Raw genomic sequence first — 288,358 nt, forward strand, 5'->3', positions numbered from 1 at the left:
ATATAGTTTTATGCCCAGGACTTCCCGCAACCTGCGGGGAAAGCCATGAAATTTTATCGAATTTTTGACAGACATTTTGAAGGCCTTCTTTTACCCGCGAGCGGGGTCTAAAGGCTCGAGTTTTACCTAGACCTAGAAACACACCGATAGTCATACGTCTGTTAGAACTACACATATTTGATGGATTTTTTAATTTCATGTATAATATTTGGTGCACAAAGCTGTCAGCAAATACATAAATAAAAATTATTACAACTCGCATTAAACCTGACGCACCGCCTAATCGGAGATAGCTCCTTTCAATGAAGATGGGTGTGAAACCCGGGTTCTTGACTTCGAATTGGAACATAGACTTGTTTCGTTCATAGACTTATTCACCAAACGAATTCACGCGACTATTGGACAGTTTCACGTCATGTGACGTAAACAGTTTGCGATGCCATGGGATTTCCCCTTCTACTCCAATCTTTTTTATTTGGAATACTCCAGAATCATTATATTATAGCTGACAAATGGTATGCAATGTATATACGGTATGCTTGATTGTACACAAAACTTGAATTAATCATGTTGTTTGATCAAACAAACATGAGCTACTCATAAGTATCATTCTTTACTGAAAACAAGTCAACGCTATATTTGTTGCTGATGGAGTGAACAGTTTTACGAGTTGGTGAGTTTATTAGAGCAGTTTTGGAAAAAAACATTCACGGTATCAAAATTTTTGATGTAAAAAATCAAGCAAATTTAAACGAAACTGTGCGTAAAGTTTCTCTGGCTAAAACAGTCTGTCATAATGAGGGTACCACAGATGCCAGGGTAAAAAGTTTTCCGCTTATTGTTATTTTGAGTAGTTTGTATCACTGAACTCCTATTTGTGCTAAGTAGTTTTATAATAGTGGGCTGTCAAGCTGAATTTACGTAATGTTTGCATATGAAGTGACTGCTAACAAGCCTTGCAGGAGTGTAATTTGTGCAAAAGCAAATAAAACTGTCATGTGTGGTTTGGGAGAAGTTATGTCAGACGCATTTAATTCGAAAAAATACATACATCAGCGTTGAATTTGCTTTGTTATCTTATTCTATTTTGACTATGTTAAGTTTATGCACTTTTGCTTAGGTTGCGTGAACTAATTTGATTATTACTGGCTCTGGCACTTCCTGAAGGTATTCAGCTATTATAAGCAATATTGATGTTTACGAAGCAATATGGTCTTACTTGATTATCCGTATGCAAGCTGTTCCTCTTCCGTATATCTGCGCCCAGGATGTCTCTGATCTAATCGAAACTCTCGCTCCAGCTCTCTCCAGCCTTCCTCCTCCAACTTAAAACACTGTCCCTCCCTCTTTTGTCCTTGACCTCTTCAGTCAGTGCTGTCGTAAATATGTATAGGAATTCCTGTCCAAAATTCCTTAAACCTTTCTCCCAAGATTTATCCAAATTTTTAAACATGGTACCACATCATGGAGAGGAAACGGAAATTCGAAATTAGTAGAATAACAATGTTAACCACATGAAAGTCAGTGAGTATAGAGACATAGACATTATTTACAAAACATGGCATAACGCGTAAATACACCTATCACAGACCAAGCTTATCTAGGGGTTTTACAGCTCTCTCAGCTTGTGTCTGCGCACTCTGACGATGAGTACTAGAGGAGGTGAGCGTTGGCTGGACTGACGGCTGAGTCTGGTTGATCTACCGACCTCTATGCGATTTTGAATGGGTGCTGGAGTTGGTGCAGGCGGAAAGCAACTGTGGTCTAAGAGAGATGATCACTTAACAGTCTTCTTCACTTGGGGAGTCTAACTTGGAGAGTCTTAACTGCAGAGATGCGGAAGCAAGTACAAAACAGTCGCATCCGGCACTCAAAACTGCCGAGGTCCGGCCTCTGTGAAGCTCTCTCTCCTAGGCATAGTCGAAACCTGACTGGTGCTAGCTTCACTTCTAGTGTTCAGTGTGAGATAGGAGAAGTCTTCTCTTGAAATACATATATGCTCAGATGGAAATGACTCATGGGGATCATCGAACTGCACTAGTTTTCTGTTCTGGCTCAGCACGTCCCCATTGTCAGTTTTCAATGCAATTCCTCTACTCAAAGACGCTATCACAACAGCCCTTAAAGGTTTGGCTGATAGGCCATTGAGAACCACTTTAGCTCCGACAGGCAACAGGCCCTGTTTAACCGCCCTGTGCGGCTGATTGCAATTATGAGCCTGCTTACCTTTGCAGTAGTCACCTTCATAAGCACTGAACTTGTTTACATCTACTGGACTGTTGATGAGATAGCCCATTGAATTCAACCCTCTTCCCATGAGCAGCTGAGCATAGGTATAACCATTCCGCAAAGGACTGTCATTATGGCACATAATAGCAGATTTAATCTCAACATTTTTCGCCACAAGCTTTTTGAATGTTTGCACTCATCTTTCTGCATGACCATTTGCTTGGGGGTTTCTAGGGGAACAGATTCAATGAATAATATCTTATTTTTTCATGAGCTGAGCAGCTTTTCGAAATGAACTGTGAACTTTTTGGTACAATGATGTGAGGTGCACCTAATGTACATATGACCTTGTTGACGGTTCTGCACAGATCCGCAACGATGGCTCCCAGAAAACTTTCAGCGATCATGAATCGGCTATAATAGTCACTAATAACTAGATACTCACTGCTATCATCAACATTGCAGAAATCCATTGCAAGCTGCCACCATGGTCTCTGGGAATGGAGTAGAGATCAATGGCTCAGTGGGTACTTTCCTAAAGCGAAGGCATCTGTTGCAGCACTTTACCATTTCTCTGATGCCTCGAGACATCCCTGGCCACTAAATTACACTCCGGACTCTTCTGAGGCAGCGGTTCTCTCCCTGATGCCCATCATGGATGTCCTGCAGAACCCTTTCTCGTTTGTTTAGGGGAATATACAATCTGTTGTAATGAAACAGCAATCCTCCAACGACAGTCTTTTTTTTTTGAACGAATTATACTTCTTCAGACACTGCGGCAGGTCACGGTAGTTCAGCCAGCTTTCTTGAATATACATCATTGACTGACTAGCTATGGGTCTGTTGAGAGGCAACCTCGAATAGCTCTCTTTTGGCTCGAGATATCAGGAGCTCTTCCATCATTTCCTGAATGAGTAGAGGGGCTCTGGTTCTGACACTATTTCTGTTCCTGCTGGGGTTCTGCTCAAAGCATCAGCAACAATCAACTTTTCTCCATATTTTCTATGTATTTGACATCATACGAAAACCACATCATACGCAGACGAAATCTCTTAACACAGATAAGGAGTTTATACAGTTCTTTCTCTGCCATAATTGATACCACAGGTTTGTGGTCAGTTTTGATTTTCAAGCCGCGGCCAGCTACATGGAGTAGAATCTTTCCGTGTCCAACACATGGCCAGAGCTTCCTTTTTTATTTGGGCATACCGCTTTTCTGTGTTCGTAAAGGTATGTGACGCCAATGCTATAGGCTTAAAGCCATCAGCAGTTTTCTGGAAAATAGCTGCTCTCGGCCTCCAAATCAAATAGAACTAATACCGGGAATGAGGAGATTTGCTGCTTCATCACTTCAAGCTATTCGGTTATCTTAGATGTCCAATACCAATCATTATTCTTCAGCTTGAGGAGAGATCTCATCTTGACAGTGTCATCCGCTAGAGCGGACGTAAGCTTACCGAGATAATTAACCATACCAAGGAATCTCCTTAAACCTTTCCTGTTTTTTGGAATAGGGAAATCCTGTATGGCTGATACTTTTCCTGGATCTGTATGTATCTTTGTTTTGTCTATAACATGACCCGGAAAGGTGACACAATTCTGGAGAAAACTCACACTTTTCTTCGTTTGAAGTGATCCCTGAAGAAACCAGACAAGATAGGACCTCTTTCATTTTACTGCCATGCTCTTCTTCAGTTTCAGTATGAATTAAAGTGTCATCCATTTGACACAGAACACCTTCAATACCCTCCAGGGCCTTCCTCATCTCGTTCCAAAATATTTCGGGTGCCGATGAAATCTCGACTGGTAGACGCTTGCAGAAAAGCCTACCAAACGGTGGGATAAAAATAGTCAGTTTCTGTGGACTTTCATCTAACCAAAGCTGCCAGTACCCACAATTTGCATCTACTTTTGAGAACACTCGCAGGCTGGCTATTGTTTTATCAGTGGCTGGAAGTGGGTGATACTCTCTCTTTACTGCTTTATTTAGGCGGGTAAACTCTATGCATACTCCTATCTTGCTTTGGTACCACGATACAAGGAGTACACCAGCCTGTAGGCTCCTCTATCATCTGAATAACTCCAATCCTCTTCATCTACTGAAGCTCTTCTTGCAGAGACCGGCGCCGAGCTGCAGCTATTCTTTTGGGAGTAGATTGAGCAAAGGAAGATCTTTCAGCTGAATATGAACTTAGGATCTCATGATGCCTAAGCTTGGGAACAGCGGCGCAGACTTTTCTTTCCAACCTGTCGAAGAGGCCTCTGAGACTTTAGAATTTTTGAGAATGCCCAGTCGTTTGATGGCCGGTTTGCCTAACAGTAGTCTGGCTAGCTCTTCAAAAACTTTTACCCTCTCTTTTTGACCTGTTCCTTCATGAGACAATTCCATGATAGCCACTCCAGTTACTGCAAGCTTAGCGTTCCCAGTGCCGAACAATTTTTGAGTCGTAGGTGTCAGTTTCAAACCAAGAGCATTGCAGATGCTAATTAGTACGGCGGAGACTGCAGCACCAGAATGTACTTTAAATTTCACCTTTTTAAAGTCTACCTGTAACTCTACGGACCAGGCATTTTCGGTCACTGAGATGATGTCAATATGATTTACCCGGCTTAGTCATTAGGAACTCCCCAAGAACAAATTGTCTACTTCATCGTCATTCTTCTCCCGTTCAAGTACTTGCTTGACTCTTTTGCAAACTTTTGCCCAGTGACTTTTCTTATTGCATTTGTTGCAGCTGGAATTTTCTGCTAAGCAGCGACCACCAAAATGTTTCCACTGCCCACAATTTGAGCACGGTCTGTCCTTTGCATTACTGCTCTTGTTTTTCTCAGTGTCAGTCATTCGTCTAGACAATTTAAAATTATTTCGCTGTACTGTGTCCATATTCTTAGCATACTCCTTTTTACCATTGCAGCTTCATGCTCCTGATTTGAGACATATTGCTTCACTTTTTGAATGTATAAGCTCAGTGTGAAATCAGGCACATCAATCAGGTACTTGCGGAGCTCGATAGTGGTATCACGCACCTGTACCACTATTCTGCCCCTTACTAACTCATCACGCATATCACCGTAGTCGCAGATCTCACTCTGGACTTGGAGTTGTACTATAAACTGGTGCAGAGATTAGCCAGGTCGTTCTACCATCTTATTAAACACTGAGCACTCAAAAATAACTTTTTTAACAGGTTCAGAATACGCATCAAAATATTTGATGCATTTGACCAGGGTTTTCTCTTTATCCTCATCAGATGGCACAAAGATGAACTGATTGTATACCGGTATTGAGTCACTACTCATTGTCATTAGCATTGTTTGTCTACATATGAGCTCTTCTAATTTTCTTCACAATCACATATAAACTAAATTGCTTTTAAAATCTTTCTAAGCAGTGGCCAGGTTGCCAGAAGAAAAATCCCCGGGCTTGACAAACTTTTCAGGCTTGGTTTCACCACTAGCAGACATACTCTATATTGTTTTACGGGCAGAGCACCACAATCAAAAAGCTACGAGGGATGTGGTTAACAGGCAAAAAATTAGTTAATACTGAAATATATAAAAAATGACATTACAATTCACTATTGGCCTTAAGTGCTAAAGTGGCAAAATTCCGGGAAATGTTGCTCACAACATATAGTTGTGAGCAATATTGTTGCACTCTTCCTGTGATATCTCAGCAAATCTCCAAACCTTATGCCTGAACACAAAGAGCTTCCAGCGAATCTATGCCTTGTCATGTGCTCGCTGTGTTGTGAAATGCCTTTACACAAACAGCAATGTTTTACATGATTACGCCTGTAGGTTCGGTATATTCTGACACCATATGAAGCTATATGGTCTTACTTGATTATTCGTACACAAGTTGCTCTTCTTCCGTAAGGCCGCGCCCAGGATATCTCTGATCCAATCTTAGCCTCCGCTCCAGCTCTCTTCAGCCTTCCTCCTCTAACCAGAAACACTCTCCCTCTTCTGTCCTTGACCTCTTCAGTCCGTGATCTTGTAAATATAAATAGAAACTTTGGTCCGGAATTTCCTTACAATTTCTTTCAGTAAAACGTACTCTTTATTCTATGTCTAACAATTAAAATACACAATTAACAAAGTTCTAAAACAATAATATTAATGACTGATGGTTAAAATAGCCAATAAAAATTTTACCCTTACTCAAAAGATCGTCCTTGTTCTTTGCTCAGTCCCATATGGCTGTGAGTCGACAGTCAAATGAGAGTCTTGACAGTCTATAGATACAGAGGCGCAAAAGTTGAAATAAAATAAGCTTTGACAGTGTAGGTGAAAAGACTCACAGTATGATGGTAATAAAGACTCTGTAGCCTGAGAGGAGAGAGGCTGCGTCATTGGAACTGTTCTCTTTTATAGATGTCTCTATTAGCTTTTGAAAAAGCGTTTTGGACGTTCAGCCTCTATTGTTTATGTTGCAGAGGATTAGTATTCTAATAGACTTGTTTTAAGGACATAATGAAGAATGTACTGATTAGAAATAACGACTAACTTCAGTAAAGGGTTAATTTCTTTTGATGGTTGTCTGACAGGTCAGTTGATGCCTCTTTTCTCATAGATTGCTTATACCGGCGGTTTCTAATCTACTTATGGATGAGTATATGATGACTGTTTTCCTGCTACTCCTCTGATGTATCATGTGTGTTGCTCATCGTATTGTTTATATTTGCGATCGCTTAGGCATTGGTATCCATCGGACATATGTGTTTGCTAATATCTCCATGCAGCAACACAAATTCGTAGGACCACAGGCAATAGCAATAGATTATGAGTGTACTATCGTAGCCAATGTAAAAGCTATAACTACAAACCTGAATAGTTACAGCTGGTTGCAAAATGTGACTATCTAAGGCAACCCTTTGAATTGATCACCCATCATTAACAAGTTGGGACTCAATGTGAATTATTTAATGCTAACCAAGCAGGTAACTATTCCAACTATGGTTAAGGCAAGCAAACCTGAGCTGGTTTTGTACTCAAATTAACTCTTCAAAGAATTGTGTGAATTAGTAGAAGCAAGCTCAGCATTTGATTTGCTAATACTACTAGTTGATTTTATGTGCTAATACTACTAGTTGATTTGATTTGCTAATACTACTAGTTGATTTGATTTGCTAATACTACTAGTTGGTTTGGAGTGCTAATACTACTAGTTGATTTGATATGCTGATACTACTAGTTGATTTGATTTGCTAATACTACTAGTTGATTTGATTTGCTAATACTGCTAGTTGATTTGATTTGCTAATATTACTAGTTGATTTGATTCGCTAATACTACTAGTTGATTTGATTAGCTAATACTGCTAGTTGATTTGATTTGCTAATACTGCTAGTTGGTTTGATTTGCTAATATTACTAGTTGATTTGATTTGCTAATACTACTAGTTGATTTGATTAGCTAATACTGCTAGTTGATTTGATTTGCTAATACTACTAGTTGATTTGATTTGCTAATATTACTAGTTGATTTGATTTGCTAATATTACTAGTTGATTTTATTTGCTAATACTACTAGTTGATTTGATGTGCTAATATTACTAGTTGATTTTATTTGCTAATACTACTAGTTGATTTGATGTGCTAATACTACTAGTTGTTTTTTTGCTAATACTGCTAGTTGATTTGATTTGCTAATATTACTAGTTGATTTGATTTGCTAATATTACTAGTTGATTTTATTTGCTAATACTACTAGTTGATTTGATGTGCTAATACTACTAGTTGATTTGATTTGCTAATACTACTAATTGATTTGATTAGATAATACTGCTAGTTGATCTGATGTGCTAATACTACTAGTTGTTTTTATTTGCTAATACTGCTATTGAAAACTGTCATCAATAATGAGCTGCATATCTTCAATATTTGAGTTTGCAATTTTAAAAGCTAGCCATCCTAAACTTACATAAAAAACATTACGTCAATTTTACTTCTATCTATCACAGGATTAAACAGATTGATAAAACTTGTGATGTAACCACTTCAGTAACGAAGTATTTATTAATACTCCTTTGTTTTTCAGTAAATGAGCAAATGTAGCCTTAGTTATGTTTAATCATTTTTTATCCACTGTAGCCATGTGCTGGGCTATACTTTCTGCTGAGCTGATTGCTTGTTGTACCTGTCGGTTTGTCTAAGATGCTATTTGCTATACATACTTGTTACAGCTCCTTGCTATTGGCATTGTTGAAGTTATTTCATTTTATTGCAAAATCAAGTGTTTATTTTCTGATTATATTTTGTCCAATTGCAACCAAAACCAAAGCTACTGTTTTGCTCATATACAACAACCTCTACTCCCTTTATTCCTACCAGAAAACAATTATTATAAACTATTTTAATAGTATGTTGTTTCTCAATATCCAATCACTGATTGTGGCCAAGTGAGATTCATTCATTTCGTCTCTTGGATTGTATTGACTTGGTGTAGGAGAGCTCAGCGTCTGTATTGTCTATGAACAGTTTTGCCATTTTGGTGTAGATGCATTTATTCTGTTTTTAATAAATTTCTGTTTGTACTCAGCTCTAGAGAAGAAGATGATTCTTACTAATTAAACTATGTAATATGAACAACAGTAAGTTACTTGAAATGAGTGAAGACGATGAAGATAGCCTTTCATTGGTTGATCTAGAGCAACAATTGATCGACATTAAGGACAATGTCAAAGGTAGGCAGCATGAATGACTACACTGATAGATGCTGTACTTTACAGCCATGTAAGTGCTAATCTATGGTCATTCAAACTCTCAGGCTATGTTTGGAACACATGTCTCCAGCTGTAGAAAAGTACATTGTAAAAGATTGATATACATGCGTGTTGTGTGACGACAAGTAGGCAATAAAACATTGTCTGTTACTAACTGTCAATGAAATGGGGAAATGTGCTGATAGACAATGGAACATACATTACAAGTGATAGACACTTAGATAGGTGGTGATATGCTCTATAATATAGAGCATATCACATAGAAGACAATATAGAGTCTCTATAATTATTGTCTTCTATATGATGTGCCCTATATTGTTTTATATATTATGTGTAGTTAAGACTCTTTTAGCTGAAGTCTCTCCTGTTTAGCAATCAGATACGCTGATCTGATTATGGCTGTTAACTATTGGACATGAAGGATATGTTTTATAACATTGACAAGACTAGAAATGTACAACTTCAAAGTCTTATTATTACAGATCAAAAGGCTAAGGAAGATGCGGATGAAATGGAACGTGCACCAGTACATTCATTGGTAGGACCTGGACCACCCAAAAGTAAGCCTTATGTCCATCATATTGCCGCAGGATGTGATAGTCATTGTAGTGTCTCTGGTGCCAACAACATATCTGATTAGAAAGCATTTCTGACTCAAGTAGGCACATCTTTGCCTTTTTGCAATCTTAACATGAGTTGTATAAAGTTTCACTTTGTTGCTACACACTTTTATGTTCTGTGGCTGACATGGTTTGGTAGTTCTGTTGGGATTCACAATACCTCAGCGCATGTACTATTGATGGTAGAGCAAGTAATATGTTGTACAGCGTGTACAACATATTACTTGCTGACATTGTTTTATCCTAAAGTCCTCACTAACATCAGTTGAAAAAGCATAAAGTTTTACACAATGAGATGGCTCCATGAGGTCACAGTTGAGATGAAAAACCTCAGGTCAATCAACACGAAACATGAGTCAGCCACGCAGAGCATTTTTCCTACCTAGTAAATTAATTCTTTTTTTCTTTAGTTGATGATCTACACTGCTTAGGTCTTCCTGCATATCTTATTTGTTCCCTATTGAAATGTTTTAGGAATTTATCTGAACGGGTACACTTCCAACTTCTCTCTTCCGACCGGTACGTTATCCTACATGCATACTGTGTGGTTCAGCAGTATCAAACATTATATGCTGTTAGCCTCGATCTCAAAGTCTTAGCAAAAATGTAACTGACCAAATGATTTCCATTTTCTAAGCATTTGAATTATAGGATTAGCGGTTTCAGTTTAGGGTTAGCGGTTTTAGTTTAGAGATAGCAGTTTCTGTTTTAAGATGGTAGTTTCAGTTTTAGAACTGTAGTTTCAATTTAGAGATTGCTAATTACGCTAAACAGATGATGTCTAAGTAACCATTTATGTTTACGAATCATCACTTCTTCCCTCTTTTCTCTTACAATCAATCGTTTCAACAATAATCATCTTATGACTTCAGTTTCATTTTAAAAAAAGCTTTTAGACCAAGCAGCTTCAGTTTAGAAAAGGCTTTTAGGCTATGTAGTTTCATTTTAGAGAGGTTTTTAATTTAATTAGTTTTAGTTTAGAAAGGTTGTTTAGGCGAGCCCGAGTTTCACCGAGTGGTTGCTTATGTTGTACAGATTCTAGTATTATTACAAAATATGCACAAGATAGCCCTAGGATCGCCTGTCTTGTTAACATCTCTCTTATTAAGTCTATGCACTTGGGTTTAATGAAATACAAGTTCCTTGTCTGTTGAAAATAAAGAAATATCTAGTGTGAAGTAGTTAACATTTATTTTATCCAGTCTTGGGCTTTAGCAGATATTTTCTACTGAGTCCCTCTTTTACCCAGTCTCCCCTTCACCGACTCTTTTAAACAAGATATTTCTCGCCTTCAATTGCTTCATTCTCTTGTCTCTTCCTTTTCTTCAGTCTGGTGATTTGTCAGCATGGCTTGCTGGAGTTTGTCATAGCTAATGTCTATATGTATATCAATGTTTGTCTGTCTGCGAGTCCAGTAATAGCGATAGAGTTTTAGGAATGAAAATCTGCTACGCAATAGATTTGAACTCAATCTCCAGTTCTGAAACACAGCTGACTAGCTGGCTATACTATGGAATAAATTGGCCACAAATTTGTTACTTCTGTCAATCTTTTATAGCTTCAATCTTAACACTGCACCTAGCGTTATCTGTGACGCCGTACCAGAAAAAAATGTTTGCCCATACGTGAAAAAAAGCACAAACTCACACGGCCAAGAAAACTATTGTAATCATTATTGATCTGTAGTAGGAATTGCAGCAGGTACAGTACATGTATGAATTACACAGAAATAAACACACTACACAAAATATACAAAACACTTACAATTAAAAGTTAAAATGATAAATGTTGTATATGTTAAGTAAAAATACTTAATCTGTGCAAAAACTTTTACTACCTAATCATATATTGCAGCCGAACATTTTTCTACTGCTCGTTGATAAGATAACTCTAACTTTTTAGTGAGATTATCCCAAACAATTAATAGTTACCATTGTGATTACTAAGCAAATTCATAGTAGTAATGAAATATTACCAGACTAAGATGATTACTATAGCTAGCAAAAGTCCTTGGATAGCTTCACTTGCTATCTGCTACTACTTGCCACTTTCTACCACTTGCTAACTGCTATCACTAGCTACCTACTACCACTTGCTACCTAAGCAACGCTGAGTACCAATACCGCTCGAGTGAGAAAACTCAACCAGAGGAGTCTATACAGAAAAAGCAGATCTCGTGACAGCTTTACCTATTGTGTTGTTTAGGTCAATAGGTCAATATCACCGTTTGCCATGAGATGTAAAGTGTTTCAGTGGCCAGCTATAGGCCATCATGGTAAAGCTTGAGTGTGTTGTGACTTAACCTTGACCTGGCGTAATGGATTGGCCAATGAATGTATCAGACTACAAAGTGTTCGTGCCTTCAGTACCTATACATAAACTCAGGGTATAATGACATCATAGCATTGCTTGACTTATTGCATGCACTGTGCTCTTATTCTTTACAATAACTCATCTGATACACACAAGCAGGTACTTGACATTCCTGTATATCTCTAGAGCATATATTTCATGCATACATGTGGCTAGTATACACATAGCTATTCTACTTTCAGGGTCTTACGGTGAAAAAGACATGCTGCATGTGTCTCAAATATCTCTGCAGCTACCTGTGGGATTGGAGCCAGCAGATGAAGCAGCTGGTGGCTCACCAGGCATCCCTAATCTTAGCATCCTTCATGCCAGCGGGTCTACTGCCGAGCAATGTTCCATCAATCGATATGGTAAGGCGTTTGACAGCTGCAATCTGTAAATAAGCATTAGGTTAGAGAAGTAATGACACCACCTCATGGCAGGTTAATGGATCGGAAGGAAAGCACTACTTGGTAACATAAAACATGAAACCTTTTGCTTACTATTGGAACCCAGTCTATGTAGTTTACACCCAACTATCAAGAGCTTGTAGTTTATTTGTTACAGGACAATTTTGCAAGCTGTTTTCATTTATAGATCGAAACAGACTACATACCCTGAACACTCGTCCATCCTCACCTAACCCCTGGCTAGAGAATGTTCAAGCACACATTGAAAAAAACTTTCCGGATATCTGTCGGCCTCCGGTAGGAACTGGTAAGTTTATCAGCTGGTTTTTAGTTGTGGCCCTATTAGCATGTGGCCCTTCTTGTACTCTGATTAAGGGCAATCTGCAGCAGATGTAGAGACTCTGAAATGTAAAGTCTAAGCAATAAGTGAATAAAGAAGGATTATTTGCCATAGACATATTGTCTATTAGTTGCCATAGACATATTGTCATTCCAGCACTCAACATTTTCTCTTATGGTTATTTAGGTGCTAATTGTTGAAACTGACCGTTTGTGTGACAGTTGAGTCTATGTAAACTCTATCAGTTGTTGTAGATTGAGTCTATGTATAACTCTATCAGTTGTTTTAGACTGAGTCTATGTATCACTCTATCATTTGTTGTAGACTGAGTCTATGTATAACTACCAGTTGTTGTAGACTGAGTCTATGTATAACTACCAGTTGTTGTAGACTGAGTCTATGTAAACTCTATCAGTTGTTGTAGATTGAGTCTATGTATAACTCTATCAATTGTTTTAGACTGAATCTATGTATCACTCTATCATTTGTTGTAGACTGAGTCTATGTATAACTACCAGTTGTTGTAGACTGAGTCTATGTATAACTCTATCAGTTGTTGTAGACTGAGTCTATGTATAACTCTATCAGTTGTTGTAGACTGAGTCTATGTATAACTCTATCAGTTGTTTTAAACTGAGTCTATGTATCACTCTATCAGTTGTTGTAGACTGAGTCTATGTATAATTACCAGTTGTTGTAGACTGAATCTATGTATAACTTTATCAGTTTTGTAGACTGAGTTTATGTATAACTCTATCAGTTGTTGTAGACTGAGTCTATGTATAACTCTATCAGTTGATGTAGACTGAGTCTATGTATAACTCTATCAGTTGTTTGCTCAACTTTGGTCTCTGACTAAATATTTTATTACATCTATCTAATATATAACAGAAAATGCAAAGATATGAACTATTACAATGAATTAACTATATATATCTCAGCACAACCACATAAATTTTAGCACAACCACATAAATTAATTCTTTGAGAAGTCACTCATAAAGATCAAAGACTAATTTGTATAGTTAAATTAGATGCCTTAAGGACCTTGCAGGGGATTACGGTTGCTAGCGATAATTTTGTGCAGGAGAGGAATGGCTGAGAGGGAATTGGTCAGATGAGACTGAAGATGTGACGCTTGTTCTGAGGAGCTACCAGGAAGTTTTCGCGGAAAGAGGCTTACGCGGGGAAAATGATGTAATTCTCTTGCCCACTGGCAGCGGTAAAACCTACATCGCTATTGCTATCATTAAAGAACATCTGAGAAGGCTGGCTGAAGGTAATTGCTTGTAGTTGTCTTCTTTTTCATACTCTATACATTAAAAGATCACAACTCTCATCAGACACAAACTTTCAGCGTTCGCGGTTTACTTTATTCTTTCAGGCATTTTGTAATTACTTACTATTACAGAATGCAATGCACTTTTGGTATGCAAGGGATTCTTGTGACTCAACTGTATTTCTGTGCTCATCTCAGACCACTTTGGTTTTGGTGTGTATTTTAGAGCATGTCAAGGTTGTTTTCCTTGCTCCAACTCAGGACCTTGTTACTCAGCAGTTAAAGTTGATTAAAAAGTGTTTGCCTGAAGAATCACACAAAGTGAGTTGCCTATTCCTTTACTCTTCTATAGCAGTTGTCAGTAAAACTTGGACCTAAATTTTTTCTAATATGCCACATCACTTTTGGAATGCGTCAGATCTCAAACAATCCAAAGGTCGAACAAAAAATTAATAACTTCTTTGCTTCAGACGCTGAGCAATATTAATGAGCTCAGAACCCCTTGATGTAAACCGAGGAAATCCGACTATTTTTGGTATTGGTATTTGGTTTATTATTTACAGAATATTGCTTGTGTTTGGTGTTTGCTATATTGTATAAGTGTATTGTGGTATACTGTATAATAGTATTATGGTATATTGTATAAGTGTATTATGGTATATTGTATAATAGTATTATGGTATATTGTATAATAGTATTATGGTATACTGTATAATAGTATTATGGTATATTGTATAATAGTATTACGGTATACTGTATAATAGTATTATGCTATATTGTATAATAGTATTATGGTATATTGTATAATAGTATTATGGTATACTGTATAATAGTATTATGGTATATTGTATAATAGTATTATGCTATACTGTATAATAGTATTATGGTATACTGTATAATAGTATTATGCTATATTGTATAATAGTATTATGGTATATTGTATAATAGTATTATGGTATATTGTATAATAGTATTATGGTATACTGTATAATAGTATTATGCTATATTGTATAATAGTATTATGGTATACTGTATAATAGTATTATGGTATATTGTATAATAGTATTATGGTATACTGTATAATAGTATTATGGTATATTGTATAATAGTATTGTGGTATACTGTATAATAGTATTATGGTATACTGTATAATAGTATTGTGGTATACTGTATAATAGTATTGTGGTATACTGTATAATAGTATTACGGTATACTGTATAATAGTATTATGGTATATTGTATAATAGTATTATGCTATATTGTATAATAGTATTACGGTATATTGTGTAATAGTATTATGGTATATTGTATAATAGTATTATGCTATATTGTATAATAGTATTATGCTATATTGTATAATAGTATTACGGTATATTGTATAATAGTATTATGGTATATTGTATAATAGTATTATGGTATATTGTATAATAGTATTATGGTATACTGTATAATAGTATTATGGTATATTGTATAATAGTATTATGGTATATTGTATAATAGTATTATGCTATATTGTATAATAGTATTATGCTATATTGTATAATTGTATTATGCTATATTGTATAATAGTATTACGGTATATTGTATAATAGTATTATGGTATATTGTATAATAGTATTATGGTATATTGTATAATAGTATTATGGTATACTGTATAATAGTATTATGGTATATTGTATAATAGTATTATGGTATATTGCATAATAGTATTATGCTATATTGTATAATAGTATTATGGTATACTGTATAATAGTTTTATGGTATATTGTATAATAGTATTATGGTATATTGTATAAGTGTATTAATTATTCTCTTTTTCTTATTCAAGACGCATAATAAGCTGTTTTAAACTTTTTTGTTCAGCACCAAAATTTGAGGAGATTTGGGATACGAGATGCTACCGACACAGCTATACGTTGCTCATATTTATAAATTAAATTTTAGTATATAAATAAATTGATTATAAATTAATTTAATTGAATTTAAATTTAATTTTTTTAATTGTGTACATGTAGTTTTTACTTTAAACTGAATAAGTTTAATTTATGAGTTAAAATCAAATAATTGTGTACCAAATAATTTTTTATTGTAATTGTAGCAAGAAAGAATTGTTGCCAGTGTATGTATTAATCATAAATATTGCTAACACGCATCTGTTGCATTAATATGCTCCTTAATATTTTTACATGTTTCTGTGCTCGAATTGCCTTCACTGTCGATCTACTTACCGTCTGCACAGGAAATAAGTTGTTTTTTTATCTTGAACCAGTGTCGAGCCATAACTGGTGATAATCATTTGTCACACGAGATGGTTGCGGATTTGATCAAGGGCACAAGCTATGTCATGTTGGTGGTGACGCCGGCCATCCTAGACAACTATTTCTCAACATCGCAGCAGGCCTCGCTCTCCGACTTCACCTTACTGCTGTTTGATGAGATGCACCACACCAAGAAGGCTCACAACTACAACCTCATCTTGCACAAGTACTTGACAGCACTCCATCAAGGGGAGGCAACTTTGCCACAGGTACCCGCTGTCAACCTTAGCTGTTACCTTAGCTGTTACCTCGTCTGATCTGATCTGCTGCAGTTAATATAACAAATACTCTATGTTTTGTGTTTATAACTTTCTTGTTCAATTATTTGTGTGAGAATTTCACAGCTGATCGGAATGACAGCCACCATTGGAATTGGTAAAAATAGGACATCGGAAGGAGCTAAGAACTTTATACTGGACATGTGCACCAAGTACAATCTATCTTCATTCCCGTGGCACCAAGAGCTCTATCTCTCTCAACAACCTCCAATCAAAGAAGGTTATTTTCAATGGCTGCCTCCAGCGTCTTGACTATCTGATCGCAAATTGCTTACTTCTTTCTAAAGTTTGGTTTTAAGTCTTTCTGCGGTTGAACGCGATTGGCTCAATATTTGAAGAGTGATTTCTGATTGGTGTTTGTAGATGTGAGACTGGTAAAACCTCGCCAAGACCTGCTGACGGGATTCATTGAATGTCAGCTGATGAGTACACTTGAGGAGATGATTGCGGAGACTTGTAAGTGTCCTTGACCTTCAACTCTTATCTTTTTTAATAAAAAACGAGCAAATTTGGTGGAAGTGACAGCCTCACTCTGCTGTTTCTAGTATACATACTTGACATGGCAAACTGGTTCAAATCTAGTCTCAGCACCTCTGGCCTACCTCACGGTTGGCAGCTGTGCGTCATACAGCGTTAATATTTTTATCTTTCTCTCTCTCGGTTGCTCATTTCGATAATGACTGCCTATGGTTAGTGTTTTCTTTTTGAGCTCTTTCGAATATCTAGTCTGCTGCCCTTGATGATCTATCCGTATCTACTTCCCTTGACTCCAACATTTTTGGTTCCTTTTTTTCCTCCCTAAGTTTTCCAAAGCGGTAATTTGACACACCAATTTACATAACTGCCTGACGTAATTTGTACGTACAACTTGCTGAATGCTTGGGGTTGCTCGGGTAATAAAAAAGTCTTTCTACAAAAAATTTATTTTTATTTAATATATAACAACAGTTACAATTCTAGCTTTTAAACTTTTTACCTTATCATGAGAAAGGTGTTTTGTGTAGTTCAAATAAATTAGAAGAAAAAAAATAAAAACTGTCAAGGTTTTCAAACTACTGTAGCTTTTACATTTCATCTCATGAAAAAAGAGTTTTGTTGACACAAATTAAGAGAAAAATAAAACAACTGTGAAGGTGTTTAAATGTGAAATAATTACCAAGTAATGATTAGACAAAGTCTGTTTTGCTACGAATACCATGAAAAATTATTTGGTGTTTGATTAAATGATTTTAATTCATTTTAGTGTTGGCATTATAATTCGAAAATATTGTATGCACTGGTATAGAAACCCATAGTAATTATCAAATGCAAACAGCCCCTGGTAAAATCATCAAAATTGTATATACATATTATTTATGTACATATTAACAATTGGTAACAAAACAATATGTTAACCTTGGTAACTATAATTACCTGCAGTAACTTTAGTGCATTTAATGGTTATGATCTGCAAGAAACTTTAACATTACAAAGTACTACATGCAGGGCCGTATCCTCCTATACTGCAGCTACTGCCATGGCAGTACCATTTTTTGAGGCTAAAAATTCTGGAATACATATCATTTTTGCTTGATTTTAACACTTTGGCTGGGGAAATGACCAAAATGTCGTTTATCGGTTGCGTGGGGAAACGGCATTTACGCTTTTGGTAGACGTTTATAAAGCTGCCGTCTTGTAACGTTAAACAAAGGATATGAATGCTAGTAAGTTTTAAATATCATCAACAAGATATTAGTCGATAAATTAAGATATGAAACGATTGTCCGAAAGGCGTTGCTTTGTGCTAAAGAAATCACGCCTCTTTGGAAAAGAATAAAAGCTGGAAATACCAGTCAACATCGGCTCGACTTTCAAAACGGTAAAATAAAATATTATTTGATCCTCCGATCGTAAGTGATTTTTGGTGTGATTAGAATAACAATATTTCAGATGATAGAAGTGATGTAAATCTTTTAGACTTCTATTATACTTGAAATATACAGAGAAAAACGATCGTTATGGTAGCTTGCACTGCAACGTTATAGCGTTGGACTCTACCGAAAGAGATGCGTCCAAGCATTTTATACAGAGACAATTGTACAAGGTTATATTTTTTGTAGTAGTAGATATGTAAATGAATGCTTATGTACAAAAGATTTTGTTCATAGAAATAAATTTAAGTTAGTGCTATGCATGTAACATGCATAGCACTAACTTAAATCTACTACTACTTGCTCAGTATTATAGACTCTAGTATAAGTGCATTATTTTTAACATGGCGCTCTATTAATTTCACTTTTAACTCTACAATATTATTTAATTAAATTATTTCATAGGAGACTACTCGTCTCCTACACCATTCAGCATTGTACAAGGCGATAATTCTACCTCATGCTAGCTGTGGCCAACCCCTTTAGCAGCTTTCATTGACATTATATTTGTAATAAGCGGTTGTTAAAGACAATCTTAATAAACAGTTTAATATTTAAAAAACTGGGTTATAATGTCAAATTTGCTGTTAGAACATGTGCTCCATCAGGAGCCAAATGTGCTAGATTTGCACCATTTTGACTAGTTTTACTAAAAATTTCCCCGGGGAGAACCACCGGAACCCCCTCCTTCCACCGAAAGGGCGGCGCTCGGCACCCCTCTTGGACTCTCTCCGCAGTACCATTTTCAAACAGGTGGATACTGCCCTAACTACGTGCAGTACATACCGTGGGGAATACTTACCTTTGAGACAGACGTGTAACATAAATGTTGAATTTAACTTAAATGCATTTAGCCTACCAAACACATAATTAAAGTGAAGTTTTATTATGTACAGTGGAACCTCGGTTTTCGAACGACTCGCAGTTCGAACAAATCGGAGTCCGAACAAAAAATTCGAGAAATTCTTGCTTCATAGTTCGAACAAAAATCAGAGTTCGAACGCCGGTACGACGCGTGAGTGCGTACGTGAGGGTGATATGCTGAGCGGCGTATGGGTGTAGATCGCTCTCTCCGTGACCAACTGTTGTCAAGGAAGCAAGAAAGGATGCCCCGACGTCTGAGATTAAACAAATGTGTAGCAAATGGGCCGAGTTACAGAATTTCGTCGAACTTCACCACCCCGATAAAGCTGCAGCCACAAGAGTCATCAATGACTTTAACGACACTATCATGAACCACTTCCGAAAAGTGCTAAAAAGAAGGCAGAAGCAAGTGTCATTGGATAGATATTTTAAGAGAAAAGAACATCCTGTAGCCGAGTAAAAAATCCTATTCATAATTCTTTTCTTTATCCTTTTTTTTATTTTTACACGCTCATGTTAGCGTAATCTTTCGTATGGAAGATTACGACAACGCGAACGTACAATTAGCCTGGGTTACATTTATGTTTATGTTATTTGTGTCTTTGCCATTTTGCTTAACATTTTCTGAGATATACATTGCTTTTTATGTGTTGGTCAGCATTTTAATGTGCAATTTCATGCATAAAATAATGTATAAAATACTAAAAAGGTAAACATTCAGGGTGTTGGAACGGATTAAAACTTATATATATTAATTCTAATGGGAAAACCTGTTTCGGATCTCAAACAACTCGGTTTGCGACCAACCTTCTGGAACGGATTGTGTTCGAGAACCCAAGTTCAACTGTATTTTACTAAACTAAACTTCAACTTTGTCGTAGGCTAAGATTTTATTACTTATTCGTTTTCGAATTCGTTTCCACTATAACATATAATAACAATAACGCTGAACTGTTATAGCGAGCATCGTATAGCTCAGTGTTTTTCAACCTTTTTTGAGTCAAGGCACATTTTTACATTGGAAAATTTTATAAAATGACACTTTGAACAGTATATTTAATATAATAATAACAAAAGTCATCAATTTATTGATACTCAGTCAGTGTGAAACCTGGGCCTGTTTAGATAAACATAATGCCAATATCCTGACAGGAATAAAAGAAAGACACGAAGCTCTTCTTCAACAGCTCTCAGTCTCTCTCTGTTTTTAGTTTTATAGAAGTTAGGCTTGAAAAGCTCAGCTCACACAGATATGTGGTAGAAAATGGGAGCAATGTGAGAATAGCTTTGTTGGTCAGAATGGGGAACTCCTTGGCAGCTGTCAACCAAAAACTGTCCAAAGGAGGATCAGCAAATCTTAGTTTTAAACCCGATCCTGTTTCAGTTCAGTTAGGGGCTGTATATCATTGATTTGAGCGACACTTTGACATTCATCACACTAGTTAGTAATCAGAGGTGCCTAACTAGGCATATTGTACTAAACGACCGCTTTCGATGGACTTTGAGTTTTGTGGGCCGATATTAAATGCATTGACTACGCATCAAACACTAAAGTAGATGCACCTAGATCATGGTGCCTGGATATTTAGCCTACTACATCAAGGCCTTGGCATTCAAATACAACACTCCTACCATAAGTTGCCTCAGAGCCTGAGGAACCTGTATTTAAAAAGGGACCTTGGATAATTTCTCACGGCACACCTGAGGATCTCTCACGGCACACTAGTGTGCCGCGGCACAGTGGTTGAAAATCACTGGTATAGCTCACTCAAGCATTGTGGGATTTCGGCAAATAACAAATCGGTATTTTAGTTATTTCATCATAATCAGTACACCGACTGCCAAATTTTAATTTGGATAGAAATTTTTGTTGATATCATACGATAGAAAAATCGAAAAAAAATCATCCACATATTAGGACAGAAAAAAAACATAGTGTTTCATGTAGTAAAACAAACCTTATAACAGAGCATCATCACCCGATGGACATACTGTATTGGGCTTGTATTAATTAATGATAAAAAATGCACACTTATCATATGTAAATACGAAAAGGATGTACAATACAGGGTAAGAGCGACGAGTGTGATAAGAAAAGCCTTGCCTTGGGGTTACGCACGTTTGTTAGTAGACTTGCAATTTGAATGTAGTGAGTTCTAATCCAGTACGAAGGTGATTATCTGTTGCTAAAACTTTATCGTACTTGGACAGACGAGTGATGGACAGGCGACAACAGACAGAAGACAAACAAACAGACAGATGGTGTGTCTGTGTGGTCTTTTTGTTGGATAGGCTTCCAGAATTACTTTAAAATAGTTATGTAGACTATTGATCTATAAGTAACAGTTATGGAAATTACGTTTTCCAGAAACATGGCGGCTAAGAGAGATTAGTCTCATATATATTCTCAATGAGATCAAAGTAGAGCTCATTCTGAAGAATAATCTCAGCTAGCCAGCATTTCAGTGCACACAAACCCGCTTAGTCACAGATTATAGTAACATTTACATCAGTGTACACAAACCCGCTTAGTCACAGATTATAGTAACATTTACATCAGTGCACACAAACCCGCTTAGTCATTGATTATAGTAACATTTACATCAGTGCACACAAACCCGCTTAGTCATTGATTATAGTAACATTTACATCAGTGCACACAAACCCGCTTAGTCACAGATTATAGTAACATTTACATCAGTGCACACAAACCCGCTTAGTCATTGATTATAGTAACATTTACATCAGTGCACACAAACCCGCTTAGTCACAGATTATAGTAACATTTACATCAGTGCACACTTAGTACACCTGCTTAGTCACAGATTATAGTAACATTTACATCAGTGCACACAAACCCGCTTAGTCACAGATTATAGTAACATTTACATCAGTGCACACAAACCCGCTTAGTCACAGATTATAGTAACATTTACATCAGTGCACACAAACCCGCTTAGTCACAGATTATAGTAACATTTACATCAGTGCACACTTAGTACACCCGCTTAGTCACAGATTATAGTAACATTTACATCAGTGCACACTTAGTACACCTGCTTAGTCACAGATTATAGTAACATTTACATTCGTTAAAGTTAGTTTATTTTTTTGGATTTATCAACTAAATTTTTGGCTTTTTTACTTTCATTTGCTTCAATCAATTTAATTCAATTAATTCAATTCAAAAGTTACAATTCTGTGATTCATGATTGGCAGCTTTCTTGAGCCGTGTTAGAAAATATCCAAACATTTAGCGCTTTTAGTAACGTTCTAATCAAATGTAAGAGAGGGAAAACAGACTCGTAATCAGTTCTTCCTAAATAAATTCTTCTGAACAAATATCGGTTGGAGCTAAAAACTGTTTTGTAACGCGCAACATTCTTTATCTGTAATTATTTTGTATAACTCAGTTGTTATGAACTTTTGTTAGTCGTTGGGTATTAATGTTAATTACCACTCTTCTCTATATCTTATATTAATGTTAATTACCACTCTTCTCTATATCTTATATTAATGTTAATTACCACTCTTCTCTATATCTTATATTAATGTTAATTACCACTCTTCTCTATATTTTATATCTTATATTAATGTTAACTACCACTCTTCTCTATATCTTATATCTTATAGTAATGTTAATTATCACTCTTCTCTATATCTTATATTAATGTTAATTACCACTCTTCTCTATATTTTATATCTTATATTAATGTTAACTACCACTCTTCTCTATATCTTATATTAATGTTAATTACCACTCTTCTGTATATCTTATATCTTATATTAATGTTAACTAACACTCTTCTCTATATCTTATATTAATGTTAATTACCACTCTTCTCTATATCTTATAGTAATGTCAATTACCACTCTTCTCTATATCTTATATCTTATATTAATGTTAATTACCACTCTTCTCTATATTCCCACGACCAAACAAGAGTGAAACGATTGATTGGGAGAATTATGATAAATGCACATGTGCACACAACTCCCGAAAAATTATCCGTTAACGGCCGTCACCAAACCCTTGCAACGAAATCCTATCAACAAATTTAACTATTTTTCAGTAAAGTCGTTTAAGTATAATAATGATACAAAACGCATATAAGCCTATTTCAATATATTACCAAGCCTTTGAAAGGTTGACGCAAATTCCTGAAACTAACTCATCTGATCGGATTATACATAAATAGACAGATTTATTATGACGAAAATTGTCACAAAACGCTTGAAAAGCTTCGTTTAATAAAAGTTAAGACCGGAAATTGAAACGTCGAGCGACAGAGAATAGAACGATAAAGTCTTGCCACAAGTCGCCACAAAACGCTTGAACACCTTGGTTTATTAATAGTTTCGACCGACCTACGAAACGCCAATAAAGCCGTGCGACAGATAGTAGAAGTGTTTACTGTCTACTGTTTGAACAAAAATTTTGTTAAAACAAAATTACTATCTGTACTATCCTCAAAAAAATTAAAAAGCGAACTCATTTGAGTTGAGTTTGGAGGACGATAGTATGCCACGAAACAAACACGGATGCCGTAAATGATCAACTTGACAACAAGCATTTCCTCAAGGGGATCAACGAAGGAACTCAATACTTGGACATCTTTAGTTAATTTCATTGCGACTAAAATGCCACCGCTTTTTGTTGGCCGATCTCTGCGAAAAATTTCATAATCCCCTAACTTTAGCTCATTGCTAGAAACCAGTGGATCCAAGCAAGTTTCAGTGAGTACGATGACAAGTGGACTGTAGTCTCGGACAAGGGTTTCCAAATAGTGTGTTTTATTTCGGATACTATTGCAGTTCCATAAAATCAATGTCATGGCTGAGTATTTCTAATGGTCTCCCTATTTGATAATTTTTGGAGAACCCTCTCAAACAAAGGGCAGTCACCGTGGCTCGTTGCATCATGATCCAACGACCCACAGTTACAGCACTTTAGAGGGTTAGTGCAATTTTTGTGGTCATTCTCTGGAGGGATTTCCTCACTGCAACGGCAACAAATTTTGTTAGAAGAGCATTTTGATGCGAGATGGCCATACCCCCAGCATTTGTAGCACTGAAGAGGCCTTGGCTTGGGTGGACGGGCCCTCTCGACATTTAGCTTTAAGCAAAGTTGCTGGATATAAATCCCATCCTCAATTGCATTGTGCAGATCATTCATTTCCCTAAAAATAAATTTTACGGTGCCGGAAGCTGTTTTGTTCCTAGACATAAATCTGACAACCTTATCACAAGAAGGGTAAGTTAACTTAACATAATCAAGTAATTCATTTTCGGAAATATTTTCAGGGACCCCAAAGCAAACACCTTCCATGCGCGGTGAAGGTCTTTGAGGGCGTCTTAGCTTACAATTTTCAGTTGTGGGATTCCATTTTTCCAGTAGCTGATCAACAGATGAAGATTTCTCAAACTGTATCATTAGTTTAGGGTCGTTTTTATCATGTTCAAACCGATTCAAAAACATAATAATCGGATTGTCTAACAGGTTGCTGATACTGTGCCTGATGGCCACATGATTGAGCGCCAGAGCTTTGTTGCCAAAGCTATGTACAACAACACATTTGCTGGGATCAAAATCCACTCTATTAGAACGAAGTTTAGCCGTTTTTGGATGGCTCACTAGTGTGGCATCAGGCTGATTTGGTGATTTGACTACTGAGCTAAAAGTTTTAATGTGAGCAGAGCCGGTGCCCATGGGCTGTTGTTCTGTCTGAGTAAGATCAATGTTATCATTAGTGCAGGAATTCTTTAGATGTTCTATGAGATTGTTTGTTGCATTTAATTGAACTCTGAACTCGGTTAGGGTAGTAGCAAGTTTTGTTTCTAATGTTTCAGTGATCTCGATCCGGATTTATTATAAGCAGATATAATAAACATATTTCTTTATTGTTGGCATTGTTGTTGTTAGTTAAATTACGTACAGTAGGTTAGGTCTACGGCTTGAATTAATGTTTATTTTATTATTGTAAAACATAAGTTTGAGATAGTTAAATATTTATTTTATTAATATTTATTTCTGTTACATATCGCTGTCAAAACCGTTCTACATTCAACACAACCAACTTTCAAACTGTATATTACAATATATTTTACTTTTAACATTCCATTTCAGATATATAATAAACATATTTGATTATTGCTGTTGTTAGTTTAATTACTTACAGTGATTTAGGTCTACAGCTTGAATTAATATTTATTTTAACCAACAAACAACTTTCAAATTGTATATTACACGGCAGCTTGCCATTTACTTTTAATATTGCATTTCAATATAATAAGAGATATAATAAACATATATCATTATTGCTGTTGTTATTTAAATTACGTACAGTAGTTTAGGTCTACAGCTTGAATTAATATTTATTTTATTATTGTAAAACATAAGTTTTAGATAGTTAATTATTTATTTTATTAATATTTATTTCTGTTACATTTCTGTTATTTCTGTTGCGTCTTTTTAGAGTCGTGCTCCCTCAAATTTATTTTATATCATCTCAAACAAGTCTCATTTACATTATACTCTGTCAATTCCTGCTGAGAACTACTTTTTCGACAACTAACAGTACCCTTTCTTTTTTCCATTACTACTTTGGTCGTGGGCTGTATGACAGTGGAATTTCTAGTATATTAATGTTAATTACCACTCTTCTCTATATCTTATATCTGAGTGAGACTTGCTGAATCTTCTTGTTATAAAAATCTATTTTCTCACTGTAATCAGATGTTCATCAACTCTAAATATCAACATCTAGACAGCAACCGATTAAAGCCCTGAAAATATGTTTAATAGTATGATTGCTATGTTAGCAGTCTTGTTACATTCATCATGTGTTTTAGTGACACGAAAAGAATTCACTCACATGCTCGGCAAGACGGCAGCAAACATTGTTTTTCCATCAGAGCGAACCTTCCAGGAATACGAGCAGTACGTAGTCAACTTGTTAACAGCTCTCACCCAGCTGCCTCATGCTGACGCTACAAAAAGTGACCTTCACCGTAGCAAATTGGCTCTAAAACATTTACGGGTAAGTGACCAATTATTTTTATTTCTCAAACGTGTAAACGACTATTCCTTAGTGTTTTATTTGCCACCACTTGAAAGTCTGCTTACCGGTAGCAACTATTGCATACTATTAAGTGTTGGAGTTGTATTCTCTTCAAATACAGTGCATCATGTTTCTATGTGTTATTTTTGGACTTAAAATGCTTTTGCAGGAATATTACTGGAGTCTCCAACTCATAAATCTGCTTGACTGTAAATCTGGGTTTCTTTATCTTGAAAGGAAATTGTCATCTCCTCCATATCAAGGAGTCAGGGATATTGCGGAGTTGTTTCAAGGTGACTCTGTAGTCATTGACCAAGGAATTCCTCTCTTTATACTCATAAAATCTGAGTAGGAAATTCCTTTGCTCTTTTTGTTAGTTTCCTATCAACCGTGCTGCAGCTCAATAGTAACAGCAGTATAACTCTTTAGTAACACCAGTATAACTCTATAGTAGCAGCAGTATAGCTCTACAGTAGCAGCAGTATAACTCTATAGTAACAGCAGTATAACTCTATAGTAACAGTAGTATAACTCTATAGTAACAGTAGTATAACTCTAAAGTAGCAGCAGTATAACTCTTTAGTAACAGCAGTATAACTCTATAGTAACAGCAGTATAACTCTATAGTAACAGCAGTATAACTCTATAGTAACAGTAGTATAACTCTATAGTAACAGTAGTATAACTCTATAGTAGCAGCAGTATAACTCTATAGTAGCAGCAGTAAAACTCTATAGTAACAGTAGTATAACTCTATAGTAGCAGCATAACTCTATAGTGGCAGCAGTATAACTCTATAGTAACAGTAGTATAACTCTATAGTAGCAGTATAACTCTAAAGTAACAACAGTATAACTCTACAGTAACAGCAGTATAACTCTATAGTAACAGTAGTATAACTCTATAATAGCAGCATAACTCTATAGTAGCAGCAGTATAACTTTATAGTAATAGTAGTATAACTCTATAGTAACAGCTGTATAACTCTATAGTAGCAGTATAATTCTATAGTAACAGCAGTATAACTCTATAGTAACAGCGGTATAACTTGGCCTTATTTGTTACATTTTGGCATTATAGTTTAACGAAAGTTTTTAAAAAATTTCATCTGAAACACCTTATTTCGATCTCCACTTCTATATAATGGAGAGCTCAATGTGTGGTTGATTTGTTTTTTGCAGGAAATTTGGAAGTGTTAAGAGAAATTCAAGAGGATGAGGATAGAAAGAGTACAAACGAGAAGTTGCTTATCACAATGAATATACTCCGTGACCTCTTCATCAGGAAGCCTGATGCCAAGGTCATCATATTTGTACAGATGAGGGTCGTAGCTCAGTACTTAGCTCAGTACCTTACCGAAGCTGATCCCATGTTTTCTGCTCGTGAGTTTACATCAATTGGGAAATCACCAGAGGAAGCAGGTAAATGACTTCTTTGTGTAGTTCATATGGTGCGTTGTGTAGCTGGTTTGTGTGGTTCATATGGTGTGTTAAATCGTGTAGTTGGTTTGTGTGAATCATTTGGTGTGTTGGATTGTGCAGCTGGTTTGTGTACATTATTTTCATTTGTTGTAATGTGTAGTTCATTTTGTGGGCTCATTTGGTGTGTTGTATTGTGCAGTTAGTTTATGTGATTCACTTGGTGTGTCATATTGTGTAGTTAGTTTGCACAGTTCATGTGGTTTTCTGTTATATTGTGTAGTTGGTATGTGTGGTTCATGTGTCGTATTGTGTTGTTGGTACAAGAGGTGCATCTGTTGTATTGTGGCGGAGCGGAGAGAGAATGTGAATTACGCATTCATGAAATTTGGAGGAAAAAATGTGAAAGATAATACACAAAGCAAATACTGTAATGAGCTTTTGTGATGAACACGTGTAATGAACTCAACACCCATCTGTTGATGAAAGGAAATTCTGTGTGTAAATATACTATATCCATGGAACTTGCAATAATATGCATACAAACAACAATTTTTTAAATGAAATTGATAAAAGATAGTTATAAAAAATAGTTTTGATTAAAATAAATAAAGAAATAAATGTAAAAACAGCCAATAAAGAAAATAGGCAAAGATCTGTTCGTATTCAATGATTGTGGCACGCAAGCTGTTCATCGCGTAAGCCAGCTAAAAGAAGTATACATTTTAAAAACAGCTTTTTTAAAACCGCATGCAGCTCACAGAAAAACTCTGCGTCGCTCAAATGTTGGGAAAAATGTGTCACATCCCAGCAAGTGAACTGGGTGCATTCATATGCACGGTGCGCATTCACGGGGAATTTTGATTGGTAGCCGCAATAAGTATGAGCCCTAATGCCATAATGGGGCCATAAATTGTTATGCCATAAATATGCCATAAAATGTTCCAAACAACTCGGGTTTCCAGTCCAATCCCATTACCAAGCAGATTTTTCATTGCTAGAAGTTAATTGCTATAACTGGGCATGAGGTGTACAAAAAAGCAAAAAGACAAACCCTGAGATGTATACAGACAGACATGTGAGGTAGCTTTATTTTGTACCATAGCTATTACTAGCTACCACTAGTAACCACTAGTAACCACTAGCTACCACTAGTAATCGCTAGCTACCACTAGTAATAACTAGCTACCACTAGCTACCACTAACTACCACTAGCTACCACTAGTTACCACTAGTAATCACTAGCTACCACTAGTAATCACTAGTTACCACTAGCTACCATGTAGGAAATATATTTGAACTACACATGCAATCATGGGCTACCAGTTCTTATCAAGTATAAAAGGAGCAGCTCATTCATTACACCGACTTCATGTATCATTCCTCTGACTTGCATTGATATCATCTATAGCTTTAGTTTAGGAAGGTGGACCCACTTTGGCGAACCCAACAGACTTGTGAAACCAATAGTAGACCGAGCTGTTTTGACTTGACATACTTTATGGCGTTGTCACGGTAATTGCTACAAACCATATTATATGTTTTATTTGATGCTTCTAACTTACCAAAGCTTATAGCGGATAAGTTTATTTTCTTTTTTGGTAGAGCGTGGTAACATATTACGTTAACACGCATATTATGTTAACATATTATGTGATCAAAAGGGAATATTTCTCATTTAGTTTACCTGGAACTGTGAAAGCAATTCAGGATTTGAATTGTTCAGTAGATAGACTTATTTAAGTTATTGTGTATGAAAGAGAAATATAACCTAGCCAGTCACATTTAAATTTATCATCAATAAAAAGAGACTCGGAAAGAGGCACATCAATTTAGCTTTTGCACAAATTAGAATGTATTCTTTTCATGAAAGTCTCATCCCATAACTACTATAAAACGCTGCCTTAGAACTATCCATCAGCACCCTTAAAGAATGGAGAGCTAGTGCCAGATATCCACAATTTACTCAATGGATTGGATAGAATGTCTTTATAATAGTTGTTGTCTCTCATTAGTGCTTTTACTGCTTTATCACCAAGGATATGTACATTATGATATATTATTACTGACAGTAGTAACTTTAGTTTACCAAACTGCTAACTGTTATTACTGACAGTAGTAACTTTAGTTATACATACTGTTAACTGTTATTACTGACAGTAGTAACTTTAGTTATACATACTGTTAACTGTTATTACTGACAGTAGTAACTTTAGTTATACATACTGTTAACTATTATTACTGACAGTAGTAATTTTAGTTATACATACTGTTAACTGTTATTACTGACAGTAGTAACTTTAGTTATACATACTGTTAACTTTTACTGCTGACAGTAGTAACTTTAGTTATTCATACTGTTAACTATTATTACTGACAGTAGTAACTTTAGTTATATATACTGTTAACTGTTATTTCTCACAGTAGTAACTTTAGTTATACATACTGTTAACTTTTACTACTGACAGTAGTAACTTTAGTTATTCATACTGTTAACTATTATTACTGACAGTAGTAACTTTAGTTATATATACTGTTAACTGTTATTTCTCACAGTAGTAACTTTAGTTAGTCATACTGTTAACTATTATTACTATCAGCATTACTAGTACTATTTTGCTGTTTCAGGGATGAACCCTCAGCAGCGCATCAATGTCAGAGCCAAGTTTGAAGGTTCCAAGTATAACATATTGGTCGCTACTTCGGTGTTGGAGGAAGGAATAGACATTCAGGCGTGTATCATGGTGATTAGATACATGTATGTTAAGGACTTGATCGCTAAAATACAGAGCATGGGTAAGTTGTCGTGAAATTACAGTCGTTGCAAGTGTTTCTAGTCTGGTAAGATGCCTTGACTTCCTGTTTTGTTGAGTGTATAATTTGAGTGTTGAGCGTTTGTTGGATATTTTGATATAAGGGGTGTCAGTCTCACGCCTCATCTTCAATTACGACATCTCAGGCAACATGGTAGTCAGTTTTATGGGAAGTAGGTGTCCAGTTCTCCCACCTTCAAACTAAACCTGTTCACAACGACCTCTTTTGTTCTGTATAATGTAAATATTAATGTATATACATGTACATATATTTAATTGCTTTTAGATAAATGGTGTTAGGTCGAGAAATCAATCCTAAAAGATCGTTACTAGGATAGTATATAATTATAGTTTATAAATATATATGAGAATACTTATCGTCATGACAACGCTGTTACGGTAAGAGAATAGTGGCATGTCGTGCTAGTTTATAAATATATATGAGAATACTTATCGTCATGACAACGCTGTTACGGTAAGAGAATAGTGGCATGTCGTGCTAGTTTATAAATATATATGAGAATACTTATCGTCATGACAACGCTGTTACGGTAAGAGAATAGTGGCATGTCGTGCTAGTTTATAAATATATATGAGAATACTTATCGTCATGACAACGCTGTTACGGTAAGAGAATAATGGCTGTCGTGCTGTCAAAAAGAATTTTAAATAGTTATTTTAAATATTGGCAATGATGAGTTTGCATTTGTTTTTATAGCTTTCAACATATAACATCATTTTCTTTTGCCAAACCTTTCTGAGAGCTTGTGGTTCCCCAGGTCAGTCATTGTGCCACTTGCAAAGCCATGCTGGTAACTTTATGGTTCCCCCAGGTCATTGTGCTACTCGTATAACCTTGTTAGTAGCTCTATGGTTCCCTCAGGTCATTGTGCTACTGCTATAACTTTTTCGGTATTTCCATGGTTTCCCAGGTCTTTGTGCCACTTGTATAATCTTGTTGGTAGCTCTATGGTTTCCCAAGGTCATTGTGCTACTTGTATAACTTTGCTGGTAGCTCTATTACACAAATAACTCGACTGCAATGCCAGCAAGTTCATTACCATGTCACAGAAAAGGCTAATTTTATTTGGATATGTGCTGCCTACTGGTTTACAAACAGTTGTACCAACATAATCACACATCAACTGCGCTGAGCAGTAGACTCTATATAAAACCCTGATTTACTCTGAAAGTAATACATGTCCATGTAATTGGAAAACTACTGCCCGCTGTGGTTGCCTTCTATGGTCCTGGTAAAATTCCACTTTGCTAAAAGCCTCATGCTAAGACTTCACTGTAAAGCCCATCAGAGTAGGTCACGACTGTAGCAATTAATATTTGCCTATATTTCTTATATATTTCATAAGTTGAGATAGTCGGCTAGAATACTCACTCATGCAATAAACTTTTCAAGTGGCCTTGTTGTATTGGTCTTATTTTACTGATGACTTGTCTGCAGTGAATATTTGAGAATGGCCAGGTGGTTACAACTCTCAATGAGGGGTTACAACATCAAGGGAAAAGATTAAAAATATTTAGAAAGCAGATACTCTAGAGCAAAATTAAGTGATATTTTTAACAGGTAGGGCAAGGCATTCAGAAGGTACTTTAGTTTCTCTATTGGATGAAAAGCTCTTGAAACAAGAAAGGGAGAACAACTTCAAAGCTGGACTGATGTTTGAGGCACTCGATGAATTGAGAGGTAGGTAGCTTCTAGCACACACAAATGTTGAACAATAGTGTTTATTCTCTTGTGCTTTAATATCTATAGTATGTATTCTCATATATATATAGCTTTTATTCTTTTATACCCTCATATCTATAGCATTTATTCTCTTATACCCTCTATTATTGTGGCGGAAGCTGTCCGACCTCTTTCGCATGCCCGAGACATCAGCCGACCACAGCTGTACTCGGCTGGTAGGAAAACGGCTCGGCTTCGCCAGGCTGAGGAAGAGATAACGTGGTCCTACCAGATTAGGAAAAAAGAGGGACGACTCGGCTAGAAGAGTGACTGCTAGACACTGGCTGGCCCACGAGAAACCACGTGACCCCTGAGATGGTGTAGCCGGAGCATACAATATATAAAGAGAAGGCAACTCTTGAGGACAGCAGAGCAATGAGAGTCTCCAACATAGATTCTTTATCTTGTTACATGATTTATTTATGCTTCATATATTTACACTAAAGTATATTTATATAGTACTCAAGTGTATTCATATATTACTCAAGTATATTTATATATTACTCAAGTGTATTCATATATTACTCAAGTGTATTCATATACTACTCAAGTGTATTCATATATTACTCAAGTATATTCATGTATTACTCAAGTATATTCATGTAATACTCAAGTATATTCATATATTACTCAAGTATATTCATATATTATTCAAGTAGATTTATATATTATTCAAGTATATTTGTATATTACTCAAGTGTATTCATATATTACTCAAACAAGTGGCTGGTTCTGGTGGTGAGGTAAAGGGTCACTGCGTATCCTTTACAATATCTCGCATTAAGATTTGCGTGTGGATATTCGTACTCCTTCTTTTCATACAATAAACTGTGGATGCCAACCAACCCCCAGCTCGGCCAAAGACAGGGCCGACCAGCCGACTACAACAACCTCTCCCCGCCAGTAGAAAGCCGCCTCTGCCTAGTAAGGTTGAGAGGGAAACGGCTTGATTCTATCGAAATGAAAGCTTTCAAGGAGAGACTGGCCTAGCCGAGAGCACGACTGTCCATCTACCGGTCGACACTGGAAAGACCTGCTGGCCCTGGAAGAAAGAGACGAGGCTTCCCCTTATCTGCTATATATAAAGACCACCTGGTACCAGCACAGCAGAGCACAAGAAAGCCTTACAGCAAACAGTTGATTGTATTGCGCACACATTGATTTACAGTATATTTATTTACAAATATATTATTTATACTCCAACAAAGTGACTAGTTCTAAGTGAAGCAGTAAAGGTTTATGGCGAATCCTTTACAAAACTCTATACACCTCAAGATACAACTATACACAACTTTATGCACCTTGAGATACAACTATACACAACATTATCCACCTTGAGATACAACTATTTATTTTTGTCTTCTATAGGGTTGTCTGAGCCAGCGTTTCAGGAGGAACTGAGAAGGCGCCGTCCCATTCTCTTACAGACTCTAAATACTATGTTCAACCCATCAGATCGTCTAGATGTTAGTCCTGATGTAGAAGTATGCTGCGCGATATGCTCGAGTTTTTTAGGCCATCTCAAGGATGTGAGGGTATTCAAGAAATCATTTCATCTTATTTTGGATGCTTCACTGCACGAACGAGTTGACTTTATGCCACAAAAGATAGATTTCATGGATGGTGAGTGGACTTTTGTAGGTTTTATTTTTGAAACAAAATAAAACATATTGGATTAAGTAGGCATAGACTCCTGAGAACTCCAGCAACCACAAGATGTTATATTGCTGTTTTTATTAAGTTGATATGGTTGAATTACTGTGGAATATAAAGACAGTCGAGTTAGGTCATGGACTATCCGCAGTTAAAATACCGAAAAGCTTGAGTCGCTAATGCTTTGATTTATCAAGCCAAATGAGTAAAACAAGGGTTTAGTGTTGCACAAACTCTTTCTCTCTTGTCTCTCATTCAGTCTCTCAGTTACATCCTTATATATAGGAAAGTACTGGTGGTAAACGCGTGTGCTCAAATTCCTTGCAGGTGATCAAGGTATTGGGAAGCTCAGCTGCAGGCATGTTGGGGCTGATGGTTCCCAATGCAACAATCTAGTTGGGCGTGTCGTCAGGATAGGTCGTGGTATGTATTCTAATTGGTCAGTTACAGAAGGTCAAGGCTTAATCAGAAAGGACTGGTTAAAGTTTAAAGGAAACTGCCGGTTCCCTTTATTTTCACAAGAATAAACACACCGCGTGTATCACCAATGCAAATATATATTTGAGCAATATATATTTAAATACATAAAGTTAATATTTGTGCACACAAGTAACAACATGTGGAGAGATCGCCGCTATCTCTGCTCAGGTCTTCTCTTCGGGCTCCTTATATAGCAAGCTGGCGCGATAGGCTCCGCCCTGTTCTGCAGAATTGGCTTACTGGTTCTTTGTTAACGAGCTCGGTATACCGAGTTGGCTCACTGTTGACCGAGTCTCCTGTTGTGATCAGACTTGGTCCGGTTGTGACGTAGATCGTAAGGCCGATTCAGCAGCCAGCCCTGATCTCAGTTCTCTGCTGTTAAAAAAGTCATTTGTTGTTGGTTACCTGATCTAGCACTTTGTTGTACCGTAAAGATTGAGCCCCTGGCCAATCAGCGACAAATAATCAGAACAAATACAAGAGAGCTTTACAATTTAAAAAACCACCAGATAGTTTAATATTGCAAATATACGATTCCCGATATTATTATGTTAAAAAACAAGTAAATCTTTGTAAACGTTTTTGTATATTTTAACCTGTAGAGAAATTGTTTTGTGTTCGTGAGAACAAAAGACATTTCATGAATACCCATGTGTCTGTGTGTCTGTGTGTGTCTGTGTGTGTGTGTGTCTGCGTGTCTGTCTGTGTCTGTCTGTGTGTCCGTGTGTGTGTGTGTGTGTCTGTGTGTGTGTGTCTGCGTGTTGAAGGCCATGGAATGAGTTTATTATACGACTAGAATGCCTGTGAGTTGTACTTCCAGAATCACTCACTCTGAAAATCGTCAGCTGTTAAATAGATTGCCTTTACACGATTATATCATTATACAAGTGGCGATATCTCTTTAAATGGTGGCGATTTTCAAATCATTTACCTTTAAAATCGCCACCAAACGAGTAAATCGTCATATTGTGAAGCACTAACGGCAACATGCAATTGCTTGAATGACTAAATATTTTACTAGCTCGCTCACCAATCGTCTTGTGATGTGACTGTAGGTTACAGCCTTGGCATGTGGCATGCAAAAGGAGGTATTTGTGTCCGAGTCGGCAGAGAAACTACCAAAATAACAAAGTGGAAGGACATCGATGATACATATCAACTGGAACCTGTATACAATGAGGAGCTATCAGAACTTGGTCCTGATTATCAATATGTCTTTGCTCAGCTTTAGTATCTTCCCAGCCTTTTTGTTAGATGTAAATAGAAGTAAAGCTACGCTAAGAGTTGTCGTCTCAACACAGTTCAATCGTTCAATAAGAGCTTAAATTTGGTAATAATTTCAGTTTTAAATAATTATATTTTGTTAGATTACTTTTTTGTCAGGCAAAAAACTTGTGGCTTTAAACAAACATTTAATTTTTAATGAACTTATGTGAAGAATAAAATGTTTTGCAGCTCTTGGCTACTACACTTTTGTGCGCTGCTTAGGCAGGACTAAAGCAATAGCTCTCCTATTGTGTTTGTTGAGATTTCTAGTAAAATTTAATTTTATTTTTTATCATTGGTTCAAATATTTATTTTTTTATCACCTTTACCATCGACTATGCTCTAATCGCAAATGTGTGCTCTATCTAGCCCATAACATCTCCTTGCATATTGAGGCCTACATGTATTTACTTTTACCTAAATATTGCTTCTTACCTGCCAATATTGCTTGTTACCTGCCAATTGTTTTCATGTCATTCTATATCATGAACTAAAATTTGTTTTCAAACATCACGGGTTTTGTGTTGCCATACTATAAAATAAATGCAATTATGTGAATGATTATGGCCTTAATGTAAGTCAGTATCAAAGTCACCAATTTATGTGGATTGTCCAACTGTCTGACATGCACTTCACTCGTCCCTGATTCCTTTTAGTGGCTGAAGAAACATTATTTGTAAAAAGCACAGAGGCTTGCCCTCCTCTGAAAGACTTAGTACAATTAGTACCCAACCCTCCTGCTACAGTAAAAATCACTTTTCAGAATTGAATCGACTATAATCAATCACACTGCGTACTTCAGAACTGACAGAATGGGAAGAGATAGTTTTATCAGCCTTCTCTCCTAGTAAGACTGCATCCAAGTATTTATACCTCTTTACTAGCCACGAATCTCTACGAGCAGTCAGAAATGTGGGCTCCTGTCACCACTCCGACAGTAAGCCTACATCAAAAGGCCACCTTCCCTTTTGTAATCCAATTAAAAGTGTTTGACTTGCTACTGCCCCACATCCTTTCACTCATGTCTCCTAGAGTAACCATCTGACTTTACAACACATACTCCTTTATACAGTTTACAGCGAGTAGAGGTTATTGAGAACTGCTTCACTCTCTACCCAGTGAATAACTTCTTAGAACCTAAGCTGTTTCCAAATTTTTTTTACCTTTTTTGGGCAACACTGCTTCATTAAACTCTATTTGAAGAGCCCGTATCTCCTGCATGGATGCTGTTCTGCACTTGGCTAGAGCTAATATGCACCATTAGAAAGAGACCATCGAAGATAAGCAGAAAATTCATAACTACAAAATGGTGGTGAAGATGGAGACTTAAGTAGTTATTTTAATGTTAATTGTACATTAACGAGTGCTCGGGTCAAGTAATCACGAACATATGATGCAAGTGTTAGTGCAGCCACCATCCCATTCCTTATGCATTCTGAGAAGCCAAATATACTGTATGAAATCAATGGGGGGCTGTATATCATTGATGAAATGTGGATAAAAATGTATGATACGAGACCAGATAGGGAGAAGATGGATGAAAATAAGGTTAGAGAAAAGTTACTACTGAGAGCTAATGAACTGAGTAGACAAGCTAAGCGTATGTCATTACAAGATGCTGAGCACCTGAATCGGTGAAACAATAGGCAAGCCTGTTGCAAGGAAATAACTATAATAAAAATAAAGTGAACAAAGTAAACTTTGTACAGAAACCTGCTAAGTCTTATTCAACTCCCAGGAAAGTAGTCAAGTGTTATGCTTGTTTCTAAGTTGGCCTGTGATCCAGCCTGTCGAGCTAACTCATAGCGGTGTAATATATGTAACAAAGTCGGTCACTTTGCAGGCAGTACATTCTGCAAGAGTAAAACGCAGACTAAAACAGTCGAGGGGTCTGATGACGTACAATCTATGAATGGGTTATCTATAGGGAGCAGAACAGACAATAAAATAATTTCTATTGTAAAATAATGAGTGAGAGACAGATTAGCAAATATTTTAATGACATGTTTCAAGTGGACTGTGGTTCAAGTGTATCCATACTGCCATATGACATGTAGGTTTATAAGGCTTTCTCTGACAAGATGGTGAAGCACCTCAGAGATTGTCTGATTATTCTGGCAAGCTTATCCCGGTTGTTGGTTGTTGTACATTAGAAGTGCACGTTGGTGGACAGTGTACTAGTGTATTCTTATATATAGCCAAAAGGGGTTGTACTATTTTAAATACAGATGTTATAAAACTTACTGTAAATAAATTGTGTGAATCCGTATGTAAAGTTATTAACAAGAATAAATCAAATTTAACCAATAAACAGGTTACAAAATACGTTCATAAGATCAAGCGAGAGCCGAATGCTAAGCCGGTAAAGCAGAATTTAACAGCACCTTCTTATTCTGTTTGTGACAAGGTACATTCCGAGTTGGATCGATTGAGGTCAGAAAGTATTATGGAGCCTATTGATTCAGTAGAGTGGGTCTCACCTTTGATGGTGGTGGGAAAGCAATCAACTGATGTCCATATTCGCAGAAATTTATCAGCTCTAAATAAGAGTATTCTGGTGGATTGTTTTCCTCTGCCACACAGAAGAAATAGTGCATTCCATGAAAAAAAGGCAGTGTTTAGCAGTTTGGATTTGAAAGCTGTATATAATCAGGCGCCTCTGACTGACGATTCTAAAGATTGGACAGCATTCATTCCTGCCCGACGCCTGTTCAGGTAGACTAAGATTCTAGGGCTAGGCGTCTAGTTGCTTTGGTGAGCTCATGGATAGACTACTGGATGAGTCACAAGTTCTGTTTCAGGGAGTCATGGTTGACAGGTGGTCTAAGACAAATTATTACGCCAGTATGTCATGTACACGTATAGGAATAGAATGTTAAATCAGTCTCTGAATACTGTATTAATACAATTAAATTATAAATATGCCATAATACATTAAAGGTAGTATAAACATACTATATCTGCAATTCTTAAACATGCAAAGCCTTTGTAATAGTGGTATAAGTGTATAACTTTTCACTATGCATATAATAGCGCACTGAATGACATGAAATAAAACACTCTACATGACATGACGTATTCCACACTACATGAGATGGTGTAAATCATACTATAAAACATGACATAAAACATACTGAGTTACACGATGTAAAACCTACTGCATGCAATGGTGCAGAACACAATGCATAACATGATGCAACACACAATGCATGACATAATGTAAAACACACTGCATGACATAATGTACTATTTACATTCAAAATGAACCTAATAGCCTTATATGTTCAACAAAGAAATAACTATTTTAACGTAGCAATTAATTATACCATCTCTCCAGTTTAGTTTGCCTTCAACATTCATTTGAATGAACAATATTACATTACTAAAGACAGGAGACCATAAGGAATTGTCTGAATTCTGGTTAGCAAGCCAAAAGAGGTTGTCTGATCTACAACCCTCTGTTCACAGGGATCGCAACTCCAAACTTGCTGCTGCTTTTTGAAGAAAAAATACCACTTTCTCTTGGTACTGACAAGTTGAAGTGGCCAGAGAGATCCAACTGGCTTGCTGGTGCAATTTAAGAGATCTCCAACCGAGTCATTTATTGATGATGATGTTTGCTGTTGCACTGTGACGCTGGTACAATCTGGAAGCTGGTGGAATGCAGAAGATTTCTAGCTAGTTGATTCTTTCAGAAAGATTCAACAATGGTTGTAATATGTCTTGTAGCGCACAAGAATGAATATAACCATACATGCAGAGGTATTTATATCCTAGAGGGCGGGCCTTAATAAGTTCAAGAGGGTAAAGAGGTTGGCTAGTTATATGAGAGTTACAATAGAAACAGGCTACACCCTTAACACACGATTAAGGTATATAATGGCTACTCCTATTATATAATGATTACGCAGACAAAAAAGAATAATTAAGGATATGTACAGTTTATTGTTTGTACCAGTCCACATCTTGCTGAAGAGAAAATAAAAATAGAAATAAAATATTTAATCTAATGGAGTAGTGTCTGTCTGTCCATGTACTTTTAAGGTGTTGAAAATAGAACCCTGTGACTCTATATATTCTCAAACTCCATAAGATATTTGTAATGTATTTCTTGTCCAAGTAATTATTAAATTTAAACCGAAATAATTAACATCTGAATTGCTATTTCAAAAATGAGTTATTGATTTTGTATTTTGGCAGTCTATATTCATAAACATAATGTAGATGTTTATGAAATTTGTAGATGTAGATGTAGAAATAATGTAGATGAAACAATTTTGAAGATTTTTATTGGAACAAGAAAACTAGCAGACCTTTTACGGTAAAACTTAAATTGAATAATATTAAAACTTATATTTTTGTTCAATTTGTAGAAGAATGAATTATGAAATGAATTATTACAAATAGAATTGTGCAGACTGCAGCGTTTGCATGCCTTTCAGCTATACTATTAGATTAAGTATAATATGATAGCTTACCGTGTATACTGAACAAAAAGAGTTGATAAAATAGTAATGTAAGAGATCATATTATAAAATAAATAATTCAAACATAAAATGAATGCTAAGAGGTCTATAAATAAGAAGGAATAATGGACGGTTGAACAGATCACCGATAGTTCTACTAAGTAGAATGCTCTGGGAGACTCCACTGGACTCTCTAGTAACTGAGGATTCAGCACTCATACATAGCCAGGGATCCTTGAATGGAGCCAACTGCTAACTACAAACACAAAGGCTAATTGCCATATAGTAGCATCTTAAGCTTAGTAGAAAAACAGAAATCGAATCTGTGTCCCAAACATGGATGTGTACACTCGGGTAGCCTGAATAAAATATTAAATATACAAAACTTTGGCTGTACGAACCAAGGCTATGGTAGTGGAAATAAAGGCTATGGCTGTACAAACCAAGGCTATAGCTGTGACAGTAGGAACAAAGGCTTTTGGTAATTATAATACATGTTTAAGTTAAGGAATGCAAGAAAGTCAGACAAAAGGAAGAAATCATAACTAAGTCAGTAATCACTGCTATAAGCTAAGTGAGGAATATAATCATGGGATACCAAAGCAAATACCTGAGCATGAAGGGGATGGTAGAAGACTTGGGTACACGCATCTGACATGCCTTTTAACCGACTCACCACGTCACCCGTCCCGACATCATAAATATAAACCTGGCAAAATGTAATACGGTAGTAGTGCTGATATTATTAGGTGCAAAAAGGAACTCGTGCAGAGACAAACAGGATCCTGAAGTCCTAATAAGGTGTTTCATGACTAGTGCACGTTCTGAGACACATAATGGTAAGGGGAGTGAGACACCAGAGCAATATCTAATGAACTCACATATCTGTCCTCTGAGCCCACTGCCACATATTGTCCATCAGGAGAGAAATGGCAAGAGCAGGGTAAGGCTTTACTCGAGTGAGCCTCCAACTTCCTCACGGACCTGTGAGTACATTGCAAGACACCTGCATGCTGACGCCAGCTGTATCCGTGTGGTTAAAAGGATTCAATGTCTCTATAGTTATGAGTAGAGTGCTCTGTTTCAAGGAATACACACTAGTTCAGCGCTGTAACTTACTCAATAGATAGACACTTGAAAGAAATGCAACCCTACCTCGGTTTCCAAACATCTAAAACCTCCGACTAATAAGAGTGCAAACAAGAAGCAATTGCATAGTTTTTTTTATACTTCTGATGCTGAACTAACAATTTTAACTTGAAGGACAAGATAAGCTCAGAAAAACCAAGTTTGTGGCCATTTCATGATCTCTCTTTCTCAATATATTTAATATTCAACCTTTGTGTGTAGACAAGTTTTTTGTAGTTTACAGAATGCTGCCTTGAATTTGTGTTTTGATTGGTTTATTAAAGTACTAGTTGACTGCCCTGACATTGCACGGATAATAAAAACAGCTTGTAAACAGTGGCAGGTAATTTAGTTGCCTTTGGCTAAGTTGAATAATTACCCAATAGCAAAATTAGCAAATTGTCAATTTGAGTAAGTTAAGCTAGTGAGTTAAGCTTGCTTTTATTGCCAAACTTACTATATTAACAGCAATGAAGTCATGAAGCCAGTTTTTGTGAAGTTACGCATCACACAACGTAGTTATGTTTATTTTAATTCATGTAATAAGTACATGTACAATTAATCCATTGTATCGCAAGTAGGCCGTGTGGCTTAGCTCGCCTGTCTCTAGAGCTGGAGGTGCTGAGTTCAAATTTAGTGCAAAATGGATTTTTCGTCCTTAAAACTTCTTCACGGTACTGGACACCCGAAAGGCAGACCAACAGATAAACACTGATATTTATATATAGATTATTTCATATTTATTTCATATTACAATATCACGCAAGATCTTTTGACAGATTTTTTATTTTATACACAAATCTAATGAAATGCGATCAACCTAAGAGCTTCTGCAGATACAACAGGCAAGACACTCCAAAGCCTGGCATTGTATATTAATGTAGAACTTATGAGAGATTCAGTATACTTTAATGTAGTGAGAGATGAGAGTATGAGAGATTCTCATGAGATTCAGAGTACTTTACTTATTACCTGATCTTTTAGTATGTAGTTTATTATGTAAAGTACGTCAATGTATTAAAACTATTTGCATTATTTGAATGTGAACAGTCTGAACTTCAAACAGCCATCTGAAACTGATTTTGCTCAGAAGCCAAAGGTAAATTTGTACCCTACTCCGCAACAAAGAGTGAGAGCATTTTAGCTTAGTCTCAAATGCTAGTATGGAGGTTGGCCACCTCAACCACTGATTTTGTTTGATAACTCAGCTAACTGCAGACCAACCTTTGTGTGCGCAGGTCCCAAAGTTTGACTCCATCATTGATTGCTGAGGTCATAAACATGTCATAGGCGCAATGAGGAAGGCTGCTATACACACTCCCCTACAATGAGTAATTTCCTAACTTCCTATTCAAATACTTCATAGAATTGATTAACACGAAAAGCTCTCTGGCTCACACCAGCCTCACCTCATTAATGGTGATGCGGTGAGCAGGCTTGGTATGGGACTGCTCTATGATCCTTGAGTGACACCCACGGTTCATGTCAAACACCTGCACAGACTTGTCAGAGCCAGCTGCCAGTACCAAGTCTTCAACAGACACTCAATGTTGGATGAGCATAAAAATGTAAAAAATCACTTACCGGTAATTGTAATAAATTTAAGAAGGTAAATGGAAAGAAATCAAAAACATTTCCTACAAATGAATCTGGTTTAAAAAAATTCAATGAAAAAACTTTTATAAGATGCCCCGTTTGACCAAAATGCTGAGAGATGATGTATAAATGTATTTGCACAAATTTAAAGCCTTTTTGATAAAACTGAAAGCTACACATCAACAGGTTTCTATGAATATGATGCCAACTCAATATATAAGAAAAGAACTTTCAGCTACTTGGCAGAATAAGTAATCATTCCAAATTCACTAAGAAACATGGAAATGATGAATATATGGTAAGTTGAACTGAAGAGAGATGAACATATGGCAAGTTGAACTGAAGGGAGAGATATGAACATATGGCAAGTTGAACTGAAGGAGAGAGATGAACATAAAGTAAGTTGAACTGAAAGAGAGAGATGAACATATAGTAAGTTGAACTGAAGGAAAGAGATGAACATATGGTAAGTTGAACTGAAGAAGAGAGATGAACATAAAGTAAGTTGAACTGAAAGAGAGAGATGAACATATGGTAAGTTGAACTGAAGAAGAGAGATGAACATATGGTAAGTTGAACTGAAGGAGAGAGATGAACATAAAGTAAGTTGAACTGAAGGAGAGAGATGAACATATGGGAAGTTGAACTGAAAGAGAGAGATGAACATATGGTAAGTTGAACTGAAAGAGAGAGATGAACATATGGTAAGTTGAACTGAAGGGAGAGAGATGAACATATGGTAAGTTGAACTGAAGGAGAGAGATGAACATAAAGTAAGTTGAACTGAAGGAGAGAGATGAACATATGGTAAGTTGAACTGAAGAAGAGAGATGAACATATGATAAGTTGAACTGAAGGGAGAGAGATGAACATATGGTAAGTTGAACTGAAGAAGAGAGATGAACATAAAGTAAGTTGAACTGAAGGAGAGAGATGAACATATGGGAAGTTGAACTGAAAGAGAGAGATGAACATATGGTAAGTTGAACTGAAGGGAGAGAGATGAACATATGGTAAGTTGAACTGAAGGAGAGTGATGAACATAAAGTAAGTTGAACTGAAGAAGAGAGATGAACATATGGTAAGTTGAACTGAAGAAGAGAGATGAACATATGATAAGTTGAACTGAAGGGAGAGAGATGAACATATGGTAAGTTGAACTGAAGAAGAGAGATGAACATAAAGTAAGTTGAACTGAAGGAGAGAGATGAACATATGGGAAGTTGAACTGAAAGAGAGAGATGAACATATGGTAAGTTGAACTGAAGGAGAGAGATGAACATATGGTAAGTTGAACTGAAGGGAGAGAGATGAACATATGGTAAGTTGAACTGAAAGGGAGAGATGAACATATGGTAAGTTGAACTGAAGGAGAGAGATGAACATAAAGTAAGTTGAACTGAAGGAGAGAGATGAACATAAAGTAAGTTGAACTGAAGAAGAGAGATGAACATATGGTAAGTTGAACTGAAGGAGAGAGATGAACATATGGTAAGTTGAACTGAAGGAGAGAGATGAACATATGTTAAGTTGAACTGAAGAGAGATGAACATATGGTAAGTTGAACTAAAGGGAGAGATGAACATAAAGTAAGTTGAACTGAAGGAGAGAGATGAACACATGGTAAATTAAATTGAAGGGAGGAGAGTATATGGGAAGTTGTTATCCTATCATAAAGTTGTATAAGTACTGAGCAGGGAGTGTATAGCAGTATAACTACTGCATATCATGCAGGAGGATTAGCCAGACAGAAAGAGAACAAATAACATAATGCAGAAATAGGTCATATAGGAATAACAAACATTCGCTGCCATACTACACAAAGTTTGACTGTCAGCAGACAGTCTCATTTGAAAGAAGACAACAGCATACGATGATGGAACATGTCTTACGGGAGTAAAAAGTGTTCACTGCATAGAAAGATGTGATAGTTTGGGCAGACTCCATGCTAAGCTGAGTAACCAGCTTGTACTTGCTACCATTCTCATACCTGCAACACAAACATTCAGACTAGAACACTAAATTGACAGTCATCTGATATGGTGGTGACAGTCTGATTTCAACCAACTCAACTTTCAATCCACTCCAACAGCAAGCATGTATGAAAACACAACCTTGACACTGGGAAGTTTATAAACATAAACAAGTGTGATAAAGTAAAGAACAGAGTGAAACAAAAAACATGTAACCTTATAATTGATTACAGAATAGAATCTTGATTTTTGGCTTATATCATTGATTTAGCAAGTTTCTTCTGCGCTGCAGGTTACTCATCCTAACTAACCAAGATAACACTGTTAGCCTGAGGTCCCATTGCTTCACATCGTCGTCACTGTTATTAATATAAATGCTGTTCTTATCATAAAACATACAACACAGAAAGCAAGCTCATGTCTATAGCAGAAATAGAGCAATTAACTTGCAGTAATGTTGCTATCGATATGCTTGGCACCATTCAAATTTAGTCTCGTATCAGGCAATCATAATACTTGCATACCTCATACTACACTATATAACAATAAACACTGACCTCTTAAGATCACTTTTTGACGTGTCTATATAATACTTGTACAAAAGAAGGTGATTGCCAGAAGACATCAATATAAATTTGTCTAGGTAGTAGAATTGGGCATGCTTAACTTCACCAGGCAGAGACTAAAATATGCACAAGAAAAGACAACTACTGTTATTATGGATTCCTCTTTGCATTCGGTGCAGAAAAAGCGTAGATGTTACGTTATTTATTTCTATAACGAGTTTGCGTGCCCAGGTAAAAATAGTGAGTGACTTGAAGCTAATGTCTAACAAAATCAAAGAAAAGTATATGGCCAGTCAGCAAACCCACCTGAATAGTCTGAGTTCCAGAACTATCCGACATGTTACCATGTAATCTGTTGATGATGAGCATTGGATTCTCATAGTCTTTGCTCCATAAATTCACAGCAGAACTACTCGCTGTCAGCATATAACGGGACAGAAAGCTCCACTTACAGGAATGTACGGCCCCAGTATGACCTGCTGACACAAACTCACCGTGTCATAAATTGATCCTAAACCAAGCAACAGTCTGCATGTGGTGTTACATGTCGGGGAGTTTGGCTAATAAATAAAATAATAGAATCTGCAGCCATGTTAATTGATCTAAAAGAATGCAATACATTTGACATGCTACTGTGATATGATACTGTGATATTGTGATATGATACTGTGATATTGTGATATGATACTGTGATATTGTGATATGATACTGTGATATTGTGATATGATATTGTGATATGATACTGTGATACTGTGATATGATACTGTGATATTGTGATATGATACTGTGATATTGTGATATGATACTGTGATATTGTGATATGATACTGTGATATTGTGATATGATACTGTGATATTGTGATATGATACTGTGATATTGTGATATGATACTGTGATATTGTGATATGATACTGTGATATTGTGATATGATACTGTGATATTGTGATATGATACTGTGATATGATACTGTGATACTGTGATATTGTGATATGATACTGTGACACAACAAATATGAAAACAAGCATTAGATGTGTCCTTAGGATAAATTGACTAATAAGTAGGAGACATTGACTAATAAAAGAACAAACTGACCAATGAGGAAGTTAATTGATCAATGAGGCAGCTACATTGACCAATGGGAAGACACGTTGATCAATATGAGTGAACTAGGTAAATGCCTGGCTGTGCCTGGATAATAATGGGCCTTGCACAGATAATTTATTTTGATATAACATATAACAACAGTTACCGTTCTAACTTTCAAACTTCATATTATGAGAAAGGTGTTTTGTGTAGTGGAAATAAATTGAGAGAAAAAATAAAACAACTGTAAAGGTTTTCAAATTTTGTCAAACAACTGCAACTTTCAAACTTGATATTATGAGGAAAATGTTCCGTGCAGGTCAAATAAATTAAGAAACAAAATAAAATAACTATAAATGTTTAAATGTAAATTTGAAATAATGAACAAGTAACAGCTAAATTAAGTCTGTTTTGCTATAAATGATTACAATATATTGCATTGCAATGTATTGTTAATATTGCACTATATGTTTATATTACATTCCTATAGACTGATTACAATAAAATATGATTTGGTAATGATACAATTAATACAAACTGAGAAAACAAAATAAAAATCCTGAACATTTTAAATTAATAATAACGACCTGTACATAGAAGTGTGTGTCTATAAAAAAGGTTACTGTTCCACCATCCATCAAAACGTTGAATACAACTATACTGGTACCTCTCGATACTAGTACAAATGTAAAAACGAGATATCGTACTGTCTTTGTCTGACCGAACGGAGAGAGAATTTAGAGGCTATCCCTACTCGAGATAATATAATTGTCCGTGTGAGAAGTATTAGCTTTTACCGATTTAGCAATCGAACCTTGTGAAACACCGAAAATAGAAGTGTAACAGCACATTTGAAAATTACAAATTACAAAATAGGTAATTGTAGCAAAAATCTAGTTGTTAAACAATTTCAAAAAATAACAAATGCAAAGGTAATGTTAGTTAACAACCAAAAGCGAACACCTATGCATACGGTCTATGATAAGAGCAATAGAATGCTAAGGACTGAATAGCTCAGTGGTTACATGCGTTGTTTGAAACTGGTGGTTGCAATCTTGGTGAGTTCACGCAGCCACCACATTCATTCTGTATGATTATATGAGTTCATTCTGTATGATTATATGCGTTCATTCTGTATGATTATATGTGTTCATGCTGTATGATTATATGCGTTCATGCTGTATGATTATATGCGTTCATTCTGTATGATTATATGCGTTCATGCTGTATGATTATATGCGTTCATTCACGCATACAATCATACAGCACGCAGCCAGCTTTTAATTCCAGAATAAACCAAAGTACTGGAGCTAGAGATTTATACATAGAGATGAGGGAAATGGATCAAAAAAGGGAGGAATGTAAAATAATTAGTGAGTAGATGCTAAAATGGCTGAAAAGAAAAGAGAGAATTGACCTGAGTAGGCAGTACACTTCTTGTGACTCAGTGGTAATTTGAAGGAATAAACTTGGCTATTGGCACAGGAAACGGAGAGGTTTTGTCCATCTGTGGAGAAGTCCATCCCCCTGTTAGTGATAGAAAAATCCTTGTGAAAAAATGAGGTAAACGCGCATGCGAGGTAATAAAAGATAGGGAAACCATACATTTTCAAATAAGAGCGAAGGAGGCTTGAAGCTGAGGAGGATAAATATTGGTGATACTAGTGACAGCTTACAATATCTGAGTAGGTCGCGTGTCTGCAGTTATTATCTCCCCTTTTAACTTTTGAATAGGCCCAGCATGAGACGGATAGGATTTCTTTAGTTGGCTCGTAGTGACTGACTTGTTAGGCTTAAAACTAACTGACTGATTATTTGCTGTCCGAGGTTGAAACATCTTCACCCTGAGGCATACAAGATCAAGTTCCAGCTGTGAGATCTGATGAGCTCATGGTGAGGACATATATACACAACAGTTGAATGTATAAACTTATTGAGAGTATATACACCTGCGCCTACATGTATGAACACACAGTGAGTATTTATAACCTACATCTAGTACAGGTACATGTATAATACATTAGAGTGTAATAATGAACAAGACTCACAATTTACAGAAACAAGATGACAGGTACCATATCATTTGATTCAATTTACTAATCTAATGTACTTGTACGTGTACATGCATACGTAATATAGATACACATTTATATGCATACATGACATGCCTGTACATGTATATACATGGGTAACATTCGTGTACATGTGCATATGTGAAATACATGTACATTAATATACCTGCAGCCTCCTAATATGTTATTTTATACACCTACTACCTCTACACTATGTTGTTATATACACTTGAAGCGTTTAAATTACAATGATTCTCCAAAAAAACTCCTAAAATAAAATGTGCTCTATGCTTACTTAGCCTGAGTGCTTGCATAACCAGATGATCTCACTTTTGTATGATAGACTAAGGGCTGGTCCTTGACACCTTTTTGTGTCTGTTTAGGTTTCCTGTTAACACTCTTAACCTTAGATGGAGGTACTTTCGGGAGAAGGCTAGAAAGTAGGGGCGAACCTGTCTGTACTGGAATCCTGTAAATGGATACGTCATGAGCAAGTAACTTCCAATTAAATAACACTTGCACGCTATCTAGCACCGGACAAAAAGCGGAATACAGTAGAACCTTACTTACAAAAGACTGTACGTACCAAACTTCTAAGTCATGAAATGTCTCGTAATATAAATTTAACTTTGACTCAGGAATGAGGTTTCTAGATATGAAAGGCTGGAAAGCCTTTTGTATTTAGGCCGGTTTGTTTTCTCTGGCACCAGGTACAACGCATCTTACTCTGTTTCATCTTTTAGCAAACGTCAGCAAATGGCAAGTGTCTTGCTTTCATTTATTGTATACTTTGGAGTTATCATATATCACATACAGAGTAGGAAAACTCTAGTTTCTAGCGATTCAAGTTCTGGGTTTTTTGTATAAGTTTTTCAATTATGAAGTGAAGACATCATCCTACTTACATTCTTAGAACATTTATTTTTAGCAAAATAAAGCAAGATACATATTGTAACACGACAACCAATTCTTCTGACCGCCATCCAACATCCCGTGGTCTTTTTTTATCCTCTTCTAAACAGCCAACACCAAAGGTGAACAAATATACCATTCGTAGTTGTTATTTGTTATTTTTCTGTGGGTTCTTCTATTCATGTTATTCTATTTATTATATAGTCATATAGTTAAGGTCGGGCATTCACCTAGTATAGTCATATAGTTATAACACGTAATACTTACAAGTTTTAATCCTTACATGAATTTATCATTTATACAAATATTACCGTATTATGTTTTGTGGGGACATGAAACAAATCAGGGCATTTATATTTCTAAAATGGGTTTTTACTAACGAAATGGCTTGCGGAACAAATTAAAGTTGTAAGTAGAAGTTCCAATGTATTTAACGCTTGGGTTGAGGAAGAACTGATAAATATTGACAAGACATACATAGCTACTATGGACAATCGACCCTCCTTAACTTCCTGGCTAGCCATGTAGGCAGCAACAAGGTTGAAGCTTGACAGCCTCAATTTTCGTCCAATCAGATCTTCTGAGACACACTTGAGGCGACCTTCGCTCTCATCGATCTCAGCCTCACATAGTTGGAGAGAAGCTGAGAAGATACACCCAAGACCAGAGTCTGCAAGTCAGACCAATGTACGACTGAATGGATTAACACAAACAAATGGGAGTCATGAGCCTAAAAGAGTGTACAACTCCAAATTAACTGGTCATAGATTACAATGAGATTTGTAGTGGGAATATGGTTGCTAAAGCCAAAAGTAAATCTCACAACGCTATTTAATAAACCTCAATACATTACTAAAACTGACTTCTGTGTTAAACTAACCAGTGTACAGTAAAAAAAATATTGCCATGGCAACAATTCTTAAATCTAAGGTTATCTTAAGGTCATCCTCAATGAACTAGAGCGGTTTACATCAGTGATCTCTATTGAAGTTTGCTAGATGGAGGACGCACCGGAGAGTGAGTAAATGGAAATGACATCACAAGTTCGTGTGTTGAAGAGGAGAACATGAGAAGTTGTGAGTACCAACAGCAGGTCTACCGTATGAAAGAGAGACCTGAAATATGTAAAAGTTATTGAATAGATAGTTGTCAGCTTTCTTCATCAAAAATATACAAAACAATTAGTCTTCATATCTACAGTCAGCATATTTCAATACATACTAATAGGAACACATGCTAGAAAAAGTGATGAAAAAGTATGCCAGCATGAGTGAGGCAGTCAAACTGCATGAACATGAGTTCAAAAGAATATCTTGCGAATCTATCTGAATGTACTGGTTGTAAGAGTTGTGTCCACTCCCTCTGTGTTATTAATGCTGTCCTACCTAAATGTATTGGTTGTAAGAGTTGTGTCCACTCCCTCTGTGTTATCAATGCTAACCTGACTAGATGAATTTGTTGTAAGAGTTGTGTCCACTCCCTCTGTGTTATTTATATTTATAAATTATAAATATATAATTTATTCATGTAAAACCTTAGATAAAAAACAACTTCATTACTATTAGTTTCATGTCTGTTACGCAGACAATCATCAGATGATTGTCTGCGTAACAGACATGAAACTAATAGTAATGAAGTTGTTTTTTATCTAAGGTTTTACACGAATAAATTTTATATTTAAGCTCTGATCACTCATTGAGCACTATTTGGCAGCTTTAACACACTACACATTGGAATATATATATATATACAGGTACCTGATACACACTACCTCTCACACACTGACATCTGATACTATTCTGCTATCTCCTAAAGAAGACTGACAAAGCCTTCATGATATGATTACCTGTGGCCAATTGTTGGAGGCTTTGCTACTAATCCATAAAGAGCAAGCCTACAGTATATTAGTTTATGTTGCCTTTCTCATGAGTACACATGCATACATAGCTCACAACCCTATGTACTACATAGCTCACAACTCCACGTACTACATAGCTCACAACCCTACATACTACATAGCTCACAACCCTATGTACTATATAGCTCGCAACCCTACGTACTACATAGCTCACAACCCTACGTACTACATAGCTCACAACCCTACGTACTACATAGCTCACAACCCTACGTACTACATAGCTCACAACTCTACGTACTACATAGCTCACAACCCTATGTACTACATAGCTCACAACTCCACGTACTACATAGCTCACAACCCTACATACTACATAGCTCACAACCCTATGTACTATATAGCTCGCAACCCTACGTACTACATAGCTCACAACCCTACGTACTACATAGCTCACAACCCTACGTACTACATAGCTCACAACCCTACGTACTACATAGCTCACAACTCTACATACTACATAGCTAACAACCCTACGTACTACATAGCTCACAACCCTACGTACTACATAGCTCACAACCCTACGTACTACATAGCTCACAACCCTACGTACTACATAGCTCACAACCCTACGTACTACATAGCTCACAACTCTACATACTACATAGCTCACAACCCTACGTACTACATAGCTCACAACCCTACGTACTACATAGCTCACAACCCTACGTACTACATAGCTCACAACCCTACGTACTACATAGCTCACAACTCTACATACTACATAGCTCACAACCCTACGTACTACATAGCTCACAACCCTATGTACTACATAGTTCACAACCCTACGTACTACATAGCTCACAACCCTACGTACTACATAGCTCACAACCCTAGGTACTACATAGCTCACAACTCTACATACTACATAGCTCACAACCCTACGTACTACATAGCTCACAACCCTATGTACTACATAGTTCACAACCCTACGTACTACATAACTCACAACCCTATGTACTACATAGCTCACAACCCTACGTACTACATAGCTCACAACCCTACGTACTACATAGCTCACAACCCTACGTACTACATAGCTCACAACTCTACATACTACATAGCTCACAACCCTACGTACTACATAGCTCACAACCCTATGTACTACATAGTTCACAACCCTACGTACTACATAACTCACAACCCTATGTACTACATAGCTCACAACCCTATGTACTACATAGCTCACAACCCTACGTACTACATAGCTCACAACCCTACGTACTACATAGCTCACAACTCTACATACTACATAGCTCACAACACTACGTACTACATAGCTCACAACCCTACGTACTACATAGCTCACAACCCTACGTACTACATAGCTCACAACCCTACGTACTACATAGCTCACAACTCTACATACTACATAGCTCACAACCCTACGTACTACATAGCTCACAACCCTATGTACTACATAGTTCACAACCCTACGTACTACATAGCTCACAACCCTACGTACTACATAGCTCACAACCCTAGGTACTACATAGCTCACAACTCTACATACTACATAGCTCACAACCCTACGTACTACATAGCTCACAACCCTACATACTACATAGCTCACAACCCTACATACTACATAACTCACAACCCTATGTACTACATAGCTCACAACCCTATGTACTACATAGCTCACAACCCTACGTACTGCATAGCTCACAACCCTACGTACTACATAGCTCACAACCCTACGTACTACATAGCTCACAACCCTACGTACTACATAGCTCACAACCCTACGTACTACATAACTCACAACCCTACGTACTACATAGCTCACAACCCTACGTACTACATAACTCACAACCCTACGTACTACATAGCTCACAACCCTACGTACTACATAGCTCACAACCCTAAAGACTACATAGTTCACTTAAAATGAATCCTTCAGATGAAGGTCATGGACATGAAGACTATCTTAGAAGTGTTATGATGAATTAGTTACAACTAATTGCTACTTTGTGTGGACAATAAGCTTTCTGCCATGTTAGAACACATTCCATAAACTTCTACCTTGTGTCCAAACCTACGACCACAGTCGAGGTGAGTAGACAAAGAGTTATGTAGAAGGTTGGCATCTTCATTATAAAACCTTCTTGAACAAGTACTTAGTACACAGACACAGTTATACATACTGAATAGTTTGAGGTTAGGACTTTCTCTATGTCAATGGAGGCTCTCTGGGAGAAGTCCGAGTCTGAGCTGATATCATAGAACCTGACCTAAACCACAACATGGAAGGATAGGAATCATGAAAATTGGCGCAGATATGCTGAAGTAAAAAAATAAAAATTGATATAAATTACAACATCAGAGTATGATGCTGTCAGAAGTAGAGATGCAGGTGTAAATCAAAGTATAGCAATACGAAGGGAATAGACCACAACTTAAATAAAAATACAACAATGGGACAATGCAATACCTCAGTATACAATCCATCAGAGGTACAATGGAAAAACACAGTGTGATGATGGCGCATTACATGTACTTTCCTTGGCTTGAGAAACAGAATGATTTAGAATAATTGCTTCAATTTATCTTTTGGAAATATTTATAGTTGTAGTGCGGGCACATATTCACAATAGCCCATGCTCAAAACAGGCGCAAAGCTGATTAGCTGCCTTTGATAGCCCTGTGAAGGATTTGTTTCACAAAAGTGAGGGGAGAGTTGCTACAAATTGATGCGCTTGAAGTGGAAGCAAACCGCAACCTGCCCTGAGCGCTGTACTGTGTTGTTCTATATAATACCATCAGCACAAAAAAGCCTCCAGCCTGTTATCATAATGGGTCTAGCGTAGTGATGATGGCCAAAAAGTGAAATATTATGAAGTAGAGTTATCTCCACATGTTTTACACACATCAGATCAGCATCAACTATAGCTTATAAGGGAGTGAAAGGTGAGGGCATGAATAGTGGAGGATCACTGCAATTCATGAAGAGGTGAGGCCTAGTTATACAGAGTTTGTCAGAAAAGCCGAGGAGTAATACCAGAGGTTAATATTATCAATAAATATTATTATACATGTAGTAGCAGTGATGAGTGATTAAATTATAAATAGTACTAGTAGACAACTAGCCAGTCAGTTATAAACAGTACTAGTAGACAACTAGCCAGTCAGTTATAAACAGTACTAGTATATAACTAGACAGTCAGTTATAAACAGTACTAGTAGATAACTAGCCAGTCAGTTATAAACAGTACTAGTAGATAACTAGCCAGTCAGTTATAAACAGTACTAGTAGACAACTAGCCGGTCAGTTATAGACAGTACTAGTAGACAACTAGCCAGTCAGTTATAAACAGTACTAGTAGATAACTAGCCAGTCAGTTATAAACAGTACTAGTAGACAACTAGCCGGTCAGTTATAGACAGTACTAGTAGACAACTAGCCAGTCAGTTATAAACAGTACTAGTACATAACTAGCCAGTCAGTTATAAACAGTACTAGTAGACAACTAGCCAGTCAGTTATAAATAGTACTAGTAGACAACTAGCCAGTCAGTTATAAACAGTACTAGTATACAACTAGCCAGTCAGTAATAAACAGTACTAGTAGACAACTAGCCAGTCAGTTATAAACAGTACTAGTAGATAACTAGCCAGTCAGTTATAAACAGTACTAGTAGACAACTAGCCCGTCAGTTATAAGCAGTACCAGTAGACAACTAGCCAGTCAGTTATAAACTGTACTAGTAGACAACTAGCCAGTCAGTTATACACAGTACTAGTAGACAACTAGCCAGTCAGTTATAAACAGTACTAGTATATAACTAGCCAGTCAGTTATAAACTGTACTAGTAGACAACTAGCCAGTCAGTTACAAACAGTACTAGTAGACAACTAGCCAGTCAGTTATAAACAGCACTGGTAGACAACTAACCTCGATCCAAAGGCTCAGTAACACTCACCATGCCATCATGTGAAGCAAGAATAAACTCCTCTCTACTGCGGTCCATTAATAGTAGAGCAAACGGTGATGAACTGATTATGGATGATCGGTAGAGAAGCTGAGCCGTCTCTGTATTCCATATCTGTCCAATATGGAATGGTTTAACACTAGTATAACATGCATTATAGATTCATAGAAGTGAGATTGCAAATGCATACCAATCAACTCATTGTTGTTGCAACTCCCACACATCATCATTGGAAGGAAAGTCAGATTGTAATTGGATCCCCGTTGAACGACTTTACCTTGACCCCAGCATGAAAGATTGGACTTACCATGTATGACCTGTCAACAGATGCGGTCACCAGGGTAGACTCATAATGGGGACAAAACTCCGCACAACAAACTACATCTGTGTGGGCTTGCAGCTCGTGATGAGTATTTTTGGCCTGCAAGAGGAGGAATAAACCAAGCTTGAATCATTTGATGCAGCATATAGAAAGTCAGCAACAACCAGAAGCAGAAGGCATCATGCAGGAGGTAATATTGAATTAGTAAACAAAAACAAAATATTTTGTTAAAAAATAAAACTAATTATAAATATTGATGTGGAATGAAATTGACTCACTAAAACAAAGATATTGATGCCTGCACAGAAGGCCAGCATGTCCTGTTCATGTCCCCATGCTATGCAAGTCACCTCATCGGCGGGGGACTGCTGCATCACACTCCCTTTCACTTGTAAACCTATGAGAATACATAGCTGTTAACAATACTTATGTAGCTTTCAGTCTTTTGAAAGGATGAAGATGTATTTGAATGTCATTTTACTTTTTTACTCTCCAACTATCAGCTGAGACTAAGTATGCTTCTAAGTCAATATTATTAATACATTTACTCTGTTGGAGTACAAGCGATCTCTTCTGAGGCCTAAGATGCAAATGCCAAATTGACTATGCAATGACTTAGCATAAAGTTCTTCCAATCAATTAGGCTAAACATATAAGATGTATCTACAGAAATATTATAAAAGCCTACTGTTATTTATTCTCATAGATATCATAGATATGTAATGTTATGTACAAGCGGGTGTTATGTACAAATGCCTACTCTCATGCCCATTCAGAGATGTCATAGACAACTAGTGTTACAGACCAGCAGGCATATAATAGCCACCTAACTTCACAAACCTTCAGGGAAAGTCATCTAGTGTTATGTATGTATTGGCAAGTATATTATAGGTACCCTCAGAGATGTCATAGACATCTAGAGTTATGTATGTATTGGCAGGTATATTATAGGTACCCTCAGAGATGTCATAGACATCTAGTGTTATGTATGTATTGGCAGGTATATTATAGGTACCCTCAGAGATGTCATAGACATCTAGTGTTATGTATGTATTGGCAGGTATATTATAGGTACCCTCAGAGATGTCATAGACATCTAGTGCTATGTACAGTCAAAGATATAAACACCTACCATTATGCTGATTGATAAGACATTCAGTGATATTCCATCTAATGATGTAATGATGCCCCTTGGCAGCGCTGACAAGTTCAAGAGGTTCGGCTTTGTAAGAAAACCTAAGGCAGCTCGGAACCGCACGGTGCCCATCAAGCGTTAACACTAGCTGAAATAGATATAGAGAACGTGTAATGGCTGTAATACATATAGAACATGCCAATTAATTGTTACATACAGAAACTAACTAGTAGCTGTTAGAGACAGACTAACTAGTAGTTGTTAGAGACAGACTAACTAGTAGTTGTTAGAGACAGACTAACTAGTAGCTGTTAGAGACAGACTAACTAGTAGCTGTTAGAGACAGACTAACTAGTAGCTGTTAGAGACAGACTAACTAGTAGCTGTTAGACACAGACTAACTAGTAGTTGTTAGACACAGACTAACTAGTAGCTGTTAGAGACAGACTAACTAGTAGCTGTTAGAGACAGACTAACTAGTAGTTGTTAGAGACAGACAAACTAGTAGTTGTTAGACACAGACTAACTAGTAGCTGTTAGAGACAGACTAACTAGTAGTTGTTAGAGACAGACAAACTAGTAGTTGTTAGACACAGACTAACTAGTAGCTGTTAGAGACAGACTAACTAGTAGCTGTTAGAGACAGACTAACTAGTAGCTGTTAGAGACAGACTAACTAGTAGCTGTTAGACACAGACTAACTAGTAGCTGTTAGAGACAGACTAACTAGTAGCTGTTAGACACAGACTAACTAGTAGCTGTTAGAGACAGACTAACTAGCAGCTGTTAGAGACAGACTAACTAGTAGTTGTTAGAGACAGAATAACTAGTAGCTGTTAGAGACAGACTAACTAGTAGCTGTTAGAGACAGACTAACTAGTAGTTGTTAGAGACAGACTGTTACATGCATACAGACTTGCCAACAACTGCTGAAAGATAGCCTAATGACTGCTTTTTAAAAGAATAGATAGATGGCAGCTGTAGACAAATTTGCTAAATATCAATGACCAAAAATGTTGCAGTAATTTTTGAAAATCATTTCCCTAAAAAATAGGTTAGCGATCAACTTGTAATTTAACAAACTTGTAGTTTTGTAGCTTACCTCCATGGTATCACCTTCAACTGTACTGGCATATATGTCAATGCCGCATGCTTTGTTTGAAATGGCTAAATACATGCAGTTCACAGACGTGCAATATGTACCAGCCACATCTGATATTACATTAGGACATGTAGAAATCCAAGGAACCATCTTCCCTCTTCTTCACTGTAAGACACACACATACATTATTCTCTAGAGAAATGCTGCAGCATTTAGCAAGAAGTGCGTAGTTTCCTATGAAAGTATTTCTGATTTCAAAAACAGCAGGTTTAACTACAAATAGGAGTCTCACTTAGATTTGTTTGCATCATGTATCAGTATCAGAGACAAGAACTCATGGACTTGTCTCCTTTAAAATTAATGAAAACAATGTAACTGTAGGTAGTCAGTACTACATATAACTAACTGTAAGTAGTCAGTAGTACATACAACTAACTAGATGTAGTCAGTAGTATATACAACTAACTGGATGTAGTCAGTAGTACATACAACTAACTGGATGTAGTCAGTACTACATACAACTAACTGTAAGTAGTCAGTAGTACATACAACTAACTGTATGGAGTCAGTAGTACATACATGTACATCTAGCTGAAGCCTACAGCGACTGCCACTTAACAGTAGTTAGTAGTTAAGAAGAGAAGCAGGCCAGACATCAGATATATATATATAAAAGCATCAATATTCTGCCATCACTCGCCTTCATCATAATCTCAAAATCAAACATAACCCGACATCATGAGCCACTGCAGTAGATTGTTTTTAGAAATATTCTACATTCAGTGTAAGTCTACTTGTATTACTTTATTTCACTAATTGTATTGTTGATTTGCTCTTTGTCTTGCATTGCTTCTGGCGTAATAAATATAGGCATCAGCTATCTAAACAATCTACCTTGTCTTTTAGCATAAGCAACTAGCATACAAATTGTTGTGGTTGACCATTAGCGCTTGATATCTGATGCACTGATACTCTTATGGTTAGTTACTTTGTACAATTATCACTTGCATTCTTTGGTGGCTTCAGCTGAGCCTTACATACATTAATGAAGTACTCAGAAGATTGTATCAGTTCATTGAAATACACAAGGCAACACGGTGCCTAAAATATGAATCACCGTGCTTGAAGTGATTACAACTCTGGCAACTCTCAACTCTCTAGCATTGTGTCTGCGGAATTGCTTTAGAAAATCCATATGACATTATCTTAGAGTTGATTGTGGTGGACATAAGATTTGGGTGATTTAGCAATGAACAAAAATATGACTACTATGATTTAATAATTCAAAATGGAACCCAATTCTTGTTATTAAATTATATAGGTTTTCACCACACTATTTGTCAGCTGCAGGTCACAGGGTCAGCTACAAGGTGGCAGCATTTTAATTTGATTGAAACTTTTACCTAAAAGTTTTTCACAATTTTCCACTAAGGCAGAGCTGCCTCAAAACATTTGCCAGAAATAAGCAAACCAATAGTTCTAAATTTTGAAGCATCACCGGTCTGAAAGTTGTTGCTACTTCAGATTTTTGCACTCTAAAAATGCCAGCATGAAAACCACCATTGTTGAAAAACAGCCAGGCAAATGTAAAACTTGTAACATAGAAGAGCGTTTTGTGAAAAACAGCCAAGGAGTATCTCAAAGAATGTTCAACTAAACGGTTATGGTGTGACTCATGCAAAATATGGTTTCATGGTACTTGTCAAGGCTTCCAAACTGCAGAGATGTCACTCCTAGATAAAATAGACAGCACAGATGTAAAATAGTTTTGTGGCACATGCGTTGGCCATATAAAAATGGCAACCGAAAGAAATAGAGAACCTAATCTCCGATCTTTCGGAGCTAACACTGGCGTAAGCAACAAACTGAAGACAATAGAAGAGATGCTCAGCAAAACTAATACAACCCTAAAAACGAGTAATGATGCTTTGAACAGCAAGATGGAAACATCTTATGCAGCATCAGTTTGAAGCAATCCTGAAGGTGTCCAGAAGAGTATTAAGACCAACTCGAGTGCTAGAAACTTGCTAGCCAAAACATTGAACAAAGCCAAGCAGGGAGCAGGAAAAACAATGCCATACTCCACGGCATCCCAACAGAAGATAGTAAGAACACAATTGATCAAGGAACTGAGATGATTGAGAGAGTCTTGGACACATACCAAGTAGCACGTTAATGCAGTCTGTCTCCAAACCTCGAGCACTACTAAACCAATCAAACTAGAATTTTCTGATGAACAAGCTGAATGAGATTTCCTAAAGAAGGTAAATGCCACTCAACGAGACACTAATAGTTTTTGCAAGCTTAATAAAGGTACAGCTTGTAAAAAGTTAGGAATCAACAGTATGCGTTAAGACAACAAATCAAAGAGATGAAATCAGAACACAAGGAAAACAATACAGTGCCACATCGAAAACATGCAAAATCCAAACTAAAGAAGAGTCAGGGAAATGGCAGTACCTGAACAAACTCATCCTTATGTCAAAAAGCTGACACAGTGGTTTAAACATATTCTTATCTAACAACAGACCACTAAAAGGCAAAACAGGAGAGTTATCTATTAACAGTTTTGATTATGACATTGTATGGCTAACTGAGACACACATTGCCAACTATTCAAAGTCACCAAATTTTAAATTATAATAATAAACATATTTGTAGAAAAAGCACAAATACTCGTGACAGAAGAGTACAGTCATATATCTACATATGAGTGCCCCAACATACAAGAAACTCGAGATACAAGCTGACTTTCTAGCAAGTTTCTTCTTTGAGGTACGAGTAATCTTTGAGATACGAGTAATCTTTGAGATACGAGCCGGTTCTCGATGGCCACTCCACATATGGCCAGGTATGTGGAGTGGCCATACTCCACATACCCTAGGACACTTATATTTCGCTAGTATTTAGTTTCGTGAGTAGCTCGCAGACTAAAATTTCGGAGCAACTTAATTTCGCAGCTCTGATGAGTGCGAAAATATAGTGATGTGAAAATAAATGCAGTGGAACAAACATAATTAGATTCCTCAGGTTCAGTTCAACGATAAAAATTTTTTTCAATTTGCGACTAGTTTGTAATTGTGAACCGCAGGTAGAATAGTGTGGGCAAGGTCGATAATGCAGTTTGATCGCTTGTTGCCATTTGTTTCTTGGACTATCAACAGGCCCGTTTTCACTGGGGCAGCTAGCTGGCCGGCTGAGCCACCCCAACTTTTTGGGAATTTTTTACGGTAAGTGCAGTCCAACTCGGATAACTCGCCCTCAGATAAAATGTAGCATTTCATCTCAAACACAAGGTCAACTCAAACGGATTTGTTTGGTCAGTTCCAACGCAATGATAAATTCCTTCAGATAACTCGACCTCAACATCATTTATTCGAAAAGTTATTTGCCCAACGGCCATGGATGCGGTTTTTATCGCTGTGGAATATCACATCATTCCAAGCCATAGAGACAAACATCAACTTCTAGTAGTTCTTAGGCATCATTATTATCATCATCAGAGGCAAAATATTTTTGTTAACGACTTTTATAAAGGTTTGCAGAAGATTAAGTTTTATCCAACACCCGCTTGGCCATGTCCCATCGAAAACGTAAAAGCCTCCGAATGAACTTAAAATAAAATCCGCAAAATTGATCTTTGTTAAAACGCTCAAAGGAAAAAAAGGTCTTTTTCTGAGCATTTTAACTGCGGTCATGTTTTGCCTATTTTAATTTAAAAACGTCTCATCAGTCACATCACTCAAAACAAAACAAATCTCAAAAAATTACAAGTTATTGAAGAGGTGTCAGTGGTGAATCCAAACCTTTCCAGAGCCATGCTGCTTGTGTAGTACTGCGAGTGTCAGTGCATGTGTCTTATTTTCTTTCAACACACGGTGCTCACTGCATTGATTGATGTCCCCAGCAAACGATAATCTACTAATTCGTGTGCATTGACATCAGATTCCTACCATTATAAATCATTCTTAATGGGAAAATAATCATAATTAATTGCAAAATAATTACGTAATAAATTTTGATAGTCAAATTATTTTGTTGGTTTATATTTTAACAATGCTATAGTGGTCGTTAAAAACGTTAAAATAAATGTCGTTATAAAATTCCATTCTACAGTAGCAATGAAAAAAGCTATTTAGTTTCGCTTTTTCGCTCGTTTGTTATGGTAGTTTAGTTTCGCACATGAAACTTTCGCGAGAGGATGACACCGCGAAAACGCAAAAGTTAGATGCCGCGAATACATAAGTGTCCTAGGGTATGGAGGGCCAAGTAAGTGGAGGAAGGGCCAGGTAGAGTGGAGGACCAGGTATACTCCACAAAGGCCGCATTTGAGAACAGCATCGCTCAGCCTTTTTACTCGAACCAGTTTAAAAAGAGTTCATCGAAAGGTTGGCTAAAAGTTATAGTGAACACGAGTCACAAACCGCTTAACCGGAAACAAATACTAAAAAAATATGATGATAAATTAAAGTAAGTTTAGTCAAAGGTTAAAACTTTGCATTAAGTACGTGTTTAATATGCAAATTTAGTGTACCGAACACATTGCTCTCAAGTCTCCCTCTCAAACAGCCACTATAGCCAGTCAGGTAGTTTATCATTCAGTTTTGTTTCTACTTAATTTAAACTAAGTTTTGTAACTATAGAGTTATGTAAGGAAGTTTGTAGATTCCATTTCTTATAATTTGCCCCAAAATCTGTTGCACATTAAATAATTATTTGATTCAAGACATTGACATTTTATTAGCGTAGCCAGCGCAACAATATTTATATATAATCCATTGAAATGTGATACGGTTTGTTATGAACATTGACCAATGAGCATCAATTTTCGGAATAGGCAAACCGATGAAGAAAGTTTGCAAAAGTCCTGATTGATGCGTTAGGATTTATTGATGATCTAAATGACTGCTATAATTGCTACTGACGCTTGTTGCATTCATCTTGAGGTAGCTCATCAAATCCTGAAACTGTATCACGATTGACAACAGTTAAAATAAACAAGATAAAAGAATGCCCTAACAGATGGGCTGCTGTTTCTAAATAACCTGAACATTCCCTTGCAGTCAAACTGCAATACACCACTCTGTCAACAGATCATGTGTGCCATCAGAGTTGTTATTCTAAGTATACTAATGCTAGTAAGACTGAAAAGGCTGAAAAATCACATCGAAAGAAGGCAACAACTGTTACATTATTAGAGATAAGATAAATTGTATTATTTGATGGTGTAGCTGCTGTATATATTAAATTGAAAAACTTACTATAAAAATCTAGAAAGTTTGTAAACTAGACAAATATAATCTGTTATTGTAAGTAGCAGCATGTGAATAACTGGCATGCAGAGACTGAAGGTTACATGGGTTGCTGCTGCCAATTATCTTTACATATACATGTACTAGGCCTGTACCCAACAAAGCACTTATCTTTTCTTACGAGTATACTTACGTTTACCAGAGCGTCCCATCTTCTGATGCGGAGAAAACTAAAAACTCTGAAAGTGAACTAACTGCCAAGCTTTTACGCTCTAGCTCAACTGTGAGGACACGTTGATGAACCTCTGTTCCTGATCCTACTTGCATTATATGTCAAAGGTTGGGCAAGTTCATAAAATCTAAGCGTACTCACAAAAGGAAATCGGAAGCATTATCACAGACCCAAACTCTTACAGCGGGTAGGCCTATACTAATATAGTTATTTTTTGTACTAATCCCTTGAAATTAATAGCTCGAATCTCCATTAGTTAATGTTTTACAGTCTTAACATTTTAATTAATTATTGTCAATTGCCTTTTTCCATACTTTATTATTTAACTAGATTGCAAGACTGCTGAAGAAAGCAGCTGACATAAGAAATGATCATAGAATCTTGATGTATGTAAGAGACACGGATCTTGTAGCCTCCGAGGTTCGATATCATAAGTCTTGTTATCAAATGTACACCAACTTTCTTCACTATGAACCTAAGGGTGGAAGGTATGTTAAATACAATTAATCTCTGTGATTAAAAAAACATTGCTTTTGGCATGCTCGTTACTAAATGAATTTTGTCACTTCTGTTTTTAGCACTCTTAAATGTATGTATTTTTCATTGTTATGTTAAATACTTTCTTACAGAACCACAAGATTTTAGTAAGTACACTAATTGTATATAAATGTATGTTGAGTGGTGTGGTCTAATCTAAGCAAGTTAGTCAGGAAACCGATAAGCTAGCAATGATAAAATTTACGCTACTATGATTTTACATTTTCTGTTTGTTGTGGTTTTGGATGCTTCTGGTAGATTCTTAACCATGTTGACGGTAGATTCTTAACCATGCTGTTGCACCTAAAGGGATGTAATAACACTTGCTTTCTGGCATATTAGGTTTGTTCATATATAAATTCAATTAAACGATTGTCCACCTTTTGCAGACATGAGGATGACAAGCTGTATAGATCATTTTGTGAGTCAGTTGTGATAAAACGAATAATAGAAGGGAAAGAGTGTTTCACAATGACTGATCTAGTGGCTTTATTTAACAAGCAGAAGGATGACAGAGAAGGTTCCATGTAAGTATAAAGTTATGATATACTATTCTCATTAAAAGCTTTTTAATGTAGGAAGTAGCCTAGTGGATAGGAGGTTGGACTTTCATGCAGGAGTCCAGGGTTCGATTCCAGCTTTGGGTACTTTCTACTAAAAGCCTTCAACAAGCTTTGCACTCTAAATTGTTGCACCCTTTCGAATCAAGGTGTAAAATACTGGATGTCCTGTGTGCTGTGATAGTGACACTTCATTATACTGCAGGCATGTAAAAGATTCACCGCTGCCTGCTTCGTTAAGAGTAACCACAATAGCCTAGCATGTGTATATCAATTGTTAGCCGCTTTGAACTACCAGCTTCCGTACATAAGGTGGGATATAAATACTTCCTTTACTTTTAATGTAAGGAGCCTACATTTAGGTGTCATTGTAACCAGCCAAAAACCAAGTTACGTTTGTCCTAGTTACATGTGATTTTGGAACAATTACCTATAGGTGTTTAGTAGCCGTTTCATTTGAGATTGACTTACAAACTAGGTAGAAGATGTATTCGATGTGCAAATTGTAATTTTATGTAGCAATAAGCAAGTGTTCTGCGCTGTGTGCCTCATGCAGCACAAAATTTAGATTTTATTGTTTTATGCTTCAGGACATCAGCTAAGCTAAAGTATTGACTTCATAAGCAGTTTGACAGATTGGTCTTTTACAAGCCTGCAAACCGAACTCGATCTGAAATTGTCTATGCTGAAACTGCTTCACTGTCTGATATTGTGGCAGACGACAGTTTTCGACTAGCCAGATCATCAACAACTAGTGAATACTCTGTAGACTGTAATCTTAGCCGGTCGATACTGTCTTCAGCATCTAATGTAAACAGAGAGCTGTATTATAGTGGTCTACACATAAGAAATGTCATAGAAGATTCAACAAAGGAAAAGTTTTTCTCATGGCCTCCTACGCCTGATGAATTTTCTCATGAACAATGTTTAATGACGGTTCCTGTTGATCTTTTCAACATTATTGCTACAATTGTTGGAGAAAATGATGAGCCTAACCCTGACAGCCATGTTGAAGTCTCTAAAGATGTTCAGCTTAAAATATTGTCAATATGTCAGGACGTCATTTACCTGCACTCTAATGGAAAGAAACCTACACCTAAGTCTCTGGCTTTAGGTCTTACATGTACTTTACGCCACATGACTGGCTCTTCCACTATTAGCAAGCTACTCAGTGGACTAGGGCATAGCTGTAGTTATGACACATCTGTACGAATGGAAACAGCATTTGCCATGAAAGCTGTTTTTGAACATCATGATGGCTTTATACCACCTACGTTTGCAAAGCATAAACTTGCGTTTCTAGCGTTCGACAATATTGATTTTGCAGAAGAGACATTGTCAGGCCATGGAACCACTCACCACACAAATGGCAAATTAGTACAACAAACAGACGAAAAAATTGAAGCTACAGCTTCTACAAAAGTCTCCATTGATCTCTAAACGATCTAGATCGTTTTTGCCTGCTCTCACTGATATACAACCGTATTATCTTGGGAAGCGTCACGGGCCAGAGGGTATATTAAAGTATGCTAAAGACTCACTAAAGGAAGCCAAATTATGTGTTGACAAAGCTAGTGCTAAGGACATTGTTTACATTGCTTTTAAACATGTTTCCAAAGGAGATGTTCCAGCATGGACTGGATTCAATAGCACATATCAGAAGCTTGTTCTGCCCAAGTCCCAAATTCATTACTTGCCTGTGATTGAAGCGCCAGTAACTGAAATGAGGACCATTTGTCATGTTATTGAGAGATCTTTAAATATCTGCCAATAACTAGAAATTCCCAATATTGTTGTGGTTTTTGACCAAGCTTTCCATGCCAAGGCCCAACAAGTCAGGTGGAAGAATGAGACTATGAAAAGTAAGTTGGTAGTAAGCCTTGCAGAATTTCATACCATGATGACATTTAGGGGCGTAATTGGTAAGAGATTCCAGCTTACTGGACTAGAAGACATATTGATTGAATCAGGTTGCTCCAGGATTAATGAATGGAGTCTCTTCTGGACACATGTACAATAGAGCTATTCGATCACACAAGTTGTTGTTTGAAGCATTAGGTAGATTACAACTAGCTAACTTTCTAGATTCGTTAGATGAGACAAGCTCACAACAGTTTGACACTTTAATGCAATCTAGTAAAACTTCATACATTACCACTGGTGAAGTAAACTCTGCTATCTTGAAGAGATACGATCTCAATTTCTCACACACGTTGAGCGTGAATGTCAGCAATCCTCAACCTACAGATTCTGGAATTCTTACATGGACTTAGTTAGCATTCTCCTAAACTTTCTTTGAGCTACTAGGGACTTTAACTGGGCTCTTCATCTTGATTCATTTCGTGCTATGCTTCTTTAGTTCTTTGCATATGATCGCATAAACTATTCTAGGTATGTTCGTAAGCACATACACACAAATAAAAATTAATTGAAAACTTCATTGAGTAAGTGTGAGAGTAATGTAAGCTTGTATGTAGTGTTTATTTATAGTATTGCATGCATGATCTATATAATTTTTCATGAGAAAATAGGTTAAAGTCTTTGTCATAGAGAAATACATGTGTGATCAGGTAGGTAACTGTCCAGGATCTAATCTGTGTTATGCATATTGTTTTTTTAATTACAGATATGCTCCAATATACTGGCTTGAAATGATAGACCTGCCAGAAACACATCCATGGGTTCATACCAGACTTAATCATGCTGAAAAATTAAATGTGCAACGATCAGCAAAGATACCATTCTCTTCACTGGCTGCAGACCATGCAATAGAACAAACTGTAAATCGATAAAGTAAGACCAGTGGTGGTGTGCGAGGCATTACACTTACAAGAGGTGAGTTGTGTGCAAAATTAAAAAAAATATATATTACTAGTTGTAAAAGTTGGCAATATTGTTGTTTGATTACATTTCTACTCTACGTGTGTTTGTATATCTGGAAGTTATTATCAATTACAATGCGTGTCTATTATCAGGAGCTGTACAACGATGGGTTCTTGCCCAGCCAGCCAAAGCAGCAGTGCTAGAGAAGTGTGAGATGATGGCCGGAATAAAAGATCCTGAAGACTACAAAGCAAAAGACACTGGCTTAGCCAGGTAGGTTTACAGCATTTAATATGAATGTTTATACTGCTTAGTAATTGTATGACTTCTGCTAACTCAAACCTACACTCTTCTACACCATTCAAAATAGAGATCTCAGCAGGTTTTTGTGTTTCCAGTTATCTGAACAAGACTCATTTGCAACAAAATTTTCAAAACGAAATTATAATTCATTTATATTTTTACTAAAATTGGTGCGCTGAAAAACATTTTGAGTTCTGTAATGGCCCAACTGAATTGCCAGTGAATCATGAGATATTTGGTTTTGCCAGAATAAAGTCAGATGAAAAGCACATAGAAAGGTTATCTGAAGCTATCTCTAATATGATCAATCCAAGGAACAGTGGCTTGGACAGTCTAGTTAGTATCAGTTCAGGAGCTGTAGCAGCTCAGCCCATCCAGCAGTCATTAGACTAGGCATATTGTGATGGAGAGAAAGCATTAACTGAGTTCATTGAAGAAAGAGTAGTAAAAAAGACAACAGATGTGTTTGCACCTATCAAACAATAAAAACTCAAAACATTTGGCACAACTAATAAAAGCACTTCTAGCAAAGATGAGGTTAAGAGTAGCAGATCACTCTTTGGCAGGATGCTTGTAGTTGCTAATCAAAGAAAGATTGACCTGAAAAAGCTGCTAACCTACTCTTTAAGCTCAGTCTCTTTACCTCTTGCCAATGCGGAAGGTTCTGGGCTTAACAAAACAACCAAAGCAAATCTACTGAAAGAACTTGAAACAGATTGTGATAGTCAAACGGCGGACATTGACTCTCTTTATAACACAGCCTTGATAATTGATGCTATGGCACTTATTCAAGCTCTTCCCAGAAGTCAAATTCCAACAACATTTGGCGAGCTGTCTACAAAAGTCCTTCATATTATAAACTCCTATTCCAAAATGTACAAAGCAAAAAGAGTGGACTTTGTGGGGGATAACTACCCAAATTTTAGCATCAAAGGTTTTGAACGGTCAAGACTAACACATGGCAGATCACAAATTACACACATCTATGGAGCTGATCAAAACACCCCGAAGCAGTGGTTAAAGTTTTTAGCAGTTGAACAGAACAAAGAAACCTTGTTGGAGTTTCTGGTCCAGTCGTGGAAGTCTGCTAATCTGAAAGAAGATCTTGAATTATATGCAACATCAGATGCTACATGCGTTCGCTATGTATTCACAAACAATGATGCTAGCCCAGCATTATCTGAAATTCCAGAGCTTCAAAGCGATCATGAAGAAGCGAACACTTGTCTTTTACTTCATGCCACACATGCACGAGCTTATGGAACGGTGTTAATCAAGTCGCCAGATGCAGATGTTGCCATTTTGTGCCTTTCTCACTTCTCTAAAATGAATTGTGAAAGACTGATCTTTGCTACAGGAGTCGGCTCTAAGCTACGATTGCTAGACATTGGTATTATGCACAGTAAACTTGGCTTCGATTTGTGTGCAGCTTTACCACAGATTCATGCTCTCACAGGATGTGACTCTACAAGTGCAAAGGAAAAACTCTAAAGGAAAGAAGAAATGCTATAGCATATTTAAAAACAATCCACAATATGTAGAGGCTATTAAAACTCCAGCAGGACAATCGTTTTACACAAATAAAGAAACTATGACAAATGTGATAGAACCAGTCATTTGCATGCTTTACTCACCACAAGCAAAAACTAATGAAGAGGCGCGATATAGAGCATTTTGCTGCAATGCAGGCTCCGAGAGACAACTCCCTCCAACTAGAGATGCGTTACAGCAACATCTGCTACGAGTCAACTACCATGCAACCATCTGGCAGCTATCTTTGTCTGCTAAAATTAAACCTCCATCTCCTCATGGCTTTGGCAGAATATTGCAGGATGAGAAGTGGGATATTAAGTGGATGGAAAACTCTACTGCTCCACCCAGTCTAATGCAGACAGTTTACTGTTCTTGCAAAAAGTCTGCCTGTCAAAATGGTAAATGTTCCTGTCGTAACTCCCGACTAAAATGCACTGACTTATGCAAATGTGATGGTTGCAGCAACAGTGATCAAGATTTGGACAATGCACAGCATGTTTCCAGTGACTTTGAGGAGGGCTTTGATAATTTTGATGACTAAGTAAATCTGTAATTAGGCTGTCTTTCTAATTTTTTGTCAAATCTACATCAAATTTTATTCAACATTTATTATTTTTTAAATATAGAATTCGAAGTTGCCCGTCTTGTATTACTTTCAGATAAGAAACAATTCTACTTTTACTACAAAAGAGGTAAATCAACAATACATGTTTGCATGATATAATTTTAAACATAACTTGATTGTTATGCACATATATTATAAAGATAGTAACAGCCTTTCTCAAAATATTTCTTTTTGGCACAATAGGGACAATTATTGCGAATTGGCCAAACTTTTGCGGATAACAACTTTGGTAATAACTCGAAAACGTGCATAGAAATTTGGGGCAAAAGTTTATTAATAAGTTATTTATTATATAGAGAATGTTTTTCCGCTATCAAACTTTAGTTTAAATGAAGTAAAAATGAAATTTTATTTCTAGTCACTTTTCTGCTATGTGGCTGACTGACTACTATCCACAATGTCTGTTTCGAAGGTAAAAACTCCCTACAGTGGTGTACATAGTGTAGTTACATTTTATGACAGATCATAACAACTAAATAGGTAATATGGTACTGAATTACAACAATCAAAAACACGCTTTTCCCCCGTAATATCCTGCTTAGGTGGGGTGTTTATAGTATGCTAATGGATTAATTTGTTTTTGGTCATTTTATATAAAAAATAGTGCTTTGAGATGCAAGTAAATTGACTTAGCTTAAGACCCCCTTTTGTTGGCGGGAGATATGAACTTACTTAGTATAGACTGGCACTCACTACAACACAGTTGCAAGATCAGTACATGCATAGAGAGTTTATTGACATGTGAGTTCAACATAACCTTCAGCAACTTGTTAAACAACCTCACATACATGGAAACACCCTTCGCCTGACCAAAGCATTGAGAAATGATACTCGCTCACAATGTCATCTCTCCCGATTTAAATGATAACTCTGTAGTAACTGCTGAGATTGACCCAAACCTCTCACTAAACACCATGCTCAGAAAAGTGCCTAAACTTTATTGCAAAGTAGGCATTGAAACACAACCTCTCAGAAATGACAAACATTGACGGATTGTGGACATTGGTTTCTACAAATCTGCAGAACGCTGTTAATCACTATGTACCAATGAAGATAATAGTTGATTGTCCAACAGCAGAACTATCTTGGTTCAACAAAGAGAGTCAAAAACTTGTTTATTAAAAAATAATGAATAAAGCTCTATGATCATGTTCAACGAAGTGGAGACCGATTTGATCAAAAATTGTTTACCAAAAAAAACAAAGAGTAAAAAGGGTCATCAAGAAAATAAAAAATGCATTAATTTGTAGATTTTAAACACTACTCGAAGGAAATAGCAAGCCCTTCTGAAGGCACTTAAAGGAACAATGCCAGCTAAGAACCATATAAAGCTGAAACAAGCCAACTCAACTGCTACTGATGACCCACACAGTTGTGTGACTATGCTGAATAACATCCTTCATAGCCAGTTTAACAATGGTCATAAATTAATGTACAAGACAACCTCTCATGTTGGTAATCCTCCGTAAACAGATGTAAAAGGTGTGGTAAAACTGATACAAGGCCTTCACCCTGGTAAAGCTACTGTCCCCAGTGGCTTTAAAAATGTCCTAATGATTAACATTACACAAGCTGCAAGCTGTCTCACTATAATTTTGTACAAATCGCGAGAACAAGTCAAACTGCTGTTGGCATAGAAGTTAGCCAATGTTACACCCATACACAAATCCGGGTCCAAGGACATAGTAAACAACTATTGACCATTAAACCACCAACTAGCGTCTCATGCAAGATTCTTTGGCATATCGTACTGAGATGCCATGGGTTTAGGAGAGGACTCTCTCGTGAGACGCAGCTATGTGCAATACTCAACAACATCTCTAAAACTTTCAGCAAAGTGCCACATGCTCTATTGATAGAGAAGCTTATGAATATAAAAGAAGTAGATAACTGATGATTAGTGTGGATCCACATCATATCACAGTGAGTCACACTGGATTGATGCATGTTTAGCTCTCCCGGTTTCATCTGGTGTTCACAAAGATCTGTTCATGGACCAGTACTGTCCGTAAATGACTTGCTAGAAAGTTTAGACTGCTTCGTAGCTCTGTTTGAAGTCAATAATATCTTATATCAAGAAGTCGCCTCCACCCTTAACGTTACATTATTTTAGCAAAACCTATCTAAACTTCAAACATGGGAAGCAAGATGGGGAAGGGAATTCAATGTCAACAAAAGAAAAATCTTGGTGTTCAACAGTTTTACTACTTTTCTATGCCAGCATACGAGCTAAATGGAAAAGCACAGGAACAAGTAGCAAAAAGAAAATTTGCGATTCATAAGCGTAGTCTAAGATTACAACAGCAAACAGGCAACCAGGCATGATCAAGCATGTGCACTTCATTGGGCGCCTATGAGGCTAAGCTTTTAGCATATAAATCTCTTTGTCTGACTCATCTTCAATATGCAGCTGCAGCCTGGGATCCAAATAACAAGGAAAAAAATAACTAGTTTGGAGCAGGTTCAAAACTAAGCGTTAAGGTTTATAGCAGGAATTAAAGGCACTAGAAGAACCGCTGATGCAAAAGTAAAACTTGATACTGTTCTGCTGCAATAAAAAAATAGCAACAGAGACTACATCTACTCCTGACAATCTTTAGTAGGAAAAAGAACCATCCTGCTCTAATAGATTTATTTGATGAAACTATAAATCGACCAGGCAACTTCATCAAATCTAAGGCTCAGCATCTGGGCTAACCCATTTCACTGCAAACAAACAGCAGTCTTTATTACAATAACTCTCTTCCAAAAACCATAAAAAATCTATAAAAAACAGCAAAACAAAAATCAGTTACACAGAGCAGCAGTACGCTACATTTCCACACAAGACAGCCTGAGCTCATACCTACCAACTCTCATGCATTGGGCGTGAGACTCAAGCAATCACCCCAAAGAAAAAATGAAAATGCATGAGAAATGCGTGAGATTTATGCCCCAATTTCCACAATTTTATATATACTCTCATTAATACATCAATTGCACCAAAATTAAATCTCACGCATTGCCCCACTCTTGGGTTGGCAGGTCTGCCTGAGCTTGCTTGTGGTGTGTAATCGTGTTTTGAGGTCTTATGTAGCCTAACGATGTCTAAGGCAATGGTGAGGCGCTAGTACTAGAAGTCGATGTAAGTGATGCTTTTGCCATGGTATTAAAGCTATCAGATTAACAGTATAGGATTCACAGCTTTATTGGCTTCTCGGTGCTATGACATATAAGTTACACGGCAACTCACAGATGAGGTCATTCTACAGTGTCGTATCAAGGTATGCACCTGCACGTTATTTAACATGGCGTCGTAGGCAGGATACTGTGTTGTTACATTAATTAATTGAGGGGTGTTATTATACTGTGTTGTTCTATTATATCGTTGAGGGTTGGTAATATTAATTAGTAACGCTATTGCGTGTCGTAGAGTTGTTCGGGTAGGTGATTGTTATTCATAGATTTAGGTTGCCACGTTGTATAGGTAGTGGAGTAGCATTATCATAGCAGTGCTATAGTGATTCCTTTGGGGTGTTAATTGTTAGGTGTGTCGAAAGTGGTTGTTGTTGTGTGCGAATATGGCTGCTAGACAGCTAGATGTTAGTGTTTTCCCTAAGTTGAGGCTAGATAGTGGAAACGTCTCTAGTTCTTTCATGTCTTGACTTATAGAGTTTGAGGTTGCGTGTGAGCTTACTTCATTTCGTATGGATAATACTGAAGGTGGTGTCCCACTCTTTGCGGGGAGGACTAAGCTGTTAGTATTATTGAGCGCTATCGGTAGCAGAGGAATGGAGTTACTGAGAAGCTTAGGGTTTGATATTGGGAGCCAAGCAGCTGATGCTTATCAGACTGCTTTAAATCTTTCAAGAAGTCATTATGAGAGAGAGGAAAGTGTTTTTGTGAGAACGATGAAATTTGTTAAGATTTCACAGGCTTTAGGAGAAGAAAAGAGAGAGTATTTGGTGAGAGTGGAAAAGTTAAGTAGAGGTACGGACTTTGGTGATGGTAATGATGATTTGAGGCAGTGCTTCTGTGTAGCTTTAGCAGTGAATGGTTTGTGTGATTCCAGTGCTAGGAAAGAGTTAATGCAGGAGACTGACTTAACTTGGGAGCAATTATCTAACAGATTGAAAACTACACATTTAGCTAGAGAACCAGAATCTATTATCAGTGGTGCTAGGAGAGATATCAAGGTAGAATTTAGTAACAGTAATTCTGTTGCACCTGTTTGCCGAGTTTCTAGGAAGATTGAGAAATCTCATGAAGAACGTTCTAGTTTTAGGCTGTCTAGGAGAGATAGTTCAGGTAGTGATAGGTCTAACACCTTTTCACCTGGTTGGAGAGTTAGACAAAGTTATAAAAGGTCATCACCTAGACAATATAATTCCCCTGCTAGAAGTATTATTTGCTTTGCTTGTAACAGGAAAGGACATCATGTTAGGGATTGCTCGAGTGCTAGGTGCTATGTTTGTTCAAAGAAAGGTCACATTTCTAAGGATTGTCCTCGCAACAAGTTTAGTGAAAGACAAGAGTCTAGACGTGATTGCAAAAGCTATAGCAGCAGTGGTAGTTGTAGAAGCCCATCAGGAGATAGGTACAAGTCTAGTTGACAAAGTAGGAGTTTTAGAAAAAGTCCACATAAAGTGAGATTTACCAAGAGCAATAAAGAGGGGCTATGTAGTAGTGACATCAAACAAGTTTTAAAAGTAAATGGGAAAAATGTTGAGGTTACACTCGATAGAGGAGCAGAAGTTTCTATGGTAATAGAAGAGACTAGTAAAATACTTGGTCTGAGTTTGAGTAGACCTGAACATAGTTTATATAGCACAGATGAATCTTCTTTATCTGTAGCTGGAATTCGCAAAGTTGAAATCAGAAGCACTTTTAGGTCAGTCGACATTTCCGTGTATGTTTTAACAGGTTCTAGAAAAAATCTTTTAGGATTACATGCGTTACATCAGCTAAAATTGCTTGACATTAATAGTATGTGCAAATATGATTTTGACCATATAAGGGAGTTTCCTGACGTTTTTCAGGGTTTAGGCACAATTTCTGGTACTTTTAAAATGAACTTGAAGGAAAATATGGAACCTAAGTGTTTAGTAACACCCAAACCGATGGTGTCTGGTCTTAAGGATCAAGCTGAAAAAGAATTAGACATAATGTCAGCAAGTGGATCAATTTTTCGATCTGGTGTTAGTTATGCCGGTGTAGTAAAAAACTGGGAAAATCCAGAAAATCTCTATATTGAACAAAGTTGATGAGTTTTTAGACGAAATATAAAGCGACAACTTTTTGGATGAGAATAAATTTGAGGAGAAAAGAAAAAAATATTAGGTTAAAGAATAGAGAAAGCATAATATTATTATGCTTTATTATTCATCTTGAGGTGTTGACTGATGTTCTAAAAAAAGAATCAAGGAGATTGACCAACCAGAAGCTGAGATATAGCCAGCCAAACACAGGTCTACCAAAAAACAAAAGTGTTTTGGTAATCATCAATATATGACGTATGAAATCGACTTGTGTGTCATTGGTCAATTAAGCCAACTAATGCGCTCTCCTATAACAATCACGGCGTTTTAATTGGTTTAATCCCTGGAAGTATAGAACAATCAAATTGGGCCTAACAATCATCGCTCCTAGAATTCCGAACCAGTCCCTCTGACGTGTAGATTACTTTTAGCATAAAATAATTACACGCATCTATTATTTCGCAACATTTCGCTATCTTGCTAGTTCAGCTCAGTTTTGTTGTTCTCCTACTTAACTTCCCTATTCAGACTCATCTTTAGCGTTGTTCAGATTTTTTAACTATAGCTAATAAATAGAATCAATTAAATCAATCTCGGTTATCATTTGGAATTTTTTACAAATTATATTAGTTACATCATTTTTTCTATACGCAGTTATATTATTATTTTGTATAATATGCATTATGAATATTATATAAATCATAAAAATTAATCATAGATAAGATAATAGATCAATAGAAAAATCAAAGCAAAAGTTATCGGTTTCTTTTCTTATAGATTCCAGGGAGGAAAGGTTGAATGCGAAGAAGGCCAGGGTGGACCCTTGACCTAGCTGCAGAGGAAGAGTCTTTGGGAAGCGAAAGAGATTATAGGGGAAACAGTCCCAACATCGACAAGTCCGAACCTAGACAAGTCCCAATCTCGACAGAGGTTGGTCCGAATCTCGACAAAGGTTGGTCCGAACATCGACAAAGGCTGATGCAGTTTTACGATAATTTAATCTTCAACAAATAATAATTGTCTTTTTGCAGTTCTATCCTCACTTCAAAAAATAAAAAATCAAAGCTACTCAATGAAGTTTAGATTTCAAATAAAACATTTTGCTAGCATAACAGTCAACCATATTTATGATTGTTACTTGTTTTAGCATTCGTTCTATATTTAGGTTGGGCAAAATATTGTTAGGCCTACATAAGCTGGGGAGTGCTGCATCAAATGGATCACAAGATATTTTTGCGCAAATAAATCTTTTACATATAAATCGCTCATTTACTATTAAAATAGTAGCTGGTAAAATAGTAAAACTGCTGTCGAGATTGGGCCAACCGTTGTCGATATACAAACTCGTCGAGTTTCAAACCAGTCGAGGTTAGGACTATAAACCTTATGTAGCCTAACAATGTCTAAGGCAATGGTGAGACGCTAGTACTAGAAGTCGAGGTAAGTGATGCTTTTGTCATGGTATTAAAGCTATCAGATTAACAGTATATGATTCACAGCTTTATTGGCTTCTCGGTGCTATGACATATAAGCTATACGGCAACTCACAGATTAGGTCATTCTACAGTGTCGTATCAAGGTATGTACCTGCACGTTATTTAACAGCTTGTACTTGTCTGAATAAATAGTAAAAATGAATCGAGCATTTGGAAATTAGGCTTCTAATTATTTACACTAGCAGTTATCTAAGACGCATATCTTACATCTCTAGGTGATTTGAGAGAATTTTTTTTAGAGGTAATACGATATAATTTCAAGATTGATGCACAACCTAGGTCGGATAAATTAGGTACCTGCAAGTTATAAATTCAAAATTATTATTGTTTTAGACAATATAATTTCGAGTGCAAAAATACAATGCATTACTTAACAGCATTGTGAAAGTGTTCATAATAGAACATACTTACTTGATCACACATATCGGTATTCGTTATAAATAAATCGACGCTGCCATAACCATAACAAAGATTCTTTGTTCAGACTTGGTCAATATGACCAAAAGGAAAAAACTAATAAGTGTAGGCCCGTGAAACTGTGCACAGAAGGCAAACATAAAAAATGGGACATCTTGAAAGCCATTAATGATTTGAAAAAACCTGGGATCTTTGCTCGACTAGATTTAAATAAATCTGAACAAGAAGAGGATTTTCGTCTTCGACAAGAGCTAAAACAGTTCAGGAGCAAAGAACCAACCAAAACTTTCAAAATCAAAAACAAGGAAATCGTGGAAGTAAGAAGATGACTGTAGTGTTAGCGAATTGCAGATCGGTTAAGGGGAAAATAAACGAGATTCAGGTTCTGTCTTACCAGCATGATATTCTTTGTTTAACAGAGACTCACTTGGACAGCTCAATTGATGATAATTTAATACTTTTCCACACTGATAAGCAAATATATAGACAAGATCGAAATCTTCATGGTGGTGGAGTCTTGGTGGCAGTAAATTCGGAAATTGATTCGAGTTTGATTCCTTTGAGTTTGTCGATATACCCTGTTGAAGTTGTCGCAGTGCACATACCCAAGCAATCTATTTTTATTCTAGACTTGGTCATCGTATGCGTATATATGCCACCCGGGAACTCATCTGGATCTGTTGAAGGCCTGAATCAGCTTTTTGAGTTTGTTTTTTCACATTTTCCGTTATCACAGATATTAGTCATGGGTGATTTTAATTTTCCCGATATTGATTGGGAGTCTTATTCGACAAAAATAAGCTCAAACAATAAAGGTTGTCATCAAATTTTTTTGAACTGCTTGGCGGAGTATAATCTTAGACAAATGGTCAATAGGCCGACACATTTTAAAGGAAATATTTTAGACTTGGTCTTAACATCGGACTCAGAATTTATTGAAAAAGTTGAGGTTGTGGAACCTGGTCTGAGTGATCATTTTTTAGTAGAAGTTGAGCTCAACATATCAAAAACTGACAAGGTAGCTAGCAAAGATTTTTATTTTGTATATGAAAAAGCAGATACCATGGCAATCAGGAAATTTTTACTTCAAGCTTTGGAAGACATCAAGGATGCGATAAAAACAGGACACAATATTGACCAATTGTGGAATATTTTTGAGAAAGCCGTTAGATCTGCTGTCAATGATTTTGTTCCTAAAAAGACAACAAAACAACGAAATAACAGGGAACCAGTATGGTTCAACTCTCAGGCACGTAAGGCTGTGTGCAAACAACGAAAACTATACAATAAGTTTAAAAAAACACACTCTCCTGACTTGATGGCCGAATACAAAATTATGAGACGCGAAAATAAAAAGATGTTTCGCAAAATTGAGCAGGATTATTATAATCGAGTTTTGTACGAACCACTCCGGGCTGGCATAAGCAAACCTTTTTTCTCTTTTATGAGGCGCACTCAGGGTCGCAAGAACAGCCCCTCCGCCCTACTAGCTAATATGCAATCAGAGTCGGAGATGGTTAATAATTTTAACATGTTTTTTCAAAGTGTTTTCACAAAGGCAGATGAATTTTTTCCTGAATACGATTTACCGGATACCAGCACCAGTCCAATAATAGTCACTTGTGAGGGCGTGGAGAAAATGATCGTAGGTCTTGTAAAGGGCAAAGCCCCTGGGCCCGACGGCTTAAGAAAAGAGGACTTCATGGTTGACGTCAGCACAGTGTCAGCAATGCTCACACTGGTTTACCAATACTCTTTAAATACCGGAAGTTTACCTTCTGCATGGAAATTAGCCAATGTCACACCAGTTTATAAAAAAGGCGATAAGACTCTCGCCGGAAATTATCGCCCTGTCTCACTAACATCAATAGCGTGCAAGATGCTTGAACACATCATTTTGAGCTATATCAATAAGAGCCTAAATCTTTCCTCGCATCAGCACGGCTTTAGGCATGGACTGTCGTGTACCACTCAACTGGTCACTGTTGTCCATGATCTTATGGATGCAAATAATGAAAATCAGCAAATACACGCTGCAGTTCTTGACTTTTCGAAAGCCTTTGATAAGGTATCACATTCTCTGCTTATAGTTAAACTTTTAGGTGCTGGGGTCCATCAATCGATTGTTTATTGGATTCAAAATTTTTTAAGCAACCGATTTCAAAAAGTTATTATAAACGGTCATGCATCAGCACCCTTAAAAGTCCACTCTGGAGTGCCGCAGGGCTCCGTTTTGGGGCCCACACTCTTTTTAATATATATTGACAATGTCGAATCAGTTTTAAAACACTCCACCATCAGACTGTTTGCTGATGACGCTCTTCTGTACAGTCGAATTGATAATCACCATGATTGCATAAATTTTCAGTCTGACCTCACTGCCTTGGAAAATTGGGCCTCTGAGTCCAAAATGATTTTTAATGTAACAAAGTGTCAAATTGTAAATTTTAATTTCACGTCAGACTCTGGCGTCCCAGCTGAGTACAACCTTTATAATACCAATCTGGAAGTTGTGGATAGCTTTAAATATTTGGGCGTGATTATTACAAATACATTGAGCTGGGACCACCATATAACATCGATTTGTACCAAAGCATTGCAAACCTTGGGAATGATAAAACGGGTTCTTTTTAATGCTCCTAATAAAGTAAAGAAAATCGCATATTTGACTTTATGTAGACCCGCCTTGGAGTACGCTTGTGAGGTCTGGGACCCTTTTTTAGTCAAACACATATCTCAAATTGAATTTATACAAAGAAGAGCCGTGAGATTTATATGTAATTTGAAAGGAGTTGCTAGTGTAACGGAAGCTCGAGAGAATATCCAGTTGGAAGTTTTAGAGATCAGAAGAAAACGAGCAAGACTCAACCTTTTAATAAACATTTTATCTAATAGCACACACTCAGCGCTAATTGAAAGTTTTAATTTTTTAATGTCCCAACCACACCAGTATGACACCAGATCATCTCGGTCTAACGCTCCAAAGGCAATCGCCTGCAACACAAACACATATTTTAACAGCTTCATTCCACGAACTTCTCGGGATATTAGATTGGGAGATCATTAGAACAGGAAAGTTTTATTAATTGATGTTTTAAATTCACTTGTTCAAATAGATAAATTTTTATTCTTATACAATCTATGCAAACGGTCTCCACTTCCTCCTTTTGAGGTCTCGAGACTCTTTTTAATCAGAATCAGAAAAAGAATCAGAATAACTGAAAGGTAAAAGCTAGTTCCCATCAGAAAAGTCGTGCGCCCTAGGCATGCGGTATATACGGTAGAAATATCCCATCAGAAAAGTCTCGCTTGTGTTTATGCACGCGTATCTCGGGTACCTGACTATGTTACAGGAACTTAGGTTAAGGAAGCCAGCTAGGCTTTAGAAGGAAAAGTCTCTCAGACAGGCTTGCAGGATTATGTAGCTTTCTCAGCTTATTGTAACTGTTTTAGCTTATTGAGGCTCCTAAGTATATATATACAAGAGTGAATTGAATAGCATTTTTCTTCCTGCTTCAAGCTAATGAAGACGTAGTGAGTGCTTATAAAACACTCGCAACAACCCGCTTTATTTTCTCACTCCTTTCTTGCGTATAATTGTTTGAGAAAATAAATAACCCTGATCTGTTTAGAATAGTGCATCATCTTCATTTTGCTGCTAGCTCAACCTGAGGTGAGTAGTTGCTGAGTGGAGTCTTGTTGTAAATTGATGAAACAACCACAACAACCTGTGCATCACTAGCCTGTATATAAACCCGTTTGGCTTGTGTCCAGGCTAGTACATCCCAGAAAAAGAACACAAAGTTCAGCATCATTTTATTGAACTTTGTGTTCTCCTTTCGTGGTGGGCTGGTTTTTCTGTGTGTTCTTGTTTATTAGGCCTATTTACCACAAGAATTATTTTATTACGAAATATTTGCGTAAATATCTACTAGATATCTAATATATACTAATAGCGAATGAATCATTGGACCCTTGAAAGATGACACAAAGTATGTATATATATATATATATATAATATATATATAAAGGTTTATATATAAACAAACTTTGCTTGTTTGCGGTGCTCTAATTTTTTGTTTGATCAACCTTTTCAGTGCAGAGTTTTGCAAAGAGGTCAAGGCGTTCCATTGGAAAGATCCTATGCACGATGGTTGTTTTAAAGATAATGTTATGCAAACATGGCCAAGATATCAACATAAGGAAGAAATAGCCATACAAAGTTCAGGTGAGTGACATAGTGGTATCTTCATGTATAAGGGGATGGCGTACTGCACTCACGATAGATGTCAATTATAGCAATGCTAATTTTCTACATGTATCAGACTGGTCTGTTATTCTTGCCAAAATTATATATATTTTGTTAATATAGGAAATGAATTCCTACTTTTGTTTTTTCGGCATAATCTTGGCATCTGCTTCACTCAGTAAACTCATGCTTCGTTGTGTCATACAGAATATATATTTTTAACGGTGTTGCAGATGAGATAGTGTGGCTCATGAGTCGAACAAAAGGTTGAGTGAGCACCAGGGACCTATGATATCGTTATCAACAACTACATCTTCTTACTGGACAGTATCTACAAATGTTTTTTTGTTTGCATATATGCGAAATCAATTACTTTAAATAGAATATGCATGTTAGGCCAGCGTAACTGAAACAAGATCTGTGTTATATTTACATTGTCATAGATATGAAGAGGAAGGGCTTATTCACTACCTCACTCATGAAAAGCTTGAAATTGAAATATGAATAAATCTATAAACAAGTATCGGTATATCTCTCAACATATGTACACTAGAAAAACATAAAAAGTATTAGACATACCACGCTGATAGTCTCTGGTGCTTATCAGCCGTGATGGAAAGAGGAAAAAATCACCTCCCTTATCACACAAATGAGATGTTACAAAATATAAACAAACAATACCTGTTGACATAAGCAGAATTAAAACTTCATGACTATATAGAACAAGTTGATACATATGCCATTACGTAAACCATGCATCATGTATGTAAATAAAAAACCTAACCTAAAGGATCACACCTTCTACATTGCCATTCATGATCTAGAGCAACAGTGAAATGGTCAAAATCTGTACGTTTCATAATTATGCACCGGCGGTGAAACCACTCTTGCAACTGCCACACAATATCATCTCTCCGCAGGCGAGCCCAAATCGATGTTGTCATGAGGCCTTCGACATGTGCAGAATATCTAAAATGAACATCGGTTGGCTTGCTAACAGAATGATAGAAAAGCCGATGATAGAAATTTTAATGTAACACCAATCAAATTCAATTTGAGCATAGTACCTGTTGAAGAGAAAGTGTGTGAAGTGAGTCACGATTATGTGGGGCACCCCGGTGAGACCATTGTTGGTCTTGTAGTGTGAAAAGTTCTGCTTGAAACGTTTGTTGATGTGTTCGATGCCGTTGTTGGTGCGTACACTAAACAGGAATCTATCACGCCTATAACACTCCATCCGCTTCTGCAATAATACATAAATGAACTGATATAAACTTCAGATCAAAATAATTCATTGAGCTTGTCTGTATGGAGGCTATTCCTCAACATTGTCTTAGACCCAAAGGATCTCAACGGATTATGTTATATTGTATGTGGACAGAAAATTCGAAAATAAGAAGCGGTGCATGCTCAAAACCTTTTGAAACATTTCAATTATACTGTTAATTAAAATACAGAAACATTAATTATGTCAATTACTGATACAAAAAGCTGATGTGAACTTTCAATTTTTTTCTATAATTCTACCTTGGGCATATCCTCACTCATCCACTGGTTTAGGAAGTACTCTTGTATCTTGAGGGATTTGGAATTTGCCCACCAGTCAGATCCAGATTTATTGTGTACATAGGACATGAGGAGACAAACCTAGACTCTGCAATTTTCCTTGGTGATGCGAGTATGATCTGCCGTTCTTCTCCGATGTCATTTTCTCTTCTTTTCAACTGTCTATCCCAGGCCTGCTCACGATGGAATGCACACAGTAGAACTTTGCTTTCTAAAAAAGTTCAAGAGCATATATCGGAAGCTTGAAATGTATTCATTTAGGTCATTTTATTATTTACTTGATCATTTTTTGATATTGGTTTATGAAGTGTGATGCCACATTAGTGAGTCTCAGACCTACAATAGTATATGTCACAACTCTGACAGCCCGACGTACCATTTTTCTAAAAATCAGCGCAACTTGACATTCTTCTAAAAGTACATATACAGTACATGCATATCTTGACAATCTGCATACCTACATCTACACATACACCTATCACTAAGCTTTTTTCTTTTAGCTGAGTCATTATAGTTTAGAGATGCATTAAAAAAAGGTTGTTACCTGGAAAGAGGTGTTCAAGAGCAGACATCACTGCCTGAGCATAATCTATGATCCAGGACCTTGGCGATCATACTGGATTTCATTTTTTCCCGATACTCAAAGCTTCCTGAATAGCTCATCCAGTCTCATCCATTATTACCAATGTAGCAGCAACCTGTGTAAAATTGAAAAGCTTTCTTCATTGTTGAAGATGTACAGCTAGTATGCATGTAGTGATATATCAATTTTGACACAAGTACATTTCATCACAAAATAGAGTGGCCTCATCGAGATGCTGCAATAAAGGTGGAAATTTGGCTTTAGACAATGTGAACCGTCAGAAGAAACAAGACTTTAATACGATCAGTTACCCACATGATCAACCCACTTCAATATTTACTAGTTAGAAGACTGACTTATATGACTGTATTACCTAGTAGCCAGCATTGGTTTTCACCACAACGAAGAAGAGATATACAGCAAACTCTTACAGTTGTCTTATATGTCGCATCCAAACAACATAGCTCATCACCATAGCGCTTCAGTAGATGACGTTGGTCTGGTGTGGTGCACAAACAGAAAGCGCTGTGAGCCTCTTACATAGTCTCAAGTAAAGTTGACCTTCAATGTCTCTTTAACCAGCTTTCTACCAGAGTGGCGCAGTTATCTTGGTCACTGCTGCTACCCCTAAAAGGACGATGGTAACTGGTAAAAATCTACACACATCGTACATATATTAGGCCTAGTTATTATCAGCACAAATTAATTCGGTCATGAGCACATTCAGAAAGAAAATTATCGATCATGTGGTTTTTAGGCATTGTCAAAAAAACTCCATGCAAACATCCAATGATAATCTCAGCTGTGGAATGAATACTACTTAAATTCAATACTAACATCATGGAAGAGCTTGTGATTGGCGATGTCACGATCTGTAGGCCAATATATTCTATTAGATCTGTCAGGAAGAGCATCCTTGAACTTGGTTTAAGATATTCCAGTACATGTGGCCTCATCTCGGATAGAAAATTAACCCATTAATGAAAATGATGCACTATGAATTTTCAATAATCAATCGTTTTTTATTATTTTCTCAACCGAGTACTCGTGGTGTGGGGATGAGAAAGGAATATGTTCGCGGGTTGTAGCGAGTTAAAGCGAAAAAAAGACTTTTCTGATGGGAAAGAAAAACTACCGTATATACCGCAGGCCTAGAGCGCACGACTTTTCTGATGGGAACTAGCTTTTACCTAACTGAAAAGGTACAAATAAAAGTTCAGGCTGGAAACGCTTTCGCAGTTCTTAACTTTTGCATTAAGAAAGATAAACTGGGGGACGCTAACTACACTCGCAAAGCATTATAGTAGAGCTTTAGCCGCTCTACTATAATGCTTTGCGATTCTATTTACACTAGAAACGGTGCGGTGCGCCGGCTATCAGTCGAGGCGGATTTCACAAAACCTTTCATGTAGCCGTTTTTATAGATGGGACTTGGATAGTTTTATAGTGTATTTGGACTTGCTAGTTTCCAAACGATCAGGCTACACCCAGTGATGTAGTGCTAACCTTTTTTAAACTATAACTGTCAAGTTGAGATAAGTGGATGCAGAGCCGTATAGTTTCACAAACTATACTATATGTGAAACTATACGACACTGAGTGGATGTAGGCGACCAAATGTCGCAACGCGACTCTACCGCTACTTAGTGGCGGTTGGAGCAGCTGGGGCCTGGGGGCGCTGTAAGCCCCCAGTGGGGTCCGGGCGAAGCCCCCGCCGCCAAAGCCTACGAGGCTTTAAAATCATGTATAGGGTATGAGAAATCAGCACATCTGTAGTAATAAATAAGTTGAGAAAATTATAAAAAAACAATGCCTGTGACCTTTGTCCTTTAGCACAGATGCTGACTGCCATTGATTTGCTGTAATCTGATCTTAGCCTTTGTTTGTAGACAACCAATTAGGATCACAGTCTTGTCATGTTACATGAACATTTCATCACTGAATTGTACTGTATGCTGATTTTATATTGAATGGCCACTGAATGTCGACTATAATGTCATTAGTGTACTTGAATCAATGAAATAGAGCTATAATATACCTTGATAATTGGCTAAGTCTAAAATTGTTTAACCCTAACTATAGTTATACTTAGAAAACACACAAATTTTCTAACCATAACTTAGTTAGGGAGAGTTAGGGTAGGGTAGTGGCACCTGTATATAGTCTCCAATGGGTAGACCACAACATTGCCATTTGCCAACATTAACATTAATTAACAAACAAAAAACAACTTCCATATGCAGTAGCTCTAAAATTGATTGTTGTATTATGCTTCATTTAAAAGAAGACAAAATCCCCTGCAGTCTACATGATGGTGCAAATAATGTTATAATTTAAAACAAGATACCAAAAATATTGTTTGCGCAGCAGACAGCTGCATGAAATAAGGCTCTTTATCTTTCCCTTTTTGCTCATCAAACTTCTTATATATTTTTTGTGCTGGCCGACTATTCTGAAGATGGGGTTCTGCCTCTACTTCAGAATAGCCAGCTCGATGGCCAGCTTAGCTTGTCTTCTAAGGGCTAAAGACGGGGCAATTGTGTTTCCGGCTGGATTGTGGCATGGCCCGGTCTCCTCTAGGCTCGATCCAGCAGGGCTAGTCCGAGACCCTCTTGGCTCAGTGGGTCGGGGCCATCTTCCTAACCTCCCCACAGCGGGCTGGCTGTAAGGGTTCTCTTTAGCCCTAGGATTAGCTGTTTTCTTTTTTCACAATACTAATTCCGCCAGTTCGAAAAGTCTCTTATTCACCAGCTTTACTCTATAGTCTGTGAACTCAACCTAAAGGTAATGAGGCACTCGAATGCTGTTATGCAACATGTGAGCATCACACCACATAGTTGATGGCCAAACAATAAGGCAATATTTTCACATTTTTATTAGGACTTTCCTTATTAAAATTCTGGTGATATAGTTCTATAAGTCAGAGATATAAACAAATTCTGCATACCATTATGACAATGCAAAGGTCTATCAAGTTTTAGACACAAGTAAAAGCTTACTGATACACAGACATCAGGAGACACCTTTCACTTATACTATTGCTTCACTCTTAAGATTATTATTGAATAGGAGCATTTAAGGAATAGAGGAGTTGTTCTTTCTTGCTTTTCTTGTTTATCTTTATTCTTTTCACCAGGCCATAGCGAGATACCGAGGGTAACTCTATCAGAACTTCCTTTATAAAAAAAAGTATCTGCTTTCCTCAAAGATATCTAGCAATAATCTGAGAACGAGGAAGTCACATGCCACTTAACATTCAGTACATAGTCATTGTACTTAGTTACTAATCCATTGGATATGAGATAATCTCATGCGTGTAAACTGAGTAGCTTGCTTACAGCTATGCACGACATAACCTTATAAGTTTATAGAAAATAGTATCTGCTCTCCTCAAAGAAATCTAGCAATAATCTAGGGATGAGGAAGTCACATGCCACTTAATATTCAGTACATAGTCATTGTACTTGGTGACTTATCCATTGTATATGAGATAATCTCATGCATGTAAACTGAGCCATGCAGGACATAACTTTAAAAACTTTCTTTGGTTTTATAGAACAAAAATATCTTATTAACGCTGCTGCCATTTATTGAATAAAATACAATATATAATAAATGGACGGTTAAAAATAACATCTTTACTAATAAAGTAATAAAACTAATTTTTGCCAGTAATAATAGTTTTGGCTGTAAAGAAAATCAAAAGCAAACAAAGCTAAAGTCACAATGAAAGTGTAATAAAATAATAAAGATGCTACAACTGTTATAAAATGAAAATGTTCAGAAGCAAACGACTCCTAGTTAGGTATAACCAGAGCTGAAAAGTTCTGTATGGTCAGAGCTATCGGAACGCATGTTACATTGAGGTCGTAGCCCATCAAGGTTATTAGATATTTAGTTAATTATAGACATGGAATAAGACAAAGTTGGTCTAGAGCAAGATCAATCCGGTAGATGGTCGCTTAGCAGACACAACCAGCAGACAATGGGCTAGCGAATGAGCATACTCGTGTTATGGACTCTACAGTGTACCTGTTGAACATAACAATAAGGCACTGAATAAAGATTTCATAAAGCTTTAAACTTGAGAAGTAAATAGCATGGATTGTAATGATAGAAGCGTATTCGTGCATTGCGTGTAGCGTGGTTAAAGGTACTTTACACTAAATCGCGATATGTCGACGTTTTTCTTTCAACAGTCATCGCCAATTACCATAAACCATAAACCGATGGCATCGACAAAGCAACCTGGGTACATCGAGCAGGATTGCAGGTGTCAGACATTCCCGATATTTCACTGAGCATCGATGACTGCCTGTACAATGTGGGTTATGTTGATGATTGAATATCGCGGTCGCGGATAGCGTGATTTATTTATTTCCATTTATGATTGTTGCTGCAAGACTAGTATTTGATTCAAGCAGCGAAAACGAAAAGGTTTCCACTTGAAAGTTAAAAATAGAAATGAGAACACTCCGTCCCGGAGTATTTGCTGATGCAAATGCGAATGGTTTGTGACAGTGTGAACATTGTTATCATTGACAATCATCAAAGTATTGTAACATTGGCGCCGAGATTCTGGGACATAGTGTGAACCAGACTATAGATAGATGAAAGCAGAGAGTTAGAGATCGAAAACAAACAAGAAGCCTTCTCACACAAGCAATAAAGAATAAGCGAACTATCGCAAAATATAGTAAGTAATGATCGACAAATAGAAAAATATTATGACTCAGTCTCATACAGAGTACTTTAGTACTACTATTAGTAACAGATGTTATTAATAACTCAGTCTCATACAGAGTACTTTAGTACTACTATTAGTAAAAGACGTTATTAATAACTCAGTCTCATACAGTACTTTAGTACTACTATTAGTAAAAGATGTTATTAATAACTCAATCTCATACAGTACTTTAGTACTACTATAAGTAACAGATGTTATTAATAACTCAGTCCTTTACAGTACTTTAGTATTACTAATAGTAACAGATGTTATTAATAACTCAGTCTCATACAGTACTTTAGTACTACTATTAGTAACAGATGTTATTAATAACTCAGTCTCATACAGTACTTTAGTACCACTATTAGTAACAGATGTTATTAATAACTCAGTCTCATACAGTACTTTAGTACTACTATTAGTAACAGACGTTATTAATAACTCAGTCCCATACAGTACTTTAGTACTACTATTAGTAACAGATGTTATTAATAACTCAGTCTCATACAATACTTTAGTACTACTATTAGTAACGTATGTTATTAATAACTCAGTCTCATACAGTACTTTGGTACTACTATTAGTAACAGATATTCAATTCTTCTTGAGCCCTTTCACATTCATGATGAACTCCTAGTGGCAAATGAACTAACCGTCTTTTATTGTTTTTTTTTAGCAGACTGCTCCATTTTGTGAGATTTTTGGCTTTCTAGATCTTCAGCTGTTTCTTTTACTGGCAGCTGCATCTTACGTGATTCCTGTCTGTCGCAGCAAGATAACTTATTAACTTGAGCCGTTAGTTTTTCTACTTGCTTATGCTCTATATCCTTCTCTTCTCGTAACTGTCTCTTCTCTTCTTGTAATTTTTTCTTCTCTTTTTGTAATTGTCTCTCTTCTTCCTTTAATCTTTCAATCTCTTGCTCTTTTTTTTAACCTTTTCCTTTAGCACCTTTTTGTCCTCCTTTAACCTTCAATGAATTCACAAATCATCATGCTATAAACAAAAGATCACACAAGGTTCGATTTTTAAAAGTTAAATGTCCAGATTTGAGACTGGAATTATTTTTAGGCCGATGATAGTTCATGGTAGCTCTACCGGATTTATCCATTATTGACTGATGAAGAGAAAGTTCACCAACTCCCTCTTCAACTTTAACAAAAATAACAGCTTTTAGTCTGCCTATATAAAGCCATTACCACTAGCTTCTTTGAAATTGGTAATTGCGAACCTACATTGTACTTATAAGACAAGAATATTATAATATTGTGGAGGACGGGACTATACTAAACCATATGTTGTGCTTGAGACTACATTATGCCTAGTCACTTATGTATATTTCTTAACCGGTTATATAATACCCTGGTAAAACTGTTATATAATACTACATTTTTGGGCCTGCTTCACAGGCCTGCTAGCACACCATTATGCCTATTGTCTGGGCCTGCCTCACAGGCCTGATGTGAAACAATGAATGTTATATAATTGTGGGCGGAGCAAATAGTATAAAAGGAGAAGGCATAAGCCAACTCTTTGGGATTCTTCTTACGGATTTGATACTGTCAAGACGGAGTTGTACATGTGCTGAGATACGTTAAATACACTATATACTTATTCTTACAAACTGTCTGTGTTTGATGCCTGCCTGGTTGGCTGAATAAGGATCCTTTTGCCAGAACTGATCTGGTTTCAAGCACGAACTGCTTTGGGGAGACACCTAAGGAAGGCTAGGGGTTGGCTGCGTTACGATCGGACCTGATCAGAAATACGATAGCATTGGAGATCAGGCCCTCCAGTAAGCTAGCCGGGACCTAAATTAGCCAAGATAGGGTCTCAGAGAGCAGGCCGTGCTAGCCTTCCAAGTGAGCCTGAACTGAGGACAGCCCACCGCGGCCTGATCCGACCACTAAGTGTGTCAGGCAGGCCGACGAGGGGAAGGCCCAGTGTTCAGACTGCACTGCCTTGCTAGGGAAGTAAAGCTGGCTCAGCTACCGGGGCCAGACCTTTACACTGGTGGCAGCAGTGGGATCTAATCAATCCACAAAAGATAACTAGCAAGGCACAATCATGGAAAGACGCACTCGTAGCGCGGAACGACCGGGAGTCCCCCAAAGGGAAGGACTAGAGGGTCTAGAGCGATTAACGAACGCGTTAGAGAGGATGCTTGTGAACCAAGAGGCACAAAGGAATCCGGAGCCACCGGTACCCAGAGAGACATTCAAGGCTCCTGAGTACGATGGGAACGGTGATGTGGAGGCCTTCATAAGGCAGTTCAATGATGTGGCTGTCGCCAATGACTGGGGAGCCAGATCCGCCTTATTACACATTCGAGGAAGGCTGAAAGAACAGGCCAAGGAATGTGGGCATGGACATACACTACAGGCGGTGTTCAACACCCTCCGGGCAAGGTTCGGCATGACCCCCAAGGAGGCAAGGTCGGAACTGCAGGGCCTGAGGAAGGAAACCCACACTACGTTATTCGAGCATGCTGCTCGTATAGAAAGACTTACGAGCATTGCGTTCGAGGAGTTGTCCGATCGAATGAAGGAGGAGATGGCGGTGGATACCTTCTGCGGGTCCTTGGGTAACATATACCTACAAAGACACCTTTTGGCAGTACCCATCCCCACCCTGGAGGCCGCCGTGAGAGCAGGGAATGAGTACCTACAGATACGGCCCGAGATGACCATTCGACAGAACCATCCAGCGAGATACGGGAGAAGGGCAGTCCAGCCAGACGAGATCGAGCAGGCCATGGAGGAGCAGGCGGAGGTAGAGAAGGCCGTAGTAGTCCGTGCTGCCCCTGACTCGCTGGGTCTACTCCTGACCACGATGGAGGATCTAAAAAAGGAAATGGCTGATCTGAAGAGACAAGTCGGTCACTCACAAGGTCCCCCACAGCAAGTGACTCGGGAAAAAGGAGTAAGGAGATGCTGGGGGTGTGATCAGACAGGTCACTGGAAGAGGAACTGCCCCAAGAACCAACCCAGTAGCCGCACCACCCAGGGACAGAACCAGGGAAACGCCTATCGCCCGCAGCAGTAGGGCAACCTGCTGGCTGCAATAGGGCGCCAAGAACCAATAATTACAAAAAGGTGAGAGGGGCAGGCCGAAGGAAGGCGGAGGTGGACCCGGAAGGCTGGTCCTACCCCGCGAATTCAGTAGCTATCACGCAGAGGCTTCCGGTAGGGAAGGTTCCCACCTACAACCACTACCAGAGCTTAGAAGGCCTAGCTGAAGACGAAGAGGACATGGAGATGGATCCTCGAGTATCGCCACAGGAGGCCCGACAGGCCCAGGGGCGGTATGTCCGCCAAACCCAAAGGCAAGCTAGACAAAAAGCGACATCAGGAAATGTCGGTAGTGTAGAGGAAGGTACAATCGGGAAAAACTACTCCAAGAGATCTGGACCGCGAGGGTCGGGACCGAGAGCCGATCCAGCACCAGCTGGAGCTCTCGAGAGACCTAAACGCAGATCGGGAAAGAAGGAGAAGTTAATCTCGAGCGAACGCCTCCAGGAACCAAGACGACCTAGGTCGGGGGAAAAAGGCCCAGCCAGTGCTGATCCTTCCCAGAGATTTGGACAGGGTAGATTGGGAGCGAGAGTCAGTTCATCCGGAGCTGAGCTTCTCCAGAGATCTATACCCTCCAGATCGGGAGTGGAAGAGGAACCAGCTATGGTGGAGCAATTCCAGAGACCAGGGGGTCGCAGATCCAGGAACGGGTGGGGCTGGGATCGAGCCTATTGCCCCCAGAATCAGGAGTAGAGGAAGGACGGGAGTCGAACCAAGTCGACCCGTTCCGGGGTGGAGACCCAAGCCAACGCCTGAGTCCGGTGTCGGGTCCGACAGGCCGATACGGGGAGAGCACAAGGCCAGCTGCTCCCGAGGAAAGCCTGGCGGACCAGCTCGATGAGAGTCCACCACCGGACAGGCCTCGGCGTCTGCCACGATAAAGATATTCCAAAGGGGCGCCTAACGACACCTGCGAAAGGAATGAGTTACCAAGAATCGGAGCCTTGGAAAAGCCCCACAAATCTAGCTACTTCTTGCCCGGGAAAATGGAGAGACAGGACCTGGTCTTTCTCATAGATACCGGCTGCAATACGAACCTGTTGTCAAAGAAGATGTTCGACCAAATGCCAGCCCAGATTAGAGATCAACTGGAGGAAAATGACCGATACGGTCTGATGGCAGACGGGAGTTAGCTCCAATTCTACGGACTAATCCGACTAACCGGGAGAGTCCGCGATGTACCGATCGAGGAGAACTTCATTGTGAGCCAAATCAGCGAGGACACCATCCTGGAGATGCCCTTCCTGATCTCACACCGATGCCACATGGACTTCGACCAACCCGTCATCTCCATCGGGGACAGAAGACTCTCCTGTACCGATAAATACGGCAGACTGATGGTGTCGAAGGTACACACCTGGAAGAAGGTCACCATTCCACCATTGTCTGAAGTAACGGTGGCGGGAAGGATATCAGCCCGAAATTATGTACCCGTAGGCATAATAGAGGGAGCTGACCCGCACCTTCCGGTGGCACGTAGCCTGAATCAGCCCGGAGACCAGGGCGACGTGGCCGTGCAATGCCTAAACCCGGGTAACCACCCCATCGAATTGGCGGCTGGACAAATGATAGGCTTGTACACTGCCATCAGGGCAGAGGATGTGCAGGCCGAACCCTGGACTGAACCAAAAGACTTCAACACCGAAGTAACTGGAGTAGGGTGTACAGCTGTATACGCTGGGAAAGCAGTGCCCGAACATCTAGTCGAGCTCTACGATCAGGCCGTCCGAGGTTGCTCGCACGACCAGGAAAGGCGGAAGTTGGCCGCCCTGCTGGCTAAATACCAGGATGTCTTCAGTAAGTACGAGGGCGATGTGGGGCGGACCGATCTAGTAAAACACAGTATACCGCTGATAGAAGGAGCCAGGCCCATTAGACAACCTCCCCATAGGTTGGGGCCCCTCAAGGAGGCAGAGGCGGACAGACAGGTGATCGACCTATTGGAAAAGGGCCTGATCGAACCTGCAAATGGGGCCTGGAGCTCACCAGTGGTGATGGTTCGGAAGACGGACGGCGGGTGGCGGTTCTGCATGGACTACCGGCAACTAAATGCCATCACACAACAGGACGCCTATCCAATCCCAAGAATCGATGAGAGCCTGGACGCCCTGGCGGGAAGTCGATTCTTTAGCACACTAGACCTGACTAGCGGATACTGGCAAGTGCCAATGGACCAGGAAGCCCAGGAAAGATCTGCTTTCACCACCCGAAGTGGGCTATGGAAGTGGAAAGTGCTGCCGTTCGGACTAACATCGGCTCCCGCCACCTTTCAGAGGTTGATGGAATCTGTGTTGCAAGGACTCCACTGGAAGACTCTCTTGCTCTACCTGGACGACATTATCGTCATCGCCCCCGACTTTGAAACACACCTGGCTCGCCTGGAAGAAGTCTTTCGGAGGCTGGCAACGGCCAGGTTAAAGCTAAAGCCCTCGAAGTGTGAACTCCTCCAGGAGAAGGTGAAATATCTCGGACATGTGGTGAGCCCGCAAGGAGTATCCACTGACCCGGAGAAGATCAAGGCAGTGGCAGAATGGCGAGTCTCACAGAATGTGAAACAGTTACAAGCATTTTTAGGGACGACTGGATACTATCGGCAGTATCTGAAGGACTATGCCACTACCGCCAAGCCACTCACTGTTCTGACAGGAAAAGGGAAAGCCTGGCAGTGGGGCAACGAGGAGCAAGCGGCATTCGAGACACTCCGACGAGGGTTGGTCATGGCACCGGTCTTGGGTTATCCCAACCCCGGGAACCAGTATATCTTGGATACCGATGCTAGTAACGTGGGAGTGGGGGCGGTGTTGACTCAGAACCAGAATGGTAGGGAGACAGTAGTAGCGTACTACAGTAAAACACTCAGCCCCGCAGAACAGAATTACTGTGTCACCCGTAAGGAACTGTTAGCGGTGGTAAAGGCCGTAAAACACTTTAGACCTTATTTATATGGACAGCGCTTCCTACTCCGAACGGACCATGCCTCATTGAGATGGTTGTGCCGACAAAGGGAACCGTCGGCTCAGGTGGCCCGGTGGTTGGAGATCTTGTCGGAGTTCACCTACCAACTGGAACACCGACCCGGGGCCAAACACGGGAATGCCGACGGTTTGAGTCGGCAAGCCTGCCCGGAGGACTGCCGGCAATGCACCCGCATAGAAGAGAGAGACGGAGGTCCAAATAAGCAGGCTATGATGAAGGAAGACCCTAACAAGGTGGCCGCCATCAAATTGCCCAGAGAGCGGAACTTCCGTCAATTGGTACAAAGCAAGATGGAAGGGAACCAGGCCGTGGCCCGAATGTACTGGGCTGTAAGGAATGACCAGGAATTGACAGAGAAAGAACTGACATTGGGGAACAATGAGCTCCGAATCTTACACAGAAGGCGAGAAGCCATGCGGCTATCAACCAACGGTGTCCTGGAGATCCGGCTAATAACGAACGGCCACTCTCGATGGTGCACCCTATGCCCCCGAGCAGACCGAAACCGGGTCATCTGGGAAACTCATCGGCTGGCCCATGCAGTGGTGCACAAGACAACGAAGAGAGTCCTACTAAATTGGTACTGGCCGGGCCTAAGTGCAGACATACGTCGCCTGATCAAGACGTGCGAGGTCTGCCATGTAGCCAAGACCGGGGGAACCACGCCAGCAAGAGCCGGCACCGACTCTATGCCGGGCGTCCTTGGCAGAAGTTTGCAGTGGATCTGGTGGGACCAATGCCAGAGACTGAGAAGGGGAACAAGTGGATTCTCGTGATCAGTGATCACTTCTCAAGATGGCAGGACGCCATAGCCATTCCGGATGCAACTGCCCCGGTAGTGGCCACGACCCTGGATGAGAGGGTATTCTGCTACTTCGGCCTGCCGGAGGAGTTGCATTCGGACCAAGGAGCCCAGTTTGAATCTAAACTCATGAGCGAGTTGTGCAGGTTAGGGAATGTAACCAAGTACATGGACTACCCCATACCACCCTCAAGGAAATGGAATCGTAGAGCGAAACAACCGTAGCCTGGGAGACTCATTGAGGGCCCTACTTCTCCGCCGAGGACCAACAGAATGGGACCTGTTGTTACCCCAAATCATGTGGGCGTTTAGGTGCACACCTCACTCCGCCACCGGAGAAACTGCGAACTTCATGATGATGGGCAGGGAGCTGCGTCTGCCCGACCAGCTATCCGAACCAGTAGCCACGGACAACCAAGCCATCCAGCCCTACGTGTTGGAGTTGGCCGGTCGGCTAGAAGAAACTCACGAGATTCTCCGGGAGTGCCAGATGAAAGTAAGGGTAGAGGATGAGGAAGAGCCGCCCCTGTTTGAAGTGGGAGATCTGGTGTTGTTGGTGAATAAGCGGCGAAGGAGGGGTGAAAACCCCAAACTCCAACCCAAATACGTGGGGCCGTACACGGTCACCAAGCGTCACTCTAATAATACCCATCAAGTAGAACGGCAGGGTCAGGTATCCGTTCAGAACGAGGAATGCCTAAAGCCCTATGTTGCATGCTCAGAAGCAGATGGTAGGGCCCCGGCCACCAGGGAGCCGGCTCGGCGCCCCAACATGAGAGGAGCTACCGGCAATAGGAGAAGTAGAGAAGAACCGATCGAGTTGTTGCCTACCCTGGAGTTCCACGCAAGGGAACTCGCTTTCCAACCACCCCTGCAGCCTAGGGACAGGGACCCTTTTCCCGCACCCAGTAAGGGGGAAACGTTCCAGAGGCGACTACTGGAAGCCCTGACGGAGGAGGAGCATCCCCTTCCCGTGGATAGCAGTATTGAGGAGGAGCCCGTTAATGCGCCAGGACGCACAGACCCCTCGGAGTTAGGACAAGATGACCTGGGAGCCGAGTCCGATCCCATTGCCCCCCTCGATCTTCACAGACCGGATGGACAGGGAGAGGAAACGACTATAGAACCACAGGCACCTGCAGAGACTGAACAGGCAGAACCGACCCCCACCATGAACTCTAGACCGGTTCCGACCGGGGGAAAGATGCAGGTGGAGACGGAGCCCACTGGAACCGACAGACCCGTGGAGTTGAGAAGAGATGGGAGGCCCCGAAGAATTACGAGACCACCCATCCGGTATGGGCAGGCGGTGTGTCACCAGGTCGAACCCGAGAAGAAAAAGGAAGAACAGTGCCGATACTCGGAAGAGATTAAGAACACGGGAACAGGAGAAAGGGAACAGATGGAAAACTTCCAACTCTCAGAAGAGGTGAAGAGTAGCCCAGCAGCCAGAGAGAGATACGAGTTGTTAAGGAGCCGTTTGGAGGACATAGATGAGCTGCTGAAAGAAGGAAGCATTGTCCTCGACGAGGAAGGAGAGTTACAATATCGAACGTTGAAAGACTCTATGGAGGAGTCGGAGAGGGCGATGACTGCAGAGATCCAAACTACCAGAACAAGTGAGAAAGGACAAACGATCTGGAACGAAGGGGCGAAGATAGCAGAGGCCGGAGAAATCTCCCAGAGAGAGAGATTTTCCGGCCAGGGACGATCTGGACCGGTGACTACTGGCGACACAGTTGACCCGGGTCAAGGACGAGGCTCCACCGGAAACTGGCCGCCATTGCGCTCAGTCAACCACAACGCTGCTCCTAGCCAATTCACATACGGTACACGTCATTTCACGACTGCTCTCTGCTTCAGACAGTTCGCAACTACGTTAGCCACATGGACCCGAGGAGTACCCAGTACGAAGATAAAGAATTGCAGCAACTACTCACGGAGCTTGATGGAATACTTGAGGAGACGGAGACAACAGCCACACAGACAGGCATAGATCCAGAGCGCCGTGTCAGCGTATCTTCAACAAATCCAAAGGCCACACCAATGGCATATAAAGGGACCAAACCAAATCAGAACGATGACGCGCAATCAGCGCTTACGTAGCTGTGCAAACCAATATCACTAGGCATCTATGACTCCACCTCGGGTAAATTGTTGACCCCAGGCTAAACAATTGGGGGGGAGTGTGTGGAGGACGGGACTATACTAAACCATATGTTGTGCTTGAGACTACATTATGCCTAGTCACTTATGTATATTTCTTAACCGGTTATATAATACCCTGGTAAAACTGTTATATAATACTACATTTTTGGGCCTGCTTCACAGGCATGCTAGCACACCATCATGCCTATTGTCTGGGCCTGCCTCACAGGCCTGATGTGAAACAATGAATGTTATATAATTGTGGGCGGAGCAAATAGTATAAAAGGAGAAGGCATAAGCCAATTCTTTGGGATTCTTCTTACGGATGTGATACTGTCAAGAGGGAGTTGTACATGTGCTGAGATACGTTAAATACACTATATAGTTATTCTTACAAACTGTCTGTGTTTGATGCCTGCCTGGTTGGCTGAATAAGGATCCTTCTGCCAGAACTGATCTGGCTTCAAGCACGAACTGCTTTGGGGAGACACCTAAGGAAGGCTAGGGGTTGGCTGCGTTACGATTGGACCTGATCAGAAATGCGCTAGCATTGGAGATCAGGCCCTACAGTAAGCTAGCCGGGACCTAAATTAGCCAAGATAGGGTCTCAGAGAGCAGGCCGTGTTAGCCTTCCAAGTGAGCCTGAACTGAGGACAGCCCGCCGCGGCCTGATCCGACCACTAAGTGTGTCAGGCAGGCCGACGAGGGGAAGGCCCAGTGTTCAGACTGCACTGCCTTGCTAGGGAAGTAAAGCTGGCTCAGCTACCGGGGCCAGACCTTTACAATATTATATTTCACGAACAAAGTTGTATGTTTTTACTGCACCAAATATCCTATATATTGCTTGCATGGGATCTTTTGGAAAAACTTTCAGCACATAATTAATGTAGGTACTTTTAACACTAGTTGCTAGCTATTGCCTAAGACAACTATAGCAGGAGAGGCTTCAGATTTTTGGAGTGCATTATGTTGTGCCCCTTTTCATGCAATAAATATAGATAGACCCTTAGTGCCTGGTGCGACCTGTGAACTTCTTGGCAATTCAATGAGTGATTTGTTATTGTGAGATATTGAGATTATATAGTTATTGAGATATTTGTGCCAATATTGTTCTTTGGAAAATAAGAATCATATGACAGTATTAAATACTGTCAGATAAAATAAGATAAAATTTTTATCTTTATTTTCGTTTTTCTTACTATTTTTCTTAATATTTACATTTGATTACAATTTTCAATCACAATCAATGACTTTGGAGTGTACTTTAAACTTTAAATATAGTTTTACTTTAATTTTATATTTTGATTTGCTAAAAACTGGTTAGTTTCACTCTAGCATATCAACAATGGCAATAAATGGCAAGTAGCATCTAGGAAGTACATATGACTGGGTCCTGCCCACTGCATGTAATTACGCCTCGCTTATGCTCAATATGTTTAAAGCACTACTGCTTACCCAGGGACCTTCTGGCTGTCATACAGCATCTGAACTCCTGTTTCGTAGGTGTTTAGGCAGTCCAATACTTCAGCACTCTTTATACAAAAGAGCAAAGAAACTTTTAATGTTCGTTTGTAAAATGTTGACTCGTGTATATTACCAGTCACCTGAAGAAGTTAGAAGCACAAAACAGACCTTCGTGACTCTAGTGAGAAATAACAGCCTGGAAAAAATAAGTCACATATAAGGTTGGCTTGCAACAAAAATCACATTACATTTATTTGGTATCAAAAAGTTCACCACGTCTTACTCTGCTGTGTTGTAGGTGCAAAATATGTGGAAATGTGATTACAAGCTCTTAAAAGCTCAAAAACGAACAGTTAATCGCAGCCATTATGAAAACGTCCTAGGTTGGACTCCCTCTCCAAAACGGCTCAAATGGGTTGTAGTTGAACACGATGTGCTTCTGTTAACACATTCATGCAACCTCAATCGTCTAAATATTTTCACAAATATACTTCACGCATTCAATAAAACCATGTCTATTGTCCTTATCATGTCCTTACCATGTCTGTTTCATTATCATTGTAGTGCTGTCACTTTGAGCACTGATATCTCAAAACCTAGCCTAAAAATTAGTTTAATTTTTTAACCTTAGCTCGAAGGATTGCATATCATCCTCTGACAAACATGAGGAACGTGTTAGTCACCTGTAATAGCGAAAAATGCTGCAGAAGTTATTCGCGCCATTTGGTAGGGAGCATTGGTCGCATGATCAGATTACGACCAGATGATTAGACCAAGTTGAAACGAAACTGTGAAGTAGCGAGCATCTATATTTGAATAGGGCTTTCTAGTAGAACTCAAAGTGTTTGTCATAAACTAGTGCTACAAGACGTTTTATATTGAGCCTTTTATTGGCCTTTTATTTCACGTGATAACATCACGTGTCAAAACAATAACCACGTCGAGTTGAATATGTCATCAAAATAAAGTGATTCCAACCTACGGCGTTTTCGTGATGACTGCGATAAACTGTTCGTTTTTGAGCTTTTAAAAGCTTGTAATCCCATTTCCACATATTTTGCACTCACAACACAGCAGAGTAAAGCATGGTGAACCTTTTGATACCAAAAAACTGTAATGTGATTTTTGTTGTAAGTCAACCTTTAACTTAATCCAACGCTGTACTTTTCAGCATGTAGACTGCTGTTAGCAGTATGCCTGACTACTTATTTATCATCTAGCTGAATGCCTGGTGTTGCAAGGGTATTGGAAGACAGCTTATACTCAGCGGCAGGTAATGTAGTTGTCATTGGCTAATTTGAGTAAGTTAGTATGCTATTACTAAACTTACTAATATGAGCTGTGAGAGCAAGCTTTAGTGAAATTGCGTGTAACACAGAGTCACTATGTGTATTTTAACCCAGATAATGACTATCTGCCCAATGAAAACGTTGTATCCCGTGTAGCTTAATGGGTTAGTTTGTTGCCTTGCATAAGGGAGGTTCCGAGATCAAATCCTCTGCGATACGGATTTTTCTTTGCTAGATTTTAATCGCTATAATTGAACACGGGGTTTAACCAAAAACAAAAATACAAGCACTGAGATTTATCTACATGCATATAGCTAATGGATAAGTAAATATATATATATGTATATACATATATGTATTTATATATGTATATAATTACAACTGAAATTCTACTATATTATAAAATAATACAATAAAGTAATACTAAAATAAAAGAGCTCCACAAGAAATTGGAGCAAATAGTAACAGTTATGTAAAACAGTTGCACTTAACTTTCAGCTACTGGCAGTTTTATGACTTTTTCTGTCAATCTTCAGGCTGCTACTGAAGATTGACAGAAGTAGCAGCCTGAAGATCGACAGAAGAAGTCATGAAACTTCCAGTAGCTGAAAGTTAAGTGCAGCTGTTTTACATAACTGTTATATATATATGTATATATACTAGCCAAATGCCCTGCGTTGCACTAGTAATAAAATCATTACCCAATGAATTTGAGTGACTTACCTCGTAAGCTAGTCCACACAAAGTACAGCGTATAAAAACAATAATTCTATCTAGAGAGCATGTGCAGTTTATTTTGAGACCAATCGAGTGGTCACCACTCAACTCGGTGAACAAGCCATACGCACAAAGGGTGCAATCCTAGCCTTTAAAATACTAAAAAACTCGAGGGGACATAATATCAAGAAAAGGCAATCTCAAGTAGAGAAATTTTATGTTGCAGACTATTTCTGAGCTTCAGGTTAGTGATAAGATAGTAAAGGTTATCGAAGCTCCTCCTCTGTCATTGTAGACTAAAACCTGTACAACGATTTCAAGTACATAATAGTTGGAATTTTTTGTATGTAAAGGACTAAAAGAAGACCGAGATAGAAGCTCCTCCTTCAGAACCTCCAGCTAACAAATGAAAAGAGACTGTAACAGATGGAGTAGCAAGTTCTAAGCTAAGCAATGTGAATAGACTATCTGGCAAAGCTATGCCATCAAAGATTAAGGAACAGTGGACAGTCGGGTTTAGTAAAACGTGTGATGCGTGATTCAGCGTGATGACTAAAAATAATTCTAAATAATGTAAAATCATTCTAAAACAATCGCAGATAAGTTTTGGAGGATTTTCAGTTGGGTAAAAAAATTGTGTGACACTGCGTGAAGGCTAAAATCATACCAGATCCTCATAAAATTGCTCCCAAGGCTTACCAGATGCATTTTAAGTAATATCTAAACAAACTAGAAAAATGTGTGAGGATCAAAATTGGTCCACAATGTATTAAAGCTAGCTAAAAACACTTGAAAATCTATTAGAAATATTCAGGAGTAAAAAATCTTTGACCTGTATTAGCTTGAAAATGATTTAAACTTAGCTGGTAATTTTTGTCAGTCTGTTTTGTCTGTCTGTTTGTCTGTCTTAGCTTGTTATCTTAGATTTACAATTATATCATCTTAGTATCACCTTGAAATATCAATCTGGCAAGGCAGTTCCCGAGTTCTTAGGCTAAGTGCCTAAATGATATATGTGTAAATTTAGGATAACAGACTAAGATGGACAAACTGCATCGGATTTCTTTAAAATCTGTAAAAGTTTCCAGTGATTTTCTTTCCAAGTTTAAATTATTTTCAAACTAATACAGGTCAAAGTTTTTTTCAAGCATGTGTGAATATGACTCCTGACAATTTCTAATAGATTTTAAAGTGTTTTCAGCTAGCTTTAATACATTTTAGACCAATTTTGACCCTCACAAATTTTTCTAGTTTGTTGAGATGTTACTTAAAATGCATCTGGTAAGCCATGGGGAGCAATTTTATGACGATTTGGCATAATTTTAGCCTTCACGCAGTGTCACACAATTTTTTTTGCTTAACTGAAAATCCTCCAAAACTCAACTATGAGTGTTTTAGAATGATTTTATGTTGTTTAGTAGTGGTTTTAATCCTCATGCTGATTCACGCATCACACGTTTTACTTAACCCGGTGGACAGCCACTCTCAAGTTCACTCATTAAAGATGTAGTTGCGTCAAATTTAAGCTGATCTTAAAAGAAAGCATTTTTTTCTTTATCAGTTGATGTGTTGTTTGTTGTGTTACGCGATCTCATTGCCAAGATATTTGAAGATTAAAGTCGAAAAAATCTGATCGCGGTAAAAATGCTCAGACCACAAAAAACGTGCCCAGACTTGCCCAAAATGATGTCACGCGTTATACAACCTATCTCTATCTCTCGTATTCACATCGGCTATTTGCAATAAAAGTCTAGTCCTATGCGGCTCTATTGGCACATATCTTATTTTGTATTTGCTCATGTTGGCTAAAATAAAATTTTAAATCCAGCTACAGATGCATTATTATGAATGTTTCAAAGGCATCAAATAATGAAAATTGAAAATTTGTTCTGCTCACTTTCTCCAAATGTTGTGTAAACATTTGGGTACCGGCTACCAATTCTACCGGTCTACGGTAATTCTGTCAAGTCACTTATTTAGAACGCGGTCTTTGTATCAGCAGTTCTGCAGCTACCCATACAAACGATATACAGCCTCCCATAAGCCCCGCCCACATTATGTCGCCTATTACCTATTGCCTACGTACTAGTTTCTTACTAGTAGCAATGATATACAGCTGTATACATTGCTGTATATATCATTGCTAGTAGTATTCTTACCGAATACTAAATAAGTGAAATAAGCAAGCCCCTCTTTGATTTACCTAGCAAATACGATAAAAGTTGTTCGTGACAGTTATGGTTTAACAAAGGCACAAGTACGCCAAGCCAACGATTCGAAGCTTTGGTTCTGGAAATTAAAGATTTGCATTGATCAATCGATTTTCTTCACTTTCTACAAGTGAAAAGTGAACATCTAATGTCAAATCATAAATCTAATTTACTAGATAAAGCTGCCGCAGAAAATTTGAAGCAAATGTTGCTAGGTGAACCGATAAAAAAATATAAAACGATGATTAGTGATAGCAAAAAGTTATAATTTTATTAATTAGTACATGTATTAATGAGTACTAAAATATTACCTTTAGTATATTCATCAATCTAAGCCATTGTATAGCTAGATGCTAAAGATTAAAAAGAAGCCGTCAAGAACTCACTGTACATACGTATCTCTGCACGCGCAGGAAATTACATTTTAGCCTCAAACAGGGAAATATAATCTGAATGTAAACTCAACAGGAAACTCTATAGGAGACTCAAAGTAAAAGATAAATTTACCTCCATTCTCCGATCTTCCTCCGTAGAACTTTAACTACCTGATGCCAAGAAAACTCGGAGTCACCTTCGCAGTAACTTTACAATTACATGTATATTGTTCGCCAATAAAACGTGTCAATGGAGTAATTCATTAAAGTAACAATGTTAATTAGTTTAGTAAATATCGATGTCCATGTGATTTAATAATAGAGTAAAATCCCTAAATTTGAGATCACAGACAACTCGTTTTACGAGTGATAACATTTATTACGGCCTATATAAAAATTTCGCGCTGATGATTGGCTAAGGAAGCGACCTCATATTTATCGCTCGTGGTTTCTTTTCAGATATATTGATTGTGACGTCACGAAAGAAGCACCCGCTGGAACGTGAGCTTTTTAAAAGAGGGCCTCATTCAAACGCATATATCTTTGGATGGGGCTGGTCTACAAAGACACAAATAGCATCAAATTGTAGCTGATGTTTTAGCCTTTTATGGGTCTTAATTTCATTAAATCGAATTTTTTGACGCAACCACATCTTTAACTAGTTGAAGAATCGGAAATAGTAAAGCTTCCAGCCAAGTATGATATTTTCTTTTTAGCAAGATAGAAAGTAGATGAGCCCACATTCTAGCCAGATATCGAAAAGTATGCCAGCCTCATAACCAAAACTTTATTTGGCAAACTTCCGACTATCACGAAGATCAGCATGATAAAATGTGAGTCACACACTTCCATAATAAACATGACGAATCTGTTACTTTTTGGAGCGCTGAATTCAGAAAGAAAACTTAAGAACGTTTCCATAGAAGATAACTTTGTAGTTAGACACATCAATGAGGATGTGGTTCTGGGCATGCCTTTTTATGAGGCATGTATGCAAGTAGACCTTATTCAGCCTGTGTAGAATATTGAGGAAGCCAAACTGCACCTACAAACCTGGCCAGCAGTTGACTAGCACAATCTAATTAGAGATAAGGGCAATGTTATCCACTAGCGAAAATGTGATGTCTGAGTGCTGAGCTATCTTTCAGAACTTTCATCGCTGTGAATTGTTAGTCAATATCAAGGTTGTCTGATGACTGCTAGAATTGCTCAACTCTGTTACAAAAGAAACATAGTCATGCTATGTTTTGATCCAGTAGGCATCGATGAAAAATGCCAACTGGACATCAAAAATCAGTCAGTACGGGGATTAGTGTTGGGCCGGTATTTGGTTATCTGCTCTTAACCAAATGGGATTAAGGGGGATTCTGGGTATCCGAGGAAACCAATCATTTTCGGTGACAGCTAGTTATCCACGGCCGGTTTGATAAAATCGGTATTTATCCGTTAAAGCCTATCGGTAAATGGTTATTCGGATAGATTTTTGTTGTGCGGGAAAATATTCGATTGGTATTGGTTAATTGCAAAAACGCCTCTTTGACAAACATGCTAATCTCAGCACGCATTGGCGAACGAATTCAACGAACATTTCCACGCTTACCGTATCTACTATTACCCTACAGGATGAATTTATTCACGGAGTTATATTTCGCGAAAATTGAAATTTCATGCATATTCGCGGATTAATTTATTCGTGGCTGAAAACTGTCACTCTCTAGGAAAATTTAACTCTATTGCGGATAGCAATAGAGATATCTTTACGCATGCGCACATTGCGTGTTTCGGTTTCTATTTAGCTTACGACTACGAACCGAATGTGCTAAGCTATAAATTTTTTGCTGCGTTCAGAAGTTTTCACGAATATTCATCGATTTTGAAGCCTTTGATGAACCAACAATTTGTGGTAAGTAATGAGTTTTTTTCAAAACCATTTACTAAATTAGTTGAATTTTACTTTGGTTCTTCGGTAAAACGCAATATTTATTTTTTCCATCCCTACCGCTTCGTTATTTGTTTTAGTGTGAGAAAGAGATCTTTCATCATACACGGAACCACAATGACTGCAAGGATGGTAGATGCCATTCTTAGAAGATCACCAATCATTCATGAAGATCTTGAAAATGAGGTAGAAGTGACTGCAGCTGCTATATCTGTTTTAAAAAAGGAACAAAAACGCCTTTACGAGCACAAATCTTTGGCCAACCGGCAGAACTTTGCAATAGTAAGCCACGAGGAGAGTTCTGATGATAACTTCCTTACCAGTCATGTATTAGCGAGAGAATTGCCTTCAACACCTTCTCAAGACAGTGACAGAGCTGCTATTACCAAAATAACTAATCAGAGAGCACCACTACACGCTAGTATTCACATATCAAGAGTACCAGTTTAATTTTATTGCTAGACAACCGCCATACGGACTAAAATGTTTATATTTACTCCATTCATCGTTTGTAAAATTTTATTTGTATTTGAAATATTTTATTTGTACACTCAAGTTTGTAATAAATTATAATATATCTATACATAAAATAAAATATATAATTTAATCATGTTTGCTGCAGCGATATCAAGGAGTTGTTATCGCCGAAGGTGTCTAGGTTGACTGGTTGCTTCTCTGCCAATATTCCTGCCTTGATGAATATTACTACTTGTCTCTAGTTTTCGTAATCGGAGTAGGTTGTTTCATTCTCAATCTGCAGTAAACACAAAAAGAAAAAATATTAATAAGTGTTAAGGAAGTACAAAAACAATAGCTGAAGTATTTGATGAAAGCGATCAGTTTTTAAACAAAAGAATTAACTAATGCAGTTAAATATGGAAAAACGTATCTTCACTGCAAATCAAATACATACCATAATGTCCAGACCAGAATCATGATCGTTCTCAACTTCGGTATTAGAGATTGATGGAGTCGATTTCAATGTAAAAAGACTAAGAGAGATTTTTTTGCGATGATGAAGCCATGCCGAATAACTTGTGAAAACCTTGAATAATTTTGTAAAGTTTGATGCATTGGCAATAAAACTCGAAGCCCGGCGATGATTTTAAAGAAGTTTTGGAACTCGGCTACGTTTAGTACTTCTGCCTAGCCCCTATTTTTGTGATGACGCCATTTTGCATATCTTGTGGCAACCTTGAATAATTTTGAAAAGAAATGTGATGCATTGGCAATGGTGTTAGCTCAAAGCCCAGGCAATGATTTTAAAAATGCTTTGGAACTCAACGACATTTAGTATTTATATTAAAAACTAGCCTAGCGGCTAGTTTTTAATTTGATGCAGTAGTTATTCTCCCTTGTGATTAAAAATAGAACTAATTGTTTCACGGAATTTAATAATTCGCGGAATTGACTGTTCGCGAAATCGCGAATTTTTATAACCAACGAATATTTTCATCCTGTAGGGTATATTACGTTACATTGATTAATGCCATCAGCCTCGATAGTTTGGGAGTTCTTCTCCAAAGATGGGAGGATGTATAAAGACTCTAACGACGACCTTGTGACATGCTTGTTGTGTGCCATTATCTATCTGTTCTTTATTATACATAACGTTTGTATCAATAACTATATTTTTTAATAGAATAAACAATAAAAACATCTATCATTAAACTTATATTTCCATCTTTCTTTTCTTTTTTGGCTTGCTAAAACAAGGAGTCTCCTTGCCGTTACAATATACTGCTGACTAAAGAATGTTTTTTGCACAGGCTACTAAATGTTATTCCAAACTTTTGATTAGGTTTCTGGTTAGTTCTCTAGTTAAAATATTCGGCTCAGTCATTGAGTGAGTAAAAAGCTTATAGTTTCTGTCTGAAGTATTCCTCACAGGTAGGACATGGTCTCAATAACCTCCAAGCATAGATATGTGTTAAGAGTATTTCTGGAGTCAGATTGCAGAAACGGATGGATCCTATAATCATTGTACCCAAACAGGGTAGGTTGATGCCGTAACCTAGCTTTTTAGTAACAGAAGTTGGAGATATTTAGTGCAATTTAGAATGATAGAGATGAGTGTCTCAAAACACATTTTTATCTAAGTTCAGCCTTCAAAATCTTCTCAGTCTTTGTGAAAGGTAGATAAAACATTAAAACAATTTAAAAGCTCAAAAAAGCGCAATTTTATCACAGGCTAGCGTTGTTATCGCGCTTTTTCAAGCTCATTTTTCTCGGCGTTCAGCCCATTAAACAGTCTGTAACAAGCTACGAGCCATTTTAAACAGGTTATCTACCTTTCAAAATATACTGAGATTATTTTCAGGCTGGATTTAGAGAATAATGGGTTTTAAGACACCCATCGCTATTGTTCTAAATCGGACTAAACATTCCCAACTTCCGTTTCTACAAAAGCTAGGACACGTCACATATCTATGGGCGGAGCTTGTTGTGCCGACCGTATTGTTTTTGAGACGGAAATTAAACGCTGTAAAAAAGCCTTTATGAATTTGAAAATTAGTAGACCAATCTTTATTTTGAGTACAAAATCGGAATCAGCGTGTCTGATTTACCTAACAACAACGATAAAAGTTGTTCGTGACAGTTATGGTTTAAAGTTTAAACTATTTAACTTTAAACCATTTAAAGTTTAAACACACACTGAAAACCATATACCGAACGACAGTACCGACAATACCGAACTTTTGTAGTTGGCAAAGGATACCGAAGATGGTAAATACCGAGGATACCGATACCGGGGAAAACCGATAAAAAGGTGCAAGGATATCCGATCCGGCACTAAATTAGATACCGGCCAACCACTAGTACAGATGCATGCTCTAAGACAGGGAGGAAGACAGCACAAAGCAGTTTACAAGCATTTACTTCTCATTACAATAAAAAAATACAACTCAGACAAAGACGAGTGAGTCTGATAAGAGTTCACTTATAGGTAGGCAAATGCTGTACCCAGTCAACCTCCTATTAGATTTATCTACAAGAGAATGACAGCAAAAGAAAAGACTCTAACAGTAATTTTATTAATGACTAACAGCTATTAGTTAAAGAAAGGCCAATGAACTTCTCGAGCTTCAACACGCCTTTGGAATCCAGAGTTGGTTGTATAAGTAGGTAACAATAATACACATTATCTTTACCTACATGAGCTCGCTGTAAGCAGCTTCTCAGCCTGGATACTAAGTTGATCAACTAGAGTAACTTAGAGTGGATACAAGCTGTTTTAAAAAAAGATACTAGCAAAATACTGCCCTGACTAAATGAACATCTCAGATCCTCATACTCCAAAGCTTCGTTAACATTTTCTTCCTTTCAGAAAACACGACAGAAGTAAGAAGCATGAAGCGCAACAGAAACTAATCTACAAAATTGAGAAAAGCGGATTCCTGGAGCTCAAGACACAACTAGAGTGAGATGAATCCATACAATTTTTTGAGATTGTTGGCCAGCCATGAATAGCACAAGAAGGAGATACACAACTGTCAGGGAAGCTATCCTGAGTAGATTTAATGGAGTTTGAGCTTTACTCATGTGAGTTTGGTCCAAAAAGATGCCAACTTGAAAAAATTAATTGTGTTAGTAAACCTAACCCACCAACCCTTGAAAACAGTCACCATTTTTAAAAGCAAAGCTGTCTCACTATTGGTCACTCAGTCTTCCACAGGAATATGTTATTCCTAAAGGAAAGGTAGCATATATTCTTGCAAAGAGTTCCCAAGGAGGAGCTACTATGTTAAAGGGAGGCCTGAATTTGTGACGTGCAGCAAATCTGTTCCTACCTAACACAGTTGAAGACCTTTATAGCTATGAAGCAGAGCACTTAAAAACCAGATCTCATGCAAGATCATCACTGAATCCCAAAGTCTTAGTGCCGAGCTCTGCCTCTGTTTCTCAGGACATATCCAAATAGGCTCTATTGACAGCAATTATTGCTGTTGACTAACCAAAAAACAGGCAGTCCCAATATCTCGGACAGAAGATTAGTGGCCAAGGAAATGAACAGCATTAATCAGGCTGACTTGTGTTATGCAAAATTATGACAAAAATGAGGTTTACAATGTTTCTCACTGGAGTCGTGATAAGTTTGTTTTGTGTTTCTGCACTCTTCAGGTGACTGTTGGTGTACGTCAGTCAACATTTTACAAATGAACTTTAAAGTTCTCATTGTACTTTTGTATAAAGGAGGCTGGTGTAATAGACTGCCTGAACACCTGCAATATCCTGAGGAATTAGGATGCTATATGACTGCCAGAGAATGACAGAGACAGAATAGCAGAAAGAAGAATAGCAGAGTTCAATATTAGAAAAATACCACAGTGGCCAAGGTTTGAATAGGAAAGTTGAAGAAAGAAAAAGACAATTTATATAACAAGTTTTTACTGTTAGCCGAAAGTGAGTCCGCAAATATCGAAGCAGCGTCTGTAGACGTCAGGATAATACAAATTAAAAGCCCACTAATGGGAGAGGGAGGCTATTTCATGATCTCCTTTCCAATACCACCCAATTTCTTTTGATATGTGATATGATTTGCCCTGTTCTATTACCTGCGCTAGCGTTTGCTCTAATCCCATCACATGGTACTGTATGATACTCTTACTCAGATGGACTATGCATATATGTTATATCAATTATTGTACTAAAATGCTTTGTTTTTTATATTGGTCCATTAGCTAACACTAGAAGAATATATACTTTCAAAAATACACTTCACATTTGGTATGCTATGTTATTTGATGCTCTACTCTGGAATAATTATACTTAACGAAATATACTTAGAGATTGACAAAACCGAAAGTAATAGAGCAGCAGCCACAAATAACCCTGCACAGATATGCAATTGACCAATTGAGATGACAAATGAGATATTATAAGTTCGGTCTGATGAGTGCAGTGCCTCTAGTCACCTCTTCACAGTCAATTACCTTTAGCTAATACTTCTCTGATGATAGACACTGAGTTGGCATAACTGAGTCTGATGTTTTACAAAACCTTGAATTGGAATTAGGGTTTTCAGTGTTAATCTTTTAAACCTTTCCTGCAATTGACTAAATGTTTCTGTGTCACATTTTATGTTTTGTAGAAGCTCTGGCAGTTGATATTATACACTTGGTGATGAGGAGTTACGCGGGTCAAAAAGAAATTTGATGTCTTGTTGTTATAGTTATGTAGCTGAATGTCTACTCATTTAACTGAAGATTTGATGCTCTAAGAAACACATTAATAATACTATTATTGCATAATTTTCCTTTGTTTGGGGCTTTTGAAGAACTTTGCTTAAAATAGCATAGTGTTCTTTACAAAAACAAATCATGGCTGTGATATAATTACAGGTGCTTTTGTATTTCACCTAATCCTTCAGCTGCGTTTGACAAAGGAGCTTCAGGCTATTGTGTCTCGCTATTGTCACTAGTAGAACCAATAGCAGAGAGCACAAACATCAGCATTGTGACTAACAATTTTAAAGAGGATACATGTTCTTTGCGCCTCAAATCGCTCCCCATAATAATAGAAATATAGTATGTTTCTTAAGCAAAAATAAGCTGTAGAATGGCAGTCTTTTGTTCAAACTAGCAGAAGTGGACACTCTATTTAACAGATTAAACACGCTGAAATAAAGAGTTTTTCAGCAACAGAAAATCTTGTCTGGTAAAAAAAAAAGTTCAATGCGTTTAAAATCTACTCAATCACACTTGTCTTGGGCAGATCAGCATCCATGATATTAGGAAATACAAATAATCATGATATAATTCTTGTTAAATTGCTTATTTAGACATATTGTTGATAAATTTTATATGTTATTGTTAGCTACAAATCGTGCTAAATTAATGCTCCAAGGTCAATTTATAAGACCAATAAAAATGAAAATGTTGTACAGTGCCATTGATTAACCACTGAAACTGTAAACTCGAGATCAGTGCAAAAAGCACAGTCTGCTTCGAAGCAAGTCTCAAGACAGTTGTTTTTTTTAACATGACGCAGGAAAATGAAATTTCAAATAAACAAATTTTCAAACAGGGTTTAATTTGACAGATTTAAAATTTAGAAAGCGTTAATTAAAAATTTAGTACTGTTTCAAATAATTGGAACTTGGTAAAACCAATCAGGCAAAGACGACTGGAATTTTTCGAGCACAAAAATTAAAAAATGGGAGAGAGTCTAGATAACTTGAAGGTAACTGAGATAACAAAGATAACTGAAGGAAAATGAAGCAGAAGACAGCGGCTGACCTACTTGGGAGACCTAAGTGAATGGATGGCGGAGAGAGCGAGAGAGAGCAAGCATTGTTGAAAATAATAGGGGCTACAAAGTGGTGGAGAACCAGAATCGCCCAGGTCCTCACAAGACATGGCACTTAGAGAGAGGTCGTTCGTTCGTAAACTTCGACATAGGTTGTTCTGAGTTCAGATAGACTAGAGTTAGAATGGGGTAAAATATCTCATTCTCTTTAAAATGTAATACTAATAAGATATACCACTAGCTTACCATCTCCTCTTTTGATGGGAGAACTGGAATGCGTGCAGCGGCCAGGCTTTTGGCCAGGTCTTCAAATATCTTCAAATATTCATCTGTATTACCTTCAGAGTTGTCATATTTGTGCTTGCTGTCATTTACTAACTCAAGAGTCCTTGCTACCTTATGTTCGAGTTGTGGGTGTGTCTGGTATCGGGGGTCTAGTGAGTAATAGTATGCAACACCCCGGTAGGAAGTGCCTAATGTCATGTGCATACCAAGAAGAATGTCATGCAGAATTCCAACTCGTAATAGAAATATGGTTGGCATTAGCAGGCACAACTTATTTTTAATGTCCAAATTATTGAAGTTTGTAAGGTCATGAAAATATTTCTCTCGGCACTGACAGTAAAAATTGCTTCGACTGTGTCCTTTTATTATTCTACATCCTTGTTTCAGTAGACTATTAGCAGCGTTCGCCTCTTGTGCCTGTTGATTATTCAACTCTTTCAACTTCTCATATATCTTTGTGAGATCTAAATACCTTTTCAGTTTGCCTTGGTCAGCCACAGCATATTTGGGAGCATAGGAAAGCATTTCTTCTCCCAAATCGAAACCCTGTAAATCAACATCTAGCAACTGCTCACATGCCATCAGTCCTATCCAGAGTTCAAGCAAAATATGCGGCCTTATTTTGGCTCCTCTTCCTAACATTTCCATAACTTTGGGGAAAAAATGGTTAACTGGAGGAGGTTGAGGTCTGCAACAGAATGTTCAGCTTAACGGATGAATAACTTCAAGCTGCCTCAGTTAAGAGCAATAAGGATACACAGAGCCATTGCTGACTCCAGTGCTGAAAAGTTTACAAACAAGTTAAAAGAATGTTCTATGTAGGGCTATATTTCAACCTATTAACGTGTTATTAAGTATGTCATAAATAAAAGAACCTCTTTGGCCATTGCCGTGATAAGGATAGATAAGATAATTATGAATTATCAGAACAGCTTAGCTTCGGATTAAATTGTCGCAAGTTCAATTCCAGTGTCATGCGGATTTTTCAGCGCTATATTTTAATTGCTATAACTGGACACAGGGATAACAGTAAACAAAAGAATTATAAAAACAAGCAAACACCGAGATTTGCTTTCGCATTCATCCGGCTGTAGATCTCAACTGATGAATCTTGAGATCTACAGCCTGGTGAATGAGTAAGCAAAAAGATGAAAGTAGCTGACAAATTTAGCTACACTATCTAATTCTCTACTAATTTATACTGTTCCATTCTATGTTAAGCAGTCTGATTTTAGTTCTAGATATGATAAATTTTAATACATACATTTTATATAATATATACATGTATATATTATATGTAATGTACATATTATATAGGGCCTATTTTATTCTAAATGTCTATTTTCGGTTTGTCTAACTATAACTAATAAAATTTGGTATAGGAGTCCTGCATTCTGATGGATTTGAACTCATGATAAACGCATTGCTATGTTTGTAACCCAGGCGCTCTACCACTGAGCTAGAACAACATATCAACCAGAAATGTTGTCATATACCATATACCCCATGTGCATGCTAATTATTTTAGCATGGAGTCCACGTGTTACGATGCTCCTGTTCAGAAATATTTTGGGACCCAAGTATATGTAACGCGATGTTTCTTTGTCTATTTTTCGTTGTGGCATATTTGTTCGACCCACGAAATCAACAATAATTTATCTCGAACTTAAAAATTGGCGATTTGTGTACTGATTATATGTGTTATTAAAAGATATACATCGCTGAACTTGCCATGTTGAGTTCTTCGTTATACGGTATATCCGGTATCCGTTATAATAAAAACGTTTTGCAATGATAAAATTAATGTTAAAAGTTTACTAACATACGTACTAAAACTTCCTTCAAGTATATGTTTAGTAAGCTAGATTCATTTAAGTTAAATTCAGTGTTTATGTTATGCGTCTGCCTCAAAAGTAAGAACTCCCTACGTAGTACATTGTAATGTTATATTATCTTGGGCCCGCAGATAATAACCACCGAATGCACTAAAGTCATTGTAAGTACTTACAGTTGCTAAGGTTAACATAGTATTTTGGTACTATTTTTAATGATGACGATTTTTACCAGAAGGTGATTGCATTAGTTAATGACTGTGGGTTTCTATAACACTCTATGTACGTCTATAGCTTACGATATTAACCTACACATCAATTTTTGCATGCCAACACTGAAATGAACTGAAATCATATAATTGTATACCAAATAATTTTTGATTGTAATCGTAGCAAATTTGACTCTATTTAGCCATTACTCTCTAATGATTTCACATTTACATTTAAACACCTTTAAATTTTTAGTTTTCCTTCTAATCTATTTCAACGAAACACTTCTTTCCAATTATGAAATTTTAAACTTACAGTTGTTTGAAAACCTCTACAGTTGTTTTATTTATTTTTAATTTAGTTGTCCCTCACAAAACAGTTTTCCTCATGATTTGAAGTTTGAAAGTTACAGTTGTTTGACAAAGTTTGAAAACTTTTACAGTTGTGTTTATTTTCTCTCCTAATTTAATTCAGCTACAGAAAACACTTCTCTCATGATATGTAGCTTGAAAGTTAGAATGGCAAATGTTGTTATATGTTAAATACAAATCAATTTTCTGTCCAAAGACTTTTTTTTGACCCCGGCAATGCTCGGTAGCACGGCTAGTACATATATATATTTTCTATATATACAGTGAAACACGGATAACTCAAACTTCAAGGGACCGAGCAAAAGTGTTCGAGTTATTAGAGCGTTCAAGTTATCAGGACAGTCATAAGTGCACTTATTTATCAGTAGATACATGTACATATACAAACTAAATATAAATCAAAAGCATAGATTGCTTGTTGCAAGTTAAAGGGTCTCTCGTGCGAAGTTTTAAATATTTTTTTTCAGAAAGTATAAATATTTTTCTATCACTTGAGATTTGTTTGTTGCTTTAGGTGATGTGACTGCCAGGATGTTCTCAGATTAAAATTGGCAAAACTTGATCGCGGTTAAAACGCTCAGAAAAAATACATACTTATTTTTCTACCGAGCGTTTTAACCAAGATCAGTTTTGCAGTAAGTCAGTTATTACAAAACTGCTTTACTATTAAAAACCCATTATCAATTTTGCCGATATTACTTTAAAGTTATCCAAATTTTACCTCGCTTTTCTTGCTTTCGGAGGGCTTATTGCTAAGCGGATGTTTGGTAGAATTTGATTTTTGCAAACCTTTAGAAAAGTCGTTAATGAAAATATTTGCCGATGTTGGTAATAACGAGGCCTAAGAACTACTAAAAGTCGATGTTTATCTCTATGGCTTGGAATAAAGTGATATTCTAAAGCGATAGTAACAACCGTCTCGGTAGCCATTTGGAAAAAAAATGTTCGAGTTAACAGAGTTTCGGTCGAGTTATCTAAAGCCATTTATCATTGCGTGGGAACAAACCAAGCAAACCTATTCGAGTTAACCATGTGTTCGATATATCCGAGGGCGATTTATCCGAGTTTCACTGTATATGTATGATCAATAAAAGGAAACATATTTGGGTAAATGTAAGCAAGTTACCTTTTTTTATTTTGTTGATCAGATGTTGCTTGAGATGGACCAACAGCTCCTTGCGACTCTTCCACATCTTAAACAAAATATCTATAAACTTACACTTGTTACTGAGTATGTGTACTTGTAAGCTTGGTTTTTGTGCTTACAAACCATTACCTTGAAAAACTTAAATAATGGGTGGTAATAACTCCTTGTGTAAAAGTATATCTCATCACTTTTCTAACTCTGACTAACCCACTATTACTTATGAACAGTTTTAATAGGCTAGTCAGCAACTTGTCAGGTTAGCCAGCCTATCATATCAGAGTATATATAAGAATTTTTATTATTTATTACTTTTCAGTCTCCCCATTGTGTAGTACACAAAAAGGCTCATTATACAAATGCACCATTCAACAATATTAAAACTATGTGTATATCTTGTGTGCAATTCTGTTCCAATTACCTGGTAGTACAGTATATGAATAGATAGAAGATAGTTACTAGCAAAACTGGTAGCTCATAACATACACTAGAGTAGATAATATATGACTGTATAGCAGACTCAAGGGTTGTGTGATAGCAGAGCATTGTCACCAAGGCTGCTAGGATCATCCACTGGACCGACATCATAACTGAGCCTCAGTACCATGACAGGAGACTTGCCCGCAGATGGGCCGGCTCAGTGTGCCGAGTCGCAACAAAGAAAGGTGGCAAGAAATGATAAGAAGGAGGCGGAGCGTATCATACAGGCAATAGGATATAAGGAGCGCTACCAAGGAGTCAGCAGAGCTTGCACAGTCTCTCGGCATGATTGTTCACTGTTTATTGCGTTGACTTCATGTACATATATGCTTACATATATATTGGGCAAATATATATTCATGTGGTTAGTACACTCGGTGTATTTTCTCTTGCATTCTTGTGGAGAGGGAACCAGCAGTTTCCTTTACAGTTGTAGTACAGCTACTGGCAGACCACAAGGAACCATAAAACTTGACTAGTTAGCCTCTGGTGAAATCAGGCATGTAGCTAAACAACTCAAGGTTTCAGGTAACGAATGGCTAAAAGTAGCGCGTGCTGATACATGAGTGACTATAAATTCTGGTAATGCAAACCTTATAAATACTTCCTGGGGTTTACTAATACTTATACTAGCTCTGTACTGGTCAAGGAAGTTATGTAGGGCCTATTTGTCCTTGTCAACGTTCTTGTTATATCTATCTTCAGTGTGAAAACGATTATTATGACAGCTGGTTGCTCAGTTCCAACAGCTTTAAAAGAAGTGTGCTGGTAGGTAAAACAATAAGTCAATGAAATAGGAGAAATGCAAAAGTATAATGGTGTAAACAATGATATTTGATTTAGCTTCTTATGGACCAACCTGAATCATCCCCATCATCTAATGCCTGGTAGCTATTGGACACATCTGCCATAGTGTTTACTAAACCTGTGTTGATAGCTTGAATGGAGTCTATAAACATTATATGGAGGGCATTGTGAGAGAATACAATTACTTTACGATTTGACACACAAACTAGTACACCCTGATGAGGAGTATGTGGTAGGGTCTGCCAATCAAAATGGACAACTTCTCCCTTCACATGTATTGTTAGTCATTCTTTTTATGCTTTTCAACAGACAACAGAAGATCGACAAGTTTCTACACACGATAAAAATGAACCACGATGGACAATAGAATAAATCAGTGAATGTGGAATAGGTACAGCGGTTATAAATTACTATTGATAGAGTCATGTAGTCTAGAAGCATCCACGGAGGTAACACATAATACGAGACAGATGTGTAAATAAAATTTTACCACTCACAGAGTTTTGTTGTTTCCAATTTACTTTCTATGTACTTACTCTCCAATGACCTACTTTCAATGTACTTACTCTCCAATTACCTACTTTCAATGTACTTACTCTCCAATGACCTACTTTCAATGAGTGATGAGTATTTTATTATAAGAATGCTACGTGTTAGCTGACTCTGAAATAAGCAAAGACAACATTGTAAGATACCACAGAATGTTGAAATCTTCTGTAGGCTAAAAAGTATTCACAAAAGAATATATCTAATTATGAACAACTCACCTAGTATATCTCTCGAAGACCTCCTTGAATGGCGTAGTGCACTTTTGTCTGGTTGTCTGGCGTCACAAATGTTCACCGCAAAAACCACTTACGAAAAAATATTATTGGTTGTTTATTATACAAATTAATATATTTTGTGTATATAGATTAATGTTTTTGTTTTTTTCTAAAGGCTATTATCATTTTCTATTTACACACTCCTTTCAACAACTTTGCGGCAAGGACTCGGCAAACAAAAGGTCCGGTTCAGTAACTTGCCGAAAGAACAAAACTCCTAAAACATTGCATACAGGAAAGTCAATAAGAGTGAGTCACTGAATGTGCTCGAGTAAATCAGCACTAATGAATCTACCCACAGAAAGGGAATAGTAGTCTAAGTTCACACTGCGTAGGTAGTATTATTAATTTGACAATTATGTTGTAATGATGAGCTATATGAGCTGATCTTCAAATTCCAATAGAAATCCGCCACTACAGCTACACATAGTACTCAGCGTATGGAAGGGAGGGGGTCACTCCCACCCTACTTCAGGTGTAATAAGAAGGAAGAACTTAACAGAGCAATAAACAGTAAGATAGTAATGGAAGATGTCTTGCCTGACTTCTTCACAAACTGTACAGTTTCTGATGGCTCACCAATCAAAATACTTGAGACAATAAAAGTGGTCCAATTTAAACAGTCAGAAAATGACAGTGTGTCGCGAAACAATGCATCAAACATCACATTCATGTTTTTAAAAAGCGTCCAAAGTTGTTGAACACATAGCCTAGCTTTTGAGTTAAACAGAAGACTAGCATTTGGGTTAAACTTAATCTGAGTGTATGCATGTTTGTGTGCGTGTGTATGCATGTGTGTGTGTATGCATGTGTGTATGCATGTGTGTATGCGTGTGTATGCATGTGTTTGTGCGTGTGTGCGCATGCGCTTTATTGCGTATAATGTTCAAGGTAATTTATAGGGGAAGCATAGAACATACCAAAAAGTAAACAAACTGAACTGTCTGATAGTTCAAGACTAGTAGGAGAGACCAGCTGGCAGTTTGCAGATAAACAGACACAGTTACAGCATCATACAGAAGAGCTGGCACTGGCAGAACTCCTGTCGATGGACCCTTACAGAACGCTCTGCCGGCTTCATTTTTATAATATTTGAACCCATAAAAGTCCTATTTATTTATTGAGATTTTATTTAGACTTATTTACATAAATCTTTGACCTTTATTAGTTTTAAAGTATTCTATTTTATAAGCATCGCTTGTCTCTAATCTTGTACAGTAATTTTGATCAATTAACATATCTTGAAAATCAACATATTTAAAAACATTGATAAAAAGAAGCGCAAGTCAAATTTAAAAAGCATTTGTGTTGTGTTCTCAATGTAATGTTCTTAATTCCAGTACTGAGTTTACAATGAATTGGTAAGAGACATCCCAAGTATATACATGTATTATAAAGAGCTATTATAGCAAAAGTATTATCCTAGAATTATACATTAAGCAAGTAAAAGTAATCTGTAATTACTCCATAAATAACCAGCTATGTATATTACTATAATGACATAGCCAACTTCAATCGCAATGTAATTCACTGGTTATCCATTGTAATGTCTCACCAATTTGTAAAGGCATTATTTGTAACGAAGAGAAGCTATTAATTACTGATGCTTTTGGTTTGATTGTTAAAATGATCCTTACATCTTTGTCTGTAATAGCAAAATATTTTCCACCTCTGTTGAGACAGCATGACCTCAAAACTCCATTCCATAAACCAGGTGAATGTAGAAATAAGTAGAAGCAGAAAATGTATGAAAACAAGTAGAAAATGTATAATACAGGTCGATCGCTGTTTTGGTGCAATTGAAAGCATACATTGTAATTTATTAGTTCAGTTTATAATATGGCTATAAAATGATTTTCTCATCAGACATTATTCATGAAAACTGTGTAAAGCCTTTTACAGTAATTGGAATTTTGACAGAACTAAACCAAGTGAATCAGGGAAATTTTTTTTCGATGGTTTTCAAAGTTTACATGTTATATTTTTTTGAATATTTAGGATAAGATTATTTACCAAACAATTTTTTAATTTCCTTTTACTCAGTTTGTAAAAAGTAAAAGACAGTAACAACCGTTATACAGTCTGCACATTAATCTCTGTACAACTAGTATTTGACAGGTAATCTTGTACAGTTAATCAGCTATATGGGTGGGATACGGACTACAATGAACATGAACAGCTATATAATTTCATCACTTCAAGTATATATTATTTACATAGAATAATAACTTGAACAAGAACTGTGTACCATGATGAGAGCGGATATAAATATTTAAATAACTCCAAAGCAACCAAGTTCTTTCTCCATGAGCTTTTGGTAGAAATATGAGATGAATCATAGAGCACAGATTAAATACAAAACTATTGTTCTCTTAGGCTATGCAGCATTCCGAAGCGGGCACTGTCAATAATCCTCACTAGAAATTTGAGCAGAGACCCAGGTTATGCACCATTTGAGAGTCGTGAGAAGAAACTTCAAAGCCTTTGTCCATTGTTCCTCAGAGTTCAGCTGAGCTCTACAACCAACTGATAACTAGAGACATGCCTACTGACGCATGAGCAGACAACTCTTATGACTTTAGAAGACAATAAAACAAAAACATGCAGAGCTGCTGCCTCACACAGTTAGAGAGCTATAACATGGAGTTGCGGTGAAAAACGATAGTTAAAAATGATTTGTTCTTCAGAGATACTCAAAGATTTTTTGTCTATGATTAAACGGGTTCCAACATGAGTGACCATGTAAATAACAGCAAATACATTTCAGTTCTATAAGTAAATTAAATGAATGCCCAGCATTGCCCGGTTAGTAAAAATTCTTTGCGCAAAAAATGTTATTTTTGCACAAAATATACCCCATTTACCATTTTAAATTTTAAACTTCATATCATAACAAAAGTGTTTTTGTGCAGTTCAAATCAATTAAAAGAAAAAAAACATTGAGTTCATGGAAGTGTGTATATAAAAAAGGTTACTGTTGCAGCCGAAGCTCGTCGTATTCCAAGTTTTTATGAACGATACTGATATCTTTCGATACTGGTGCAAATGTAAAAATGAGGTTTCGGATTTTCTTTGTCTGATATTTTGTCTGACCAAACAGAAAAAGAATGTAGAAGGAATTTCTACTCCAAAGAATACAATTGCCCAAGTAAAAAGCATTGTTATATCTGATATCAGTCATGTACAGATAGACGTAAAGAGAATAACAGGTTACAGAACCACTGCAAGTTTCATAACAGACATTCATGGATATAGCATCTACAAATTCCGGAGATGAGATGGTCACCATTACAAGCCAACTTCCAGATTCAATCTACCTATTGTACTGTTAGGACATTGAGAACTTGGCATAAGTAAATCTCAGATAATCCCCAAAAGGTTGTAGTCATAGCCCAGACTATAACAACTTGTGTCATGCGGTATAAAAATTTGTATCTGGTACCAATCTATACCAGACCTGATATGCTTGGAGATTACACATGATGAAATCTCCGCAAACGGAAAACAACAAGAAGTAGCCAGAAACCCTCAAAACTACAAGATCCAAAATCAAAGACCTAAGACATAGTTCCGCTCTTGAGCACTAAAGCTAAGTCTGAATCAATATAAAAGGATGAGTATTCACTCATATTCTTCACTCTTTCAATACAGCTTCATCTTGGCAGACAGATGTGTCAGCAGAACAAGCCGAAGAGTCGATTACCAAGAGAACAAGAAAGTGACTATATTTTAAGTCTCAGACATTACTTTTTTATTCTGATGATTTAGTCTAAAGGCATAACTATTACATGTAGGCCTATATCTGTTTCTCGTTCTTAAACTAAACATAGGGTTATGGCAAGTAGGGATGGCATTTCTGGTTTGGAAAGGTGTTATCGACTATCATTGGAGTTGTCCCACCGATAGCGATAGCTATCGAATTATCAATGAGCAGACAGAGTTTACCGATAGTTATCGCGTGACTTGGTAGCTGGTAAAACTATCATATTATCGTGCCTGAAAAGATCGAGGATTATGGGAAGGAATAAGAAAAAGAAAAGCTGCAAAAAAATCTGCAGAAAAAAAACAAAAAAACTAAACTCGGACAACTCAAACTTCACGGGACCGAATGAAAGTGTTCGAGTTATCAGAGCATTCAAGTTATCAGAGCACTGTCACAAGTCCATGTATTTATCTACTATATAAACGGCAATTGTTGTCTGTCTGTTTGTGTATCCACCTTATAAAGCGGTCTTTCCTTTTATTGTCGGTTCCTTTTCCTTTTTCGATATCCTTTCCTTTTCGGTCGTACGAAGCAAACTGAATTAATATGGGTAGTAACAGTAAATAAATTATAGAGCAGTCTTTCTTTTTCCATTCGGTCGTACGAAGCCAACTGAATTAATATGAGTAGTAAATATCGTAATTTCGGACTGTTAGCCGCTACTTTTGTCTGCCGATTTGAGCCAAGCGGCTTATATAAAGGTGTGGCGATTCTGTTGATTTTTTTCACCGCTAGGGCGCATTAATCGAAATCTCCAGTTAGCGCGCCTCTTTACAGTGCCCAACGGCACTGTTCTGTTTTAAACAGCAAAGTTGTTGCCGTGTTAAAAAGCACTGCCCCGAGTTCTGCGGCCTATACAAAGGTGTCTATACAGCTATACAAATGTACTACTCATTAAATAAAATAAATTAATAAGTAGTTATTTACATGCAATTAATATTTACTGCCAACGTGTACCGAGAAAGTCACGTAAATAGTGCTGCACGATAAACCGATATCATTCGATGTGATGATATATTTCAGTGGATGATTTTATATTTTGTCAGTTTTCAACTCGATATGAATATCGAAGCCAATATATTATCATGACGATATCTTTGCATGTACATTTGATTATTAGGTCTCTAAATATATCAAATATCGAAAAATATCGAACACTGGAGTAACTAAATTAAAACTTAAAACTACTCATTAAATAAAATAAATTTTTAAAAGTTTTTTACATGCGATTAATATTTACTGCCTACGTGTACTGAGAAGGTGACGTAAGCGTTTGTTTCTTGCGGCTACTGGAAAAAACGCAGTTCTCCCCTACTAAATTTCCACATCAAAAAGGTAAGTACTTCTTATTCAATGTTGTATTGTCTATGAATTGCTACACTTTCAATACATAACCATTTCACTTGCGTCCATGTACAAATTTAGCTACCGGCTTACTGCCAGCCATTTTGCCGATATTGCTTCATATGTATACAATACTTTTTCAATTTCAAACTCCATTAAGAACGTTTGTTTTGGTTATATATTTCATTTTGCCAACATGTTAACAAGCACTGCTATGCAAAAAAATTCATTGTATCTATACTTTGTGCATTGATAAAGCGATGTGAAGCTACAAAGCAAAACGGTCCTCTACAATGTTCCTTATTCTTACAAAACCATTACTTTCATTGCCATCAGAGTCAGTGCTGCTATTGCTATTTTAATTATCTGTGTAATCACAAAAACCTGAATCGACTATAATGTCATCAACATAACTAGTTATTTGTTTTTTAGCTCGGACGCCTTTGATGAACTTACACAAAATGTTCATTTTCAAGTTGGAAGTCCCCAAACAAAGATTAAAATATTAAACTTTAGGCTAATTTTACAGAGAAATCTTAGGACAACACTGTCACTACCATAAAAGTCCTAAAGACCGTTGGTTATGTTATCAATGAATAATAAAATTCAGTTACTAGCAATTGCTGGGAAAGTCGCAAAAATGTGTCTACGGTGGTCGACCATAGAAAACGCATAAATGAGTCTACTTCAGTGAAAGGGTTGAAAACGTTGGATTTGCTACTGTTTGTGATAGTAAACATGTTCATTTCCTTCCGCAGCTGAGTTACTGTTACTTTTTATCTAGCTACGAGTACTACAGAACTACAGCTACTACAGAACTTGCACCGGTACTGCTACTGCGTTTTACACCGAAAAGGTTAGTACTTCTTATTCAATGTTCTATTGTCTTTGAATCACCACACCTCCACTACTTAAAAACGTTAGATTTGCAACTGTTCGTGATAGTAAGCATATTCATTTTCTTCCGTAGCTGACTTACTTTTACTTTTTTTCTAGCTACGAGTATTACAGAACTACAGCTACTACAGAACTTGCATGGGCACTCCGAGCGTTGCGATAGGCGACGGTGAGAAGAAAGCGAGCAGCGTATATTACAAAAAAGCACACCATCTCATTCACTCATAGACTTCGGCATTGTACTGTTTCAGGCTTGAAGCAGTGCAATGCCTCCCAAAAAGCCTGCTGCCCAAATACAAGAACATATTGATTCCCGTAGAGAAAGAAACTGAATTCGCTAAGCAGCAGCTAGATGAGCAGAAACTGCAGAGCAAACACAGCTACGCTCACAACGAAACAGAACTGCTACTGCATCTGCTAGAAGTGCAGAAACTGCAGAGCAAACACGGCTACGCCTACAATGAAACAGAATAGCAGCTGCTAGAAGAGCAGAAACCGCTGAACAAACACAGGTACACCGATAGCAGGTCAGAATAGATGCTGCAGCTGCTAGAAGTGCAAAGACTACTGAGCCGACCCAGCAGCGACTCAAACGGCTCAGAGCAGCCGCTACAGCGGCCAGGCATGCAGAAACCTCCGAGCAGATGCAGCGGCAACATGAACATGATGCACTAGCTACAACAGCTGCTCGGCAAGCTGAATTTTCAGAGCAGATGAAACGGCGACAAGAGCAAAATGCACTAACTACAGCAGCTGCTACCAGGCGCTGTGTATTGGCAGAAAATTTTGCACTTGACTACAGTCCTGCAACACAGTATAGGGTCGAATTTTTCTATGGGACGAATGTCCAAAAATGCCCCAGAGGTCATGCTTTACACTGGAAAGGCGAGAGGCCATATATGTAGTTTATATAATAAATTTTATTGATAATAAATTTTATTAACACAACCACATTACTGCTGCGCAGTTTGTATATACAATGTCAAGACACAGGCTATAGACGAAGAACTGGCGAGTCATGATTAGTGTTTTAAGCATGTAGAAGTCTCAATTCAATAAATGCTGGCGATAGCTTAGCAGTGCAATAGCAAAACATTTTCTAGAATTTTTTAAATTATGTAAAACTTTTCAATACTGCCTGTTTGAAGAATTTTAGTTTGCCTAGCAATGTCAATTTCATAATCAGTTCTGTGTACAAAATTAGGAAACTCCGATTTGAGTGGTTCGAGACTGATGCATTGTAGACTAGCTGTAAAACACATTGCATATCTCCATTGTTCTCTCCAATATTATCGACAATTATGACTGCATATGTGTATGCAGTCTGATCGACACAAAGATTTCAGTAGATTGCATATTTGGAGTTGTTTTACAGTAAGAAAGACAACTCTCAATAAAACTATTGCTTTTTGTAAATCTGTTCCCGAACACGGGTAATGCAGCTAGTGCAAATATATATTTAAGCAATATATATTTAAACACATGAAGTTAATATTTGTGCATACAAGTAACAACATGTGGAGAGATCGCTGCTATCTCTGCTCAGGTCTTCTCTTCGGGCTCCTTATATAGCAAGCTGGCGCAATAGGCTCCGCCCTGTTCTGCAGAATTGGCTTGCTAGTTCTTTGTTAACGAGCTCAGTATACGGAGTTGGCTCACTGTTGACCGAGTCTCCTGCTGTGATGAGACTTGGTCCGGTTGTGACATAGATCCTAAGGCCGATTCAGCAGCCAGCCCTGATCTCGGTTCTCTGCTGTTAAAAAAGTCATTGGTTGTTGGTTACCTGATCTAGCACTTTGTTGTACCATAAAGATTGATCCCCTGGCCAATCAGCTACAAATAATCAGAACAAATACAAGAAAGCTTTACAATTTAAAAAACCACCAGATAGTTTAATATTGCAAATATACGATTCCCGATACTATTATGTTAAAAAACAAGTAAATCTTTGTAAACGTTTTTGTATATTTTAACCTGTAGAGAAATTGTTTTGTGTTCGTGAGAACAAAAGACATTTCATGAATACCCATGTGTGTGTGTGTGTGTGTGTGTGTGTGTGTGTGTGTGTGTGTGTGTGTGTGTGTGTGTGTGTGTGTGTGTGTGTGTGTGTGTGTGTGTGTGTGTGTGTGTGTGTGTGTGTGTGTGTGTGTGTGTGTGTGTGTGTGTGTGTGTGTGTGTGTGTGTGTGTGTGTGTGTGTGTGTGTGTGTGTGTGTGTGTGTGTGTGTGTGTGTGTGTGTGTGTGTGTGTGTGTGTGTGTGTGTGTGTGTGTGTGTGTGTGTGTGTCTGTGTGTGTATGGAAGGCCTTGGAATGAGTTTATTATAAGACTAGAATGCCTGTGAGTTGTACTTCCAGAATCACTCACTCTGAAAATCGTCAGCTGTTAAATAGATTGCCTTTACACGATTATATCATTATACAAGTGGCGATATCTTTTTAAATGGTGGCGATTTTCAAATCATTTACCTTTAAAATCGCCACCAAACGACTAAATCGTCATATTGTGAAGCGCTAACGGCAACATGCAATTGCTCGAATGACTAAATATTTTACTAGCTTGCTCACCAATCGTCTTGTGATGTGACTGTAGGTCACAGCTTTGGCATGTGGCATGCAAAAGGAGGTATTTGTGTGCGAGTTGGCAGAGAAACTACCAAAATAACAAAGTGGAAGGACATCGATGATACATATCAACTGGAACCTGTATACAATGAGGAGTTATCAGAACTTGGTCCTGATTATCAATATGTCTGTGCTCAGCTTTAGTATCTTTCCAGCCTTTTTGTTAGAGGTAAATAGAAGTAAAGCTACGCTAAGAGTTGTCGTCTCAACACAGTTAAATCGTTCAAAAAGAGCTTAAATTTGGTCATAATTTTATAGTTTTAAATAATTATATTTTGTTAGATTACTTTTTTGTCAGGCAAAAAAATTGTGGCTTTAAACAAATATTTAATTTTTAATGAACTTATGTGAAGAATAAAATGTTTTACAGCTCTTGGCTACTACACTTTTGTGCGCTGCTTAGGCAGGGCTAAAGCAATAGCTCTCCTATTGTGTTTGTTGAGATTTCTAGTAAAATTTAATTTTATTTTTCATTATTGGTTCAAATATTTATTTTTTTATCACTTTTACCATCGACTATGCTCTAATCGCAAATGTGTGCTCTATCTAGCCCATAACATCTCCTTGCACATTTAAGCCTACATGTATTTACTTTTACCTAAATATTGCTTGTTACCTGCCAATATTGCTTGTTACCTGCCAATTGTTTTCATGTCATTCTATATCATGAACTAAAATTTGTTTTCAAACATCACGGGTTTTGTGTTGCCATACTATAAAATAAATGCAATTATGTGAATGATTATGGCCTTAATGTAAGTCAGTATCAAAGTCACCAATTTATGTGGATTGTCCAACTGTCTGACATGCACTTCACTCGTCCCTGATTCCTTTTAGTGGCTGAAGAAACATTATTTGTAAAAAGTACAGAGGCTTGCCCCCTCTGAAAGACTTAGTACAATTAGTACCCAACCCTCCTGCTACAGTAAAAATCATTTTTCAGAATTGAATCGACTATAATCAATCATACTGCGTACTTCAGAACTGACAGAATGGGAAGAGATAGTTTTATCAGCCTTCTCTCCTAGTAAGACTGCATCCAAGTATTTATACCTCTTTACTAGCCACGAATCTCTACGAGCAGTCAGAAATGTGGGCTCCTGTCACCACTCCGACAGTAAGCCTACATCAAAAGGCCACCTTCCTTTTGTAATCCAATTAAAAGTGTTTGACTTGCTACTGGCCCACATCCTTTCACTCATGTCTCCTAGAGTAACCATCTGACTTTACAACACATACTCCTTTATACAGTTTACAGCGAGTAGAGGTTATTGAGAACTGCTTCACTCTCTCTCTACCCAGTGAATAACTTTTTAGAACCTAAGCTCAGTTTCCAAATTTTTTTTGCCTCTTTTGGGCAACACTGCTTCATTTAACTCTTTTTGAAGAGCCCGTATCTCCTGCATGGGGGCTGTTCTGCACTTGTCTAGAGCTAATATGCACCATTAGAAAGAGACCATCGAAGATAAGCAGAAAATTCATAACTACAAAATGGCGATGAAGATGGAGACTTAAGTAGTTATTTTAATGTTAATTGTACATTAACGAGTGCTCGGGTCAAGTGATCACAAACATATGATGCAAGTGTTAGTGCAGCCACCATCCCATTCCTTATGCATTCTGAGAAGCCAAATATACTGTATGAAATCAATGGGGGGGGGGCTGTATGGGGGGGGGGGGCTGTATATCATTGATGAAATGTGGATAAAAATGTATGATACGAAATCAGATAGTGGAGAAGGTGGATGAAAATGAGGTTAGAGAAAAGTTACTACTGAGGGCTAATGAACTGTGTAGACAAGCTAAACAGGTATGTCATTACAAGATGCCGAGCACCTGAATCGGTGAAACAATAGGCAAGCCTGTTGCAAGGAAATAACTATAATAAAAATAAAGTGAACAAAGTAAACTTTGTACAGAAACCTGCCAAGTCTTATTCAACTCCCAGGAAAGTAGTCAAGTGTTATGCTTGTTTCTAAGTTGGCCTGTGATCCAGCCTGTCGAGCTAACTCATAGCGGTGTAATATATGTAACAAAGTCGGTCACTTTGCAGGCAGTACATTCTGCAAGAGTAAAACGCAGACTAAAACAGTCGAGGGGTCTGATGACGTACAATCTATGAATGGGTTATCTATAGGGAGCAGAACAGACAATAAAAGAATTTCTATTGTAAAATAATGAGTGAGAGACAGATTAGCAAATCTTTTAATGACATGTTTCAAGTAGACTGTGGTTCAAGTGTATCCATACTGCCATATGACATGTAGGTTTATAAGGCTTTCTCTGACAAGATGGTGAAGCACCTCAGAGATTGTTTGATTATTCTGGCAAGCTTATCCCGGTTGTTGGTTGTTGTACATTAGAAGTGCACGTTGGTGGACAGTGTACTAGTGTATTCTTATATATAGCCAAAAGGGGTTGTGCTATTTTAAATACAGATGTTATAAAACTTACTGTAAATAAACTGTGTGAATCCGTATGTAAAGTTATTAACAAGAATAAATCAAATTTAACCAATAAACAGGTTACAAAATACGTTCATAAGATCAAGCGAGAGCCGAATGCTAAGCCGGTAAAGCAGAATTTAACAGCACCTTCTTATTCTGTTTGTGACAAGGTACATTCCGAGTTGGATCGATTGAGGTCAGAAAGTATTATGGAGCCTATTGATTCAGTAGAGTGGGTCTCACCTTTGATGGTGGTGGGAAAGCAATCAACTGATGTCCATATTCGCAGAAATTTATCAGCTCTAAATAAGAGTATTCTGGTGGATTGTTTTCCTCTGCCACACAGAAGAAATAGTGTATTCCATGAAAAAAAGGCAGTGTTTAGCAGTTTGGATTTGAAAGCTGTATATAATCAGGCGCCTCTGACTGACGATTCTAAGGATTGGACAGCATTCATTCCTGCCCGACGTCTGTTCAGGTAGACTAAGATTCTAGGGCCAGGCGTCTAGTTGCTTTGGTGAGCTCATGAATAGACTACTGGATGAGTCACAAGTTCTGTTTCAGGGAGTCATGGATGACAGGTGGTCTAAGACAAATTATTACGCGAGTATGTCATATACATGTATAGGAAAAGAGTGTTAAATCAGTCTTTGAATACTGTATTAATATAATTAAATTATAAATACACTATCATGAATATTTGAGAATGACCAGGTGGTTACAACTCTCAATGAGGAGTTACAACGTCAAGGGAAAAGAGTAAAAATATGTAGAAAGCAGATACTTTAGAGCAAAATTAAGTGATATTTTTAATAGGTAGAGCAAGGCATTCAGAAGGTACTTTAGTTTTTCTATTGGATAAAAAGCTCTTGAAACAAGAAAGGAAGAACAACTTCAAAGCTGGACTGATGTTTGAGGCACTCGATGAATTGAGAGGTAAGTAGCTTCTAGCACACACAAATGTTGAACAATAGTGTTTATTCTCTTGTGCTTTAATATCTATAGTATGTATTCTCATATATATATAGCTTTTATTCTTTTATACCCTCATATCTATAGCATTTATTCTCTTATACCCTCTATTATTGTGGCGGAAGCTGTCCGACCTCTTTCGCATGCTCGAGACATCGGCCGGCCACAGCTGTACCCGGCTGGTAAGAAAATGGCTCAGCCTCGCCAGGCTGAGGAAGAGATAACGCGGTCTTACCAGATTATAATACTACCAGATATATAATACTACCTCATACATTAAAGGTAGTATAAACATATTATATATGCAATTCTTAAACATGCAAAGCCTTTGTAATAGTGGTATAAGTGTATAACATTTTACTATGCATCTAATAACGCACTGAATGACACGAAATAAAACACTCTATATGACATGACGTATTCCACACTACATGAGATGGTGTAATTCATACTATAAAACATGACATAAAACATACTGAGTTGCACGATGTAAAACCTACTGCATGCCATGGTGCAGAACACAATGCATAACATGATGCAACACACAATGCATGACATAATGTAAAACACATTGCATGACATAGTGTACTATTTACATTCAGAATGAACCTAATAGCCTTATAGGTTCAACAAATAACTATTTTAACGTAGCAATTAATTATACCATCTATCCAGTTTAGTTTGCCTTCAACATTCATTTGAATGAACAATATTACATTACTAAAGACAGGAGACCATAAGGAATTGTCTGAATTCTGGTTAGCAAGCCAAAAGAGGTTGTCTGATCTACAACCCTCTGTTCACAGGGATCGCAACTCCAAACTTGCTGCTGCTTTTTGAAGAAAAAATACCACTTTCTCTTGGTACTGACAAGTTGAAGTGGCCAGAGAGATACAACTGTCTTGCTGGTGCAATTTAAGAGATCTCCAACCAAGTCATTTATTTATGATGATGTTTGCTGTTGCACTGTGACGCTGGTACAATCTGGAAGCTGGTGGAATGCAGAAGATTTCTAGCTAGTCGATTTTTTCAGAAAGATTCAACAATGGTTGTAATATTATGTCTTGTGCTGGGCACAAGAATGAATATAACCATACATGCAGAGGTATTTACATGTATACCCTAGAGGGTGGGCCTTAATAAGTTCAAGAGGGTAAAGAGGTTGGCTAGTTATATGAGAGTTACAATAGAAACAGGCTACACCCTCAACACACGATTAAGGTGTATAAAATGGCTACTCCTATTATACATATACATATAATGATTACGCAGACAAAAAGAATAATTAAGGATATGTACAGTTTATTGTTTGTACCAGTCCACATCTTACTGAAGAGAAAATAAAAATAGAAATAAAATATTTAATCTAATGGAGTAGTGTCTGTCTGTCCATGTACTTTTAAGGTATTGAAAATAGAACCCTACGACTCTATATTCTCAAACTCCATGAGATATTTGTAATGTATTTCTTGTCCAAGTAATTATTAAATTTAAACCGAAATAATTAACATCTGAATTGCTATTTCAAAAATGAGTTATTGATTTTGTATTTTGGCAGTCTATATTCATAAACATAATGTAAAAAATTTTTGAATATTTTTATTGGAACAAGAAAACTAGCAGACCTTTTACAGTAAAACTTAAATTGAATAATATTAAAACTTATATTTTTCTTCAATGTGTAGAAGAATGAATTATGAAATGAATTATTACAAATAGAATTGTGCAGACTGCAGCAATTGCATGCCTTTCAGTTATACTATTAGATTAAGTATAATATGATAGCTTACCGTGTATACTGAACAAAAAGAGTTGATAAAATAGTAATGTAAGAGATCATATTATAAAATAAATAATTCAAACATAAAATGAATGGTAAGAGGTCTATAAATAAGAAGGAATAATGGACGGTTGAACGGATCATCAATAGTTCTACCAAAGTAGAATGCTCTGGGAGACTTCACTGGACTCTCTAGTAACTGAGGATTCAGCCCTCATACATAGCCAGGGATCCTTGAATGGAGCCAACTGCTAACTACAAACACAAAGGCTAATTGCCATATAGTAGCATCTTAAGCTTAGTAGAAAAACAGAAATCGAATCTGTGTCCCAAACATGGATGTGTACACTCGGGTAGCCTGAATAACAAAGTATTAAATATACAAAACTTTGGCTGTACGAACCAAGGCTATGGTAGTGGGAACCAAGGCTATGGTAGTATAAATCAAAGCTATGGCTGTACAAACCAAGGTTATAGTGGCGACAGTAGGAACAAAGGCTTTTGGCAACTATAATACATGTTTAAGGTAAGGAATGCAAGAAAGTTAGACAAAAGGAAGGAATCATAACTAAGTCAGTAATCACTGCTATAAGCTAAGTGAGGAATATAATCATGGGATACCAAAGCATGTACCTGAGCATGAAGGGGATGGTAGAGGACTTGGGTACACGCATCTGACATGCCTTTTAACCGACTCACCACGTCACCCGTCCCGACATCATAAATGTAAACCTGGCAAAATGTAATACGGTAGTAGTGCTGATATTATTAGGTGCAAAAAGGAACTCATGCAGAGACAAACAGGATCCTGAAGTACTAATAAGGTGTTTCATGACTAGTGCACGTTCTGAGACACATAATGGTAAGGGGAGTGAGATGCCAGAGCAATATCTAATGAACTCACATATCTGTCCTCTGAGCCCACTGCCACATATTGTCCATCAGGAGAGAAATGGCAAGAGCAGGGTAAGGCTTTACTCGAGTGAGCCTCCAACTTCCTCACGGACCTGTGAGTACATTGCAAGACACCTGCATGCTGACGCCAGCCGTATCCGTGTGGTTAAAAGGATTCAATGTCTCTATAGTTATGAGTACAGTGCTCTGTTTCAAGGAATAAACACTAGTTCAGTGCTGTAACTTACTCAATAGATAGACACTTGAAAGAAATGCAACCCTACCTTGGTTTCCAAACATCTAAAACCTCCGACAAATAGGAGTGCAAACAAGAAGCAATTGCATAGTTTTTATTTTACTTCTGATGCTGAATTAATAATTTTAACTTGAAGGACACACAAGATAAGCTCAGAAAAACCAAGTTTGTGGCCATTTCATGATCTCTCTTTCTCATTATACTTAATATTCAACCTTTGTGTGAAGACAAGTTTGTTGTAGTTTACAGAATGCTGCCTTGAGTTTGTTTTTTGATTGGTTTATTAAAGTACTAGTTGACTGCCCTGACATTGTGTGGGTAATAAAAACAGCTTGTAAACAGTAGCAGGTAATTTAGTTGCCTTTGGCTAAGTTGAATAATTACCCAATAGCGAAATTAGCAAATTGTCAATTTGAGTAACTTAAGCTAGTAAGTTAAGCTTGCTTTTATTGCCAAACTTACTATATTAACAGCAATGAAGTCATGAAGCCAGTTTTTTGTGAAGTTACGCACCACACAACGTAGTTATGCTTACTTTAATTCATGTAATAAGTACATGTACAATTTATCCATTGTATCGCAAGTAGGCCGTGTGGCTTAGCTCGCTCTAGAACTGGAGGTGCTGAGTTCAAATCTAGTGAAAAATAGATTTTTCATCCCTAAAACTTTTTCACGGTACTGGACACCCGAAAGACAGACCAACAGATAAACACTGATATTTATATATAGATTATTTCATATTTATTTCGTATTACAATATCACGCAAGATCTTTTGACAGATTTTTTATTTTATACACAAATCTAATGAAATGCGATCAACCTAAGAGCTTCTGCAGATACAACAGGCAAGACACTCCAAAGCCTGGCATTGTATATTAATGTAGAACTTATGAGAGATTCAGTATACTTTAATGTAGTGAGAGATAAGAGTATGAGAGATTCTCATGAGATTCAGAGTGCTTTACTTATTACCTGATCTTTTAGTATGTAGTTTATTATGTAAAGTACGTCAATGTATTAAAACTATTTGCATTATTTGAATGTGAACAGTCTGAACTTCAAACTGCCCTCTGAAACTGATTTTGTTCAGAAGCCAAAGGTAAATTGTATTACCTAATCCACAACAAAGAGTGAGAGCATTTTAGCTTAGTCTCAAATGCTAGTATGGAGGTTGGCCACCTCAACCACTGATTTTGTTTGATAACTCAGCTAACTGCAGACCAACCTTTGTGTGCGCAGGTCCCAAAGTTTGACTCCATCATTGATTGCTGAGGTCATGAACATGTCATAGGCGCAATGAGGAAGGCTGCTATACACACTCCCCTACAATGAGTTATTTCCCACATTCATATTCAAATACTTCATAGAATTGATTAACACGAAAAGCTCTCTGGCTCACACCAGCCTCACCTCATTAATGGTGATGTGGTGAGCAGGCTTGGTATGGGACTGCTCTATGATCCTTGAGTGACATCCACGGTTCATGTCAAACACCTGCACAGACTTGTCAGAGCCAGCTGCCAGTACCAAGTCTTCAACAGACACTCAATGTTGGATGAGCATGAAAATGTAAAAAATCACTTACCGGTAATTGTAATAAATTTAAGAAGGTAAATGAAAAGAAATCAAAAACATTTCCTACAAATGAATCTGGTTTAAAAAAATTCAATGAAAAAACTTTTATAAGATGCCCCGTTTGACCAAAATGCTGAAATATGATGTATAAATGTATTTGCACAAACTTAAAACCTTTTTGATAAAACTGAAAGCTACACATCAACAAATTTCTATGAATATGATGCCAACTCAATATATAAGAAAAGAACTTTCAGCTACTTGGCAGAATAAGTAATCATTCCAAATTCACAAAGAAACATGGAAAAGATGAACATATGGTAAGTTGAACTGAAGGAGAGAGATGAACATATGGTAAGTTGAACTGAAGGAGAGAGATGAACATATGGTAAGTTGAACTGAAGGAGAGAGATGAACATATGGTAAGTTGAACTGAAGGAGAGAGATGAACATATGGTAAGTTGAACTGAAGGAGAGAGATGAACATATGGTAAGTTGAACTGAAGGAGAGAGATGAACATATGGTAAGTTGAACTAAAGGAGAGAGATGAACATATGGTAAGTTGAACTGAAGGAGAGAGATGAACATAAAGTAAGTTGAACTGAAGGGAGAGATAAAAATATGGTAAGTTGAACTGAAAGAGAGAGATGAACATATGGTAAGTTGAACTGAAAGAGAGAGATGAACATATGGTAAGTTGAACTGAAGGAGAGAGATGAACATATAGTAAGTTGAACTGAAGAGAGAGAGAGAGATGAACATATAGTAAGTTGAACTGAAGAGAGAGAGAGAGAGAGAGAGAGAGAGAGAGAGAGAGAGAGAGAGATGAACATATGGTAAGTTGAACTGAAGGGAGAGATGAACATATGGTAAGTTGAACTGAAAAAGAGAGATGAACACATGGTAAGTTGAACTGAAGGGAGAGATGAACATATGGTAAGTTGAACTGAAAAAGAGAGATGAACACATGGTAAATTAAATTGAAGGGAGGAGAGTATATGGGAAGTTGTTATCCTATCATAACGTTGTATAAGTACTGAGCAGGGAGTGTATAGCAGTATAACTACTGTATATCATGCAGGAGGATTAGCCAGACAGAAAGAGAACAAATAACATAATGCAGAAATAGGTCATATAGGAATAACAAACATTCGCGGCCATACTACACAAAGTTTGACTGTCAGCAGACAGTCTCATTTGAAAGAAGACAACAGCATACGATGATGGAACATGTCTTACGAGAGTAAAAAGTGTTAACTGCATAGAAAGATGTGACAGTTTGGGCAGACTCCATGCTAAGCTGAGTAACCAGCTTGTACTTGCTACCATTCTCATACCTGCAATACAAACATTCAGACTAGAACACTAAATTGACAGTCATCTGATATGGTGGTGACAGTCTGATTTCAACCAACTCAACTTTCAATTCATTCCAACAGCAAGCATGTATGAAAACACAACCTTGACACTGAGAAGTTTATAAACATAAACAAGGGTGATAAAGTAAAGAACAGAGGGAAACAAAGAACGTGTAACCTTATAATTGATTACAGAATAGACTCTTGATTTTTGGCTTATATCAATGATTTAGCGAGTTTCTTCTGCGCTGCAGGTTACTCATCCTAACTAACCAAGATAAAACTGTTAGCCTGAGGTCCCATTGCTTCACGTTGTCATCACTGTTATTAATATAAATGCTGTTCTTATTGTAAAACATACAACACAGAAAGCAAGCTCATGTCTATAGCAGAAGTAGAGCAATTAACTTGCAGTAATGTTGCTATCGATATGCTTGGCTCCATTCAAATTCAGTCTCGTATCAGGCAATCATAATACTTGCATACCTCATACTACACTATATAACAATAAACACTGACCTCTTAAGATCACTTTTTGATGTGTCTATATAATACTTGTACAAAAGAAGGTGATTGCCAGAAGACATCAATATAAATTTGTCCAGGTAGTAGAATTGGGCATGCTTAACTTCACCAGGCAGAGACTAAAATAAGCACAAGAAAAGACAACTACTGTTATTATGGATTCCTCTTTGCATTCGGTGCAGAAAAAGCGTAGATGTTGGGTTATTTATTTCTATAACGAGTCTGCGTGCCCAGGTAAAAATAGTGAGTGACTTAAAGCTAATGCATTACAAAATCAAAGAAAAGTACATGGCCAGTCAGCAAACCCACCTGAATAGCCTGAGCTCCAGAACTATCCGACATGTTACCATGTAATCTGTTGATGACGAGCATTGGATTCTCATAGTCTTTGCTCCATAGATTCACAACAGAATTGCTCGCTGTCAGCATATAACGAGACAGAAAGCTCCACTTACAGGAATGTACGGCCCCAGTATGACCTGCTGACACAAACTCACCATGTCATAAATTGATCCTAAACCAAGCAATAGTCTGCTTGTGGTGTTACATGTCATGGAGTTTGGCTAATACCGCAAATGAAATAGTAGAATCTGCAGCCATGTTTATTGATCTAAAAGAATGCAATACATTTGACATGCTGCTGTGATATTGTGATATGATACTGTGATATGATACTGTGACACAACAAATATGAAAACAAGCATTAGATGTGTCCTTAGGATAAATCGACCAATGAGTAGGAGACATTGACTAATAAAAGAACAAACTGACCAATGAAGAAGTTAAATGATCAATGAGGCAGCTACATTGACCAATGGGAAGACACTTTGATCAATATGAGGAAACTAGGTGAATGCCTGGCGGTGCCTGGATAATAATAGTCCTTGCACAGAATATTTATTTTTATTTAACATATAACAACAGTTACTGTTCTAACTTTCAAACTACATATCATGAGAGAAGTGTTTGGTGTAGGTGAAATAAATTAAGAGAAAAAATAAAACAACTGTAAAGGTTTTCAAATTTTGTCAAACAACTGCAACTTTCAAACTTGATATCACGAGGAAAATGTTCCGTAAAGGTCAAATAAATTGAGAAACAAAATAAAACAACTATAAATGTTTAAATGTAAATGTGAAATAATTAGCAAGTAATAGCTAAATTAAGTCTGTTTTGCTATAAATGATTACAATATATTACATTGCAATGTATTGTTAATATTGCACTATATGTTTATATTACATTGCTATAGACTGATTACAATAAAATATGATTTGGTAATGATACAATTAATACAAACTGAAAAAACAAAATAAAAATCCTGAACATGTTAAATTAATAATAACGACCTGTACATAGAAGTGTGTGTCTATAAAAAAGGTTACTGTTCCACCATCCATCAAAACGTTGAATACAACTATACTGGTACCTCTCGATACTAGTACAAATGTAAAAACGAGATATCGTACTGTCTTTGTCTGACCGAACGGAGAGAGAATTTAGAGGCTATCCCTACTCGAGATAATATAATTGTCCGTGTGAGAAGTATTAGCTTTTACCGATTTAGCAATCGAACCTTGTGAAACACCGAAAATAGAAGTGTAACAGCACATTTGAAAATTACAAATTACAAAATAGGTAATTGTAGCAAAAATCTAGTTGTTAAACAATTTCAAAAAATAACAAATGCAAAGGTAATGTTAGTTAACAACCAAAAGCGAACACCTATGCATACGGTCTATGATAAGAGCAATAGAATGCTAAGGACTGAATAGCTCAGTGGTTACATGCGTTGTTTGAAACTGGTGGTTGCAATCTTGGTGAGTTCACGCAGCCACCACATTCATTCTGTATGATTATATGAGTTCATTCTGTATGATTATATGCGTTCATTCTGTATGATTATATGTGTTCATGCTGTATGATTATATGCGTTCATGCTGTATGATTATATGCGTTCATTCTGTATGATTATATGCGTTCATGCTGTATGATTATATGCGTTCATTCACGCATACAATCATACAGCACGCAGCCAGCTTTTAATTCCAGAATAAACCAAAGTATTGGAGCTAGAGATTTATACATAGAGATGAGGGAAATGGATCAAAAAAGGGAGGAATGTAAAATAATTAGTGAGTAGATGCTAAAATGGCTGAAAAGAAAAGAGAGAATTGACCTGAGTAGGCAGTACACTTCTTGTGACTCAGTGGTAATTTGAAGGAATAAACTTGGCTATTGGCACAGGAAACGGAGAGGTTTTGTCCATCTGTGGAGAAGTCCATCCCCCTGTTAGTGATAGAAAAATCCTTGTGAAAAAATGAGGTAAACGCGCATGCGAGGTAATAAAAGATAGGGAAACCATACATTTTCAAATAAGAGCGAAGGAGGCTTGAAGCTGAGGAGGATAAATATTGGTGATACTAGTGACAGCTTACAATATCTGAGTAGGTCGCGTGTCTGCAGTTATTATCTCCCCTTTTAACTTTTGAATAGGCCCAGCATGAGACGGATAGGATTTCTTTAGTTGGCTCGTAGTGACTGACTTGTTAGGCTTAAAACTAACTGACTGATTATTTGCTGTCCGAGGTTGAAACATCTTCACCCTGAGGCATACAAGATCAAGTTCCAGCTGTGAGATCTGATGAGCTCATGGTGAGGACATATATACACAACGGTTGAATGTATAAACTTATTGAGAGTATATACACCTGCGCCTACATGTATGAACACACAGTGAGTATTTATAACCTACATCTAGTACAGGTACATGTATAATACATTAGAGTGTGATAATGAACAAGACTCATAATTTACAGAAACAAGATGACAGGTACCATATCATTTGATTCAATTTACTAATGTACTTGTACGTGTACATGCATATGTAATATAGATACACATTTATATGCATACATGACATGCCTGTACATGTATGTACATATGTAGCATTCGTGTACATGTGCATATGTGAAATACATGTACATTAATATACCTGCAGCCTCCTAATATGTTATTTTATACACCTACTACCTCTACACTATGTTGTTATATACACTTGAAGCGTTTAAATTATAATGATTCTCCAAAAAAACTCCTAAAATAAAATGTGCTCTATTCTTACTTAGCCTGAGTGCTTGCATAGCCAGATGATCTCACTTTTGTATGATAGACTAAGGGCTGGTCCTTGACACCTTTTTGTGTCTGTTTAGGTTTCCTGTTAACACTCTTAACCTTAGATGGAGGTACTTTCGGGAGAAGGTTAGAATGTAGGGGCGAACCTGTCTGTACTGGAATCCTGTAAATGGATACGTCATGAGCAATTAACTCCCAATTAAATAACACTTGCACGCTATCTAGTACCGGACAAAAAGCGGAATACAGTAGAACCTTACTTACAAAAGACTGTACGTACCAAACTTCTAAGTCATGAAATGTCTCGTAATATAAATTTAACTTTGACTCAAGAATGAGGTTTCTAGATATGAAAGGCTGGAAAGCCTTTTGTATTTAGGCCGGTTTGTTTTCTCTGGCACCAGGTACAACGCATCTTACTCTGTTTCATCTTTTAGCAAACATCAGCAAATGGCAAGTGTCTTGCTTTCATTTATTGTATACTTTGGAGTTATCATATATCACATACAGAGTAGGAAAACTCTAGTTTCCAGCGATTCAAGTTCTGGGTTTTTTGTATAAGTTTTTCAATTATGAAGTGAAGACGTCATCCTACTTACATTCTTAGAACATTTATTTTTAGCAAAATAAAGCAAGATACATATTGTAACACAACAACCAATTCTTCTGACCGCCATCCAACTTCCCGTGGTCGTTTCTTAGCCTCTTCTAAACAGCCAACACCAAAGGTGAAAAAATATACCATTCGTAGTTGTTATTTGTTATTTTTCTGTGGGTTCTTCTATTCATGTTATTCTATTTATTATATAGTCATATAGTTAAGGTCGGGCATTCAGCTAGTATAGTCATATAGTTATAACACGTATTTCTTACAGGTCTTAATCCTTACATGAATTTATCATTTATACAAATATTACCGTATTATGTTTTGTAGAGACATGAAACAAATCAGGGCATTTATATTTCTAAAATGGGTTTTTACTAACAAAATGGCTTACGGAACAAATTAAAGTTGTAAGCAGAAGTTCCAATGTATTTAACGCTTGGGTTGAGGAAGAAATGATAAGTATTGACAAGACATACATAGCTACTATGGACAATCGACCCTCCTTAACTTCCTGGCTAGCCATGTAGGCAGCAACAAGGTTGAAGCTTGACAGCCTCAATTTTCGTCCAATCAGATCTTCTGAGACACACTTGAGGCAACCTTCGCTCTCATCGATCTCAGCCTCACATAGTTGGAGAGAAGCTGAGAAGATACACCCAAGACCAGAGTCTGCAAGTCAGACCAATGTACGACTGAATGGATTAACACAAACAAATGGGAGTCATGAGCCTAAAAGAGTGTACAACTCCAAATTAACTGGTCATAGATTACAATGAGATTTGTAGTGGGAATATGGTTGCTAAAGCCAAAAGTAAATCTCACAACGCTATTTAATAAACCTCAATACATTACTAAAACTGACTTCTGTGTTAAACTAACCAGTGTACAGTAAAAAAAATATTGCCATGGCAACAATTCTTAAATCTAAGGTTATCTTAAGGTCATCCTCAATGAACTAGAGCGGTTTACATCAGTGATCTCTATTGAAGTTTGCTGGATGGAGGACGCACCGGAGAGTGAGTAAATGGAAATGACATCACAAGTTCGTGTGTTGAAGAGGAGAACATGAGAAGTTGTGAGTACCAACAGCAGGTCTACCGTATGAAAGAGAGACCTGAAATATGTAAAATTTATTGAATAGATAGTTGTCAGCTTTCTTCATCAAAAATATACAAAACAATTAGTCTTCATATCTACAGTCCGCATATTTCAATACATACTAATAGGAACACAGGCTAGAAAAAGTGATGAAAAAGTATGCCAGCATGAGTGAGGCAGTCAAACTGCATGAACATGAGTTCAAAAGAATATCTTGCGAATCTATCTGAATGTACTGGTTGTAAGAGTTGTGTCCACTCCCTCTGTGTTATTAATGCTGTCCTACCTAAATGTATTGGTTGTAGGAGTTGTGTCCACTCCCTCTGTATTATCAATGCTGACCTATCTGAATGTATTGGTTGTAAGAGTTGTGTCCACTCCCTCTGTGTTATCAATGCTAACCTGACTAGATGAATTGGTTGTAAGAGTTGTGTCCACTACCTCTGTGTTATCAATGCTGTCCTACCTAAATGTGTTGGTTGTAAGAGTTGTGTCCACTCCCTCTGTGTTATCAATGCTGACCTGACTAGATGAATTGGTTGTAAGAGTTCTATTCATTCTCTCTGTGTTATCACTGCTGACCTACCTGAACGTATTGGTTGTAAGTGATGTGTCCATTTCATCTGTATTGTCAAGAGGAAGGCAGATGAGCTCCAAGGCTACTATGGAACTAGAATGGGAAGCGGGTTCACTGTGCTCTGCCTACAGTGATGATTATATTGTATCAATAAGTTCTTGGTGTATAAGAAATCAAAACATATCGGAGCACATGTTTAACTACATGGTACACACTACTTCTCACCATATATGCAGGTACATGGTATAGACTATCTCTTGTTATATATCCAGCTACATGGTACACACTATCTCTTGCTATATATACAGGTACATGGTACAGACAGACTGTTACTATATGTACAAAGTACATGGTACACATAGCCTCCGACTACATATACAGGTACCAGATACACACTACCCCCGCTATATATATATATATATATATATATATATATATATATATATATATATATATAATTTATTCATGTAAAACCTTAGATACAAAACAACTTCATTACTATTAGTTTCATGTCTGTTACGCAGACAATCATCTGATGATTGTCTGCGTAACAGACATGAAACTAATAGTAATGAAGTTGTTTTGTATCTAAGGTTTTACATGAATAAATTTTATATTTAAGCTCTGATCACTCATTGAGCACTATTTAGCAGCTTTAACACACTACATTGGAATATATATATATATTTATATATATACAGGTACCTGATGCACACTACCTCTCACACACTGACATCTGATACTATTCTGCTATCTCCTAAAGAAGACTGACAAAGCCTTCATGATATGATTACCTGTGGCCAATTGTTGGAGGCTTTGCTACTAATCCATAAAGAGCAAGCCTACAGTCCATTAGTTTATGTTGCCTTTCTCATAAGTACACATGCATACATAGCTCACAACCCTACGTACTACTTAGCTCACAACCCCACGTACTACATAGCTCACAACCCTACATACTACATAGCTCACAACCCTACGTACTAGATAGCTCACAACCCTACGTACTACATAGCTCACAACTCTACATACTACATAGCTCACAACTCTACGTACTACATAGCTAACAACCCTACGTACTACATAGCTCACAACCCTACGTACTATATAGCTCGCAACCCTACGTACTACATAGCTCACAACCCTACGTACTACATAGCTCACAACCCTACGTACTAGATAGCTCACAACCCTACGTACTACATAGCTCACAACTCTACATACTACATAGCTCACAACTCTACGTACTACATAGCTAACAACCCTACGTACTACATAGCTCACAACCCTACGTACTACATAGCTCACAACCCTACGTACTACATAGCTCACAACCCTACGTACTACATAGCTCACAACCCTACGTACTACATAGCTCACAACCCTACGTACTACATAGCTCACAACTACATACTACATAGCTCACAACCCTACGTACTACATAGCTCACAACCCTACGTACTACATAGCTCACAACCCTACGTACTACATAACTCACAACCCTACGTACTACATAGCTCACAACCCTACATACTACATAGCTCACAACCCTACGTACTACATAGCTCACAACCCTACTTACTACAATAGCTCATTGAATCCTTCAGATGAAGGTCATGGACAAGAAGACTATCTTAGAAGTATTATGATGAATTAGTTGCAAATAATTGCTACTTTGTGTGGACAATAAGCTTTCTGCCATGTTAGAACACATTCCATAAACTTCTACCTTGTCTCCAAAACCTACGACCACAGTCGCGGTGAGTAGACAAAGAGTTATGTAGAAGGGTGTTATCTTTATTATAAAACATTCTTGAACAAGTACTTAGTACACAGACACAGTTATACATACTGAATGGTTTGAGGTTAGGACTTTCTCTATGTCAATGGAGGTTCTCTGGGAGAAGTCCGAGTCTGAGCTGATATCATAGAATCTGACCTAAACCACAACATGGAAGGATAGGAATCATGAAAATTGGCTCAGATATGCTGCAGTAAAAAAATAAAAAGTGATATAAATTAATAACATCAGAGTATGATGCTGTCAGAAGTAGAGATGCAGGTGTAAATCAAAGTATAGCAATACGAAGGGAATAGACCACAACCTAAATAAAAATACAACAATGGGACAATGCAATACCTCAGCATACAATCCATCAGAGGTACAATGGAAAAATACAGTGTGATGATGGCGCATTACATGTACTTTCCTTGGCTCGAGAAACAGAATGATTTAGAATAATTGCTTCAATTTATCTTTTGGAAATATTTATAGTTGTAGTGCGGGCACATATTCACAATAGCCCATGCTCAAAACAGACGCAAAGCTGATTAGCTGCCTTTAATAGCCCTGTGAAAAATTTGTTTCACAAAAGTGAGGGGAGAGTTGCTACAAATTGATGCGCTTGAAGTGGAAGCAAACCGCAACCTGCCCTGAGCGCTGTACTGTGTTGTTCTATATAATACCATCAGCACAAAAAAGCCTCCAGCCTGTCATCATAATGGGTCTAGTGTAGTGATGATGGCCAAAAAGTGAAATATTATGAAGTAGAGTTATCTCCACACGTTTTACACACATCAGCAGCATCAACATTAGCTTATAAGGTAGTGAAAGGTGAGGAGATGAATAGTGGAGGATCACTGCAATTCATGAGGAGGTGAGGCCTAGTTATACAGAGTTTGTCAGAAATATCGAGGAGTAATACCAGATGTTAATATTATCAATAAATATTATTATAGTAGCAGTAATGAGTGATTAAATTATAAACAGTACTAGTAGACAACTAGCCAGTCAGTAATAAACAGTACTAGTAGACAACTAGCCTGTCAGTTATAAACAGTACTAGTAGACAACTAGCCAGTCAGTAATAAACAGTACTAGTAGACAACTAGCCAGTCAGTTATAAACAGTACTAGTAGACAACTAGCCAGTCAGTTATAAACAGTACTACTAGATGACTAGCCAGTCAGTTCTAAACAGTACTAGTAGACAACTAGCCAGTCAGTTATAAACAGTACTGGTAGATAACTAGCCAGTCAGTTATAAACAGTACTAGTAGACAACTAGCCAGTCAGTTATAAACAGTACTAATAGACAACTAGCCAGTCAGTTACAAACAGTACTAGTAGACAACTAGCCAGTCAGTTATAAACAGTACTAATAGACAACTAGCCAGTCAGTTATAAACCGTATTAGTAGACAACTAACCAGTCAGTTATAAACAGTATTAGTAGACAACTAGCCAGTCAGTTATAAACAGTATTAGTGGACAACTAGCCAGTCAGTGATAAACAGTACTAGTATATAACTAGCCAGTCAGTTATAAACAGTACCAGTAGACAACTAGCCAGTCAGTTATAAACAGTGCTAGTAGATAACTAGCCAGTCAGTTATAAACAGTACTAGAAGACAACTAGCCAGTCAGTTATAAACAGTGCTAGTAGATAACTAGCCAGTCAGTTATAAACAGTACTAGTATATAACTAGCCAGTCAGTTATAAACAGTACTAGTAAACAACTAGCCAGTCAGTTATAGACAGTACTAGTGGACAACTAACCTGTTAGTTATAAACAGTACTAGTAGACAACTAGCCAGTCAGTTATAAACAGTACTAGTATATAACTAGCCAGTCAGTTATAAACAGTACCAGTAGACAACTAGCCAGTCAGTTATAAACAGTGCTAGTAGATAACTAGCCAGTCAGTTATAAACAGTACTAGAAGACAACTAGCCAGTCAGTTATAAACAGTGCTAGTAGATGACTAGCCAGTCAGTTCTAAACAGTACTAGCAGACAACTAGCCAGTCAGTTATAAACAGTACTGGTAGACAACAAACCAGTCAGTTATAAACAGTACGAGTAGACAACTAGCCAGTCAGTTACAAACAGTACTAGTAGACAACTAACCAGTCAGTTATAAACAGTACGAGTAGACAACTAGCCAGTCAGTTATAAACAGTACTAGTAGACAACTAGCCAGTCAGTTATAAACAGTGCTAGTAGACAACTAGCCAGTCAGTTATAAACAGTACTAGTATACAACTAGTCAGTCAGTTATAAACAGTACTAGTAGACAACTAGCCAGTCAGTTACAAACAGTACTAGTAGACAACTAGCCAGTCAGTTATAAACAGTACTAGTAGACAACTAGCCAGTCAGTTATAAACAGTATTAGTAAACAACTAGCCAGTCAGTTATAAACAGTATTAGTGGACAACTAGCCAGTCAGTTATAAACAGTACTAGTATACAACTAGCCAGTCAGTTACAAACAGTACCAGTAGACAACTAACCAGTCAGTTATAAACAGTACTAGTAGATGACTAGCCAGTCAGTTCTAAACAGTACTAGCAGACAACTAGCCAGTCAGTTATAAACAGTACTGGTAGATAACTAGCCAGTCAGTTATAAACAGTACTAGTAGACAACTAGCCAGTCAGTTATAAACAGTACTAGTATACAACTAGCCAGTCAGTTATAAACAGTACTAGTAGACAACTAGCCAGTCAGTAATAAACAGTACTAGTATATAACTAGTGAGTCAGTTATAAACAGTACTAGTAGACAACTAACCTGTCAGTTATAAACAGTACTAGTAGACAACTAACTTGTCAGTTATAAACAGTACTAGTATACAACTAGCCAGTCAGTTATAAACAGTACTAGTAAACAACTGGCCAGTCAGTTATAGACAGTACTAGTAACCAACTAGCCAGTCAGTTATAAACAGTACTAGTAGACAACAAACCAGTCAGTTATAAACAGTACGAGTAGACAACTAGCCAGTCAGTTATAAACAGTACTAATAGACAACTAGCCAGTCAGTTACAAACAGTACTAGTAGACAACTAGCCAGTCAGTTATAAACAGTACTAATAGACAACTAGCCAGTCAGTTATAAACCGTATTAGTAGACAACTAACCAGTCAGTTATAAACAGTATTAGTAGACAACTAGCCAGTCAGTTATAAACAGTACTAGTAGACAACTAGCCAGTCAGTTACAAACAGTACTAGTAGACAACTAGCCAGTCAGTTATAAACAGTACTAATAGACAACTAGCCAGTCAGTTATAAACCGTATTAGTAGACAACTAACCAGTCAGTTATAAACAGTACTAGTATACAACTAGTCAGTCAGTTATAAACAATACTAGTAGACAACTAACCAGTCAGTTACAAACAGTACTAGTAGACAACTAGCCAGTCAGTTATAAACAGTACTAGTAGACAACTAGCCAGTCAGTTATAAACAGTACTAGTATACAACTAGCCAGTCAGTTATAAACAGTACTAGTAGACAACTGGCCAGTCCGTTATAGACAGTACTAGTAACCAACTAGCCAGTCAGTTATAAACAGTACTAGTAGACAACTAACCAGTCAGTTACAAACAGTACTAGTAGACAACTAACCAGTCAGTTATAAACAGTACGAGTAGACAACTAGCCAGTCAGTTACAAACAGTACCAGTAGACAACTAACCAGTCAGTTATAAACAGTACGAGTAGACAACTAGCCAGTCAGTTATAAACAGTACTAGTAGACAACTAGCCAGTCAGTTATAAACAGTGCTAGTAGACAACTAGCTAGTCAGTTATAAACAGTACTAGTATACAACTAGTCAGTCAGTTATAAACAGTACTAGTAGACAACTAGCCAGTCAGTTACAAACAGTACTAATAGACAACTAGCCAGTCAGTTATAAACAGTACTAGTAGACAACTAGCCAGTCAGTTATAAACCGTATTAGTAGACAACTAACCAGTCAGTTATAAACAGTATTAGTAGACAACTAGCCAGTCAGTTATAAACAGTATTAGTGGACAACTAGCCAGTCAGTTATAAACAGTACTAGTATACAACTAGCCAGTCAGTTACAAACAGTACCAGTAGACAACTAACCAGTCAGTTATAAACAGTACTAGTAGACAACTAGCCAGTCAGTTAGAAACAGTACTAGTAGACAACTAGCCAGTCAGTTATAAACAGTACTAGTAGACAACTAGTCGGTCAGTTATAAACAGTACCAGTAGACAACTAACCTCGATCCAAAGACTCAGTAACACTCACCATGCCATCATGTGAAGCAAGAACAAACTCCTCTTTACTGCGGTCCATTATTAGTAGAGCAAACGGTGATGAACTGATTATGGATGATCGGTAGAGAAGCTCAGCCGTCTCTGTATTCCATATCTGTCCAATATGGAATGGTTTAACACTAGTATAACATGCATCGATGCGTATGTAAAATAGCTGATAGTTTCATTTAGAGGATATCTAGAAGTCTTTTTGGCAATTGTGTAAACTTTGTTTAAACAGATTTGAAGAGAAATAAAGGCCTGCGATATGCAGTACTTGGGTGATCATATGCAAAGAATGTAGAAGGGTTAATGGAGTGTAACTCAATCAAAGGAAGAAATAGAAGGTGACTACAATCGACAGTGAAATGTACAGCCTTTTGTTATCGACTACGTTCCTATAATAACAGCTTATAACACATCTCCAGTGTTACAACATTCAATGGAGAGGAAGCAAAATTTTAGATACCAGGAAACCTTTTAAAATATCAAATACAACTCTACTTATACCTACCTGCTACTGTACTATATTATACATAAGATTGCAAATGCATTTCAAGAAACTCATTATTGTTGCAACTCCCACGCGTCATCATTGGAAAGAAAATCAGATTGGATCACCGTTGAATAATTTTACCTTGACCCCATCATGAAAGATTGGACTTACCATGTATGACCTGTCAACAGATGCGGTCACCAGGGTAGACTCATAATGGGGACAAAACTCCGCACAACAAACTACATCTGTGTGGGCTTGCAGCTCGTGATGAGTATTTTTGCCCTGCAAGAGGAATAAACCAAGCTTGAATGATTTGAAGCAGCATACAGAAAGTCAGCAACAACCAGAGGCAGAAGGCATCATGCAGGAAGTAATAGTGAATTAGTAAACAAAAACAAAATATTTTATTAAAAAAATGAAACTAATTATAAATATTATTATGGAATGAAAATGACCTACAATCACAAAGATATTGATGCCTGCACAGAAGGCCAGCATGTCCTGTCCATGTCCCCATGCTATGTAAGTCACCTCATCGGCGGGAGACTGCTGCATCACACTCCCTTTCACTTGTAAACCTATGAGAATACACAACTGTTAACAATACTTATGTAGCTTTCAGTCTTTTGAAAGGACGAAAATGTATTTGAATGTCATGTTACCTTTTTACTCTCAAACTATCAACTGAGACTATGTATACTTCTAAGTCAATATTATTAATATATTTACTCTGTTAGAGTACAAGCGATCTCTTCTGAGGCCTAAGATGCAAATGCCAAATTGAATACGCACTGAATTAGCACAAAGTTCTTCTCATCAATTAGGCTAAACATATAAGATGTATCTACAGAAATATTATAAAAACCTACTGTTATTTATTCTCATAGATATCATAGATATGTAATGTCATGTACAAGCAGGTATATCACAAATGCCCACTCTCATGCCCGTTCAGAGATGTCATAGACAACTAGTGTTACGGACCAGCAGGCATATAATAGCCACCTAATTTCAAAAACTTTCAGGGAAAGTCATCTAGTGTTATGTATGTATTGGCAGGTATATCATAAGTACCCTCAGAGATGTCATAGACATCTAGTGCTATGTACAGTCAGAAATATAAACACCTACCATTATGCTGATTGATAAGACATTCAGTGATATTCCATCTAATGATGTAATCCTTGGCAGCGCTGACAAGTTCAAGAGGTTCGGCTTTGTAAGAAAACCTAAGGCAGCTCGGAACTGCACGGTGCCCATCAAGCGTTAACACTAGCTGAAATAGATATAGAGAACGTCTAATGGCTGTAATACATATAGAGCATGCCAAATAATTGCTACATACAGAAACTAACTAGTAGCTGTTAGAGACAGACTAACTAGTAGCTGTTAGAGACAGACTAACTAGTAGTTGTTAGAAACAGACTAACTAGTAGCTGTTAGAGACAGACTAACTAGTAGTTGTTAGAAACAGACTAACTAGTAGCTGTTAGAGACAGACTAACTAGTAGTTGTTAGAGACAGACTGTTACATGCATACAGACTTGCCAACAACTGCTGAAAGATAGCCTAATGACTGCTTTTTAAAAGAATAGATAGATGGCAGCTGTAGAAAAATTTTCTAAATATCAATGACCAAAAATGTTGCCGTAATTTTTGAAAATTATTTCCCTAAAATAGGTTAGCGATCAACTTGTAATTTAACAAACTTGTAGTTCTGTAGCTTACCTCCATTCTATCACCTTCAACTGTACTGGCATATATGTCAATGCCGCATGCTTTGTTTGAAATGGCTAAATACATGCAGTTCACAGACGTGCAATATGTACCAGCCACATCTGATATTACATTAGGACATGTAGAAATCCAAGGAACCATCTTCCCTTTCCTTCACTGTAAGGCACATACATTATTCTCTGGAGAAATGCTGCAGCACTTAGCAAGAAATAAGTAGTTTCCTATAAAAGCATTTCTGATTTCAAAAACAGCAGGTTTAACTACAAATAGGAGTCTCACTAGATTCGTTTGGAGTGCATCATGTATCAGTATCAGAGACAAGAACTCATGGATTTGTCTTCTTTAAAATTAATGAAAACAATGTAACTGTATGTAGTCAGTAGTGAATACAACTAACTGTATGTAGTCAGTAGTATATACAACTAACTGTACGTAGTCAGTACTATATACAACTAACTGCATGTAGTCAGCAGTATATACAACTAACTGTATGTAGTCAGTAGTATATACAACTAACTGTATGTAGTCAGTAGTATATACAACTAACTGTATGTAGTCAGTAGTATATACAACTAACTGGATGTAGTCAGTAGTATATACAACTAACTGTATGAAGTCAGTAGTACATACAACTAACTGTATGAAGTCAGTAGTACATACAACTAACTGTATGAAGTCAGTAGTACATACAACTAACTGTATGTAGTCAGTAGTATATACAACTAACTGTATGAAGTCAGTAGTACATACAACTAACTGTATGTAGTCAGCAGTACATACAACTAACTGTATGTAGTCAGTAGTATATACAACTAACTGTATGAAGTCAGTAGTACATACAACTAACTGTATGAAGTCAGTAGTACATACAACTAACTGTATGGAGTCAGTAGTACATACATGTACATCTAGCTGAAGCCTACAGCGACTGCCACTTAACAGTAGTTAGTAGTTAAGAAGAGAAGCAGGCCAGACATCAGATATATATAAAAGCATCAATATTCTGCCATCACTCGCCTTCATCATAATCTCAAAATCAAACATAACCAGACATCATGAGCCACTGCAGTAGATTGTTTTTAGAAATATTCTACATTCAGTGTAAGTCTACTTGTATTATTTTATTTCACTATTGTATTGTTTATTTGCTACTTGTCTTGCATTGCTTCTGGCGTAATAAATATAGGCATCAGCTATCTAAACAATCTACCTTGTCTTTTAGCATAAGCAACTAGCATACAAATTGTTGTGGTTGACCATTAGCTTGATATCTGAAGCGCTAATACTCTTATGGTTAGTTATTTTATACAATTACCACTTGCATTCTTTGATGGCTTCAACTGAGCCTTACATACATCAATGAAGTACTCAGAAGATTGTATCAGTTCATTGAAATACAAGGCAACACGGTGCCTAAAATATGAATCACATTGCTTGAAGTGATTGCGATTCTCAACTCTCTAGCATTGTGTCTGCGGGAATCTTTAGAAAACCCATATGACATTATCTTAGACTTGATTGTGGTGGACATAAGATTTGAGTGGTTTAGCAATGAACAAAAATATGACTACTATGATTTAATAATTCAAAATGGAACCCAATTCTTGTTATTAAATTATATAAGTTTTCACCACACTATTTGTCAGCTGCAGGTCACAGGGTCAGCTACAAGGTGGCAGCATTTTAATTTGATTGAAACTTTTACCTAAAAGTTTTTCACAATTTTCCACTAAGGCAGACCTGCCTCAAAACATTTGCCAGAAATAAGCAAACCAATAGTTCTAAATTTTGAAGCATCACAGGTCTTGCTGGAAAGTTGTTGCTACTTCAGATTTTTGCACTCTAAAAATGCCGACATGAAAACCACCATTGTTGAAAATCAGCCAGGCAAATGTAAAATCTGTAACATAGAAGAGTGTTTTGTGAAAAACAGCCAAGGAGTATCTCAGATAATGTTCAACTAAACGGTTATGGTGTGACTTATGCAAAACATTTTTTGACGGTACTTGTCAAGGCTTCCAAACTGCAGAGATGTCACTCCTAGATAAAATAGACAGCAAAGGTGTAAAATAGTTTTGTGGCACATGCATTGGCCATATAAAAATGGCAAATGAAAGAAACAGAGAACCTAATCTCCGATCTCTCGGACCAAACACTGGCATAAGCAACAAACTGAAGACAATAGAAGGGATGATCAGCGAGATTAATACAACTCTAAAAATAAGTAATGCTGCTTTGAACAGCAGGATGGATCAGATGGAAACATCTTATGCAGCATCAGTTTGAAGCAATCCTGAAGGTGTCCAGAAGAGTATTAAGATCAACTCAAGTGCTAGAAACTTGCTAGTCAAAACATTGAAGAAAGCCAAGCAGGGAGCAGGAAAAACCATGCCATACTCCATGGCATCCCAACAGAAGATGGTAAGAAGGCATTTAATCAAGGAACTGAGATGATTGACAAAGAGTCTTTGACACATACCAAGTAGCCAGTTAATGCAGTCCGTCTCCAAACCTCGAGCACTACTAAACCAATAAAACTAGAATTTTCTGATGAACAAGCTGAATGAGATTTCCTAAAGAAGGTAAATGCCACACAATGAGACACTAGTAGTTTCTGCAAACTTGATAAAAGTACAATGTAAAAAAGTTAGGAATCAACAGTATGCGTTAAGACAACAAATCAAACGGATGAAATCAGAACACAAAGAAAACTATACAGTACCGCATCGAAAACATGAAAATCCAAACTAAAGAAGAGTCAGGGAAATGGCAGTACCTGAACAAACTCATCCTTATGCCAAAAAGCCGACACAGTGGTCTAAACATATTCTTATCTAACTACAGACCACTAAAAGGCAAAACATGAGAGTTATCTATTGACATTTTTGATTATGACATTGTATGGCTAACTGAGACACACATTGCCAACTTTATTCAAGGTCACCAAAGTTTGAATTATAATAATAAACATATTTATAGAAAAAACACAAATATTCGTGAGAGAAGAGTACAGTCATACCTCTACATACGAGTGCCCCAACATACAAGAAACTCGAGATACGAGCTGACTTTCTAGCAAGTTTCTTCTTTGAGGTACGAGTAATCTTTGAGATACGAGTAATCTTTGAGATGCGAGCCGGTTCTTGATGGCCACTCCACATAGGGCCAGGTATGTGGAGTGGCCATACTTCACATATGAAGGACCAGGTGAGTGGAGGGAGGGCCAGGTAGGATGGAGGGCCAGGTATACTACACAAAGGCCGCATTTGAGAACAGCATCGCTTGGCCTTTTTTACTCGAACCAGTTTGAAAAAAGTTCTTCGAAAGGTTGGCTAAAAGTTATAGTGAACACGAGGCAAAAACCGCTTAACCGGAAACAAATACTAAAAAATATGACGATAAATTAAAGTAAGTTTAATCAAAGGTTAAAACTTTGTATTAAGTGCGCGTTTAATAAGCAAAATTTTTTCCAAGTTAAATTCAAAAGTTTTTATTATGTACGGTCACAGAAATTTAGTGTACCGAACACATTGCTCTCAAGTCTCCCTCTCAAACAGCCACTATAGTCAGTCAGCCAAGGTAGTTTATCATTCAGGTTTGTTTCTACTTAATTTAAACTAAGTTTTGTAACTATAGAGTTATCTAAGGAAGTTTGTAGATTCCATTTCTTATAATTTGCCACAAAATCTGTTGCACATAAAATAATTATTTGATTAAAGACATTGACATTTTATTAGCGTAGCCGGTGCAACAATATTTATATATAATCCATTGAAATGTTATACGGTTTGTTATGAACATTGACCAATGGGCATCAATTTCTGGAATAGGCAAACTGATGAAGAAAGTTTGCAAAAGTCCTGATTGATGCGTTAGGATTTATTGATGATCTAAATGACTGCTATAATTGCTACTGACGCTTGTTGCATTCATCTTGAGGCTCATCAAAGCCTGAAACTGTATCACGATTGACAACAGTTAAAATAAACAAGATAAAAGAATGCTCTAACAGATGGGCTGCTGTTTCTAAACAACCTGAACATTCCCTTGCAGTCAAACTGCAATACACCACTCTGTCAACAGATCATGTGTGCCATCAGAGTTGTTATTGATGTATACTAATGTTAGTAAGATTGAAAAAGCTGAAAAATCACATATAAAGATGTCAACTGTTACATTATTAGAGGTAAGATAAATTGTATTATTATTTGATGGTGTAGCTGCTGTATATATATTAAACTAGAAATTCCACTGTCATACAGTCCACGACCAAAGAGATGTTGGAAAAAAGAGAGGGTACTGATGGTTGAGAAATGCAATATTAGCAGTCAAATGGCACTGCAGTGCAATAGGATAACTGCAATGGTAGCTGTAATTGTAGAGTAACGGATGCTACGTCATTAGAGATATCAGAGGAATCTCGTATATACCGTTAGTCTCGGCTTCTGAATACTGGCGCTGGATCTGAAAAGACGTGCTCCTGTAAACCTGTATATACACTTATAAAGGTAGATATTAACCTATCATACATGGTGTCAGAAAATACGAACACTGCGCCTAGATTTGTTATTGATGTTAGACAGATTCATATTATAACTCAATATCAAGTGGAATTCATTCAGCTGTATTGATCATATCATTGAGACTGCAGTAGTTTGTAGGTTTGTAGGAACCTTGTAACAACATAGACTGTAGTGTATATGTAGGCTGAATTTGCAGGAATTCATTAGAGATTTGCGGACAGGTTTAAATTGTAAAGTGGTTTGTAGGAGCCAGAGTTACATTGTACATCGTATACATATCGTATTGTGGCTTAGTGGAGCCAGCGTTATTGTAATATAGAAGAAGTAGTGGATCGTTTGTGCCATTACTGTAACTGCACTGTGATTTGTTGGAATCATATTATTAACAGTGCTGTATAGTAATATTATATTTGTAATTTGGCTTGTTGGAGCCTGTGAGTTTATTGCAGCCATATTGCTGCCATTTGTGTGTTTTCGGAGTTTGTTGGAACCAGTAAAAACCAGAATTTATTATACATTTAATTTAAATAAATAAAAACATGGCAGATGCAAAAGATGATAGATTTGTGCAGCGATTGGATTTCAAAGATAGCAGCAGGCTGTCAGCTAGCTGGAAAACTTTCAAATCACAGTTTGCAATAGTGAAAATTGCAAAACAATACTCTAAAATGTCTAAGGAAGAAAAAGTGGCAAATCTACTCTTATTGATGGGATCAGATAGCGTCAAAATATATGACCAGTTTACATTTGACGAGTCAAAGAATGAAACTAAAAAGACATTAGATAATGTAGTTAAATTTTTCGATGCACATTTTGAACCAGTAAAGAATTTAATCTATGAGCGAGTCAAGTTTAATGACATGAAGCAAGGAAGTCTTTCAATACATCAGTTTATCACAGATGTTCAGACACAAGCCGACAACTGTGATTATGGAACAATGAAAGATGAGCTCATACGCGATAGGATTGTAGTAGGGGTCAATGACCAAAAGCTACGGGAATATCTGATTGATATAGAGGATTTGACATCAAACAATATGTTACCCACCACTCCTCAGTGCTTCAAATGAGTACATCATCAGCCAGTGATAATGTAGATGAAATTAGATCTCGTTTTCCAAGGACCACAAATCAATACAAGAGTGAAACTTCTGTACAGAAACAAAAGTGTCCTTACTGTAGCAGAAGGCAGACACACACCAAGGAAAGATGTCCAGCAAAGAATGCAACATGCTTTGTGTGTAAACTGAAAGGCCATTACAGTAAGTCAGCCGTCTGTAAAAGAAGACTGGGAAAAACTAGAGCTACTGATGGAGTTGTGGAGGAAAATGAAGTTGAGCTTGGGGGATTGTACTTGGGGTCTGAGTCAGAATGACTAGACATAGAGTATATAGGAAATAATTATATAACGGAAACTCCTAAAGCTTGGCTGGTTAACACCAAAGTAAACTCAACACATGTAACATTTAAGCTTGACACAGGAGCTGCAGTGACAGCCATACCGGCATCACTAAAGCATTGTGTGTCAGGAATACGGAATACAGATAAAACATTCAAAGGTGCCGGTAATTACAACTTGAAAGTTTTAGGACACTCAAAAGCAGTTATTTCGGCAGGAGACAATTCTGTAAGAGAAAATGTTTATGTTGTTGACAAATTAGTGACACTATTGCTGGGCAAGCCAGCCATTGCAAACTTAGGGATTTTAAATTTTATGGACAATATACAAATAGGAATTGACTGGATATCAGAGTTCCCAGCTTTGTTTAAAGGCCTTGGAACCATGGAAACGGAAGCAAGAATTGTCTTAGATGACTCAGTAACACCCTTTGCGCAGAGTGTACCTCGAAGAGTAGCTGCTGCAAGATGAGAACCTTTGCTTGAGGAATTACAAAGGATGGAAATGTTAGGAGTCATTGAGAAGATAGAAGAACCAACAGATTGGTGCGCTCCCTGTATCGTGGTACCGAAGAAAAGCGGAAAGTTACGTTTATGTATAGACTTTACAAGACTAAATAAAGCAGTAAAACGTGAATTCCATCCGTTGCCTAATGCCCAAGAAACATTAAGTGAATTGGGAAACTCTAAAATATTCAGCAAATTAGACGCAAATTGCGGATATTGGCAAATGAAACTACATCATGATTCTCAAAGATTAACATCTTTCATTACTCCCTTTGGAAGATTCATATGTAAAAGACTACCGTTTGGTATCAGTTCCGCACCCGAAATATTCCAGCGCGAAATGCAAAAGATATTAGAGGGTGTAGAAGGAATCGTTTGTCAAATGGATGACGTTTTAGTGCATGGATCAGATCAATATCAGCATGACGAAAGATTGAGAGAAGTTTTGAGGAAACTTCAAATAGCAGGAGTAACACTGAATGACTCGAAATGTGAATTCAATAAAAAGAGATTGACATTTTTAGGTCATGTGATTGACGAAGCTGGTATACATGCAGATCCAGAAAAGTCTAGAGCGATACTTAGCTTTCCAACACCGACAAGCAGAACAGAGCTACGACGTTTTTTGGTGTTGTAAATTACCTAGGAAAGTTTTCACCACTTCTTGCTACAAAGACTAATCATTTGCGGCAGCTACTTGGCAAGGATGCAGACTGGAGATGGGGTTTTGAACAAGCAAAACAATTTACAGAGCTAAAAGATATTTTAGCCTCTACTCCTGTCCTGACGCCTTATATTGTGAGTGCCGAGACTATGATTAGCGCAGATGCCTCTGCGTATGGTATTGGAGCAGCCATATTACAGAGAGTAAAAGTAGTGTGGAAACCTGTGGCGTATGCTTCTAGAGCATTAACAGCAGCTGAGAAGAGGTACGCACAAATAGAAAAGGAAGCACTTGCTATATGTTGGTCATGTGATAAATTTCACTACTATGTAGCTGGAAAAGAAATAACAATTAAAACGGATCACAGACCTTTACTGGCAATTCTGGGAGAGAAAGAACTGGCTAAGCTTCCAATTAGAGTGCAACGGTTCAGACTGAAAATGATGAACTATACATATAAAATAATATACACTCCAGGAAGTAAGCTGGTACTAGCAGGTGCTCTGTCTAGGTCTCCGGTACAGGAGTTGAAGGACTCCAGTGTAGAGGAGTTGAAGGACTCCGGTGTAGTCTTAGAGTTGATGGACTCTCTGGAAATTTCATCAGGAAGATTAGACAGGATCAAAGCAGCCATGCTAGAGGATGAAATAGGAACACTGCTGAAACAATTTACTATAAGAGGTTGGCCATCGAGTAAAGATGTGCCAGAAAAAGTAAAATCCTTTTATACATTCAGAGAATACCTAACATGTATTGACGGGATTTTATTTTACATTAACAGAGTCTTTATTCCAGAGATGGAAAGAGAGAAAGTTCTGAGAGAAATACATGAAGGACATCAAGGAAAAACTAAGTGCATACGCAGAGCATCTGAAGTTGTCTGGTGGCCAGGTAGGTATGTCTCGAGATATAAGAGACTTAGTAAAAGAATGTATTAAATGTGAGGAGTTTCGTAGGAAACCAAAGGAGCCTCTTATAACAACCCCGCTTCCAGAAAAACCGTGGTGGAGAATCGCTGTAGATCTTTTTGAAAAAGACGGAGAAAACTATTTGGTAACTGTAGATTACTATAGTAGGAACATATCAGTACATGAGTTGAAGGACTCAACTGAGGCCAAAGTAATAGTTGCTGAATTAGAGAAATTGTTCTGTATGATTGGTGTTCCAAACACCATAGTAAGCGACAATGGGCCACAGTTTATAGCTGATTGCTTTAAGAAATTTGTGACAAAATGGGATATTGACCATGTCACAAGTTCACCAAAATATCCACAGAGTAATGGGGAAGCAGAAAGAGCAGTGCCGACGGTGAAAAATTTGATGAGGAAAAATCTAAATCTTCAAGCTGCTCTCTGTGCATATCGAGATACGCCTCTTGCTAACGGGTACTCTCCATCACAACTCCTATTTAATAGACCCATGAATTCAATGGGTATTATGTCCGGAAAACAAGTTGATGTTGGCAGACTGAGGACCTCTGAGAAAGACCAGAGAATCAAACAATCATTTAACTATAACCGCAGACATGCAGTTAGAGAAAGAAGTCCAATAGCAGTTGGACAGGCAGTTGTAGTTAGAGAGCCACAAAAGAGACCTGCGCCAGCTACTGTCATTGCTACACAAGAGCGTGAAGTGGTGGTGGCAAACCAACAACATAATTTAATTAGAAGAAATAGGTCTCAAGTTGCACGTGCTAGGCCTCAAACTAAAGAGACAAGTTCGGACCATCCTGATAATGCAATATGGGAAAATCCATCAGAAAATCCAGAAATTTCAACTGAAGTAAGACAACAGCCAGAGGTTATACCACCAGTACAGCCAGAAGTACAACCCAATGTAGAAGAAACACATAGCAGGAGCATAGTTCATAAGAAGAGAGCGCCTGCTGTAGAAGCTCAACATCCCACAGAAAGTCGAAGTCTTGTGATTACGGAAACAAATGTCAAGAAAACTAGGTCAGGTAGAATTTCAAAACCAGTTAAAAAACTTAACTTATAATTAGTTCTATTAAAACTATGTATGTTTTAGATGAAGACTTATGTAATCGGTAATTCAATTGTTCGAGGATTGTTGGATCCTGAATGGGAGATGGTTACACTAACAGGATCAGATTGGTATGATATAATTATACATGTATTTGAAAATAGTGGAAAATATGAAAATTCAATAATCTATGTACATATTGGGCCTGTACGTTTTTCGGAGCTGGTGGAAAAACAGGGATATTCAGAATGTCGTCTACGGAGTCGGAGGACTCTATCAAATGTCTCAACAATATTTGAGGACTGGATCCGATATTTGACAGCGTATAGGATACACCCTGTGATTTGTACAGTGTACCCTATGTGTTTTAAACGTTATAATAGATAAAGAGGAGTGATCCTAAATTCCAGACTAAGGTCATTATTCGAGTCTTCAACAAGAAAGATAAAAGGAATGTCAGTAATAGAGAACAGGGACATTGTAGACTTCAATATGGACAATGATATGGTAACCCCATATCTACATAGGAAAGTTTACACCAGAAGACGTGGAAGGTATGTCTTCAGAGATGATCTTCTAACAGATGGCTTACACCCAAGTGCTCGAATTGTAGATGACTGGAAGATGGAAATTCGTCGAGTTAACGAGATAAACATAGAAACACTGGGCAGTCATAGGGAAGTGCGACGTCGTCAGATGTCAGTATAATTGATGTGTAGGCATCAATATCAGGTTGTAAATATAGTGTGTAGGCACTAACTAACTTGTAAATAGTGTAAATAGTAGTTCGAATGTTCACAAACCGAACACAAAACAAGAAGAAAAAAAAAAGAAAGGAGCGTGTATATTGTATATCTACATTTCATTTGTTTATTGTTGTGTTCGTTATATGTATATTGTTAGTCCAGTCTCGTTTGACAGTAGTTAATTATTGACAATCGTTAGTTAGTATAGTGTGTTGCACATGTTGAGATAAGATACTGCTGTTGGGTTGTGTTATGTTTGTTGCACGTGTGTTGGCACCTGTGGGGGAGAAGAAATGGCTTAGAGGGAGGATGTAGAGTAACGGATGTTACGTCATTAGAGATATCAGAGGAATCTCGTATATACCGTTAGTCTCGGCTCTTGAATACTGGCGCTGGACCTGAATAGACGTGCTCCTGTAAACCTGTATATACACTTATAAAGGTAGATATTAACCTATCATACAGTAATGTACTGGGTGTGGGTGTTATTATATACAACAAATAGCAATAATGGAAGGAAAAGATTATATGTTTATATCTCTCCCCTGCAATAGGAGAAATGCAATATTGGCCAATATTAGAAGTAAAATGCACTGATATTATTAGAATAACCAATATTATTAATATAGTAATAATATAAAACCAATGCACAATTTTGTTTACATTTAAAAAAGTCATAGCTAACAATATCAAGAAGTTGTGATATTTATATAGATTTCTAGAAAATCTGTACTACGTAGTCATTGTTCTGTAGTCATCCAAACTTATAATTAAATATTGTAATAATCTCATAACCATTAGAAAAAAATATCATCGTCATTTTCTTTACTTATGCTGCGTTGGACATCAGTTAGAATAGCAAAGTACTCAAGTGTCTAAAATGTCAGTTACTTTGAAATCGGCAAATATGAAACGATTTCAGTACTCCTACGTTAATTACAGAAACCTTCGGCAATTCGACAATTTCTATAGACTGGTGAAATGTGCACGTTATTTTTTTCGCTAAACGCACTCGACTTAATCGTTCTATTCTCTGTTGCTCGGCATTTCAACTTCCGGTCTTAACTTTTATCAAACCAAGCTTTTCAAGCGTTTTGTGACGATTTTCGGCCAAATTAATCTGTCTATTTGTGTATAATCCGATCAGATGGGTAAGTTTTAAGAGAATTTCGACAATTTACAAAGACTTGGCAACATATTTAAATAGGCTTATATGTGTTTTGTATCGTTATTATACTTTAACGACTCTACAAAACTATGGTTAAATTTGTTGATGAAATTTCGAGACAAGGGTTCGTCTCATTGTTGATGAATAATTTTCGTAAGTTGTGTGCACATGCATTTATCATAAAAACTCTCAAACTTTGCTCTCGCTTGTTTGGTTGTGGGATTAAAAAACTTATTACAAAAAATCTAGGAAGTTTGTAGACTAGACAAATATAATTTGTTATTGTAAGTAGCAGCATGTGAATAACTGGCATGTAGAGACTGAAGGTTACATGGGCTGCTGCTGCTAATTATCTTTACATATACATGTACTAGGCCTGTACTCAACAAAGCACTTATCTTTTCTTACGAGTATACTTACGTTTACCAGAGCGTCCCATCTTCTGATGAGGAGAAAACTAAAAACTCTGAAAGTGAACCAACTGCCAAGCTTTTACGCTCTAGCTCAACTGTGAGGACACGTCGACGAACCTCTGTTCTTGATCCTACTTGCATAATATGTCAAAGGTTGGGAAAGTTCATAAAATCTAAGCGTACTCACAAAAGGAAATCGGAAGCATTATCACAGACCCATACTCTTACAGCGGGTAGGCCTATACAAATTTAGTTATTTTTTGTACTAATCCCTTGAAATTAATAGTAGCTCGAATCTCCATTAGTTGATGTTTTACAGACTAAACATTTTAATTAATTATTGTCAATTATCTTTTTCCATACTTGATTATTTAACTAGATTGCAAGACTGCTGAAGAAAGCAGCTGAAATAAGAAATGATCCTAGAATCTTGATGTATGTAAGAGACGCGGATCCTGTAACCTCCGAGGTTCGATATCATAAGTCTTGTTATCAAACGTACACCAATTTTCTTCACTATGAACCTAAAGGTGGAAGGTAGATTAAATACAATTAATCTATGTGATTAAAAAACATTGCTTTTGGCTTGCTCGTTACTAAATGAATTTTGTCACTTCTGTTTTTAGCACTCTTAAATGTATGTATTTTTCATTGTTATATTAAATACATTCTTACAGAACCAAAAGATTTTTGTAAGTACACTAATTGTATATAAATGTATGTTGAGTGGTGTGGTCTAATCTAAGCAAGTTAGTCAGGAAACCGATAAGCTAGCAATGATATAATTTACGCTACTATGATTTGTTTGTGTTTGTGTGTTTTGCATTCTGTTTGTTGTGGTTTTGGATGCTTCTGGTAGATTCTTAACCATGTTGGCGGTAGATTCTTAACCATGCTGTTGCACTTAAAGGGATGTAATATAACACTTGCTTTCTGGCATATTAGGTTTGTTCATATATAAATTCAATTAAACGATTGTCCACCTTTTGCAGAAATGAGGATGACGAGCTGTATAGATCATTTTGTGAGTCAGTTGTGATAAAACGAATAATAGAAGGGAAAGAGTGTTTCACAATGACTGATCTAGTGGCTTTATTTAACAAGCATAAGGATGACAGAGAAGGTTCCATGTAAGTATAAAGTTATGATATACTATTCTCGTTAAAAGCCTTTCAATGTAGGAAGTAGCCTCGCGGATAGGAGGTTGGACTTTCATGCAAGAGTCCAGGGTTCGATTCCAGCTTTGGGTACTTTCTACTAAAAGCCTTCAACAAGCTTTGCATTCTAAATTGTTGCACTCTTTCGGATCAAGGTGTAAAATACTGGTTGTCCTGTGTGCTGTGATAGTGACACTTCATTGTACTACAGACATGTAAAAGATTCACCGCTGCCTGCTTCGTTAAGAGTAACCACAATAGCCCGGCATGTGTATATCAATTGTTAGCCGCTTTGAACTACCAGCTTCGGTACATAAGGCGGGATATAAATACTTCCATTACTTTTAATGTAAGGAGCCTACATTTAGGTGTCATTGTAACCAGCCACAAACCAAGTTACGTTTGTCCTAGTTACATGTGATTTTGGAACACTTACCTATAGGTGTTTAGTAGCTGTTTCATTTGAGATTGACTTACAAACTAGGTAGAAGATGTATTCGATGTGCAAATTGTAATTTTATATAGCAAAAAAGCAAGTGTTCTGCGCTGTGTGCCTCATGCAGCACAAAATTTAGATTTTATTGTTTTATGCTTCAGGACATCAGCTAAGCTAAAGTATCGACTTCATAAGCAGTTTGACAGATTGGTCTTTTACAAGCCTGCAAACCGAACTCGATCTGAAATTGTCAATGCTGAAACTGCTTCACTGTTTGATATTGTGGCAGACGACAGTTTTCGACTAGCCAGATCATCAACAACTAGTGAAGACTCTGTAGACTGTAATCTTAGTCGGTCGATACTGTCTTCAGCATCTAATGTAAACAGAGAACTGTATTATAGTGGTCTACACATAAGAAATGTCATAGAAGATTCAACAAAGGAAAAATTTTTCTCGTGGCCTCCTACGCCTGATGAATTTTCTCATGAACAATGTTTAATGACGGTTCCTGTTGATCTTTTCAACATGATTGCTACAATTGTTGGAGAAAATGACGAGCCTAACCCTGACAGCCATGTTGAAGTCTCTAAAGATGTTCAGCTTAAAATACTGTCAAAATGTCAGGACATCATTTACCTGCACTCTAATGGAAACAAACCTACACCTAAGTATTTGGCTTTAGGTCTTATTTTACGCAACATGACTGGCTCTTCCGCTATTAGCAAGCTACTCAGTGGACTAGGGCATAGCTGTAGTTATGACACATCTGTACGAATGGAAACAGCATTTGCCATGAAAGCTGTTTTTGAACATCATGATGGCTTTATACCACCTACGTTTGCAAAGCATAAATTTGCGTTTCTAGTGTTCGACAATATTGATTTTGCAGAAGAGACATTGTCAGGCCATGGAACCACTCACCACACAAATGGCAAATTAGTACAACAAACAGACGAAGAAATTGAAGCTACAGCTTCTACAGAAGTCTCCATGGATCACCCTATCTCTAAACGTTCTAGATCGTTTTTGCCTGCTCTCACTGATACACAACCGTATTATCTTGGGAAGCGTCATGGGCCAGAGGGTATATTAAAGTATGCTAAAGACTCACTAAAGGAAGCCAAATTATGTGTTGACAAAGCTAGTGCTAAGGACTTTGTTTACGTTGCTCTTAAACATGTTTCCAAAGGAGATGTTCCAGCATGGACTGGATTCAATAGCACATATCAGAAGCTTGTTCTGCCCAAGTCCCAAATTCATTACTTGCCTGTGATTGAAGCTCCAGCAACTGAAATGAGTACCATTTGTCATGTTCTTGAAAGATCTTTAAATATCTGCCAAGAACTAGAAATTCCCAATATTGTTGTGGTTTTTGACCAAGCTCTCTATGCCAAGGCCCAACAAGTCAGGTGGAAGAATGAGACTATGAAAAGTAAGTTGGTAGTAAGCCTTGGAGGATTTCATACCATGATGACATTTAGGGGCGTAATTGGTAAGAGAGTCCAGCTTAGTGGACTAGAAGACATATTGATTGAATCAGGTTGCTCCAGAATCAATGAAAGGAGTTTCTTCTGGACACATGTACAATAGAGCTATTCGATCACACAAGTTGTTGTTTGAAGCATTAGGTAGATTACAACTAGCTTTATAGATTCGTTAGATGAGACTCACAACAGTTTGACACTTTAATGCAATCTAGCAAAACTTCATACATTAACACTGATGAAGTAAATTCTGCTAATCCTGGGGGTCCTACCACACAAAGTTGTCGTCAGAATAGTCACTTTTAAAATCCTTGTCGTCACTTTTAAAATCACGTTCGTCACTTTTAAAATCACGTTCGTCACTTTTAAAATCACTGTCACCTTTTTCAAGTTGGTAACCAAAACAACCTCTTTCTTCGCATTCGTTATTTTAATACAAATATCCATTTTGGTGGCACTGGGTTGCATTAAAAACCTGAAACTTGCTCAGTTTGAACTTCTGCTAACCAAAAGCATGGCTCAACCATCGACCTTCACAAACTTATTAGTGATGTTTGGGAGAGTTGCTGATTACTCCGCGAAGAGTGACAGCCGTCTTAGGTTTTTAGGGCTACATTTCTTGTACTGAAAATAGACCGAGATTGTCTATGATAATCACTGCCAGTCACAGACTTGGAAACGGATTTGCTGTCATTGTCGTGGCATTACATTGCTGTTCACTTTAATTATTTGGCAGTCTTTAAATGCTGGGCCAGATGCTTCAAACCAGAACTAGTGAAGTTTCGGTTGGCCGTGTTGATTTTGGACAAATAATAAGTTAGTAAAGATACGGCTACACGTAACAAATTTTTCGTTGGTTCTAAGCGAAATCAAGAAATGATTGAAACACACAGAATTATTCCGCGCTACTAGAATCGTGCTAGTGAGCACGATTCCAGCAGCTTTTGCAATTAGTATAGTCCAAGAGACGTATAATTACACACAATAAAAGTATAAGTGCAATTCAACATAGTACACACGATGCAACTGCTTAGATCGCGTTATTGTATGTATTTATTGTTTGGACGCTGTAGCTACAAATTGTTTATTTTTTATTTATATTTCCTTTTCTGCAGCAAAAGTTTTGTGGTAAAAAATGTTGCCGTCTTTAGCACAATCAAGTCGGTTGTGTCGTATTTACTATGGTGAATTTTCTTAATATTTTTTTTGCGTGTCGCATTCTGTTCTCGGACTACATACATCTTAAAATTAGCAAGATTCGTGCTCGCTAACCAACAATAGCGCAACTTAAACAGTTATATCGTGTGTTCTATGTTGAATTGCTTTCGTACTTTTATTGTGTGTCGCGATACATGTCTTGGACTATACTAATTGCTAAATCTGCTAGAATCGTGCTCGCTAATAATTTGTTTAATCTTTTAAAAGCGTTTTGTCGACGAACTCGGTGGGCATGCACAGCTCAAATAATTTTGTGAATTTCGACCGATTAATTCTGCGTTTTTCGTGATTTCGGTCAGAACTCCGAACCAACGAAAAATTCGTTACATGTAGCCGTACCTTTAGTAATCCTACTTACACAATTATCGTCACCTACATTGATAAATGGTCGTCTCGTCTGTCACTTTTTAAATATCCCTGTCGTCGGGTCGTCAGAATCGTCACAAAACATGGGAGGACCCCCAATCCTGAAGAGATCCGATCTCAATTTCTCACATATGTTGAGCGTGAATGTCAGCAATCCTCAACCTACTGTTGTAAACGTAAAAATAAAGCGAGATATTCTAAAGAACAAACTCTATGAAAGGAGTGGTGGCCATGAAAAAGACCGTGGAGGAATAACTCCGAAGAGTTGTCTTATTTGGATGCTATCGGTCCCATGGACGTCAGGCTCATCAAGGCGCTCTGGACACCCGGCGCAGAAAAACATGGTGAACTGATCAAAGGGAAAAGGTGACGTAGCCAATATATATATAGAGAAGAGACTTCTGGGATAGTGGTTGACCTAGAAAAGATAACAGACGCCATTTATTAAGGCTTTTACGCAGTGAACTGCGCAGTTAAAGCGCAGAGAACTAGAGCTAGGGGTTGTCCCCACCCCACTCTTGCGAGTTTTCTTCACTACAGATTCTGGCATTCTTACATAGACTTAGTTAGCATTCTCCTAAACTTTCTTCGAGCTACTAGGGACTCTAACTGGGCTTTTCATTTTGATTCACTTCGTGCTATGCTTCCCTGGTTCTTTGGATATGATCGCATAAACTATTCTAGGTATGTTCGTAAGCACATACACAAATAAAAATTAATTGAAAACTACATTGAGTAAGTGTGAGAGTAATGTAAGCTTGTATGTAGTGTTTATTTATGGTATAGTATGCATGATTTATATAATTTTTCACGAGAAAATAGGTTAATGTATTTTTCATAGAGGAATACATGTGTGATCAGGTAGGTAACTGTCCAGGATCTAATCTGTGTTATGCATATTGCTTTTTTAATTACAGATATGCTCCAATATACTGGCTTGAAATGATAGACCTGCCAGAAACACATCCATGGGTTCATACCAGACTTAATCATGCTGGACAATTAACTGTGCAACGCTCAGCAAAGATACCATTCAATTCACTGGCTGCAGACCATGCAATAGAACAAACTGTAAATCGACAAAGTAAGACCAGTGGTGGTGTGCGAGGCATTACACTTACAAGAGGTGAGTTGTGTGAAAAATTAAAAAAAAATATATTACTAGTTGTAAAAGTTGGCAATATTGTTGTTTGATTACATTTCTACTCTACGTGTGTTTGTATATCTGGAAGTTATTATCAATTACAATGCGTGTCTATTATCAGGAGCTGTACAACGATGGGTTCTTGCCCAGCCAGCCAAAGCAGCAGTGCTAGAGAAGTGTGAGATGATGGCCGGAATAAAAGATCCTGAAGACTACAAAGCAAAAGACACTGGCTTAGCCAGGTAGGTTTACAGCATTTAAATTGAATGTTTATACTGCTTAGTAATTGTATGACTTCTGCTAACTCAAACCTACACTCTTCTACACCATTCGAAATAGAGATCTCAGCAGGTTTTTGTGTTTCCAGTTATCTGAACAAGACTCATTTGCAACAAAATTTTCAAAACGAAATTATAATTCATTTATATTTTTACTAAAATTGGTGCGCTGAAAAACATTTTGAGTTCTGTAATGGCCCAACTGAATTGCCAGTGAATCATGAGATATTTGGTTTTGCCAGAATGAAGTCAGATGAAAAGCACATAGAAAGGTTATCTGAAGCTATCTCTAGTATGATCAATCCATGGAACAGTGGCTTGGACAGTCTAGTTAGTATCAGTTCAGGAGCTGTAGCAGCTCAGCCCATCCAGCAGTCATTAGACTAGGCATATTGTGATGGAGAGAAAGCATTAACTGAGTTCATTGAAGAAAGAGTAGTAAAAAAGACAACAGATGTGTTTGCACCTATCAAACAACAAAAGCTCAAAACATTTGGCACAACTAATAAAAGCACTTCTAGCAAAGATGAGGTTAAGAGTAGCAGATCCCTCTTTGGCAGGATGCTTGTAGTTGCTAATCAAAGAAAGATTGACCTGAAAAAGCTGCTAACCTACTCTTTAAGCTCAGTCTCTTTACCTCTTGCCAATGCGGAAGGTTCTGGGCTTAACAAAACAACCAAAGCAAATCTACTGAAAGAACTTGAAACAGATTGTGATAGTCAAACGGCGGACATTGACTCTCTTTATAACAGAGCCTTGATGATTGATGCTATGGCACTTATTCAAGCCCTTCCCAGAAGTCAAATTCCAACAACATTTGGCGAGCTGTCTACAAAAGTCCTTCATATTATAAACTCCTATTCCAAAATGTACAAAGCAAAAAGAGTGGACTTTGTGGGGGATAACTACCCAAATGTTAGCATCAAAGGTTTTGAACGGTCAAGACGAACACATGGCAGATCACAAATTACACACATCTATGGAGCTGATCAAAACACCCCGAAGCAGTGGTTAAAGTTTTTAGCAGTTGGACAGAACAAAGAAACCTTGTTGGAGTTTCTGGTCCAGTCGTGGAAGTCTGCTAATCTGAAAGAAGATCTTGAATTATATGCAACATCAGGTGCTACATGCGTTCGCTATGTCTCCACAAACAATGATGCTAGCCCAGCATTATCTGAAATTCCAGAGCTTCATAGCGATCATGAAGAAGCGAACACTTGTCTTTTACTTCATGCCACACATGCACGAGCTTATGGAACGGTGTTAATCAAGTCGCCAGATACAGATGTTGCCATTTTGTGCCTTTCTCACTTCTCTAAAATGAATTGTGAAAGACTGATCTTTGCTACAGGAGTCGGCTCTAAGCTACGATTGCTAGACATTGGTATTATGCACAGTAAACTTGGCTTCGATTTGTGTGCAGCTTTACCACAGATTCATGCTCTCACAGGATGTGACTCTACAAGTGCAAAGGAAAAACTCTAAAGGAAAGAAGAAATGCTATAGCATATTTAAAAACAATCCACAATATGTAGAAGCTATTAAAACTCCAGCAGGACAATCGTTTTACACAAATAAAGAAACTATGACAAATGTGATAGAACCAGTCATTTGCATGCTTTACTCACCACAAGCAAAAACTAATGAAGAGGCGCGATATAGAGCATTTTGCTGCAATGCAGGCTCCGAGAGACAACTCCCTCCAACTAGAGATGCGTTACAGCAACATCTGCTACGAGTCAACTACCATGCAACCATCTGGCAGCTATCTTTGTCTGCTAAAATTAAACCTCCATCTCCTCATGGCTTTGGCAGGATATTGCAGGATGAGAAGTGGGATATTAAGTGGATGGAAAACTCTACTGCTCCACCCAGTCTAATGCAGACAGTTTACTGTTCTTGCAAAAAGTCTGCCTGTCAAAGTGGTAAATGTTCCTGTCGTAACTCCCGACTTAAATGCACTGACTTATGCAAATGTGATGGTTGCAGCAACAGTGATCAAGATTTGGACAATGCGCAGCATGTTTCCAGTGACTTTGAGGAGGACTTTGATAATTTTGATGACTAAGTAAATCTGTAATTAGGCTATTTTTCTAATTTTTTGTCAAATCTACATCAAATTTTATTCAACATTTATTATTTTTTAAATATAGAATTCGAAGTTACCCGTCTTGTATTACTTTCAGATAAGAAACAATTCTACTTTTACTACAAAAGAGGTAAATCAACAATACATGTTTGCATGATATAATTTTAAACATAACTTGATTGTTATGCACATATATTATAAAGATAGTAACAGCCTTTCTCAAAATATTTCTTTTTGGCACAATAGGGACAATTATTGCGAATTGGCCAAACTTTTGCGGATAACAACTTTGGTAATAACTCGAAAACGTGCATAGAAATTTGGGGCAAAAGTTTATAAATAAGTTCCTTATTATATAGAGAATGTTTTTCCGCTATCAAACTTTAGTTTAAATGAAGTAGAAATGAAATTTTATTTCTAGTCACTTTTCTGCTATGTGGCTGACTGACTACTATCCACAATGTCTGTTTCGAAGGTAAAAACTCCCTACAGTGGTGTACATAGTGTAGTTACATTTTATGACAGATCATAACAACTAAATAGGTAATATGATACTGAATTACAACAATCAAAAACACGCTTTTCCCCCGCAATATCCTGCTTAGGTGGGGTGTTTATAGTATGCTAATGGATTAATTTGTTTTTGGTCATTTTATATAAAAAATAGTGCTTTGAGATGCAAGTAAATTGACTTAGCTTAAGACCCCCTTTTGTTGGCGGGAGATATGAACTTACTTAGTATAGACTGGCACTACAACACAGTTGCAAGATCAGTACATGCATAGAGAGTTTATTGACATGTGAGTTCAACATAACCTTCAGCAATTTGTTGAACAACCTCCCACATACATGGAAACACCCTTCGCCTGACCAAAGCAATGAGAAATGATACTTGCTCACAATGTCATCTCTCCCGATTTAAATGATACCTCTGTAGTAACTGCTGAGATTGACACAAACCTCTCACTAAACACAATGCTCAGAAAAGTGCCTAAACTTTATTGCAAAGTAGGCATTGAAACACAACCTCTCAGAAATGACAAACATTGACGGATTGTGGACATTGGTTTCTACAAATCTGCAGAACGCTGTTAATCACTATGTACCAATGAAGATAATAGTTGATTGTCCAACAGCAGAACTATCTTGGTTCAACAAAGAGAGTCAAAAACTTGTTTATTAAAAAATAATGAATAAAGCTCTATGATCATGTTCAACGAAGTGGAGACCGATTTGATCAAAAATTGTTTACAAAAAAAAACAAAGAGTAAAAAGGGTCATCAAGAAAATAAAAAATGCATTAATTTGTAGATTTTAAACACTACTCGAAGGAAATAGCAAGCCCTTCTGAAGGCACTTAAAGGAACAATGCCAGTTAAGAACCATATAAAGCGGAAACAAGCCAACTCAACTGCTACTGATGACCCACACAGTTGTGTGACTATGCTGAATAACATCCTTCATAGCCAGTTTAACAATGGTCATAAATTAATGTACAAGACAACCTCTCATGTTGGTAATCCTCCGTAAACAGATGTAAAAGGTGTGGTAAAACTGATACAAGGCCTTGACCCTGGTAAAGCTACTGTCCCCAGTGGCTTTAAAAATGTCCTAATGATTAACATTACACAAGCTGCAAGCTGTCTCACTATAATTTTGTACAAATCGCGAGAACAAGTCAAACTGCTGTTGGTATAGAAGTTAGCCAATGTTACACCCATACACAAATCCGGGTCCAAGGACATAGTAAACAACTATTGACCATTAAACCACCAACTAGCGTCTCATGCAAGATTCTTTGGCATATCGTACCGAGATGCCATGGGTTTAGGAGAGGACTCTCTCGTGAGACGCAGCTATGTGCAATACTCAACAACATCTCTAAAACTTTCAGCAAAGTGCCACATGCTCTATTGATAGAGAAGCTTATGAATATAAAAGAAGTAGATAACTAATGATTAGTGTGGATCCACATCATATCACAGTGAGTCACACTGGATTGATGCATGTTTAGCTCTCCCGGTTTCATCTGGTGTTCACAAAGATCTGTTCATGGACCAGTACTGTCCGTAAATGACTTGCTAGAAAGTTTAGACTGCTTCGTAGCTCTGTTTGAAGTCAATAATATCTTATATCAAGAAGTCGCCTCCACCCTTAACGTTACATTATTTTAGCAAAACCTATCTAAACTTCAAACATGGGAAGCAAGATGGGGAAGGGAATTCAATGTCAACAAAAGAAAAATCTTGGTGTTCAACAGTTTTACTACTTTTCTATGCCAGCATACGAGCTAAATGGAAAAGCACAGGAACAAGTAGCAAAAAGAAAATTTGCGATTCATAAGCGTAGTCTAAGATTACAACAGCAAACAGGCAACTAGGCATGATCAAGCATGTGCACTTCATTGGGCGCCTATGAGGCTAAGCTTTTAGTATATAAATCTCTTTGTCTGACTCATCTTCAATATGCAGCTGCAGCCTGGGATCCAAATAACAAGGAAAAAAATAACTAGTTTGGAGCAGGTTCAAAACTAAGCGTTAAGGTTTATAGCAGGAATTAAAGGCACTAGAAGAACCGCTGATGCAAAAGTAAAACTTGATACTGTTCTGCTGCAACAAAAAAATAGCAACAGAGACTACATCTACTCCTGACAATCTTTAGTAGGAAAAAGAACCATCCTGCTCTAATAGATTTATTTGATGAAACTATAAATCGACCAGGCAACTTCATCAAATCTAAGGCTCAGCATCTGGGCTAACCCATTTCACTGCAAACAAACAGCAGTCTTTATTACAATAACTCTCTTCCAAAAACCATAAAAAATCTATAAAAAACAGCAAAACAAAAATCAGTTACACAGAGCAGCAGTACGCTACATTTCCACACAAGACAGCCTGAGCTCATACCTACCAACTCTCATGCATTGGGCGTGAGACTCAAGCAATCACCCCAAAGAAAAAATGAAAATGCATGAGAAATGCGTGAGATTTTTGCCCCAATTTCCACAACTTTATATATACTCTCATTAATACATCAATTGCACCAAAACCAAATCTCACGCATTGCCCCACTCTTGGGTTGGCAGGTCTGCCTGAGCTTGCTTGTGGTGTGTAATCGTGTTTTGAGGTCTTATGTAGCCTAACGATGTCTAAGGCAATGGTGAGGCGCTAGTACTAGAAGTCGAGGTAAGTGATGCTTTTGCCATGGTATTAAAGCTATCAGATTAACAGTATAGGATTCACAGCTTTATTGGCTTCTCGGTGCTATGACATATAAGCTACACGGCAACTCACAGATGAGGTCATTCTACAGTGTCGTATCAAGGTATGTACCTGCACGTTATTTAACATGGCGTCATAGGCAGGATACTGTGTTGTTACATTAATTGAGGGGTGTTATTGTACTGTGTTGTTCTATTATATCGTTGAGGGTTGGTAATATTAATTAGTAACGTTATTGCGTGTCGTAGCGTTGTTCGAGTAGGTGATTGTTATTTATAGATTTGGGTTGCCACATTGTATAGGTAGTGGAGTAGCATTATCATAGCAGTGCTATAGTGATTTCTTGAGGTGTTAATTGTTAGGTGTGTCGAAAGTGGCGGTTGTTATAGTCGTGTGTGAATATGGCTGCTAGACAGCTAGATGTTAGTGTTTTCCCTAAGTTGAAGCTAGATAGTGGAAACGTCTCTAGTTCTTTCATGTCTTGGCTTAGTGAGTTTGAGGTTGCGTGTGAGCTTACTTCATTTCGTATGGATAATACTGAAGGTGGTGTCCCACTCTTTGCGGGGAGGACTAAGCTGTTAGTTTTATTAAGCGCTATCGGTAGCAGAGGAATGGAGTTACTGAGAAGCTTAGGGTTTGATATTGGGAGCCAAGCAGCTGATGCTTATCAGACTGCTTTAAATCTTTCGAGAGGTCATTATGAGAGAGAGGAAAGTGTTTTTGTGAGAACGATGAAATTTGTTACGATTTCACAGGCTTTAGGGGAAGAAAAGAGAGAGTATTTGGTGAGAGTGGAAAAGTTAAGTAGAGGTACGGACTTTGGTGATGGTAATGATGATTTGAGGCAGCGCTTCTGTGTAGCTTTAGCAGTGAATGGTTTGTGTGATTCCAGTGCTAGGAAAGAGTTAATGCAGGAGACTGACTTAACTTGGGAGCAATTATCTAACAGATTGAAAACTACACATTTAGCTAGAGAATCAGAATCTATTATCAGTGGTGCTAGGAGAGATATCAAGGTGGAATCTAGTAACAGTAATTCTGTTGCACCTGTTTGCCGAGTTTCTAGGAAGATTGAGAAATCTCATGATGAACGTTCTAGTTTTAGGCTGTCTAGGAGAGATAGTTCAGGTAGTGATAGGTCTAACACCTTTTCACCTGGTTGGAGAGTTAGACAAAGTAATAAAAGGTCATCACCTAGACAATATAATTCCCCTGCTAGAAGTATTATTTGCTTTGCTTGTAACAGGAAAGGACATCATGTTAGGGATTGCTCGAGTGCTAGGTGCTATGTTTGTTCAAAGAAAGGTCACATTTCTAAGGATTGTCCTCGCAACAAGTTTAGTGAAAGACAAGAGTCTAGACGTGATTGCAAAAGCTATAGCAGCAGTGGTAGTTGTAGAAGCCCATCAGGAGATAGGTACAAGTCTAGTTGACAAAGTAGGAGTTTTAGAAAAAGTCCACATAGAGTGAGATTTACCAAGAGCAATAAAGAGGGGCTATGTAGTAGTGACATCAAACAAGTTTTAAAAGTAAATGGGAAAAATGTTGAGGTTACACTCGATAGAGGAGCAGAAGTTTCTATGGTAATAGAAGAGACTAGTAAAATACTTGGTCTGAGTTTGAGTAGACCTGAACATAGTTTATATAGCACAGATGAATCTTCTTTATCTGTAGCTGGAATTCGCAAAGTTGAAATCAGAAGCACTTTTAGGTCAGTCGACATTTCCGTGTATGTTTTAACAGGTTCTAGAAAAAATCTTTTAGGATTACATGCGTTACATCAGCTAAAATTGCTTGACATTAATAGTATGTGCAAATACGATTTTGACCATATAAGGGAGTTTCCTGACGTTTTTCAGGGTTTAAGCACAATTTCTGGTACTTTTAAAATGAACTTGAAGGAAAATATGGAACCTAAGTGTTTAGTAACACCCAAACCGATGGTGTCTGGTCTTAAGGATCAAGATGAAAAAGAATTAGACATAATGTCAGCAAGTGGATCAATTTCTCGATCTGGTGTTAGTTATGCTGGTGTAGTAAAAAACTGGGAAAATCCAGAAAATCTCTATATTGAACAAAGTTGATGAGTTTTTAGACGAAATAGAAAGCGACAACTTTTTGGATGAGAATAAATTTGAGGAGAAAAGAAAAAAATATTAGGTTAAAGAAAGACAGGTTACAGCGCAGGTTTGAGGAGCAGATTAGAGAGTTAGAGAAGGAGGAAATGGAGTTGAGTGAGGAGTATGAGAGCTCTGTTGCCCTCTAAGGCGTCTTAGCTGAAATGGCCAAAGTGAAAGCCCGTTTGCCCGCTAGATTTGCAAAACCTAGGCCCGCGGTGGACAACGTTTCTGCCGGCGCCCGTGCTTAAGCAGAGAAGGCTGCTGAATCCGGCTCTTGTAATCCAAGCCTGGAGGGCGATTCCAGGGAGGAAAGGTTGAATGCGAAGAAGGCCAGGGTAGACCCTTGACCTAGCTGCAGAGGAAGAGTCCTTGGGAAGCGAAAGAGATTATAGGGGAAACAGTCCCAACATCGACAAGTCCGAACCTAGACAAGTCCCAATCTCGACAGAGGTTGGTCCGAATCTCGACAAAGGTTGGTCCGAACATCGACAAAGGCTGATGCAGTTTTACGATAATTTAATCTTCAACAAATAATAAATGTCTTTTTGCAGTTCTATCCTCACTTCAAAAAATAAAAAATCAAAGCTACTCACTGAAGTTTAGATTTCAAATAAAACATTTTGCTAGCATAACAGTCAACCATATTTATGATTGTTACTTGTTTTAGCATTCGTTCTATATTTAGGTTGGGCAAAATATTGTTAGGCCTACATAAGCTGGGGAGTGCTGCATCAAATGGATCACAAGATATTTTTGCGCAAATAAATCTTTTACATATAAATCGCTCATTTACTATTACAATAGTAAATGGTAAAATAGTAAAACTGCTGTCGAGATTGGGCCAACCGTTGTTGATATACAAACTCGTCGAGTTTCAAACCAGTCGAGGTTCGGACTATAAACCTATATGAAATAAGGATCTTCTGAGGTAGCCTTTTTTTAGGAGTGGGGGCATGATGTGTAATCATGTTTTGAGGTCTTATGTAGCCTAACAATGTCTAAGGCAATGGTGAGACGCTAGTACTAGAAGTCGAGGTAAGTGATGCTTTTGTCATGGTATTAAAGCTATCTTCTTCTTCTTGGTCAATCGAACCCTAAGACCTCGATCCCCGAGGAAAAAAAGGGCCATCATGTACGTATCTAGATCTAGTTCAAATGTTTTCAATAAAAGTCAAGTAATATTCGAAGTAAGTAAAATCATGACTATAAAAAGTGGGTTAAAAATTTCCTCGTAGGTCGCGAGAAGTTCTCGGTAAAAAACTGTTATGATAAAATGTTTTGCTGGCTGGAACAGCCCTAGGTACGTCATTGGATACCGATCTGGTATGATGTGAGTGTGTGTCATTGTGTATATTGTTAAAATTATTGATTAAAGACTCATGCACACTGCTGGAGAGAATTTTTATAAGTAAAACCATTCGAGCCGACTTCCGTCTGTTCTTAAAGAATAGAGAAAGCATAATATTATTATGCTTTATTATTCATCTTGAGGTGTTGACTGATGTTCTAAAAAAAGAATCAAGGAGATTGACCAACCAGCAGCTGAGATATAGCCAGCCAAACACAGGTCTACCAAAAAACAAAAGTGTTTTGGTAATCATCAATATATGACGTATGAAATCGACTTGTGTGCCATTGGTCAATTAAGCCAACTAATGCGCTCTCCTATAACAATCACGGCGTTTTAATTGGTTTAATCCCTGGAAGTATAGAACAATCAAATTGGGCCTAACAATCATCGTTCCTAGAATTCCGAACCAGTCCCTCTGACGTGTAGATTAGTTTTAGCATAAAATAAATACACGCATCTATTATTTCGCAACATTTCGCTATCTTGCTAGTTCTGCTCAGTTTTGTTGTTCTCCTACTTAGCTTCCCTATTCAGACTCATCTTTAGCGTTGTTCAGATTTTTTAACTATAGCTAATAAATAGAATCAATTAAATCAATCATCAATCTCGGTTATCATTTGGAATTTTCTACAAATTATATTAGTTACATCATTTATTCTATACGCAGTTATATTATTATTTTGTATAATATGCATTATGAATATTATATAAATCATAAAAAATAATCATAGATAAGATAATAGATCAATAGAAAAATCAAAGCAAAAGTTATCGTTTTCTTTTCTTATAGCAAGAGCAGCACGGTCAAGTTAGTCTTTTTAAGATTATGGCTGTAGTGAACTTCCAGTCTGTTAATAGTGACGATAATCATGAAAATCAACTGAATGCTGCAGTAGATACACAGTAGAAGAATGCTGCAGCAGATACACAGTAGAAAAATGATGAAGGAACAAAAAGTCCCATTCCTATTTCTTATTGTAAACAAACTGCAACTCGCGGATATCGCATATAGACTATACACGCGCCGTTCGTTGAACATATGATCTTCGGAGCATATCCGTGGAGATCGAGTTAAAATTTGAAGCACAATAGTCAAAATCTGCTCTTCTGCTTTAAAAAATCATGGCGAGGAGTTGTGGGCAAATGCCTTTACCACACGATGTTTGGATGATTTTCCTGAGAAACCAGAGCTAGTATGTAAATTATTTACTATCGCGAGAAGCGTTTCACATCTCGTAGCCAAAACAATCATTATACATAACGGCGGTAAGGGTGCGCAACTCCGGCACATGACTATTAAGTCGATTTTATACGTCACAGTTTTCGGGATTTTCGAAGGGTTTTCCTCTGATTCTTTATTAGGTAGACCTGTGTTTGGCTGTCTATATCTCAGCTTCTAGTGGGTCAATCTCCTTGATTCTTTTTTTAGAACATCAGTCAACACCTCAAGATAACTAATAAAGCATAATAATATTATGCTTTCTCTATTCTTTAAGCAATTCCAACCCTAATTTGTCTCTGGCCATAGTTACGCTTTCCACCCCTTTAAGATCCGCAATAAAACGCACAGCGCGCCTTTGGACATTTTCCAGTTGTGTTTCATGTTTTATGAGGTATGGATCCCATACCTCACAAGCGAATTCCAAAACGGGCCTGCACAGACTAAGATATGCAATTTTTTTGACGTTTCTGGGTGCTCCGTGTAATACTCTCCTCAACATCCCTAACCTTTGATATGCTCTAGAGGTAATGTCATCTATGTGTATGTCCCATTTAAAGTCATTAGAGACATTCACTCCCAAGTATTTAAAAGATTCCACAATCTCCAAGTGTACGCCATAAAGGGTATACGATAAATTAACTTGGTTGATTGGTGGCTTCCAGCCAAACAAAACTACCTGGCATTTTTTAACATTAAACTCCATTTTCCATGTGTTAGCCCATCGCTCAAGAGATAAAAGATCTTGCTGAAATAAAAGCATATCACTAGGCGTTGTAATTGGACAGTATAAGAGAGCATCATCAGCAAAAAGGCTTATAGAAGAATGTTGAAGAGAACTTCCAATATCATTAACATAAACTAAAAACAGTGAAGGGCCCAAAACAGAACCCTGGGGGACTCCGGATGTAACTGCCAAAAAGCTTGAGTTACTTCCTTGGATAACCACTCTCTGAAATCGATCAAACAAAAATTTTTCTATCCATTTGATTATTGACTTGTCAATTGTAGTACGAAGCAATTTGTCAATTAACAGACCATGGGAGACTTTATCAAAAGCCTTGGAAAAATCCAAGACTGCTGCATGTACTGATGTTTCATTATCAACAGCCGCCATTATTTCATTTGATGTAGAAACAAGCTGAGTAGCACAGGAGAGTCCTCTCCTGAACCCATGTTGGTCAGGGCTTAAAAACTCCTCAAGTATTGGGCTTTTATTGCTAAGAATAATATGCTCTAAAAGTTTGCATGATATACATGTTAAAGACACCGGTCTAAAATTTCCAGGGAGCTCTTTGTTCCCTTTTTTAAAAATTGGTACAATATTTGCAGTTTTCCAGATGTCTGGCAAAACTCCAGTATCCAAAGAGTATTGAAAAATTAGTGTTAAAATTTCAGCGGTATTATTTATATCAATACTAAGATCGTTTTTTGTCAAGCCATCTGGGCCCGGAGCTTTGCCATCTTTAAGACCTTTCAACATTACTATGACACCATCTTTAGAAACAACTATCTGACTTTTTGCTACCCCATCACTATAAAAAGTAGGTCTGTGGTCTGTTTTTGAAAATACGCTTTGGAAAAATGTGTTAAAAATCTCAGCTGTCTCTGAGCAAGACTTGTCCTTAAAAGCTGACGTACCGCTACCACCACTCCGGCCACACTTTCTTCGGTAAAAAGAATAAAAAGGCTTACTGTCCCCCTTGCTTAGCGGTTCAAAAAGAGTTCTAATATAATGCTCATGTTCCATTTTTCTGAAAACCTTTTTGTTTGTTCGTCTGAGTATCTTGTACTCTTCAAGGTCCTCTGGCAAGCCCGATCTTTTAGCTTTGTTATACATCTTTTTTTGTTGCGTAACAGCTGTTTTGGCCTCTTTATTAAACCACATAGGCTCATTTGGTTTCGAATTTTTGATCTGGTATTTGGGAACAAACCTTTCAATTGCCATCTGTAAATCACTCTGAAAACAGTTCCAAATCACATTTATATTTGCATTATCCCTAATTAGAGCTTTTACTTTCACCAGTGTATTATCCAGATGTTTTATGACAGCTGGGGTATTAGCCTTTTTGTACAAATTTAAAAACTTTTTTGAGGTAGCAAGATGGCTTTGGACTGACTGGAGCTGTAACTCCACCATGAAATGGTCACTCAGGCCAGGCTCAACAATATTCAGATTGTCAACCAGCTTCTCATTATTAGTAAGAACAAGGTCCAAGATATTCCCTCTAACGTGAGTCGGCTGTGTCACCAATTGGTGGAGCCCATAAAACAAAACTAAGTTTAAAAAACATTTGTGTACCTCTCTTTGATTTGAACCGGGCCTAACGGCCATATGCTCCCAATCTACATCTGGAAAATTAAAATCTCCAACTATCATCACAAAGTCACCAGCAAACTTCCTGAATATAAAATCTAACAAATCACTCAAAGGAACGATCGAGTCTTTTACCATGATAGGTGGAATATATACGCAAAGTATAATTAATCTAGAATTATTATGCGAGTCCAGTTCTACTTGGACACAAACGGCTTCTACTGGGAAAATCTCGAAATCAATACTGAAATATTGGTGAGGCAATGAGGGCTCAACCGCAATCAAAACTCCACCCCCGTGTATACTTCTATCCTTTCTATAAATTGTTTTGTTTGATGAGAATATAATTTCATCATTTGTAAATGTACTATCAATGTGCGTCTCCGTGAGACAAAGTATATTAAATTGATAAGAAAGGATATGCAGTTCGTTTAACTTGCCCTTAATGGATCTAGCATTTGCCAGCACCAAATTTAGATGTTTGTTTGCACAATTTTCTTTTTTACTATCTTGTATGTGTTTTCGGGATTTTCTTCTCGAGTCTTCATCAATGTCTTGTATAATTGAAAATCCTCGGCCCTTTCCTCCTTGGTCATGTCAAGCTTAGCAAAAACACCCCCCTTTTTAAGACCATTTATCCTCCTGACTATCTCCCATTTTTCCTCCTTGGAGGTAGAGCTTATTTTAATAGGCCTAGGCTTACTATTTTCGTGTTGACTCTGATCAGCGCCCGAAGTTACCTTAGGTCTACCGAGTCGGTACATGTTTTTCTGATCTATGCATTTTGATAGATGACAGTCTTTGAGAAGATTTTGCAATTCCTCAACTGTTTCCTCCTTGGTCTTAAATTCTCTGATACCAAAAATTATGAGATTTTTATCTCTCATGTCTTGAGCTTCAATTTCGCTTAGTTTAGTGACTTTTTGAGCTGTCACATTGATTGCTGTTGAGTTCGACTCAAGTCCTTTAACTACATTAGCATACGAAACTTCCATTGAATCAAGTTTACGTGTCACTGTATTCGTGAACATGGTTTGAATTTCCTCTAAACTAGAGTTCAGTTTTTTTATTTCATTTGGAATTTCATCCACTTTTCTTTCCAACTTCAGCAATCTCGAGCCTGCCTTGTCACATACTGAGCATGACCAATGAGCACCCGGCAGAGCCGAAAACAAGTCAAACAGCTTAGGATCTATGATACCAACACAGCTACCATGAAACCATTTGAGGCAATCTTCACACTCAATGCAACTATCCTCATCTGATACTGGCTTAACACAGCTCTCACATTTCATAGCATTTGATGTCAGACTTTTACTGGTCTTTCTGTTACTGCTTTCAGAACCTGCTCTTCTACTATTGCTACCACCAGCCATTATCACTGAGTTTAAAATCAAAATTTAAAAAAAAATCAGGACTTTAAAAATGAAACAAAAATTGTCCCACTCAGTGTCTTCCAACTATGTATTAGCCAAAGGCTCAAAGCAGAGCCTGAAGTGGCCAAACTGCCCAATCGTAAACCAATAAACAATATGTTGTGTTAGTGATTATAAATAAGGATAAAAGGGGTAAAAGATATGTAATAAAATGGAATAATAATACAAAAAGCCGAAAATTTTCAAAATCTGAGAAGAGCTCTTAAAATCACGTCCTCTCAGGTCAAGGTTAATCGCATCAGATTATCAGATTAACAGTATAGGATTCACAGCTTTATTGGCTTCTCGGTGCTATGACATATAAGCTATACGGCAACTCACAGATTAGGTCATTCTACAGTGTCGTATCAAGGTATGTACCTGCACGTTATTTAACAGCTTGTACTTGTCTGAATAAATAGTAAAAATGAATCGAGCATTTGGAAATTAGGCTTCTAATTATTTACACTAGCAGTTATCTAAGACGCATATCTTACATCTCTAGGTGATTTGACAGATTTTTTTTTAGAGGTAATACGATATAATTTCAAGATTGATGCACAACCTAGGTCGGATAAATTAGGTACCTGCAAGTTATAAATTCAAAATTATTATTGTTTTAGACAATATAATTTCGAGTGCAGAAATACAATGCATTACTTAACAGCATTGTGAAAGTGTTCATAATAGAACATACTTACTTGATCACACATATCGGTATTTGTTATAAATAAATCGACGCTGCCATAACTGAAAAGGTACAAATAAAAGTTCAGACTGGAAACGCTTTCGCAGATCTTAACTTTTGCATTAAGAAAGATAAACTGGGGGACGCTAACTACACTCGCAAACTGGCATATATGCTTTAGCCGCTCTACTATAATGCTTTGCGATTCTATTTACACTAGAAACGGTGCGGTGCGCCGGCTATCAGTCGAGGCGGATTTCACAAAACATTTCATGTAGCCGTTTTTATAGATGGGACTTAGATAGTTTTATAGTGTATTTGGACTTGCTAGTTTCCAAACGATCAGGCTACACCCAGTGATGTAGTGCTAACCTTTTTTAAACTATAACTGTCAAGTTGAGATAAGTGGATGCAGAGCCGTATAGTTTCACAAACTATACTATACCGGTATGTGAAACTATACGACACTGAGTGGATGTAGGCGACCAAATGTCGCAACGCGACTCTACCGCTACTTAGTGGCGGTTGGAGCAGCTGGGGCCTGGGGGCGCTGTAAGCCCCCAGTGGGGTCCGGGCGAAGCCCCCGCCGCCAAAGCCTACGAGGCTTTAAAATCATGTATATGGTATGAGAAATCAGCACATCTGTAGTAATAAATAAGTTGAGAAAATTATAAAAAAAACAATGCCTGTGACCTTTGTCCTTTAGCACAGATGCTGACTGCCATTGATTTGCTGTAATCTGATCTTGGCCTTTGTTTGTAGACAACCAATTAGGATCACAGGCTTGTCATGTTACATGAACATTTCATCACTGAATTGTACTGTATGCTGATTTTATATTGAATGGCCACTGAATGTCGACTATAATGGCATTAGTGTACTTGAATCAATGAAATAGAGCTATAATATACCTTGATAATTGCCTAAGTCTAAAATTTTTTAACCCTAACTATAGTTATACTTAGAAAACAGACAAATTTTCTAACCATAACTTAGTTAGGGAGAGTTAGGGTAGGGTAGTGGCACCTGTATATAATCTCCAATGGGTAAACCACGACATTGCCATTTGCCAACATTAACATTAATTAACAAACAAAAAACAACTTCCATATGCAGTAGCTCTAAAATTGATTGTTGTATTATGCTTCATTTAAAAGAAGACAAAATCTCCTACAGTCTACATGATGGTGCTAATAATGTTATAATTTAAAACAAGATACTAAAAATATTGTTTGCGCAGCAAACAGCTGCATGAAATAAGGCTCTTTATCTTTCCCTTTTTGCTCATCAAACTTCTTATATATTTTTTGTGCTGGCCGACTATTCTGAAGATGGGACTTTGCCTCTACTTCAGAATAGCCAGCTCGATGGTCAGCTTAGCTTGTCTTCTAACGGCTAAAGACCGGGCGGTTGTGCTTCCGACTGGATTGTGGCATGGCCCGGTCTTCTCTAGGCTCGATCCAGCAGAGCTAGTCCAAGACCCTCTTGGCTCAGTGGGTCCGGGCCATCTTCCTAACCTCCCCACAGCGGGCTGGCTGTAAGGGTTCTCTTTAGCCCTAGGATTAGCTGTTTTCTTTTTTACAATACTAATTCCGCCAGTTCGAAAAGTCTCTTATTCATCAGTATTACGCTATAGTCTGTGAACGCAACCTAAAGGTAATGAGGCACTCGAATGCTGTTATGCAACATGTGAGCATCACACCACATAGTTGATGGCCAAACAATAAGGCAATATTTTCACATTTTTATTAGGACTTTCCTTATTAAAATTCTGGTGATATAGTTCTATAAGTCAGAGATATAAACAAATTCTGCATACCTTTATGACAATGCAAAGGTCTATCAAGTTTTAGACACAAGTAAAAGCTTACTGATACACAGACATCAGGAGACACCTTTCACTTATACTATTGCTTCACTCTTAAGATTATTATTGAATAGGAGCATTTAAGGAATAGAGGAGTTGTTCTTTCTTGCTTTTCTTGTTTATCTTTATTCTTTTCACCAGGCCATAGCGAGATACCGAGGGTAACTCTATCAGAACTTCCTTTATAAAAAAAAGTATCTGCTTTCCTCAAAGATATCTAGCAATAATCTGAGAACGAGGAAGTCACATGCCACTTAACATTCAGTACATAGTAATTGTACTTAGTTACTAATCTCTTGTATATGAGATAATCTCATGCGTGTAAACTGAGCCATGCCCGACATTACCCAAAAAGTTTTAGGCTTTGGTTTTATAGAACAAAAATATCTTATTGAGGCTGCTGCCATTTATTGAATAAAATATAATACAAAACAAATGGTAGTGTAAAATGACATTTCCACTAATAATGCAATGAAAACACTTTTTGCAAGTAGCATTAGTAATGGCTGTAAAGAAAATCAGAAGCAAACAAAGCGAAAGTCACAATGAAAGTGTAATAAAATAATAAAGATGCTACAACTGTTATAAAAGGAAAATGTTCAGAAGCAAACGACTCCTAGTTAGGTATAACCATAGAGTTATCTCCCCATAGAGTGATAACTGCGCATTCAACAACACTAGCGTTTCCGGTGCCAACAAGGAGCGTTTAGGCCACGCCCCTTTTTTGTGCTAGTCAATCGTAGTGATCGACAGAACAATAACGTCAGCCGTGAGAATGATCATGAATTTCCAGTTAAGATAGTAATTATTGCTCATATTAGAGAAATGATGATTATAGTTTATTACTCTAATATATGCTTATTATTTAAAGCAATTCAATACCTACATGCATTGAAAAGGCACTGAATAGATGGTGTTAAGTAAGTGAGTTAATGCAATCAGTTACTCCAATGATATACAGCCCCCACACATGAGGGGCTGTATATCATTGGTTATTCATAGATAAGATAAATAGTCATACTGGGGTTGTATTACATTGGTGTGATGGGAAGCTAATCGACTGCCATCAACTGAAAGTATTGACATTGTATGGTGATAGAGTGATTCATTGTCACCTCAGTTCACAAACAGCCCTTGCATGTAATCTTAGATTTCAATACATATCAATCAAATACATAGACTAGCATGAAGCAAAGATGTCCACTAGTTAGTGGACATCTTTGCTTGACGTAAGCAAGCAAAAAGTTTGAGAGTTAGAGTGTCAAATGTTGTTATATGTTAGATAAAAATAAATTATACTTAATTATACTAAATTATAATTATTTAAAAATAAAATAGACTTTTTATTACTTTATTTATTAAATAAAGTAATAAAAATTAGCTATGATTACAATAATTTTTTATTGTAATCATAGCTAAACAGATTATGATTAGCATTACTTGCTAATTAATTTACATTTAAACACATTTGCAGTTTCATTTTTCTTCCTAATTCATTTCAACAAAAAACTTCTTTCATGATATGAAATTTAAAAGTTGTAGTTGTTTGAATAAGCTTGAAAACATTTACAGTTGTTTTTATTTTCTCTCTTCTCTTCATTTATTTCAATTACACAAAACACTTTTCATAATATGTTGTTTGAAAGTTAAAGTGGCAAATGTTGTTATATATTAAATAAAAATAAATTATATTTAATTCTACTAACTATAATTATATAAAAATAAAATATACTTTTTTATTACCTTATTTATTAAATAATTTTTCATCGTAATCATAGCTAAACAGATTATATTTAGCCATTACTTGCTAATTATTTTACATTTAAACACATTTACAGTTTTATTTTTTCCTAATTTATTTCAACAAAACACTTCTTTCATGATATGAAATTTAAAAGTTGTAGTTGTTTGAAAAAGCTTGCAAACCTTTAGAGTTATTTTCTTTTTCCTCTTAATTCATTTAAACTGCTTAAAAATATTTTCTTATGATATGAAGTTTAAAAGTTAGAATAGTAAATGTTATATAAAAATAAATTTTCTGTCCAAATACTTTTTTATTACTCGGGCAACACCGGGTAGTACAGCTCATAGTTGATGGCAGTTGATTAGCTTCCCATCACACCAATGTAATACAACCCCAGTATGACTATGTATGTTATCTATGAGTAACTGCTTGCATTACCTTCACTTTCACTCACTATCTATTCAGTGCCTTGGCAAGTCATGTAGGTATCAGGGATTACGTGTATGTCACAATTTCCATTTTCATAATTCATTTCCATATTATTTCCATTTCCATAATTCATTTCCATAATTCATTTCCATATTATTTCCATTTCCATGTTATTTCCATTTCCATAATTCATTTCCATATTAATTCCATTTCCATAATTCATTTCCATATTATTTCCATTTCCATAGCATTTCCATAATTCATTTCCATATTATTTCTATTTTCATACCATTTCCATACTTGTAAAATAAAATTTCCATATCCATTTCCCTAAAATTATGGAAATATTTATGTTTATGGAAATGAAAAAGTAAACATTTCCATAATATGTTTAGCAATCCCTGGTAGGTATTGAATTGCTTTAAATAATAAGCATATATTAGAGTAATAAACTATAATCATCATTTCTTTAATATGAGCATTAATTACTATCTCAACTGGAATTCATGATCCTTGTTTAACCCTTCTCATGACTGATGTTATTGATCTAGTCAATCACTACGACTGACTAGCACAAAAAAGAGGCGTGGCCTAAACGCTCCTTGTTGGCACCGGAAACGCTCGTGTAGTTATCACTCTAGGGGGAGATAACTCTATGGGTATAACCAGAGTTGGAAAGTTCTGTATGGTCAGAGCTATCGGAACGCACGTTACATTGAGGTCGTAGCCCATCAAGGTTATGAGATATTTAGTTAATTATAGACATGGAATAAGACACAGTTGGTCTAGAGCAAGATCAATGCGGTAGATGGTCTCTTAGCAGACACAACCCGGCAGACAATGGGCTAGCCAATGAGCATACTTGTGTTATGGCCTCCACAGTTTACCTGTTGAAAATAACAATAAGGCACTGTATAAAGATTTCATAAAGATTTAAACTTGAGAAGTAAATAGCAATGATTGTAATGATAGAAATGTATTCATGCATTGCCTGTAGCTTGGTTAAAGCTGGTTTACACTAAATTGCGATATGTCAACGTTTTCCTTTCACCAGTCATCCCTGATTACCATAAACCATAAACCGATGGCATCGACTTGCAGGTGTCAAACATTCCCGATATTTCGCTGACCATCGATGATTGCCTGTACAATGTGAACCATGTTGACGATTGAAATTCGCGGTCGCGGATAGCCTGATTTACTTATTTCCATTTATGCTTGTTGCTGCAAGAGTAGTACTTAATTCAAGCAGCGACAACAAAAAAGTTTCCACGTAAAAAAGTTAAAAAGAAAAATGAGAATATACCGTCACAGAGTATTTGCTGATGCAAATGCGAATGGGTTGTGATAGTGTAAACATCGTTATCATCGACGATCATCAAAGTAGTGCGGCATCGACGCCGAGATTCTGGGACATAGTGTGAACCAGACTATAGATAGATGAATGCAGAGAGTTAGAGATCCAGAACAAACAAAAAGCCTCAAACAAGCAATAAAAAATAAGCAAGCTATCGCAACATAGCCTATAGTAAGTAATGATCAACAAATAGAAAACTATAATGACTCAGTCTCACACAGAGTACTTTGGTACTACTATTAGTAACATATGTTATTAATTACTCAGTCTCATACAGTACTTTAGTACTACTATTAGTAACAGATGTTATTAATAACTCAGTCTCACACAGAGTACTTTAGTACTACTATTAGTAACAGATGTTATTAATAACTCAGTCTCACACAGAGTACTTTAGTACTACGATTAGTAACAGATGTTATTAATAACTCAGTCTCACACAGAGTACTTTAGTACTACGATTAGTAACAGATGTTATTAATAACTCAGTCTGATACAGTACTTTAGTACTACGATTAGTAACAGATGTTAATAATAACTCAGTCTCATACAGTACTTTAGTACTACGATTAGTAACAGATGTTAATAATAACTCAGTCTCATACAGTACTTTAGTACTACGATTAGTAACAGATGTTAATAATAACTCAGTCTCATACAGTACTTTAGTACTACGATTAGTAACAGATGTTAATAATAACTCAGTCTCATACAGTACTTTAGTACTACGATTAGTAACAGATGTTAATAATAACTCAGTCTCATACAGTACTTTAGTACTACGATTAGTAACAGATGTTAATAATAACTCAGTCTCATACAGTACTTTAGTACTACTATTAGTAACAGATGTTAATAATAACTCAGTCTCATACAGTACTTTAGTACTACGATTAATAACAGATGTTAATAATAACTCAGTCTCATACAGTACTTTAGTACTACGATTAGTAACAGATGTTAATAATAACTCAGTCTCATACAGTACTTTAGTACTACGATTAATAACAGATGTTAATAATAACTCAGTCTCATACAGTACTTTAGTACTACTATTAGTAACAGATGTTAATAATAACTCAGTCTGATACAGTACTTTAGTACTACGATTAATAACAGATGTTAATAATAACTCAGTCTGATACAGTACTTTAGTACTACGATTAATAACAGATGTTAATAATAACTCAGTCTCATACAGTACTTTAGTACTACGATTAGTAACAGATGTTAATAATAACTCAGTCTCATACAGTACTTTAGTACTACGATTAGTAACAGATGTTAATAATAACTCAGTCTCAAACAGTACTTTAGTACTACGATTAGTAACAGATGTTAATAATAACTCAGTCTCATACAGTACTTTAGTACTACGATTAGTAACAGATGTTAATAATAACTCAGTCTCATACAGTACTTTAGTACTACGATTAGTAACAGATGTTAATAATAACTCAGTCTCATACAGTACTTTAGTACTACGATTAGTAACAGATGTTAATAATAACTCAGTCTCATACAGTACTTCAGTACTACGATTAGTAACAGATGTTAATAATAACTCAGTCTGATACAGTACTTTAGTACTACGATTAGTAACAGATGTTAATAATAACTCAGTCTCATACAGTACTTTAGTACTACGATTAGTAACAGATGTTAATAATAACTCAGTCTGATACAGTACTTCAGTACTACTATTAGTAACAGATGTTAATAATAACTCAGTCTCATACAGTACTTTAGTACTACGATTAGTAACAGATGTTAATAATAACTCAGTCTCATACAGTACTTTAGTACTACGATTAGTAACAGATGTTAATAATAACTCAGTCTCATACAGTACTTTAGTACTACGATTAGTAACAGATGTTAATAATAACTCAGTCTGATACAGTACTTCAGTACTACTATTAGTAACAGATGTTAATAATAACTCAGTCTCATACAGTACTTTAGTACTACGATTAGTAACAGATGTTAATAATAACTCAGTCTCATACAGTACTTTAGTACTACGATTAGTAACAGATGTTAATAATAACTCAGTCTCATACAGTACTTTAGTACTACGATTAGTAACAGATGTTAATAATAACTCAGTCTGATACAGTACTTTAGTACTACGATTAGTAACAGATGTTAATAATAACTCAGTCTCATACAGTACTTTAGTACTACGATTAGTAACAGATGTTAATAATAACGCAGTCTGATACAGTACTTCAGTACTACTATTAGTAACAGATGTTAATAATAACTCAGTCTCATACAGTACTTTAGTACTACGATTAGTAACAGATGTTAATAATAACTCAGTCTGATACAGTACTTTAGTACTACGATTAGTAACATATGTTAATAATAACTCAGTCTCATACAGTACTTTAGTACTACGATTAGTAACAGATGTTAATAATAACTCAGTCTCATACAGTACTTTAGTACTACGATTAGTAACAGATGTTAATAATAACTCAGTCTGATACAGTACTTTAGTACTACGATTAGTAACAGATGTTAATAATAACTCAGTCTCATACAGTACTTTAGTACTACGATTAGTAACAGATGTTAATAATAACTCAGTCTGATACAGTACTTTAGTACTACGATTAGTAACAGAAGTTAATAATAACTCAGTCTCATACAGTACTTTAGTACTACGATTAGTAACAGATGTTAATAATAACTCAGTCTGATACAGTACTTCAGTACTACTATTAGTAACAGATGTTAATAATAACTCAGTCTCATACAGTACTTTAGTACTACGATTAGTAACAGATGTTAATAATAACTCAGTCTCATACAGTACTTTAGTACTACGATTAGTAACAGATGTTAATAATAACTCAGTCTCATACAGTACTTTAGTACTACGATTAGTAACAGATGTTAATAATAACTCAGTCTGATACAGTACTTTAGTACTACGATTAGTAACAGATGTTAATAATAACTCAGTCTCATACAGTACTTTAGTACTACGATTAGTAACAGATGTTAATAATAACTCAGTCTGATACAGTACTTTAGTACTACGATTAGTAACAGATGTTAATAATAACTCAGTCTCATACAGTACTTTAGTACTACGATTAGTAACAGATGTTAATAATAACTCAGTCTGATACAGTACTTCAGTACTACTATTAGTAACAGATGTTAATAATAACTCAGTCTCATACAGTACTTTAGTACTACGATTAGTAACAGATGTTAATAATAACTCAGTCTGATACAGTACTTTAGTACTACGATTAGTAACAGATGTTAATAATAACTCAGTCTCATACAGTACTTTAGTACTACGATTAGTAACAGATGTTAATAATAACTCAGTCTCATACAGTACTTTAGTACTACGATTAGTAACAGATGTTAATAATAACTCAGTCTCATACAGTACTTTAGTACTACGATTAGTAACAGATGTTAATAATAACTCAGTCTGATACAGTACTTTAGTACTACGATTAGTAACAGATGTTAATAATAACTCAGTCTCATACAGTACTTTAGTACTACGATTAGTAACAGATGTTAATAATAACTCAGTCTGATACAGTACTTCAGTACTACTATTAGTAACAGATGTTAATAATAACTCAGTCTCATACAGTACTTTAGTACTACGATTAGTAACAGATGTTAATAATAACTCAGTCTCATACAGTACTTTAGTACTACGATTAGTAACAGATGTTAATAATAACTCAGTCTGATACAGTACTTCAGTACTACTATTAGTAACAGATGTTAATAATAACTCAGTCTCATACAGTACTTTAGTACTACGATTAGTAACAGATGTTAATAATAACTCAGTCTGATACAGTACTTCAGTACTACTATTAGTAACAGATGTTAATAATAACTCAGTCTCATACAGTACTTTAGTACTACGATTAGTAACAGATGTTAATAATAACTCAGTCTGATACAGTACTTCAGTACTACTATTAGTAACAGATGTTAATAATAACTCAGTCTCATACAGTACTTTAGTACTACGATTAGTAACAGATGTTAATAATAACTCAGTCTGATACAGTACTTCAGTACTACTATTAGTAACAGATGTTAATAATAACTCAGTCTCACACAGTACCTTAGTACTACTATTAGTAACAGATGTTAATAATAACTCAGTCTCATACAGTACTTCAGTACTACTATTAGTAACAGATGTTATTAATAACTCAGTCTCATACAGTACTTCAGTACTACTATTAGTAACAGATGTTAATAATAACTCAGTCTCACACAGTACTTTAGTACTACTATTAGTAACAGATGTTATTAATAACTCAGTCTCATACAGTACTTTAGTACTACTATTAGTAACAGATGTTATTAATAACTCAGTCTCATACAGTACTTCAGTACTACTATTAGTAACAGATGTTAATAATAACTCAGTCTCACACAGTACTTTAGTACTACTATTAGTAACAGATGTTATTAATAACTCAGTCTCATACAGTACTTTAGTACTACTATTAGTAACAGATGTTATTAATAACTCAATCTCATATAGTACTTTAGTACTACTATTATTAACAGATGTTATTAATAACTCAGTCTCATACAGTACTTTAGTACTACTATTAGTAACAGATGTTAATAATAACTCAGTCTCATACAGTACTTCAGTACTACTATTAGTAACAGATGTTAATAATAACTCAGTCTCACACAGTACTTTAGTACTACTATTAGTAACAGATGTTATTAATAACTCAGTCTCATACAGTACTTCAGTACTACTATTAGTAACAGATGTTATTAATAACTCAGTCTCATACAGTACTTTAGTACTACTATTAGTAACAGATGTTATTAATAACTCAGTCTCATACAGTACTTTAGTACTACTATTAGTAACAGATGTTATTAATAACTCAGTCTCATACAGTACTTCAGTACTACTATTAGTAACAGATGTTAATAATAACTCAGTCTCACACAGTACTTTAGTACTACTATTAGTAACAGATGTTATTAATAACTCAGTCTCATACAGTACTTTAGTACTACTATTAGTAACAGATGTTATTAATAACTCAATCTCATACAGTACTTTAGTACTACTATTATTAACAGATGTTATTAATAACTCAGTCTCATACAGTACTTTAGTACTACTATTAGTAACAGATGTTAATAATAACTCAGTCTCATACAGTACTTCAGTACTACTATTAGTAACAGATGTTAATAATAACTCAGTCTCACACAGTACTTTAGTACTACTATTAGTAACAGATGTTATTAATAACTCAGTCTCATACAGTACTTCAGTACTACTATTAGTAACAGATGTTAATAATAACTCAGTCTCACACAGTACTTTAGTACTACTATTAGTAACAGATGTTATTAATAACTCAGTCTCATACAGTACTTTAGTACTACTATTAGTAACAGATGTTATTAATAACTCAGTCTCATACAGTACTTCAGTACTACTATTAGTAACAGATGTTAATAATAACTCAGTCTCACACAGTACTTTAGTACTACTATTAGTAACAGATGTTATTAATAACTCAGTCTCATACAGTACTTTAGTACTACTATTAGTAACAGATGTTATTAATAACTCAATCTCATACAGTACTTTAGTACTACTATTATTAACAGATGTTATTAATAACTCAGTCTCATACAGTACTTTAGTACTACTATTAGTAACAGATGTTATTAATAACTCAGTCTCATACAGTACTTTAGTACTACTATTAGTAACAGATGTTATTAATAACTCAGTCTCATACAGTACTTCAGTACTACTATTAGTAACAGATGTTAATAATAACTCAGTCTCACACAGTACTTTAGTACTACTATTAGTAACAGATGTTATTAATAACTCAGTCTCATACAGTACTTTAGTACTACTATTAGTAACAGATGTTATTAATAACTCAGTCTCATACAGTACTTCAGTACTACTATTAGTAACAGATGTTAATAATAACTCAGTCTCACACAGTACTTTAGTACTACTATTAGTAACAGATGTTATTAATAACTCAGTCTCATACAGTACTTTAGTACTACTATTAGTAACAGATGTTATTAATAACTCAGTCTCACACAGTACTTTAGTACTACTATTATTAACAGATGTTATTAATAACTCAGTCTCATAGAGTACTTTAGTACTACTATTAGTAACAGATGTTATTAATAACTCAGTCTCATACAGTACTTTAGTACTACTATTAGTAACAGATGTTATTAATAACTCAGTCTCATACAGTACTTTAGTACTACTATTAGTAACAGATGTTAATAATAACTCAGTCTCATACAGTACTTTAGTACTACTATTAGTAACAGATGTTAATAATAACTCAGTCTCATACAGTACTTTAGTACTACTATTAGTAACAGATGTTAATAATAACTCAGTCTCATACAGTACTTTAGTACTACTATTAGTAACAGATGTTAATAATAACTCAGTCTCATACAGTACTTTAGTACTACTATTAGTAACAGATGATATTCAATTCTTCTTGAGCCCTTTCACATTCATGATTAACTCCTAGTGGCAAATGAACTAACCGTCTTTTATTGTTTTTTTTAGCAAACTGCTCCATTTTGTGAGATTTTTGGCTTTTTAGATATTCAGCTGTTTCGTTTACTGACACCTTGAGCTCTTAGTTTTTCTACTTCATTACTTACACCTTTTATCCTTCTCTTCTCGTAATTGTCTGTTCTCTTCTTGTAATTGTCTGTTTTCTCCTCGTAATTTGTCCTTCTCTCCTCGTAATTGTCTGTTCTCTCCTTGTAATTGTCTATTTTCTTCTCGTAATTTTTTCTTCTCTTTACCTAATTGTCTCTCTTCTACCTGTAATCTTTCAATCTTTTGCTCTTTTTTTTCAACCTTTTCCTCTAGTTTATCAATCTTTTTTAAGAACCTTCAATGAATTCACAAATCCTCATGCTATAAACAAAAGATTACAGAGGGTTAGATTTTTAAAAGTTAAATGTCCCGGTTTGAGACTGGAAATACGTTTAGGTCCATGATAGTTCATGATAGCTTTATTGAATTTATCCATTATTGACTGATGAAGAGAAAGTTTACCAACTCCCTCTTCTACTTTAACAAAAATAACAGCTTTTAGTCTGCCTATATAGAGCCATTACTACTAGCTTCTTTGAAATTGGTAATGGTGAACCTACTTATAAGACAAGAATATAATATTATAATATTATATTTCACGAACAAAGTTGTATGTTTTTACTGCACCAAATATCCTATATATTGCTTGCATGGGATCTTTTGGAAAAACTTTCAGCACACAATCAATGTGGATACTTTTAACACTAGTTGCAAGCTATTGCCTAAGACAACTAGCAGGAGGGGCTTCAGATTTTTGGAGTGCATTATGTTGCACAACCCCTTTTCATGCAATAAATATAGATAGACCCTTAGTGCCTGGAGCGACCTGTAAACTTCTTGGCAATTCAATGAGTGATTTGTTAGAACCGATATTGTTCTTTGGAAAATAAAAATCATATGACAGTATTTTATCTTTATTATCTTTTTTCTTACTCAATATTTTGATTTGATCACAATTGTCAATCACAATCAATGACTTTGGAGTTTAATTCAAACTTTAAATATAGTTTAACTTTAATTTAATACTCTGATTTGCTAAAAACTTGTTAGTTTCACTCTAGCATATCAACAATGGCAATAAATGGCAAGTAGCATCTAGGAAGTACATTGTACATATGACTGGCTCCTGCCCCCTGCATGTAATTACGCCTCGCTTATGCTCAATATGTTTAAAGCACTAATGCTTACCCAGGGACCTTCTGGCTGTCATACAGCAACTGAACTCCTGCTTCGTAGGCGTTTAGGCAGTCCAATACTTCAGCACTCTTTATACAAAAGAGCAAAGAAACTTTAAATGTTCGTTTGTAAAATGTTGACTGGTTTATATTACCAGTCACCTGAAGAAGTTAGAAGCACAAAACAGACCTTCGTGACTCTAGTGAAAAACAACAGCCAGGCAAAAAAATAAGTCACATTAAAGGTTGACTTGCAACCAAAATCACATTACATTTATTTGGTATCAAAAAGTTCACAATGTCTTACTCTGCTGTGTTGTAGGTACAAAATATGTGGAAATGTGATTACAAGCTCTTAAAAGCTAAAAAACGAACAGTTAATCGAAGCCATTATGAAAACGCCCTTGGTTGGACTCCCTCTCCAAGACGGCTCAAATGGGTTGTAGTTGAACACGATGTGCTTCTGTTAACACATTCATGCAACCTCATTCGTCGAAATATTTTCACAAATATACTTCATGCGTTCAATAAAATCATGTCTATTGTCCTTATCATGTCCTTACCATGTCTGTTTCATTATCATTGTAATGCTGTTACTTTGAGCACTGATATCTCAAAACCTAGCCTAAAAATTAGTTTAATTTTTTAATCTTAGCTCGAAGGATTGCATATCATCCTCTGACAAACATGAGGAGCATGTTAGTCCCCTGTGATAGCGAAATATGCTGCAGAAGTTGTTCGCGCCATTTGGCAGGGAGTATTGGTCACATGATCAGATTACGACCAGATGATTAGACCAAGTTGAAACAAAACTGTGACGTAGCGAGCATCTATATTTTAATAGGGCTTTCTAGTAAAACCCAAAGTGTTTGTCATAAACTAGTGCTACAAAACGTTTTATATTGAGCCTTTTATTGGCTTTTTATTTCATGTGATAACATCACGTGTCAAAACAGTAACCACGTCGAGTTGAATATGTCATCAAAATAAAGTGATTCTAATCTACGGCGTTTTCGTGATGACTGCGATTAACTATTCGTTTTTGAGCTTTTAAGAGCTTGTAATCACATTTCCACATATTTTGCACCCACAACACAGCAGAGTAAAGCATGGTGAACCTTTTGATACCAAATAACTGTAATGTGATTTTTGTTGCAAGTCAACCTTTAACTTAATCCAGCACTGTACTTTTCAGCATGCAGACTGCTGTTAGCAGTATGCCTGACGACTTATTTATCACCTAGCTAAATGCCTGGTGTTGCAAGGGTATTAGAAGAGGGCTTATATTCAGCTAATTATTGCTAAACTTACTAATATGAGCTGTGAGAGCAAGCTTTAGTGATGTTGCCTGTAACGCAGAGTCACTATGTGTATTTTAACCCAGATAATGACTCATATCGCGCAATGAACCCATTGCATCTTGTGTAGCCTAATGGGTTAGCTTGTTGCTTTGTGAATGGGAGGTTCTGAGAACGAATCCTCTGCCATACAGATTTTCTTTGCTAGATTTTAATTGCTATAACTGGACACAGATTGTTTAATAAAAAACAAAAATACAAGTTCTGAGATTTATCTATATAGCTAATATAGATAAATACATATATATATATATATAAATATATATAAATAAATAAGCTGAAGCTTGCTCATCAAGCGGAACCACTTTCTCGCTACACGCTTGCACGTTGATATGGCTATTATTAGCTGTAACAGCTAGTTTACTGTCTTTGATGTTCTTTGTGGTATTTGTGGAGTTTTTGTTGATAGGGAAAATTCTAGCTATATGGATTCCCTTTTGAACAGTTATGTCCTGATCTGTGTCATTAGATATATGATAGACTGGTTTGTCTTTGCTAATGAGACAATCAGCACCTTTGCGTCCTTGCAATGGACCAGAACTATAGTCTAGAGGTTCAGCTACACAGTCACATAGTTTTTTATTGTCACCAGCTATCGCATTATCAGAGAAGTTTACAGGGAATACAACGATGCTTTGAGAAGGTATATCAAATGTTTCTGCTGTGAGACCACTCACATTTGGAAAGCCTTTATCTAAACTTTCAATTGTAGAAACAAATACACCTTCCAGAAACAAGGAACCATCATGATTGTCATATTCTACAGTGGCATTATGAGCCTTCATGAAATCTACACCTAGTATGACGTCATGACTAAGATTCTCTATAATATGAAACTTATGACTACAGCTTAAACTACCTATACTAACCTCTACATCAGTAACACCTAATATAGGAATTACTGTGTTACCTACACTTCTAAGTTTAGGAGTGGTACATTTGGTTAACTTACACTTAGGATTTATTCTATTTAAAGTTGTCATGCTCATGCAAGAAGTTTGTGCCCCCATGTCCACAAGTGCACGAGCGGAAAAACCCCCCAAAGGCAGCAAGAATAAGGCACTCAAACAAACCCCCCAGGCAACCGGCATGAACAGGAGCATTTGATTGCTATTGCCAAGATGATTCCACCGACCGAGACGAAACACCAGCTGAAGGCTGTGACCCAACTCCGCCAGACCTGCAGTAGGCCACAAAATGCCCCCACCGGCCACAACCCCTACAAGTTGCACCAAAAGCACAACATGCATTTTTGCTATGAGACCTATCACATCGCTGACAGTTCTTGATATACCCAGCATGGTTATTGCTTCTAGCGCTATGACTACTGTCATTGACATTAGTGTTATTGTTAGCATGATAACGATTGCCCTTGTTCTGTTCTTGTCTAGGCATGTAACGTGCTACGGCTGCTTTAATTTAATTTTGATTTAATGTCTGTAGTTCAGGCAAAACAGGAGCACTAGCCACACATGGTTGTGTCGTAGTCATAGGACCTGTTGTAGGAGCTAATATCCTGGCATACTCCAATATAGCTTCAACCGTGGCTGGTCGATGGCACATTACTTGCTTTTGTACATCTACTGGCAGTCCCCGCATTACCACTTCTAACTTCTCTCTCGCACTTTTATTTGTTTGAGATATCAGACGGTCAATGTCCTCAGCAAATTGTTCAATAGTTTCTTTACCAATGTTCCACTTACGAGCATTAAGCTCTGCTGTTGCTCTCTATATTTGGTCATCTGTTCTACCATAGCGTAGGTTCAACTCTGACATAATTCCTTCAAACATTGCTTTCTTTGCATTAGGCAACGAACTATAATAATTATAGGCTCCACCCGCAAGCAACAATGGTATTGTCCTTTTCTTTTCACTGTCTGTCATTTTATTGTTCTGCCTTACCAACACTAGCTTTTCTGACCATTCTATAACCTCCGTAGTCGCACCATAACCTGAAAATTTTCCAAATAATGCTAATTCTGTCCTTGAAATACTTTTCTTAGGCTGACATGGCTGCACTTTCATTTCTTCTTCATTGTCTGACACTTCTCCCACAGCCTAATCACTTTGCTGCTGTAGCTCAACTAATTTGAGTCTGTCTTCCAAGCGTTTGAGCTCCTCTTCCTTCTCAGCAAAGTCGCAGTCTTGGGTGGCATAGCTAACGATAAGTACTTCAAGATCAAATAAGGCTACTTCCACCATGTGCAGTATGATTGTTATTGTGTGTATTATCTTCTGTAGTGTAGGACCATAGTAGTTTAGTGTATCGATGTGTATCGCTAATTAATGTAAGCTTGCTTATTGCTTCACATCTAGAGCCCAACTGTCTCTATTTATTAATTACAAGTAAAACAGTAAAACACATTAAAAGGTCAGAGGTCAATAGTAGTCACATGATAGTAGACTAAAACCTAACCAAGTACATAATAGTTGGAGATTTTTGTATGTAAAGGACTAAAACAAAACTGAGATTAAAGCTCCCCTCCTTCAGAGCCTCCAGCCAACAAATGAAAAGAAGCTGTCAGTAGCAAGCTCTAAGCTAAGCCATGTGAATAGACTAGCTGGCAAAGCTGTGACATTAAAGATTAAGGAGCAGTGGACAGCCGGGTTTAGTGAAACGCGTGATGCGTGAATCAGTGAGTTGATTAAAAATAATTCTAAATAACGTAAAATCATTCTAAAACACTTGCAGATGAGTTTTGGAGGATTTTCAGTTGGGTAAAAAAAATTGTGTGACACTGCATGAAGGCTAAAATCATACCAGATCGTCATAAAATTGCTCCCAATGGCTTACCAGATGCATTTTAAGTAATATCTCAACAAGCTCGAAAAATGTGTGAGGTTCAAAATTGGTCCAAAATGTATTAAAGCTAGCTAAAAACACTTTAAAATCTATTAGAAATTGTCAGGAGTAAAGAAACTTTGAACTGTATTAGTTTGAAAATAATTTAAACTTAACTGGTAATTTTTGTCAGTCTGTTTTGTCTGTCTGTCTGTCTTAGTTTGTTATCTTAGATTTACAATTACCGTATATCATCTTAGTATCACCATGAAATATCAATCTGGCAAAGCAGTTTCCGGGTTCTTAGGCTAAGTGCCTAAATGATATATGTGTAAATCTAGGATAACAGACTAAGATGGAGCAACTGCATCGGATTTCTTTAAAAATCTGTAAAAGTTTCCAGTGATTTTCTTTCCAAATTTAAATTATTTTCAAGCTAATACAGGTCAAAGTTTCTTTACTCCTGACAATTTCTAATAGATTTTAAAGTGTTTTTAGCTAGCTTTAATACATTTTGGACCAACTTTGAACCTCACACATTTTTCGCTTGTTGAGATATTACTTAAAATGCATCTGGTAAGCCATTTGGCGCAATTTTATGACGATCTGGCATCATTTTAGCCTTCACGCAGTGCCAAACAATGTTTTTTGCCTAACTGAAAATCCTCAAAAACTCATCTATGAGTGTTTAAGAATGATTTTATGTTGCTTAGAAGGGGTTTTAATCCTCATGCTGATTCACGCATCACACGTTTTACAGGGAGAGGGGGAGAAGAGGGAGAGGGGGAAAAGGGGAGCGAGGGGTGAGAGAGGGAGAGGGGGGAGAAGGGGGAGAGGGGAAGAGGGGGAGAGGAGGGAGAGGGGGGAGAGGGGGAGAGGGGGAGAGGGAAGAGAGGGGAGAGAGGGGGAGAGGAGGGAAATGGGGGATGGGGGGTGGGATGGGGGGTGGGGGAGGGGAGAGGGGGAGAGAGAGAAAGCATTGTTGAAAAGAACGACGAGGGCTACAAAGTGGTGGAGAATCAGAATCGCCCAGGTCCTCACAGGACATGGCACTTAAAGAGAGGGAAGTTGTTCGTAAACTTCGACATAGGTTGTTCTGAGTTCAGATAGACTAGAGTTAGAATGGGGTAAAATATCTCATTCTCTTTAAAATGTAATACTAATAAGGTATACCGCTAGCTTACCATCTCTTTTGATGGAAGAACTGTACTGTGTGCATCAGCCAACCTTTTGACCAGGTCTCCAAATATCTTATAATATTCATCTGTATTACTTTCAGAGTTGTCATCTTTGTGCTTGCTGTCATTTACTGACTTAAGAAACTCTTTTACCTTATCTTCGAGTTGTAGGCCACACTCATGATAGTATGCAACACTCTTGTAGGAAGTGCCTAATGTCATGCGCATACCAAGAAGAATGTCATGCAGAATCCCAACTCGTAATCGTAATATGGTTGGCAGTAGCCGGGCCAACTTATTATTAACGTCAAATTTATGGAAGTCTGTACTGTCACGATCATATTTCTTTCGGCACTCACAGTAAAATTCGTTTTGACTGTCTCCTATTATTATTTCATCTACTTTCTGCAGTAGATCATTAACATCGTTTGCCTCTTGTGCTTGTTTATTATACCACTCTTTCAACTTCCAATATACACTTGTGAGATCAAAATACCTTTGGAGTTTGCCTTTGTCAGCCACAGCTCGTTCAGGAGTATACCAACGCATTTCTTTTTCAAAATCCCTTAAAGTGAGATCCTTTAAATCAACATCCAGCAACTGCTCACTTGCCATCAGTCCTATCCAGAGTTCAAGCAAAATTTGGGGCCTTATTTTGGCTCCTCTTTTTAGCATTTCCAAAACTTTGGAGAAAACATCGTTAACTGCAGAAGGTTGAGTTGGGCTTTGAGATCTGCAACAGAATGTTCAGCTGAGCCGATGAATAACTTCAAGCTGCAGCAGTCAAAAGCAATAAGGATACACAGACACATTGCTAACTCCAGTGCTGAAAAGTTTACAAACAAGTTAAATGAATGTTCTATGTAAGTCTATACTTAAATCTATTAACATGCTGTTAAGTAGGTCATAAATAAAAAGTATATATTTAGCTTTAATTGTAATAAGGATAAATAAGATAATTACGAATGATAAGAACGGCTTAGTATTTAATTGTCGCAAGTTCAATTCCAGTGTCATGCGGATTTTTCAGCGCTATATTTTAATTGCTATAACTGGACACAGGGATAACAGTAAACAAAAGAATTATAAAAACAAGCAAACACCGAGATTTGCTTTCGCATTCATCCGGCTGTAGATCTCAACTGATGAATCTTGAGATCTACAGCCTGGTGAATGAGTAAGCAAAAAGATGAAAGTAGCTGACAAAGATAGCTACACTATCTAATTCTCGATTAATTTATACTGTTCCATTCTATGTTAAGCAGTCTGATTTTAGTTCTAGATATGATAAATTTTAATACATACATTTTATATAATATATACATGTATATATTATATGTAATGTACATATTATATAGGGCCTATTTTATTCTAAATGTCTATTTTCGGTTTGTCTAACTATAACTAATAAAACTTGGTATAGGAGTCCTGCATTCCGATGGATTTGAACTCATGATAAACGCATTGTTATGTTTGTAACCCAGACGCTCTACCACTGAGCTAGAACAACATATCAACCAGAAATGTTGTCATATACCATATACCCCATGTGCATGCTAATTATTTTAGCCTGGAGCCCACGTGTTACGATGCTCCTGTTCAGAAATATTTTGGGACCCAAGTATATGTAACGCGATGTTTCTTCGTCTATTTTTCGTTGTGGCATATTTGTTCGACCCGCGAAATCAACAATAATTTATCTCGAACTTAAAAATTGGCGATTTGTGTACTGATTATATGTGTTATTAAAAGATATACATCGCTGAACTTGCCATGTTGAGTTCTTTAACATTGATGGTGATTGCATTAGTTAATGACTGTGGGTTTCTATAACACTCTATGTACGTCTATAGCTTACGATATTAACCTACACATCAATTTTTGCATGCCAACACTGAAATGAACTGAAATCATATAATTGTATACCAAATAATTTTTGATTGTAATCGCAGCAAATTTGACTCTATTTAGCCATTACTCGCTAATGATTTCACATTTACATTTAAACACCTTTAAATTTTTAGTTTTCCTTCTAATCTATTTCAACGAAACACTTCTTTCAAATTATGAAATTTTAAACTTACAGTTGTTTGAAAACCTCTACAGTTGGTTTATTTATTTTTAATTTAGTTGTCCTGTACAAAACGTTTTCCTCGTGATTTGAAGTTTGAAAGTTACAGTCGTTTGACAAAGTTTGAAAACTTTTACAGTTGTGTTTATTTTCTCTCCTAATTTATTTCAACTACACGACACACTTCTCTCATGATATGTAGTTTGAAAGTTGGAATGGCAAATGTTGTTATATGTTAAATACGAATCAATTTTCTGTCCAAAGACTCTTTTATGACCCCGGCAATGCTCGGTAGTACAGCTAGTACATATATATATTTTCTATATATACAGTGAAACACGGATAACTCAAACTTCAAGGGACCGAGCAAAAGTGTTCGAGTTATTAGAGCGTTCAAGTTATCAGGACAGTCATAGATGCACTTATTTATCAGTAGATACATGTACATATACAAACTATATATAAATCAAAAGCATAGATTGCTTGTTGCAAGTTAAAGGGTCTCTCGTGTGAAGTTTTAAATATTTTTAATCAGAAAGTATAGATATTTTTCTATCACTTGAGATTTGTTTGTTGCTTTAGGTGATGTGACTGCCAGGACGTTCTCAGATTAAAATTGGCAAAACTTGATTGCGGTTAAAACGCTCAGAAAAAATACATACTTATTTTTCTACCGAGCGTTTTAACCAAGATCAATTTTGCAGTAAGTCAGTTATTACAAAACTGCTTTACTATTAAAAACCCATTATCAATTTTGCCGATATTACTTTAAAGTTATCCAAATTTTACCTCGCTTTTCTTGCTTTCGGAGGGCTTATCGCTAAGCGGATGTTTGGTAAAATTTGATTTTTGCAAACCTTTAGAAAAGTCGTTAATGAAAATATTTGCCGATGTTGGTAATAACGAGGCCTAAGAACTACTAAAAGTCGATGTTTATCTCTATGGCTTGGAATAAAGTGATATTCTAAAGCGATAGTAACAACCGTCTCGGTAGCCATTTGGAAAAAAACTGTTCGAGTTAACAGAGTTTCGGTCGAGTTATCTAAAGCCATTTATCATTGCGTGGGAACAAACCAAGCAAATCTATTCGAGTTAACCATGTGTTCGATATATCCAAGGGCGATTTATCCGAGTTTCACTGTATATGTATGATCAATAAGAGGAAACATATTTGGGTCAATGTAAGCAAGTTACCTTTTTATACTTTGTTGATCAGATGTTGCTTGAGATGGACCAACAGCTCCTTGTGACTCTTCCGCATCTTAAACAAAATATCTATAAACTTACACTTGCTACTGAGTATGTGTACTTGTAAGCTTGGTTTTAGTGCTTACAAACCATTACCTTGAAAAACTTAAATAATGGGTGGTAATAACTCCTTGTGTAAAAGTATATCTCATCACTTTTTTAACTCTGACTAACCCACTATTACTTATGAACAGTTTTAATAGGCTAGTCCACAACTTGTCAGGTTAGCCAGCCTTTTATATCAGAGTATATATAAACATTTTTATTATTTATTACTTTTCAGTCTCCCCATTGTGTAGTATACAAAAAGGCTCATTATACAAATGCACCATTCAACAATATTAAAACTATGTGTATATCTTGTGTGCAATTCTGTTCCAATTACCTGGTAGTACAGTATATGAATAGATAGAAGATAGTTACTAGCAAAACTGGTAGCTCATAACATACACCAGAGTAGATAATATATGACTGTATAGCAGACTCAAGGGTTGTGTGATAGCAGAGCGTTCTGACCAAGGCTGCTAGGATCCACTCGACTGACATCATAACTGAGCCTCAGTACCATGACAGGAGACTTGCCCGCAGGTGGGCCGGCTCAGTGTGCCGAGTCGCAACAAAGAAAGGTGGCAAGAAACGATAAGGAGGCGGAGCGTATCACACAGGCAATAGGATATAAGGAGCGCTACCAAGGAGTCAGCAGAGCTTGCACAGTCTCTCGGCATGATTTTTTACTGTTTATTGCATTGACTTCATGTACATATATGCTTATATATATCGGGCAAATATATATTCATGTGGTTAGTACACTCGGTGTATTATTTCTTGCATTCTTGTGGAGAGGGAACCAGCAGTTTCCTTTACAGTTGTAGTACAGCTACTGGCAGACCACAAGGAACCATAAAACTTGACTAGTTAGCCTCTGGTGAAATCAGGCATGTAGCTACACAACTCAAGGTTTCAGGTAACGAATGGCTAAAAGTAGCGGCGTGCTGATACATGAGTGACTATAAATTCTGGTAATGCAAACCTTATAAATACTTCCTGGGGTTTACTAATACTCATGCTAGCCCTGTACTGGTCAAGGAAGTTATGTAGGGCCTATTTGTCCTTGTCAATATTCTTGTTATATCTATCTTCAGTGTGAAAACAATTATTATGACAGCCGGTTTCTCATTTCCAGTAGCTTTAAGAGAAGTGTGCTGGTAGGTAAAACAATAAGTCAATGAGATAAGAGAAACACAAAAGTACAATAGTGTAAGCATGGGAGATACATCAATGATATTTGATTTAGCTTCTTATGGACCAACCTGAATCTCCTCCTTCATCTGGATGTAGCGCCTCAAAGCTATTGAACACAACTGCCATAGTGTCTACTGCACTTGTGTTGATGACTTGAATGGAGTCTGTAAATAGTATATTCAGGGCTTGTGAAAGAATACTATTGGTTTAAGGTTTGACATAAACTAGTATACATGTGAGGGATAGGATCTGCCAATCAAGATGGACAACTTCTCCCTTCACATGTATTGTTAGTCATTCTTTTTATACTTTTCAACAGACAATAGAAAATTGACAAGTTTCTACCAATGATATACAGCCCCCAAGGATAGCCGACGGCTGTCATATGGGCGGGGTTTAATGATGGAGCTCTGTTAGGATTATGCTAGCCTGGGTTTCGGAGCTAACACAACTCTCGCGGGGCGATCGCATTGCCTTGTTAGGTTTTGAAAAACACGACTCGCCGTTATCGTTTCATTAGCTCATTCAGTCAGTAGACCCGCGGTTCACAATAGCAAACATTGAATTTCTGCAATGTAGGGGTAATACCTAACTAAAATAATGTATCTATTGAAAATAAAACATTTCAAATTACCTACTTTTAGTAATTTTAAAATTAGTAAAGGTCGTAGTATATGCCTAAAGTTGAATATAATTACCCGAACAACGGCTTTTTTTTTAAAAGTTTTTTATTAATATTTTGCCACCCCTAATATAAAATGACAAAGTCTTTCATCGGTTTTACATTGTTTTACCTTGCCAATAAGATGGGACAGCAGGCAAAGCTGTGCATTGTAGTTTTCATACTCAAAATCTAAATGCAAAACCGAATTTGAGCCATTTTACGATTGCGACTATTTATTTCACGAATGCTTATGAATGGCCACTGACTGATCATAACGGTGACAATATTGGGATACTATATTTATTTGACAACAAAATGAATTTAACAGATAAGTAAAATAACCAGTATAGTTCATAATATTCGTAAATTTACAAAGTGCTTTATTCAGCATATTTGTTTGTTCGGGTGCCGTGTTCGGGTTAATCCCAACAGAGCTTCATCATTAAACCCCGCCCATATGAGCGCCGTCGGCTATCCTTGGGGGGCTGTATATCATTGTTTCTACACACAATACAAATGAAACACGATAGAAAATAGAATAAATCAATGTACATACTCTCTAATTACCTACTTTCAATGAGTACTTCAAGATTGCTACATATTAACTGACTACGAAATGAGCAAAGACAACATTGTAAAAAACCACAAAATGTTGAAGTCTATTGTAGGCTAACAAGTATTCACGAAAGAAAATGTCAATATGCGTGCAGCCTACCTAGTAAACCTTTGAGTACTTCCTTGCGTGACGTGATATTCGCTAGTTGACCGGATAAGATAACAGCAAATTTGTTCTCCCAAAAATGACAAAAAAAATTGAATGTTTATTATATCAATTAATATATCTTTGTGTATAACTCTATACAAATTAATGTTTTAGCATTTTTCTCAAGGCTATTATCATTTTCTATTTACACACTTCTTTCAGCCCCTTTGCGGAATAGGCTAAAGAGTATTCACAAAAGAAAATGTCGAGCAACTTACTGAGTATGCCTCTCGAAGAGCTCTTTGCATGGCGTAATACACTTTAGTTGGTCGACTGAAGTCACAAATGTTCACCGCAGAAACCACTTACGAAAAAATCCTATTGAATGTTTATTACACCAATTAGCATATCTTTGTGTGTAACTTTATACAAATTAATATTTGTTTTTTTCTAAAGGCTATTATCATTTTCTATTTACACACTCCTTTCAGCCACTTTGCGGCAAGGAGGTAAACAAAAGGGTCCGGTTCAGCAACTTGCCGATAGAACAAAACTCCTAAAATATGTCATAGAGGAAGGTCAATAAGAGTCAGTCACTGAATGTGCTCGAGTGAGTCGGCACTAATGAGTCTACCCACAGAAGAAGATGTTAGTCACACTGTGTAGATAGGACTATTAATTTGACAATTATGTTGAAATAATGAGCTATATGAGCTGATCTTCAATTTCCAATAGGGATATGTCACTCACCATGGCTACACATTATACACAGTGTATGGAAGGGAGGGGCATCACTCCCCCCCTACTTCAGGTATAATAAGAAGGAAGAACTTAATAGAGCAATAAACAGTAAGATAGTAATGGAAGATGTCTTGCCCGACTGCCTCACAAATTTTATAGTTTCTGATGCTTTAGCAGTCAAACATTTCAGATAAAAAAATGGTCCAATGTAAACAGACAAAAAATGGCGGCGTGTCACGAAACAATGCATTAAACATAGCACTCATGTTTTAACAGCGTCAAATTTGTTGAACACAGCAGAAAAGTAGCTTTTGGGTTAGTTAAACTTACTCTGTGTGTATGCGTGTTCGTGTGTGCGTGTGTGTGTGTATGTGTATGTAGGTGTGCGTGTGCGCATGTGCTTTATTGCATATAAAATTGATGATAATTTATAGGTGAAGCATAGAACATACCAAAAAGTGAACAAACTGGACTGTCCAAAAGTTCAAGACTAGCAGAAGGACAGCTCAGCTGACAGTTTGCAGAAAAACCGACACAGTTACGGCATCATACAGATGAACAGGCACTGGCAAAACCCCTGTCGAAGGTCCCTTACAGAATGCTCTGCCGGTTCGATTTTTATAATATTTGAACCTATAAAAGTTATATTTATTTATTGAGAAGTATTTATTGAATAACTTTGCTGCAGCAACATAAGTCTTTGACCTTTATTAGTTTTAAAGTATTCTGTGCTGAAATGTGTTGTACACTATATGACTTTATTGTACCACTGCGGGTGAAGAAGTGAGTGCCTACTCATACCATAATCTCAAACAAGACAAGAAAGACAAAAGGAACACAGCCAATGACATAAGAGTAAGGCTTACTGCCAGTAATGAACACATAACAAGGCAAACCACAATTATGTAACAATGTCCTGCCACAAGCGCTAAGCAGCTATTAATGAACACATAACAAGTCAAACCACAATTATGTAACAATGCCCCCCCTACAAGCGCAAGCTGTATGTCATGACTCTCTTCTCTCACCACATATTCTATTTTAAGAGCATTGCTTGTCTTTAATCTGGTACAGTAATTGTGATCAATTAACATATTTTGAAAATCAACATATTTAAAAACATGGATAAAATGCAGCACCAGTCGGAATTCAAAAAGCATTTTACAAGTATTAATTTTAACAAAGAAACACTATTAATTATTGATGATTTTATTTTAATTTTCAAAATAGTTCTTAGAGCTCTTTTCTGTAATAGCAAAATCTTTTCCAGCTCTATTGAGCCAGTATGGCCCTAAAACTTCATTTCATAAACCAGTTGAAAGTAGAAAAATGTATAATACAGGTCGATCGTTGTTTTGGTGCCATTGAAAGCAAACATTGCAATCTACTAGTACAGTTTATAATATGGCTATGAAATTATGCTTTCCTCAAGCATTATTCCTAAAAACTGTGTATAACCTTTTTCAGTAATTGGCATTTTGTTAATAAGAACCTGAGTGGAAGAGTGAGAGTGGATGCAACTCGGTCCAAAGCTATTTGCGTTGAGCTCCTAGAAATGGCGGTAGAAATGGGCGTATTTTATTGAGTTCATCATAGCACTGAAATTGTTTTTTCCAATAAACTATGTTACTCAAAGGCTAGTCATAATTTGAGGTATATTGAGCAAAAATTCAATACATGTGGAGTTTATTGCAAATACAATAGTCAATATAGCAGGTAAATCTTATGCCTAATGCCTTAATTGAAAATTCAAATGTACATTATATATTTTTAAAATTATATTATAAAATCAATATAAATTTTGTTTATATATACATGTTTTTATGTATTATATAATTATATAAATATATATCTATTGATTTATTACAAATTTTAAAGTAGGCCTACACATAATTTTATATCATTAGTATAGTTTATCTATATTTTTATATAATATTACGTACAATTAACAATACTACTACGTACTACATACAATACATGGGTGATGAATATATTACTATTATAATATTTTATCATGTCTTATTTTATTAGTTAGCGTTAGTCACAGTGTAATAATTATAATAATTTATTTAATTACATTTTCATTTACTATATTTATATTAAATAATATTTTATTGTAAAATGTGTATTATATTATATTAATAAATATTAAAATTAAATATATGTAGGATTACTGTATTATAATTAAATATTTTATAATAGCAATAAATCATATAAAATAATACATCTTCATAGTTTGTAAAAGTATGCAACATGCAAAATATTAGTTAGAAAAATCCTAATTGAAATACTACTGGTAGCAATATTGATAATTTAATTATTTGATATAACACCATAAATCATATGGATTGGTAAATGAAATGCTGTCACAATATTGTTGGTTGTTTCATGTCTAATATTGCAGTAGGTTATGCTATTTGATTAAACATCCATTTACTACTGTACATGCAAGTTTGTTATTTTGAGATTAAACTGTTTATGGCTACACATTTGGAATATAGAACTTTATTTTATGTACGTATTTACATATACACACTAGTTGCATACATGATAAAATTATATCATGTGCCATGTACATTATACCATGTAACCTTGTTAATGCATAACATAATATGAAGGGAGTTGTGCACTCATGTATGCATTCTGGTGAGTAATTTTCTAGGTAAAGGTATATGACTGAATAGGGCACATTCTGGGCTTTTCATTGGTTACTCCTGTTAGAGCCTTTGGTTCTAAGGAATTTACAGGTAATGTCTCTAGTTATTTAGGATAAGATTATTTACCAAACACCATTTTTTGTTTCCTTCAATTCAGTTTGTTAAAATAATGTGAAAATCGGTAGCAAAATGGTTGTATTAATAGTCAGCAACTTAATATCTGTACAAATTGTATTTGACAGGTGATCTTGTACAGTTAATCAGCTATATGGATAGGATACAGACAACAATGAACATAAACAGCAATATAATTTCAACAATTAAAGTATATATTGTTTACATAGAATAATAACTTGAACAAGAACAGAGAACCATGGTGAGAGCTGATATAAAAATTTAAATAACTCCAAAGCAACCATGTTCTTTCTCTATGAGTTTTTAGAAGAAATATAAGATGAATCGTAGAGCACAGCTTGAATACAAAACTATTGTTCTCTTAGGCTATGCAGCATTCCGAAGCTGGCACTGTCAATAATCCTCACTAGAAATTTGAGCAGAGACCCAGGTTATGCACCATTTGAGAGTTGTGAGAAGAAACTTCAAAGCCTTTGTCCATTGTTCCTCGGAGTCCAGCTGAGCTCTACAACCAACTGATAACTAGAGACACGCCTATTGCTGCATGAGCAAACAACTCCTATGACACTAGAAGATACACTAAAACAAGAACATGCACAGGACCATCTTGTCTCACACAGTTAGAGAGCTATAACATGGAGTTGCAGTGAAAAACGACGGATAAAAATGATTTGTTCTTCGGAGATACTAAAAGATTATTTGTCCATGATTAATTGGGTTACAACATGAGAGACCATGTAAATAATAGAAATTAGATTTCAGTTGTATAGGTATACTAGGTGAATGCCCAGCATTGCCTGGGTAGTAAAAAGTCTTTACGCAGATGAGTTATTTTTACGCAAAGTATACCAGATTTACCGTTCTAAATGTAGAATTTCATATCATGAGAAAAGTGTTTTTGAGCACTTCAAATACATTAAGAGAAAAATAAACAACGAGTTTGTAGAAACGTGTGTATAAAAAAGGTTACTGTTGCAGCAGAAGCTCGTTGTATTCAAAGTTTTGATGTAGGATACTGATATCTCTTTATACTAGTACAAACATAAAAATGAGATATCAGACTTTTTTTGTCTGATACCTTGTCTGACCAAATGGAAAAAAAATGTAGAAGAATTTCTGCTCAAAAGAAAACAATTGTCCAAGTAAAAAGCATTGTTATATCTGATATCAGCCAAGTACAAATAGACATACAGAGAATAACAAATTAGAGCATCATTGCAAATTTCATAACAGATTCTCATGAATATAGCATCTACGAATTCCAGAGATGAGATTATCACCATTACAAGCCAACTTCTGGATTCAACCTACCTATTGTACTATTAGAAAATTGAAAACTTGGCAAAGGAAGTCTTGAATAATCGCCAAAAAATTGAAGTCATAAAACAGACTATGACAAGTTGCTTCATGCGATATCAAGATTCACATCTGCAACCATTCTGCACCAGACCTGATATTATGATTAAAAATTACACATGATGAAATTTCCATAAACGAAAAACAACAAGAATTAGCTAAAAACCCTCAAAACTACAAGATCCACAATCAGAGACCTGAGATATGGTTTTACTCTTAGCCCCACTAAGGCTAACTCTGAATCACTATAAAAGGATGAATATTCACTCATACTTTTCACTCTTTCAATACAGCTTCATCATGGCAGACAGAGAGAGCAAGCTGGTGACTATATTTAAGTCTCAGGCGTTTACTTTCTATTCTTATAATTTAGTCTAAATGTATATCTATTATATCTGTTTCTTGTTCTTAAAATGAACATGGGGTTACGGGCAACCGGCTGGCCGTAAGGTTTCTCCTTAGCCCTAGGCTCAACTATTTTCTTCTTTCACAATACTAATTTTAGGTGGAGTCTCTTACAATTTTTAGTTGTATTTGCGAAAATATGCTAGAGATTATATCCAAAGGCTTTCTATCCTAAAAAAACTAGGCAACAACATAAGTGAGACAATATTTTTTACAACAATTGTACTTTTTCCGCCAATTTAGAGGGTATCTTTTTCACCAATAACACGCCATAGTCTGTGGACTGAACTTTGAGGCAATGAGGCACTCCAATAATGTTACGCGACATGTAAGCATCACACCAAATTGTTGCTGGCCAAACAATAAGGCAATATGTTCACATCTTTATTAGGACTTTCCTAATTAAAATTCTGGACTATAATTCTCTAAGTCAGAGATATAGACAAAGTCTGCATACTTTTATTACAACGTGAAATTCTATCAAGTTTTAGACAGAAGGAAAACCTCACTGATACACGGACATCAGGACCCAACTTTCACTTATATTATTGATCACTCTTATGTTTATGATTAAACAGATGCGTTTAAGGAATAGAGGAGTTGTTCTTTCTTGCTCTTCCTATTTAACTTTATTCTTCTCACCAGGCCATAGTAAAATGCCGAGGATAACTTTATCAGCATTTCCTTTGTAGAAAAAATCATCTCCTTTGTTCAAAGGAGGAAGTCAAATGCCACTCAACTTTAAGTACATAGTCACTGCACTTAGTTGCTTATCCACTGGATTTGAGATAATCTCATGCATGTAAACTGAGCCATGCAGGACATAACTTTAAAAACTTTCTTTGGTTTTATAGAACAAAAATATCTTATTAACGCTGCTGCCATTTATTGAACAAAATACAATATATAATAAATGGACGGTTAAAAATAACATCTTTACTAATAAAGTGATAAAACTAATTTTTGCCAGTAATAATAGTTTTGGCTGTGAAGAAAATCAAAAACAAACAAAGCAAAAGTCACAATGAAAGTGTAATAACTTAATAAAGATGCTACAATTGTTATAAAATGAATATGTTCAGAAGCAAACAACTCCTAGTTGGGTATAACCAGAGTAGGAGAGTTGTGTATGGTCAGAGTTGTCAAAACCATGAACGCAGTTGGAACGCAAGTTACATCGAAGTCGTAGCCCATCAAAATTATGAGGTATTTAGTAAACTATAGACGTATGGATTAATACAAAATAGGTATATGAGCAAGTAAGAAGAAGTTAAATGCTCTCTTAGCAGACACAACCCAGTGGGCAGCAGGTTAGCGAATGTGCATCCTTGTGTTATGGTCTCCGCAGTTTACCTGTTGAAAATAACAAGAAGGCACTGGATAAAGATTTTATAAAGATTTAAACTTGAGAAGTAAATTGCATGAATTATAATGATAGAAGTGTATTCATGCATTGCCTGTAGCATGGCTAAATGACGGTTCACACTGTATCACCTTACATCAGCGTTTTCTTTTTGGCGGTCATTGTAGATTATGTGAACCGCAAAACGATGACATCAACAAAGCAACGCGGGCATATCGAGAAGGATTGCAGCTATCAAACATTCCAAAGATTCCGCTGAACCTTGATAACTGCCTGTACAATGTGAACCATATTGACGATTGAAATTCGCACTCGTGGTCAGCGTGATTTATTTATTTCCATTTATGATTGTTGCTGAAAGACAAGTCTTGATCCAAGCAGCGAAAACGAAAAAGTTTCTGCGTAATAAAATGAGAACATTCCGCCACAGAGTATTTGCTGATGCAAATGCGGAGGGGTTTGTGAGTGTGAACTTTGTCATCATCGACAATAACTGAACTATTGTGGCATCAATGCCAAAATTCTGTGACATAGTGTGAACCCGACTATAGCTATATGAACGTAGAGAGTTAAAGATCCAGAACAAACAAGAAACATTCTCACACAAGCAATAAAAAATAAGCAAGCTATCGCAACATAGCGTAAGTAACGATCACCAAATACAAAATTATTATGACTCAGTCTCATACAGTACTTTAGTACTACTATTAGTAACAGATGTTATTATTAACTCAGTCTCATACAGTAATTTAGTACTACTATTAGTAATAGATGTTATTAACAACTCAGTCTCATACAGTACTTTAGTACTACAATTAGTAACAGATGTTATTAATAACTCAGTCTCATACAGTACTTTAGTACTACTATTAGTAACATATGTTATTAATAACTCAGTCTCATACAGTACTTTAGTACTACTATTAGTAACAGGTGTTATTAATAACTCAGTCTCATACAGTACTTTAGTACTACTATTAGTAATAGATGTTATTAATAACTCAGTCTCATACAGTACTTTGGTACTACTATTAGTAACAGGTGTTATTAATAACTCAGTCTAATACAGTACTTTAGTACTGCTATTAGTAACATATGTTATTAATAACTCAGTCTCATACAGTACTTTAGTAATACTATTAGTAACAGATGTTATTAATAACTCAGTCTAATACAGTACTTTAGTACTGCTATTAGTAACATATGTTATTAATAACTCAGTCTCATACAGTACTTTAGTACTACTATTAGTAACAGGTGTTATTAATAATTCAGTCTCATACAGTACTTTAGTACTACTATTAGTAACAGGTGTTATTAAAAACTCAGTCTCATACAGTACTTTAGTACTACTATTAGTAACAGATGTCATCAATAACTCAGTCTCATACAGTACTTTAGTACTACTATTAGTAACAGATGTTATCAATAACTCAGTCTCATACAATACTTCAGTACTACTATTAGTAATAGATGTTATTAATAACTCAATCCCATAAAGCACTTTAATACTAATATTAGTAACAGATGTTATTAATCACTCAGTCTCATACAGTTCTTTAGTACTACTATTAGTAACAGATGATATTAATACCTCAGCATCATGCAGTACTTTAGTACTACTATTAGCAACAGATGTTATCAACAATTCAGTTTCATACATCACTTCAGTTACTGTTATTTTTGTTCTGCCGTTCATAATTTTATTCTTCCATGAACTTACTCAATTTTTTCACTTCCTCTCTCAGTTGTCTGATCTCCTCGCGTAGTTCTGCTCTTTCTTTTTTGTATTCTTCACACCTTTGCTTTAGACTGTACCATGTTAACAAAAACACATATAGTTAGATTTGATAACCACGTATCAGCGCAGTATAATACTTGCCTAAACAGTAATTTATGTCAGCTTATCACTAGGCTTCATAAGACTTAAGCTAACTTAGTTTATTTTTAAAGACCGATAGCAGAACCTTTAAAACCTTGTTCTTTCTTTGGCTGTCTCGTCCTGAAAAGCATTTATAAGGTGTTTGAAGGTGTCTCTGATGACTGAACGTTCTTTCAAGTTATGAAATGAAATTTTAAATTTACAGTTGTTTGGAAGCTGTTACAGTTGTTTTATTTATTTTTAATTTATTTGTCCTGCACAAAACCATTTTTTCATGGTATGAAATTTGAAAGTTACAGTTGTTCGACAAAGTTTGAAGACCTCTACAGCTGTTTTTATTTTGTTTTCCAATTTATTTCAACTACATAAAACCCTTTTCTCATGATATGTAGTTTGAAAGTTAGAATGGTAAATGTTGCTATATGTTAAATACAAATCGATTTTCTGCCCAAATATTTCTTTATTACCCGAACAACGCCGAGTAACACAGCTAGTCATATTCTATATATTCATGTAGGGCATATCTTATATCCATATATATTTGTATGTATACACAAGTATATTATGGAATATACGTATGGTAGCAGTAGAGGCACGCTTCTGTCATGTAGTGACAATGCTTGATAGCGTTTTCTCATGTTCCCGGTTTCCTTATCAGGAGTTTTCTAAAGACTTTTTGTGTGTCAGCTCTGCTGCCTGAGTAAAGTTTAGTCCTCCATTGCACTCTGTTCTTAGATACAGACGTCCCGGTGTTAGAGTACTGTAATTGTTAAAATCGTTGAGACCTCGTTTAAGTATGTCTTTAAACCGCAGACGTGGTCTGCCAGTTGGGAGGGTTCCGTTCTCCAGTACACCATGAAAAAGCTGATGAGGGTTTTTGTCAGCTGGCAAATGATTGACATGACCAGCCCAATGGAGTCTGATGAACTTCAGTCTGGTAGAAACAGGAGCAGATCCAGTCAGCCTGAAAAGGTCTTCATTAGGGAGTTTATATTTCCAGGTTTTTCCAAAGATAAACTTGAGACTTCTGGTGTGAAATGCACTGAGCTTGTGTTATTGTGGTCTGTAAGTTGCCCACATCTCTGCATCATAGAGAAAAACACTGAAAAACACTGGGTTTTGACACTGAGGTGCTTGTTTTTCCAAACACTCCCGGTGAGCCTCCCAAAAGTCAATGATGCAAGACCCAGTTTTCTTGCGATTTCATGGTCTAAAGTTGTATTCTGTGTGAAAGAGGATCCAATATATGTGAATTTATCAACATCTTGAAAGATTGTTTCGTCAATTGAGAATATCTTGGCTTCATTAGATTGAGACAAAGTCACAAATTTCTTCAAACTGATGTGTAATCCTAAACGACTGCACACTTTTGAGAAATGGTTGAGCAATAACTGGAGGTTATCTTGGGAGGCGGCACAGAGAGCAGCATCATCTGCATACAATAATTCTTGGATGATGTACATTTTGTTCTTTGAGCTAGCTTTGAATTTAGCCAGGTTGAAAAAGTTGCCATCTTGTCTGGTCAACAGAAAGACACCATATTATGGGTGCAGGTGTTGATTGGTGACTCTGAAGACATATGAGAAATAGATACCAAAAAGAGTGGGTGCAAGAACACATCCTCGCTTGACACTTCTTTTTATAGGAAAAAGATTTGACAGTTCGCCCTCAAATTGAACTTGAGCTCTCATACCAGTATGAAAAGACTTGATCAGAGATAGAAGTACGGGCGAACATCCACTCTTTCTGAACACTGTAAATACTGATTCTTATTCTACAAGATCTAAATCTTTGGTCAGGTCTACGTCAGCTAGATATAGAGGCTCATGTTGTTCCCTAGACTTTTCTTGGAGCTGGCGAACAGCAAATATCATGTCAGTTGTTGATCTTTTAGCATTGAAACCACACAGTGGTTCAGGATACACATCTTCAGCAGTTGTTTGTAGTTAGCAAAGCAGGACTTTTGCCAGCAATTTTCCTGTAACACTGAGAAAAGATATATTTCGATAATTGTTGCAGTCTCCACGATCTCCTTTATTTTTATCTAGGGTGGAGATTTTTACATCTTTAATTTCCTGGGGTACTATCTTGGTAGCCCAGCACTTGCAAATAAGGAGGTGGATGTGTTGGAATAGGGAGTCAGATCCTGCTCTCAGAAGCTCAGGAGGATTTGCATCAATACCTGCAGCTTTGCCAGGTCGAAGATTCCTGATTGCACTGACTATTTCAGCAAGGTCTGGTAGTACATCTAAATCCTCACGAATTGGAACATTTGGCAGTTTGTTGATGCAATCATAATCAACAACAATCAACATAATAACAATTCAGCGGTTCAGTTTTTGCTATCTACCCTCAATAACTGAGCCATCTTTACGTTTCACGACTCCGCTGCTTTGGGGAGTAGGCCCAGTAGCAGTTTTAATGGCACTGAACATATCATTGATGTTTCCAGTGTCTCTGGCTGTTTTAATACTATTCCATAATGAGCCCCAGTAGGCCTGCACACAATTCTGACAGCCTTTTGAGCTTCAGCCTTAGCAGTGTGATAGTTTACAAGTGCTAGTCAAGTCGGTCTGGATTTCATCTTTATCACGGCCTCTCTTTTATTTGCAAGCACAGGTTCAAGAAGTTCCCGTGAGTTGTTGTACCAATCAAGGCCATGCTTTTGCCTCAGGCCAAATATCTTTAGCTCCGCACTATGGATTGAAGGTTTCAATACTTCCCATTGGTCATCAGGTGAGGCTTCAGTGTTGACGCTTTCTATCTTCTGATCAAGTAGCTTACAATATTCTTCCTGAAGCTGAGTTTTCTTTGTGATTGACACGTCTATTATTTTTGATTGTTTTATCTTATTGTGGTACGGTCGCTCGAGCAGCAGCTTTGACACCACTAAACTATGACCACTGTCACAGTCAGCACTATGGTAGGTTCTAGTATTAGGAACATCCTTCCTGTATTTAGAGCTAGTTATCATGAAGTCGAGCTAGTGCCAAGTTTTTGAGTGAGGGTGACACCAGGACATTTTCTGTGATGTTTGCTTGAAAAAATGGTATTGGTGAAAACAAGGTTGTTCCTACAGCACAGCTGCAAAAGAGGGAGACTATTGTCATTCACCTTACCAACACCAAAATGACAAATACTTATGGCCAGCTATCATGATCAACACCAACTCTTGCATTCAGATTACCTAGTAGGATGACACGTACAGAGTTTGCTGCTTTCCTGATGGTGCCCTCAAGCTGGTTGCAGTAATAGCCTCCGTCCTCTGCATTTGCAGCTAGAGTTGGGGGGCATAAGCATTGAAAACATGTATTACACCTTGTTTGTTGTTGACTTTCAGCATTGATATGCGATCACTGATGTTAGTGGGAGACTGTGCACTGCGGAGCATTTGATGGGAAATTGCAACGCCAGTACCATAGATTCATGGCTCACTGGGAGGCTAACTAGAAAAAGGTGTAGTTGACCGCTCTTACTGTGCCTGAACCAGCAAGGCGAGTTTCTTAAAGGGCAGCGAGATGAACCTTGTGCCTGATAAGCTCAGTGTCTATGGTTGCTGTCTTTTTGATGGCCGTATTTTCAGGGTCTATATCATTGTCAGTTGACATTCCGGTCATCATCGTTTTTACATTCCATGTTGCTAGAGTGAGTTTAGTCTTCTTAGGTGAGTTGATGCAGATGTACCAGAGCACCTCTAGTATTCTGTTGGTAGAGTGGAGCACCTTATTGTCCAGGGGCTGCCTGGCTTAAGAGGGCGGTAGCTGCCATAGGCCTAAAAAGTCCTTCCCACTCTCAACAGAAATCCCTGCCATTCAGATTTCACCACCATAACGTGAAACATATAACTATTTATCTTGGGATTTTTGTTTTCTGTATAACAGATGCAGCTTTCCTTTGCGTGGTCAAGTTGGCAGACAGGTAGAGTAGAGAAACGCACCGCCAGAACTAGTTTAAGCTACCTTTGGTTGTCCTAACACTTGTCAAGGGCTTCTCTCATCTGGAGACATCCGGGTTCAAAGGAAAGGCGCAGCCGATACGTCTGAGGATAAAGTCCAAGTGCAGGAGTTGCCGGAGAATCTTGCAGTGCAGAGATTCAATGCCTTCATGAGACTCCAGCTCCATGTTTGGTAGATGGCCGTTGATTAGGTAAAATTAATCCACCCTAAGGGATCTCTACCAACCCCTCGTGAAACAGGTGGTACCAGAAGACACGGGATATTGGTAGCAGGCAAGCGGCCTGACCTGACCATATAGAATATATATTCGTATATACATATATACATATATTTATACAAATATACAAATATGATATATCAATATTGTAAATATCTATATAGATTGAAAGATCTAGATTTAGATTATATATATCTTTGAGAAATATATATATTTCTCAAAGTTTTTCGTCTGTCATCTGATTTCAGTATGTCCAGCTATAGTTATTACAATCTTGGCATAACGAATCTGTACCAAAGAAGATTTGATCTTGAACCCTCCCATGCACCAGTCTAACGCCGTACCACTTCAGCCACAGAGATTGATAGATTCACTAGGCGGTACATGTCGCTATATGGGAGCGAACACCATGACGCAAAGTCATGGCATACCGTCATTAGAAGCCGTAGCTCTTATTAGTAAGCTTACTCAAATTTTCCATTGGCAATGTGCCAGGCTAATAGCAAGTGGCAGACAACTCTCATTACTTCTCAATGTTTATAACCTGATTTTTAATACTCGGGCAATGCCGGGAAGCACAGCTAGTATATCTATATAATTATATGTCAAAGTTTGTTTGTCATCATCTGTCTGTTGTTCGTCTGTCCAGCAATAGTGATTTGAACTTCCAAAGAATGCGACCACAAGTTTCTAAACACATTCACTTAACCGCAAGGCTACGCCTTTTTTATCATTCTCATCGCTCTTACTACATACGTACTGTATACACTTTTCATGATTGCACATGTTAAATTATTAATTAACTAGCTGTGCTACCTGGTGTTGCCCGGTTAATAAAAAAGTCTTTGGCGAAAATTGATTTGCATTTAACGTATAACAACATTTGCCATTTTAACTTTCAAACTACATATCATGAGAGAAGTGTTTGGTGCAGTTGAAATAAATTGAAAGAGAAAATAAAAACAACTGTAAAAGTTTCAAACTTTGTCAAACAACTGTAACTTTCAAACTTCATATCATGAGGAAATAGTGTTGTGCAGGACAAATAAATTAAGAATAAATAAAACAGCTGTAAACTTAAACTTTCATAACTTGAAAGTGTTTCGTTGAAATAAATTAGAAGGAAAAATAAAAATGTAAATGTGAAATCAATAGAGAGTAATGGCAAAATATAGTCTAATTTGCTGCGATTACAATCAAAAATTATTTGGTATACAATTATATGATTTCAGTTTGTTTTAGTGTTGGCATGCGAAAATTGGTATGCCAATTTTCACATCCAAGTGCTGGCATGTGAAAATATCACAGGCTATAGACGTACATAGAGTGGTATAGAAACCCATAGTCATTAGCTAATACAATAACCTCCTGGTAAAAATCATCATCATTGAAAGTAGTAATGAAACACTACGTTAACCTTAGTAACTATAGGTACCTACAATAACTAGTGCATTTTGATAAGATAATATAACATTACAATGTACTACATGGAGAGTTTTTACCTTCAAAACAGATGTGTAATATAAACGCTGAATATAACTTAAATGAATTTAGTTTACTAAACACATACTTAAATAAGGTTTCAGTATGTATTTTAGTAAACTTCAAATCCTTCCAAAAACATTACCATTTCTCAGTTTGCGAATTTTAACGAATACCAGATATACTGGAAAACGGATAAGAATAACTCACCATGGCGAATTCAGCAAGGTATATCTTTTAATAACTTATATAATCAGTACACAAATTGCCAAATTCCAAGTTCGAGATAAATTATTGTCGGTATCGTGGGGCGGAACAATATAGCCCTAACGAAAAAAGGACGAAGAAGCATCGTGTTGCATATACTTAGGTTCCAAGAGATTTCTTAACAGGGGGTTCGTAACGCGTGGGCGCAGTGCTAAAATAATTAGCGTGCGCATACTGGTATAGTGCATATGATAACGTTTTAAATCATTACATCTTGTATGGGTCAGTGGTAGAGCGTCTGGATTTTAAACTTGCGTTAGCAGTCTCTGTGAGTCCATCAGAATGCATAAAATATTACTTCCAAGATTTTAATAGCTATAGCTGGACGCACATACACACAAACTTTGATAAATATATAGATACAGCGCGTCCGTGGATTACAATGCCCCTGTTAAGATTATTTTTGCCTCACTATATAGAACCCTATGTTTTTTATGTACTCGCCATGTGAGGGCGAAATTTTGACTTTTTTTCCGCCATACGATATTACTAAAATCTTTTTCGAAATTAAAATTAGACAGTCAGTGTACTGATTACGAAGAAATAACAAAAATTTCGATATGTTATTCATCAAAATTCCTTCCACAAGCCTGAAAGAAATAAGATGTTTGCTATCTCAGTTCAGCGTTATTCGTTATAAGTTATAGTAAAGACAAATTTGAAAACAGATAAGTGCTAAAATTTTAGTTTATGCCAAAGTTGAGGTTTAGTTTAGTAAAAGACATACTGAAACCTAGCTTTAGGTATGTGTTTAATAAGCTAATTTCAACATTTACATGTATGTTATACCTTTGCCTCGAAAGTAAGAACTCCCCACGGTATGCACTGCGCATAATACTTTGTTACTTTACGTTTTATTGCGGATCATAACTACTAAATACACTAAAGTTACTGTAGATAAATATACGTAGGTTAACATATTATTTTATTACTAATTTTTGATATGTACAGCTGTACGTATATAAAATTTTGATGATTTTCACCGGAGGGGGGTGTGTGCATTGAATAATTACTACTGGTTTCTATACCACTCTATATAATTCAAATCATATGATTGTATACCAAATTATTTTTCATTGTTATCATAGCAAAACAAACTTTGTTTGCCATTGCTCGCTAATTACTTCACATTTACATTTAAACACTTTTACGGTTGTTTTATTTTCTTCTCTCAATTTATTTCAACAAAACACTTCTTTCATGGTATGAAATTTAAAAGTTACAATTGTTTGAAAAATTTTGAAAACCTTTACAGTTGCTTTACTTTTTTTCTAATTCATTTGAACTGCACAAAACATTGTTTTCATGATATGGAATTTGAAAGTTAGAATGGTAACTGTTGCTGTATGTTAAATAAAATAAAATTTTCTGTGCAAATTTTTTCTATTACTCAGGCAACGCCAAGCGTTCAGTTAGTTGTAAATATATATGTTGTAAGCATACATATTGTAAATATATATATTGTAAATACATATGTTGTAAATATTGTGGTGGATGGCATCTCCTTACATTTAGCCAAGCCGATGTACAGCCGAGTCAAGCATAGCCAGAGCCATACCGACTAAAGATCGAGCCAAGCTGGACCGAGCCGGGCCGAGCCGTGCTGGGTCTAACCAAGCAGAACAGGGGCGGAGTTTAGCAACTATATAAGCCCGAACATTTGTCTAGTAGAGCAGAGCTGTTCTATGCCTGTTCATTGCTTGTCACTTGATTCATTTCTTGTACATCTTGATGAACTAAGCAGAAATATATGTATTATACTCATGCACGAGTCTTGTACTAGTGGAGGAAAGTGAAGGTCGCACAAAACCTTTACACTGGTGGCAGCAGTGGGATTAGTAACGATCTCAAGAACTCCACCACAGGACTTGCATTGGATCACTGGATTCTGGACAAACTGGGCTGCCAAAAAAACGGCAGCACCACTCCTACTGGAAAAACTTCCTACTGAAAGAAACCCAGAGATAGTTGTGGAAAACCCTATAAGATTAGTAGATGCACTGCTCCGGGAGCAGAAACCTACTAAGAGGACCTATCTGAGGAGGCAGCAGGCTCCTACTGGATAAACTTCCTACCAGAAGAAACTCAGGAAGAGCTGCGGAAAGCCTGCCAATCGGACCGGTAGATGCACTGCTCCAGAAGCAGAAACCTACTAAGGGAACCGACAGGACTTGCTTAAGGAAGCGGTGTGCCTCTACTGGAAGAACTTCCCACGGGAAGAAACTCAGAAAGGAACCAGCAGCCGCGGACACAGTAGAGGCACTGCTCTGGGAGAAGAGTAGAAACCTACTAGAAGCCAGACATGGCTAACAGGAGCACCGACCCAGGACCCGACCGACTAGTTGAGGCACTAGAGCGGGTGTTGCTGATGCCGAGAGCTCAGGAACCGGCGCCGAGCTTCAGGACTCCCCAGTATACTGGGAAAGGAGATGTGGAATATTTTATTGCTTGCTTCACAGAAGTAGCTGACGCAAACTAGTGGACGGAAGGAGCAACTCTATTGCATCTTCGAGAAGCATTGGACGAGCAGGCTGAGGACTGTGGGCGAGCCGAGGACCAGGAGGCCATTTTCAATGCCCTCCGGGCAAGGTTCGGACTATCCGCTAGGCAGGCGCTGAGCCAACTCAATGCCCTTAAAAAAGAGGAGGGAACGATGCTGCAGGAGCATGCTATGGAGGTGGAGAGGCTGGTACGCATTGCGTACGGAGACCTGCCGAATCGCCACCAAAATAGCATGGCTATGGAAACTTTCTGCAGCTTACTGAGGAACCCTGCCCTGCAGAGACATCTGTTGGCCAAACCTACGCCCACACTGACGGACGCTGTACGAGCCGGAAATGACTATCTCCAAATCCCGGGAGGCGAGCGTAGGCCCACCGGATCCTCGGTGCGAGTCCTGGAGGGAGAAACCTCTGGCCAGGTGAACTCGGCCGAGACTGATGTCATAGGGCAACTAGCCCAGCTGGTCCAAACTCTCACGGACAAGGTGAAACGGTTCCAGGAGCAGGTGCGCACCCCAGCTGAGAAAAGGAGCCAGCCAGCTACTCTTTGCTGGGAATGTGGCCAACCGGGGCATGTACGAAAGAACTGCCCTCGCCACACCAACCCGGCTTCGGAAAACAGAGGACGGCTACAACAGTAGCTCCGACTACTGGCTGTCTGAAGGCCAAGCAAACACGGAAATATACTAGGATTTCGTGGGACTCGACGACGTCTGATGGCGGGTCTCAACTGGCAAGGACTAGGCCAAGGAGAATTCGTGTACAGGAAGGACCTGTGGTAACACGGAATTATTACCAGTCCTTGGGTGAGATTAGTTTAGACAGCCTCCTTGTCCCGGATATTGCCTACGCCTCTCCGTGCAAACGGCAGGGACGTAGCCTGAAGCGTAGGAGGGCGAACCCCAAATCCCCTCTGCCCCAGACACTGAGAACCATCCCCACTGGACCAGACAGTTGGAAGCCTGCCTTAAAAGCAGCAGGGCCAACCCCTTCTCCGCCTTGGGAATGGCAATCACGGGAGCAGCAGAACTGCTCCGGGCGTGGTACGGCCCGAAGTTCTGACCTCGCCCCACCGCGGTGTCACACAGTAGATGTGGTGACACCCCGAGTTCTTATATACGACCCCTTGTGCGGGTCTATCAAGAGAAGATTCAAACTTTTCACTAGACGTTGCCTTTATTGCAAGTGAATAATGAATGTCTCAAGCCAGCAGCATGTCAGTCTTTATATACTAAAAACATTATTCCAGTAATTTCCAAAAAAAATCACATTATTAGTCAGTTGCTAAATTAGAATATTGCGTAATAACTGAGTAAGTGAACTATGTTAATAAAGAAATAGTATGACTCAACCATGGATTGCACAATATTACAACAGCAATTTAACTATTGCGCAATGCAACATTAGCTATTCAACGATTGTGCAACATGCATGTACAAAGGTAACAGTCTGATGCAGATTATATTGACATCCCCCTTTTTAAGAGGATTTCTCTAGAATTGGAAATCCTTCATAATCATAATCTGCAGACACACGGCTCATGAAATCGGCTCCAATGTTATCCTTTCCTTTGATGTACTGAATCCGCATCTGATGTTCCTGTACAGTGCACCCTCGAGATACGATTACCCTGATATACGACTTTTTCACCTTACGAAGTTGAACATCGTGAGATCTTCACCTTGCTATACGGATTTTATTTCACTATACGAATTTGAGAAATGTTTCGTCCGAGTTAAAATTTGGCGGTCAGTGTGCTCATAACGCACGTCAAAATAAAAAAGACGCCGAAATGCGGTTTGCCGAAAACATTTCACGTTTAGAAGAGACACGATGACCGACTTCTCTCAGGTCAGCGTTCCACGTGGGAAATTTTGTGAAAAGCACATAATCGAGAGCGAGTATCCATTTTTAGCGTTATAATCCCTCTACAAGACAAAGGAAAGATGATTTCCATGACAACAGAATTGGAGGTCATAAATAAATAGGAAGAAAACGCCTGTATTGTTAATATCGCCAAGGAATATGTTTGCAACCAGTCAACAATTGCAGTTACTAAAAATAAGAAATTCGTTAAAGCAAGCAAGCACAAGGAGGAGCTTACGACTGACAACTTGAAGGAGTTGAAAGCAACACACGGGAGAAGAGACATAAAACCTACATCGACAGAAAAGTGTGAAGTGTTAATTTACTGATGCGAACTGGTACATAAAAACATTACTGTACAATGCATATCATTATTTATCTTCTTTGTTGGGCATTTTTCCGTGCTTTATTCAATACATTTTGTTTTATTTGTTTCATTTTGATTTTATGTTTTATTTTCTTGTTCAACCATGTCTTTGCAGATGGGCCTGTTTTTTACTACGTTAATACAAATCATCGTATGTATGTAACTCATATGTAACTAGCTACTCAAGATAGTTGACGCATCCATATTACTTTCTAGAAGATGCTAAAACCATGCCGTTTAGGGTATAAATACGTACAAACCTCTGTATGTATGGACACATTGATTTTTTGTGCACATTTCATCCAAGACAAGCTACTGTACAACCTTCTCTAAATCCTTTTACAAATGTTAGCTAGCTAGCAATTTTCTGCACTGCACCAGCATTTACAGTGCACGAGCAAGCCTCATCCTCAATAAGTAATAATCTGCACTAAGTTAGCTTATTTTCTTCGAGCACTCTCTGTGCCAGCAGCAAAGTTGTGTCTTCCTGGCAATTTCTGCTTTTCACGACCCAAAAATAATAAACTAGATCAACAGCTCAAGTCACGTTACTCCAAAGGTATGTGCGTACACTACTGTATAGTAAATAAAATTTCATTTTTTGATGGCCGTTATATGGTCAAGTGTACGAGGGGCCACTTTTGAGAATTGCAACGCACGGCTTTTACGGTCAAGTTAGGTTTTAAAAAGGTTTTAACCAGACTCGCTAAAGGCTGGGAAGCGAAAAGATTTTAGTGATGAAAAGTTAAAATTTGATGAAATAGTTAAAAATACATACTGAAACTCAGCTTTAACTAGCTTTGAATGTGTGTTTAGTAAGATAAACATACATGTATTTGAAGTGAATTAAAAGCTTATGTTGTACGTACGTCTTGATAGTAAGAACTCCTTACCGTGCGTACTGCATTTCGTACACACATGATGTTGCATTTTACCGTTTTGCAGATTATAATCTCTAGGTGCACTTAATACAATGCAGCTACTGTAGGTAACTATAGCTACTAAAATTAATACATTATTTTGTTATTAATTTTTAATATGTACAACATTTTTATAAAATTCTGGACGATTTTACCATTTTTCTTTGCATTGTGTAATTACAATGGTTTCTATACCCCTACATACGATATTTTCACTATACGATGCCAACCTTGGAACGGATTAACATCATATCTCAAGCGTGCACTGTATTGCCATCGCCCATCTCATGATACGTTTGTTGTCAAACTTTGCGTTATTCATGTAGGCTAGAGGGTGATGATCAGTCTGTAGCACAAACTCACGTTCGCTCAGATAAAGTTCAAACTTTTTGATAGCCCAAACTATCGCCATACATTCTTTCTCAATAGTGGCGTACCGTGTTTCTTGTGGTAAAAGCTTCCTACTGGCATAGCTTACAGGGTGACAAATTCCCTCATACTCCTGCATGAGGACAGCACCTGGGCCTAGCTCTGATGCATCTGTTCTCAAGATAGACATCTTATCCGGTTCTGGCCACTTTAATACTGGTGCAGTCAGAATGGCATGCATGAGAGAGTTGAAAGATTTTTCTTGCGGCGTTTTCCAGTTTACAAAGTTCGGCATTCCATTGCGAGTAGTGTCAGTAAGATGAGATGCTATTGTCGAGTAATTAGGAATGAAAGATCTATAATAGCCGGTCAATCCGAGAAACGAACGAATTTGCTTTTTTGTCTTAGGTTGATGCTGCCTTCTGACTCTTTCCACGTTCTGCTGAGTGGGAGTTAGTTTCCCAGAAGATATATGATGCCCTATGAAGTCCAAACTGGACAAAGCAATGATGCATTTAGACGGCTTTACTGTGAATTTCTCCTCATTCAATTTTGAGAATAACTGTATCCAAGCAAGCTTATGCTCTTCCCATGTTTCAGTGTAAACTAAAATGCCATCAATGTAATTCTCCACATTCTTGAGCCCATATAACAGCTTTCTCATTGCCCTTACAAATGTGGCACCTGAAATCATCATTCCGAAGAGCATTTTGAGGAACTCGTACACTCCAGAATGGGTAGTGAATGCTGTTTTTGGCACATCTTGTTTTCGCACCGGAATCTGCCAATAACTTTTTGAGAGATCAATTTTGCTTAAGTATTTTGCTTTCCCGAGTTTTTGAAATAGACCCTCTGCTGTTGCTATCGGCTCAGGATCAAACACTGTTACTTTATTTAATCTTCGATAATCCACACAGATGCGTTTAGATCCATCAGGCTTAGGAATGAGTACGATCGGCGTGGAATAAGGAGACTGTAATTTCTGGATGATACCTAGAGTTTCCATTTCATGGAGGTCCTTTTGTAGCTGTTCCCTTAAGGCGTATGGTACCGGATATGGTTTCTGTTTAATCGGTTCCTCACCCGTAAGATTTATTTTATGCTCTATTATACTTGTACTACCAGGTATATCATTGAAGACTTCTTTGAATTGGCTCACAGTTTTATAAGCTTCTTCTTTCTCCGATGTGCTGAGTTATCTCCATAATTGAGTGCGTTTGCACCTTTGCGATTTAAAGTAAGAATGACGTTTTCATATTCGTCTGATGAGGTATTCTTGCCAGAGAGGTTGGCGCTTGTAATCCTGGCGCACAAGGCATAATCTGTCTTATCCTCAGCTCGATCATAGTATTTTTTAGCAGGTTAGCGTGAAAGGTTTTCTCCTTTCCCTCCATAATACGGATCAAATAGTTGTTAGAACCGTGATTAGATTTAATGATGGAATAGGGTCCTTTCCACTGCATCAACAGCTTGCTAGAGTGAGTAGGTAACAGAACGAGAACCTTATCTCCATTTTGGAATTTTCTGTCCTTTGCATGTTTGTCAACGTATAACTTATTTCGTTGCTGAGACTTTTTTAACGAGCATTGTGCTAAATTCATCATATCATCTAGCTTTTGTCTTAGCTGCAGCACATATTTGTATGTAGTCATTGTTTCTTCGTCTTGATTCTCTCCTGACCATAGCTGTTTTAGGATTGACATGGGTCCTTTAACAGTTCATCCTTATAACAGTTCAAACGGTGAAAAGCCTGTTGCTTCTTGAGGAACCTCCCTATATGCAAACAATGCCGCATTGATATAACGGCTCCATTGTTTAGGATTGTTGGCACACAGCCTCTTCAGCATAGTCTTCAAGGTCCCATTAAACCGTTCTACGAGTCCATTGCACATTGGATGATAGGGTGTTGTCGTTAGCTGCTGAACTTGAAGAAGACGAGATACTTCTTTCATGAGATCTGAGGTAAACTGTGTGCCCATGTCACTTAGGATTTCCTCCGGTATTCCCAGTCTGCTGAACATGTCAAGGAGTGCTTGGGCAACTGCTTCTGTTGAAATTTTTTTCAATGGTATAGCCTCTAGGTATCGGGTCGCATAATTGGCTAAGGTTAGTATATATCGGTGTCCGGATTCACTTGCTGGAATGATGGGTCCGACCAAATCGACAGCAACTCTTTTAAAGGGTGTATCAATGAGCGGCATCAGAACTAGCTTAGATCGAGAAACGTTTCCTTTCTTGATAGTTCGTTGGTAAATATCACAAGACTTGCAAAATCGCGTGGTGTCGCCATGCATTCCTGGCCAGTAAAACTGTGTCTGTATTCTGTTAATTGTTTTCTTTACTCCAAGATGTCCAGCTAATGGTCCTTCATGCGCCAACTGTAAAACTTTACTCTTCAAGCATTGTGGCACCATTATTTGAGCTACCTCTTCCCCGTTGTTGTAACTTGGATGCCAATAGATTCGGTATAAAAGTCCACTTCTAGTAGCAAATGAAACAACCTGGTTGCCTTTGTTGATGGGGTCCATTGTTCAGTATTTGTTCATCTCTGCATCTTCCTTCTGCATTTTAATGAGGTTTTGGCGAGTTACGTCAACCTCCTTGATAGGTTTACCAACGTTTAGTGGTGACAACGGTTTTCCAATAACATTTTTCTGTGATCTAGTGGTGACAGCTGCTTGTTCTGACCAGTTTCTATCAGGATTGTTGTAACATCGAGCTCCCGGAATGTTACCAATTAGAAGTGGGTAGAGTGGATCTTTAAGCGCGAGTGCTTTAGTTTTTCCACTGTAATAGGAAGAATTGATTTCGATCACTACTTCAGGTGCTTTTATAACACTTCTGTCTGCCATCTCTATCCATTGATGTTGCCCAGTTTGTTGGTTTTTTCCAATCAATGTTTCCTTAATAATTATTGTTGGGCAACCAGTGTCTCGCAGTACATCTACTAGCTTCCCATTGACTATCCCTTTGACGGGTTGAATGCCTCCTTGCTCTGTGAAGCTTTGGTCAGAACAGCATGCCACGGGGGCATATCTTTTCCCATCTAAGGTGATAACATTATCCTCTTCTTGCTGGTCGTCTTCTTCCTGGATTTCTGTTGCCCGCTGCTTATATCTTGGCTCGAGGGGTTTTCTTTTACACTCTTCTAAACCATGCCCCCTTCTTTTACAAAAGGTACACCATGTTCGGTCATTGTTTTTTTTGGTTAGGACAATTGCTAGCTAAATGTGTAGTTGATTGACATCGGAAACATCTCTTCTCTGTTGTCAGTGTTTCCTTTTCTCGTTTCTCCTGATAAAATTTTATTTTATGTGCATGTAAAAAATGCTCTGCTGTTTCTGCTAGCCTGGGAAAATCGTAGTTGATGTCTTTTTCCTGCTGGCTGAGGTGGCAAGCTAGCTCTTTTGGACAGGCTCGAATAACCTGTTCTCTTACCACAAGATTCCTAGTACTCTTACAATCTTTTGTCATTTCTGTCATTTCGAACCCCTTGTCATAATAGGTTGTGATCCGTACCAATAGTTGGCTAGGACTTTCATCTGGCAGGGACCGAACTGTGCAAAATTTTATTCTGTATCCATCTTCTGTAAGGTCATACCTCTTCATCAGTTGTTTTTTCAAAATTTCATAGTCTTGAGCATCTGTTTCATTCAACCGTGAGTATACTTCCAGTGCAGCTCTAGATAGCAAAGCACTGAGATTTGTTGCCCAGTCCTTTTTATTCCAGGCTTGATTTGTTGCAAATCTCTCAAACCGCTGTAAGTAGCTATCAATGGTGTCTTTTCCGTCTACAAACTCTGGCAGCTTCGGGAGCCTTGTGGTAGATTCTGTTGATGCTGTTGAATTGAGTCCTGGTGAGTGTGAACGTAATTGTACGTTAAACTCGGCTTTTTTTAACTCAAGTTCGAAATCTAACTCGATTTTCCGTAGCTCAATTTGTCTATTTTTGTCTCCTTCTTCTGCTTCTCGCTGTTTCTCTCTTTCTTCTGCTTCTCGCTGTTTCTCTCTTTCTTCTGCTTCTCGCTGTTTCTCTCTTTCTTCTGCTTTTCGCTGTTTCTCTCTTTCTTCTACTTCTGCTTCTATCTTCAGTTTTTCAAATTCTCTGTTTTTCCCCCGCTCTATTTGTTGGAGCTCCTGCTGTTCTTTAATAAGTTCTGCAGTGGCCCTGCTTTATATCCCATTTCTTTTCCAAGTTTTATGAGTTCTGATAAGCTCGCCATCTTGAGTTCAGATCAGCTGTATTAAATTCTAATTTCTTCAGAATAGCTCTGACAAAGGTAAAACGATCCCAATCATAATGATTCGTAGATTATTGGATGTAATATCTACCAATGAGATCACCTACTAGACCCCTGGTCCTCAGAAAGATTCTGGCTAAGGTAGCTGATCCCGGTCAAGCCCCAAAATATGTCACACAGTAGATGTGGTGACACCCCGAGTTCTTATATACGACCCCTTGTGCGGGTCGATCAAGAGAAGATTCAAACTTTTCATTAGACGTTGCCTTTATTGCAAGTGAATAATGAATGTCTCAAGCCAGCAGCATGTCAGTGTTTATATACTAAAAACATTAATCCAGTAATTTCCAGAAAATGCAGCATTATTAGTCAGTTGCTAAAAATAGAATATTGTGTAATAATTGAGTAAGTGAACTATGTTAATAAAGAAATAGTATGACTCAACCATGGATTGCGCAATATTACATCAGCAATCTAACTATTGCGCAATGCAACATTAGCTATTCAACGATTGCGCAACATGCATGTACAAAGGTAACAGTCCGATGCAGATTATATTGACACACAGAAAGGAAGCCTTCCAGGCCTCACGGAGAATGTCCTGGAGGACACCCCTAGAGCGCAAGCCCTCAGCCAACCGCACTCCACCAGCTATTTCCTCCCAGGAAAAGTGGAGGGGCGGCTGATTCAGTTCCTACTGGACACTGGATGCACCACCAATCTGATCAATCAGCAGGTGTTTGATCGATTGCCAGGAACCGTGCGGGACCGACTCGAGGCGAGTGACAGTCACGGACTATTGGCTGACGGAACACGGCTTACCTTCTACGGAATAATCGGTCTAACTATCCGCTTGAAGAATGTGAAGACGGAGGAGGTTTCGTAGTGAGACGACTGAGCGAGTATGCTACCCTCGGAATGCCGTTCTTCATGGCTCATCAATGCGCTCTCGAGTTTGAGCAACCGGTAGTTCAGATGGATGGCCGACAGCTAGTCTGCACGGACTGGCATGAGCAGTTGCTCCAGAGCAAATTGCAGGTGATAAGGAGGGTAGTGGTTCCCGCCCAGACCGAGATGGCAATACACTGCCGCATCACCACGCGGAACTATTGCCCCATGAGACTAATCGAGGGATTTCCCGCTGGATCTGTCGTGGCCAGTAGCCTGAACCAGCCGGGACCCAAGGGACAAGTCATCACCTGCTGTATGAATACAACGGAGCGGCTGCTGACTTTTCGGTTCGGAGCCACTATCGGCACGTACACGGGAGTGGACGATCATACACGATCGTCCTCTCAGGTCGAAGAGAACGATCCCTTACTGTGTGACGCCGATCTGACTTCAATCAATGGAGTGCCAGCTCACCTTAAGGAATTGTTCCAGTCGGCCCGGCCGAACTGTGAGAACAGAGGACAAACGTCCTGGCTGGCAGCCTTGCTGCATCGGTATGCCACCATATTTAGTATGGGTGATGACGACGTGGAAAGGACCTCAGAGGTGAAACATTCTATTCCACTTAAGAAGGGTACTCGGCCAATCCGACAACCCCTTCACAGACTCGGACCAGAAAAAGAGGCAGAGGCCGAGAGGCAGGTCCAGGACCTGCTCAAACGAGGACTCATCGAGTCCGCCGGAGGAGCTTGGAGCTCCCCCGTAGTGTTGGTCCGGAAGAAGGACGGGAAATGGCACTTCTGCATTGATTACCGGCGTCTCAACGCCGTCATGGAGCAGAATGCCTACTTGCTACCCAAGATTGATGACAGCCTGGACGCCCTGTCCGGCAGTCGCTATTTTAGCACGCTTGATCTGGTGAGAGGGTACTGGCAGGTGCCCCTGGATGCAGAAGCGCAGGAGAAGTCAGCCTTCTTGACACGATCCGGGCTGTGGAAGTGGAAGGTGTTGCCTTTCAGACTGACGTCCGCCCCCGCCACCTTCCAAAGACTCATGGAACGCGTCCTACATGGCCTCCACTGGAGAACGCTGCTGCTATACCTAGATGATATTATCGTCATCGCCCCAGATTTTGATACGCATCTACATCGACTAGAGGTCTTCCAGAGACTCCGGAGACTCCAGAGAGGCCGGACGAAAGCTGAAGCCCTCCAAGTGCGAGCTACTACAACTTCAGGTTTGCTACCTGGGGCACATAGTAAGCCAGAACGGAGTCTTTACAGACCCCACAAAGTGGAGGCAGTAGCGAAGTGGCTGAGTCCGTGCGGAGTAAGGGAACTCCAAGGATTCTGCAGGACGGTCGGTTATTACCGATAATACATCCCGGAGTTTGCCACTATAGACAACCCCTTGCACTGACTGACTGCAAAGGGAGAGCACTGGAGATGGACGGAAGAAGATCAGGCCGCCTTCGAAACGTTGAAGGAAAGCATCAGCACCGCCCCAATCTTGGGCTATCTGGATCCTCGGAGGCAGTATATCCTGGACACAGACGCCAGCGGATGTAGATTAGGGGCCATGCTGTCTCAAATACAGGAGGGCTGCGAGAGGGTCATTGCCTACTACAGCAAGACCCTCACCCCCTCAGAACGCATATACTGCGTCACTCGACTGGAGCTACTTGCAGTAGTGAAGGCGGTCAAGCATTTCTGGCCATATCTGTATGGCCAGGAGTTCTTCCTGCGGACGGACCACGCATCACTCCGGTGGCTATGCCGAAGGAGGGAACCCTCAAACCATGTAGCCCAATGGCTTGAGATCTTGGCGGAGTTCCGCTACATCCTGGAGCACCGGTCAGTGACTCGCCACGGGAATGCGGATAGATTGAGCAGGCAGAATTGCAAGGACTGCCGGCAATGTGCGAGCATTGAACAGAGGAATGGGGGCCCCTCACGGAAAGAACTAGCAAAGGAACAAGGGCCGTTAGCTGTGTGGGTACCGAACAGTTGCCTGGATGGGACTCCTGCCCTCGATAGAGCGGCATCGACCCTGGGCAATGTCGCATACCCCGGGGGGCTGGCCGGCAACTCACATGGGACTCCCGCCCTAACAGTGGCAGGATTGTACCCGGGTGCCGGAGGTTCCCACGAGGGGCTATTAGCCCCGCTAGGAGTGACAGGATCAAAGGGCGAACTGGCAAGGACACAGGCTACCAGGCAGAGACCAGTGGCCATCAGGTACCGCGCCATCGCCACAGGAGATGAGGTGCCAGCAAAACACCTGGAGGTCGGGAGCAGAGGGCTGGACATCCTGCATCACATGCGGGGCTCTCTGTGCATACAACAGAACGGCGTGCTAGAAGCACGCGTGGCCCTGCGGGGCCACGCGTGCTTTCAGCACGCCTGCTACGAAGTACCATGCATGGCCAGATGGTGCGCCATCTGCCCTCCGGCCATGCGAGAAACCACGGTGTGGCAAACGCATGCCCTGGCTCACTCTGGGGTAGGAAGGACGACGTAGGTGGACTGACGTCCACAGTCAGACGGCTCATCAAGAGTTGCGAGGTGTGCCAGGCCGCAAAGCATGGAGAGACAAAGGCGGCCGGAGGAAAAAGGAGGCTCTATGCAAGACGACTCTGGCAGAAGGTGGCCGTGGATCTGGTGGGGCCATTTCCTGTCACACCAAGAGGGAACAAGTGAGTGTTGGTTCTCACCAACCACTTCACCTGGTGGCAGGAGGCCTTGGCACTACCTGACGCCACGGCCCCGGTGGTCGCCAACGCACTAGATGAGCGGGTCTTCTGCTACCTGGGATTGCCTGAGCAGATCCATACGAAGCAGGGGGCACAGTTTGAGAGCCAACTGATGGCTGAACTGTGCCAACTCTAAAACGTGGGGAAGACCCACACGACCCCGTACCATCCACAGGCAAATGGAATCGTGGAGCGGAATAACCGGGGACTCAGAGACTCCTTGAGGCCGCTGCTCCTGGCTCGGGGACAGGACGAGCGGGACCTACCGCTTCCCCAGCTGATGAGGGCATACAGAGGCACTCCCACTCCGTGACTGGAGATACGGCCAACATGGTAATGTTGGGATGGGAGCTGAGGTTACCAGACTAGCTGGAAAGTCACCCCCACCGACCGAGTTCTTTCCTGCCCACAAGCACGAGGTGCAGCAGAGGCTGCAGGCAGTGCACGAGGCGCTCCGGCAAAGCCAGATGGAGGTGCAACAAGAGGATAAGGAAGAACCGCCGCTGTATGCCCAGGCGACTGGGTATGGCTCACGAACAAACGCCGAAGACGAGGAGAAAATCCCAAGCTACAGGCAAAGTTCGTGGGACCATACCAGGTCTTGAAGGCCTGGGGGAACCAAACGTATCTAGTGGAACGGCAGGGACAATCTTCCATCCAGAGCAAGGGAAGGCTGAAGCCTTATCACGCTTGCCCAGAGAGGTTGGGGCAGGCCCCACCTACTCTGGAGCCAACGAGGGGTCCAAACATAAAGGGCGCTCGACCCAGCAGGCCGGAGAGAAAGCAAGAGGAGGGCTGGATAGATCCTGTACCAATAATGCCACCCCCTAGCTAGGAAAAATTGCTATTAGAAACTGCAAAGAAGGAGGTAACTTCCGGGGAAAATCCAACCAGACCGGAGGAAGAAGGAAGTCAAGGACGCCCTCCTAGTTTCGAAGAAATCAATCCGGCCACACGGAATAAAGTTCCGAGAAAACCGGATTCAAACCCGGTAGAGACCAGAGAGACCGCAACACTAGATCCCATCAGCCCTGCAATCCAATCAACTCCGGTCTGGCACACTCCGAGGCCAGCCTGGACAACCAGGAGGCCAGAACGATACGGAGTTGGTATATGCTACTTGATGGAATTAACGGAAAACGGTCCGGAGGTCGCGCGGGAAGGAGGTAGAACGGTTCTCACGGACGCAATCAAGGATTTCTTATTAAAGCACTCGTTTTCTCTGAACGACATCAAAACACTGGAAAAGATGGAGAGCGAAGGCAGCACATTTCTACAGGATTTACTGACTTCGGTCACAATGAGTTTGAAAGAAACTGGAGAAGGAGTGGGTAGGCCAACACCGACAAACATGGTGGCCTACAAAAGGAGTAACACGGAGAGGGACGAGGCATGACAGCCAGATTCTGTCGTGTTGGAGATTACAGAGGAGGGAGCAGAGGCGCTGCTAGATGCCACTCTGACAGAGGACAGCGTAGAGGAGCTACTGAATGAAGTTATGTCGCAACCAGTGGAAAAGAAGTGCCGGATAGCTGCTGTACGCACGAGGAAGAGACGGATCAGTCGCCCTTCATCGGAGTTGTCTTCTTCTCCGCCGGCCGTTGTCGTGAGGGAAAGCACACCCATGAGGTAGCCGGAGCCAGAGAGGGTCAGGCCACAGAAGAAGACCATCGTGAGGACCATTAAGTACCTGTCTTCCCGGACTGTGGCACAGGCGGAAGAGCAGGTGCAAGATGGAAGTTGCCAGTTCTGCCAGTTCACAACCAGCACCTGGCGGATCCAATTTCCCATGCTGCAACACTACGCCGTGTTTGTGTGCCCCTGTGATTGGCAGCACGTGTCAAGAGACCAGATGTTACTACACCACGCGACTCACCAGCAACGAGGAGTGAAGCCGGTGGTATATCTGGTGGATCCAGACTCCTGGGAGCAGTTTTGCCAGGAGAACATAAGGAGCTCCCTGACAATGGCTGCCTGCACACCCACTACCAGAAGGAGGAGACTTCGCAGCCCCCGGAGAGAAGCACAGCAGGCTAGGACACCACCTTGCCCCCCAGCCCGGGTCCGCCCAGCTTCGACCAGGAGGAGCAGGACGACCGTAGAGACTGCCGGGTCACGCACCCTGGCCGAAGTGATAGAACGGACTTCGGCCAGCCAGACCCTCCTGCAGACGCAGCGCAGCAGGGCCTGGTTGCTAGCGCAGAACGCACAGGAATAGACGAGGGCTGCTGAGACTATGCAGGCGACCCTGCGGCAGGGACACCTGGAGGGCCGGGAACGCCAGCTACTATTGGAGGAGATAGAGCCCCTCTGCTATGGAGACCACCAACATGAGGCTCTGGCCCAGCTAGTCCTCCCACAGGATGTGAATTGGAGACCCTAGTCACCAAGGGGGGAGTGTGTGGTGGATGGTGTCCCCTTACATTTAGCCAAGCCAAGCCGATGTACAGCCGAGTCAAGCATAGCCAAGCCAGAGCCGTACCGACTGAAGATCGAGCTGAGCTGGACCGAGCCAAGCCGAGCTGGGTCTAACCAAGCAGAACAGGGGCGGATTTTAGCAGCTATATAAGCCCGAACATTTGTCTAGTAGAGCAGAGCTGTTCTGGGTCTGTTCATTGCTTGTCACTTGATTCATTTCTTGTACACCTTGATGAACCAAGCAGAAATATATGTATTGTACTCATGCACGAGTCTTGTACTAGTGGAGGAAAGTGAAGGTCACACAAAACTTTTACAATATGCATGTATATGCTGTAAATATAGGAGAAAGTTGAGTGATATGAAACCCTTGAGCTTCCAACAAACCCACCAAGTAACTCAACTGAAATGTCACCTTTTTGTTGAATGGCTCGACTATCTTGCCATGCTGTTAATATTTTAGCCGTTTATAGATATTAGTTTGGTCACAATAATCTTTTTCTTGTTTCCATAACACCCGTAATTTTGATGGGCTTATGGGTGATATGAGACAATTATTTAAACTGATGAAAACTTGCATTTTCCCCACCACTACCATTATTGCTACTGACAAAAGTTTAAAATATATGTGAAAGAAAGAGCGGTAATAAAATAACATTGTTTGTAAAATACTTGTAAATATTTATTGGAGTAACAGTTACAACACGTCTTTAAAGAAACAAACTGTCTTTGCAAGTATTTGACCCTACCACTACATTATTTTTGCTATTTGTTTAAAGTAAACACAATGTGTAAAAAACAGTGACAGTAAAACACATTGCTTGCCAAACAGGCTTCAAGTCTATGAATTAGTCAAATTCAACACAAGACTCAGTGCAAAGAGTATATACATATATTTCTGCTTTGTTCATAAGTAGTTACAGTCAAAAGCATGCAACAAGCAATGAAACAGGTGCAGAACAGCTCTGCTCTCTAATCGTGATGTGGTCTCTTATACTGCAGGGGGCTGCCTCCTTGTTGCACTTGGCTTTGTTCGGCTGGACTTGGCTCAGCTTGGTCCTGACTGAGCATTGCCTAGTATGACTCGAACATTCCATTACAGTACGTATTCAAGTGGTAACCAGGAGTGCGGGCTTCATGAGCCCAATGTTTACAGTCACTGCATTGAACCCATGGTTCTTTTGATGCGCTGTTACCAAAGTTCTCAAAGCACACAATACAAATGTTGAACTCGCCGTCTGAGTAAGATAAAAGTTGCTTTTTTCTTTTTTGTTTTCCTTTCGCTGATTTCCTGAGTATGGCGGGACTATCACTACCTTTTGATGTTGAAACGGGCTTGCTGGAAGATTCTTTAGCTGCCTTCTTTGCAGCTTTTTCTTACAAGGTGACTTTCACTGGTGTTGTGTTTAAAACCATACTACGTAGAGAGCGTGATTTGCCTTTGGTCTTACTAAAGTTCATAATTGGTTTGGGAGAAATCTCGCTAATCAATAATTTGACAAACGTGCTTCTAAAAATGACTGCAAGTAATGCATGATCAAGAGCAGAAGCTGTGCTTGAAGTAGGAATTTCATACTCATTGTTAGAGCTATCAGCTGCAAAAGGTTGGACAGGAGAAGTTTCTCTGTCTTTGTTTGTCTGACCTGTTGGCTGACATGTTTCCATGCCCTTTGTTACATTGTCATGATGTGGTCTCTGTAATTCGGAATTTTCAGCTTCCAAATCATCATTTAAAATACTGAAGTCTTCATTGCTAACTTGCTTCTGTTAAATGGCGATATGCTTGTAGCGAGGAACTCAGAAAGTGCTAGGTCCATTCCACATGTAGATGAATCTGTCTTGTTAAAACTTCTAGCTACATTTGCAGGCATAACACCCTTTCCAGGATTTTTCAAAAGCCACAAACATACACTTTCTGCATAGTTAGTTTTTTGTGGTTTACAAAAACTCACATCTAGTGGTAGGACTCTATGTGACGAATGTGGAGGAATCGTTATAAAGTTTATGCCATGGTCACGTAAGAACTGCCAAATCTTTAACAAAAAATGGCTGCTATGATTGTCGGCAATAAGAAGTACAGGATTTTCTAAAGAGCAGTTAGTGAACCATTGAAAGCGTTGTAATCACTTGAGGAAAAATTCTTCATTTACACAGCCCTTTTCTGAACATTCTCCGACAGATCCTACTGGTGCTCCATTCATATAATGGGAAGACATTCTTATTCTCTCAATGATGAACATTGGTGGTACAAATGTGCAAGTTGCTCTCATGCAACAAATTACTGTTGTGTTTGTCCCTCTTTCCCCACTTGCTCCTACTCTTTTCTTTCCAAGCGTTGCTAAGACCTTCACGAGTTTGGTTGCAGTGGATACTCCGGTCTCATCAATATTGTATATGCGAACAGCATCAATTGCAAGAAAAGTCTCCAACTTGTCATAGAATTTTGAAATAGCATCCTTGTCAAATGCCTTTGCTATGCTCATTGATGTGTCTTCAGGAAGTTGAACAGCAAGCTCTGGATAACGTCTAATAAATGCTGTAAACCATTCTTGCCCAGCCATTTGTGACTCCTTGTTGAACCTAAGTACGATACTCTTCTTCTCTGCAAGCTGTACTAAGTAAGAAAAAGGTAAAATAATTTGGTGAAGATTCTTATAATCTTCAATATTTTAAAGCATTGCAGAGCAAGATTGATTTAAAAAGTTGGCAGGATCCTAAAATTATAGTTTTAGCTATTTACTTGATACGCCAGCTTTCTTAGGTCTCTTGCTGTGATTCCAAACAATGTCTCCTTCATATCTAGTACATGACTAACAAGTTCGTTTTCTATGTCACCAAACACAGGTTTTCCATCTAGAGCAATCTTTCCAATACTGAGTTTGGACTGCCTTTGAAGTAGAGTTGTAGTAAGTTGGTATGCCATACTGTGATGACGCGTTACGAAGAGACATTCTATTTTTACACAGTCTAATGCTTTCAGTAAAGCATCCTCTAATCATGTAGCTTGAATGTTTTTTGTAGTATAGCCAAGCATGTCTAATGAAGTCACAAAAGAAGACTTATAGCAGAGAACAATAATACCATATGGGCAAAACGGACTACCTGCCCATATCACCCAAACAGGTGGTCCATATCACCTATACACACATAGTTCTTGTCGAAATGGCAAGAAGGCTGCAAATGGTTCGAAGAAATTGTGTAAAATCAGTTAATTACTCTTTCTACAAAGCATGCTGTTTTATGTAGGCAGCCATTTTGCAGGAAGTAGGGTAACTAAATTTTGACCTTTTACTGCTTTCAGTTGTATCCTATTACTGTTGCCTAGTGAGATATAAACTGTCTCATATCACCCGGTAGGTCCATATTACCCAACCTTCATTTATATATTGTAAATATACATTATATATATATATACTAGCTGTACAACCCAGTGTTGCCCGGGTAATAAAAAAGTCTTTGGACAAAAAATTGATTTGTATTTAACATATAACAACATTTACCATTCTAACTTTCAAACTACATATCCATGAGAGAAGTGTTTCGTGCAGTTCAAATAAATTAAAAAAAATAAACCAACTATGAAAGGGTTTAGATGTAAATGTGAAATAAATAGCAGGTAATAGCTAAATTAAGTCGGTTTTGCTACGATTACAATAAAAGATGAATTGGTAATAATAAAATTAATACAAATTGATAAAACAGAATAAAAATCCTGAATGTGTTGAATTAATAATAAAAATTCTTGCATAGAAGTGTGTGTGTATAAAATGACTACTGTTCCACCAAAAGCTATCCATCAAAACTTTGAATACTACGATACTGCTACCTCTTGATACTGCTACAAAAGTGAGATATCGTACTGTCTTTGTCTGACCGAACGAAGAGAGAATGCCGCGGCTCTTCCTATAATTGTCTGCATGAGAAGAATCGGCCTTGACCTCATATATAGTAATTGAACTTTACGAAAAAAATTTCTTATCTGGGGTATTGCAGTGCTTGGGCGCAGAGCTAAAATAATCAGCGTGCGCATTCTTCTATACGGCATATGTTAGGTCTTAAATCATTGCACTTAGTATGGCTAAGTAGTAGACTAGTAGAGCATCCGGATTTGAAACTTGTGGCAGCAATCTCCATGAGTTCAAACCCATCCGAACGCGTAAAATATTAATTTCAAGATCCTAATAGCTATAGCAGGACATACCGAAAACAGACAGACGACAAACTTTGAGAAATTTATATAAATTGTATATATATATGTATATTTATATATATTTATATATATAGATATCTATATATATATTTATATATATATAGATATTGTAAATATAAACTGTATAAATTTTCATTTGAACGCCACTTCTATTTGAAAGCCACTTCTATTTGTGCACCACTATTTGACATTTCTAATTTTTAAGAAAGCATAATAACAAGTGATCAGTAGAAAATTGTCCACAAACCTGTACAAATAATGACTCACTTACATCAATAACAATTAATTTGTTTGTTGTTTCTGTTCATAACAAAGTCCGTTAACCAACTCCAGATCTTTAGGTGCTTTTGTTAAAAAACTCTGATTGCAACGACATAGAAATAATTAGTAACTGTACAGATTAGGCTAGCAGTAGTTTTTGTTTTTAAGCGGTCTTGATAATTTGACATATGTGAAAAACGTTTTAACAATTACAATGCTTTGAACGACTTATGCAAAGCGTGCATTCAGCTAAAAATTTATCATTATTTTCACGCAAGTTTTCCAAATAGAACCGTGTAAAGGTTTTGCTCTGTCAAAAAAAATTGTTCGGACGCTAATATCGACTAGTGTAGCAGTGCAGAAAAAGAGCTCAGGTCAGCGAACACTGTGGAAAGTATTAAAAAGCCAAAAGAAGATGAAATGGTTCCACTCTAAAGCAACAATCAGAATGCAACTGGCAGAGCAAATGATGCAAATATTTTTCTTTCAAAAATTCGAATTTTTGTTTCAGCATGTTTTATAATTATGGTTGGTTTATGTTCTTAAATATATTTATACATTTGTAGCATTGGATAAATTATTATTACAAAACTTATAAATTTTCAGACTTATAGTATATTATTTGATAGCTTGGTGTCGTGGTTTGTATAGCAGATGCCACTCGATAAAACTTTATTCATGTAAGATTGTAAGGTATAACATACATGTATAATAATAAACAGCCACACAAAGTGTACCGGAAACCTAATTTTACAATATCAAATTAACGCTTTTATGACACACAGCAAAACTACAACATCCCCTTTTTTTGGGTGCATGCAGTGAGCCAAATAGTAATACAATTACATAAATGAATAAATTGGTATAACACAAACTATAACTAAAATTGTTGAGCAGCTACATGGCACTTACTCAAAAATGTAACCTTAATGCCATTTTGGCGGATTTACTGAATGACCAGACTTTGTAACAATTGGAGACTTGCCACCGCCATCAACCGCCCAGAAATCCATCCTTCCTTAACTGTTTTAAAGTGCACAGAATTCCAGGATTCAAACCAGACTTTTCCACACCTCCTTGGTTATTATGATAATATCTTGTTTGAACTGTCTGGCTTCAAATTTAGATCTTATTGCTTCCAAATCATATTGCTTTACAGTGTACTTAACCACAGGAACAGGCAACCTATCTCTTAATACGCGACTTTGCAATAACCGAGCAGGAGATGGCAACCCATCATCCACTAGAGTGTTTTTAATGGCTAAGAGTCCAAGGCACCAATATCCCCCAGAATTCATCACTTTTTTCATCATAGCCTTGATTATACCAGTTGTCCTTTTTACTTGGCCATTACCCGAAGAGTGCAATGGGGAGCTAGTAACATGCACAATCTTACGCTGTTCTATAAACACCTTGAATTTAAAACTTCAAACCATTTGTGACCCATTACCTGAGACAATGCATCACGGAATGCCCCAACCTGTTAAAACCTCTTTGAGTGCCTTGACTAGCAACTCAGCTGAAGTATTAAGCCAGGTTCCCATATACGTCGCAAAGCACCGGCGACACACCGCAGGCTATTAGCGATGAAATGGGAACGTATGCGCCGAGGACCGCCGAGGACCGCCGAGGACCGCCGAGGATCGCCGGTAGTTGCCGGCGTTATCGCAATAGTTTAGCGCTGTTCAAATTTTGCAAACGGCCGCGGGCAAAACCTTCCCGAAATGTACTGTACGGGTAAAAGTCACCATTATAAGAACGGCATGGCGAGCGAACATTTTATTTGATTACGCAATTATGTTTACGATATTATTAACGATGTGGCTTTTATGTGAACATTAAACTGCGCCGAGCACCGCAAGTGTTTTGCTGCGCGATATTACCGCCGGTGCTTTGCGTCGTATATGGGAACCAGGCTTTAGCTAATTGTTCGATGGTAGGCCATTCACTTAAATAATCAATGACAGCAAGATAGCTTACACCATTCAGTTTAAAAAGATCTATTTTCACCCCTCAAACTTTCAAACTTGAGAATTGGCATGAACATCAATGGCTCTTTATTTTCTTTCATATCAACACTAATACAGGGCTCACATGCTAAACACTTTTCTCTAATCCCCTTTGTAAACCAGGCCAAAACACCTAAGTCTGTGCTTTCTGTAATGTTGTTATCAGCCCTTGATGACCAGCATGGAGACTTCAACAACCTCAGAACAATGGAATAAATTAGGTACCAAGCAAGTATCATAAAATAAAATCGTATTAACCACTGACAACAAATGCCTTATATTCCAAAATGACATGGCTCTAGCTGCACACATTTTCTTTACAACAGGCAAACCTGTTTGAACATGCCTTACAACAACTGGCGATTCCTCATCACTCAATGTATCTTTCTTATACCCAAATACTTTCTTATATCTTTTCTTATCTTCCCAACAGCCACAGGGGAACACAATACAAAAACAGCCACATAGGACATAAGGTTTGGACCACATAACTCCTCAGCATCATCACCTGCTGGACAAGATCTTGACAAAGTATCTACAAGTACTAGCTCTTTTCCAGGCTTGTATTCTAACACAATCTCCAGAAAAGACATTAGATCAAGTTGCATTTTTGCAAGCCTCTGGGTCAAAGTTTCTGCCTCCTTCAACAAATCAAAAAGAGGCTAATAATCTGTCTCTACTGTAACACCAGCATGACCCACAATATAGTATTTGAATCTCCGACATGCAAAAACAACTGCCGGAAATTACTTCTTAATCTGAGATGAGCTGAGATAATGACTTTGCTGCAAACTCTATCGGACGAGTATTCCACATGACAACTGCCCTAAAAGCATGAGCACTAGCATCACATTGTATTACCACTGAAACAGATGCATTGTAATATGCCAACTCTAGAAAATGAACCACAGTCTGCCGAACTTTATCAATTACCTCAGCATGTGAAACCTTCCATATAAACTTTTTATTTTTGATGTAAACTTTTTGAAGGGGAAATATCAACTCAGGCAATTTGGGAATGAACTTATATAGGTAAGTAACAAAACCAAGATATCTTTGTACAGCCTCGTCATCACCAGGAACAACCATCTTCTGCAAAGCCTCAGCCTTAGACCACTGAGGCTGCACACCAGTCCCTGTGAGCTTGTTACCCAAAAGTTCAACAGATTCTTTTAAAAATACACTTTTTTCACAGTTCATTGCCAAACTAGCTGTCTGCAAGTGCTCTAGCATAAGCTTGTGATGTCTGTTGTGTTTTTGAACAGATGGTGCAAAGCATCAAAATGTCATCAATGTAAACTCCAACATTCGGAATTCTCTCCAAAGCTTCAGACATGAACTGATGGAACATCTCAAGAGCATTAAAAATTACCATGGGTAACCGCACATATCTGTACCTTCCAAATGGAATCACAAAACAAAAGAGTCTTGAAGTTTCCTCCTCTAGGACCACCTGATGAAAACCCTTTCTTGCACCTAGACAACAAAAAATCGACTCCCACAAATACCAGCAAGTATCTCTGCTGTGGATGGAATATGACATTGAGAATGAACTATTTACTTGTTCAAATATCTGAGATCTAAGCAAATCTTCAAAGAGCCATTTGGTTTTCCTACCAAAACTACCAAACATGACTGCTAACTGACTGAACATATCACTAAATTTATCAGCTATGTTTACACAAATATTCAAATTGCATTTACTCTTGGACTTACTGCTCACAGGTTTTGTTTCAGTTAGAGTTAGTTTCAGTGCTTTAGAGAAATGGTTAAAATTCTTGCAGTTGTTGCATCGTTTCTCATATACATAACATTGTCCATATAAATTACTGCTACCACAATATATACAGTTAGTTATATTTTTCTCTTCATCTGCGCCTTGACCTTCTGCTTCCCCTCACCCCTTGACCAAAAACTTTTGGCCAGCTGGATTAACGTCCAGATATTGTCATGGTTTTGCAGTTATGGCATGAAACCCATGCTCAGTTATAGCTGCTACGGCCTTTTCTCCATCTATTTCGAGTTTTGATTTTTCAGAATTATTTCCTTTGCACGCATCTTAGCCATGATGGCTTCCAAAGTGATTTTTGAATCTAACTGAAAGTCTCGAGATAATTTCTTGTCCTGTATTTCAGCCAGTAACTGCACCTTGAACATCAACGACTTGGTTTTTTTATTAAACTCGCATTTTTCAACTATTTCGTATTCGTAGTTGGAAATAGCTTGCAAATAAACTGCTTGTTTGTTTAGTCAATCTACTGCTCATAACTACTCAATATTATTCTATGATGCAATGTATTATTATTTGGGTTGAAGAAATTCTCAAATGCCTAGACTTTCTATTGTATAACACATTTTGGAATGCTGTCACTTCACTTTCAGATGGCTGATCTATTTGTAATTGCACAAGAACTTTCTCAGCCTTTTCTCTAATAGTTTTGTGGAATGTGATCTACTGAGAGCTGAGCCTAGGGCCGAGCTAAGCCAAGCCGGGCTGTGCTCAGTCAGGCAGAATAACAAGGTGAGAGTTAAGCTAGTCATAGCCAAGCCGAGCTGAGTAGACCAGGCCAAGCCGAGCCGAGTAGAGCCAAGCCAAAGCTGAACCCAGCAGAATGAGAGGTAGGGTCTATCCGCTATATAAGCCTGAAAATTTGCGCTAGAGAGCAGAGCTGTTCTGGACCTGTTCATTGCATGGGCTTGACTATTCTTGTACTCTTATGAACAAAGCAGAAATACATGTATAAACTTATGCATCAAATCTTATACTGGTGGAGTAAGTAAGGGTGGCACAAAACCTTTACACTGATGGCAGCAGTGGGATAACTACGATCCCAAGAAACACTCCACCACGACACTCGTACTAGATCGCTGGATTTCTGGATGAACTTTCTACTTCCTTGAAAGCAGCAACAAGAAGAAACCCAGGCAACACGGGAAAAGGGCCTGCCTAAAAACGGCAGCACTGCTCCTACTGGAAGAACTGCCTGGCAACAGGAAGAAACCCAGAGAGAGCTGTGTAAAACCCTGCTGCAATGGACCCAGTAAATGCACTGCTCTAGGAGCAGAAACATACTGAAGGCTCCAACAGAACTTGCCTGAGAAGGCAGCACTGCTCCTACTGGAGGAACTTTTTGTTTTGGCAACGGGAAGAAGCCCAAAGAGCTGTGTAAAACCCTGCAGCAACGGACCCAATAGATGCACTGCTCTAGAAGCAGAAACCTACTAAAGGCTCCAACAGAACTTGCCTGAGAAGGCAGCACTGCTCCTACTGGAGGAACTTTCTGGCAAAAGGGATAAACCCGGAGAGAGCTGTGTAAAACCCTGCAGCAACGGACCCAGTAAATGCACTGCTCTAGGAGCAGAGACCGGCTGAAGGCTCCAACAGAACATACTTGAGAAGGCAGCACTGCTCCTACTTGAAGAACTTCCTGGCAACAGGGAAAATCCCAGAAAAGAGCCGATGGCCACGGACTCCGTAGATGTACTGCTCTAGGAAAGAAGCAAAAACCTACTGAAAGCCCCAAACATGGCCAATAGAAGGGCATGAAATTAATCCAGGACCCGACTAACTAGTTGAAGCACCATAACGGGTGCTATTGATGCCGAGGGCTCAGGAACCGGCACCACGCTTCAGGACTCCCCAGTACACAGGAAAAGGAGATGTAGAATATTTTATTGCTCGCTTTCTGGAGGTAACCGGCGCCAACCAGTGGACGGCAGGGGCAACACTGTTGCACCTGCGAGAAGCACTGGGAAAACGGGCCAAGGACTGTGGATGGGCTGAGGACCAGGAGGCCAACTTCAATGCCCTCCGGGCAAGATTCGGGCTATCCGTCAAACAGGCACTAAGCCAGCTTAACGCCCTTAGATGAGAGGAAGGAACGTCACTTCAGGAGCATGCTATGGAGGTCGAAAAGCTGGTACACATTGCGTACGACGACCTGCCGAACCGTCACCGGAATAACATGGCCATGGAGATGTTCTGTAGCTCGCTAAAGGACTCTGCCCTGCAGCGACATCTGTTGGCCGTACACACGTCCACACTAGCTGACGCTGTACGGGCCGAAAATGACTATTTCCAGATTCAGGGAAGTGAGCGCAACTTGCCGGATTTTCGGTGCGAGCCCTGGAAGGAGGATCCTCTGACCAAGTAAACTCAACCGAAGCCGACATCATTGGTCGACTAGCCCGGCTAATCCAATCTTTCAAGGAAAAAATGGAACAACTCTAAAAGCGAGTTCACACACAAACCGAGAGAGGAAGCCAGCCAGCTACCCTTTACTGGGGTTGTGGCCGGCCAGGGCACAATCGAAAAACTGCCCCGCTACTCGAAACCAGTTTTGGAAAACGAGCCGAGGCCATAGCAGTAGCTCGGCTACTGACTGTGCCAAGGCCAAACAACTCCGGATACGTACCAAAGCCATACGGGATTCGGTGAACGCTGATGGATGGTCTCAACCAGCAAGGACTAGATTGAGGGAATTTCATGCACAGGAAGAGCCTGTGAAGACACAAAATTATCATCAGTCCTTGAGTGAGGCCAGACTCGACGCTTTTTCGATCCCGGATTCCGCCTACACCCCTCTGAGCGAGCAACAGGGACATAACCAGAAAAGTAGGGGGTTGAGTACCAAATCCCTTTCACCCAAGACACCGAGGACCACCCCCACAGAACGGGATAGTCGGAAGCCTGCCTTAAAAGCAACAGGGCCAACACCTTCCCCGCCTCAGGAGCGGCAACCTCAGGAGCCACGGGTCAACCCTGGATGTGGGGCGGCCCCAAGGACTAACTTCGCCTCGTTGCAGAGGGAGGTTACTTCAAGCCCCTCAGAAGATGCTCTGGAGAACACTACTATGGCGCAAGCCCTCAGCCAACCTTACTCCACCAGCTATTTCCTTCCAGGAAGAGTGGAGGGAGGGGGGGTCAATCCAGTTTTTCCTGGACACGGGGTGTACCCCGAACCTGCTAAATAAACAGGTTTTTGACCGACTATCTGGAACCGTACAAGACCAGCTTGAGAAAAGCGACAGCCACGGCCTAGTGGCTGATGGGACACGGCTCTCCTTCTATAAAATAATGCGGTTGACAATTCGTCTGAAGGACGTGATAGCGAAAGAGGTTTTTTGTAGTCAGTCGTCTAAGCGAGGATGTCAGACTGGGAATGCCAATCTTCGTGGCCCATCAGAGTTCTCCTGAGTTTGAACACCAGTAGTCCGAGTAGATTGCAGGCAGCTAGTCTGCACGGACCGGCATAGGAAACTGCTACAGAGCACAGTGCAGGTAATCAGGGAGGTGGTGGTTCCAGCCCGGACAGAGATGGCAATACATTGTCAGATCACCATGCAGAATTACTGCACCATGGGGCTGATTGAAGGATTTTCCGACGAACCCTCAGTGGCAAGTAGCCTAAATCAGCCGAGACTTAAGAGACAGGTCATCATCCACTGTATTAACACGACGGAGCAGCCATTGACCTTCTGGTCTGGAGCCACCATTGGCACATACACGGGGGTGGATACCACACAGGTCGAGGAGATCGACTCCTTACTGTACGAAGCCCGTCCGACTTCAGCCAATGAAGTGCCAGTTCACCTTGAGGAGTTGTTTCAGTCGGCCCGACCGCACTGTGAAGGGGCGAGTCAGACGGCAAGGTTGGCCTCCCTGCTGAGTCGGTATGCCACCGTGTTCAGTACGGGTGACGACGATGTGGGAAGGACCTCTGAGGTGGAACGCTCTATCCCACTCAAGGAGGGCGCTCATCCAATCCGGCAACCCCCCACCCCGGCTCGGGCCGGGAAAGGCGGCAGAGGCCGAAAGGCAGGTCCAGAACCTACTCAAGAAGGGGTCATCGAACCAGCTGGAGGAGCCTGGAGCTTGCCCATGGTGCTGGTCCAAAAGAAAGACGGAAAATGGCGGTTCTACATCGATTATCGGTAGCTAAATGCCGTCACTGAGCAGGATGCCTACCCCCTACCCAGGATAGACGACAGCATAGACACGCTGTCTGGGAGTCGTTACTTCAGCATGTTGGACCTGGTGAGCGGGTATTGGCAAGTGCCCCTGGGTGCGGAAGCACAGAAGAAGTCAGCCTTCTCAACACGATCCGGATTGTGGAAGTGGGAGGTGTTACCCTTCGGATTGACATCTGCCCTAGCCACCTTCCAAAAGCTCATGGAGCGTGTCTTATATGGCCTCCAATGGAAAACGCTGTTGCTATACCTCAATGACATCATAGTCATTGCACTGGATTTCAACACACACTTGCACTGGCTGGAGGAGGTCTTCCAGAGACTCCACAAGGCCGGACTAAAATTAAAACCATCCAAATGTGAACGGTTGCAACTCCAGGTCCGTTACCTGGGTCACATAGTGAGCCAAGACGGAGTCTCTATGGACCCCGACAAGGTAAAGGCAGTCACGAAGTGGCCGAACCCGTGTGGAGTGAGGGAACTCCAAGGGTTCCTCGGGACAGTTGGCTACTACCGGCAATATATCCCAGAATTCGCCACTATAGCGCATCCCTTGCACTGGCTGACTGCGAAGGGAGAGTCTTGGAGATGGGCGGAAAAGGAGCAGATGGCCTTTAACAAACTGAAGGACAGTATCAGCACCGCCCCGATCTTGGGTTACCCAGACCCTCGGAGACAGTACATCTTGGACACTGATGCCAGTAGATGTGGAGTAGGGACTGTGCTGTCCCAAGTACAAGAGGGCTGCGAAAGGGTCATTGCCTATTACAGCAAAACTCTCACCTCCTCGGAGCGCAATTATTGCATCACTCGACGAGAATTGCTTGCGGTGGTCAAAGCGGTGGAGCACTTTCGACCCTATCTGTATGGACAAAAGTTCCTTCTACGGACAGATCACGCTTTACTTTGGTGGTTGTGTAGAAGGAGGGAACATTCGAACCAGGTGGCCAGGTAGCTCGAGATCTTGGCAGAGTTCCGCTACATTCTGAAACACCGGTCAGGAACTCGCCACGAAAACGCAGATGGGCTGAGTAGGCTAACCTGCGAGGACTGCCGGCAATGAGCAAACATTGAACAAAAAAATGGAGGCCCTTCACGGAAGGAGTTGGCACTGGAGCATGGGCCGTTAGCCGTGTGGGTACCGACCAGTTGCCTGAATGGGACTCTCGCCCTCGACAGAGCGGGATTTACCCTAGGCAGCGTCGCATACCCTGAGGTGCCGACTGGCAGCTCATACGGACTCCCACCCTAACAGTGGCAGTATTAAACCTGAGTGCCGGAGGTACCTCGAGGGGCTACTAGCCCTGCCAGAGAAGCCAGGACAGAAGGGCAAGCTGGCAAGGCTACAGGCTACCGGACAGGGACCGGTGGCCATTATGTATCGGGCAATCGCCACAGGAGAGGAGGTATTGACGGAACACCTACAAGTCGGAAGCAGAAAGCTGGCTATACTGTATCACATGCAGGGCTCTTTGCGAATACGACAGGACGGCGTGCTGGAGGCACGCGTGGCTCTGCAGGGCCACGCTAGATGGTGCGCCATTTGCCTGCCAGCCTTGCGGAAAACCATGGTATGGCAAACACACGCCCTGACCCACACTGGGGTGGAAAGGACGACAAGCCGCCTCCAGCTGATTTGGTACTGGCCCAGAGAGAGTTGCGAGGTGGGAGCATGGAGGGACAAAGACGGCCGGAGGAAAAAGGAGGCTCTACGCCGGAAGACCCTGGCAGAAGGTGGCCGTGGATCTGGTCGGGCTTTTTCCGGCAACTCCAATCTAAGAGGAAATAAGTGGGTGCTGGTCCTCACCGACCACTTCACTCGATGGCAGGACGCGCTGGCGCTGTCTGAGGCCATGGCATGGGTGGTCGCGAACGCGCTGAATGAGCGGCTGTTCTGCTACCTAGGGCTTTCAGAGCATATCCACACGGACCAGGGGGCGCAGTTCGAGAGCCAACTGATGGCCGAACTGTGCCAACTCTGGAACGTGGAGAAGACACATACCACTCCTTACCACCCACAGGCCAATGGAATCGTGTAAGGGAATAACCGGGGACTCGGAGATTCCTTGAGGGCATTACTCCTAGCCCGAGGACAGGACAAATGGGATCTGTTGCTTGCCCAGCTGATGAGGGCATACCGAGGCACCCCACTCCGCAACCGGAGAAACAGCCAACATGCTGATGTTGAGAAGGGAGCTGAGGTTGCCAGACCAGCTGGAGAGCCACACCCCACCGATTGAGTTTTTTTTTGCCTACGAGCACACCCTCAAGGTGCAGCAAATGCTACAAACGGTGCACGAGGCACTACAGCAGAGTCAGGTAGAGGTGAGACAGGAGGACCGGGAGGAGCCACCGCTGTATGCCCCAGGCGACTGGGTATGGCTCACAAACAAACGCTGGAGAAAACCCCGTTACAGGCAAAGTTCGCGGGACCATACCAAGTCCTGAAGGCCTGGGGCAACCAAACATATCTGGTGGAGCAACAGGGCCAGTCCTCCATTCAGAGCAAGGCAAGGCTGAAGACCTACCATGCGGAGGAGGCCATACCAAGGAAGGGCCCTAACATGAAGGGGGCTCGGCCCAGCAGGCCAGATAGAATGCCGGAGGAGGTAAAGAATGACCCAGTGCCAATCATGACACCCGCCAACTGGGGAAAAATTGTTGATGGAGGCCGCAAAAAAGCAAAGGCAAGAGACAATTCCCAAAGAAAACCCAGCCGGACCGGAGGAAGGGGAACACCAAAGACGGAGTCGGTAAAAGTCAATCCGGTCCCACTGGAAGAAATTCCGGAAGAACCGGAATCAAACCCGGAGGAGGCCAGAAAAACCTCAACTCCAGAAATCCCATCAAGTCCAGTCCGGCATAATCCGAGGTCTGCCTAGACCACTAGAAAGCCAGACCGGTACGGAGATTGGGTATGCTACTCCATGGCATTGTCAAAAAATGGTCCGGAGGTCGAACAGGAAAGCAGTAAAACGGTCTTCACGGACGCGACCAAAGCTTTCCTTTTAAAACACTCATTTTCTCTGGACGATGTTAGAGCGCTCAAGAAGATGGACAGCGAAAGTAACATCTCGCTTGAAAGACGCTGAGGAAGCACTGGGTGCACCGAGCCGGTATGTGTGGCAGCACCCAAGGGAGATCAGGAGTGGGAGGAGGTGACTGCTGAGGCCAGCACGAGCTGCCCCGAAGAAGCTGTTTCCAAAGCGGATGACGAGGACCTAGACAGAACCCTGACAGAAGAGGAGGAGGTCTGCCGGGTGGCTACCATAAGCTCTCCCAAGGTCTAGATTAGAGACCATGGTCACCAATGGAGGGGAGATTGTTTTAGAATGTGATCCACTGAAAGCTGATCCTAGGGCTGAGCTAAGCGGAGCCAGGCTGTGCTCAGTCAGGCAGAACAACGAGGTGAGAGTTAAGCCAGTCAGAGACAAGCCGAGCTGAGTAGAGCCGAGTAAAGCCAAGCCAAGCCAAAGCCGAGCCGGGTCAATCCCAGCCAAGCAGAACAAGAGTCGAGATTACCCGCTATATAAGCCTGAACATTTGTGCTAGAAAGCAGAGCTGTTCTGGGCTTGTTCAAAGCATGTGCTTGATTATTCTTGTACTCTTATGAACAAAGCAGAAATGCATGTGTAAACTTATGCATCGAGTCTTATACTGGTGGAGTAAGTGATGGTGGCACAAAACCTTTACAATAATATAAATTAATGTGCCCCCTTGGAGTCTAACATTTTTTTACTCAATCAACCCGCTGGTACAGCAATACCGTTGAAATCTTCTAAGCCAGTAACACCAAGCTTCCTGAGCACAAGAAAAATCCAGTTTATCAGGTGTTTTGAAATCAGACCAGAATTAACATGATGATTACTTAAATTTTGATTTAATACTAAAACAACGACTAAATTTATCAAAGGTTTGTTTGCCTTTAATCGATGATCCTGCCAATGACACCATGTCAAGCTTTGAGTAGCAGATGCCACTCAAAGCTTTTTCATGTAAGGTATATATGACTTTATTGGCAATAATTTCATTTCAAACAGAAATGTTTTTCAAATTATGCCAAACAACAATAATATTTTCAAAGTAAATGGTAGTGATTGAATGAAATTTGTTCCTATCACGTGTTTGAAATGAGTTGAACACCTGTAATTGTCATGAAAAAAATGAAAACGCAAACCAAGAAACATCTTGAAACGTTTAATTGAAGTAAAATGAACATTCAGCATAGGTAAAGTAAGAGAATGTAAAGATTTGGAAAGATCACGCATTGGAATAAGATATGCTGGAACATGATATAGATTTGCAAATAGTCAATGTGTTTTTTTTGCAACAAAAATAAATCCTTTGTGACATATTTTGGAGCTAGATTATAAGACATGTGTACACCATAATAATATGGCAAAATATAAACTGATAATAAAATGCTATCACAGATTTTGAGTTTATGTATGGCCTTCAAAACTGAAGCAGTCAATGACTCAGTGACCTTATTACAAATAGTGTTGACATGATTACTCCAAGAGGGTCGATATGTCAAAACAAATCCTAACAATTTTGTCTCGGTTTAAAAGTGATAGATTGACTGTTGAACAGGTTAAACTTAGGAGTAAAGCTCTTTCATTAGTATTATAAAGAAGCAACCGCCATTTTTGTTAATTGATTATCATGTGGTTTCAAGTACACCAGTTGCTGATAATTTGTATGATGAGATTGCAGTTTGCCTCAAAAAGTTGCACATCTTTGTGATGACTCACAAAGACACTATTATCTGCTTAGCCAAAGCCTCTTAGAATAGGTCTGAGAAAAGTCTTTTGATATATTGAAAATAATACTGGAGTAATAAGAGACCCTTGTAAAACACCAACATCTATTTCTTGTTTCAAGGATTCTTTGTCCTTCATGACAACCTTTTGATGCCTTGTGAGAAAATAGGCTTGAAGTGTTTGCAGGGATTTACTTCTAAAACCAGCAAATTTCAGTTTATGAAATAATATTTTGTGATTGACACAGTCAAAAGTTTTGCTAAAACCCAAAAACATTAAGCAAATCTTTTCATCCCTTGTTTTAAGATTTAAACAGTCTGAGATAAATTTATGAGCAGCATCAGTGCTTGAATGACTTTTTCTGAAACCACACTGATAAGGATGTACAATATCATCTTTGTACAAATGAGAGCAGATGTGGATATTTAAGGGCTTTTCAAAAACTTTAGAACAAATAAGGAGTACTGAGATAGGGCGGAAATTCGATGGGTTGCTATTATCTTTGAACTTATCCCTTAAACAATGGAGTAACTCGTGCATGTTTCCATGCTGAAGAATAATAGCCATCAATCAATGTTCTGTTAAACATATCAGTGATAATAGGTACAATGAATAGAAGAATGGTTTTTAGCATTTTTACGGAAATATTGTCTAAGCTTGGTGCTTTTGAATTTGGTATGTTATTTGGATGTATTTTACAATACCATGAGAAGTAAATTATGGAAACTCATTTAATGTGGTCCTCAAATCAGTGTTTTGACAAGACAAATAAGGGTTAGATGAATGTAAAACTGTACTTGAAAGTTTACTTGCAATAGCCACTAAATGTGAGTTAAGTTCTGAAGCTGTCAAACAAGTGTCACAGCTTTGAGGTTTTTTATCTTTCACATTCAAGTTTGCCAAAGCTTACGCGTATCACCAAGATTTGACTGTTTAACAAGTTTGTCAATACATTTTGTTTTTTTGTCGTTTAATGAGATTTTAGTGACAAAATCGCGCTGCTTTTTGTAAGCAGTCCAATCTTTGCAGTTTTTCAGTGTTCCTCTCAACTTTATATTTTGCTGCACCTCTTTGTCAAGCCAGATAGGTAAAGATTGACTTGAATTTTTTAGTTTTACGAAGTGCTAACTCATTGACAGCTAAAAAAAACTTTGGATTAAACAGATTAATCATGCCGTTAGTGTTCTTTTTAATCAGAATATCCTTTTATCTGATAGAGGAAAACTCATTTGAGATACTGTCATGTACATAGCTGGTGTAATACCTACAAGTGAGGTTTTGAAGAAATGAGTTTTGTGACAAAAAATTTTTTTACAATACATGTAAATACCAAATTATGATCACTCATAGACAATTTAAGTTCTGCGGGAAACTTGACGTGATGAGAAAACTTTGTGTACACAAGATCAATTAATGTCAAAGACTTTGCAGTTACTCCTGTAAGTTCACCCATCAGCTTTTTTAAAGACAATGGATTACATATTTTGCTTTTCTAATTGCACTCCTCTATTGTGTCCAACAAGTTGACATTGAAATCACACAGTACCAAAATTTCCTCAGTGTTGCTGTAACACTCTTTCACGAAATCTGAGAATTTTGTTATCCAATCTACTGTAGAATTTGGAGGTCTGCAAACAAAAGACACTATGTAAGGTCTCAAAATAACTGACATGACTTTAATGAAAAGACTATCAGCATCAACTTCATTAATTGCAAATTCAAAACGCTTGAGGTTAATGCAGTGGTGAATATAGCATAACAACCCACGACCTGGGTTATAGTTCCTATCATGACATGTCTTAACATATTGTAACTGGAAATTTTAAAGTAATCATCATCATGTCTAGCTCCAATAAATGTCTCATCAAAACAAATAACTTTAAATTTATACTTGAAAATCAAATACTTGACTTCATCCATTCTGGAAAATAAACCTCTAACATTCAAATGGGCAATGAAAAATCCTTTATAGAAAGATCCATCATTTAAGAGGTTCAGCATGACATAAACAATGAGCGGATGGTATACTTATTTCTTGTGAGATGGCATTTTAATAGAATAGGCATGAGGAAAACTTAACCTTCAAGAGCCTCAATCTTTTACCATCTTTGAACAATCTTTTTATTAAGGCATCAGAGTCAGTATTTTTGATATCTTGATTAATATTATTGTCATCTACATCAAGTGGGACACCTTAACAATAACTACATGCTCTTTAAGGGAATCCGGATCAATGGACAGTCTGCAGGATGATCCATCAAACAAATCAGATTTGCAGCAATCTGTAACTCCTTTAGTAATGTCCCGTGATCGGAACTGAACCATAATCCTAAAATTGTCTGGCTTGAAGTAGTAACGAGTTACGAGTTTAATGATGGTTGGCTGATACAGTTACCAACTATATTTTTGTACCGTGTCTTGATTCAATGGTTTATGTAGAGAATAGTTGGGTCAAATTGAAACCACAATGTTGTTGTTTCTATCAAAATAAAAGCAGTTTTCTGTTGTTTAGGTTGAGCTGGTTGCTTGACAGCTGTTGCTGGAATATGTTGATCAACATCCATTAGGTTAAGATTTGAGGTTGAAGGAATATTTTGTTTGTTGCATGATTTAATTTTTGGTTTTGAACACACTGTTGCATTAGTTGATTGTTTCCGTTGATTGTTTCCAATATGTTAGTGCAACATAATAATAATAATAAACAGCCGCACAAAGCGTACTGGAAACCCAATTTTACAATATTAAATTAACGTGTCAAGTAACACTTTTACGACACGCAGCAAAACTACAACTTATGATTGCTGTAAACTGAACTCAGCTTACAATGGATCGGTGATTGTAACTCCTAGTCTATTGCACATAAAAAGTCATTTTAACTGCAAACTATAGCAAACATATTGATGAGTGCAATGAGATTTTATGCAACCTTGTTTAATACAGTTATAAAATAAAAATATGCCTTCAAATTTAAACTTGAAAAAAAACTTTAAATCTCCAACAAGTTGCAACACAGGATATATGATCATCGTAAGTTAATTGTAAGCAATAGATATCAACTGGGAAAAGATACTTCTCAGCTTCTAAATGCATACTTATTTAGTTATTATAATATATATAACATATATACATGTATATGTAAAAGACTCGATCGAGTTCTTCTACTTACTCCACAAGGAAACAAACCGCTCGAGTGCAAGGCAATCTATATATATATATATTTCTCAAAGTCTGTCTGTTGGAAATCCGTCGGTTGGAAATCTGGCTATAGCTATTATTAGAACAGCTGAGCTGGACAACAATACAGACTCAAAGTCATGGCTTACCGTCATTGAAAGCCTAACCTTATTAACTAGCTTAGTGGAGTTTTCCATTGGCAATATGCCAGGCTACTAGCTTGAAAGGTACAGTTGTTTGACAAAGTTTTAAAACCTTTACAGTTGTTTTTATTTTTCTCTTAATTTATTTCAACTACACAACACACTTCTCTCATGATATGTACTTTGAAAGTTATAATGGCAAATGTTGTTATATGTTAAATACGAATCATTTTTCTGTCCAAAGACTCTTCTATTACACGGGCAACGCTGGGTGGCACAGCTAGTAAATATATATTTCACAAGTATATAATGCTACAGTCAAGAGTACGCATACAATCAACTGCATAGAATGAGACTTCTGGGTGCTCTCATTTTCGTTGCTTCTGCGGCTCTTTTTATATCTTTTGCTACTTGCTTGGCTCCGCTCCTCCGTAGCATGATGGACTCAACAGCCGACCTTCTGTCGACCGAATGTAACATCGGGGCTGTGTAATCTGCCGAGTTAAACTCGGCTCGATCTTGGCGCAGATCGGCTCTTACCTGGCATCCGGCGTAAGCCTTAGCGACTGCTCACAACACTCTCCCCACTCAGTGGAGACCCTGGGGCTGTCGACTCAGCATCAGGAGAAGAGATCATTTTTGTCATACGTCGTACTTCAAGCGCCGGATTAATAATTTGTTTTTACAGTAGCTATTTTATTCGAAAAAATGGATTTGAGATACCGGAAAATTGACATATGAGCCCAGTTTCGAAAGACATTAAGATAGTATGTCGAGGTATAAACATTTTGGTTTTCACTTCAAAACTGGAATGCATTGCCAAACTACCAAACTTCAAACATTGTATGTTAAATATTAATTTGCAAGTAGAGCCAACTATTTGTCAGAATTTTACGCTACGTGTTGGAAAGTTAGTATGCTGAGGTACTAGTGAGTTGATTCTACTAAATAATAGATAATGTGGTGAAGGCTGACAGATGGTTGAAATTATTCAAATGCAATACTGTCAATATGAACATACTTGTTGCACAGTAGACAGTGTAATGATGTTTTAAGGCCAGAGATTTTCAAACTTTCCTATAACTAGCACACATGGTATAATGCAATGAATGCACTAAATAGGAACTTCAAGCAAAAATATGCTGGAAGCTTCAGTTTCTGAAAAAGTGGTGATGCCCCTATAGTGACTAACCATTTACTTAACTACCAAATATCTCTTCAACTATAACCATTTTTAACAAGAATACAAAAGCGGTTACAAAAGGTCATTTCTCTAACAAGGTTACAAAGTAATTACCCCATAAGTAAAAATAATCCACACGCTACCTACTCTAAAGGATAAACCTGGAATGATAAGCGTGGTGCAACTTACATGAGCACTTCGTTGGAGTCAAGACTCCTTTGTCCATCTTCATGATCCTTGATGCACTTCTCTGCCTCCTCTCTCTGGCAATATAAAAGCATGACATGCATATTAAAGGTGATAAGAATGAAAGCTTTGAAGACATACATACAAACAAGCAGTAGATCCTCATTTTATGAAGGAAAGCAGTAGCAAGCAGCCAATCAGACTTGGTTAGATCATTATATTTAACTACTAGAGTTTGCAGTTAACAAAACTAAATAACTCTTACATGGAAGTCTCTCACTTACCGGATTCCTGTAGTTGGCCAAGCTGCCATCTTGATTGATGTATGGATTATTAGCAAAGTATTTTGCTGCAAGTTTAAAGTGCCGAATGCATGCATTCATATCACGGCCAATGTCAACATTTTTGCTGTGTTTGGCGACATTCACTGATCGGCGAATCCTATAAATGCTATTATATATTTCACTCCATGCTTGACGTCGCTCCGTCCAAACTTGTAGCATTTTAAGTGACCGATAGTAAGCCTGATCATGTGGAATCCTGTCGTAAGCCTGACCCCGCAGAGTCCCATGATAGTGGGCCTGCCTATGTAGGCGTACTTCCTCATCCATTGTTAAACTAATACCTTTTGAAGCACTCGATGATGTCATCCAATTATCAAGAAGAATGTCATGTAAGACTCCAAGTTGTAAAGTTGGTATCATTTGGTACATTTGGTAAGGGGATCTGAGTTTTGTTTCGTTTTCAAATTCCGCTACAATTCTCTTAAGAAAATCACTTTTGCTGTTTTCAATGTTGAGTTTACTTATACAATCAAGCATTTCATAATTTAGATTTTCATAATCTGGTACATTCAATAAATTATGATTCCCACGATTATGGATTTTTCCCATTTCAAAATATATTTTAAGTTTTTGTGTACTTTTTACTGATCCAGAAGTATATTTTGACATATCTTGTAGTAACAAGCTTCTATTATATCCTTTTAACATGCGCCTTTCATCAAAATACATCAACTGATCGCACGCCATCAGTCCTACCCATTCCTCAACCCAATTTTGTGATACTATTTTAAAATCTCGAGGGTTGCCCTTAAGAATTCCGTCAAGCGATTCGTCATCAGCGTTTTGTCTACAACAAATGGTTCAATTCAGCTGTAGTTGAACTGTAAACATAGCATCGTGCATGTAATGAAAACATATGAGTAATGTGTGAACATATCAAATATATACATATTTCATGTACAGGGCTGAAGCTGTCTACTATTATTTTCTGTTATGCTATTAAGCAATGTGAGTTATTCAAATGTACTAATGATGTCAAGATATCTTTAGAGTCTTTATCTTGTTATCGTTATTGCAGGAGCACAAGCTTTGCAAATACGTACATGAAGGCTGAAAATCTTTTAAACAGTCATTGATCGATAACTCTATAGACTGATAACGCTATTTAGCCTTTGGCCCAACCGTTTTTGACTCACTCAACAAGTGATAATTGTCTAGAAACAGCAGCTAACAGTATATTTGACTATGAAGAATCTTTCACCGGTGCCATTTGTCCCTCACTTAGTAATGAGACATGTACATGTAGGAAGGGCGTGTTTGACTAACATGTAAAAACATCCTGATCGCAAAAGTTACCTGATTGCATTAGTTGCGTTAGATTGGATTAGAGATGTTCCAGAAGGTTGGGGTCTTGTAGTGCATCCAACTTGCGGCCTGCTTGACACCTGCAGTACATCAACAATATATCATTGCACTGCAAAATGTACTGAAGACAAATTGCTTCTGTTAGTAATTCGGTAACTGTTTTTCTTACCATCAATATTGCTATAATTATCCCACGAGCAAACGAGCGGAGCGAAGTGTGGGAGTTTTTATGATAAATGCATGTGCACACAACTTAAAAAAATTATTCATCAACAATGAGACGAACCCTTGGCTAGAAATTTCATCAACAAATTTAAGCATCGTTTTGTAAAGTCGTTAAAGTATAATAACGACACAAAACACGTTTAAACCTATTTGAATATGTTACCAAGTCTTTTTAAACCGTCGGTTTTATCTTTAAACTTACCCATCTGATCGGATTATACCCAAATAAACAGATTAATTTGGACGAAAATTACTACAAAACGCTTGAAAAGCTCAATTTAATAAAAGTTAAGACCGAAAATTGAAACGCCAATAAAGCCGTGCGACAGATAGTAGAACTATTTAGCAGTGCGCATTTCACAAGAAAACCGCGCTCATTTTATCAGTCTATGGCAATTTTTACTTGTAATCGAATTTACTCGAAGGTTTCTGTAATAAACGTAGACCGTTTGAAGCGTAGACCGATTTACAGGTACGAAATTGTGGTACACAGTTTATCAGCCTGTGTTTTTTGTCCAATCACCGAAGGTTTCATTATTTAAAACATTAGCCAAAATTCTTTGCAACTTATGCACAAGCTAGGGCCGAACTACAACGGCCCTTCATGACGAGATCATTTTTTATTTTGCTACAGTTTTAGACGCGTGAATGCTCCTACTCGCTTTCTGTTAAAAATCGCTTATCAAAACCATTCTACATTCAACGCAACCAACTTTCAAACTGTGTATAGCACACTGTAGCTTGCCATTTTACTTCTAAATTTGCATTTCAGAGTTATAATAAACATGTTTCTTTATTGTTGTTGAATTACATACATTACAGTAAATTAGGCCTACAGCTTTATAACACTTTTATAACAGCTTTTATTTTGCTGCAGTTTGCAGAAATCTTCCAGACTCGTGAACGCTCATAGGTTTTCTATTATTGCTGTATTACTATATTAACAATATTGGTTATTTTAATAATATCAGTGCATATCATCACACCTATGACGTTTTGAAATGTAAACAAAATTGTGTATTGGTTTTCTATTATTACTATATTAATAACGTTGATTATTCTAAGAATATCAGTGCATTTTATTTCTAATATTGGCCAATATTGCATTTCTCCTATTGCAGGGGAAAAATATAAACATCTTTTCCATTCATTATTGCTGTTTGTTGTATATAATAACACCCACACCCAGTACATTACAGCTACCATTGCAGTTATCCTATTGCACTGCAGGGCCATTTGACTGCTAATATTGCATTTCTCAACCAACAGTACCCTTTCTTTTTTTGCCAATATCTCTGGCCATCTCTTTGGTCGTGGGCTGTATGACAGTGGAATTTCTAGTTTAAAATAGCCGTCACTCATTGAGTAACTACTGTTGAGGACTTCTAAAACTAAGCAAGAAACATTCTAATATTTTGATATAGTACAGTACTTGACAAAGTAAATCTACTGGCTCACCTGTTGCTGTCCTCTCTGACTATCATTGTCTTCTTCAACTAAAATATTCAATTACTAAAGGTTAAGTAAAATAATTCACAAATATGGCACAAGCAAGAAGGAGGTGAATAGATGCACATTACATACATAGATGAATAGATAGCAGATTCAGCAGTTGTAGAACAACGACTGGCAGACCACAAGAAACCCTAAAACTTGTTTCGTCAAGCTTTGGTGAACTCTGACCTGTAGCTAAACAACTCAAGGTTTCAGGTCACTGATGTCTAAAAGTGACAGCGTGTTGATGCTTGAGTGACTACAAATTCTGGTCATGCAAGCCATACAAGTACTTTTTGCGGTTTATAAATACTCATACTAGCCATACAGGTATGCTAATAATTAAGCTAGCCATGTACTGGTCAGGGAAGTTATGTATTTGTCACTGTCAACATTCTTGCTATATTTATCTTCAGCATGAAGACAATTATTATGACAGCTGGTTTCTCATTTCCAACAGCTTTAAGAAAAGTGCTCTTGTAAGTAAAACAATAATTCAATGAGATCTGAGAAATACAAAATTACAGTAGTGGAAGCATGGGAGATGCAGCCATGACATTTGATTAGCTTTTTATGGACCAACCTTTATTTCCCCCATCATGTGGTGGTTGTGACATCTTGAACCTATTGGCCGTAGCTGCTATTGTGTTGACTAAACCTGTGTTGATGGTTTGAATGGAGTCTATAAATAGTATATGGAGGGCTTGTGAAAGAATACAATTAGTTTATGGTTTGACACATAAACTAGTACACCCTGATGAGGAGTATGTGGTAGGATCTGCCAATCAAGATGGACAACTTCTCCCTTCACATGTATTGTTAGTCATTCTTTTTATGCTTTTCAACAGACAATAGAAGATTGACAAGTTTCTACACACAATAAAAATGAACCACGATGGACAATAGAATAAATCAGTGAGTGTAGAATAGGTACAGCGGTTATAAATTACTATTGATAGAGTCATGTAGTCTAGAAGCTTCCACGGAGGTAACACATAATACGAGACAGATGTGTAAATAAAATTTTACCACTCACAGAGTTTTGTTGTTTCCAATTTACTTTCTATGTACTTACTCTCCAATGACCTACTTTCAATGTACTTACTCTCCAATTACCTCCTTTCAATGTACTTACTCTCCAATGACCTACTTTCAATGAGTGATGAGTATTTTATTATAAGAATGCTACGTGTTAGCTGACTCTGAAATAAGCAAAGACAACATTGTAAGATACCACAGAATGTTGAAATCTTCTGTAGGCTAAAAGGTATTCACAAAAGAAAATATCTAATCATGAGCAACTCACCTAGTATATCTCTCGAAGACCTCCTTGCGTGGCGTAATGCACTTTAATTGGTTGTCTGGCGTCACAAATGTTCACCGCAAAAACCACTTACGAAAAAATATTATTGGTTGTTTATTATACAAATTAGTATATTTTGTGTATATAGATTAATGTTTTTGTTTTTTTCTAAAGGCTATTATCATTTTCTATTTACACACTCCTTTCAACAACTTTGCGGCAAGGACTCGGCAAACAAAAGGTCCGGTTCAGTAACTTGCCGAAAGAACAAAACTCCTAAAACATTGCATACAGGAAGGTCAATAAGATTGAGTCACTGAATGTGCTCGAGTAAATCAGCACTAATGAATCTACCCACAGAAAGGGAATAGTAGTCTAAGTTCACACTGCGTAGGTAGTATTATTAATTTGACAATTATGTTGTAATGATGAGCTATATGAGCTGATCTTCAAATTCCAATAGAAATCCGCCACTACGGCTACACATAGTACTCAGCGTATGGAAGGGAGGGGGTCACTCCCACCCTACTTCAGGTATAATAAGAAGGAAGAACTTAACAGAGCAATAAACAGTAAGATGGTAATGGAAGATGTCTTGCCTGACTTCTTCACAAACTGTACAGTTTCTGATGGCTCACCAATCAAAATACTTGAGACAATAAAAGTGGTCCAATTTAAACAGGCAGAAAATGACAGTGTGTCGCGAAACAAGGCATTAAACATCGCATTCATGTTTTTAAAAAGCGTCCAAAGTTGTTAACACATAGCCTAGCTTTTGGGTTAAACAGAAGACTAGCTTTTGGGTTAAACTTAATCTGAGTGTATGCGTGTTTGTGTGCGTGTGTATGCATGTGTGTGTGTATGCATGTGTGTATGCGTGTGTGTATGCATGTGTGTATTCTATTTTATAAGCATCGCTTGTCTTTAATCTGGTACAGTAATTGTGATCAATTAACATATCTTGAAAATCAACATATTTAAAAACATTGATAAAATGAAGCGCAAGTCAAATTTAAAAAGCATTTGTGTTGTGTTCTCACTGTAATGTTCTTGATTCCAGTACCGAGTTTACAATGAATTGGTAAGAGACATCCCAAGTATATATGTATAGAGAGCTATTATAGCAAAAGTATTGTCCTGGAATTATACATTAAGCAAGTAAAAGTAATCTGTAATTATTCCATAAATAACCAGTTATGTATATTACTATAATGACATAGCCAACTTCAATCGCAATGTAATTCACTGGTTATCCATTGTAATGTCTCACCAGTTTGTAAAGGCATTATTTGTAACGAAGAGAAGCTATTAATTACTGATGCTTTTGGTTTGATTGTTAAAATGATCCTTACATCTTTGTCTGTAATAGCAAAATATTTTCCAACTCTGTTGAGCCAGCATGACCTCAAAACTCCATTCCATAAACCACGTGAATGTAGAAATAAGTAGAAGTAGAAAATGTATGAAAACAAGTAGAAAATGTATAATACAGGTCAATCGCTGTTTTGGTGCAATTGAAAGCATACATTGTAATTTATTAGTTCAGTTTATAATATGGCTATAAAATGATGTTCTCATCAGACATTATTCATAAAAACTGTGTAAAGCCTTTTACAGTAATTGGAATTTTGACAGAACTAAACCAAGTGAATCAAGGAAATTTTTTTGATGGTTTTCAAAGTTTACATGTTATATTTTTTTGAATATTTAGGATTAGATTATTTACCAAACACAATTTTTTAATTTCCTTTTATTCAGTTTGTAAAAATTGAAAGACAGTAACAACAGTTGAAGAGTCAGCACATTAATCTCTGTACAACTAGTATCTGTCAGGTGATCTTGTACAGTTAATCAGCTACATGGATAGGATACAGACAACAATGAACATAAACAGCAATATAGTTTGATCAATTAAAGTATATATTATTTACATAGAATAATAACTTGAACAAGAAAAGAGAACCATGATTAAAGCTGATATAAATATTTAAATAACTCCAAAGCAACCATGTTCTTTCTCCATGAGCTTTTGGTAGAAATATGATATGAATCATAGAGCACGGCTTGAATACAAAATATTATTCTTTTGGGCTATGCAGCATTCTGAAGCGGGCACTGTCAATAATCCTCACTAGAAATTTGAGCAGAGACCCAGGTTATGCACCACTTGTGAGTCAGGAGAAGAAACTTGAAAGCCTTTGTCCATTGTTCCTCAGAGTTCAGCTGAGCTCTACAACCAACTGATAACTAGAAACACGCCTATTGCTGCATGAGCAGACAACTCCTATGAACTAGAAGATACAATAAAACAAAAACATGCAGAGCTGCTACCCCATCTTGTCTCACACAGTTAGAGAGCTATAACATGGAGTTGCAGCAAAAAATGACAGATCAAAAATTTATTTGTTTTTCGGAGATACTCAAAGATTATTTGTCTATGATTAACTGGGTTACAACAAGAGTGACCATGTAAATAACAGCAAATACACTCCGGTTGTATAAATATACTAGATGTTGTATTATACAACATTATGTTGAACAGCATTGTTCGGGTAGTAAAAAGTCTTCGCGCAAAAAAATTATTTTCATACAAAGTATACCAGATTTACCGTTCTAAATTTTAAACTTCATATCATGAGAAAAGTGTTTTTTGTGCCGTTCAAATCAAATAAAAGAAAAAAAAACAATGAGTTCATAGAAGTGTGTATATAAAAATGGTTACTGTTGCAGCAGAAGCTCGTTGTATTCAAAGTTTTAATGGACGATACTGGTAGTTCTTAATACTGGTACAAACATAAAAATCAGATATCGGATTTTTTTTGTCTGATATTTTGTCTGACAAAACAAAAAGAGAATTTAGAGAGAATTTCTGGTTCAAATAATACGATTGCCCAAGTGAAGAGCATTGTTATATCTGATATCAGTCATGTACAGATAGACATAAAAAGGATAAGAAGTTACAGCACCACCGAAAATTCCATAAGAGATTCTCATGGATATAGCATCTGAAATATGGTTAAAACATATACAAATCCCGAAGATGAGATGGTCACCATTACAAGCCAACTTTCAGATTCAATCTACCCATTGTACAATTAGGACATTGAGAACTTGGTATAAATAAATCTCAGATAGTCACCAAAAGGTTGTAGTCATAAAACAGACAATGATAGCTTGTGTTATGCGATATTAATATTCGTATCTGGTACCAATCTATACCAGACCTAATATGATTAGAGACTGACTACACATGGTGAAATCTCCGCAAACGGAAAACAACAAGAAGTAGCCAGAAACACTCAAAACTACAAGATCCAAAATCAAAGAACTGAAACATATAGTTTCACTCCGGGACACTAAAGCTAAGTCTGAATCAATATAAAAGGATGAATAATCGCTTATATTCTTCACTCTTTCAATACAGCTTCATCATGACAGACAGACGTGTCTGCGGAACAAGCCAAAGAGTCGAAAAGAAAACAAGGGGGTGACTATATTTTAAGTCTCAGACATTACTTTTCTATTCTTATAATTTATTCTAAGGATATAACTATTATATCTGTTTCTTGTTTTTAAACTAAACATAGGGTTATGGAAAGTAAGGATGGCATTTGTGGTTTGGAAAGGTGTTATCGACTATCGTTGGAGTTGTCTCACCGCTAGCTATAGCTATCGGCTTATCAATGAGCAGACAGAGTTTAGTCAGCTTACTGATAGTTATCGCGCAACTTGGCAGCTGGTAAAACTATCGTATTATCATGCCTGAAAATATCGAGGATTGTGGCAAGGAATAGGAAAAAGAAAAACTGCAGAAAAAAATTTGCGGAAAAAACAAAAAACTACAGGCAAACTCGGATAACTCAAACTTCATGGGACCGAATGAAAGTGTTCGAGTTAGCAGAGCGTTCAAGTGATCAGAGCACTGCCACAGGTCTATGTATTTATTAGTAGATAAATGTACGTATACAAACCATATATAAATCAAATGCATAGGTGGCTTGTTGCAAATTAAAAAGCTTCTACTGTAAAGTTTAAAAAAATGTCATCAGAAAGTAGAAACTTTTCTATCACTTCAAATTGGTTTGTTGTTTTAGGTGATGTGATTTCCAAGACGTTTTCAGATTAAAGTTGGCAAAACTTGGTCGCTGTTGAAATGCTCAGAAGAAAAGAGATCTTTTTCTTTTGAGCGTTTTAACCAAAATCAAGTTTGCCGATTTTTCAAAAAGTTAGGATTATTCAAAGGTTAACTCACTTTTTCTTGCTTTCAGTGGGCCGTCGCTAAGCGGATAGTTGGTAAAATTTGATTTTTGCAAACCTTTAGAAAATCTGTTAACAAAAATATTTTGCCGATGATGGTAAAAAGACGTCTAAGAACTACTAGAAGTTGAGGTTTATCTCTATGGCTTGGAATAAAGTGATATTTTAAAGCGATAACAACCGTCTCAGTAGCCGTTGGGCAAAAATCTGTTTGAGCTAACCATGTGTTTGAGCTATCCGTGGGCTAGTTATCCAAGTTTGACTGTATCTGCAAAACTATCGAGTTATATTCTTTTGTATTATTTGATAACGATATATAAGTTTCAGATGTTTTGATAGGCTAAAAATAAGCAACATATTCATATCGAGAAGACAACTACTGACTATCGCAATCGACTATCGAGCTATAGCGCAACTCTAATGGAAATACCCCTTGACATTCTTTACTTTGGGAATCTCATTTCTTTTGAAACTAGTTCTAAATTGCAGCATCTAGGAAGGCCAACTGTAAGATCTTAGTTATATTAATTAACAAGATAAATTGATTAAAACAGTCAATAATCAGGATCAGATCTTATCTATGAGCTATTAGCAACAACTACTTAAATCAGCCCATCTGAATTCAGTAATAAACTGAACTATTCCCAAAATACTGCAGAGTAATTGGCAGGATATTCCAGTTCATTTAATTACCAACACATTAACTCTCTTGCGGATCCAGCAGGGTTAGTCCAAGACCCTCTTGGCGGCTCAGTGGGGAAGAGGACATCCTCCTAAATTCGGGACGATCGGCTGGCTGTAAGGTTTCTCCTTAGCCCTGGGCTCAAGTATTTTCTTTATTAACAATACTCTTTTTAAGTGCGAGTCTCTCAAAATTTCTAGTTGTATTTGTAAAAATATATGAGAGATTATATCTAAAAACCTTCCATCCTAGAAACAACTAGGCAACAACTTAAGTGAAACAATATTTTTTGCAGCATTTTTACTTTTTCCACCAGTTTAAAAGGTTTCTTCTTTACCAATTTTACTCCATAGGCTGTGGACAGGACTTAAAGGCAATGAGACACTCAAATGCTGTTATGCAACATGTGAGCATCACACCAAATGGTTGCTGGCCAAACAACAAGGCAATATTTTCACATTTTTATTAAGATTTTTCTAATTACAATTCTGATACTATAATTCTATAAACCAGAGATATAGACGAGTGCAGCAACTTTTATGACAACGTGAATTTCTATTAAGTTTTAGAAAGAAAAGCACACTGATACACAGACATCAGGACCCACCTTTCACTTATACTATTGCTTCACATTTAAGCTGATTTTTGAACAGGAGCATTTAAGGAATAGAGGAGTTATTCTTTCTTGCTTTTCCTATTTATCTTTATTCTTTTCACCAGGCCATAGCGGAATACCGAGGATAACTCTATCAGCATTCCCCTTGCAGAAATAAGCATTTATTTTGCTCAAAGAAATTTAGCAATAATCTAGGGATGAAGAAATCATACGCCACTTAACATTCAGTACATGGTCACTGTATTTGGTGACTTATCCATCGGATATGAGATAATCTCATGCATGTGAACTGAGTAGCTTGCTCACAGTTATGCACGACATAACCTTTTAAGTTTTAGGCTTAGGTTTTATAAATCAAAAACATCTTACTGAGACTGCTGCCTTTTATTTAAAAAAATATAATAAATAATAAATGAAGGGTTCAAAATAACATCTTTACTAATAAAGTAATGAAACTACTTTTTGCAAGTAGTAATAGTGATGGCTGCACAGAAAATTGAAAGCAAACAAAGCTAAAGTCCCAATAAGAGTCTTATAAAATAATAAATATGCTACAATTGGTATAAAATGAATATGTGAGGAAGAAAACAACTCCTAGTTGGGTAAAACCAGAGCTGAAAAGTCATGTATGGTCAAAGCTGTCGGAACGCTGAACGCTGTCGGAACGCAGGTTACATCGAGGTCATAGCCTATCAAAGTTATGAGATATTTAGTAAATCATAAAGGTATGGAAAAAGGCAAAGTTGGTATTTGAGCAAAATAGAGGAAGGTAGATGCTCTCTTGGCAGACACAACCCAGTGGACAGCTAGTTAGCGAATGTGCATACTTGTGTTATGGTCTCCGCAGTTCACCTGTTGAAAATAACAAGAAGGCACTGAATTAATATTTCAGATAGGCTTTAGTTTGATAAGTAAACAGCATGGATTATAATGATAGAAGTGAATTCATGCATGGCTTGTAGCATAGCTAAAGAATGGTTCACACTATATCGTCGTATGTCAGCGTTTTCCTTTCGGCCATCATCGTCTGCTATGTAAACCACAAACCGATGACGTTGAGGAAGCAACACGGATACGTTGGTAAAGGTTGCAGCTGTCAAACTTTACCAATAATTCGCCGAGCATTGACGACCGCCTGTACAATGTGAACCATTTCGGCGATAGGAAATCGCAGTTGCAAATAGCGTGGTTTAATTATTTCCGTTTATGATTGTTGCTGCAAAACTAGTATTTGATTCAAGCATGCAAAAAAATAGTTTCTTCGCGAAAAATTAAAAGGAAAAATGAAAACACTGTCATGGAGTATTTGCTGATGCAAACGTGAATGGGTTGTGATAGTGTGAACATTGTTATCATCGACGAGCACCAAAGTATTGTGGCATCAATACCGAGATACATCGATATAGTGTGAACCAGTCATAAGCAGACAGTTAGAGATCCAGAACAAACAAGAAGCAGTCTCACAAACAAGCAATAAACATAAGCAAGCTATCGCAAAATACCGTACCTAACGACCAACAAATATGAAACTATTATGAGTCAGTCCCATACAGTACTTTAGTAGTACTATTAGTAACAGGTGTTATTAATAACTCAGTCTCATACAGTACTTTAGTACTACTATTAGTAACAGATGTTATTAATAACTCAGTCTCATACAGTACATTAGTACTACTATTAGTAACAGATGTTATTAATAACTCAGTCTCATACAGTACTTTAGTACTACTATTAGTAACAGATTTTATTAATAACTCAGTCTCATACAGTAATTTAGTACTACTATTAGTAACAGATGTTATTAATAACTCAGTGTCATACAGTACTTTAGTACTACTATTAGTAACAGATGTTATTAATAACTCAGTCTCATACAATACTTTAGTACTACTATTAGTAACAGATGTTATTAATAACTCAGTCTCATACAGCACTTTAGTACTACTATTAGTAACAGATGTTATTAATAACTCAGTCTCATGCAGTACTTTAGCACTACTATTAGTAACAGATGTTATTAATAACTCAATCTCATACAGTACTTTAGTACTACTATTAGTAACAGATGTTATTAATAATTCAGTCTCATACAGTACTTTAGTACTACTATTAGTAACAGATGTTATTAATAACTCAGTCTAATACAGTATTTTAGTAATACTATTAGTAACAGATGTTATTAATAACTCAGTCTCACACAGTACTTTAGTACTACTATTAGTAACAGATCTTATTAATAACTCAATCTCATACAGTACTTTAGTACTACTGTTAGTAACAGATGTTATTAATAACTCAGTCCCATACAGCACTTTAGTACCACTATTAGTAACAGATGTTATTAATAACTCAATCTCATACAGTACTTTAGTACTACTATTAGTAACAGATGTTATTAATAACTCAGTGTCATACAGTACATTAGTACTACTATTAATAACAGATGTCATTAATAACTCAGTCTCATACAGTACTTTAGTACTACTATTAGTAACAGATGTTATTAATAACTCAGTCTCACACAGTACTTTAGTACTACTATTAGTAACAGATCTTATTAATAACTCAATCTCATACAGTACTTTAGTACTACTGTTAGTAACAGATGTTATTAATAACTCAGTCCCATACAGTACTTTAGTACCACTATTAGTAACAGATGTTATTAATAACTCAATCTCATACAGTACTTTAGTACTACTGTTAGTAACAGATGTTATTAATAACTCAGTCCCATACAGTACTTTAGTACCACTATTAGTAACAGATGTTATTAATAACTCAATCTCATACAGTACTTTAGTATTACTATTAATAACAGATGTTATTAATAACTCAGTCTTATACAGTACTTTAGTACTACTATTAGTAACAGATGTTATTAATAATTCAGTCTCATACAGTACTTTAGTACCACTATTAGTAACATATGTTATTAATAACTCAGTCTAATACAGTACTTCAGTACTACTATTAGTAACAGATGTTATTAATAACTCAGTCTCATAGTCTTGTACTATCATTAAGTACTACTGTTTTTCATTACTCTCGACTTTTCTATCTTCAGTTTTAATTCGTTGTCTGTTTGTCAGCGTCAAACTAACTGACTGTTGTTATTTGTACTTACAAGTTATAGGTTACTTTTTGCGATATCCCTTTCCTAGCTCTTCAGCTGTTTCTTTGCTCTACCTTTGGGTTTTTCTGCTTTCTGTAACAGAGTGCTCATAAGCTTGAGCTCTAATCCTTTTTTGGTTTCATTCAAAACAACATTTTCCTCTTGTAGTTCTTTGATTTTCTTTTTATAAACTTCAGCTTGTTCTTTTATAAAGTCAATTTCCTCTTCTTGTTTCTTGATTCTCTCCTCATATTCTTGAGCTCGCTCTCCCATGATCTTCTTCAATCTATCGTTTTCCCCTTTTATTTTTTTTTATTTCCTTTTTAAGATCTTGTTTTTCCCTACAATATATCAACAAAAACTTCTTGTTATGGGCGACCGAGAACATAAGGTTAGATTTTTGATAACCAGATATCCTGAGACAAGAGCATCCTACTTTTTGGCTTAATTATAATTACTGTTAGGTCTATCACCACACTTGATCAGAACTAAGTTGATTTCGTCCATTGCAGACTGATGGGAAGAATTCGTTCTCTACTTTGGCAAAGAAGAGCCTTTAATTTAGCTAAAGTCATTATGAATACCGTAGAAGATATTGTCCACTATGAATGGCTACTCCTGTATCAGATCAATAAGTCAAAACTCACTCAGACCTAGACATTTATACAATTATAGAAAAGTAACTCACTGCTCTGTCCCTAAATCATTGATAGTCACATCGGGAGACCTAGGAATTCAGAGCGCAAAGACATATACTAAAGCCCCGCCACACCGCATGAAAAAGCGTTTGCCCTAAAATTATTTTCTCTGGTTTTTTTCTATTTGCCTTTCTGTGAGCCTATCTCATATTATGCATGTACCTATGGCAGATGTATTCAGCTTAATCTCAGCTTATAGAAAATAAAGCTCAGCTAATACACATATCAATATATTTTATATACATAGATAATAGCAATCATTTATGCAGTGAACAATTACATGTAGTAGTCCATGTCTAACTACAGAGTATTAATACTTCTCATAGAATTGTAGCTCTTCGTATTGAGCAGTATAAACACGAGCCAGTTCTGGATACACTACATGTATGTACTAAAACAATTACTTGTTGTTATGTACTGGATACCCTATTTACTAAAACAATTACTTGTTGTTATGCACTGGATACACTATGTACTAATACGATTACTTGTTATGTACTGGATACACTATGTTTTAATACAATTACTTGTTGTTATGTACTGGATACACTATGTACTAATACAATTACTTGTTATTATGTACTGGATACTCTATGTACTAATACAATTACTTGTTGTTATGTACTAAATACACTATGTACTAGTACAATTACTTGTTGTTATGTACTGAAACCTTTTTACAGTCAAACTTTCACATTTAAGTTTAATTCTTTCTGGTGCTTACTTTATATGTTAAAATAATTGTATGTTGAAAATTAATATTTCCATAGGATTACACTGCAATTCAGTTAATTCATTCCACAGCCTAAAAATTCCCTATAATTATGATATCTTACTTAATATTTCAGGTAATTATAAATAGCACAAAAATACATGATACTAAACTAAATATAATATCTAATGCAAATCCTATTAAACTACAATATTATATGTAAACAGCTGATCAATAAATCAATGATTGATCAAAAGTGGTTCGATTGTTATTTTGATTTAGAAGTGCATAGATTTGGAGGTAGAGATGGAGACAAACATAAGTAGAGGAAACCACTCTAATGAAGACTACACCGATATTAAACTAACTGGGCTAATCTTTACAATAATGGGAGACGCATATAATTTTACGTTAAGTGTTGAAACTCTGCATGCCGAGGTAGCAGTGAGCATATGCTTTATTGTACTGAGTATTAGAAAGGCTGACAGAAGGTTAGATTTTTTCAAATGCAATACAGTACTCTAGATATGGACACAATTATTGCACAGCATAGAGTGTAATGAGGTTACACCGGCCAAAGATTTTTAAACACTTTCATAACTAGTGCATCATATAGGTAATGCATTGAATGCACTTAATAGGAGCACAAGCAGAAATAGGATGGACGCCTCAGTTTTTAACAGAGCACTGATTCCTTATAGCTACCAAGCTTTTACTCTAAACCACAAAATACCTCTTTAACCATAAACATTTCTAACAAGGTTACAAAAGTGTTTACAAAAGGTTGTCTCTTTAACAAGGTTACAAAGAGATGATCCCATAGGTAACAATAATCCACACACTACCTACTCCAAGGGATAGATGTAGAATGATTAGCATGTCCCAACCTACTTTTCGCTGTTGACAATCGAAGCTTTTGTGTCAGCATATTTCGCTATGAGCTCCTCGGCCTCCTTTATCTGGCAATATACAAGCATGACATGCATATTAAAGGTGATAAAAATAAAAGCTTTGAAGACATACATACAAACAAGCAGTAGATCCTCATTTTATGAAGGAAAGCAGTAGCAAGCAGCCAATCAGACTTGGTTAGATCATTATATTTAACTACTAGAGTTTGCAGTTAACAAAACTAAATAACTCTTACATGGAAGTCTCTCACTTACCGGATTCCTGTAGTTGGCTGAGCCGCTATGTAGATGGCGGGGTAGTTCCCTAGAAAAGTATATAGCTACTTTGTTAAAGTCTTTCAAGTAGCCATCAATATCACCACAAGGGTCAGCACCTTCCTGGTACTTGGTCACCGATATACGAATTCGTTCAATAGCTTCAAATGTGCTGTTCCATTCATGATCCTCAGCCTGGTTTCTTTTACATCTTCTTATACCTATTATGGCGCTATATAATGTCATCTGATGAGCAAGAAGGATCTCGTGGAGGAATCCATATCTTAGTTTTGATAAAATTAGGCAGAAAAATTCTAAGTTTTTCTTTTCTTTTCTAAGTTCTCCTACAGCGCTTCTGAAAAAACGGGTCCTGCTGTTTTTTATACACATATAATCATTGTGCAGCATTAGTATGTCACCATGCAAGATGCACAGTTGCTCAGGACTGAATGAATTCCCTCCGCGGTGATAGCTCAATCGATCAAAGATAACTCTCAGGGTCAAATATTTTTCAAGTAGGGCTCCATTTAGTTGTATTGGATAGTCGTTTTCTAATGCGCCCTTCAAGTATTTTGGTATTGCGCTCACCAATTCGTCCATATCACTCAAGCTCATCAACTGATCACATACCATCAGACCTACCCATTGGTCAACCAAAATGTGTGATTTTAATTTGACAGTTTGTGTGAGAGCCTCAAGGAGTCCGTTGTACACTTTGTCATCATACTCAGCGTTTTGTCTACAACAGTTTGTTCAGCTCAGCTGTAGCTGAATTGTAAACACCATCATGCACATAATGAAAATATACATGTGTGAACGCATTAAATACAATATAGATATTTTGTGTGCAAGGCTAAAACTGTTTACTAGTATGCTTTTAAGCAATGTGAATTTTTCAGATGTCTCAGTGCAAACAGATGTTAAGTTATTAAGCAGGTTTTGTCTTGTTATTATGAATGTGTAAAGGATTTGCTCTGACTCTTTAATTTTCCACACTTGCAAAAACCAACCACTTTGAGTTCATAATAAAACGTATTTGCACAATTAATATAAAGTGTCACAATTAGAGTGTGATATAATTTAGCACGGTAGCATCTGAAATCTCCTCGTCAAGTACTGCGAGTGAAGCTCTGGCTTGTCCTCTATACATGAAGGAACAAGCCAGAGCCAGGCCATACAGCTGGCTATGAGAGAAGGGGCCTTCTCTCTCTTGCAGCTCGGAGAGCATCTAGGCTCTTCCTCTTATAGTCAGCTTACAGCCAATTTGTCTTGCTTGATAGCTGAGCACAGCAAATCTTCCAGAGAGTTGTTAAGCTCACTTTGCTTCAAATCTATTCTAGATAGCTGTATGTAGTTAAGTGTTTCACATAGATGTAGCATGGTGGCAGTCCGTAATAAAAATAGATCTCCACAGAATGACGGTTTATTTTGGCGCTCTTTTGACATCACAGCTCCGTTCAGCTCGTGTAAGATTGACTGGCGCAATGTTAAGACATATTCCATATTTGTACTGGTCTGGGTTGTGGATCGTTGTGGTCGGTTGGTGGTTATACCTTACAAACTCCCAAACTGGTTCTTCAAGAGTCATGGGCCAGACTGTGGCTTTCAGAGATTTAGTGCGTTTTTCCTTTGGCTCTGTTGAGGTCGGAATGGCTCGGCCTATGTCTCCAGTCTCTGGCCTGCATATCTGTTCAAGTGGATACTAGATGGCAGGCTGTGGCAGCTAATTACTGTGTCTCTCCAACTGGCTTGTCAGTCTCTATTTGAGGTAGCCTGGTTCTCTTTATGTTTGGCCTCTCTTTGGCTTCAGGATAGCTCTGTGCACACATGGTAGAATTTAGTTTTGAATTGATGACTGGCACTGCTACTCTATCAAGTACGTGTAGTTTGGCCAAGCTTTAACTATTTAGTATAGCCTCAAAAACTTGGCTCGCAGCTTAGGGTTGTCTCCTTGTTGCCTCTGTTTATTGATCATCCACAACAAATCGCCAAGTGCATACAGGAGTGACTATTTCTGATCATCTTGTCAAGTTTCTATCTGAACCTGCCAGAAAGCGCCACACATTTCTTCTAGTCTCTTTTGTGTTTCTACTTTGTATTCATGCCAGGCAGGGATGAACTCTATAGCAGAACTCAGGTAGAAGGAGGTGATTACCTCTACAGGAGGTGATTAAAATTTTACCTTGTCTGGGAGTCGTAGCTCTCACTTCAGTATGAGCATATTTGCCATTTATTTTATAGCTAAGTGTAGCATGCTTCGGCACACCCTCAATAGCCAGGGAAGCCGCAGGTCTCATTTTTCTTGGCCTCGGCTAAACGGTAGCACCTGGAGCAAGTCATTTAGCTTCCAGTTGTTGTGCTCTGCAGTTCTTTTCACATAGGGGTGGTATGAAGTCATGTGTGACTTGTCCACTTGCCTCAGTTAACACAGTTTCGCCATCAATTGGCTTCTAAACCTCGCTCCCTGGTCTGTGTGGATCTGTTTTTCAGCAAGATCACGTAACAGAATCTTTGCTCATTTGGGTTATTGACAACTACAGGTGAGGTAGCTTCTGGTGAAACAGCTCGTCCTGCCATCACTTGAGGGGATCTGTTAATGTCAGGTTCCATCCTGGTATTGACAAATAGATCAATGTATGGATGTTGCGTGTCTTTGTGGTGGGCATGGGACTGACCAAGTTCACTGCTACTTTCTACCATCACCAGCCGCCATATACCCTTTGTCGTTCCCACCTGCATTGGTCTCACCATGATTTATGGCTTGTCACACCTTGCATCCTCTGAGCAGTCTCCTGACTGTTTCTTTCTGGCTCAGTCAATATCAGTTCAAATGAAGGTGACTAGTCATCCTGCCTATTCTAGAATGAGCTGCTTATGCATGCATCTGTTACATAGTGGTCTCTCAGATGACTGGCAGGCACACAGCACACTACCTGGGCCATCTCTAAAGAGTCACCTAGACTCCTAACACTTTGTCCAGTCCTATTATGAGAACTTTTTAGATTTTGGGCAGTTTATAGAGTTAATGGCCATTAACTCCAACTGCTTTTTGGCCAGCTTCTCACCGATGGAAAGCACCTCATATATGGTGGTTGCCAGTCAACGGTCAACTGCTTGTTACTCCACTAGCTTTTTTCCTGTGGTACCTCCTGTCATCACATGATTCTTATCACAAATTGTAGAAAGGCCTAAACCAGCTATGGGCCTACCCCTTCATCTACCAATTTTAGGGTGGGAGGACGGCCCTAGTCGTTGATCATGTTTTGCCTGGTTTTGGCAACCCCTTACATGGTATCTAGGTTTCTCTCAGGTCTGTGCAAAAAGTCTTGGTCTTCTAGGTCATTTCTCTCCAGGTTTGCCAACCATACCATCCCTTAGCTTATGAGTGCGCACTGTCTGTGATTCTTGCCGGTCTGTCTGCTCAGTCTCTCAGTGTTGCCATGGCACAGCTTTGCCCAGTGCTTCAAGGCATATTGAAATTCAGTCAGAAGTTTTACCCACCTGATGAGGCTGTCGATTCCTGCGCCATAGCTAGCATCATCAGGCTAAGGAGGTGTATGTTTCACCCGCCTAGTTAGTTAGCTGAGTGCAACTGGGTCTGCTCCTGCCGCATTTAAAGCCGGTGTACAAAAACTGCCATTTCTGGCACCTGCATCCTAGGAAGGAGGCTGCGGCGGGCTCCACGATACACAGTGGTAGGCTTATCTTTTGTGGCTAACTTGGTAGCCAACCTATTCATCCTACCGGGTGTCACACTTCTAGCCAAGCAAGGAGCTGGCTCAATCTCTCTTTTAGTCTCAGGCGTTGTCTCTACCATCTCAGACGAGCTGAGCCTGTCTCTTTGGCTCAGCTCGTTGGCTCGATCACCTGGGTCTCTCTCAGCATCGGGCCCTATATTTTCTGCTGCCACACTCTCCCCCATTAGAGGCCATAGAGGTCTCCCACTCTTATCCAAAAAGCGAGATCAATTGGGACTCGAGCCGGCACTGCCAGGCGTCATACCTGAGCCAGTGGACCTCCTGACCCGTGAATTCCCAATCTGACTTATTAGGTTTCATGGCCTGAATAAGATATGCAGTCGGCTAGACCAGCTCCTGCAAGTGCCCACTATCTTCAAAGAACTGTCTGGCTTGTCTTTTCTGGAAATCTTAGTGCAACTGGTCTGCTGGTTAGCATTTTAATATCTTGGCCAGTCTGCTGAGGATCCAGTCGTAGAGCAAGGGAGGCTTGAGCAGCCAGTTCCTCTGTCTGCCGGGTCAATCAGGCTATGTTTATAGAGGTTTTTGCAAAGGAAAGCAGCTCTCGGGTATTGTGTCGGTGCTGGCTCCAGTTGCTCAGCCAATCTTTTTCTCTGGTTTTCTCTTGTCTCACGCCTGTCCCCCTGACTGGCTTGTTCACTGCTTCTTGCCGGAGTCAGCGAGCCGTATTTTAGGTGGAGGTTACATGGTTTCTAGAAGAGTCTATGTGACTACCCTCTCATCTTCAAGAAAGTGGCACAGCACCTTTGCGTTTGCCGCCTCCATGTTCCTTCGATGTGATATAGCTTGGTCACGTGATACATGTGTTACAAAGTGTTAGAGAACTTCCAACTCCAAAGAACCTTTTCACTCCCATGGTAAAGCCACATAACCTGCAGGTGTCTGATCGACTCTGTAAGTCTCCTTGACCATATCCCAGGTCTCCTGCGTAATGAATCGCTCGGTCTTCGCCACAGCCTTCTTTACAGGCTAGTCAATCACTCTCTTTAGCTACAGCACAGATGTTTTGGTGGCATCTAAGAGTGGTCAAGGCTGGCTCCTCTGCCAATTGGGTCTCCATTATCTTAGAGGCCTGAGTGGTTTTGGCGAGCTTGGCCTTTTCTACCTTTTCCGGCCAGTGGCGGCTTTTATGAATCTTAAGTGGCACAAATTGGTGCAAACCTGACTGTCTTGTGGCTACTTTTATATCCTTAGCCTTGTAAGGCCCTTTAGCAGCTGGTCTAGGTTGGTTTTTAGTAGAGGTCCAAGCGTCGACCAGGTGTGACTTAACACAAGCTTCCCTGTCATTAAGAGCGGAGTCGCTTGTGGAGGCAGCCTGGCCAAGGCGCTCCTCAACTCCATTATTTTCTTTGCTGGAGAACTCTACTGCCTTGCTCGAGTCTGCCGCATCTGTGCTTTGGCATACAGACGCCTCATCTGCATTTAGAAAGCTTTTTCAAATATCTCTCTTTACTTGCCTCTATGAGCATCAACTAGATCAACATCTCTAAAGAATCATGAAGCTTACCTTGTTGAGACGCCATGGTGACAGGTTTGTCGGAACGTAGATAGCTCAGTAGAGTGATATCAACAAAGAATTTGGGCAGTACTTGCTCATCAGCGTTCTCAAATAGAAATGGCCTTTCCGCAGTTAAATTTTGAATTCAGAGCTTTTACTTTGTTTTGATATCTCTCCACCGGAATTGTATGAGACTGTTTTTTGTCACATTAAGACATACACCATACACCATACCAATTAGGCTTTCTCATTAACTGAGCCAGTCATGCATTGTGCCTAGTGATCTCCGAGGCTAGTGCTTTGGGTCTCTGGGGCTGGACTGATTGTTTCCAAATAGTGAGATCTTCATCGTTTAATTTTTTTCTTTTGTAAAACCTGAGCTGTGTCACAAAGTCTCAGAGTGGCCTCAGCCAGTCATGGGCCAACCTCCTTCTCCCAGCCACCACATTAGCTGCTGGTTGGCCCATGCAACCAGACGTCTCGCGTGCAATCCTGGCTACTTTTGGTACTGCTGTCAGGCTTTCCTCGAGTCTACTCGACAAGGACTGACTCTCTATGGCTAGCTCCTTCTGGTTGGGTTTGTCGTCTCTCAGCTCAATGAGTTCATACTGTTGGCAGTCTTTACAGGCCTGTCGACTCAGTCTACCAGCAAGTCCTTGGCACAAGCCAGCTTGGTGTTCCAACCTGTATTGAAACTCTGCCAAGGTTTTCAACCATCTTGTCACCTGGTTGAATGGTTCCTTTCTCCAGCATAGCTAGCGGGAAAAGGTATGGTCGGTTCAAGTGAGAATGGCCAGCCATGCAGGTTTTGAACTTTAACATTTCATTGTTATAAAAGTTTTGAGCAGTTCAGTAAGTCTAATAACATGTTGAAGTGTATTGGAACTAGTCAACATAACGAAACAGAAATTAGGTCATAACGGCAATACAGAAAGTAATCATAGAACCAAAGCTCAGATGTTTGGTGAAACCAAGTGTTAGTATATAGGACAGTTATATGCAAGGCTATGCTACATCAGCTTGTTATAAGCAGTATATATTTCAACAACAGGCATAGTCAAAAGTGCTTCATGGCCTTGACTATAGCCAGCAGCAGCGTTCTCTAGGTTAGACAATAATTCTTCTCCATAGCCACTAGGGTCTTGCTGAAGTATGCAATTAGCCTTTTTAATCGGCTTTGGACTTGAAACCGCACCACCCCAGGTTTGCACTCACAGGCTTTCGTGTCTAAGATATATGGCTGGCTTAGATTTTGGTACTGCATCACGAGCGTGGAGGAGATGTGATCTTGCAGAGTTTCAAAGACAGTTTGCTCCTCCTTTCCCCATACCCATCTTTCACCTTTTTCTGTTAGCTTGAGCAGCAGTCAAGCCGTGGCAGCAAAGCTCGGGATATACTGTTGGCAGTACCCTACTGTACCCACAAAGCCTTGTAACTTCTGGAGCTTTTAAGGGTTGGCGACTTTCGGACTACCTTGGTCTTTTTAGGGTCGGTAGCCATTCCTTCTGCATTGACCAAATAACCCAGGTAATGAACTTGTGATTGGAAAAAGCGCACTTGGTCGGATTTAGCTAAAGTCTGACTTTCTTCAATTGCTGAAACATTTCTAAACAATGCAGATGCGTGTTGAAGCATGTTTTGGCATTTTCCTTGACTTCGTTTTCAAGGTTCAAGTAGTTCAAGCTGATAGAGAGGTTGATGTGCGAACCGGGTCCCCTCCTTCAAAAGGGCCCAGCGCACATTTACCTCGCTTTTACTAAATTTGTTTTGGTAGCACATTTGCAGTTTTGCTAACTAATCGCTTGTTTTTGCTCTGTGCAACTCTTCTCCGCTACCAAGATCAGGTCGTCTAATTGGGTTGGCACTCCTGTCTCTAATGTTTTTCCATTTCGAGCCGCAAAACTCAAGCCAGAGAGGAATGGTTTCTGATCCACTTGATGGTTTGCCACTTCTCTGTACATGCCAACCGTGGTGCTGACTCGAAGCTCTAGAAGTTGATCTGCAAGATTCAGTCATCGTGTGACTACGCTTCCTTTTGGCTTAGGCCAGTTCAAGCTCGTAGCCAGTGGAGAACTTCGTAAGCAACACTCTATCAGCCCTAACGAGCAGTAATTTTGGGAGGTTACTCATCATGGAATAGCCATTTCAGTCCTGGTCAACATCTTTGTCTTTCACCACCTCTACCTTGCTAAGCAACAATTGTTCATGTCTATCTGTACAAGTTAATAGTCGCCTGTTGAGGAAAACCACAGATTGCTGAAACTGCATAGCACACTGGTGGAACACCAGAAATGACATTTCCGAGATGGCATCCTCACTGATGTAGCTCACTACAAAAACTTCTTTAGTTTTTGCATCTAAAAGATGCATCGGCAGCCATACGACTTCATAGAATGGCAGCTGCAATCCATGAGACCGTGGCTGTCACTTTCCTCAAGCAGGGAGAGAGCCTGACAAACTCTTGCTTGCTCAGCAAGTTGGTGGTGAATCCGGTATCAATTAGGAAATACACATACCACTCCTCTAGCTTTCTAGGGAGGAAGTAGCTTGTAAAATAGAGCCAGTCTAGTTCCTGCGCCTTGATCGACTCGGCACCACTTTTGCCTCTAAAGGCAAGAGTCTGTCAAGAGACCTGAGTCTGCCAGGACAGACTTCTAATGTGCCAGCTGACCCGATAAAAGAGCGCTGTCTAAGTTGGCCCTACTGCCTTAAAAGCAGGTTTCCGACCATTTGTCGGCCAGGTTTCTTCAGATCTGGTTCCGAGCGCGTTTTTGACAACAGCCTAGTGTGGCTTGTTCAGGCCCCAGTTGTGTTTTCACAGCCGAGCCTGTTTCCAGATACTCAGGCTCCAGCTTTTTTAAGACCTCATAGTAATTCCAAATAGCTATGGCAGGAGACTTTTACATCATCTCCTTATCTAATGTAAATATGGCAAGAATTCCTTGCCTCCCTTCTTCATTATGAGTAGATATGGCAAAAGGTCACAGTGTTATCTCCCCATTTCAAGTTATGTGACACAAAATCTTTGCGCCACCTTCTTGTTATTTCTCAAAACTTTGCTAGCTGAAGTCCAACTTGGCTCTGTGCATCCAATCGGCTGACTGGAGAAACTTGGTAGTACTCGAACTGTTGGGGACCTTATTGCAACCAGCAATAGGCACTATCATTGCAGCCCTTAGTTGTTTTTCCGGTTCGGTTGCTTCTTTCTAAAGCAGTCCCTACGGACATTTCCCTGTTTTCCACAATCTCAGCACAGAAGAAGTCGCCAGACCTGCTTCGTCAGCTGTGCATCAATAGTGCAAGCTGACTGATAATGTGGTTTCATGCAATCGTGGTCTGTTCTGCTAGCTTCCCTTCCACAGACCAGATGGCTGTTGAGTGACGTTTCCCATACTCAATCTACAGAAACCCAAGGCAGACTCTGACCACATCAGTTAATGTGGATGTCAAAACTGCCAGCAGATGTTGCTGTAGGCCAGGGTTGTTTAGCGTACTACAGAACATTTCTTTTGGCCATTCTAGCTCGATGAGAGGTCCAGTAGGTCGCCAAAGACCACTTAGACCAATTGCTTCACACGAACAGCATGCTTCTGGAGAGTGGCTGTTGTGGCACTCCTCAGGGTACTCAGCTAAAACTGACCCTTCTATCCGATTAACTTACCCACAATTTTCCACCTTTTTCTTCAGGGCCTCTCAGAGATACAGCAGGCTGGCAGCCTAGATCTATTCATTAACTTTGGCTACCTCTTAGAAGCTGATGAAGTATTCTATTTCTCCCAAGCCAAATTAATGTAAGTTAAACTGGTGAGCCAAAGCCCGGGCCCAGGGCACCATTACCATTTTATTCTATGCAATGGCTAGACACTCTGTACCCCTGTCCACGCTCTAAGGACATCTGGTTGCCACCTCTGTGTCTACCCTAATAAGAAGGGTCCATCAGATCTTTGGAGAGGGCCTGCACGTTTGAGGCAGCTAGACTCTTCTCACTCTGGACCGTATCTCGTCTTGAGGTACTTGTTCTCTCTGAGTTTCTCTCTTTACTGCCACTAGGGTAGCCTCGGTTAGTACATCCAGAAGTTTGCTAGTTCTTAAGGAGTCAAGGATCTGAGGTCCCATCACTGCCACCAGTGCAAAATATCCACCGTGACCCTGTGCTTTACTCCAAAAGCAACCAAACCATTTAAGTACAACAGGCAAAGAATACATTTAGCCTGTTACAGTAGTGTCTTGCTTATGATTATGTAATATTGAAGAAGCAGGAGTTAAATATAGACAACAAAGAAATTATTCAGTACTGCTGGTCATCTGCAATAACAAGATTATAACATTTGATGTTTTACACATCAAATCAAAGAAAAATCAGATGTCTACTCCCATAAAGCTTGCGCTTGGTAGCATATACAATTTACAAATATTCGATGAATTTATTATTTTCTGTCTACTTCGCTCTACAGTATTCTATTCTGCGCCAAGCTTTCTGGTTAGCTAAAATGCAAGCGGATTCAACGAGTGAGACATGTTGTAAATACTATGGTGGCTTCAAAATTCCCCAAACACTGCAAATAATTTTCAAGAATTTACCCAGGTGCCAGGTTTTAAACTTTATTTGCAACATCACCTAGTTAGCCTCAAAACAGGAAATATTACATTTGTTTTGGATTAATGATAGTCATGCTCACATTCATTTCAGATTACACGATTTTCACTATGCCCATTTTTTTAAGAAACTGCGTACATATTTGCCTATCTAAACAGCTTTCACAATGCATCAAATCACTGCACAGTTTCCAAAGAGTTATCACATGCCATTTTATCAAAAAATAAAATGAACAAAAGCTATTGATCAAGACAAATCATATTTTTAAAATATTTCATCTAAATAGATGTTGTTCCCATAGACTACTATTATCATACGCTATACTGACATGAGCAATATTGTCAAATATGCTATTTGTAAACATTATGAAAACCACATGTAATATGGAATACAAGTTAATTCTTTAATCAGACTATCTAATTTACAAAGAGTTGAACAGTTACATTTTAAAACAAATATGAAGGGTCTTTCTTATGAAATTTTTTTCAATTTCTCAAGAGAAATTTAGTATTTTGACAATTTATATGTAATTCAACCATGAGCAACTTATACCAGAAGAAAATTATGATAGACAATAGAATTATATCACCCCTAACCATGGAAGGTTTGAAGTCATGTATTTACTGATTTGCTTTAGTTTTTAATTTAAATTGCAATTGGAAAAATCTTGTAAACCCAAAATGCATGATTCTCAAAGTTGATTGTTTGACGATCACACTCACAAAGTTTTTTTTTCTTTTTCATCACATTAGATAGGTCGGTTGATGAGCCGGCTTGCACAGTGAGAACTCTAATAGTGAGTGATTACTTATTGCAAAGTTATTTTCTAGTGCCAATGTTTTTTAAAAAATTTTTTTTTTAACATCCGTTGTTTTGGTATACTTTCAGTGTTGTTAAGAGAATCTCCTGAACCAAGTAGATATTACTATTTTCCACTTATTTTCTGCTAAACCTTAAGCAGCAAGGGTCCAGGTAATCATGATGCAACATCAAACAGCCACAAGATCAATTAGTAGAACAAAGGAAATTATGCAATACGGTTACTTGCAGGCAATAATAAGATTATATGGTTTGCGACTTTTACACAATCTCTCATACAGAGAAGAAATTTTTTCTCTTAAGATATGCACTCCATAACATACAAAATTAAAAAATATTTAATATTTTAATTACAATGCTAATTTTATATGAAGCAGGAGAGGCTGATAATTGTTTATAAAATTCACAATAATAAAAAGTCTGAAGGAATAATACCAATTTGCAAAAATATTTCTGACAATTTAGACACAAAATTAAACAAAAACTTCTGTTGAACACCAATAATGACCAACTGGTAGATCCACTGTTGAAAATTCGCAAAAGCACACTTGCAAAATTGCCAGCAAATCCTTGTTAACTGTTTTTATTACTGTTGACAAAGTTATTATTTTTGCTCTTTTAATTAAGGAAGGTCACAAGCCAAAATTTCTGTTTTGTCTATTTTTAAATTTGTTTAAACACTACACAAGTATTTTTAGAACTTGCATTGTACCAAAATAATTTTAGATATCAATAGCAATAGTGCAATCACTTACTTATTGTTCTATTGTGATCGCTAATTTGAACTAAACATTTTTTTGACAATTACTCTATAGCTGGCCGTTGACTACTTTTGTTGGAAAGTGACCTCTAGTTTTAATGATTGGAAAACTCAATCTCAATTTACTTTGCGTAACTCATAGCCACTCATTTTTATTAATAATTGCTTTGAAAAAAGTCTTGCAGTATAGGTAAACTTTTGGTGCTGTTTGAGATTTTTCTGAGCCAACGTGTTTATCATTGTTGACACTTTGCCTGTCATACATTGAGCATGTCGTGTTCTGCCTAAGATTATGTAATATTGAAGAAGGACCAATTAAACTTAGGGAACAAAGAGACTTATTCAATACTGCAATCAGTAAAATTCAGCACTACTCATGCACAATGACAAGATTATAACATTTTCTGCTTGTACACTAAATCAAAGACAAATAAGATCCTAAACTCTTATAAAGTTTGTGCTCAATAGCATATACACTTTACAAATATTAAATGAACTTAACATTTTCTGTCTACGCCGTTCTATAATATTCTATTCTGTGCGCGGCTTTATGGTTAGCTAAAAACCAAGCAGATTCAGTGAGTGAGACATGTTGTTAATTATATGGTAGCTTGTAAATCTCACAGACACTGCAAATAATTTGTCGAAAATCTACCTAGGCACAAGATTTTAAACTTTATTTGCAACATCACCCGGTTAGCCTCAAACAGCAATTATTATAATGGTTTTGTGTTAATGATAGTTATGCTCACTTTAATTTTAGATCACACGGTTTCCACTATGCCCATTTATCTAAGGAGATGCATTTATATTTGCCTATCTAAATAGCCTTCACAGTGCGTCAAATTACTTCACAGTTGCCAAAGTGTTATGCCATATGTCTTGAATCAAAAAGATAAAGTGAACAACAGTTAACGATCAGGACGAATCACCTTTTCAAAATATTTCACACTATTTGATGTTGCTCAAAAAGATGACTATTATCATAAATTATACTGATGTAGTAAAATATTGTCGAAGGTTTCACGTTGAAACGTTAGGCTTAAAATTTAATTAAATATTTAAAGAATTTAATAGTTACTGTCTATTTTGTTCAACTTTTAGAAACTTCAAGATGAGTTAAAAGCCAAACAGGCATAGCAAGTGGAATGTGTTTGAAGTCATAGGTTGTATTCTGTCTCCCAGATCCTGCAGATAATCTGACAAATACCTACTTACTTGTCTTTTACTGTACACAGGATATATTATATTTGTATTGCATTAGTGTTATTTAATTGTGTACGTGTGCCAATCATAGGCTCAATAATTTCTATTATGCTAATATTTGAAAGCAAATAAATACATATTAATACACCTATTAATATACGTGAAAGAATTGGTAAAAATCCCAAACTCATGGATTAAATGTCATACACACCCAAGTGTGTATGACATTGTAAGTGTGCACTTACAATAATTGATCAATTTTTTAAGCTAATTGTTTAAATATAACAGAAACTCGCTTTGGTTATTTGTGCTATCAAATTAGAAAGATTTTACCGCAGCCCAGATGCTTTGAAAGCCACTAAATGATTAGTGACTGTAAGTGAACTTACAAGAATTTGTAATGTCATATGCACGTGTGATGTTAGTTCTGTCATCAAATTGAGACATCTTGGCACGATGGCTTTTACATGGCTAAAAACTGCACATTCTTTTATAATAATTGGTTAATTCGACCATACAAATGTTTAAAATAGCGTAAACATGTCTGAGATATTTGGCTGTCAAATAACGGCCATCTTACAGCAACGGTTTTTAGATTGTTCATGACTGTGAGTTCACATATAATAATTGTTCTATGTCCCCAAATTAATGGTTAAAATATCATACACACCTGTGAGAATAATTTTACCATCAAATTGGGGACATATCATTGCAATGGTGTTGACATATTCTATGACTGACTGTGTTCTTTTGTTATAGTTGGTCAATGTGCTCAGGAAACCGCTTAAGAAGCAATTCATTGGGGTTGATATTTTGACATTAAATTTAGAACATCTTGTAGCAATGGTATTAGGAATGATCATAACTGTGTGTGAACTCAAATAAAATAATCAGTCAATGTCCCTAAATCAATGGTTAAAATATCATACACACCTGTGAAAATATATTTACCATCAAATTGGGGACCTATTGTTCCAAAGGTGTTGACATTGTCTATGACTGACTGTGTTCTTTTGTTATAATTGGTCAATGTGCTCAGGAAACTGCTTAAGAAGCATATTCATTGGGGTTGATACTTTGGCATTAAATTTGGAACATCTTGCAGCGATGGTATTAGGAATGATCATGACTGTGATCTCAAATAAAATAATCAGTCAATGTCCCCAAATCAATGGTTAAAATATCATACACACCTGTGATAATTTTTCTACAACCAATATGGGGATATCGTTTCACAATAATATTTCTACTAATTAGTTAAACTAATGGTTACAAACTTGCTGATT

The 288,358-nt window shown here is 37.9% G+C and overlaps 7 protein-coding genes and 2 long non-coding RNA genes across 10 annotated transcripts; 3 read left to right on the forward strand and 6 right to left on the reverse strand.

Annotated features, from left to right (window-relative positions):
- Positions 1 to 421: 421 nt before the first annotated feature.
- Positions 422 to 126,557, forward strand: LOC137405907 (ATP-dependent RNA helicase DHX58-like). Of its 2 annotated transcripts, XM_068092362.1 has the most exons (20): positions 422 to 515; positions 8,773 to 8,917; positions 9,439 to 9,516; positions 10,051 to 10,095; positions 12,132 to 12,299; positions 12,526 to 12,645; positions 13,765 to 13,956; positions 14,183 to 14,277; positions 16,226 to 16,483; positions 16,619 to 16,772; positions 16,916 to 17,008; positions 26,179 to 26,366; positions 26,557 to 26,680; positions 27,569 to 27,808; positions 30,434 to 30,601; positions 32,201 to 32,320; positions 33,731 to 33,985; positions 34,343 to 34,438; positions 35,551 to 35,781; positions 126,117 to 126,557. In XM_068092362.1, exons 2-19 carry the CDS (start codon positions 8,815 to 8,817, stop codon positions 35,724 to 35,726), a joined length of 2,673 nt encoding a protein of 890 aa, XP_067948463.1. In that variant the 5' UTR covers positions 422 to 515; positions 8,773 to 8,814; the 3' UTR covers positions 35,727 to 35,781; positions 126,117 to 126,557. The 2 variants fall into 2 exon arrangements, with proteins under 2 accessions (XP_067948463.1, XP_067948464.1); XM_068092363.1 differs by lacking the exon at positions 35,551 to 35,781 and having other exon boundaries at positions 125,888 to 126,557.
- On the reverse strand, positions 40,396 to 50,670 carry LOC137406467 (WD repeat-containing protein 27-like). Its single transcript, XM_068093050.1, has 13 exons — positions 50,568 to 50,670; positions 50,034 to 50,226; positions 48,940 to 49,113; positions 48,249 to 48,416; positions 47,990 to 48,099; positions 45,797 to 45,966; positions 45,482 to 45,606; positions 44,844 to 44,941; positions 42,765 to 42,886; positions 42,580 to 42,677; positions 41,109 to 41,211; positions 40,838 to 40,936; positions 40,396 to 40,483 (listed from the first exon to the last, which is right to left on the reverse strand). The coding sequence occupies exons 2-13, from the start codon at positions 50,078 to 50,080 to the stop codon at positions 40,436 to 40,438; spliced, it is 1,362 nt and encodes a 453-aa protein (XP_067949151.1). The 5' UTR covers positions 50,081 to 50,226; positions 50,568 to 50,670; the 3' UTR covers positions 40,396 to 40,435.
- LOC137406152 (WD repeat-containing protein 27-like) lies at positions 53,592 to 77,036 on the reverse strand. The gene is made up of 7 exons (XM_068092682.1): positions 76,972 to 77,036; positions 57,963 to 58,127; positions 56,858 to 57,008; positions 56,004 to 56,122; positions 55,711 to 55,824; positions 55,395 to 55,517; positions 53,592 to 53,705 (listed from the first exon to the last, which is right to left on the reverse strand). Exons 2-7 carry the CDS (start codon positions 58,110 to 58,112, stop codon positions 53,592 to 53,594), a joined length of 771 nt encoding a protein of 256 aa, XP_067948783.1. The 5' UTR covers positions 58,113 to 58,127; positions 76,972 to 77,036.
- LOC137406547 (uncharacterized) lies at positions 80,373 to 81,749 on the forward strand. Its single transcript, XR_010979897.1, has 3 exons — positions 80,373 to 80,511; positions 81,075 to 81,205; positions 81,460 to 81,749. It is a non-coding gene; the product is annotated as an uncharacterized lncRNA (long non-coding RNA).
- LOC137405567 (uncharacterized) lies at positions 82,074 to 82,837 on the reverse strand. The gene is made up of 3 exons (XR_010979783.1): positions 82,754 to 82,837; positions 82,294 to 82,469; positions 82,074 to 82,195 (listed from the first exon to the last, which is right to left on the reverse strand). It is a non-coding gene; the product is annotated as an uncharacterized lncRNA (long non-coding RNA).
- LOC137406671 (uncharacterized) lies at positions 88,993 to 111,913 on the reverse strand. Its single transcript, XM_068093285.1, has 3 exons — positions 111,588 to 111,913; positions 98,555 to 98,631; positions 88,993 to 89,069 (listed from the first exon to the last, which is right to left on the reverse strand). Exons 1-3 carry the CDS (start codon positions 111,882 to 111,884, stop codon positions 89,003 to 89,005), a joined length of 441 nt encoding a protein of 146 aa, XP_067949386.1. The 5' UTR covers positions 111,885 to 111,913; the 3' UTR covers positions 88,993 to 89,002.
- Positions 126,558 to 130,917: 4,360 nt separating the features above from the next.
- On the reverse strand, positions 130,918 to 149,560 carry LOC137406064 (WD repeat-containing protein 27-like). Its single transcript, XM_068092584.1, has 20 exons — positions 149,452 to 149,560; positions 148,855 to 148,999; positions 148,183 to 148,301; positions 147,892 to 148,005; positions 147,217 to 147,339; positions 142,998 to 143,084; positions 141,155 to 141,270; positions 140,481 to 140,584; positions 139,947 to 140,139; positions 138,853 to 139,026; positions 138,167 to 138,334; positions 137,908 to 138,017; positions 136,038 to 136,207; positions 135,723 to 135,847; positions 135,085 to 135,182; positions 133,680 to 133,801; positions 133,495 to 133,592; positions 132,023 to 132,125; positions 131,752 to 131,850; positions 130,918 to 131,373 (listed from the first exon to the last, which is right to left on the reverse strand). The coding sequence occupies exons 1-20, from the start codon at positions 149,524 to 149,526 to the stop codon at positions 131,326 to 131,328; spliced, it is 2,391 nt and encodes a 796-aa protein (XP_067948685.1). The 5' UTR covers positions 149,527 to 149,560; the 3' UTR covers positions 130,918 to 131,325.
- Positions 149,561 to 248,415: 98,855 nt separating this feature from the next.
- LOC137407279 (uncharacterized) lies at positions 248,416 to 249,036 on the forward strand. Its single transcript, XM_068093884.1, has one exon. The coding sequence runs from the start codon at positions 248,416 to 248,418 to the stop codon at positions 249,034 to 249,036; it is 621 nt and encodes a 206-aa protein (XP_067949985.1).
- Positions 249,037 to 259,346: 10,310 nt separating this feature from the next.
- LOC137407280 (uncharacterized) lies at positions 259,347 to 263,146 on the reverse strand. The gene is made up of 6 exons (XM_068093885.1): positions 263,120 to 263,146; positions 262,469 to 262,567; positions 261,850 to 261,887; positions 260,158 to 260,246; positions 259,447 to 259,648; positions 259,347 to 259,361 (listed from the first exon to the last, which is right to left on the reverse strand). The coding sequence occupies exons 2-6, from the start codon at positions 262,500 to 262,502 to the stop codon at positions 259,347 to 259,349; spliced, it is 378 nt and encodes a 125-aa protein (XP_067949986.1). The 5' UTR covers positions 262,503 to 262,567; positions 263,120 to 263,146.
- Positions 263,147 to 288,358: the final 25,212 nt, after the last annotated feature.

Source organism: Watersipora subatra, chromosome 10 (assembly GCF_963576615.1).
Source record: "Watersipora subatra chromosome 10, tzWatSuba1.1, whole genome shotgun sequence".
NCBI classification, from domain to species: domain Eukaryota; kingdom Metazoa; phylum Bryozoa; class Gymnolaemata; order Cheilostomatida; family Watersiporidae; genus Watersipora; species Watersipora subatra.

What these genes read in the sequence shown, in the direction of transcription:
- LOC137405907 (XM_068092362.1), top strand. Translation starts at nt 8,815, where the DNA reads ATGAACAACAGTAAGTTACTTGAAATGAGTGAAGACGATGAAGATAGC. An exon ending in CAACTTCTCTCTTCCGACCG is followed by an intron (nt 10,096 to 12,131) that starts GTACGTTATCCT and finishes TTCTACTTTCAG; the next exon opens with GGTCTTACGGTGAAAAAGAC. An exon ending in TCGGCCTCCGGTAGGAACTG is followed by an intron (nt 12,646 to 13,764) that starts GTAAGTTTATCA and finishes AATTTTGTGCAG; the next exon opens with GAGAGGAATGGCTGAGAGGG.
- LOC137406467 (XM_068093050.1), bottom strand. Translation starts at nt 50,080, where the DNA reads ATGGCTAGCCAGGAAGTTAAGGAGGGTCGATTGTCCATAGTAGCTAT. An exon ending in AGTGAACACTTTTTACTCCC is followed by an intron (nt 42,887 to 44,843) that starts GTAAGACATGTT and finishes TGTCTGTTGAAG; the next exon opens with ACTTGGTACTGGCAGCTGGC. An exon ending in TGGGCTCAGAGGACAGATAT is followed by an intron (nt 40,937 to 41,108) that starts GTGAGTTCATTA and finishes ACATTTTGCCAG; the next exon opens with GTTTATATTTATGATGTCGG.
- LOC137406152 (XM_068092682.1), bottom strand. Translation starts at nt 58,112, where the DNA reads ATGGTTCCTTGGATTTCTACATGTCCTAATGTAATATCAGATGTGGCT. An exon ending in TTGAAGGTGATACCATGGAG is followed by an intron (nt 57,009 to 57,962) that starts GTAAGCTACAAA and finishes TATCTATTTCAG; the next exon opens with CTAGTGTTAACGCTTGATGG. An exon ending in TCTTATCAATCAGCATAATG is followed by an intron (nt 56,123 to 56,857) that starts GTAGGTGTTTAT and finishes GTATTCTCATAG; the next exon opens with GTTTACAAGTGAAAGGGAGT.
- LOC137406671 (XM_068093285.1), bottom strand. Translation starts at nt 111,884, where the DNA reads ATGCCAACCATATTTCTATTACGAGTTGGAATTCTGCATGACATTCTT. An exon ending in TCCCATCAAAAGAGGAGATG is followed by an intron (nt 98,632 to 111,587) that starts GTAAGCTAGTGG and finishes TTTTGTATAAAG; the next exon opens with AGTGCTGAAGTATTGGACTG. An exon ending in GACAGCCAGAAGGTCCCTGG is followed by an intron (nt 89,070 to 98,554) that starts GTAAGCAGTAGT and finishes AATTCATTGAAG; the next exon opens with GTTAAAGGAGGACAAAAAGG.
- LOC137406064 (XM_068092584.1), bottom strand. Translation starts at nt 149,526, where the DNA reads ATGTATTTAGCCATTTCAAACAAAGCATGCGGCATTGACATATATGCC. An exon ending in TATGCAAGCACTCAGGCTAA is followed by an intron (nt 138,335 to 138,852) that starts GTAAGAATAGAG and finishes TGTATGCCTCAG; the next exon opens with GGTGAAGATGTTTCAACCTC. An exon ending in GAAGTGTACTGCCTACTCAG is followed by an intron (nt 136,208 to 137,907) that starts GTCAATTCTCTC and finishes TTGTGTCAGCAG; the next exon opens with GTCATACTGGGGCCGTACAT.
- LOC137407279 (XM_068093884.1), top strand. Translation starts at nt 248,416, where the DNA reads ATGGCAATACATTGTCAGATCACCATGCAGAATTACTGCACCATGGGG.
- LOC137407280 (XM_068093885.1), bottom strand. Translation starts at nt 262,502, where the DNA reads ATGTCACAACCACCACATGATGGGGGAAATAAAG. An exon ending in ACATGATGGGGGAAATAAAG is followed by an intron (nt 261,888 to 262,468) that starts GTTGGTCCATAA and finishes TGAATATTTTAG; the next exon opens with TTGAAGAAGACAATGATAGT. An exon ending in AACGCAACTAATGCAATCAG is followed by an intron (nt 259,649 to 260,157) that starts GTAACTTTTGCG and finishes CATTTGTTGTAG; the next exon opens with ACAAAACGCTGATGACGAAT.